Here is a 288,358-nt window from a genome sequence, read left to right on the forward strand (position 1 = left end):
GCAACTGCCATCTTAGATCTCCTGAGTTTCTGTTTTTAAGTAAAGTGTTAAATTATTGAACAGACCTTCAAGGCACCTCAGCAAGAACAAAGTAAGGAAAATCAACCAAACAAATAAACAAATGGTATATCTGCAAATAGTAGACACTTGCAGTCATGTACTGACCATGGTCATCTCAACAAAGATGTATCTGACAACTAATGTGACAGGAAGAAAGAACATACATATATACATATATATTCCTTACTTAATTCATTTGGTATACATATACAATATAATACATATCATATAGATAAGTGGATGGGTAGACAGATGATAGATAGGTAGATAGACAAGTGTTAGATCTGAAAAGATAACAAATTAAATGGAAAACTAAATGTATGATTGAATCAAGTTGTGGATATATTATTATGTTTCCTAAAATTGCCTGAGGTATGTTATAAAATGTAACTTGACTGGTGCCTTAGTTTGAGCGGGACCCCTGGGCCCAAATCTGCCTATCATAATGTTCTACTTGTAGGCTTCTAGGACCCTCTGGATCCTTCTACTTTGCTATTCTCCCATGCTTCTCTCATCTAGAGTCCCAATAGGATGTCCTCCCCTCAGTCCCAGTTTCCTGGTAAGTGAAGGTTTTCATGGGACATGCCCCTTGGGCTAGTATGCAGATGTAAGTGAGTATATACCGTTTGAGTCTTTCTGCTTCTAAAAAAAAATGTAACTTGAAAGTTGGCTTAAAATTATCACATTAGACAATATAGTACTTAATCAAATACAACAACGAGATAGTTCTTCTTTATCCAACATAAGCCCTGAGATCTCAGGAACATAGGATATGCTACTTACAGTTTGGATTTTAGATTTTTTAGAATTCAAATATATGAATAACTGAGTATTACTAAAATATGGCCAAACCACTTAAAATTATAGAAAATTATTTGTTTGTATACATATAAGTAAATAAACATATACTTAAATAGTTATACAACCTATATCTATATAAATCAATCAAAAGAAAACTAAAGGGCACAAACATCTTTATTGAGGCCTGCTCCTTTTGGGTAGCATAATTATTGATATTTTTATTTCAGGCCCACCAGCCCTATCATCTCAGCTCATTGCTGATATAAAATAATCTCAATACAAGGTCAGGTTGACCATAAACTATGTTTATGTTCAACATACCCTATAGCCTTATTAATTAGTAAAAATTCCCTGACCACAAGCCCAGCTGCTCACCAATGCCCAGGAATACTTTCAAGGTTAGCTATAACTTCTTTTTAGCAAAATAACAAAGCTGACCACTCTGTTCCACTATCTGACCCCCTGTATGAGCTAATTGCAGTTTTAACATTTAAAAATGCACTACAAATAAGAAGATGATAGTGACAGTTTTCTACGTGAATAGTCACCCAAAACTCTCTGTTATGTTGGACAATCTTCCTCAGCCTTACGGTCCAATATATCTGACAGACATATTTGTGAGGCAGGAACTGTTGTGGACTTGCTTACCCTGTCTTGGCAATTTGCACATCAACTCTCCCTGCATCCAAGCTTACCATTTTATAGGCAGAATTCTGACTCTGGTAGAAATGAGGAGAATTTACCCAGTGGCTTCTTTGCCACCTTTGAAGTCATCTCCATAAGGAGGTTCTTTGATGCTCAGCATCCTCTTTGAGGTGTGCTTGGTGTTGCCAGGAGCTAGCATGTCTCATTGTCTGTGATTCTTTAAAATAATAAAAACATTTTTGAGTGATTGTGTCATGGTTCTTCTTGCTATAGTTAGTTTGTTGTATGTATGTGTAATAATATAAATGTTTTTGTAAAAAATAAAAATATGTTTAAAAATATTAAATAAGGTTTAAAATTTTTCCCAGAATAAGTTTTGATAGGATTGACAATATCAGTTAATTCTTATTAAAATACTGACATCGAACCTTATTATTATTTTTTCAAAATATGAAATTAGGTATTAATCTTTCAAAATGTGTCATTATGATTAAATAAAATAAACTATATATATATATGTATATTCAATACAACTTCCCTTCAAGGACTGGGTTCAGAATACAAACTGGCCACCTACTTGAACTCAGAAAACAAAGTTTTCATTTTTAAGCTTCTATGTCTGGAGTGAGTTTTCTTGGCTTCTATCCCAAACTGAACATTTGGTGCACTGGTCAGAAATCCAAGTAATCACACCTGTTTGGGGACCTTTGTAAGTCTGAATCTGTTCTGTGGTACTAATAAAAGAGGAAATCTGGACACAGGCACTCTCTTAAGGTCAGGGGAGGTCTGGAGAGTCCTTACCCCTCTCTGGTTCCCTTTGGGGAGCACCTGCAATCTGTTCAACCACATATTGTTGAAGTCTCACGACTGTCACTTTGTCTTTCCTGTATGACTTTTGTCTCTTTTATGGTCATCATGTCAAATTTTACTTCTATGTCTTTAATTTTGTTTAATTTTTTAAATGTTGGGTTTTTTTGTTTTATATTCTTAGAAAAATGCCAAATGTCATCTCCTGGATATTAGTTCTAGCTCATTTCAAAGATTTTCAGAAAAAAACGATGTATACCTGAATTGAGGCAGCAAAAACTGATAAACTGGCTCTGCCCTTGGACCCTGGCACTTGCAGCTGGGAGTCTCCTGCCTACATCAAACTGGCAGCAGCCCAGGGCTGCCTGAACTCCACATGATGTGCTCTGAGCTCTGGCAAGCTACAAACCCTAACACAGTGGGTGCAGGGTCATTACCCACAATGGGGAGGAATGGGTGGCTGAGAAGTGGAAGCTGATGTGGTAGGTCCTTCCCTGGGCTGGGTAGTAAGTGGTGACTAGATGAGGCCACAGATAAGGTCCCTTCTAGTCACTCCTTGGACTCCTAGTGAGGGGTTTTGAATAACTTCACTATGGGGCCTGCATCTTGGCAAAGCATTTGCAACAAGGGGTTGTGTGTAGAAACATGTTGTACAGGATGTCAATCTCAGAGAGCCCTAGTTTCTCTAGTATCTTCTACAAGTTCTACCAGTAGCATTTAAAATTTAGGTGTAAGATACATTTAGAATTATGCTATGAGAGATAAAACAAATGAGAACTGTTATATGCTAACGAAGCAGGTAGCAAGATCCTCCCCCCTTGAAACTATAGCTAGAAATAAATAAGAAAAAATTTTGTCTGTTTTAAACATAAAAGTATATGGCTACTACATGTTTGTTTCTGACTGCTTTTAAATGTATGAGTTTACTGTGTTTTATATACATTGGTTATTGGATATGATTAAAACTCTGTAACATCTGTACTAGAAGTTAACTTAAGCTCATAATTTAGGGTTGAAGCCATTCTGAACAACAAATGACATAAGGCAAATAAGGAAATACATCTCCAATGGTCCTTTTACATTGGGATAAGATTTTTTTATTAATTTATTCATATTACATCTCGATTGTTAGCCTTTCCCTTGTTTCCTCCTATTCCTCCCTCCCTCCCACTTCCCCCCTTCTCCTCTCCCCTATGTCTGTGATTGAGGGAGACCTCCTCCCCCTATACATGCTCTTAGAATTTCGAGTCTCTTCTTCATAACTTGCTATCATCTCTCTGGATGCCACCAGGCCTCCCTGTCCAGGGAACATGGTCAGAAAAGGGGCACCAGAGTTCATGTGAGAGTCATACCTCACTCTCCACTCAACAGTGGAGAATATCATGTTCATCGGCTAGGTCTTGGTAGGGGTTCGAAGTTTACTGCCTATATTCTCCTTGGCTGGTGCCTTAGTTTGAGGAGGACCCCAGGACCCAGATCTGCCTGTCATAAAGTTCTTCTTGTAGGTTTCCAGGACCCTGTGGATCCTATTATTTCTCCATTCTTCCATGCTACTCTCACCTAAAGTCTCAATACGATGTCCTCTCCTCTGACCCACTTTCCTGGTAAGTAAAGTTTTTCATGGGACATATCCCTTGGACTAGTGTCTTGAAATAAGTGAGTATATACCGTTTGTCTCTTTTTGCTTCTGGGTGAACTCATTCATTATGATAATTTCTAGATCAATCCATTTGTCCAAAAATTTTGGGAATTCCTTGTTTTTAATAGCTGAGTAGTATTCCATAGTGTAAATGTACCACAGTTTCTTAGTCCATTCTTCTACTGAGGGATACTTTGACTGTTTCCATGTTCTGGCTATTATGTATAAAGCAGCTATGAACATGGTTGAGCATATGTTCCTGTTGTATGGTAGGGCATTTTCTGGGTATATTCCAAGGAGTGGGATAGCTAGGTCTTGAGGAAGCCCTATTCCCATTTTTCTGAAAAAGCTCTAGATAGCTTTCCAAAGTGGTTGTACTAGTTTGCATTCCCACCAGCAATGAAGGAGAGACATTAATTCAGTTAGAGGAAAAAATAGGGAAGAGCCTGGGACACATAGACACAGGAGACAACTTCCTGAACAATACACCTACAGCCCAGGTCTTAATGTCAACAATTAATAAATGGGACCTCATCAGGCTGAGAAGCTTCTGTAAGGCAGGAGACACTGTCAGTAGAACAAAGTGACAGCCTACAGACTGGGAAAAGATCTTCACCAACCCTTCATCTGACAAAGGTCTAATATCCAAAATATATAAACAACTCAAGAAATTAAACACCACAAAGCCAAACAACCCAATTGCGAAATGGGGCTTGGAACTTAACAGAGAATTCTCAACAGAGGAATATCAAATGGCTGAGAAACACTTAAAGAAATGCTTATCCTCCTTAGTCATCAGAGAAATGCAAATCAAAATGACACTGAGATTCCATCTTACACCCATCAGAATGGCTAAGATCAAAAACTCAAATGCCACCACATGTTGGCGAGGATGTGGAGAGAGAGAAACACTCATTCATTGCTGGTGGGAATGCAAACTAGTACAGCCACTTTGGGATAAGATTTTTATACACTTCTTGGGACATAACAATCTGCCCAGGCTGGCCTGGATGTTCTCTTTCATCTAATGCCCTTGAAACCACAAAAACTACCAGCCTGATAAGAGGCTGTCATGCTTTGACAAAATATGCCCTTAGTACTACAAGGCTGATAAAATTTGGGTTATGGGGACTGATGAAAACATGATTATAAAAAATAACTCTGTTCTGTCATAGTTTTTCAATGATGACTAAACTTACAACAAAGAAAAGGTCTGGGGACAAAAATGATCTGATCTATGTTTTAGAACAACATTCATTAATCCCTGCCAACTGAATTCTGTACAAATAAAAATAAAACACTATGACAACCAGTCAGTCAGGATGTAAAATTCTTCACAACAGGGGGAAAATTAGATTTACTGGCTCATAAGGTCTATTCAGGCTAACAAAGACAGATTTAAAGTTATATATTTAACCTCCTTTTTTTTTTACTAGCAATAAATAACTTTTGTTGCTAGTAAACAACAAATAAGAAATAACTTTTTATTAATTTATTCTTATTACATCTCAATGGTTATCCCATCCCTTGTATCCTCCCATTCTTCCCTCCTTCCCATTTTCCCCTTATTCCCCTACCCTATGACTGTTCCTGAGGGGGATTACCTCCCCCTGTATATGCTCATAGGGTATCAAGTCTCTTCTTGGTAACCTGCTGTCCTTCCTCTGAATGCCACCAGGTCTTCCCCTCCAGGGGACATGGTCAAATGTGAGGCACCAGAGTACGTGAGAAAGTCATATCCCACTCTCCACTCAACTGTGGAGAATGTTCTGACAATTGGCTAGATCTGGGTAGGGGTTTAAAGTTTACTGCCTGTATTGTCCTTGGCTGGTGCCTTAGTTTGAGTGGGACCCCTGGGCCCAAATCTGAAACCTACAAGTAGAAATAACTATTTTTTAATAAACTAGATAATACAGGGAACTGTTGTGTTCTATAATGATATGTCATGTGGGTGTCAGAAAAGTTCCCAGTCTCTGTACACAGAGATCTTGATGTTGAAGGAACTTCAGTTCAACAGTCATTTTATTATGGTCTGTTAAACATAATTGAGATATGCAGATTGTCAATTACTTCATGAATGATTATATTCTTTAAAATATCCATGACTATGCTTATGGTCATGATTGATTGCCAGGGTGGGGTTTATTTAGCTTCCTATATTTGTTTTCAAAATTAAGCAAAAGTAAATAACTAAATTATTACATATAACTAGGAGATGCAAATTGACGGTCAGCCATATTAGACAATCAGCTGCCTGATAATAAAGAGACAGTAAAGATTATTTTCAAATAACTGACATATAAAAATGTTAATGCTAAATGCTAGACTGCCAATCATCCCTTTCAATAAAAAATAGATATTAAGGATTACATCTGCTTACATATTGATATTGTGTCTTCATATGCTCAAGCTGCACTTGAAGAGAAGAAAATGGGAAAAGAGAATGATGCCCCATTCCCAAGGTGGGATGGATAAATTTTGGTCGTTTAGTGGATGGTGGGCATTTATAGTCATTTTAGGGGGGTTGTTTGCAAGTTGTTAATGGTTTTGGTCATGGAGAAAATAAAATGTAGTTTAGAGCAGATAACTAAAGACAGACAGAGGTTGTTTAACTTAGGTGTGCCAACCCTCAAGCTTGTCAGAGATTTGCTGAATATAGCATTAAATATATTTAAGAATATTATGACAGAGACACCTCTAATCCTACAGTAACTCACCAGGGTCTTTGAGAAGATTTGGTCACAATGACAGATGACTTCAACTCTGGTTTGCGGTGCTCTAACCACTGGAAAAGACTGCCCCTGAATGACTTGCCCTCTGCTAGGTGCCAGCCTAAACTGTGGATGAAACAGATATCCAGAGAGTTATTGTCTTGTGCTGCTAAAAATGAGATGAGGTCACTCTTTCTTATGTTCTTCTTCCACAGAAAGAGCCTCTCAACTTCTGTGCCTGATGGACACACTGCTTCTGCTTGTGGTGCCATGGAAACTACAGGAACATGGGACAACTGTCTAGGTTGTGGAGTGATAACTCATCCCTATCATTTTAATTAATACATAAATTCATCTTAAGTTATCCTTCTCAGGTTTCTGATCACATTGATGGTTAAGCTAATGGTAGCTTGAGAGCTAAAGGACAATTAGATCCAGTATTAGGTCATTAGTCAATTCCTTAACCAACTAAAACTACTAGGTACTAGGTCTCTTATTTATAAGGCAAACAAGTTTGCCTTACTCAAAGGCTTCATGTTAAAAGGTAAACAGATTTCAATTATTCCTCCATTTAAAAGACTGTTCCAACTAATCAACTGCCTGCGTCTCCTGCTGAATAAATGGATAGAAAAAAGTTAAAATTTACATAATGTCTGAGAATGCAAAAGTTTAAATTATGAGGATCTATGAAAATGCCTGAGGACCTAAGAAGGTGTTTTAGCCTTAGTAAATACAAGTTATGAAGAAAAGCTTCTAAGAAAATATTTAAAAATCTAGAAAAGTGTTTAAGGTTCTAAAAAGACATTTAAAGGTTGGCAAATACAAGTTAAGAAGAATAGACAGTCCAAAAAGATGTTTTAAGATATGAAAGTTATAGAGCTATAAAAATGATTTAAAAATAAAAATTATTAAAAATTTCTTTCCCCCTTTATACTATTTTTATAATATTTCACAAGTTCAAAATTTTACCATTGATCAATAGAATTTTGATAAGATGGTGGTGCACTGACTGCTTATTATTCAGTCACAAGCTCAAGATTTTAATTTCCCTTTGACTGTCTTCTAGATACAGACTTGTGCTTCTCCTTACTAGGTCTCAATGACATGAGTCTATTCCTGCTGTCTTACAGACACCTGTTAACTGCTTTTTGCTAAAGTATAGGTCTCAATACACTGATAATATTAATATGCTTCCTTTTATAAACTAAAATTCGTATAAGTTTCAGAGAATCAAAAAGTCATAAGAATTATATCCACGTGCCACAGATCAAATGGACGCCAAATACGTATAACCAGTCCTGCCACTGTGATTGCTCATTGTCTTTTAGCTGGATCAGCTAATCAGATGCTTCTGCTAAATGTCCCATTGTCCATCCTTTGATTAGCATTTCAGCCTTCCTGGGCCCTTGGTAACAATGTCAGCTGGAAGCAGTTACAGAAGTGACTAATGCTGTCCATTGTCACAACTAACAGACTGAAATGCTACATCAAAAAAGGCTCCCTTGCACAAAGGACAAATAGGCCCTTCATCCTGTTCCTACTGGTTATGCCTTATGACCCATGCATGAGCATAATATAATACCTTACATAAAACATATCATCAAAGATTTGATTTAGGTACATAAAGACATTGGAGAACATTGAGACCTGTTCCTTTGGGGTGGCTTACCTTAATATTTTTATTTCAAGCCCACCAGCCCCATAATCTCAGATCATTGCTGATATAAAATAATCTTGATACAAAGTCAATTTGACCATAAAATATGTTTATGTTCAACATACCCTATGGCCTTATTAATCAGAAAAAATTTTCCAACCACAAGCCCAGCTGCCTCCAACAGCCAGGCACACTTTCAAGGTTAGCTAGGACTTCTTGTTAGCAAAATAACTTGAGTCAGAGTTGACCATCCTGTTCCACCATCTGACCCACTGTATGAGCTAATTGCAGTTTTCACCTTTGAAATATGCAATACAACTTCCCTTCAAGGATGTGGTTCGGATCCCAAACTGACCATCTACCTGAGCTCAGAAAATAAAGTTTTCATTTTTAAACTTCTGTGTCTGAGATGAGTTTTCTTGATTTCCACCACAAACCCAACAATCTAGATGTCTTTTTACTTAGAAATTATCAACTAAAAATTATTTAGCTCTATACCTATACTTCCTCTTGGCTGTTAACTATTGGTAAGGAGTAATTTGTTTGTTTATTCAGTGGAAGAAGAACAAAATTAGCAAACTGATTTCACAATGCAGAGCAATGTCATACATTGGTTATACTGGCCTGGGCACTAGCTGCACATCAATGACTAATAAATCTGATGTCTATTCTCTTAGGTGTTTTCTGCCTGGCTTGGATGTAGCCACAAAAAGATTGACACCTTCCTTTAATTGGTCATCTTGGTTACTATCTCCCTCAACTAGTTCTTTTTTGGGTATAATCAGAATGATACTTTCTTCTCTGTAATTTATAATGCTAATATTCATTATGAGTCATCCACAAGCATATGTGGCTAGTCTATCAGTTCTCTGAAATTAGTTATTATCCTTCACTTTCCAAGTGACTTGAATCACATAGTAGTTATTGTCATTTGGACTTAACCAATTCATTTGTCCATTCAGTTAGTCACTCATTACCAGCATTTATAACACATCTACATGCCAGGCTTTATAACGAATCTGAAAGCCAAAAAAGTGGATGTCAACGTTACTTAATGGCCATGAAATATGCAGCCATGATAATATATTAAATCACACAATAAAATGAGCTCTACTCTTCTTATAGACCAAAGAAATGAAAAACCCTGTGTAGTAGATGTAAGCATGTTTTTGTTTTGATCCCACATGTGGGATGTGTATAAGATTTCTGTGAGTGTGTGCAGAATTTGTTCATTGGAATCAGACTTTTGAGAGTGTTAGGAATATGTTTCAGTCTGCCTACCTGTGATACCATTGCCTACCTGGCATGGGGATGTGTCCCTGCCAAGTATATAAAATGACAGACTTACTTTGCCCCTCCCTCTCTTACCTCTTACTCCCTTTCTCTCCCTCTCTTCTTACCCTCTCTTTTTCTTTCTCTCTCTCTCTCTCTCTCTCTCTCTCTCTCTCTCTCTCTCTCTCTCTCTCCCTCTCCCTCTCCCTCTCCCTCTCCCTCTCCCTCTCTCTCTCATTCTCTCATACCCTTCCACCTCCTTTCTTGCACTCCCAATGCTTACTGGTCCCACAGCTGACACAGCCAGAAAGAGATACCAGTCCCATAGCCTTGCTTATTGGCAAATTGGCCTATGGATGCCAAAATCCTCACACGCAGGCTTGTCCTCTGTGCCCAGCCACTGGAAGTTCAACCAGCACAAGAGCTTTAGAGAGATCCTTGACCTAGTGGATAACAGATCACTCTTAGATTCAGCAGCCTCACCAAACCCAAGGCAATGCTGCAGGTCTGTTTTAACCCCATACTCAGGCTACACAGTTACATTGCCAACATCTATCATTTGAGGCTTCTGATACCTTCTCAGCCCTCTTCATATGCAGGAGACCAAACTTTTAAATGTCAAGTCTAGATACAGTCTATTCTGTTACCAGACTTCTTTTTAATACTCTTTTAGCTAAAGGACGATGACTGCTTACAGCAATTTCACCTATACAGAAGTTTAAATTAAAAAAGAGAGCTTCTAAGAAAGTACTTAAGGGTCTAAGAAAAGAGTGTTTTATGAATGTTGGAGGGTCTAAGAAGATGTTTTAAGGGTATATATGCAAATTAAGATTGGTATAAGGTCTAACAAAGTGTTTCAAGTTGGTAAATGGAAGCTATGAGTGTTAGAAGGTCTAAAAAGATGTTTTATTCATCCTGTTGCTATGATATTGTTGTATTAACTGTTCAGAGTATTGATTCTGATTTATTAATCCAACTATAGTGAAAACATTACACTATAGTTCCAAGCTCAATTTTTTAAGGTTTCTTTGGTTGTTTTTTTTTTTCTTAAAGTGTCTCTCATTGTGCTAAAATCATATATTTGCAGTCTTTTCAATAGAGGGAAGAAGCCCCTCTTTCATGATGTGTACTCATCCTAAAAGTCAAGATCAAGTAAGCCTTTCCATTCTGTTCTACAGGAGTCTTCTGTCTTCTCCACTATACTGCTCCACATATATCAGATTGTCTTCTGTCTTTCCTAAGCTTACCTCAAAGAGTATTCATGCATTAACACAAAGTTATTTTCTCAATCCTCTACTATGCTACATGTCTACTGCCTTTTCCTACTATGTGTATATGTCTAACAATATGTATTTTACTGTAGATTACAAACCATGATGGTGCTAACATGTCTAAAATTTATCTCCCTTTATGAACTTAAAAGTATTCTTATAAGGTACAGAAAATCTGTCTCTCAGGTCAAATGAAATCCAGATAAGTACTGCCAACCAACAGCCTAAGTTTCTCACCTATTGCCTATCTCTGAGAGTGAGATTCCTCCCTCTTTTCACTGGTTTTGGAGCTGTGCCTTCCCATAACTACGTGATTGCCACATTTCTGCACCCAACATCAGCTGAATTCTCCTTTCTTAGTTGCATAAATGCTTCCCTTTGTTCAAGAGACTGTTGACACTTCTTTGTTTCACTGGGAGCAGAGGTACCCAACCCTAGTCTGCATGTCTGTGGCTGGTCCTTCTCCCTGACCCATAACTAGGACAGTTCACACTGGGTGAGAACTAATGTAGTTCCCCCTCCCCTGCCCCATGCCACCATTTGGCCTCCGAAAATTCCTACTGCACTAGGTAGGTGGCTGTGTCCCTGGGCCACCTCAGCCATGGAGCTGTGGTTTTTTGATCGCTGTCTCATACTGACAAGTTGCTGAAACAGTCTGTGCACCTGGTTTTTTAGTAACTATCCATTCTGGGGATGTCCTAATGTATTACCAGCTTCACCACCCCATTAAATATGTCCTAGCATGCCTTTGGGGTGTCTTTTAGAGGATTTGAAATCTTTATGCCCACATTAAGGGCTTCTAAGCTTACATGCCTCTGCAAACAAACTTGGACAGATCCAAAACTAAACCATTTTAATTATTCCTGGCAATAGGGTAAAATGGAAGGAGGTTCTTTTCTCTCTCAAAATTTTCAAGCATTGTCTCTTTCTTTACTTTCAAATCTTTTCTCTTATTTGCTGTCCCAAGTGTTTCAAATGTACACATAAAGGGAATTCTCTCCCTAACCTACTGAATTTGTCTTCTTCCCACATACATGTTCCAGTATCCTACCAGACATCGTACATCTAGTACATCACTAAAGCAATGTATCAATAGTTCTTTTATTCTTTTGAACATTAAATACATTCTAAATATAAAAAGAAGAATAAAAAAACCAACAACAAAAAGAGAGGAAGCTCTGTCCCTACGTAGACAGCAGGCCATACCAGCCACATCCTGCAGAAGGACCTAGCATTCCAACCTTTTGTTGATAATAAATGGATAAATGGTGCAGAAATCTGGTCTTTTGAGTGCTTCAGGCTGATAGTAGGGCTGAGATGGGGGGTGGGGGGGGGGAGTCAAATGGCTGAAATATTGGCCAAGCCCAGAAAGAGGTGGCTATTGTATTTGCTGTTCAGGATCTGTGATACAATCTGTGGCTAATAAACTACAAGTCTAGCTGATGCAGTCTGTGAGGTTAAGGCCAGAGTCCCTTTATTCTGGATGCAACACCTGGTAGCATGCTGGAACATATATATATGTTAGGAGTTCTGGGAGAGGGGACGGTTTGCCCCTAGGGAGAGGGCAGGCCATGCCAGCCACGGCCTAGGTACCTAGGCAGCGAGACCTAACAGTGAAATCTTAAGGTGAGCAAATGGAGCTAGGAAAACAAAACATTATATTGGCTATAATAACTCAGACCCAGAAAGAAAAATTCCAAATGTTTTCTCTCATTTTGGGTTCCTAGCTCCAAATCTTCAGACGTAAGTGTATACCCTGAAGAAATTTCAAAAATCAGAAAAATAGAAAGAGAGCATATGGATGAGAAAGGAGCTCTAGAAGGGAGAGTAGGGAGAATACAGGTGATATGAAAAAGAAGAAAATGGGGGAAACCTGAGGCTTTAACTAGAGGGAGAGAGTAGGAAGACAATATAGGAGAGGGAGGTGGTATAGATAACATTAAAGTTGTCTGAAAAAATCCATAAGAAAACGATAACAACTTGCAAAGGAAACTTAATTTTTCTCCAATGGAGTCTCATTGGACACAAAACCACACTTAAGGGCAGGAGCTATGTTGAACAGTAGATAGACAACACAGAATGAACTCAGTGGTATTTGGAGGATTTATGTCTCACAGGGCTTTGTCTGGAATTTATTATTCTTATTTATTTGTTTGTTTATTTATTTTTATTACCTCACAGACTTTGTGATTATGTATTATGGTTCTTATTTGTTTTCTCTGTGTGTGAAAGTATATGCCTCAGTGTTTATATGTGCTTTTTATTATTTCTCTTTGGCTCTTTTCATCTTGTTTTGTGTGTGTGTGTGTATGTGTGTGTGTGTGTGTGTGTGTGTGTGTGTGTGTGTGTGTGTGTTCTGTCCTATTCGTATTTGTTTTTTTTTATTTTATGATATTTTATTATTATTTTTAGTTGCCCATTTATATTCTTATAAAAGAGAGAAAATGGGGTATGTATTTGGGTGCGTAGATAAATGATGAGGTTGTGGGAGGCTCTGGGAAGAGAAACCGTACTCAGAATATTTTGTATGAAAACATCTATTTTTAATTAAAAACAGAAATTTAATAAATATCTTATTTAATATAACCACTTGACTAGACAGTGGTCCATTGCTGTCGTTAGTTAAAAATAATGTGACCAAAAATGTGTACCCAAGATCCTCAGTTTATACTTGCATTTACTTAATACTATATTTTCAAATTACAGCGTGAAATATTTTGATAGCCTACAAGATGGTAGATGAACCATAACACAGTGGCTAACAACCAACAACAATGGTCAACTGAGGCTATCCCAAGAAGAAAAGGCAATCATGAGGCCAATGGCACTAAGAATCCTATTGTATTTATTTACTCACTTTACATCCTAATTATAACTCCCCTCCTCTCCTCCAAGTCCCCAACACACACCCCCATTCTCTCCTCTCCTTCTCCTCAGAGAAAATGGAGGCAGGCTGGGTACCAACATGCCCTAGCACATTAAGTCCCTGAAGAACTAGGTGCATCCTCTCCCACTGAGGCCAAACAAGGCAGCCTAGTTAGGGGAATAGGATCCAAAGAGAGGTATCAAAATCAGAGAGGCCCCAGTCCATTTGTTGGGGGAGCCACATAAAGATCAAGCTGTGTATCTGCTATATATGCATTGGGCCTAGGATTAGTCCATGTGTGTTCTTTGGTTGGTGGTTCAGTCTCTGTAAGCACCCATGGACCAAGGTGAGTTGACTCTGTAGGTCTTCATGTAGACTCCTTGTCCCCGTTCACTCCATCAGTCATTTCCCCAACTCTTCCATAGGACTTCTTATGCTCTATTTAAGGTTTAGTTGTGGGTCTCTGCATCTGTTTCCATCACATGTTGGGTGAAGCCTCTCAGCAGGGCTGTGCTAGGCTCCTGTCTACAGACATGCATAGCAGAGTAACATTAATAGTTTCTGGGACTGGTTCTTTCTTTGGCTCTGTCTTTGTCCCTGCACCATCTTGTAGGCAGGAAATTTTTCAGATCAAAAGTTTTGTGGGTGGTTGGGTCTCTGTCCCTCCACTGGAAGTCCTGCCTGGCTACAGGAGATCGTCACTTCAGGTTCCATATCTCACCCTGCTAGAAGTCTCAGCTGGGGTGACACTCATTGATTTCCTGAGGCTTCCCTTATCCCAGGTCTCTGGAAAATCCCAGACATGTCCCCCATCCCTGATTTCTGTTCTCTCACTTGCTTGCCCTACTTCTAATTCCCATGCCTGGTCCCTTCCCCACCCACTCTCCTACCCAGTTCCTTCCTTCTATTCACCTATTTTATTTCCCCTTCTGAGTGAGATTCAAGCGTCCTCTCTTGGGCCCATCTTGTAACTTAGCTTCTTTGGATCTGTGGATTGTAGCATGGTCATCCCATAATATCCACTTAAAAATCATCACTCTTTGGTGCTAATTCAGAAGTAGCATCCTACATGTTCATGGAGTATCTCATATATGAGCATTTAAAAAAGAGGCATTAGCTGGGTATGGTGGCATACCCCTGTAATCCCAGCACTTGAGAGGCAGATCCCTATGAGTTTGAGGTCAACCTGGTCTACAAAGAGAGTCCAGGACAACCAAGGCTACACAGAGAAATCCTGTCTCAAACAGAAACCAATAAAACAACAATTTTCTTTTTTTAAAAAAATCCACTAGTGATACTTATAGTGTCAAGATTCTTGTTTTTACTCTTTTCTACAAACGTGATATATACTAAGAGCTCTGTTGACCTTTCTTGGGGAATGATGGTTTTCCAGAGTTGACAACCTATCACTTACAAAAGCATCCATCCTCACATTGCTTATGACTATCCTGTCAGCCTGTCATTCTTGGCCTCCTCGTGGCATACTATCATAGCCTTGGTGTTTTTGAGTTAGGTCCTCTGAACAAAACATGCCACAAACACACCTCAGTCACTGTTGGGCCTGTGCACTGTTGACATTCCCTCATAGAAGGAGGGGGAAGGGAGGGTCATCAGACTCTCCTAAATGTCCAGCCGTGCTTCCTAGCCATATGTCTGCAACTCAAGCCTAACTGCAGGTGGTCTCGGCATGTCAGGAAACTGTTAGAGAACATAGGCTTGAGAATCCTAACTAACAGGGCATCTATCCATGTGAGGTGAAGACTTCTCCATCCTGCCAGGAACTTTTCACCCATTCTCCTTTAAGTAATGCCAATGCATTCATTGGTTCTTCGGGATGGCTTTTGGTGGAAACAAACTTTGGTTTGTTAATGAGACTTTATGAAGATGGAATAGACATGATTTAGGTCTCTGTGGTTGTGGTGAAATTCTCACACTTGCAAAAACAAGCCCCAAGTGCGTGGACATGGCAGCTTGCTTATATCTGAAGCTTGCTACAGAAAGGAGGCATGGAAATTAATAGAACTTTTCTTCATCACCTGAGGTTGCACCTTGAGATTCCTGAGCCTATGAAATCCATGTGGGAAATCAGAACAAAAGGCTAGGGTTCAAGCTAGAGCAAGAAATTCATCAGTCAGAATAAAATAATGATGGGACAGATGTGTTTTAAAAGCAGCCTTCCGTATATCCGTCAGTAAACTGGCCTCAGTAAACTACCCCAGATAAAACACTGTCATGGCTTCCCCATTTATTGTGATCTAATTTTCAATTATTTCACCCACCACTAAAGACATTGCTTCTCTTGTGGATAAGGTTTGGCTGCCTCCGAGTCAGCCATATGGTGCTCTGGGCACTTCAGTATCATGAAGTATATTTCCCTGTTTTCTTTCTTGTACAACTCTTCCTTATCTTAAAGTGATGTAATCACTTTGCTCCAAAACATCCCATTATCCACCCATCCCCCTGCATCCAGTGGGTGGCTTCCTTCCTGTGTTAGCCTAGCGCAGCTCTGCAGTATTATCGCCTATTTGTCTCTAAGCAGGGGTCCCATAATGTCCAAACAAGTGTATTCTGGAGATTAAAATGAAGAACAGAGAATAACTATAATTTTAGACATTCTGAAAACAAGTTATTTGCTGACATTATTTAGGGCCTATAGAAAGCTTATAAATATTTTTAAAATAATACCTTTTCTTACAAAGCAACATAGATGTGGTCATTATTACTGAAAAGTTTACTGTTACATAAACCTTCAAGAAAAACAAAAAGAATGATTATCCTTGCAATATATTGATATAATTTATACAGATTCCTAGTAGTACATATACTTTTGTGTCATTTCCATTTATTTGTAGAGAACATGTTTTAGAAATGCAATTTTTAAATTATTTTTAAAACAAAATTTCTTATTCAAATCTGTGGATTTTGTTATGTTGAAAATATTGAAATATCAATTGTTTGGTCCTTACAAAATACATCATTTTGTTATTGTTATCTTTACTTTTTAGTCAATAGTCAATATAAAACAATAACTCTTTGTTTGCAGAAGATTCTTAAGGCTAACCCATATTGAAGCAGTTAATAGTATGTTCACACATTAATTAATACTTTATTATACACATAAACCATTGTAAGCATTTTTATCAGAGAACATAGTTGCAATGCACCAAAGAAAGGTAGATGAAAAGGAAGTAGTTTATTGCTGTAGTTTGGGATTTAGTCATGTGATAATTTGAAAACTGTTCACTGTATGTCTCATGCAATAATACCTGAAGTTTTCCTAAAGGCTTCCTAATTTATTTTAAGGAAACTGTTAAGAAAATATTCCACTTAAAATATGAAATATCAAGAAGAAATATTAATCCAGATGGGATGCTTAGACAACAGTTATAAACAGATACATAATAAGAATATAGTTAGCCAGATTCCCAGAGTAAACACCTCTTTACAATGATAGAACACTAGCATAATGATTTTGGTGCAAACTTATAAATGGTTTCTTGGAGCCATTTTTCAGTCAGGATTTGTGGAAATTATGGAAGGAAAGATTGTAGGAGTTGGAGAGGATGGTGGACACTAGAAGAACAAGGCCAACTGAATCCATTAACCATGGCTCATATAAGCTCACACAGAATGAAGTGGCAAGCACAAAGCCTGCATGGGTCTGCATCAGGTTCTCTGTGTGTGTTATGGCCATAGCTTGGTATTTTTGTGGAACTACTGACAGTGGGAGTAGTACATCTATTACTCTTTGACTGATTTTAGGGCTCTTTTTCTCCTATTGTATTGCCTTGTCCAGCCTGATATCAGAGCTTTTAACTTGCTTATTGTTTCTTGTTTCTCCTGTTTGGTTGTTATCTTGTAGAGGTCTGTTTTCTTCCGTAGGGACAAGGAGGAGGAGTGGATACGGAGGAGAGAGAAGGTAAGGGGAGCTGAAAGGAGTGGAAAGAGTAGAAACTGGTTTGGATGATTTTATGATCTATTACAATAAATATAAGTAATAAATAAATATACTAAGACCCAATATAAAAATCATAGATAACAACAGTGATGGATACTCAGCCACAAGCAAGCACCAATAGATATATATTAGACAACCATGGGTTACAGCTGGAACTCAACAACAGAAAAAACAAAACTCATGGAAATTGAAGAACTCCCTACTCTATGACCACTGGCTCAAGGATCAATTAAAGAAAGAAATTAAAGATTTCTAAAAATTCAATAAAAGTGAAATCACAGCATCCCCAAACTTAAGGGACACAATGAAAGCAGTGTTAAGAGGAAAGTCCAAAGCACTAAACACCTTCATAAAGAAATGGGATAGAGCCCATAACAGCAACTTAACATCACACCTGAAAGCTCTAGAACAAAAAGAAGTAAACACACCAAAGAGAAGTAGATGACATGAAATATCAAACTCAATGTTGAAATCAATAAATTAGAGACAAGGAGAACAATACAAAGAGTCAGTGAAACCAAGAGCCGGTTCTGCGATAAAATCAATAAGATAGACAAAACTTTAACCAAGTGTACTAAAAAGCAGAGGGAAAGTATTTAAATTAACAAAATCAGAAATGAAAAGGGGAAAAGCAAAAGACACCAAGGAAATAAAAAAATCATTAAGACTTACTTCAAAAGCCTGTATTCCATAACCTTAGAAAATCAAAATGAACTCCATTTTCTTGGTAGAATTCACTTATCTAAGTTAAATCAAGATCGGGTAAACAATGTAATGGTCCTATACCTCTAAGGAGATAGAAGTCATCAAAAATTTCCCAACCAAAAAAATCTGAGAACCAGATGGATTTAGAGCAAAATTCTATCAAACATTCAAAGAAGAACTAAAACCAATACTTGTCAAACTATTCCACAAAATAGAAACAGAAGGACCATTACCAAATTCATTTGATGAAGCCACAGTCACCCTGATAACTAAACTACACAAAGACTAAACAAATAAAGAGAATTTCAAACCAATTTTACTCATGAACACTGATGCAAAAACATTCAATAAAATGCTCACAAACAAATGCACAAACACATTAATTACATCATCCACCACTATCAAGTAAGCATTATCCCAGGGATGCATGGATGGTTCAATATACAAAAAACTATCAATGTAATCCCCTATTGAAATAAAATGAAAGGAAAAAACACATTATCACCTCCTTAAATGAAGAAAAAGCCTTTGACAAAATGTAACACCTCTTCATGATGAAATTCTTAGAGAGATCAGGCATACAAGGTACATACCTAAGCATAATGAAGGCTATATACACCAAGCTGATAGCCATCATCAAATTAAATGGAGAGTAACTCAAAGAAATTCCACTAAAATCATGAACAAGACAAGACTTTTCACTCTCTCCATATCTTTTCCATATAGAACTAGAAGTTCTAGCTAATGGAGATCAAGGGAACACAAATTGGAAAGGAAGAAGTATTGCCATTTGCAGATGATATGATGCTATACATAAGTAACACCCAGAATTCCACCAGAGAACTCCAACAGCTGATAAACACCTTCAGCAAAGTGTCTGGATACAAAATTAATTTAAAAACCCGTAGCCCTCCTGTATACAAAAGACAGACAGGCTGAGAAAGAAATTAGGGAAACTAAACACTTCACAATAGCCACAAATAATATAAAGTACCTTGGTGTAACTCTAACCAAACAAGTCAAAGACCTGTATGATAAGTTCTTCAAGTCTCTGAAGAAAGAAATTGAAGAAGATATCAGAAAATGGAAAGATCTCCCACACTCATGGATCAGTAGGATTAACATAGTAAAGAGCATCATCTTACCAAAAGCAATCTACAGATACAATGCAGTACTCATTCATACAAACACAATTCTTTACAGACTTTGAAAGAACAATTCTAAACTTCATATGAAAAAACAAAAAACCCAGAATGACAAAAACAATCCTATACAGTAATAGAATTTCTGTAGATAGCTTCACCCCCAACTTCAAACTATGCTATAGAACAATAGTAGTAAAAACTCCATAGTACTAGCATGGAAATAGACTGGTTGGTCAATGGAAGCACTTGAGGATTCAGAAATAAAATCATATACCTATGAACACTTGACAAAGGAGCCAAAACCATACAATGGAAAAAAGAAAGCATCTTCAACAAATAGTGCTGTTTTAACTGGGTGTCTACACTTAGAAAAATGCAAATAGATCCAAGTTTATCACCCTGGACAAAACACTAGTACAAAGTGAATTAAACGCCACAACATAGCACCAGATACACTCAATTTATTAAAAGAAAAGGGAAGGGAAAGCTTTTAACTCCCTGGCACAGGAGACAACTTCTTGAACAGAAAACTAACAGCTCAGGCTCTAAGACTAACAATTAATAAATGAGACTTCTTGAAATGAAAAGCTTCTATAAGCACTAGCACACTGTCAATAGAACAAAATGATGGTCTACAGATTGGAAAAAGATGTTCACCTATTCTACATCAGACATAGGACAAATATCCAAAATATGTAATATGCTCAAAAAATTAAATATCAACAAACAAAATAACCCAGTTTTAAAAATAGGGCACAGAGCTAAACAGAGAATTCTCAACAGAGGAATCTCGAATAGCCAAGAAGCACAGAAATAAATACTCAATGTCCTTAATCATCAGGGAAATACAACTCAAAATGATTCTGAGATTCTGTCTTACACCCCTCAGAATGGCTAAGACCAAAAACTCAAGTGATAGCACATGTTGGGGAGGATGTGGAGAAAGGGGAACATTCCTCCATTGCTGGTAGGAGTGCAAACTTGTAGAACCACTGTGGAAATCAATCTGGTGCTTTCTCAGAAAATCGGTAACAGCTTTACATCAAGATCAATCTATACATCTCCTGGTTGTATGCCCAAAAGATGTTCCACCATACAACAAATACATTCACTCATCTATGTTCATAGCAGCTTTATTCATAATAGGCAGAATATGGAAACAACCTAGATATCACCCAACCAAAGAATAGATAAAGAAACTGTGGTACATTTACACAATGGGATACTGCTGCCCTATTAAAAACAAGGTAATCATGAAATTTGGAGGCAAATGGGTAGCACTAGAAAAGATCATCCTGAGTGAGGTAACCCAGAAACACACACAGAGTATGGACTCACTTATAAGTGGATTTTATCCATATAGTATAGGAAAAACTTATGATGCACAGACCCAAAGAAGATAAGTAACAAGGAGGATCCAAGAGAGAATGCTTAAATCTCACTCAGAGGGAGAAATAGAATAGATATAGGAAGTGGACAAAGAGAGAATATAGTAGAAGAGGGAGCAAGAGAGAAACAAGGGTGGAGATCAGACCTGCAGAGGGGCGTGGAAAGAAGGAATGCAGAGAAAAGAGAAACTGTGGGTAGAGACATCTCTGTGACAAACTGGAGACCTAAGTCAGAATAGGCCTCTGGGAGGCTGTAGGGGGACTGTAGCTGAGACTACTAGTATCAGGATTTATGGACACCGAAATGGACACCTTCTAACTAGACAAGACTACAGAAGTTATTTTTATAAAACATTGTTTCTCTTAGCTTATTTCTTAACCTGTTATCATACAGATAGTTGAGACTCTTTTATAATATAAGGCTTATAACATAATCTTGAGCAGTTTAAGACTGTTCTTAACATTCTATGTTATTCTGTCTACTCCGAGCAAACATCCCAGTGAAACTTGCACTTTGAAGCTTTCCTTGGTTCCAGATCCTTCCTTCTGATCTTCCTTGGACCTCTACCCTTGGCTGAATCACTTGGCTGAATCCCATGCTTCTTCTTCTAACTCATCCTCCCCTAGCTGGGAGGAAATGCAGCCCTATTCTTTCCCCTACTCATTGATTGGCTGTAATCTGCTTTATTGACATACCAGGGGACAATTGGGGAGCAGAGTTTACACAACATTTAGACAGAAAATCAGAATTTAAATTACACAATAACCTTATGCCTACACAAGATTCCCAGTGAGTGGGGAGAGCACCAATCCACCCACAAAAACTTCAATCCAAAACTTACCCTGACTACAAGACTTGGAGGGATCAAGTTAGAACAGATAGAGCAGAGATTAAGGGAATGTTCAACCAAGGCCCAGCCCAACCCAAGACCCACAGTATAGAAGAGAGCCAGCCCCTGACACTATTAATGATGTTCTGCTATGTTTGCAGTCAGGAACCCACCAGTGGTTCAAAACAGATACTGACACTCGCAGCCAAACATTGGGTGATGCATTGGGAATCATGTGGAAAAGTGGTGGGCGGGGGGTGCGGGGAAGGACCTGGAGGGGACAGGAGCTCCACAAGAAGGCCACCAGAGCCAACTAACCAGGCCCAGTGGGGCTTGCTGAGACTGAAGCACCAACCAAGGACCATGCATGGGCTGTATCCTTTACACAGATGTAGCCAATGGGCAGCTCAGGCTTCATGTATGTCCTCTAGTAAGGGGAGGAAAGACTGTCTCTGACATGGACTCTGTTGCCTGCTTTTGATCACTTCCCCCTGGCAGGACTGCCTTGACAGGCCATAGTGGAAGAGGACGCACTCAGTCCTGATGTGACTTGATTAGTTGGGGTGGATGAGAAGGGGGCTCCTGTTTTCTGAGGAATAGGAGAGGAGGAAGGGGTGAGGGAGGGACAGTAGGGCGAGGAGGTGAGGATGGGCCTAAGACCAGTATTTAAAGTGAAAAAAATATTTTAAAAAAGACTGTGAAGGAGTTTTATCTTGAGACAAATAACCCATTAAAGACCTGTTCTCAATTATCATAATCTGTGCGTGAAGCAAACAATAGCTCAAAATTTATTTTCTTGATTTATAATTCTAACAGTTAGTAATATGACACACAAATTAATATAACCATGTTCATTTTTAGTGCTTCTTTTCTGGAAAATGAAGTGGTTTACAGTGCATTATTTTATTTAATTCTCACATTACTAATGTTAGAGACATGATTCTATCCATCTGAGACAGATCAGTCCCTCTGGAAAGCTGAGTGTGAGACAGAGAGAGCAGACAGTGTCACCATATCCAGGAGTTCTGATGATATTGTAAAGCTCTCTCATCTCTCTCTCTCTCTCTCTCTCTCTCTCTCTCTCTCTCTCTCTCTCTCTCTCTCTCTCGCTCTCTCTTGCTCTCTTGCTCTCTCTCTCGCTCTCTCGCTCTCTCACTCTCGCTCTCTCTCCTTGCAGGTGTATATACTTACATGTGTACTGTCTACTAAGACTCCATGTCAATAGGCCTCAACCTATACAGCTTTTTATTTATGAGATGGGACCACTCAGCAGACCTGGTGCTCACTGACTAGGCTAGATTGGGTGAACAGTGGAGCTCCGGGTCTCATGTCTCTATGTTCCCAGTGTTGGCATGTTCAGTGCCACCTGGCTTTTTGTATAGGTGTTAGGGATCAAACTCAAGTCCCCATGCTTACATGCACTTTACTGAGAACAATCTCGAGCCCTGGGGATGGCAGAGTTTTTACATTAATCCTTCCAATGTCCATGCTGAAGGCTCAGAATTTCAGTGCATGAGATAAACTTCCTGTAGACAGATGAGAGCAGAAAAACTGAACTTGGTTAGGAGCCTAAGGATAGGAACCACCGATGGTACAACAGATGAGTCAACCTGCGGTAAGAAGTGAACCTCCTGTTCTAAACACAGGGCTGGGGCTGGGGTGTCTTCAGGGAGGTAGGCCCGCACCACTGTGCAGGCCACGGAACAATGAGGAGAGGAAGCACTCTAGATGTCAATGTTGTTTTGCTATGTGGTCTTCCAGGTAACAGACCATTGAGGTCACTGCCATCCACCCCCAGCCAAGCCGCTGATATTTATCCCGAAGATAAAGTGTCATGGCTGTCACACAAGCTTCGTCCACATCTCCTGTCCCCTGACTTAGGTAGGTCACTGAAAGCACAGCTTTGCAGCCACTCCCGTGTCTGTGAAAGCCTCCGTTTTCAGTGAATAATCAACTTGCAATATGCCAGGAAGTGTATCCGGGGTGGCAGGACTGGTTCTCGCTCAGCAGTACCACATGGGAAAGGAGGAAGTAAAACTGGGCAAAGGTACAGCTGAGATTTGTGCGATGCCTGGAAAATCCATCAGGGCCAAGGGGAATTCCGAGACTGACATGCCTTCAGAGTCGCTTCGTGCTGTGGGAAGAAGCCTTCAGAATTCTCCCTGCTTGTCAGTCTCTGGGTGCAAAGCATGCACACTGGCCAGGAGAGTGCTCTGCAGCCCAAACACTGGTGGTAGCAGGGATGACAGCTGAAGGCTGTCTAATGACAGCTCTTCCAGCAGCCAGAGAAACAAAGCCCTTATCCCTACAGGGCCTCAAGGCTATAGATCACAGTGCTAATGACAGTCATTGCCTACAGTTTCATTAACTCTGATAAATGTTTTTTAAAAACTTTTAAAAAGACATTATTTTTAATTAATACAGAAGCACATTCTGTAGAATTCAGTTGCTTATAGTTGTGGAGTGGAAGCTTCTGGGTTCATTTTAGATTCTTATTAGGTCAGCCTTGCAGGGAATCAGTCAACCTGTGTTTCCGTAACAAAATGCTTGAGATGATAAGCTTAACAGAGGAACTAGGTTTTGTTTGTTTGTTTGTTTATTGGTTTTGGGGGGTTGTTTTGGTTTAGTTTGGTTTGGTTTATCAGCTCTGGCCATGGGTCTGTGGTGAGGTGGGACAGCAGCAGCGTAGGAGTGCAAGGTAGGCTCTGGTCAACAGGAAGCGTCTGGGACACGTAAGTAAGGAAGGAGAAACTATCATAGCCCCATGTTCTCCTCACATAACTTAACTGCTCTTTTGTCCCACCTGGCCCAACCTCCAGCCTCCTGTGAAGGCCACATGCTAGGCATAAATACTTAACATCACGGGTCCTGAAAGAGCAGTTATCAAAGCCCATGCCAAAGACAGATGGAGAGTGGGATCATTGACGGGCTTAGCTCGAAGCTACCTTCCTGAGCCCAGAAGCAGATAGGGAAACAAGATAGCCATGTGAAGCAAGACAGCCAAGAAGTCATCACTCACACAGCTCATTTCTGAAAGCACAGAGATGTGTGAAGTCAGAAATATTTCAGGCTAATATATCTTCTAATGAGGAAGAATTTATCTGTCACTTTAACAAGGATGTTCCAGGAAATAAGTGTTTCACTTTAATATATGCAGCAGCTAAAGTCTAGTGGACAGTCCTAAGCAAGTACATGCCAAGATGTGATAATTTCAAATATATTTAAAATCATGCATAATAATGCATATCTCTTAATGAGTTATGAAAATATATTTCAGAACTGTAACATTAAATTATCATACAAATAATGTTGAATTTAACATCAAAATGACAAAGAATACTTCATTTCTTAAATGACGCTAGACCCAGACATATCCATTATCACAATGACAATTCAATATTTGTATATATCTTGCAGCCCTTTCCTATATGGTCAGTGAATACTGTTACTTTATTTTTTCTTTTTCTTTTTTGTATGTGTAAGTATGTGGTCTGTATATGTTTGCATTCATATTCACATGTGTAGACTTGTAAGTATGCGTGTGTGCATACAGAGACACTTGGGTATGTGTGAGTATGCATGTGGAGGTGTGTGTGTGTATTTGTGTTTGTGTGTGTGTGTCTGTGTGTGCATGCAGAGGCACTTGGATGTGTGTGGGCATGCACGTGGAGGCCAGGGATTTATATCAGGCATTTTTTGCAATCATTGACAAGGCTCCATGGCTATAGACGCAAAGTGAGCATCCTGAGAGCTGCTGGGAGCTCTGGCAGAACCAGCCTCTGCCAGAGATGTCATCAGTCCTTGCATTATGCTCTAGTCATCCACACAGATGCCTGATTTCCTGGAAGTTTAAAATGGTCCTTCTTACCAGGGACCCTGATCCAGACCACTCCAGCTCAGCACCGATATGTGATGTGAGGAAGGATCAGACTTGTGATCCCTTCCTCCCACACGTTTCTCTAGACTGTATTTAATATTTCACAGAGAGAGAGAGAGACACACACAGAGAGAGAGAGACAGAGACAGAGACAGAGACACAGAGAAAGAGACACAGAGACAGAGAGAGAGAAGAGACAGAGAGAAGGAGCTCCCATAGCAAATGGTATTGTCATCTTTTCAGGCAAAAAGAGTTCTTATTTCAACCGTCTCTGGAGCAGCTTATGCCAGAATGGTTTACAATTTCGTGAATAAATATAGTCACTCGCGTGATGTATAGAAAATGAGGCTGGCAGTACTTTACACTTCACAAAGAAAAGATATTTATATATGTTTTCATCTTGGCCTTCTCAACTAACTACTTCATAAAAATATAATTCATTATATGTAAAATATTTTCAAGCTCAATAAACATTAGATTGTAAGCATTTTATTTTATACTTTTTACTTTTAAAATGCATTTATTTTTATTACACATGTATAAAATAAACTACATTCAGCAGGGAGAACCATGTGACAATCATGAGAATAATGAGTTCTATACATGTTACATTCATAGTGAACTGGCCATCTGCATTCGTCACATTTGAAGTAAGTGTCTTTCTTGTCTTGTTGGGTCTAAATTTCCGAATGTGATTTAATATCTATCCTATCTCAACTCTAATAGCTGAACTTCTTTATCTTGATCTAAAACAATCTTTTCCCCTAACCAACTAAGCTTGGTTGTAAAACTATACTATCTTGTCTTTAATGCCCCTCAGAGACTTGAAAAGGAATAAAACTTAAATTCCTGAGTGAACCAGCAGTGCGGGTTAGCAGCATCCAAAATGTACAAAGTGACAAGACGGTTTCCTGCCTGGACAGTCACCCAATACACGTTATAACGTTGGAGCCTCATCTTCAGGTTTCTGGCCTAATATTTCTGCCAAACTTGTTCACAGGGCAGGAACTATTGAGGACCTGCTTACTCTGACTTGGCAGAATGTGGCCGTCGACTCTGCCTGCATCGAAGTTGCCCATTTTTAGGCAGACTCTGTTTGTGGCAGGAACAAGGACTTTTGGCCCAGTGGTTATTTTGCCACCTTTGAAGCCATGTCCATAAGGAAGCTCTTTGATGCTCATCATCTTCTTTGAGGTTGGCTGGGTGTTGTCAGGGGTTAACTTGTCTTGTTGTCAAAGAAATTTAGGATTGTAAGAATAACTTTAAATACCATATTCTATGTGTCTCTGAGGCTTTTGAAGACCTTATTCAACTATTTTACCTCACATATTGATAGAGTCTTATCTATCTGTTAGACTTAGGATATATATTCTTGTGTTAAAATCTGCCAAGTATTTGGCATGCCCATGTTTGTATCAATATATTATATTCTATAGCAATGACTTAGACATAACCTTCTTATAAGTAACAATTAAGGCCTTGAGTTAAAGAGTAGGTTCACTCATCTGCTTTTGTTCTATCCTCCCTCTATGTTCCCAAATCTCCCTTTCTTTCTTTTCAGCTCCTATCTCCTTGCCTATGGAAGCAAGATAAAGGCAAAGAGAGTTGTTTCTGCCTTTCCCCTAATTTTTCTCTGTAAGATTATAAGCATTTTAAATTAATTAATGCAATGGCATAGAGTACACATAAGTGGGTCTGAAAACATGAATGAGGCCATTCAGGTAGAACTCAGAGACTATGGCGATACTGAACTCTTAAACACAACCAAGTTTTCTTGATAATAGAAAAGAAATACAGCTCTTCTCTACCTAATGGGGTTTTCCCTGATTTTCCTGAAGGTAATTGCCTTGTAAGGCATTGCATATTTTCTTTTACAGAATCCAGCTTTAGGACCTCTCTCTTCTGTGTCTATAATTAGATTTTGGTCCCCACTGTGCTTCAAGGTTTAAAAGTAGACTGAAGTCCCAGCAGACATCAGAGTACACAGTATAAGAGAAAACCATCATGATTGTTCTGTTCCAATATATACATTAAAATTTGAAGACTGTGTCTAGAAACAGATTTTAGGAATGTAGCAAATGGTAGAAGGAATATAAAGTTCTAGGCTGAATTTATATATGGCCTTCTTAATATTGATGTCTTTTTAAATGTTCTGATAGTTTATTTTATTTGTTGACTGAAATAGGACTCAAAGGAGGACTGGAGTCAATTAATTTAGGAAACCAGGATTACCTTGATCCTACAAAGGAAAGTGCATAACAAAGGATTCCTGTAAACAGAGTTCTGACTCCAACTGCAGCCATCCACCATTCCAGGTGTGAATTCATTGCTTGAGCAAATTAAGACATCTTCTTGTATTTCTTTTTTTTTATTATTAATTTATTCTTGTTACATCTCAATGGTTATCCCATCCCTTGTATCCTCCCATTCTTCCCTCCCTCCCATTTTTCCCTTATTCCCCTCCCCTATGACTGTTCCTGAGGGGGATTACCTCCTCCTGTATATGCTCATAGGGTATCAAGTCTCTTCTTGGTAACCTGCTGTCCTTCCTCTGAGTGCCACCAGGTCTCCCCCTCCAGGGCACATGGTCAAAGGTGAGGCACCAGAGTATGTGAGAAAGTAATATCCCACTCTCCACTCTACTGTGGAGAGTGTTCTGTCCCTTGGCTAGATCTGGGTAGGGGTTTAAGGTTTACCGCCTGTATTGTCCTTGGCTGGTGCCTTAGTTTGAGCGGGACCCCTGAGTCCAAATCTGCCTATCATAATGTTCTACTTGTGGATTTCTAGGACTCTCTGGATCCTTCTACTTTGCCATTCTCCTATGCTTCTCTCATCTAGAGTCCCAATTAAATATTATTCTATTCCTACGTGTATTATAAAGACATATAAAACAGGCGCTTTCAATTTACAAAGCGAGCAGTCAACTTTCAGTGCCCTGTGTTTTAAGGCATCATTCTTTAATCTCATTGGACAGGCACAGTGATAGTGGATACCGTGTAGCTCTGTTGCCTTGATGATAATAGGTTGATGGAGAAGATAAGCAGGAAACAGTGTTCTCACTCTCATCCTTCCGCCATGCATTGTGTCTCAAAGTTTAGGAAATACACCCCACAAGAACTGAGAGAACTTCTGTCTCATCTAGGGTTTTGATAATGAGTAGCAGGCTTACGGTGGGGATTGAGGTTTTGGGTTCTGGCTCTCCCAGCAGTAAAATGAGTACAATGTCCAGCAAGCCCACCGTTTGGAATAAGCATATTGCTTTTTTGAGTGCAGCACTCTGATCCATATTCTGAGTGATATAAAATAATTCCCTCTCTCTCTTTGTCTCTGTGTGTGTGTCTGTGTGTGTGTGTCTCTCTGTGTGTGTGTGTGTGTTTGTGTGTGTATGTTTATGTTTGAGAAGGGTTTTTTGTATCCCAGGGTGGCTTAAATATACAAATGTGAAAAACTGCAGGAAAATGGCTTGCTGTAGTTATAAATAGAAGCTATAGCTATATGACCACTTACTTGAAAAATAAGGACTATAATAATTATAAGTATTGCTTCTTGGTTTTATTTAAATACACTTATGTATAGAAAATGAAAATATTAGTTTCTTTTCCCATCATTGTGACAAAACATCCGACAGAAGTTATTTAAGGGAGGAAGAATTTGCTTTGTCTTACAGTTCGAGAATGTACATACATCATGGTGACAGACTCCAATGTCGTGTATCTCACGGCTGACCCTCCTCATATCTCTACACACCATAAATCAGAAGCCAGGCAGGAAGTAGCGTGAGGCTATAACCATAAAACCCTGAACCCAGTGACCCACTTTCTCCAGCAGGGCTGCACTCTACAACCTCCATAAACAGGGTCACCAGGCAGGTGGCATGCATTTAAACACCTGAGCTTGTAGGGAGCCTCCACAAGCCCATGGCAACTCACAATAAAAAGCAAAGTCAGTCCAAATTCAAAAGTCTCCATAATCTTAGAAGTTCCAATATTTAGAAACTCTAATACCTATATAGTTTCTTCTAAGACTCAATGCAAATGTTTAACTGTGAAAACCTATGGGAAAAAAAAAACTAGCTACATGTTCACAATATGTAGGAGATCAGAGTTAACATTCCAGATTCAAAGGAGGTAATATATGAGCATTGCAAGAAAACAACGACCAAAGCAAGATTGCAACTAAACAGGCAAACATCAAATCTTTTTTAAATTTAATTATTTTAAATTTTAATTTATTCACTTGACATTCTGAGTGTAGTCCTGTCTCAGTCCCCCTCCCTCCTCCCCTAGTACTCAGAAACAGGGAGCAGTCCTCCTCTTCCTCCTCTTCTTCTTCTGACTCTAGCCTCTCACGTCTCGTCAGGACTGCCTGTATCCTCTTCCTCTCTTCCTCTTCCTGCCAGGGGAAGTCATCAAGGAATCAGAGTCCATAAGACTCCTTGTACTCTGCTGGAAGTTGGGCTGTGAGTCTCAGCATCTGTTTTGATCCCCTGCTGGATGGAGTCTCCCAGAGGACCTTTATGGTAGGTTGTAGCCAACCACTTCCCGTGTTCATTCTATTTGCTCTTCTGAATGAGAATTAGCACCTTTCCTCGGGTCCACCTAGTTACTTAACTTCTTTAGGTTTGTGTATTGTAGTGTGGTTATCCTGTATTAGGTGACTAATATTCACTTATAAGTGAGTATATACCATATGTGTCTTTCTGGGTTACCTCATTCAAGATGATCTTTTCTAGTTCCATCCATTTGCCTGCAAATTTCAAGATTTCCTTCAAACATCAAATCTTACAACTCTAAGTCCAGGACTCAGAGTGGTGTCATTTAGGCTCCGACAAGCTTAAGTAGTCCTACTCACACACCCGACTGCCTGCAGCAAGCATTTACTTCTCTGAGGCTGGCTCAGTATGTTTGTAACTGTGTTCCTGGCATATTCAACAACCTGGGGTCTCTGTTGAAATGTGGGCTTCTGTTTTACTGCTTTACCTGTTAGGCACTTAGGGATTATTTTTGTGGAGTCTGATCATGCTCTACATTACTGATCTTCATCAGCAAATTTTCTGGAACTCTGATGAAACCACTCATGACTCCATAGCTCCTACATTCTTCCAGTACTACGTGGATGCTGCTTCCTCATTCTGCTATAGGCTCATGATGTGTCCTGACCATGCTTCAAAAGAGCTACAGTGGCCTCTGTGTACCCAGGTTTCTTTTTTTCTTTTTTAAAGTTATTTTATTTTGTACATATACATTTATATTATTACACATATAAACAATAGATTACCTATGGCAAGAAGAACAATGACACAGTCAGGAATTATATAAATGTTGCATTCTTAATGTTTTGGCTATTTGTATTTGACAGCCTTGAAGAAGACATCTTTCCTCTCTGGGTGCATCTAAGTTTCTGAATGTAAATCAATCTCCATCACATATTGTCATTATCAACTTAGAACACCTATCTAGACCTAGAAACATCTTAACCTTAATTAAGCTTCCTTGTAAAACTAAGCTACCTGATCTTCAATTGCCTCAGAGACTTGAGAAGGAGTAAACTTGATTATCTGAGTATTCTGGGAGTGTAGGTTAGTAGCTTTCCAAACAAAAAGATGACAGAGACAATTTTCTACCTGAATAGTCACCCAAAACTCTCTATAACATTGGAGCATCTTCTTCAGCCTTCTGGCCCAATATATCTGACAGGCATATTTGTGAGGCAGGAACTACTGAGGACTTGTTTACCCTGTCTTGGATGAGTTTGGCCATCGACTCTGCCTGCATCCAACCTTGCCCTTTTTTTTAGGCAGAATTCTGACTGTGGTAGAAATGAGGCCATTTTGCCCAGTGGCTTGTTTGCCACATTTGAATCCATCTCCATAAAAAGGTTCTTTAGTACCTCCCTAGAAAGTCATTTTACTCAGGCACTATAATTTTACAAATATTCATTATCTAATGAGTTTTCAGTTTCACATCTGGGAGCCTTTAAGGCACTCGTCACGTGCCAGTTTAAAGTCAGTCTAGTTACTAATTACAACTGCTTCCCACCCTTGGGAAGCAGACTGTGGACCCTTGTTTATTACTTCAGCCAGGCCCACACATTTCTTGCCATACTACATATTTTTCATACTATTCTGCTCCACTTTTTGTTCTCGCTGCAAATCTGGTTAAACTCAGTGAGCAATAACCATGCTACAGCCCGACAGCTGTACAACCTAGAACTTTCTTCTGCTAATAGTCCATTATTTTAAAAAAAGTCAACCTTATTCTAATTTTCCAGAAATAGGTAGAATATAGGCACTGCTGTGTCAAAATATAACATGCTTGACATCTTGCCTACTTCCAAATTAAGTCCTTGTTTCTCTCTAAGCCTCCTGAACACATTCTTGTTGTCTGCATATTTACTGGCATTCTGGTTTCCCCATAACCAGAATTGCGCATGAAGGTCTGTATATAACATTCTAGAGCTTATGTTTCCCATGACTTAAAGTGATTACACCTTTCCAAAAGCAAACCAGTTTGAGTTTCTATGCATGGTGTGATCATGTTTATCGTAGAAAACAGCCCCACTTCCAAGTAACAACTTCATGTTACCTCCATGACAAAAGAAAACAGAGAACTCAGGCCATAAGTAGGACTGAGCTGTGACCTTTAAGCAGGCTCCCTGATGACCAACTAAAATCTGCTTCCTGAAAGTTCCACCCCAAATAGAAGCAAGTTTTTAAACATATGACCCTCAATGGGGAGGGCATTTCAGATTCAAGCTATAACATGAATACTTTGGTTGTGCTTTCTTACTCTTATTGTCTTATCATCCATGTTAAGGGGATTAACTGCACATAAATTATCAGAAAATCGGATACCACCTGAGCACTTTGAATCCTTTTCTGGTGAAGTGGTAAGTGCCCTTTAACATGTTAATAGAATAGTAGTATCATGTTAAGTGCAATTTTGATTTTGTTATGTAGAGTTTACATATAAGTTGAGGATATATGTATTGGTGTGAAGTTGATGGGTGAACTCTGATGGTGACTTTGATGTGTTAGCTTACCTAGACTTCAGCCTCCAAATGTTAATTTATATGTGGTCAATTTTATCCTGACTCTAGGAATTGATCCATTTCTCCTACATAGCTTGTGTTTTACCTTATAATTGTTCTTAGTAGTCTGTTATGCTTCCTTATCTTTCCCTACATTCAGTTATAATGTCTCTTATTTATAATTTTACTTCTTTGACATTTATTAATCTAGCAAATTGTCTATTGTATTAATTTTCTTTTAAAAGCATACATTTAGCTGTTTTATCTAGAAATTCAAATCAAAACCTCATATCTGTTAGGATGGCAAAGATTAAAATATAAGCATGCACATCAATATAACATATAAGCTGCTGAACAGGATGTGAAAAGGGAGGAAATTAGTGTTTGGTGAACATGTAAGCTGAGATAGTCATCATAAAAAAATAATATGAACTATCCTCAAAGGAATTAAAATATAATAATTGTTATATCCACTAATTCAATATCTTAATATATACAGATGAGTCAAAATCAAGATATTGACAAGATATCAGCACTCATGTGTTCATACTAACATTTCCCCCCAATAGAAAGGGTTAGGAAAAAATGACAGGACATATGTGTCAGAACATGGTCCAAGAATGGAGTCCTGCGAGAAGAATTCTCAATGTTTGTGAGGACAAGAAAACAAGACAGAGTCTTGTGACTCAGTGTCTTGAAAACACAGAATTGTTCTTAGAATGTGTCTTCCTGATCCTCCCAGGTGGAGGAAGTTGGAGTGAGTTTACAGATTGCTCATTATTGCTTACAGCTATTATTTAGTTAAAAATTTAAACTATCCTTTATATGCCTCTCTGGAAAAACATGGTTTTCCACATGTGGTTTGTCCTTGTGATTCTATACAGCTTAAACTCATGACTGCTGTACACAGGTGACCTCTCTTAGCCTTCAGAGTGGAAATTGTGTGAGCCTCTGAATAAAGTTGGTTATTGCCTGAAACGAGTCTGACTTGTCTATAAGCTTCGTTCTCCCAGGTCCCAGTGCCTCTAGAGTGGTAAAAACCATGTTATAATAGATAAATAAAATGTAACGTGGTATATGGGTGATGAATACTGTTCAGCTTTTAATAAGAAGGAAATGCCACCATTAAAAAAAAAACCATGCAAGTACTTTGAGAGTGCTATGTTAAACAAAAGTACCCAGACACAGAAAGGCAAATGTGATACTCTCACATACCTGTGCAGTCTAAAATAATCACACTCTCAACGCTGAGGGTAGAACATGTCCAGGGGCAGTGTGCATGAGGACTTGTGAGAGAAAAGAAGATGGAATGCTTGACATTTCAGTTTCCATTGAGCAATATAATCCATCTCCAGAGATCCATTATGTAATAAAGTGAGCATCTAATAAAACTATATTATAAACTTTAAATTTGCCAAGAGGCTAGATATAATATATTCCCATCAGAAAATCAAACAAAAGGAAGAAACCTGGTGATAATAAACAGGTGGAAGGATGTCTGAAACGTAAGGATAAGCTTGTGGCGTTGATGCTTGCGACAGCTTCACGATAGCTTGCCCTTACATCATTGGCACCTGTGCATTGAATGACTCCAAGTTCTGAATGATAGTCTTATCTCAATAAAACCTTTGAATGTAAATGCAATTATTTTTTGTGCAGTATGACTTAGTGTTTTCCAATATTAAACATTTCTCTCAAAACTTCACCAATAGGAAATTTAACAAATTCTTTCCATAGATAAGTCCTTATAAGTTATTGAATGTATCCATTATTAAACAGGTATTCTAAGAAACTGTTTTTCAGATTATTTAGACTATCACTGATAAAATAGAGTTTAGAGTCAGATTTCTGGCAAAGTTTAGAATTCATTTTATTTGGTAAATTATGCAATCAAAGTCTACTTCTTGGTTTTATTAGGATTTCATTAAACTCTCTAAGGTTTTCACATTGAGAAATGATCTTGTAATGTCTTGTAAGAAAAAAAGAGAAAAAAATAAACTCTTCTAAAAAACTTCCATTATTCTTGAGCCTTTTAAAAGAGATACTTTGTGTTGGTAGTTTAGCTGTGGTTGCCATTTTTAAAAGTGACTGCAGGCACTTTTCTGTGTTTCTTTAAAGATAATAATAATGAGCAGAATATAGTATTGTCAGCTGTGGGCATTGTGATGTAAATAAAAATCTCTAACATGTATTCATCTTTATTAACTGAAACTTTTATCCACTGCACTCTCTGCTTTCATTACTATGAATTCATGAAGACTTCATGAAAGTAGATTGAATATTGTCTTTCTGCTCTAGCAATTTCACATAGTAGAAATTCACATGTCTCCAGATTCACTTATATTGCTTTGACTGTCAGAGTTTTCTTGTTTTCTAAGGTCACATAATATCATACTACTATATTTGTATTTGTTATTTTTTTCTATTTATTTTTCAGTAATTGGTAGGACCATTTCTCCATCTTGTGAATAACCCAGCAGTAAATATGGTCATGTAGGGATCTTTCCAGGATCCTGATGTCAACTGCTTTGGCACTGGAATGATGAAGGATGGATGTAGGAGTTATAGATCATGCAAAAGAGGGTGCATCATGTATTAATTATTTTCAGTACACTAATGAGTCAACAAAATTTTTAAAAAGGCAACATTAAGACCTTTTGAGAGGCAACATGTATGACTGTTACTATGTTTACAGTAACAGCTTCATGGATAGTTACATGTGTCTAAGCACATTACATTGTACATGTTTAAACAGTTGTTCTTTTTTCAATTAAACAACATGTAAGCAAGATAAAGTGATGGAGCAAGCACATATTGAAGATTTGCAATGTGCAATACATTCTGCTAGGCCAATAAGAGATTATCATGTTTAACTACATAGCTTTTAAAGTAAGTATTATACTATTGTTATTCAAAACTATAAATAAAGTACTGTAGGGGGATAACCAAGATGGCGGACCTGATCTCACATCATATCTGATCACCAGGACATCAGTGACTACACAGCAACCTAACCAACAAATTGAGAACTACAAAACACCAGTGTTGGTGTTTCTCAATTGAGACGGGTACACACTGTGTGGAATAGAGGTCGATCAGTCCTCTGACTACCTGGCTAATCCACAGAAAAATCCCTTGGTCGGTGCATGTGCTCATTCAGTCTCTTAACTCAGCTGAAAGTGCACCCTGTACCAGCATTCTCCAAGTATCAGACTGAATTGGAGACTACAAAACATCAGTGTCCACTGTCCTCTACCTGAGGAACCTGGCAGGGCCACTGGATCAGCTCTCTGCTTGAATATCTTTCTGCCTGCTCACCAGCAGCCAGGCTTTCCTAGGTCAGAAACAGCTAGCAAGCAGAGAGTGAACCTGGAAGAGGAGACTTGGGCAGTAGACCAAAATCCCATTGTCCTCCACCCAGAAGAGGCCAGTAAGGCTACTGGAGTAGATCTTTGCTCAGATATCTTTCTGACAGCTCCTCAGCTGCCTGACATACCTGTGCCAGGAACAGCAATCAAGCAGAGAAAGTTAACTCAGAGTAGGTGAGTGCTTGGTGCTTGGGTGCTAGACTTGGGTGCTAGACTAAAGTCCTATTGTTCTCTGCCCCAGGGAGGCCAGCTAGGGACAGAGCTCTGCTCAGATATCTTTCTACCTGCTTCTACACAGCCATACTCACCTAAGTCAGAAACATTAAGCAAGCAGAGACTGAACCCAGAGATTACTTGTGCTTGGGTCCAATGTCCCACTCTCCCAAGTCCTGGAAGAGGCTGGCCAGGACACTGGAGTAGTTCGCTGCTTGGATATCTTTCCACCTGATCCTCAGATACCTGGCCCATCTTTGTTAGACACAGGGAATAAGCAGAGAATGAACTCAGAGGAGGTGATTTGGTTGCAGACCAAAGCCCCATTGTCTATACCTAACCCCAAACTATCTGACCATCAGAGACCACCAAACCTGGTAACACCAGAGACATCACAATGAGAAGAGGTTTGCATAAGAACACAAGCAACAATTTGACACCACCAGAAACTAGCAGCCTTACTACAGCAAGCCCAGGAGATACTATCACATCTGACAAACAAGAGAAAGATATCCAATCTGAGCTTATGAAAATGATATGGGCCTTAAAGGAGGAAAATAAATCCCTCAAACTATAGCAGGAATATACAAAGAAAGAGGTTAAAGAATTGAACAGATTGCTTAAAGAAATTAGTAAAAGATACGAAGCTACAATAAACCAGGAGAAGTATATGAATAGAAGAATGAATAGATTGGATCAGAAAAGAAAAATCTTCTAGCCACATAATAACCAAAATACTAACCATACAAAGCAAAGAGAAATATTAAAAGCTGCAAGAGCAAAAAGGCTAAAAAATAAAAGCTAAAATATCAGAATTAAGACTGACTTCTCAACAGAGACTATGAAAGCTAAAAGTGCATGGATGAATGTCATGCAGACATCAAGAGACCACAGATGCCTACCCAAACTAATAAACCCAGCAAAACTTGCAATCACCATAAATGGAGAAACAAGGAATTCCATGACAAAACCGAGATTAAACAATACCTAGCCACAAATCCAGTCTACAGAAGATATTAGAAGAAAAACGCCAACCCAAGGAAGCTAATTTTGCCCAGAAAACAAAGGAAATGAATAACCACATATCCACAAAACCAAAAGAAAGGACACACACACACACACACACACACACACACACACACACACACACACACTACCCCCAATAACATCACACACAAAAAAAATAAAGCAGGAATTAACTACCAGCCACTTGTCATTAATACCTCTCCAAATCAATGGCCTTAACTCCCCAATTAAAAAACAACAACAACACAGGCTTACAGACTGGATGCAAAAACAAGACCCTTCATTCTCCTGCTTACAGGGAACACATCTCAGCAATAAAGATAAATATTACCTGAGATTAAAGGGTTGGGAAAAAAAGCATTCCAAGCAAACGAACCCAAGAAGCAAGCTGGAGTAGCCATTCTACTATCTACTAAAATAGACTTTTGACCAAAATAAATCAAGAGAAGGGGAAGGACACATCTTACTCATCAAAGGAAAAATCATCTCAATCCTGAACATCTGTGCCCCAAATTCAGGAGCACCCACCTTCTTAAAAGAAACATTACTAAAGATTTAATCACACATTGAACACCACACATTATTTGAGGGAGACTTCAATACCTCATTATCACCAAATGGCAGATCGTCAAGACAAAAACTAAATGGAGAAATAATAAAACTAATAGACATTATGAATAAAATGGACCTAACTGATATCTACAGAACATTTCATCCAAACACAAAAGAATACACTTTCTTCTCAGAACAGCAAGGAACCTTCTCCCAAATTTACCATATACTTGGTCACAAAGCAAACCTCAACAGATACAAGGAGATCAAAATATCCCTTGCATCATATCAGACCACCATGGATTAAAGCTGGAATTCAACAACAAGAGTAACAATAGGAAACCTATAACCTCATGGAAACTGAACAACTTTCTGCTGAATGACCTCTGTTAGGAACAAACTAAAAAGAGAAACTAAAGACTTCTTAGAATTCAATGAAAATAAACGTATGCAACATACCCAAACTTATGGAACACAATGGAAGCAGTGCTAAGAGGAAAGTTCATGGCACTAAGTGTCTTCATAAAGAAATTGGAACAATCTCATACAAGCAACTTAACAGCATACCTGAAAGCTTTAGAACAAAAAAAAAAGCAAATAATTCCAAGAGGAGTAAATGGCTGGAAATAATCAAACTAAGGGCTGAAATCCTTAAAATAGAAACACAGATAACAATTCAAAGAACCAATGAAATCAAGAGCTGGTTCTTTTTTTATTATTATTATTTTCTTAATTTATTCATATTACATCTCAATTGTTAGCACTTCCCTTGTATCCTCCTATTCCTCCCTCCCACCCACTTCCCCCCTTCTCCCCTCCTCTATGTCTGTGATTGAGGGAGACCTCCTCCCCCTATATATGCTCTTAGAGTATCGAGTCTCTTCTTAGTAACTTGCTATCCTTCCTCTGAGTGCCTCCAGGCCTCCCCATCCAGGGAATGTGGTCAGAAAAGGGGCACCAGAGTTTGTGTGAGAGTCAGATCTCACTCTTCACTCAACGGCAGAGAATTTCCTATTCATCGGCTAGGTCTGGGTAGGGGTTCGAAGTTTACTGCCTGTATTCTCCTTGGCTGGTTAGTTTGAGGAGGCCCCCATGACCCAGATCCATCTGTCATAAAGTTCTTCTTGTAGGTTTCCAGGACCCTATGGATCCTTCTATATTTGAGAAAACCAACAAGATAGAGAAGCCTTTAGCAAAACTAACTAAAAGGCAGAGGGAAAAGTATTCACATAAACAAAATCAGAAATGAAACGAGAGATATAACAACAAACACCAAGGAAATCCAAACCATTGTTAAGTCTTACTTCAAAAGCCTATATGCCACAAAATTTGAAAATCTAAATAAATGGGTAGTTTTCTGCAAAGATTCCACTAACCAAAGTTGTGTGCTTATTACTGCTCCCAGGTGGCCATCTTTGATTCTGTATGATGTGGTTTCGTTGCTGCTAGGTTTATTGAAAATCTTAACTCTGTATGAGTTTACTTTCCATTCTGCTCCAGAAGGAAAATGAGTGGCCTATTTTTGCTGCTTAAGTATAGAGAAGAGTTCAGGCTGTCTATGTCTTCTCTAGTGGTATAGTAGAAACAGACAGCTCATTCTATGCTAAAGGATAGGAGTGGGTGAAGCATTTCAAGCACAATCAAGCAAAAGCAGTGATTTACCTTGAAGAGACTATGGGAGTCTGTCACCTTCACTGCACTTGTGCTGAGTTGGATCCAGCAGTAACAGATTGTTCTGCAGTGTTCAATTGGGACAGTATTTGTGTGACCTAAACTACAGACCCAAAGATGTTAAGTAACAAAGTGGGTTGGTGGGGGTCTTGAATGTCACTGAGAAGGGAAAATAGATTCTAGACATAGGGGGGATGGAGAGAGGGCACTAGGTTGGGGAGGGGTGGGGATGAGAACCGTAGAAATGTGGTAGGTGTAGGACAGAGGGAGAAAGTACTGGGAGAGACAGTTGGATTGCTGGGTACATCTCTAGGAAGAGCTAGAAACCTAGGACAATAAAAACTCTCAGGAATCTAGGAGGATGACCCTAGCCAAGACTCCTAGCAGTGGAAGATATGGAGCCTAAACAACCCATCTCCTGTAACCAGACAAGATTTCCAATGGAAGGACTGTGATACCAATTCAGCTACAAAACCATAGACTCACAACTTGTCCTGCCTACAAGATGTGTAGGAATAAAGATGAAGGAGAATTCGAGGGACGAGCCAACTAAAGACTGGCCCACCTTGAGACCCATGCCATGAGAGGGAACCCACCCCTGACACTATTAAGGATATTCTGTTATACTTGCAGACAGGAACCTAGCATTATTGTCATCAGAAAGGCTTTACCCAAGTAACTGATGCAATGAACCACAGCCAAACATTAAATGGAGCTTGGTAATCTTATGAAAGAATGGAGGAAGAATTGAAGGAGCCAGCGAACACACCAGAAAACCTTCAGAATCAACTAACCTGGGCCCATAAGTACTCACAGAGACTGAACTGCCAACCAAAGAGCATGTATGGGACAGATCTTAGCCCTCTGCCCTTATGTAACACTTGTGCAACTGGGTCTTCATTTGGAACTCCTAACAACAGGACAGACCGAGGGGGACTTCCTCCCTCACTATATGATCATAGGCTATCAAGTCTCATCTTGGTAGCCTGCTCATCCTTTCTCTGAGTGCCTCCAGGGCCACAGACATAGAGAAGGGGAATAGGGTGAAAGCAGGAGGGAGGGAGGAAGGAACAAGATTATACAAGGGATGGGGTAACAGTTGATTTGTAATCTGAATAAATTAATTAAATAAAAAAGTAAAGAAAGTATCTAGAAAAAAAAACAGACAGAGATTGTCTCTGACTACACTGCCTGCTTCTTGATCCCTTTCCCCTAACCAGGCTGCCTCATCTGGCCTCCATAGGAGAAGATGCATCTAGTCTTACTGCACCTTGATATTCTAAGGCTGGTTGATACCCATGGGAGGCCTGCCCTTTTCTGAAAAGGAGAGGAGGGGTAGATGGGGGAAGAGATGGGGGAGCGAGGGATGGGGAGGACAGGAGGAGGAACAGCCTTAATCGGGATGTAAAATAAATAAATAACTTAATTTTTAAAAGAAAGAACAAGATTTTCTTCCTCTTTTATTTGTAGCTGTTTCTATTGGCACTCAATCTTGTACTCACACCAAAGGATATGTAACAAAAGACACAGAGGACATTCTCGACCGTTGAGTGGAGAGTGGGATCTGACTTTAATGCGAACTCTGGGGCCCTATTTTGACCACGTCCCCTTGATGGGGAGGCCTGGTGGCGCTCAGAGGAAGGATAGCAGGCTACCAAGAAGAGACTTGATATCCATGAGCATATACAGGAGTAGGAAGTCCCCCTCAGTCACAGTCATAGGGGAGGGGAGTAAGGGGGAAATGGGAGGGAGGGAGGAATTGGAGGATACAAGGGATGGGCTAACAATTGAGATGTAATATGAGAAAGTAATATCCTACTCTCCACTCTACTGTGGAGAATGTTCTGTCCATTGTCTAGATCTGGGTAGGGGTTTAAGGTTTACCACCTGTATTGTCCTTGGCTGGTGCCTTAGTTTGAGCGGGACCCCTGTGCCCAAATCTGCCTATCATAATGTTCTACTTGTAGGCTTCTAGGACCCTCTGGATCCTTCTACTTTGCCATTCTCCCATGATTCTCTCATCTAGAGTCCCACTAGAATGTCCTCCCCTCTGTCTCTGGTGCCTCACCTTTGACCATGTCCCCTGGAGGGGGAGACCTGGTGGCACTCAGAGGAAGGACAGCAGGTTACCAAGAAGAGACTTGATACCCTATGAACATATACAGGGGGAGGTAATCCCCCTCAGGAACAGTCATAGGGGAGGGGAATAAGGGGAAAATGGGAGGGAGGGAAGAATGGGAGGATACAAGGGATGGGATAACCATTGAGATGTAGCAAGAATAAATTAATAAAGGAGAAAAAATGGAAAAAAAGACAAAAAAATAAAAATAAAAATAAAAATAATAAAATAAAATAAAAATCTAAAAAAAAGAGATGTAATATGAATAAATTAATTAAATGTTTTAAAAAATAAAATAATAATATTAACAACAACAAAAAGGCACACCAAGGAAAAGCAGCACATCCCCTTCCTCCTACATGTGTTACTTTTCTCTCACCATCTTCTCACCATTCTTTTCAACGTAGACACAGAAGAAATCTGATTGCTCTATATGTATATTGCAGATTTTAAACTGATGCTCTATTTTATGGAAAAGTGTGTCTGTTCCATCTTTTGTACTTTTTTTTTAACCATTTTGCTCATCTTTCTTTATCATTCTAACATCCTTTTTGTTCATATGAAAGATCAACAAAAAGTCAGGCTTGGAAGTGGAAGACTGACGAAAATAAACAGCTTTGGCCTTGACATCTGCAGCAACAAAGAAATGAACCAGCTTGGAAATCTGGAAAAATTCCTATTTTTCTCATCATTTTTTTTTCTTTTCCCGTTCACAAACATTGCCCATTATCCAATGGATAAACAGAAGATGGGTAGACTAGGGCAAGGAGAATTAAGGTAATGCATTGGAAAAATCCACTGCTGAACATATAGACGATCCAGCTGTGCCATGAACTATGAACTGGAAACGAACTTCATATGGGAAACTTAAAACACAGTGAGCAAATGAAGGCTTCAGCCCCCGTCCTTCCTCTCCCATCTCTCAAAGAATCATTTGGACCCAGATGCTGCTAGACATATGTGGAGTCCTTGATTGAATGATTCACATCCTCTGATATTTCTCTCAACTTTTGGTTATAGATCTTTCTGGATAATCAGAGAACTAAACTCATGTTAGCCTGAGATTAGATTCCATAATAGTTGGCTTGTAAAACTATGTTTATCTATGGAAGACATTGGAGCCCATATAATGAACAGTCTTCTGTTGAGGTACAGACAGGAATGGCTGTCCCACACCCCAACATTCCCAGGCTAGCATTCCCTGCAGGCATCACAGAGAAGTGGAAACTTCACCTCCAGATGCACTGGTCCACCCAGTCTCACTCACTGTAATGTTGATTTCGTAACTACTTCCTGGACTCTGCTCCAGAGGAGCTGTGGGGACATTTGTGGTGCCACACATCTTCAGCCATTGCTTCTGTAAGGAAGACAGTGACATTTTCTTGTAATTTTCATCAAAATGCCATTAGTTTTTTCCCTCAACCATTGTTAGCAAGACAAACAGATGTGTATACTTCTTTGTAAGTGTTTTATCTTCATGCTGAGAGTTGCTTCGTGTTAGTTGCCACTGCTCCAAATTTAAATGCATAAGAAAACAGACACTATTTGACTATGACAAAGCAAGTGACAAGCTAGTATTTTAGGCCATGGAAACAAAGTAATTAAAAAACAAAACAAATGTTCATTTTTCAGCTGTTTGTCATGAGACTGTGATTGCTAAGAAAAATATAGTTTACACAGAAAGACGCTGTCAGCAGTGACTTTCCTAAAAATCACTATAGAGTGTGATCAAACTGCAGGACTATGTTTATTCATACACACACACACACACACACACACACACACACACACATGTCTTGTGCTATCAGAAATGTTTTGAAAATAGCTGAGCAAATAGTTGCTAATTAATTGGTGATAGACATAGATTAAGGTAAGAAGTTGAGTAACATGTTCAAGAAAATCACAAAGGACTTTGCTACTAGATACCATTGTCTCCTTGCTTCCTGCATAAATGGACCAGCAGCTTAGAAACGCTGTCAGTGAGCATGCAATATTAAGATGCATAAATGCAATCCCATTGAACACTATCTTGATTTAATTGCTTGATTTCCCTTCAGAATAATATTGAGTTGTCAGACAATAGACAAAGATCTAACTTCTCAGGAAAAAGAATACATATACATATATATATATATATATATATATGTATATATATATATATATATATACATATATATATATATATATATATATATAGGAAGATGTGTGTAGAACACAGGAAATATCAAACATATTTCTACCCTAAAGGATTTTAGGCAGGAGCTTAACTTTTGGTGAAGAATACAATAATGCAAATGTGTTAATACAATTGATTTTTTTTAATAAACATTCTCTGTGACCAAACCAGTCCCCTTTCTTTCAAAAGGTTGTTAAGTAAAGACGAGAAATAACCAACTCATGGTCACTGCAGAGGTCAAGAGCCAGGTTTCGTTTTCTCTGTGAGTGTCACAATATTTATCAGAAAGAACCAAGAGAGAGGCGGGGGTATTGCTTGATACTGCTGCTGATAAGAAAATATATAAATAATATGGCAACAACTGCAAACAGCAGAGCTCTTTGTGAGAATTTATTCACCACAGACTAGATTATTTTTAAAGAATCACTGTAATTAGCCATAAAGCTCACTAACAATAAATGGATATTTTGAATAAATTTAAACTTTCACCCCATTTGTTCCTACACACAAACACACACACACACACACACAAACACACACACACACACACACACACACACACACACACACACGAGCTTGCACTTGCTCTCACTTCTGCTTTTTAGGCAGCTGATTGCCACCAGCTTTAATCTCTGCCAGCATATGCCAGACCCATAGTCTTAACTGGAGACACAAACTACAATTGTAATGGGCTAGCACCCCACAGGCTTGCTCAGGAGTGGCAACTCCAGTCCCTCTTAAGTTCCTCTTGAATTAACACTTCCGTCTTGCTCAGATATGGCATACAAGACCTTGGCACCTCTAGTACCTCTGCTCGCATTCCAGGCCATGGCTACGTATCCACAGAAGGGCCACTCAGGCTTCGTAGCTCAGCTGCATGGCTGACTTCTTTATATCTTAAGTTGTCCCATTTTCTCAACTGCTGATTCTTTTCTAAGATTAAATAATTTCCAAAAAGAAATATTTACATCAAACTGACATTGAGAAGTTTTTTAAAGTATGTTTTTAGTTAATGATCATAAATTATTTGTCAACTACTACATGACAAGTGAAAAGTAATTAAAGAATAGTGATCATTCAGTTTTGTATCCCAGTTTATTCATTTTTAAGTTATTTATTTACTTTACATCCCAATCACACCTTCCCCTCCCTTCTTTCCTCCCACTCCCCCCCTCTGACCTCACCTCCCCACTGTCCAGTCTTCCTCACCTTATCCTCAGGTATCAACCATGATAAACCTTGGCATATCAAGTTGCAGTAAGATTAGGTACACAAGAAGTTTTAAATAAGTGAGTAGGGACAACAACACTAAAATGATTTTTAAAGTGCTAACAGAATCCTCTCTTTTACTCTCTTCTTCTCTCTCTATCTCTCTGTCTCTCTGTTTCTCTCTGGGTAACTCCTCTCACTTCCCTGCTATCCCATGCTCAGTTAAAAAGTTCTCATAATAATAATAATAATAATAATAATAATAATAATAATAATAATAATAATAAAGTGCAAATAGAAGCCAGGAGTGGTGGTAACTCTTTAACTTAAGCAGAGGCAGGTGCATCTTCATGAGTTCGAAGCTAGCTTGGTCTACAGAATGAGTCCAGGACACATCCATTGCTATTAAGCAGAGAAACCTTGTCTCTGAAAGCAACAACAACAACAATAATAATAATAGTAGTAGTAGTAATAATAATAATAATAATAATAATAATAATAATAATAATAATAATAAAGTGCTACTACAGACCAGCGGCAGCTTCAAGCACTGACAGTTCTGTGCTGTCCACCAGTAATAAGAACATTCTTTGAAGACCAACATGTAAATATATTTTAATTCTTATCCATATCTTTTGTATTTTAATTGTTATCTATATTTTTCTAGTTCATTTTTACTTAGACAAACACAGACAATTACAATTTTGTCAGTGTAGTCAGGCTTTGTAGCAGGTTGCACAGCATAAGTTCAAAAATAAACAGGAAGAGAAGATATATGTCTGCTGCTATAAATAAATACATCTAAAATTAAGTAAAACTAAAGGCTGACTTTAGATAGATGTCCCTCATTAAACTCCATATGTCACAATACACAAGAAAACAAACAGTCATGAACATGGGGAAAAGGCCCGAAGGGGACACACTGATTGACAAAGTTGGGAAAAAGATAAGGGAGCTGAGTAACACTAATCAGAATGCACTGTGTGCATGTATGAAGTCATCATAAAACAAACATAATCAAATTTTCAAAAATCTTCTATCAAATGCTATCCCTAGATGTGTGTGTGTGGTGGGTGTGACCTACATGCTCTCAAGTGTATGCTTCCTAGAGCCCATGCCTGTTCACATGCACTCATGTGCAGGCCAGAGTCTGGTATCACATTTCCTTCTCAAACACTGTCTATTTATTTCCTGAAGAAGGGTTTTCCATTGAACTCCACTAGTCTATAGCCAGCTCCCCCAGGTACCCCCTCTCTTGCCTCATAAATGCTGGGATTCCAAGTGTCCCATACACACCTTTTATGTGGATACAGGAGATCTGAACTCTGGTCTTCATGTTTGCTTGGTAAGGATTTTATCTGCTGAGAACAGTAGCAAAATGAATTGTTAAATGGAAGATTCTTCCTTTTTATGAACTTATAATAAACATAGCCTTCAGATCAAAAGAACACACACACACACACACACACACACACACACGTATGTATGTAAGTATGTATGCAGGTATGCATCCCATAGGGCAGGGCTTTTGACACCTGTGAGGTTTACATGACTTTGGGTATATAGGCTCATAAAGTAAGTAGACAAGTATATTTGGTTACAAGGAATATTAATTAGTATTAACACAAGCCTTTGTATATACCTAGTTGTAGCCTTTGTTAACAATGAATACAAAATTGCATAGCAATGAGATAAATATTCCTATACATTTTACACAAAAAAAATTTTTGCATACATGTGTGATACTGAAGAATTGAGTAGATTTTCTATTGATATTTTTAGTTTGTATTGATCAATGTTGAGGACAGTTTATCAAACATATTTTTGAAAAAGATCACAAAAAATGCGTTTAGTCCATTTTAATTGTCCTAATACCAAGCCAAATACCACTGGGCTTTTTTTTTTTTTAAATCTGAAACTAAAATCAGGTCTGGCAAAATGGCTTAGATTAAGACAGTTTCCACCAGGACGTGAGCTAGGTCCTTCAAACCCACATGGTTAATTTTTTAAATCCAATACTCTAATAAATACAATACAGAGGCTTACTATACTGTTACTTACATACTGAAGAATGGTGGAATAAAAAATCTTTTAATTGTTTTCATAATTAAATCATTATGTTTCTGTAAGAATAAAACACTTGGTAGGCAAGGTAAATACACTGTGATTTATGCTATAGTGGACTTGAAAGTGACAAGATGTTTCAGGCAATATTGGTTGACTTTACATGGCATGAAAGCATGCACAGATCAATATGTGCTTGTTCTGTGGTCAGAGGCTGCAATGATGTTGTGGAGTGCAACACAGGCCAGCACTCCTCCCCAAAACACCTCAGATTTATAACATACTTGATTTAAATTAGTTTTGATCATTGGGAATAGCAACCTTGTAATTGCCATTTTTTTTTCATTATTCCTACATTCAGTTAAGCAACCCTATATGGGCTTGAAACACACAACTGGAGGCTGGAGAGGTGGCTCAGTGGCTGAGGTCACTGGTTGCTCTTCCAGAGGACCTGAGTTTAATTCTGAGCTTAAAATCTACAGATTCAATGCAATCCCTATAAAAATACCTACACAATTTTTTAAAGACATTGAAAGTTCAATTCTGAACTTCATATGGAAAAACAAAAAACCCAGAATAGCTAAAACAATCTTGTACAATAAAAGGTGCTCTGGAGGAGTCTCCATACCTGATCTCAAACTGTACTATAAAGCAATAGTAATTAAAACAGCATGGTACTGGCACAGCAACAGGCTGGTTGATCAGTGGAATCGAATCGAAGACCCAGATATGAATCCACACACATATGGTCATTTGATTTTTGACAAAGAAGCTAAATCCATTCGATGGAAAAGGGATAGTATCTTCAACAAATGGTGCTGGTCTAACTGGATGTCTATGTGTAAAAAAATGCAACTGGACCCATATTTGTCACCTTGTACAAAACTCAAATCCAAGTGGATTAAAGACCTCAACATAAAACCAGAGACACTAAGTCACTTAGAAGAAAAAATGGGAAAGAGCTTGGAACATATTGGCACAGGAGACAACTTCCTGAACAGAACACCAACAGCCCAGGCATTAATGTCAACAATTAATAAATGGGACCTCATGAGGCTGAGAAGCTTCTGTAAGGCAGGAGACACTGTCAAGAGAACAAAGTGACAGCCTACAGACTGGGAAAAGATCTTCACCAACCCTACATCTGACAAAGGTCTAATATCCAAAATATATAAAGAACTCAAGAAATTAAACACCACCAAACCAAACAACCCAATCGAGAAATGGGGCATGGAACTAAACAGAGAATTCTCAACAGAGGAATATCAAATGGCTGAGAAACACTTAAAGAAATGCTCAACCTCCTTAGTCATCAGCGAAATGCAAATCAAAACAACTCTGAGATTCCATCTTACACCCATCAGAATGGCTAAGATCAAAAATTCAAGCGACACCACATGCTGGCGAGGATGTGGGGAGAGAGGAACACTCCTTCATTGCTGGTGGGAATGCAAACTAGTACAACCACTTTGGAAATCTATCTGGTGCTATCTCAGAAAAATGGGAATAGGGCTTCCTCAAGACCCAGCTATTCCACTCCTTGGAATATATCCAGAAGATGCTCCAGCACACAACAAGAAAATTTGCTCAACCATGTTCATAGCAGCCTTATTCATAATAGCCAGAACATGGAAACAGCCGAAGTGTCCCTCAATAGAAGAATGGATAAAGAAACTGTGGTACATATACACTATGGAATACTATTCAGCTATTAAAAACAAGGACTTCCCGAAATTTGTGGATAAATGGATTGAGCTAGAAATGATCATAATGAGTGAGTTAACCCAGAAGCAGAAAGACTCAAATGGTATATACTCACTTATATCTGCATATTAGCCCAAGGGGCATGTCCCACGAAAGCCTTCACTTACCAGGAAACTGAGACAGAGGAGAGGACATTCTAGTGGGATTCTAGATGAGAGAATCATGGGAGAAAGGCAAAGTAGAAGGACCCAGAGGGTCCTAGAAGCCTACAAGTAGATCATTATGATAGGCAGATTTGGGCATAGGGGTCCCGCTCAAACTAAGGCACCAGCCAAGGACAATACAGGCGGTAAACCTTAAACCCCTACCCAGATCTAGCCAATGGATGGAACACTCTCCACAGTAGAGTGGAGAGTGGGATATTACTTTCTCACATACTCTGGTGCCTCACCTTTGACCATGTCCCCTGGAGGGGGAGACCTGATGGCACTCAGAGGAAGGACAGCAGGTTACCAAGAGGAGACTTGATGCCCTATGAACATATAGAAGGGAACATATAGAGGGGGAGGTAATCCCCCTCAGGAACAGTCATAGGGGAGGGAAGTAAGGGGAAAATGGGAGGGAGGGAAGAACGGGAGGATACAAGGGAGGGGATAACCATTGAGATGTAACAAGAATAAATTAATAAAAAAAAAAAGAAAAAAAAACAAGGAGCTACAGGATTAAAAAGACAAAGGTGAGATGTAATGTAGGATAAAATTTTCTTTCTTCAACATCAAAAAAAAAAAAAGAGATTTGGCTTTCTTTCTATTTCTGTGCCTGAGGAAGCCATATACATAATAATAATCATAATAAGAACTTCAGATGTTAAGGAAGAATAGGTAGTACTTGCATAAGTAATAAGATGTGCTTATATAAAGTAATACCCAGGACCACAGCTACATCAATACCTAGATTGTGATTGCTTTATAAATTTTCATTTTCACTTCAGTCTTCAAACATTCAAGATGAAAAGATTGTTCCCAGTTTGTTTGTGGGTAAAATCTTGACCTTAAACCCTTCAGCCACAAATCAGCCCTGATATCCCAGCTACTCAAAACGTAACAGGAGAATGAGTGTGAGGGCTGGAGAGATGCCTCAGAGGTTAAGAGCACTGACTGCTCTTCCAGAGGACCTGAATTCACCACATGGTGAACAACCCCATGGTGACTCACAATCATTTATAATGTGATCTGATGTCCTCTTCTGACCTTCAGGTGTATATGCAGGCAGAGTATTGCATATGTAACAATAAATAAACAAATCTTAAAAACAAACAAACTTGAATGTCAAGGTCTAAATTCTAGGATATTATCTAGAAACCTAGACCTTTCACGCCTAATCACAGATGTATAGATGTTCAGACATCACCTGGAACGTATTGATCCATATGTTCTTGGACACCAGGTTGGTCCCCTAACTTAGTTATCACTGTGAACAGTACTGCAATAAATGTTTTTTAAGTTAAAAAAAAAATTCTGAGCTTAAGGTGTCCAACACACTCCACCCCCTATCTCTAAGGACGTTGAACACACAGGTGCACAGACATGCATGCAGTGGAAACACACATACACATAATAAATTAATTAATTAAAAAAGAAAACACAACTTTAGCTGGGCACAGGTGTTATTAATGAACATAGACACATGTACATGCGTCCTGAGACATAACACATCCCCAAAACGCAAGGAGAGAGTCAACAATCATGCAACACTCAGGGAGAACATTACAAAGAGTAGATAATAAACCTTGTACATCATCATAATATGACCTCTGAACTGATGAGCTCAAGAAGACTCAGATTTTTGTAAAATACATGAAGGTAATGGTTGAAATAACTAAAATATTGCTTAAGAGGCAATCTCATCCTACAACAAAATTAAACATTTTATATTAGTTTGCCTCTGGTTGTAGGGGAATAAAATAGAAAGTGAGTATTTTCTAACAAAATCAGTTCTGTGTGAAGGGTACAATAGAATAGAACAGAGTGCAGTTATTAGCATTGCTAACATGTTTCTAAAGCACATATATTCAGTTGTGTCTTCTAAAAGCTGGAAAGGCATTTTTTTAAAGAACTAAACTCTACAATTAATAAAGACAAACAAGAAAATTAGAAATGTGTTCCTCATCCTCATATTCTCAGCAACAACAAACTCAACTGAGACAAAAACTGTTTCAGTCAGAAAAGTTAATAAAACAAGAGACATACAACCTAAAATCAATGGTGTACAGGGGCCTGCTTTAATACTCCTTTGTAGTGCTTATTTTAGGATGAGTCAGTAGTCTGCCATACCGTTGCTATTTGTTTATTGATTTTAGTTTGCCTGGGGGCTGCTTATAGTTCAAATAGCTGAGGTAGCAGTGCAGAATGTGGAGGGACACAAAATAGAGCTAAAGATCCAAACTCTAAAAGGGCTCAAGGGTGGTAATCCACTGTGCTCTTCTCTGTCTTGACAGTTTCTATAAGAGCAGTTTGCATGAGTCCAATTCATATGCAAAACCACTGGGGTTACGAGATGGGCCTATGGTCGCGAAATGAAATGCTACGTCCAGGACAGCTTGTCATTAAATTCTGGACTTTTGCTGGTTCTCAACCTTCCTAATGCTGTGACCCTTTAATACAGTTCCTCATGTTGCAGAGAGCCCAACCAGAAAATTATTTTTGTTGCTATTTCATAGCTGTCATTTTGCTATTGTTATAAATTTTAATATAAATATTTTTCAAAATAGAGACTTGCCAAAGGGACTCACACAGGTTGAGAACCACTGCCTAGGCTTAGAGGCTGGCTGTTGGTTCTGGTGACTTAGAAATCCTCAAGTGGCTCTCCTTCTGGCTTTTGCATCTTCTCTCATGTCTGCCGCCTGTGTTGTGGGTGGGTGTCGGGGGCAAAGTTAGAGTCAGTAAGGCCATGTGTGGATGCCTGAAAACCGGTTTCTCCAACTGTCACACACTCCCCGTGCATAAAAATGTCATGAAAACAATCTGATTATAATACTGGAGATGATGGTTTTATCAGTAATTCATGAAGAGGATTTGACACGGGAGTCATTGCTTTGGTGGGACGGCAGGTGGCGGCAGAGTGGGTCTCTGGCAGGGCAAGCTGTTTCTTGCTTGCCATTTTGAATCCTGCCTTAAAGTTCAGTATCTCCAAGGGAATCTCCATGCGGTTTTGCATAGTAATTACATTATGAATCAATTATTGTTTTCACATAATAGTGTTCATGACAAAGTGGGGAACGGGCACCTTTTGAGAGCCTCTTGGAACTTTCGTACAACTGATAAGAAAAATAACACAGCTGAGTAGATGTGTGTTTTTGCAAGCATTTGCTAATTAAGCCCCTCCTACTGCTCTGGCCTCTATTTCTCTTCCTATTAAGTAAAATTTCCTTCAATGTAACATTTCAGTTTTTTAAATCATCAGATTTAGTGAGTCATATAGTTTGAAGTGTAGCTTTTTAATTTAGGACTGAAACCATTGACAGGAAATGTTTTTGAATAAAAAGAATTAATGCACTATAGAAATTCATGTGGAGAATTAAAGAATGGTGGCTATTATTCTAATAAACTCCAATATTAAAGTACAGCATAACATGAATCTAGACAAACAAACAACCAAATTTTTCTTGTTTATTAATCATGTACTATTTCTTTTATAATGTTTGTTTCTTTGGTTGTTGATTTTTTGAGACTCACACTGGAGTTTAAGTTTGCCTGGACTTGTTATACCACCCACGCTGGCTATGAACTAATGGCAGTCCTCCTGTTCCAGAGCCCAAGGGGTGAGATTACAGATAGGAGCCATCACACCTTGTCCAACTCCTTCTTCTCACACGTGGTCTTTTCTGCAGAGGAAAATTAAGCTCAGAAGGATGGAACCAGCCTATATCTTCTCTGTACCTAGCAGGGAGCATCATCTAGTCACTGAAGATACCCTACATGTCACCAACATGAAGACATGGCAGGCCATAGGTTGACACCCAGACCCATGTTTACTTATTGGTACAATATCAATATATTTAAAGTTGCCATGCAAGAAAATCATGACTTCCCAGGGTCTCATCCGAGCCCCTGCGAGGCCGAAGCAAGAGAACTGCTCACAGTTTCAAGCCATTTTGGTCTACATATTGCGTTCCAAGGCAGTCAGGCTATGTAGCAAGATCTTACCTTTAAAAAAGAAAACGAAATTGAGAAAAGTAAATAATTCTTTCTATTTATAAATGAGTACATTAATTTTTCTCTTTGAAAGAAATAACCTACATTTGAGCACATGGGTCTTGTTGCACTGCCCTCCAGGCACAGGTTTCTGTCTTTTGTTAACTGCAGCTATCAAGAGGCAAAGAAGTGTGGCCTCAGGAGAGAAGCTTTCAGGAGAATAGCTGAGTGCTGTGTGAGGAAATAAGGTGTAAACACTCTCAGATTTCTTTTTCTCACTCAGCCCTTATTTCTAGTGATGTCATCTCTATATGCCTTGGGTCCTCATGCCTTCTTACTCCATAAACTCACTTATTATTTTTTGAAACTTTCCAAGTATAAATAGTTTACAAAGGGCCAAAGCTACTGGCTATATATTTCTTTTGGGCGTCCAGTTATCAAGAGGGTGGGCATAAAGGCACAGAGAAGAAGCTGAGCACAGAGGAAACTGGGTCGCCATTAATGCAAGTATCTGCCCTTTCCCCTGTTTCCATATCCAGTAGCCAAGACTGCTTTAGCTACATGCTACTGACGCCATTTCAGAAATGGTCATACTATTTCCTCTTTCCAACTCACTGTCATTGTCATATGAAACCTTAGACAGTCCATCCTGGGTTTCACAATTTCCAGTGGCGTGAAGGACACAGGCTCACAAGAGGCAAAGGCTGTTTTCTCTAACTTGCTCGTACCTTTGAAAATAATCTCTCAAAACAAAACACAAGGACTGGTTTCAGAAGGAGTGCTCCCTTCTTTCCAAACGGAAGCAGTCTGGACATCAAACAAGTAACTAGAGGAAGGTAGCAAAAATCAATGAAAATAGTGAAAAGGCAATGGACACAAATGAAGAAAAAAAATCACAACGGAATTTTGTTTGTAGGGCAGGAAGAATGACATGGACCAGGACAGCCAATCTCAGTTTTAAAAATTGTGGAAAATATGTGTGTGCCCTCTCCAGGTCAGTCCTGGAAAGGGAACCGCAGCTGAAGGAGACCTGAGCACTGAGGCATATAAACAGGAAAAGGGAAGCATCTGACTTGGGGTGTTCCAAAGAAGGACCACTGTGCAGATGTCCTGGCTGTTTGATTCTCATCTCTAAATGACAATGAATCCAGTGTCACTTGGACCAACCCTAGAAATGGATGAGAAAAGAATATACTCCTGTTCCACTGCTCTGTGATTCTTTGGGGCAAAGAAACATTGTAAGTAAACAATTGCATTATTTAAAGTAAGCAGAGAGCCTAGCGATGTCCATAATGCCTCACAGGGTGGTAGGAGTGCACCCAAGTATGTTATGTGTGCTTGTATAGTAGCACCGCTTAAGGCATAGTACCAGGACATCCTTTAGTTCATCCCAGTGAAAATAATCAGTCACACCCCATCAGTAGCCTGGGAGGTTAAATGCTTTAATTACATGTCAATATCTCTCAGGACTACATGCCACATACTAGGGGACATGAGTCATCACCGGAAAAAAAAAACACCACACTTAAGTTGTAGTACTAGAATTCATTCATTTTCCCAAATAGCTGTAATCTCCTACAGTGTCAGAATATCTAGAGGAAAGTTTGTTCGATTTATAGAAGGCTAGGCATAGGATATCTATTATAAACCATGTCCTGGTTTATCTGACACATAAGTTTTGTTTCATGAAACTCTCACAAAACTCCAGAAAGAAAATTGGGTTCCAGAATTCCAAATATTTAAAAATTTAGAAAGGTAATATTAATATACATGTTACATGGAGATACAGGTGTGTGTGTGTGTGTGTGTGTGTGTGTGTGTGTGTGTCCTACTAGATGAATTTGGATTAAAACGTGACTATCGTATGATATTTTCTAAATTAAAATATATAAATGGCCACATTAAATTAGGATAAAATTCTAGTGTTTCAGTAGCTGAAAAAGGGGAGTTATGTGTTCAAGGTAGAACTTTTTAAAAAAAAATAAGGGCCTGGGGAATGGCTGAGGGGGAAAAGCACTTGCCAAAAAAGTATAAGAACCTAAATTTGGATCTCTAAAATCCAGATCTGTCTCAAACAAAGTGAAAGACAAAGTCTAACATCCAAGGTTGCCCTCTGAGCTCCAAATGTGTGCCACGGCAGGCACGCACATGCCTGCAACCACACACAGCAGTGTGAGAGCATAACACACACACACACACACACACACACACACACACACACACACACACATACACACACACAAATAAGATAAATTAAGATGGTAAGTTATGCTGCCATTACATACAATCACTTCAACTGTTTTATAAGAAATGATGTTGTTTTTATCCATTATGTCTCCCTCGTGTCTTCTTGGATGCAGTATACTTCCTCACACTGTGCTCTTTTGACATATTTTTAAGGATTCAGTCGGATCACGGTCCATGTTATCTGCTGAGGACGTATGATAGACATGGGGCATATTCTTTACTCTATACATGTCTGTTTCCTTTGCCTTGGCCACATGTCTAAAACCACACTCATTGTGTTCCTGCAGTGTGCAGCTGTGCTTGCCATACCCCATTCCAGACAGACAATCAGGAAAACCAACTCCCAACTGCATAGTAGGAAACGGTACTCCATCGCAAGGGAGGTCAAATCTCTACATAAATTATTTGGAGGAGTTCTGCACAGAGGTTTGTTTTTTGTCCCCTTTAATAATTTCCTAGATTCTATATAGGGTAATTAAAATTATTTTTTAATGTGGATAGTAATCTAGTGTTACTTATTTTATATTCAAATGGTTTCAACTGTGGTTATTTGGGACTCTGCCAGTTGACTCAGTTCTCACAGGTTCCACCCTTTCTGAAAATAGGTCACATCTCCAATGTGCCATGACTCTTTGTTGGAGGATAATATAAAACCAGAATCAGGCTCCAGGGATGGTCACTGGTTCAGAGTTGTTTTCCCAGAGCCTCACAGGTCACAGAATAGTAATTATATGTGTACATATATGAATTCATCTCTTACATGTATTCTACATATTTCTATGTATGATTCTAGAATGTGAATATGTGCATCTCTTCATGTGTTGTAAGTTAGAACCAGTATGCTAATACTAGGAGGTAGAAACTTGGGATGTGTTTATATCACATGGTAAACGGCCACTTAGGTAGGATTAGTGCCCTTGTTTAAAAGGCACCAGGAGACTCCATCAATCCTGTTACCTGAGAGTTCAGAAACAACACACTGTCTACAAACAAGAAAACAGGCATCACCAAAAAGCAAAACTGCCATTGCTTTGTGTTTGTACTTAATATTTGCAGAATTCTAAGCAGCACATTTCTCTACTGCACAGTTTATGGATAAGTTAAGACACTAACAATTTTCATGTAAATGAGTCTCTACTATTGTCTGTGGTTATAATTCATGCCTCATGGGCTATCCTAACTTTCTCTCCCGCTGTCTGTAATTTTTTTCCTACAGAGATATATACCCTACTACCTACCACCCACTTAAACATGTTACCTTTCAGTATAAAGGAAGCACTTTCAGAACCACTCCTTTGTGCTGCCTTAAAAAGTGGGCCTTTCCAGTGTAGTTTCTTTTTCCTTTTCCATTATTCAGTTTATATTCAGGGGGAACATTTTCTTCAATTCAGTGACAGTGTGTCACGAGTTCATAGTATAGGCGAAGTCTCTGGTGATGCTTTTCTTTATGTCTTAGGAGCCTCTATCTCTTGAAAGATTTTTAATCTTCCCCCACTAATGTTTCCTTTTGCTGTAATGCTCTGAGGGTTTCCTAAAATGTAGAGGGCGATGTAAATTACATTACAGAATTATAAAGTGCGGTCTCATTTGCCAAACAGCTGATCTCCTTTTTGTTCCATCGTTATGGCTAATCTATAATTCCGTACAAATAAAAGTATGCATTATGTAGTCTTATCAGACTGGCTTTTTTGAAATAGTCCTCATTTAATACTGATCTGGGTTTTTAGATGCTTTTCAGTTTATTCCTTTTCATAAATGGGTAATACTGAGTTCTTTGTGTGTACTATATAGTTTAACCGTTTTCATAGTATAGGACATATCACTAATCCAATTTGGAGTCATTTTGAATAAAGCGCCTATAAACAATTTTTGCATAGTTCTGTATAAGTACAAATTTTCAAGTCGCTAGATAAATACCTGAGAATGTGGTCATGAAAACTAGTCATCCCTGAAGAACAAGTTTACCAATACGTCTTTTAGATCATTTAAACCCTTTTGCTGTTACAAGGCCAGTTCCCAGCTCTTCACACCCTTCCAGGCCTTTGTGGTGTCAACTACTTTGGTGTTTAGTCTTCCTTGTAGAAGGACACTGGCCTTTCACTACAACCTCCCACTGCGGTTCCCTAACTGCATCTGGCATCGGCTTCTGTTGAGATGTCTGCTAAGCTCTTTGAACCCAGTTTTAAATTAGGCTGTTTCTTTTCTTGATGGATTCTGAGTGGTATTCTATGCTGAAAACATTTCTAAACCATGTGTCCTGCAAATATTTCCTCCATCTCCAGCATGTCTTTTTCATACTTAATAGTGAGCCCCTATTCTAATTTAGTGAGTCTAACTTATCTTACTATCTTTTGTCTCTTGTGATTTTGGTGTGTCTAAAAACTCATTACCAAGCACCACTTATATATTTTCTTCTAAACCAGTGTCTCTCAACTTTTGTAACATTCCTCCTTGTTGTGGTGACAGCCCCCCAACCATAAAATTATTTTCACTGCTATTTAATAACTTTAACTTTGCTACTGTTATGAATCATACTATAAATATCTGATATTTAGGATACCTGCTATGCAACCCCCCCAAAGCCCCAAAGGGATCTACAGCTTGAGAGCCAGTGGTCTAAATGCCTCACAATTTCATATTTTCATTTAAATTGGTAGCCCATTTTGAATTTTTTTTTGTAATGTGTAAATATGAATCGAAGTTGCTTTCTCTTTGCTTAGGGTTTTTTTGTTTTTCATTTTTATTAGGTCCTTGAAATTTTCATATGATGCATTTGATCACATTCGCCTCCATCATCCATAGCTCCTTTCCCTCTTCCCTACCCACCTATCTTTTGGTCCTCCTTTTTGTTTCAAATGCATCAAGTACAGGTTTTTGCTGTCCACGTGCCCTGCTATGTCCTGAAAACAACATTTCTTTCTACTCATCTTCCACTAACGTCCATACAATCGTTCTGACCCCTTCTGTGTCATCCCTCTGCCTTGGGTGAGGGGCTGTGGTGTGGATGTCCTGTTTAGGGCCGAGCGTTGAGCAGGCTCTTTTTCTCTGCACCTTGAACAGTTATGTATCTCTGTGTTAGTTTCTATCTACTAAAAATAAAAGTATCTCAAAATTGGCCTCAATTTTGGTACCATTGTAAATTTTTATTTTAATTTGAAATTCTAGCTGGTTTTTGTTGCCATTTACAACAATAATTGACCTTTGGATATTTTCCTTGGATCCTGGAAAAATTGCTATATTTTACTTTTGAATTTATCCAGGAACAAAAACAGCTTTATCACTACCCTCCTAAGATGGTTGTGCTCTTCTTACTAATATCTTGCTGTATGCTTTGGCAATCATTTTAGGAGGACCACTGAAGAGAACTGCTGATAGACAGCATCCATACATTGTTTCTAAGCTTCAGAGAAAATATCTAGTCATTCTCTCTAAGTATGACATGACATAGGTGTAGTCCCTCTGCTGCGTGATTGTGTGTGTGTGTGTGTGTGTGTGTGGTTGTGTGTGCATGTGTGTGTGAGTGTGTATGTGTGAGTAGGTGAGCACATGTAAGTTTGTATGTAGTGTGTGAGTGTGTATGTATGTATTATTGTGCATGTGTGAGTATGAGTGTATATGTGTGTGTGTGTGTGTGTGGTATGTATGTGAGTGTGAGTGTTTGTAAGAGTGCTAGTGTGTGAATGTATAAAAGTGTGTGAGTGTGTACAAGTGTGTGAATGTATACAAGTGTGTGTATGTGTGTGTGTGTGGTATGTATGTGAGTATGAGTGTTTGTAAGAGTGCCAGTGTGTGAATATATACAAGTGTGTGAATGTGTACAAGTGTGTGTGTGTGTGTGTGTGTGTGTCTGTGTGTCTGTGTGTCTGTGTGTCTGTGTGTGTGTACATGCATTACTTAAAATCACAAAAGGATGGCACTGGAACTCAGTCAGTTACTGGAGAGGTCCTGACATGACTTTGGTGTTCTACTGCTTGCCGGAGTCCCAGGGCAGCAAGAAAACCCAACACCAAGTCACAGTCCACTTCACACCACTGCATAGTGGGCTGCCTGTCCTTGTTTGTTGTCAACAATGAGAAAAGCGTATACATTAAATGTAATCATATAGAACTGTTTATAGATCCCAAATGTTATCACAAGATATAAATTTAAAATTAATCCCTCAACTTCATATGAAAAAAAAATTTAAACCAAGGTGGCTAAAACAATCCTACTCAATAATAGAACTTCCTGAGGCATTGCTGTACTTGATTTCAAATCATATCTCAGAGCAATAGTTATGAAAACTGCATGGCATTGGCATAAGAACAGACATGTCAATCAATGGAATCAAAGTAAAGATCCAGACATAAACCCACACACCTATGAACACATGATTTTTGATAAATAAGCCAGAAGTACATGAGGAAAAGAAAGCATCTTCAACAAAGGGCGCTGGTCAAACTTGATTTCCAGAAGAATGCAAATAAACCCATATTTATTAGCATGCACAAACCTCAAGTCCAAGTGGGTCAAAGACCTCAACATACAACCAGACACACTGAACCTGACAGAAGAGAAAGTGGGGAACAGACTTGAATACATTGGCTCAGCAGACTGTTGTCTGAACGGAACAACAATAGCTCTAAGATCAACAATTAACAAATGGGACCTCATGAAGCTGAAAAGCTTCTGTAAGGCAAAGACACTATCAAACAGGTAAAGCAGCAGCCTACAAAATGGCAAAGTATTTTTACCAACTCCATACCCGATAGAGGTCTTATATCCAAACTGTAGAAAGAACTCAAGAAACTAGATGTCAAAAAACCAAATAATACAATTAAAAATGATGTACATATCTAAACAGAGATTATCAATAAAGGAATCTTGAATGGCTGAGAAACTAAGGAAATCAATATGCTAGTTCCTCAGAACATGTGGGAATTGATCTACATCATGACCCAGCTTGGACATGTTTATAAGGACTCTCCATTCTACCACAATGATGTTTGCTCAACTATGTTCATTGCAATTTTATTCAAAATAGCCAGAAACTGGACACAACCTCTAAATGTCCCTCAATGAAGAATGGATAAAGAAAATGTGGTACATTTATACAATGGGCATCATTCATCTATTTTTTTTTTAAAAATGGCATCAGGAAAATTTCAAGCAAAAAGATATGAGCAGGGAAAAAACTCATCCTGGTGAGGTAAGCCAGGCCAAGAAAGACAAAGGTGGTATGTATTCAGTTGCAAGTGAGTGTTAACTGTCAAGCAAATGATAATAAAGTTACAATGCATAGATTTGGAGAGGTTGGGTAAAGAGAAGGGCTCTAGGGTAGGCATGGGGGAAGCATGGGTCTCTCTGGGAAGGAGAAATAGGATAGATTTTTGCAGGTGCACTGGGGACAAGTGGGGACAGGAGAGGGAGGGATAAGGTGAGATGGAAGGACTGAGTGAGAGCACGTGGGGAGACAGAGCTGGAATTAGGGGGCATTTGGAGGGTGGTATGGAAAACATAGTGAGAAAGTTAAACCATCTTGGAATCTATGAGGGTGACCCTGGTGAGGATTCCTAATAATGGAGGATACAGAGTCTGAACTGACCACCTTTTTTTTAGCCAGACAAAGTTTCCAGTGGTGAAACTGGGTTGCAATGAGTTAACCTGGGGGATGCCATGGTGATCCCTAAACAACTCAGTCTAATGCTAGGACAGAAGGTCACTCTCTAAGGACTTACAGTGGGGCTCCATTGCCAAGGACAACATCCACACAACTCATTTCCTTAGAGAGGTCGAAATGGTGACTGCATGGAGCTCTCAACTCTTCATTATAGCCCCTTTGGCAGAAAAATGTACTCTGCAGGCTACTAAAAGAGAAACTTGTATACCAGCCCTGCCACAAAACCCTTGACCTGACCCACAATCTGTCTACCCTGCAAGATGTGCTGGGGCAATGGTGGGGCAGAACTTGTGGGAGTGGCTAACCAACTCTGCTATCCTCACAGACTGGTGTCCTGCCTAGTACTTTGTAGAAGATCAAGTCGATTCAGAGACACACACCCAGACGTTATGAAGATAAAATCTAAATTTGAGGTCTCCACTGGGTTCCTACCATTAGAGACTGGGCAGCCCTTTAAGAGAGGGAGGGAAGATTGAGTCAAAGGGGATGAAGAACACCAGGAGAACAAGGCCCACTGAATCAACTAAGCAGGGCTCATAGGGGCTCACAGAGACTAAAGGCCTGTGTGGGTCTGCACCACGTCCTCTGTGTATTTTATGGTTTTCACTTGTGATGTTACTGGGTGTGGCGGTATCTCTGCTGTATTGTCTGCTGTTGGGACGTTTTTCCTCCTGTTGAGTTGCCTCTTCCAGCCTTGATATGAGGGCCTTTGTCCTTTTGTATTGTTTCTTGTTTTGTCCTGTTTGGCTTTAGTCTCTTGGAGGCCTGCTTTTTTCTGAACTGAAATGGAGGGTGAGTGAATTTGAAAGAGAGGTAAGGTGGGGGGTAGCTTGCAACAGTGGCGAGAGGAGAAACTGGTAGGCAGGTATTCTATGAGAGAAGAATCTATTTTCTATTTTAAAATTAAGTAGATATTAATCTAATAATAAAATAAAGTTTATTTTTGTATCTATTTTATATTTTTATTTATATAGTTGTTGTATTTACATATTTTAAGTATTCTAATTTTGCTCTTTATTTTACAAAAATGGTTAAACTATAGCATAATGAGGCTTAGATTTTTAAGAAGAACTACCTTAACTTGCGGAGATCTGCTAGAACATGCTATGATATTGCCTTATCAGAAGATGGATGCTTGTCAGGCATTCACTGACTGTCAGAATTCATGATTTGGATGAAGTTCCAACTTATTAAGTAAAGCACACTTAAAGATACTAAACACTATGCCAATCTGGATACTCCTAACATGGCCAGAGCTACCTCTGTCAGCATGAACTAGGCACTACAGCTTGAAGAAGCGGTCGGCACTTCAGCCATTGAGTCAAGATGCTGTGTTCACTCCCACTCTTCAAATAATGATGTCTTCCCTGCTCTGGTTCTTTTCTTTGTTCACTTGAGGTGCACACTGCTGGCTTAAAATACCCAGTTTGCCAATCCCAGATCTTTCCTCAACTTCTTCTATCATTATGCGCTATGATCAACGGGGACCCATTTTTATCACTTGCATTTCTGGAAGATCCAGTATTGAGTGGAGTAGCAAAACCTCCTGGGAAGTCATTCATAGACTATACTGGAGGCATTTTAGCCATAGTAGAGATGCAGTGCCAAGATATAATCCTAAACACAAAGTACTAATAAAATCACACATACAGGACACCTTATCTCTGGGATGGATGTGTTGTCTCATTGACCATACTCAATGACAAATAATTTACCAGGTTCAACTACACAGATCCAAGATGCTTCTTATTTAGTTCTAACCTCCAAGGATAAAGAAGAAGTGCCTACTCTTCAGAAGAGCTCCACCATCAAGAAATCTGAAGAGACTTGAAACCCTATGAGCATATACAGGAGGAGGAAGTCCCCCTCAGTCACAGTCATAGTGGAAGGGAGTAAGAGGAAAATGGGAGGAAGGGAGGAATGGGAGGATACAAGGGATGAGATAAGATTTGAGATGTAATATGGATAAATTAATAAAATATATTAAAATATAAAAAATAAATAAATAAAAATTAAAAAAAAAAGAAATCTGAGACCTTCGCAGAAGTGTATCAACATGCATCTGAGCATCTCCACGTCATCCACATGTGACGCCTGGCACAGTGTCTCAATATCTTAGTTTCTTTGCAGAACAAATCTTAATACAGAAATTTCATATGATCTCAGCTGAGATGCATAGAATTATGTTTCTAATAACAAGCTGTACAAGGCAGCAGCAGAAGCCTCTCGTGCCAGGAATAAAGCGATGCAACATAATGCTTCATAGGAAACCTAAAGCATGCCAGGACCCCTATTTGTGGTGATGGGGTGTGCTGCTTGTGGGAGGTAAGGAAGCAAATTAACGAGGCTTGGGGACAGCTTGCTGGTTTCCTATGGCAGAAATGAGTTGTAAATAGTTCTGGTGGCTTAGCATGTGACAAGCACTTAGATGTTATCCAAATTAAAGTGAGTTTCTGGAGCATGTCATGTCTGCAAGCCTGACATTTGTAGAAATGACTGTCTGAGAAAAGGCTTTTAGCATTTTCTCAGTGGGGGCTAAATGTGAAATATGAGACTTCTTCCCCTCTGCTGGATGAAGGCTCATGGGGATCTGATGATGGTTATATTAATGTTGAATCTAAAGAAGAAGTTAAGATATTCTTAGTATATTTAACTTCCATATTTTTCTATTTCCCTATTAAGAAAAAAACAAGATACCCATTTAAGGAAATGTACAGATCTGATGCTGTACTCTCATCTCACTAAGTTCTGGGACAGTTGTCATGCTGGTGAGTGAATAAGTAGAAAATAACATCTAGAAAAATACAGTTGTAAAATCCAATATCTTAAATTATGTGGAAAATGTGGACAGCATAATTTTTTTTAAAACTCAACATTAGGCTTTGATCAAATTCAATTCCTGTTCACACAGAAATCTCCCGAGCTACCCTGTCACAGGACACACCACATGGCCTGCTCATAAAGCTGCAAATTCTTCTTCTGTCTCATCAAGTAAGATCCTGCTCGTCCTAGGACAGACAGAACCACCTCAGAAACCCAGTCTCATTCTGTAGTGTGGGAAGCATAGAAGTGGCATGTTTGCCAAGCCAGAATCCTGTCCTACTGAAGCAGCAGACTGCAGCAGTTCCAAGTGGCAATGCGTGGCACAGTCAAGCCTTATCGGATTAAATATCAAAACAATGAGCAATGGGTAGAGCGCACATTTTGTTCACCAACCTGTGCTGCTGGGAGGTTGGTGAAATGAGAATAGTTCTGAAATCAGTTTAATACATGTAAGCACTTCCGGTGGTTGTTATTCAGGGATGTTGTGGAAGTGGCCTCCTTGCTAGCATTGGGAACTAGATAAGGGGTGATGCGTGTAGCAGGAGTACACGGGTGCTCTTGCCCTCAAGCTTCCTGCTGTGCATGGGAGAGGGCATTTCAAATCTATCAGAACCAATGTACTTCGATTTTCATGTCAGCAGATATAATTCCATGGGGCTTTTATAAATAACTGAAAGCCCAGTTGCTTTGAGGGCTCCTGTATCACAGGCGTGGCTTGTCTGCTTGTCTACACGGCTTGTCTCCTAAAGAGCAGGGCCATTCTTTATTCATTTCACATGCCACTTGCTGCCCATGTCATTTTGCTTGTATGATTATCTCACTTATTAATATTTAAACAAGTCTCCATTGGTGAAGCCAGACATTGAAATGTGGTTAGTCTTAAGAATTCTGTTGGCTTTTTGTCCTAGCTTGACTCACACATTTACAAGCAATAACCGTTGAACCTATTCTTCCTCGCAACATAATGGGGATCTAGTGATGGTGCTGCACAATTCTGTAAACTGAGGCACGTGGTGTTCAGTGAGTCACCCAAGAAACTTGAACCAAAAGAATGTTGACCTGGAGCGGCTCTGTTATTTTTATTTTTTGACAGTTTGATTTGTGTGTCTGATGTACTGGGATCATGTTTACCCCACAATTTCCTGTCTTAATCGCCTTCTTTCTTCTTTACCCTTTCTTCACAAATAATCTCCCTCCGATTGTCACTGTTGTCCACGTATGTTTTGTTGATGTTGTTGTGCATGTGTCCACAGATCTTGCACATATAACTCAGCTTCTGTGTGATCCTGAGTGCAGTAGTCATGTCTTGAGCAGAAGACAGCACTTCACAAGCTCCTCCTTATTTTGGCTCTCATATCCTTTCTCGTTTTCATTTGACATTATTATCCAGACTTCGGACAGGGTCATACAAATGCTATTTTTAGGGCTGAGTACCCAACTGTCAGTATCCTCAGCACCAAGGCTTTTCTCATATTCACTACTACCCTCTGCAAAAAGAAGCTTCTCTGACCCAGGCTGGGAGGAGCGCTAATCTGTGAGAATAAACATTAGATTTCAAAATTCTGTTTGAGTACATGTCCACTTAGCAAAGCATTAGTATTATGTTCCTCCTAGGGCCTGTGACCTCCCCAGCCGTAAGCTTTTAAGCATGTTTACAGTACCATGTATATATTTCCTTGCATGGAGAAGGCCTGAAATTTAATCAGAATGCAGTTGGTTATCCTTTAGACAGCCTTGGCATTATTGTACCAGTAGTAGGTGGACCCTGACTGACTGGTCTGAATTATAGCACACAGCATCTACAGCTGGGTAAGATCAGTGATGACTTTGCATTTTCTAGCAGCTTCATGGTACTATGTACACAGTACTAGTACATAGTACCTTCCAGTACTATGAATGGTAGCCAGCAAAGGGCTACCATGTGGATGCTAGGAATTGAACCCAGGTCCTCTGGAAAAGCAGCCAGTGCCCTTATCTGCAGAGCTATCTCTTTGGTGCCTAAATTTCAGTTTCTAGGGGCATTAATTAAATGCATTTGTAGCACTTACATTTGATTTCAAACTACAGAGTTCTTGGTGGTGGTGTTATGTACCATTCCCATGGATGTTTGTCTGTCATACTGTTCTCATGGACATCTGTCTGTTTGTTGTGGTTTTTGTAGGGGCTGGCTTCTCTGCTGCCAGACTTCGAATGGTTGTTTCTAAAATGACAGTCATCTTGCAACCTGACTGGATAGAGCAATATCTTGTTAATATTTAAAAGGAACTGAGTAAATCATTTCACCACTTCCGTGCCTTCTCCTTCTTCTATGACAAGTATGATAGCCTATTTTTCATAGAGATATTTGTCATTCATTAATTTATTCCATCCTGCAACACAGAGCTCCTGCACTTTGCCAGGACCCAGGCATGGTCATAGGCTCCAGGAAACTATGAGGAGCAAATTAAATCTTTTCCTTCAGAAACAAAAGTCTCAGTGTAATGTTGTTGAGATTAAAGTGGGTGAATGCATGTAAAAGTCTAGTATATGTAAACTTTGAATTAGCTGTAGTCCTAAAAGTACTCTATGTACTATAGTAGCTAACTCAAAGAAGTCATTTTATCCACAAGAGTATAGCAGGATGAGGAATGCCAGCCACTGGCACAGTTTAGAGACTGTAAACCAAGGAAAAATAGAATAAAGTAAGTAGATGGCTCCTAGTAGGCCCTCCTTAGTCACCAATAAACCAACCAGGCTAGCAGCTATGCTAGGGTTAGGGGTATTCCTGCCTGCTTCACATCATGTGGATACATTTAGACTCCACAAGCCATGCTCTGGAGGGTTCCATATACCTTGAGACACCATCCTTCCTATCTGCCAAAGGGCTCGGGAATGTAGTTGACAGGACCCAAGTTAATCCCCATTAGAAAATACGACAGGGTATTTCCTCTTCTTCACCATGTTTCTCAGGAACACTTCATATTTTGTGGCCAGATAGATCCATGTAGTTTGGTATACATTTTCTGAAAATTTGTATTGACTATCCTAAAGTAACCAGTTACCAAGTGAGGACTCTGTCTGTATGGAGTGGAGCAAAAAGTCCCACTGGAAAAGAAAAGTGCATGATGTTTGGTGTCTTGAATTTTACTCTGTAGCCAGATTAACATTTCATATGATATAGGTCATAATAGGAAAAATCAAAAGAAGTAGTGTTTATCCAAATGGGAAGCCAACTATAACAAAGAGGGTCTTACTCTGCACATCTTCCACTATTTCCTGTTTTCTGCCTTTCTCTTCCTTATTCCCTACCCATTTCCTGATTTCCATTCATTCTGTTTACCATTCTTGAAATTTTCCCAGTTGCTTTTCAAATAAACGCTCTGAAAAATGATTTACTGTAGAATGCATGTAGAGCTGTTTCATTACAAGCCTATGTCATTTTTCCATTACAGGGCAGTAAATTTGTTCCAAAGGTAGTTACATCACAGGAGCCAAGCCTCAATGAAAACTTTGCTACTTGTTAAACTATCTAGATGAACAATCTAGAATAAAAAGCAATACTCAGTCAATACATAGTCTAACACAATCCAGGGGCCTTGAACTAAACCAATAACTCATTGCAATGAACATTTGCCAGTCAAGTTGTTTGGGCAACAGGGTAACTGTGCGACACACTGCAGTTTCTGTGGCAAGATGATTTTTTTTTGGTTTGGGGTTTCTTGTTTGTTTGTTTGATTTAGTTTGGTTTGATTTGGTTTGGTTTGGGTTGGGTTTTGTTATTTTTTGTTTTGTTTTGTTTTGTTTTTTGTTTTGGAGGTAGGTTGCAAAGGCTGGGAGCAGACACAAAGGGGTGGGCAGATGAGTGGGATTGGGATGCACGGTATGAAATTCACAAGGACTCAATAAAACATTAAAAATAAAAACTGTTAACAAAACAAAAATAATTTTAAAAATAACTATTAAAGTGTTATTCAGAGTATTAGCTTGCTAGCAATGTGAGTTTTCAAGGCTGCAGAGATGACTCAGAGGTTCGGAGCACTTGCTGTTCTTTCTGAGGACCAGAATTCAGTTCTCAAGATCCACTTCAGGTACCACAGATGCCCGGAACTCCACACTTCAGGGATCCAATGTCCTTTGCCTTTTCCCATATACACATCATGCCTTGCACACATATGACAGGCCATTCCAGGTTTAATTAGAATTCGATTGCCTTGATGGAAGATCCAAGGAAAATTTTCCCACTCTATTCTAGGAGCCACATTGTCAGGATGCCTTAGCTAATTTATCTTAATCTGTGTGGGCCACTCCCAACCCAACCCACAGCTGTTTGTTGTACCTTCTGTTACACTGCTTGCTCATGTGCAAAAGCCCCTCCTGAAGCTGCTGGGTAAAATGAGATGCCAGGTTGTGGCATCTGCCTTCAGAAACTCCGTGTTCTGGGAATTCGAGGTCACACCTAGGGCTGTGAAACCTGGGTGTGAGCCCATCTGGCTGGAATAAAGGCTTTCCATTGGCTATAAGCTGTGTTTCAGTGGTCATCTTGTGGAATACCAAGAACACATGAACATGGTCAGTATGCACCACATTCATAATAATGTTTCAAATATTCAGTGAAAAAATGGATGACAAAGTGAGTGAATACATCAGAATTAGCCATGCTAATCTTGCTAAATTGCTGTGTGATGCAGGTGCAAGGTCAGTAAGAGGCTCTTGTACTGACACCACTGGCTCATGGGAATCTCCTGGTTGATTTGTAAGAATAGTAGCTGTTGTGATCTGATCTGGACCCACTCTCCTCTGTAAGATTTTTTCCAAATTTTTCTTGATAATATGACATCAACACTCATCAACTATGTTTGATGTATATAGATTCTTATTCAAATGTAAATTTTGAATCAATATTTGCATGGCCTTTCATTTTTTTTTTTTTCATATAATGAAACTTTATTTCTGAAGATAATAGCATACTTAAGTGAGAAAATGTTAAACAAAAACACTATGGATTGTATGGAAAAGACAAACTATAGCCTGGCTCCAGGAAGCCACAATACATTGAGAGTGAAGAACAACAGAATCTACTGCATTGCTCACTGCTAATGTCTCCAGCATAAGTTTTGGGCATCTAACGGTTTTTACAAATTAGCTAAAAGCTGAATGAACATATTAGATTTCCTATTTTTGTGGCCTTTCATTCTGAATCTGATGTATGTAACTAGCCTCAACACCAGCAGTCAATATTTCACTTCTTATAAAACTAAGCAATAGCCTTCCAATGCTAAATATAATCATTTATTTCAGTCCCATATAAATTGTAGGTAGTATATGACCTGGTTCATCACATTCTTCTCTTTCTAGGAATTCTTTCCTCACATCATCATCTGCATTCTATGCTCTATTGTCTGCTTACCTTCTAGCCATGCCCACTCTCTCTTATCCTTTGCACATCCCTTATATGGCAGGGTTCTGAGTTAGAACTGTCTAGTAATTTTGGATCAAGTAATCTTGTTCTTATATGCATATCCACTGCTTTAATTTCATACAAATTTCAACCATGGTTTTATCTTTCCTCTATGTCTCAGGCACTAAGTCAAAAAAGATTTTAATTGTCCATTAGAAAAATATACTCCACAAATGGCTCAGGCTCTAAGATCAACAATTAATAATGGGACCTCATGAAACTGAAAAATATTCTGTAATGCAAAGGACACTGACAACTGAACAAAATGACTGCCTACAGACTGGGAAAATATCTTCACCAACCCTACATCCAACAAAGGGCTAATATCCAAAGTATATAAAGAACTCAAGAAATCAAACACCGCCAAACCAAATATCCCAATTTTAAAAATGGAATACAGACCTAAACAGGAAATTCTTTACAGAGGAATATCAAATGACTAAAAAACCACTTAAAGAAATACTCAATATCCCTAGTCATCAGGGAAATTCAAATCAAAATGACTCTGAGATTCCATCTTATACCTATCTGAATGGCTAAGATCAAAAAGTCAAGTGACAGCACATCCTGGCGAGGATGTAGAGAAAAGGGAACACTCCTCCCTCACTGGTGAGAGTGCAAACTTGTACACCACTTTGGAAACCAATCTGACACTCTATCAGGAAACTGGGGATAATTCTACCTCAAGACCCAGCCATACAATTCCTGGCCATATACCTGAAAGATGCTCTGTCATACAACAAGGACATTTGCTCAACTATGTTCATAAGAGCTTTTTTTTTTTTTTTAATATCCAGAATCTGGAAACAACCTAGATGTCCCTCAACCAAAGAATTGATTAAAAAAAAAACAAAACTGTGGTACATTCACACAATGGCATACTACCCAGCTATTAAAAACAAGGAAATCATGAAATCTGCAAGCAAATAGAACTAGAAAAGATCATCCTGAGTGTTGTAACCCAGACCCAGAAAGACACCCATGGTATACACTTACTCATAAACAGATATTAGCCACATAGTATAGGATAATCTCACTATAATACTAGAGAGATTGATGCACCAACCAAGGACCATGATGATGTCGACCTAGACCCTCTGCTTAGACTTTGTAGATAGGCAGCACAGTCTTCTTGTGGGTCCCACAATATGCAGTGCAGGAACTACTTCTGACATTTCCCTTAACAGAGGTTGGGTAGGTTTCTGGTTGCTTTCTTAGGCTATAGATGTTTAATTGCATTGGGAGTTGGTTATAAGTTAGTATTGCTCTTATTCAGAGAGAAAACAAGGTTGGACTCAGGGATATTTCTCTTTTCCTCTATCTTTTTTTCTTAGGTTTGGAGACAGGGGTTGAAAAGAAAGAAGGGAGAATGTAGAAATATAAAGGGTAGATAGAACAAAAAGTAGATTAGTGAATCTACTCCTCAATTAATGCCGTAATTGTTACTCAAAAGGTTATTTTTAATTCATTGGTATAGAATTTTGTATATTGATGAAAATAGGTTTAATTTTGATACATTGGTATAGAATTCAAATTTGATTATTTCTCTCTCTCTCTCTCTCTCTCTCTCTCTCTCTCTCTCTCTCTCTCATATATATATATATATATATATATATATATACTCTAATATGTGGTGTTATACCTATACAACTCAATTGTAATAAATTATTTAGTTCCAATATTTTAAAAGTGCTATTACAGGTTGTTTAGGATAATTAAAAAGCACAAGTTAATTGTTAGTTGATCAAATCGTGGTCATGTCAATTACTAGTCTATTTTTATCACAAGATAGGATTAACAAATAGACATGATTTTATAGATAGATAAGGTAAAACAGTTAAATAAGGTTGTCTAAAACCTCAGAGACCTTCAGAATATGGCATTTAAAGATGTTTTTATTATTTTAAAAATTCTTTGACAATAAGACAGATTAACTCCTGGCAATACCCAGCCTTCCTCACAGAAGATGAGGAGCATCAAAGAACCTCTTTATGGAGATGGCTTCAAATGTGGCAAACAAGCCACTCAGCAAAAGGTCCTTGTTTCTACCATAGACAGAATCCTTCCTAAAAGTGGGCAAGCTTGGATGCAGGCAGAGTCAACAAACAAACCCTGCCAAGACAGGGTCAGCAAGTCCTCAAAAGTTCCTGCCTCATGAATATGTCTGCCAGATATAATGGGCCAGAAGGCTGAAGACCTCCAATAGTATAGAGAGTTTTGGGTGACTGCCCAGGCAGCAAATTGTCTCTGTCATCGTCTCATTTGGGAAACTACTATACTTCACTCTCTGCATACTCAGGTAATTAATATTATTCCTTCTCAAGTGTGTGATGGTATTGAAGACCACATAGTTTAGTTTTGCAAGTAAGCTTAGTTGTTTGGGGATTAAGATGTTTTTAAGTCTAGATAGGTTTTTTTAAGTTGATAGAGAAGAGATATGATAGGTATTGGTTTTCATTCAGAATTTTAGACTCACCAAGATGGGGAAGATATTCTCTTCAAGGCTACCAAATACAAATAGCCAAAACATTATGAATGTAACATTTATATAGTTCCTGATTGTTTTGAGGTTCTTCTTACTGTATATAGTTTATTGCATATATATATTACATATATATAATATAATTGTATATATAAAAAGAAAATATATATTAAATATATAAAAAATCAACAGAGGAAGAAAACAGTCTAAAAAAAAAGGAAAGAAAACTATACTCTACTACTACGTAGCTCCAATTTAAATGCAGTTGTATTTATCCTTTGTTGTATCCACATTCCTACACAGTGCTTTTAATTCTTATTTATTTATTTATATTTTATGTTTATGTATGTATTTTCACATATGTATGCATACCACTTATATGCCTGGTGACCCCAAAGTCAGAAGGCAGTATTGGACCCTCTGGAACAGGAGTTTCACATAGTTGTGAGCCATCACGTTAGTGCTGGGACACAAATCTCAGTCCTCTGCAATGACAAGAGTTGCTCTTACCGTCTGAGCATGCTTCAACTCCCTCACGTCGTCCCTCACAGCTCTCGATATAGCATTACCATTTAAGAAAAGGAGTGTTGGAGAAACGAAACTCTTACTTGTATCCTGTGTTCTCATTTTAATGATGTAACATTGTATGAACCTAAATTCTATGCCAATCCCTCACCCCATCAGTCATTAAAATTGAGTTTAATTTTAAGAATCTCTGCTCCTTGTTCCCACCGCCATTGAGAAACCTCCTTATTTCTGCAGTGGACTGGAAACTATGGTCCCAAAATACCTGTGAAATCATACTTTCAAGGTAAAATTGTGGATCCTGAGTGATAAGTAGTTCATAAGGGGGAAGCCTCATGAGCAAATGGTTTAGGCTTTCTATGAGTCAAGATCAGAGAGTTATCTTTCTTCTGTCCATCCCATGAGCAGAAGGTATATAACATGGGAGAGGTCTCCATCAGAGTCTACCTTTCTGGCTCCCCTGTGCAAGTTTTCAACCTCTAGATATGTGAGAAACACTTTTCTATTTTTCATAAGCCACTTAGTAGTCTATGGTATGCCACCTAGCATGCCCAACATGATACCTACTTTGGGATAATATGCGCATTTTTCTGATAAAATTGTAGTTTCTTTCCTTTAGAAAACAAGCTAAAACAAGCATGGTGTTTCTCTGGTTGAAACTTTCTGTTGGTTTCCTGACATCCACAGAATAGCACATACACACACACACACACAGACACACACACACACACACACACACACACACACACACACACACACACACACACATCCATCCCCATATACCCTCAAAAGATCACATACAAGAGTTTTCTGTGTCAAGGTCCAGCATATACCCTTTCTTTTTTGTTTTTTGTTTTTGTTTTGTTTTTTTTTTACAAACAAAACAAGTGTACAGCCTACCTACCAAGTTCCCCTAACCTCCGTCTTTACATGAACATGAAAACTGTCTTTATGAACCTCGATAGTTTGACTTATCCTTTAAGCGCCAACCCTCGGTTGGTGTAAGCCTTTCCTTTCCCATTTCCTAGGGAATTGCTATTTTCCCAGGAATGATTCCACAGTGGACTTGCCTGTCTCTTACTGATATTGTTTACATGCAGTGCTGTGAACACTAACTGTGGTCCTAACACATATGTCCTTTCCACTACACTACAGTGAATTATTTTGTCACAGGGGCATCTCCAACTCCCTCAGGGGCTGACTGCCTATAGCTCCTCAAGAGATGATTTTTTTCAGCCCATCTTTAATCCAGATAACCAATGCACTCAACTCCTACTGTCCATTAAGTATTGTATGAGACTTTCACAGAAATAAATGCTTTTCTGTTTAAATTAAATATAAGATGCTACACTAAAAAAGCATATTTTCCTCTCCTTTCAGTTATGAAACTAGTTTGGTTAAAATGAACAAGATTCCTGAAAAGTCAGCTAGGAGTATGGAGAAGAGGCGATAATGAGCACTTTCTTTTCACTGAAGAAGTGGAAAAAAGCAAACAGCAGGTGCTGTGAGCCCGAGAAGCTATTTCTAGGCTGAGATATTCCATTTCCATATGTACTTGTCTGAATTCCCTGCTTCCTGTTTTTCTGTCTTCTTTTAAATCTCTGTGATGGACAGTCAGCAAGAAAGCAAGGCTAAGGATGGGAAAAGAGCTTTGTATTTTTGCGTAGGGGGACATTATCCAGACTCCAGTGAAGGAACGATTTGTTTTGGTACATTTTGCATCGGTCAGTGAAAATCCCAGACATATGCACACCTTACTTAGTGCAAATGATCAGTAGCAACACACCCACATAAGTGCTCATCACTTGCCAATCTGATGACTCCTGGACAGCTTCTGCTCCATTGGTCTGTCCTCATGGACACTTCTGTCACCTCGTGCTCCTAGTCCCTGAGCTTCTTCCTTCTCCTTCTCTCCTCCTGCCTTCTGCCTACTGGTCCCTCTGAGACCCCAAGCCCAGGAACCTAAGCCCCGCCTACCTCTCTTCTGCCCAGTCAAGGGTTTCAGCAACTTTATCAGCCAATTAACTTTGAATTAGGTAGAGCAGAGTTTACACAACAGAGACAGGTGTACTTGAGAATGTGCTTATCTGGGTGGCAACCAGATCTTGGGGACCAGTAATTACCATTAGAATACTGCCTAATACCACTAAAACCCTCATAGGAACACCAGACCAAGCACCAACAACTAGCCCAAGACCAAGTTCCAAGTACAACAAGCTATTGATACAGTTTAAGATGCTGAGGGTGGCTGTGCACACCCCTAATCCCAACACACACGGGGGTTGGGGGTGGGCAGAGGCAGGCAGATCGCTGTGAGTTCAAGGCCAGACTAGTTTACAAATCAAGTCCAGGACAGCCAAGGCTACACAGAAAAACCCTGTCTCAAAAAGCAAAAAACAAACAAACAAAACAAAACAAAACAAAAGAAGACGTGAATTCTCGCTGGGCATCAAGGGTTTCACTAATAATGTCACACGGCTGTTCCTCTGTCCTTCAATCACAGGCCCAGACTGAACAAAGTGCACAACTCTCCCGATTGCAAACAATTTAGGACATACTGGGGAAAAAACACAACAAAACTGAAGCTCAGACAAATAATAACTAAGCACGTAATTGACACATAAAATTCCAGGTATTCTCATTTCTTTGACTTTTTCGTTGCTCAAGGGTGATTGTTGGAGCATAAATACAGCTTTCCAAAATGATGGTCCTGGAACCATTCATGCCACGGATTTTGTTTGCATATGGATTTGTGCATGACCTTATATAGTTTTTTCTGCATTTTACACATGGAGGGGGGGGGGAAACCTGTCCTCTCAGAACAATAAATTTTATTGAGTTCACTGTTACCTCCACAAGCAAATGGGGGAATCTGTTCTTACCAAGGAGAGACCAGAAAAGACAAGTTTATCCAGTTTCCTTTCTGTGCTCACGGAGCAGTAGAAAAAGCACACACTTGGTACAATTCACGCTGTTCCCTCAAGATCTTAGCTGCAAATTTCCTTGTCGATATCCCCACGTGCAAAGTTGCTGAATCCAAAATCCAGTAAATCTACTTGTTTGTATTTTTAGACTTTATTTCCCTAAATGAAATAAATGGGAGTAATATTAGTTACACCCATAGCACTGCTAAAGCATCCATTGAGTTTCAATAATAAGAGCAACTATAACAATAAAACTTTATAGCTTTTTTTCCTCAGAGGAAATTAGAACACTTTACCAACATTATTGTCTCATTAATCCACATGTCTTTGAAAAACAGAGCAGTGTGTGTGTGGAGGGAAGAGTGTGAGCTGGTGAGGCACCACTGACCTACCTGAAAATTGTTCGGGCTATAAGTTAATGAGTGGGTGTGGAGCTCAGTGCATTGCTCTCTGTTCACTGCTTTCTACCTCCATCAGACTTTCTCTCTGACTTCCACTCCCTTTTCTGTTCTACAGTAGTAAAGCCAGAGACAAGGTCATTTCAGTTGGATGGGGGCTATTTCTGGTTTTACCTCAGAGTATTCTGATTTTCTTTCTTAAATAACCATAAGAGTTATCTCCCATGAACATGAATATCTCTCATCTTCAGCAAAGTCTTCCAAAGTAAGGACAAGGAGCCTACTCTCCCACTATCTTCTTAGAATTGGAGAAGTTTCCATTTGAGGACACTATAATGCCTATGTGTTGAGCTATTAGGTGAAGAAAACAATCCACAGAGTAGAGACAGAGGAAAGTATAACAGAGTGGACTTGTAGAGGTAGATTAGCTGTAAACTGATATGCTTGCAAACTTGAGGAACTAAATTCAACCCCAGCACAAACATAAGACACCTACTGTGGTGGCTTACATTTGGAATCACAAAGCTGAGCAACAGAGGCAGATAGATCCCTGGGTCCTATTGGCCAGTCAGTTTAATGTAATTCCTATATTCTCAACCAACTGGAGTCTGTCTCAATAAAGGTAGGTGGCTTTTTAGAGCAACACCCAAGGTTGTCCTCTGGCCTCAACATTAATACCTATATAGTCACACATGCACCAGCACACAGGAGAACAATCACATAGACAGTCAGACATAGGCAGAAAGACAGACAGACAGACAGACAGACAGACAGACACACACACACACACACACACACACACACACACACACACACACACACACACAAATTCAATGAGATTTAGAATTCCAAGAATTTAAACTAGATTGTGCTAGAATGTTTTCTATTTGTAATCAGCCATGATGTATTATGGGAAAGACTCCATATCAATGCTTAGTGGGGACATTAAGTGGAGAGTGTATCAGCAGAGGCCACATGATGGTGCTGATTACAAAACATTTCCAATCCAACACAGTAGAGCATAATGAAATCTGGTCTTTAAAAATCCGACTTTTGCCCAGCAAGACCCCCAAATGGAGATTCTGTCTTCATTTCTAATCCAGAGAAAATGTGTACCTAACTCCAAATTATAGAATTTATCTTCTAAGGATGCTGTAATGTGTGGCATTTGAAATGTCTATAGATAGAATAATTTCTCCATAAAGGACAGCCACATTGCCAGACTTTGCTCAGGCCTTGAAATATTCATAGTGTTTCCTCAAACAGCCAGGCATGCCAGTGAGCATTTAGATTCATGGAAGAGTGAACCTAAGGATGTCTCAGTAAATTATAGCATTAAAAAAAAATAATAAATCATAGCTGCAGGAAAGAACTACATCTTAATAAAATTGTAGTGCCCTGTCGCTGCCTCCCTACTACGTTCATTTTCTATAGAACTGAGTGCACATACACAAAGAAATAAAGAGTCCACACCTTCCACTCAGAATAAATGGGAATATAATGAATAACTCTTTGATGTGGCTTCAGGTTGAACAATAGGTTCTAATTTGTAAGGGCAGTATTATGAGGCACAAATTGGCATGGATAGGCTCTAATAATTAGATAAAGAGACAAGAATAATGCTGTAGTGTTGCAAGATTGTTGGTTTTAAAGATGGAGGAACCAGAAAAAGTATGGCTGCATTTTCAAAAGCCCGAAAAGACAGCAGAACAATGTGAAATTAAACAAAAGAAAAGCTTGCCAGTTCCCTGGGACATTTTCTCAACAGGGAGATGTATTACCTAAGAGCAAGTCTCCCCAGGGCTGTTCTAAATGCTCCAGTACTCATGTCATTTCACATGAAATGCATAAAGCTGCTACAGGAGGTGGGCAAGGTGACCTGGCCGGTCTCCTGTCTATAATCCTGTGATTTAAACGTTCTATGCTATTACCCAGCAGGACACACTGCTTTTTAGCAATTCCATTTGTAAAATGACCCCACAGGTGTTTTTCTCATTGTTTCCACCTTTGCTGAACTCTCATTTTTTTTTCCAACTTATGCAGTAAGACTCCGATGATAATATTTGGGGCATCAGAGGGCTGGGAAGGTGGCAGATGGAGACTTAAGTAGAAGTAAATGTTTGCTTGCTAGGAAAAAAATAAGACCAAGAAAGTAGAGGAAAGGTGAAAAGACCATCACTGCACACTGGTGAGTTTTTCTGCATCTAAATGGAATTTTTATGTAGACACCACATTCCTCCCAGAAAAGCTGTATCAGGAGCAGAAAGCCTGCACATTAATCTTCCTCTTGACAAGCCGAAGGAAAAGCAAACAAAGGTGCTAATTTAACACCAGCTCATTGCAGCTCTTTGGTTGTAAGTGAATTCTCTAAGGAGGCAGAGGTTACTGACACCCTTTGGATGACACTGAGCATCAACAAATCTTTAAAAAGCCTTTTAGTAACGATTCTGGGCTGGAGCCCATACACATCCTTTATGTGACTCAAGGAAAGCTTTATCTTCTGGTCCAGATGGTCCTGGATTCACGAAGTGAAAACCTGTCAAGAAGCAACCCTGCTGGGTTTCAATTAGAAATACAAGATGACATTTGACTCTTCCCTCAGTTATGTAGGTGAGGCACAGTGTGGAGAAAGAGTGAATTTTAAGAAATGGTGGAACACTGCAGGCTACACTACACCTCAGTAGGATTCATAATTCAGTGAGGCTTGCCAGGCTAAAGGATTTTTTCCCTCATCTTAATGCTTTAACTAGGGTAGAGCTGTGTTAATGATGTGCTGAGACACAATCTACCTCAGAAACATTGCTTCCCAAGGCTAATAAAGAGAAATAAATGATGAATTCCCTGGATTATAAAACATCAAGTAAAAAGAGGAAATAATTCAACATTTCTTTTTATCTATCTCCCAGGCCTCTCTCTTATTTTCTGTTCTTTACATGACCATTGAAATGTATTGCCTTCAATCATTACCCAAAAATCAGTATCTGAAGTAGTTGAGCCTACAGCTTTATAGATAGCTGGATGATGTATTGAGGTGAAAGTGTTCCACACATGAAAATTTCACTGGCGTAGAGTGTCAATCAAATGAGACAGAGACTGCTCACCACTCTCCTCTTTTTTCTACACTTACAGGCACCAACTCAGAGGCATCCACTAGCTTGAAAATTTTGACTCAGCAAAGCAGCTACAGTTAACCAAACAATGGCAGGGATCAGCCCTTTCTCTCCTGGGGCTCTTCAGCCTTCTGCACAAGAATGAGTGTCGTTTTCCACATTAGACTAACTAGGCAACCTCTTTCACTATTGCTACTGTGCCAGCTCTATAAGAGACCATCCATCAGTAACATCCTCAGTTTCCTTAACTTTATCTCGGTACTTTCTCTCCCTTTCCTTGACACATTATATATACCTCCAGGTTGGCATTTACTGTGTAATCTTTTTTTTAATGTTTATCAACTATATATTTTATTTATTTTTATTTTTTTATTAATTTATTCTTGTTACATCTCAATGGTTATCCCATCCCTTGTATCCTCCCATTCTTCCCTCCCTCCCATTTTCCCCTTATTCCCCTCCCCTATGACTGTTCCTGAGGGGGATTACCTCCCCCTGTATATGTTCATAGGGTATCAAGTCTCTTCTTGGTAACCTGCTATGAACCAAGTGGATCCACACAAGGAATACAATTGTTCCCAAATTTTAGTGTTAGTAATAAAAAAGAGGAGTTGTGGGGATAAATAGGTGGGCACATTTGTTCCTGCTTAATAGCAATAGAAATCAAAATAATATCAAATTTTGTGAATACAATCCAAACTAGAGCTTGCTTCATTGAAATACTCTTGAAGTTTCATACAAATGCCCTTAGCAAGCAGGTCTCTCGTCATTCCTTGGCAACTTTTTACAATAGGTATCTCTAGGCCTTACATAAAGGTCCGTTTTTTATGTACACAACTGCTACAAAAATAAAACCACAGTTATGGGGTTATAAGTAGCAGGTGAGTTTGGGGGGTCTAGTCAAGGGAAGATCTATTGAAGCAAAATCTGAGGACAGATTCCCACTCAGAGAAGCTCTGAAGGGAGGGCATTCCTTATCTCGGGCTACGGCTACACCTTTAAATGGAGAGAGAGACAAGAAGCAAACACAAGCTCAAATAAAATATCCAACACACAGCAAATTAAAACAAAAAATAAAATGAACACACAATCAACAGATCCCAAGTCTAGGTGCTGTGTTGCTGTATAATTCTCTTATCCCAAGTCTAGGTGCTACGTTGCTATATAATTCTTTTCTCCCACACTTCTGCTTTGCTTTTAAATTTCATTTTGGTTCTTCACTAGTTCATTCTCAAAATGGATATGATATTCAAAAGAGCCACTGAGAAGTCTTTGTCCCTCTCGTGTTGAAATGCCAAATGAACACACCAGTGATTTATGTGTCTGTAAATTAAACATGGTATGCTTAGTAAAATGTGTCTGTGGCACTAAGTAACAGCAAGGATAGTAAAACAGAATTGCTTACACCACCACCCCTCAGTGCTGGGCTGCCACCTGGAGTCCCTCAGCCTGGGTTCTGCACCGGAAGCTCACATGTAGCGCAGACATTCCAAAACTAGGACAAGACCAAAACGATAAGAGCTTTTACTCATTTCACACAGAGAATCTGAGTCCTAGTAGGGTTGCCTGAGGCATCATTGACCTTGGAGTCCCTCTTAGCAACTTTTAAAGTCTAAGAATCAGGAGCTAAGGAGCGGTCACAGCTCCTTATGAGGGAAATAAGAATGCAGTCAGGTCAGTACCACCAGCAAGCAGTGGGGTTCCTCTGAAATATAAACGCATGCCTGCAGAAGTACAACCTGGGTCAAGTCCACACCCAGGTCCCACTTCCATACCTGTCTTCATATGTACCCTCATCTAGGAAGAAGAGAAATTTCCTTGCAGAGGAAATTCAGAATATGGCTGCTCTGGCAAGAGATCAAGTCCAAAGACCTTATATGTCTGTGTGATCCTGCTGGAGTACAGGCATGCCTTTAAACCCAGGAGACAGAGGCAAGCAGATCTGTGAGTTCAAGGCCAGCCTGGTATAGAGCAAGTTTCAGGTCAAAGAAAAGCTTAAGTTCAGGCATGGTGGTACATGCCTTTAATGCCAGCACTCAGGAGATGGAGGCAAGCAGATCTCTGAGTTCTAGTCAGTGCTGTGCAGGCAGTTTGGTGGAGAGTGAATTGACAGGCAATGCAAGGAGTTGAGTTCATGGTAGTTCAGTTTGTGGAATTGAGCGATGGTTTTACTGGGAAAGTTTTACAGAGACAAGTTAATGAGAGGATAAGCTAGACACAGTGAAGACAGAATGAGCCAGAGAATGAGTAGCCAAAAGATTATAACAGATTGCTAGAGTTAGTTTGAGGCCAAGCAGAGAATTTCAGTGAGAAGCAGAGAGAAGCTAGCATGAATCAGTCAGCTCGGAAAGGAGTTTGATCCAGAACAGATGAGTTTCACCAGCCAGCCAGAGTTCAGAAAGACCTAGAAAGAGTGAGTTTATATAGCAATAAGCCTCAGAGGCTGAAAGTATTCTAGGCTTACACGGAGGAGGCTGGAAGCTTCCAAGACTAGGCCTAGGTTATCAGACAGAGGCAGGAAGCTTCTGAGAAGACAATTATATCAGGTAAATAACATTTACTTTAATGCACCTGTATTTAATCCCAATGCTTGACATTTGAAGATTAAAGCTAGTGCCCACGAGGGGATCGTTTCAGGCTTTCCCTCATCCCCTGAGTATCCCAGGTCTCAGAGGAGCTCCCTGGCCCTTCTACACTGCACGCTGAGGTTATATACATTAGTAGTTACTAGTGTATCTTGTTCTATCAGTAGCAGTCCCATTAACATAGTTCAAAATGGTTCTAATTGTAATCATGTATCCACCGTGAGCTCACTGTCTTTTATCAAAGTGCACATTAACGAAGATGGTGAATCATTCCTGAAAATGTGCACAGGAAGCAGTCAGAAGTATGAACGGCCTCAAGCTCAGAACCAGTCCAGATGGCTGCCCTTTTGAGTGACTAATGTGCCTTGTTTTAGGGCAAGTTCTTAGCCATCCAGGAATTATTATCTCTCCTTAGTTCAAGTAAAAGAAGCACTTGCCTTCTTCTTTCCTTCCATTCTTCCTTCTTTCTTTCCTCTGAATACCTTTTTTTGTCCCTCTCCTCTTTTTCTTTCTTCCTTTTTTTTTTACATGCACATGTCTATGCATGTGCTTATGCATATTCACATATGTGGGCCAACACATGTGTATAAATATTCCTGAAAACATGTGCACATGTGTATGGAGGACCAACATCTATCTCATCATCTGAATCCTAGAGTTCTCCCTTGCTTCCTGGTCTAGCTGACCAGTTTGTTCGTGTCAGGCTTGCAAGGCAAGTACTTCCTACCCTGAGCCATCTCACAGGCCCCAGGTCATCCTTTATGGGTGTGAGTAGGCTGAAGGCTGAACACAGAGGTTCACACACATTTAGCCCACTCTAAACGAGAGAGTGGCATCCCCAGCCTTGACAGCCATGTGTAGAATAATGAATGCTCATATTTTTCAATCATTTTATCAAACACAGGTATTTTCAACTGAAAGTAAAACAGTTTTGGCTACGGAGAGAGGAGGACTATAGACATACCCCACCATCCAAGGCTAGGTGAGGTGCAGGTGTGTTTTTCTAGTCAGAGTCTATAAATGCTCTAGTTCTAGAGAGAAGCTGCCTCAGTTGTATGACACTCATGATAGTGGAAACCAGACCAGAGAAGGGAGAACAGAATCAAGGATGAAGTGAGGCTGGCCTTTCCCCTAAGTGGATGTTACTAGGTTGTATTGTTTGGCTTTTTGAAGAAGAGATTTCTGGGGGATGGTTGTTTTAATTTGGGTTTGTTTTAGTTCTTTTCAGTATATTGGTATACATGTAGTTTTTTTTTAATAGGGAAATGTTTTTTAGTTGTTGCTCATAAATCAAGCTGCCTTCTTAACAAAATGTATTTTTTAAGGACAAAAGATGAACTCTAAACTTATCCTGTTTACACAGAGATAAGAAACAAAAAGGAAAAAAGAGATGGAGGGAGAGGTGGAAACAGGGAAAGCAAGGAAGGCAAAGAGAAAGAGAGGGTGGGGACAGGAGAGGGAGGCACAGTGAGCTCATTGTGAGTAGAAGCCCAAGTAACAGAGTCCTAAGTAACAGTCAGTAGCTGTGGGACAGTACAACAGGACAGCAAGAAGGCAGGACAGCAGGATGCTACACCCTCAGAGCTCCCATGTGTCTAGATGGTCAAGCTATCCACTTTCTACTGAGAAATCCACTCTCAGCTCCCACAGTCTGGCTGAGAGGTTTGCCTTTTCTTTGGCCTTTGGCTTTTTACAGGCTGGGTGTTTAAGGCTGGCCTTGAATTCACGGCACAGTCAGGGCTAACCTAGAACTCAGGATCACCCTGTTTCAGGCTAGCTAGTGCTGGCATTACAAGCATGCATTACCATGCCAAGCTGCAATAGTGAGATTTTTGAGAATGAATTCTGCCCTTGGATCTGAGAGATCTCTAAAGAATGTGTGGAAATCTCCAGAGCGTTTCTAAGTCCTGCTATAAAAGAAAGCTAATAAAATCCAACATCTTTTATATTTGCACTTAATTAGATTATATTAATTTCATCGGGGGAAAATTTATAATAGACGCATTTAAATCAAATACTCATAAAAGTGGTGGCGAAAAATAGGATATTCTTTTTCACTGTGTCACGACAACCTAAATTTAGAGTACCACTGCTTTAAAGCTTATTTTCATCAGCACTGCTATTATTTTTCTACTAGCTCTTAAAACCTTTTCTATCTAGTCAATCCAGTAACTCAGTGATTATAAGAATCTTTGACATGCAAAAAAAAATCTTGAACATATATTGTTATATCACATTATACCAAATCATTGCACTATAACATTATACTAGAACACATTAGAAACAGAAATAGAAATAGCCCCATTAACTCCAGCTGGGGCCTATTTATAAGAACTAGCTGAGCATATAGATTGGATTTCAGCGTCATAAAGCTATGTGTGAACATAAACATACAGACACACTGGCGTGCGTGACTGGTCTGGTGTGACTGCTCTTACTGGCCTGTGACTTGTTTTGCTGCTGTAAATGATAGAAGAGAAGCAGTCTCATCTCTGTGCTGGGTAAAACTTCAATTATCGAGCCTGCTATACTTGACATTGTGCGACCTGCCTGACAGATCTGGGTGGAAGACTGCTCTGTGGAAACTCCCTTGCAATCCACAGCAAAGCCTGATCTCGGAAAAGAGCTTTCTACTGTGACTTTACAGAAACTTAGGCAAATAAAATGTGCTTTCATGGGTCACTAGGTTGAATTTATTCAAGTTCAGAATAATAAACAAATACTATCGTACCAAAGGAGGTTTTCTATTATAATTATACCAACTGTTCTTACTTATTAGGTTATAGAGATAAATTTATTTCTAATTGGTATTTTAAAAAATAATAATTCTGCATGTATCCTTAGAATAGCCAAACTATTTCCATTTTTTTTTACAAATAACAAGTCTATTTAGTACTTAGTACTAAGTAGCTCAGTGTCATTTATCAAATGTATATATTTAACATTATAAAATGTCCCTTATATTTTGTCCATATTCAATGATTGGACTACTGACTGTGTAATGGAGATACCAACAGAACGTCTTGACCAATCACTATTTCTATTGAGTGTCCTCTGCTGAGTTACTAAACCTTTTCCAGACACTGGGATGAAGGTATAATCTCTACCTACGTATCCAGGTAGGTATTTGTCTTACTCCACACATAAATCTTAAATATGCTAATGTTTTATGTGCAATTTCCAAATGCAGAGTATCTATACTTAAGTTTTTAAAGAGAGTACAGACATTTCTGACATGGTCTGTTCACAGCACAGCTCCGTGTTCAATTTCCAACCTTTGGAAAAGTAATGAGAAACTTTCCCTTGATCTCTTAGACTAGAGCCGATTTGTTGACTTTCATTCCCATCACCATTTCCCTATTCCTATCCGTTTGTAATTTGTGGCTTTCAAAGTACAGGTCCCTTCTTACCTTTCTCTCTGTAATCACTTTCCTGCTTTCTAGCCGTAGCCACTACCCTGGTACACACACCACCAGAGCTGTCCACTCACACCTTCCCAGGCAGTTTCTAGCTTATCTCTATGGACTCATAAGTGTGGCTTTTAAACTGAGATCAACGGCTGGCATCCTTTACCCAAAAAATGTTGTATGGGTTGTCAACTTGATAGAACTCTTGTACCCTAAGCTGTCTCAGTTCTGGCCTGGGAGTGTATTTCAAACCTTAACCCAATCCTGTTACTTAAGATGGGTCATTGTTGTCCAGAAGTGAACTTTGATGCCTCCAAACCTATGCTCATGCCATTTTTATATCACAGATTGATGTAGATACTGATACACACACACATACACAGCACACACACACACACACACACACACACACACACACACACAAACACGTGGTGGTTTGAATAAAAAAGCACCCCCATAGGCCCATAGGAACTGGCACTATTAAGAGGTATGGGCTTAGCCGGGCATGGTGGCACACGCCTTTAATCCCAGCACTTGGGAGGCAGAGGCAGGTGGATTGCTGTCAGTTCAAGGCCAGCCTGGTCTACAAAGCGAGTTCAGGACACACCAAGGCTAACACAGAGAAACCCTGTCTAAAAAAAAAAAGAGAGAGAGAGAGAGAGAGAGGTGTGGGCTTGTTGCAGTGAGTGTGGCTTTGGGGGAGAAATGTTTCACTTCAGCGTAGGCTTTAAGGCCTCATATGCTCAAGCCATGTCCACTGTGGCATTCACTTCCTGCTGCCTTGCAATCCAGATTTTAAAGTCTCAGCTGCTTCTCCACTGCCATGTCGGCCTGAGTACTGCCATGCTTCCTGCCATGATGAGAATGGACTAAGTCTCCGAACCTGTGAGCCAGCACCAATTTATTGTTTTTCTTTATAAGAGTCTTCTTGGTTATGATGTCTCTTCACAGCAGTAGAAACCCTAAGAGTATTATCATCTATCTATCTATCTATCTATCTATCTATCTATCTATCTATCATATATATATATGTATACACGCACACACATATATATATCCATTAATATATCCATTAATGGTTTTCTAATACTTTGTAAAATTTAACATCTACAGCATTTACTATATAAGCTGACATTTATTTCCCTGCTAGGTTATAACTCTGCTATTACAAGTCAATGTCCCCACATAGATTCATATAGCTCTGAATTTAAATATGGAATTTCTTAGTTATTTATCTTCTGTTTTGTGTCTATAAAAATGTGTTCAATTAAAGCATATACAACCTCTAAACTGAGAACTTCTTATGAGACCCATTGGTGTATTTATCATACAGTTGAATAACTAGCACTTAACACATATCATTTACATGCCAGTAGGGTTGCCCAGCTGAGTATAGGAAAGGTGTATCTTGCTCAGTCTGTGTCACCAGCATACAATGCACATTCTGCAACGTTATAAATACTGAACATGTTTGATACACATACAGTGACTGAAAGGACAAAGAAATTCATAACTTCCGAATAAACAGAAAATTTCTATTGTGGATATTTCATGCAATCATATGAAAAAAATAATTCTATAGAGTTCCCTTCCTGTTTGGCACAGCTTACTGATTGTAAATATGATAAAATATATACCTCATAGTCACAGGATGTAAGTGGAGTTATGTCTCAGCACCTGTGTCCAAGGAAACACATCTCAATCAATGTTTCAAGAATAAAAGCTTTTATGACACTCATCTTTCTACTTTCAAATTTTCTCTATTTTCCAATGGCTTCTCTGTTTAGAAGACCCTGATAATAACCTCTTTGTGTGATAAGAGAGATCAGCTATTTTTAAGCATCCAGTACCCAAGAATTATCTCTGGTTTTTTTTTTTTTTTAGTACAAAAATTGCTGAAAGAAGATTCTTTTCTTGATACAAGGTAATTGTCGGTTAACGCGTTTTCTTTGGGGATAAATGTTTGCATTGTCTAGGCTAGACATCTCTGGAATCCTACTTGCTCGAAAAGACAAACATTGGCTAGTATTTTTAAAGTCCCAGCACAACGACTGTTCAGCAGTTTCAGGCCTCCTTGGGGATTATGGCATTGGCCTCAATACGCCCTGTACAATTTAGGGTAATATATTAACAGGAACCAGCAAAATGAAATTTTTAAAAAGTTTAACCTCTAAAGCCCAGGTAAATATTTAACCTCTGATTCTTCAATCCAAGGTAGTTGTCGTTTACATTTTCCGTATGCAAGGCTTGCCATTCTAAAACAGCACTGAACAGCCTTAGCCCCTCAGCTCGGGATGGTGGAGTGAAGGTTCCAAAGCCTCCCTCATCTGAGTCAGACCTTCTTCCTCGTCTCCTTTGCTCATGTTGTCTACCTGCCGGCCCAGATTTTCCTTCTTTCCTGTCTGTTCTTCATTTCATTCCTTTACATGGGATAAAAAAAAAACTCAACATATTTTTTAGAGTCACTTGCCCCCTTCACGCATTTATAACCTATAGGCTCTATAGGCACAAGCTGGTCCAAAGTGAGGCAACAGAAGAGCAGAGGCTCAGATTTCACATTCAAGCAAATCTAGGTTATTTTTTTCTTGTTTATGTTTTTTTGTTTTGTTTTGTTTTGTTTTGCAAGACAACGTCATGTGTGGCTTCCCTCGCTGTATCATTGAGCTTCTGATACTCCTGGCTCCATCTGCTAGTCCTGGGATTGTAGGTGTGTACTAACACAGTTGGCTTAAATATAGATTTAGTACTTGTTTTAAATCCCATGAGCCTGGGAGTGTTTATTAAATTTTAAGTTTCTCATTTGTAAAATGTAAATAGTAATCTAATTAGTCTGATAAATTTGTGGCAGATTTTCAATATACATTAATGTAAATTTCCTTGGATGAGTATTTACTTCATGATAATTTCTTGAACTCCACAAACCACAGCATAGAAAAGTCCCCCAAACTTTCTTCCTTCTCTGAATTACATGAATTCAAGTAACCTCAAACACAAAGGCACACCCCAAAGCAGTTAACCAATTCCCTCTCTGCTGTGGAGATTGCAAGGGTAGGACAGAAGCAGCTTGTATTTTTAAAAGCCCTCTAGGTAATCTCAGCATGGAAAATTTGGGGGGGGATTATAGAAACAATAACTCCCTTGACTACTATATTATAAAATCACATGGAATATTTAGTATATAATTAAAAATGGAGTCCACCGTCGAATCTGTGAATCTTTATCCAAGACTGAAGCACATGAATTTATACTCTCAGTATATTGTAGGTAAATCTTATAGTCAGGCAGATTTAAAGGTATGCTCTCAGGAGATTGAATGCACATCTATATCAGATATTTTTAATGACTTAAAAGCTTTACTATAGTTGGGTCAGCTGTCTCCCCAGAATCCTGTGTATTAAAAGCTTAGTGACCAGGCAGCCTTTGCCACTATTGTAAGGTGGTGGACCTAGTGGGAAGAAGTTACGTCGTTGGAGTATTCCTTGTAATGAGACATGAGGGCTCTTAGGTTTCTCTCTCTTTGCTTCCTAACTGTCATCTGACAAGCAGTCCCCCCCCACAACATGTTCTTTCCTAAAGATCACCGCAAGCCCAAAGTCAACAGAACCAATAGACCATAAGCCAAAATAAACCTTTCTTTGTTACAAGTACTTTTTCTCCAGTATTTAGTCTCAGTGACAGAAATGTGCCCAATACAAGCCTCTTTGCAGGCTAGCATTTCTTTTAACTTCATATTTTCTATAATATTATTATACAATATAGATATTCAGAAAGTGTTTGGAATTGAAGTACATTAAAAATGTAACAATAGAACAAAAATTATAAAAATATCTTAAGGAAAATTTTTTCTAACTTGTATGAAATCTGTGGATAAAATATTACTATCTAAAAAAATATTACTATCTAAATTATAAACAAGATTGCTGGGGTTTTTGTTTTGTTTTTGTGCTTTTGTTTTTTGTTTTTGTTTATTTGATTGTTCTTTTGTTTTGGTTTGGTTTGGTTTGGTTTTTTTTTTGATTTGGTTTTTGGGTTTTCAAGTCAGGGTTTCTCTTTCTCTGTATAGACTTGGCTTTCCTGGACTCACTCTGTAGACCAGGTTGGCCTCAAAATCACAGAGATCCACCCTCATCTGCCTCCCCAAGTGCTGGGATTGCAGGTGTGCACTACTGCGCCTGGCTAAGATCGGCTGATTTGACATTTAAAGATTATTTACATTGCCTCTACAAAGCCATTTTGTTTCTCAGTTTCCTTTTATGTCTAATGTTGTGCATACACACTCTAATGAGATGAGTTCCCTAAAGTTTATTTACATTGGATGTCAAACTATGTGTAAATGTAACTACTTTACAGCACTTCTTTAAACTGTTTTTCCTGGAAAGACTGTCCCCACTTCTTATACTGCATATTCTGTCAGATTCAGGCTGCTGCTCTTCAGTGTTTGTTCCTGGCTACTCTTGAAGCCCATTGCCTGTCATAGGGCCACTAGCAACTTACAATGCCCTCTGTCCACACACGTGTGTCTTTGCTTATCTTTATTTAGGAGTTTCAGTTTTTCTGCCTGCTTGATGAATATTGAGTCTGCATCTGACCTTCCTGCCAGAATATTTACTCTTCACCAATAGGTCTCTCTTTTTTTTTATCAGAAGATATATAAAAGCATCATTCTAATTGATAATATTCACATTATATGAAATAAAAACCATTTTTAGTTTTATTAGTGTGTTAAAGGTATTCTTGCTTCTGAGAGAATGTAGATTTAAGCCCAAATGCTTAGATAGTGATAACCCAAACAAATAACAAAACCACCATGTTAAAGCATAGATAATTAGCTATTAATTTTCTTTTTTGTTTATTTCTTTATTTACTCACTTTACATCCTGGTTATAGCCCCATTTCTCCTCACTTCTCAGTCCCACCCTCCCTCCCTCTCTCCTATCCGCGTCCCCTATTCCTCGAAAAAGGGAATGAAATTGCAGGCAAATTTCATGGTTCCCACGTTTTTAATAGCTGAATAGTATTCCATTATGTAAATTTCTCCATTCTTCAGTTAAGGGGACATCTAGGTTGTTTCCAGGTTCTGGCTATTCGAAAAGAAGCTGCTATGAACATAATTGAGCAAGTATCCTTGTTGTGTGGTAGAGCATCTTTTGGAGTGGCATAGCTGGGTCTTGAGGTAAAGCTATTCTCAGTTTCCTGAGAAAGTTCCAGATTGATTTCCACCATGGTTGTACAAGCTTGCCCTCCCACCAGCAATGGAGGAGTGTCCCCCTTTCTCCAAATCTTTACCAACATGTGCTGTCATGTGAGTTTTTGATCTTAGCCATTCTTACGGACGTATGATGAAATCTCAGCGTTCTTTTCATTCACATTTCCCTGATGACTAAGGACATTGAGCATGAATTTAAGTGGTTTTCAGCCATTCTATGAGCCCTCTATCAGAGGTAAGGTTGGGGAAGATCTTTTCCCAATCTGTAGGCTGTCATTTTGTTCTGTTGACAGTGTCTTTGCTTTGCAGAAGCTTTTCAGTTTTAAGAAGCCCCATTTATAAATTGTTGATCTTAGAGCCTGAGCTGCTGTTGTTGTACGCAAGATGTCCCCTATGCCAATGAGTTCAAGGCACTTCCCCACTCTCTCTTCTACTAGATGTAGTGTATCTGGTTTTATGTTGAGGGCTTTGATTCACTTTGACTTGAGTTTTGTGTAGGGTGATAAATATGGATCTACTTGTACTTTTTACATGTAGACATCCAATTAGACCAGCACTATTTGCCAAAGATTCTATCTTTTTTCCATTGTATGGTTTTAACTCCTTTGTCAAAAATCAAGTGTGTGGGTTATTTTCTGGGTCTTTGATTTGATTCCATTGATCAACCAGTCTGGTTCTATGCCAGTACCATGGAGTTTTTATTACTATTGCTCTATAGTATAGCTTGAAGTCAAGGGTGGAGAAACCTCCACACATTTTTATTGTATAGGATTGTTTCAGCTATTTCGGGTTTTTTTTTTTGTTTTTCCCAATGAAGTTTAAAATTCTGCTTTCAAGGTCTGTCAAGAATTGTATTGGTACCAAGTGATACCCTATGAGCATATACAGGGGGAGGAAGTCCCCCTCAGTCACAGTCATAAGGGAAGGGAGTAAGGGGAAAATGGGAGGGAGGGAGGAATGGGAGGATACAAGAGAGGGGATAACCATTGAGATGTAATATGAATAAATTAATAAAATAATTGTATTGGTATTTTGATGGGAGTTGCATTGAATCTGTAGATCACTTTTGGTAAGATGATCATTTTAATATGTTAATCTTACTTATTCATGACCCTGGGAGATCTTTCCATCTTATGATATCTTCTTCAACTTCTTTATTTAGGGGCTTGAAGTTCTTGTCATACAGGTCTTTGACTTGCTTGGTTAGAGTAACACTAAGATACTTTATATTATTTGTAGCTATTGGGAAGGGTGTAGTTTCCTAAATTTCTTTCTCAGCCCGTTTGTCATTTGTATACAGGAGGGCTACTGATATATTTGGAAGTAATCTTGTATCCAGCCATTTTGCTGAGAATATTTATCATATGTAAAAGTTCTCTGGTTGAATTTTGGGGTCACTTATCTATACAATCATATCATCTGTGAATAATGATACTTTGACTTCCTCCTCTGTAATTTGTATCCCCTTGATCTCCTTTAGTTGTCTTATTGCTCAACCCAAACATTCAAGTACTATATTGAAGAGATATGGAGAGAGCCTTGTCTTGTCCCTGATTTTAGTGGAATTGCTTTGAGTTTTACTCCATCTAATTTAATGTTGGCTATCAGCTTGCTGCATATAGCCTTTATTATGTTTAGGTATGGGCCTTGTATCACTGATCTCTCCAAGACTTTCATCATAAAGGTGTGTTGAACTTTGTCAAAAGCTGCTTCTGCATCTAATGAGATGATTACATAATTTTTTCTTTCACTTTGTTTATATGGTGGATTGATTACATTGAGATAATTTTGTATGTTGAACAATCCCTGAGTCCCTGTGATGAAGACTACTTGATCATGCTGGATTATATATTTGATGTGTTCTTGAATTCGGTTTGTGAGTATTTTATTGAGTATTTTTGCCTCAATGTTCATGAGTGATAGTGGTTTGTAATTCTCTTTCTTTGTTGAGTCTTTGTGCAGTTTGGGAATTGAGGTGACAGTGGCCTCATAGAATGAACTTGGTAATGTTCCTTCTACATTACTTCTTCTTTGAATATGTGGTAGAATTGTGCTCTAAAACCATTTGGCTCTGGTCTTTTTGTTGTTGTTGTTGTTAGGAGACTTTTGATGACTGCTTCTGTTTATCTAGTGGTTATAAGACAATATAAACAGTTTTTGGTAAGTGAAATCTATCAATCCTTTTTAAAAAACAGATTTTTCAATTTTGTGAAATACAGACTTTTGAAGTAAGTCCTAATGATTTTTTTCATTTCCTTGGCGTGTTTTGTTATATCCCCCTCTTAATTCCTGATTTTGTTAATTTGGATACTTTCCCTCTATCTTTTAGTTAGTTTGACTAAGTGTTTATCTATCTTGTTGATAGTCTCAAATAACCAGCTCTTGGTTTCATTAATTCTTTGTATTGTTCTCCTTGCTTCTGCTTTATTGATTTCAGCCCTGAGTTGAATGATTTCCTGTTTTGTACTATTCTTTGGTGTGTTTTCTTCTTTTTGTTTTAGAGTTTCCAGGTGAGCTGTTAAGTTGCTAGTCTGGGATCGCTCCAATTATTTTATGAAGACACTTAGTGCTATGAACTTAGTGCTTTTTTCATTGTGTCCCATAAGTTTGGGTATGTTGTGCCTTCATTTTCATTAAATTCTATAAAGTCTTTAATGTCTTTTTAAGGGGAGGAAAAGTTAATTTTAGCGTATAATTCTAATTTATAGTCCATTATTTCAGAAAAGTCAAGGAACAAACTTAAAACAGCTTAGTAACATAATATCCAAAGTCATGATCAGGGAGAAATGCATAAATATATGTACATTTGCTCATTTGCTTGTTCTTGGCTCAATTTTAGTACTTTTTATGAAGTTTAGGATCAGAATTTCAATAAAGGCTTTAATTTCTTTATTTCATCCCTGACCCAGTAGTCATTGAGTAGGGAGTTATTTAGTTTCCATGAGTTTGTAGGCTTTTTGTTGTTTTTGTTGTTGAGTTCCAGGTTTAGTCCATGGTGATCTGAAAAGACGCAAGGGATTATTTCAATATTCTTGTATTTGTTGAGACTTTCTTTTGCACAAATTATATGATCAATTTGGAGAAGATTCCATAAGGTCCTGAGAAGAAGGTATATTCTTTAGTATTCAGGTGAAATGTTCTGTAGATGTGTTAGGTCCTTTTGATTATGATGTCTGTTAGTTTCATTATTTTTCCATTTAGCTTTTGTCTTGATGATCTGTCCACTGGTGAGAGAGGGTTTTGAAGTCTCCTACTGTTAATATGTGGGGATGGGGGGGGTGATTTAAGCTTTAACAATGTTTCTTTTCTGAATGTGGTTGCCCTTGTGTTTTGGCAAAAATGTTCAGAATTGAGATGTCATCTCAGTGTATTTTTTGATGAATATGAAGTATCCTTCCCCATTTATTCTGATTATTTTTGCTTGAATGTCTATTTTATTCGATATTATAATGGCTACTCCAGCTTGCTTTTGGGTCCAATCGGTGTGTTTCTTATATGCATCAGAGAGATGGGTCCTATTTTCTCATCCATTCTGTAGCCTGTGTACTTTTGGGGGGCAGTTGAGGTCATTGGTGTTGATATATATATCAATCACTTTGTTAATTCATATTATTTTTTTGGTGGTGGTGGTAGCACATGTGTATGTGTGCTTCCTTTCCTTTGGTTTTGGACGTGTGGCTATTTTTTTCCTCTTTTTTTCTTGGATGTAGCTAGACTCCTTGGGTTGGAGTTTCCTTCTAGTGTCTTCTATAGAGTAGAATTTGTGGATAGGTGCTGTTTAAATTTTGTTTGCTATGGGATATTTTGTTTTCTTCATCAATGGTGATTGAAAGTTTTGCTGGGTATAGTAGTCTGGGCTGACATCTGTGGTTCCTTAGGGTCTGTATGACATCTGTATAGACCTTTCTGGCTTTCATAGTCTCTGTTGAGAAGTCATGTGTAATTCTGATAGGTTTGCCTTTATATGTGACTGAGACTTTATCCCTTGGAGCCATCAATATTTTTATTTGTTCTGTACATTTAATGTTTTGATCACTATGTGGTGGGAGGATTTTATTTCTGTTCCAATCTATTTGGACTTCTGTAATCTTCTTATATATATTTCTTTAGGGTGGGAAAGTTTTCTTCTATGATTGTACTGAAAATATTTTTTAGGCCTTGGAACTGGGAGTCTTTTCCCTCTTCTATTCCTATTATTCTTATATTTTGTCTTTTCATAGTGGCCAAGATTTCTTGGATGTTTTGTGTCAGGGATTTTTTAGTTTAAACATTTTCTTTTCTGCTATATCTGTTTCTTCACCCACATCTTCTACACTTGATTGTGTTTTCCTTATTGCTTCTATAATTCCATTTTTATTTCTTGAATAGTTTTATTTCTTTTTCCCATTTGATTGTATTTTCTTGTAGTTCTTTAAAGGATTCATTCATGGGCTTCATCTGTTTGATTGTATTTTCCTGTATTTCTTTGAGGGATTTACTTTTCTCCTTTAAGGCCTCTATTATTTTCATAACCTCAAATTTAAGATTATTTTCTTGTGCTTCAGGTATGTTAGTATCTCCAGGGTTTGCAGTGGTAGCATAGCTGCTTTCAAGTGATGGCATATGGCCCTGGGTTTTGTTGCTTGTGTGCTTACACTGACCTTTAGCCATCTAGTTGTCTCTGATGATGGCAGACCTGGTGATCTCTGGTGTTCATGCAGTTCAGGAGTGGGTGGAGATGGCTCTAAGATGAATGTTCCTTGGTCTCCTAGGGTTGGCAGGTGTGGGGCAGACCTTAAGTACCACTCATCTCTGCTGGCCTTGTCGCAGATGAGGCCGGCAAGTTTGGAGTCAAGAGGGAGAGGGCTCTAAGGTGAATGTTACTCATCCCCAGCCCAAACTGGCCTCTTCAGGTGTGCAGACTATGGGGTTTGGGTCTTGCCTACAGTACAGCTCTCTGCTGGCTGCCTCCCAGGTGGGACGGTTGCATCAGGAAGATAATAAGTGATCTTTAGCATTACAAAATCAACTGGGCATGGGCAGCAAACAGGCCCTGGCTTTATGGAATCAGATTTAGCCATGTTGTGGTTTGGAGATTTAGCATGGCTTTGTGCCTGGCCCTCAGATTCTGCTGGGCTCCACCATTTTGTACCGAAGCCCTATATGCTCTTATTGTCCAGCTGGTCTTGGCAGGGGGACCATTAGAACCCTGGACTGGTGTTGGGATGCTGGCCCTAGGTATCTAGGAACTGCCCTCAGGACATGGGAGGAATCTGAGTTCTGGTTGCTGGAGTGGAGCATCCCTGGAACTGGAAACCTACATTCATTAAGGCATAATACCCAGGGCACCGAAAATCCAGTACTTTGTGTGAGACCGAGATTCTGTGTGACTCCTGGACATCGTATTCAGGTGCTGCCCTCAGGGAGGCAGGAAGAATCTGAGGTTTAGCTGATGCAGCAGTGTCCCTGAGACTGGAGACCGATGCTCCATATAGGCAGATAGCACAGAGGACCTCAAGATCTTGTGTGACTCCTGGACCCAAGAGAGAGGTCGGTGGGGCCTGGAAATGAGCATTCTCAGCTCCCAGGGTGTCCCTTCCTGTCCGGGAAACAATGACGTCAGTGTTTTGGGGTCAGCTGTTAGGTTACTCACTGTAACCGCAGTCACTGGTTTTCTGCCACTCAGATACAATACACTTTGGCCACCATCATTTTAAAATTCGTCCTATTAATTTTCAATTTATTTTTCATAAATTATATTGAAGAGAAAGCACTGACCACAAATACTTGATCTCAATGAACTTGTATGATGACAACACTACACTGGGGGCATTTTGTGTTCCAGAAAGAACAATACTATGCTCATTAAATAAAACTGTTACTTTTTCCCACTCTTCTCAGCAAGAATGCATATATTTAAAAATAGTCAAATTTTAACAATTAACATAAGATGTGATAAAGAAAAATAATCCTTACTTATTTTTAAAATCTCTCATAGTGTGTATTTCAATGAAAAAACATAGTTTGGAAAGTGAAAAAGAAGGGTTATTTTAAACAAAGTAAAATTTACTATTTGAATCTAACTGATATTTACAATAGCATTAATTTCAATGCAGCAATTATAATGTAAATGTCAGATGTGCCTTGAAAGTCCATGATACACTGCAGATCATGTTCTGCTCACAACGATCTTAAGGAAGAGAGCAACCTTCAAGGTGTTCCTTTTCCTGTTCCTGGACGAAAGACAGACTTTCCCATAGAACATTCAATAATTGATCTAAGGTTAAATAAATAAACACATTCTGTTCCATGTTGTTGGGTACTCTATAAGATAAAATAGAAGATGAAGAGGAGAAAATAACTCATTCCTGGTTTTTTTTTTTCAAACTCCTATGGATTGCGTGAAGAACTTGTTAGCTTAATAACTTTCTTTTGGTACCTCAGTGTTGAATGTGCATCACTCCCACCCATTTCTCTCCCCTCCCTCCAAATTCATGGATGGCTAGTTGTAATTATTACCTTAACTACACCTGAAATCAACTAAAACTTAAGCTACTGGGACACCTGTGAGACATTTTCTTTCTCTTCCTTCCTTCCTTTCTTTCTTTTTACCCTTTTACTAAAAATAGATTTTTTTCTCTTTTACAGTATAGCCTGGTTACACTTTCCTCTCCCTCTACTCTTCCCAGTTTTCCCCCACCTCACCTCCCATCTGGGTTCCCTCCATTTATCACTCTTATTGGAACAGAACAGGTTTCTGAGAACCAAAACCAAGCATAACAAAATAAAATATGACAAAACAAAAACTGCAGCAAAATTAGACAAGGCAAGCCTGCAGAAGGAAAAGAGACCCAAGAGAAGTCAGAAGAATCAGAGACACTAATCGTCCACACTGAACATAAAGCTAGAGTGTATACCCAGAGGACCTGATGCAAACTCCTATCAGCCCAGGTCTTGCTGCTGCAGCCTCTATAGGTTGGAATGGGCTCATTTCATTTAGGGGCCTTTTCTCCTGGTTTCCTCTATCCTCTATATCTGCTCTCTGGTTCTTGGTCACACAAGCAGTCTCAGGTATCTGTTCATCTTGTGGAGTGAGATTTAAGTCAAATCAGGCATTGGTTGGTTATTCCTCCAAGCTTTGAGCCACCATTGCCCAAGCATATTTTGCAGACAGTATTGCATTATAGAGCAAAGATATTGTGTCTGGGTTGGTGTTCACGTTTCTCTTTTTTTTTTTTTTTTTTTTTTTTTTTTTTTTTGTAGCCTACAAAGTACCTTCATGTACCAAAGACACCAAAACATAAGAGTAAAGGTATCTCTGTAGGCATCAGCTCAACCTCTCTATGTTCAATGAGAGTTGTGTGGTCTTGTCTTTAGCAATATGGCATTACTACCATTTGCAGAGAGTACCTATGGTTTTTGGCAACAGCTTAGGTTGTTTGAAAACTTCTATGGGAACTCTTTGGCTAACAACCCATTGTATGTAATCCAGTCCTGGCACTGGAAGCTTCATGTGATGAAAAGAAGGCCAGCTGGGACTTGGCCTTCCTCATGATTTGGAAACTTCATTAGGATTCCTTCCTCTGAACTAAATCTCTATACCACCCTTCAAATTCCTATAAATGCTAGATGTCTCTTACTGCATTCCTTCCCTCAACCCCTTCTCCTGTACCCCTCTCAACCTGATCCTCCAATTTTCAGGCCCTCCACGGCTCCCAGTCCACCCATAAAATCCTATTCTATTTTTCCTTTCTAGGTGATTCATGAACCCCTCTGATTCTACAGATGTAGCTTGGTTATCATTTAATGGCTAATATAAGCCAAAGCATTTCATATTTATCTTTCTGGATCTGTCTTACCTCATTCAGGATTATTTTTTCTAGTTCCACCCATTTGCCTGCAAATTTATGTCATTTTTTATCAGCTGGCTAATACCCCATTGTGAAAATGTTCCACATTTTTTTTTGTCCACTCTTCAGTTGAGGGACATCTGGGTTGATTCTAGTTTCTGGCTATTATGATTGGAGCAGCAATGAGTAATTGCCCATGTGTAGGATGAAGCATCCTTTGGGTATATGCTCAAGACTGGTATGTCTGGATCTTGAGATAGATTGATTCCCAACTTTCTAAGGAACCATCCTATGAATTTCCATGGTGGCTGTACCAGCAATGGGTGAGTGTTTTTATTATCCCACACTCTTGTCAGCATGAGTTGTCACTTGTGTTTTTGAACTTAGCCATACTGGCAGGTGTAAGATGAAGTTTTAAAGTAGTTTTGATCTGCTTTCCCCTAATGGCTAAGGACATTGTACATTTATTTATTTTTCTACCATTTGAGATTTTTCTATCAAGAATTCTCTGCTGAGGTTATACCCCATATTTAAATTAGATTTTTAAGGTGTATAGTTTCTTGAATTCTTTATATATTTTGGATATTAGTTCTCTATTGGCTGTGAAATTGGTAAAAAAACAAAAACAAAAAACTTTTTCTCATTCTGTACGCTGTCGCTTTGTCCTAATGTAAGTGTCTTTTGCCTTAGAGAAACTTTGTAGTTTCATGAGGTCCCAACTATGCCTACACTATCAGTGAACTGTTCAGAAAACTGTCCTCTCTGCTGATGCATTCACAGCTATTCCTTAGTTTCTCTTCTATTGGTGTCAGTGTATTTGGTTTTATGTTGAGGTATTTGATCTACTTGGACTTGTGTTTTGTACAGGGTAAAAATATATGGATTTATTTGCATTCTACTACATGCAGGCATCCAGTTTCACCATTTGTTAAAGATGCCTTCTTTTTTTTCAGTGTGTATTCCTGGCTTCTTTATTAAAAATCAGGTATCCATAGGTGTGTGGGTTTGGGTCTGGGTCTTCAATTTGATTCCATTGATCAACATGTATGTTTTTACACCAATACTATGAAGTTTTTATTACTATACCTTTATAGTACAACTTGAAGTTGAGAATGGTAAGATCTCCAACACTTCTTTTATTGTTCAGCATTGTTTTATCAATCCTGTGGTTTTTTTGTTGTTGCTTTTCCATATGAAGCTAAGAACTTTCTTTTCAAGATCTATGAACAGGCAATGACGACTAGTCATCTTAGTGAAACTGTCATGACAAAATTATATTGACACTATTACATTAATTTTCTTGTAATGAATTAAATATATTTTTTTAAATCACAAGTTTATATTTTTTATTCAAAAGAAGTTAACAAACAAGGTGTCCATAAATCATAGTATAATGTCGACATGGTACAATTACCACTATATCAATGACAATTATGATTAAAATAGGCAGCCGTATAGGCATGCAAAATAAGTTCCCTTGTTCTTTGTAGCGAATTAAATATTTTAAAAATATTTCTCCTTATTTTTATTTAATATATGCAGATATTTTGACTGCATGTATGTCTGTGGCCCACGTGCAGGTACTATTCAGAGGCCCAAAGAGCCTTTCAGCATCCTCCATGGATGCTGGAATTTAACCCAGGTCATCTGAAAGAGCAGACAGTGCTATTACATACTTATGATTAGAACAATTTATTACACCTTGAAGTTAAAATGAGAGCTAATGGATTTTCAACAGCTGATACTTTTATGAAGGTTTGAAGATCTCCAGTGAGTTAATGTAATGCACTGGGAGTTCATAAAAGATGGATAATTTAATAGGAGGGGATCTAGTTGAAAAAGAAGGTCACTGAAAGGGATGTCTTATCCTGAGGATCACTATAAAGAGATATCTCATATTTGCTTTCCCCAGCTTCTTTCTCTGATCTCTGGCTCTGCAAGATGAGCAACTGTGCTCTGTTAGGTCTTCCCAACCTACTGTGATGTCACACCCAAATCAGTGGAGCCATTCCACCAGAGATGATATTCCATTAATAGCTATAATAGCAGCAAAAATTCATTTAATATGTCATATGTGAATGTTCATGTACATGCAGAACTCCACCACATGCAGCAGATAATTATGTCCAAAATTTTAAGGGAAAACATATACAGATGGGCAACAAAAAATTAATATACTTGAATCTTCTAAGTGGAAATTGATAGAGTTGGGATTTAAATCAAGATATTTTAGCTCAGATTTTATCTTCTTAGAGGATTATTTGCTCTTTGTAGATATATGCCAACAATAGCTTTGAAAAAATTGAAATGTTGGGACTCACCACAACTAACTAACATTGTCATATGGTAGATGCAGATTTTTATCAGAGAGATTTTTCAGTTGTTAAGCAATGATCATCATGGTAAGTATTCAGCATGTAAGATGATTGCCCTGAAAAATAGCGCTCATGTGATGTAGGACCTAGTTGGGTGTAATTAAATCTTCCTTCTTGAGATCATTTACCATCCTGTTACCCTGTGTCTTCAACTGTTAGTCCTGTATGGTTGATACTTACCACATATATCTGCATTGTGGCTCCTACACCTAAGTCTCTGGGAAGTGGTGGAAGAGGGGACAGAAAGATTATGAGAGGTAGAATCTCTTGTGAGATGTTGTCTTTGTATATGTCGTTGGTATTTTGAGTCTAGTAATTTCTGATCATTACTTTAAAATTACATATTACTTTTTCTTTACAGCTTATTACTCTCCCAGCTTGTCTTCCATGTGTTTTGGCAAAGATAAAATATTTTTTTAAATGGTAGGTGGTGATGTCACTGTATTAATGAGTCCCTAAGTTTCTCTTCCGTTAAGATGCTCTTGGTCAGCAGGCAGGGCTAGATCTATAATTAGGGGAAATATTACTCTTTTATTAAGACTTATTGTATGCTTGTGGTAGGTACAGAAGTGAGTATGTTTATGTGAGTATGGGTGCCCACAGGGAGCATAAAAGCTATATTTAGAGGTGATTATGAGCACTCTGATATAGGCACTGTGAACAAACTGGTCCTCTGGAAGAACAAGCAAGTATTTTAACCACTGAGTCATCTAGCCAATTCCAGTGATCGTTAATTATGATGATTCAAACCGTGATTCTGACTGGCAGCTTGAAAACCTTCATGTTATATAGACCGAGAAATGCTTTTCTAAGATGAAAGTTGACTTTAATTTTTATGGACTTGAGATTAATTATCCCCAAAAAGAATTCAAATAAATCAAGGATTCCACTGTAAAAGCATAGTACAGAATATACCCAGTTAGTTTCTGGCAAATATATGTTGCATTATCTTCCTGGAAAGACCATTTCAGTGGTGGCCTGTTCCATTGACAGCTGGTATATGAAATCTACATATTTCAAAGATATGAATACCTCTCTGTATTGACTGCTTTTCTATTAATGTTATAAAATAAGGAAGACTTTACTTAGGCATATAGTCTCAGAGGAAGTGCCCAAAATAGCAGCAAAGTTTTGGAAGCAAGTAACAAGCATGTCTGCAGGATCAAGAAATGGAGAGATCACAGCTTCCTCTGCGGACATGAAGGCAGAGATAAGGAAGGGAAACCAGTTCCAAGCTCAGAGCTCTCAAGGCTCATCACTTTCACCCTGTAGTGGGATGCTGGAGAAATGGCTCAGCAGTTAAATGCACTAGCTATTTTTCCTTAGAATGCAGATTCAATTCCTTGAATCCGCATGGTGGTCCACAGCCATTTTAAATTCCAGCTCGCTCCAGGGAATTAACACCATCTTCAAACATTTGCAGGCACCAGATACACACATGATACATGATACACAGGCAGATCAAACAACTATAAACATAAATTAAAATAACTAAAATATTTCAAAGCTTGCAGTTGGCAGCATACTTCCTCCATCAGGGCCTACCTCTTAAAGGTTCCATAACTTCACAAGCAAAGCCGCCAACGAGGGAACAAGTGTTCATGTGTGTGTCGGGATCATTTCCTTCTACTTACGTAGCTCATCAGACTCAACCTTTCTGATAGGTTCACCTGAATCAATGTATTCTGCCTTAATGACTCATACACATACAAAAGTTTAATTTGGAATAAAATGTGTTTCCTTTCTAGTCATTTTGCATACATCATTCCAGAACATGCTGAACTCGGAAAATGATTATTACATTTGATGCAGATCTTATGCCCAGTCATCTTATAAGGGAATTCTACCAGGAAATGTTACTAAAGAGCCTTCCATAAGCTGGCATTCTCAGACATGGAAAGAAGGACAAACTCTACTGCCAACTAGATGCAGAGTGCTTCAGAAGTTCATCGATAACTGTTCACACCTTCTCAAATATCACTACTCCGAGTGCAGGGTCCCGTTCCTTCCTAATGCATTTTCCCCATTCACATGGGATAGGGATGCTATCAATCTACCTTCCACGATCAATATAAGTACATTTTATTTCTGCCTTTTCAGAGACATTACCATAGGCCTTCAAAAATACATTTTCTAAAGAAAGTTTCTGGTTTTCCAAATGCTTCTTGAAAGTTTAAGTATTTAAGATATAATTTTCTATCTGACCCCCTTCATTGTATCAAGTAACGAGCAACTAAGTCAGTGGCTTTGTATTTTTGCAGCCATGAGACTCAAACATGGCAGTCACTGAGTCTTGGAGACGAGACACTTCAGAGTGTGTTTTTCTCTTACTGAACACTTCAAAACATTCAACTGTAGATGGGGTGAGCTAATTATATGCTCAGGATACTATAACATGATGCAGACTTCATTTCTATTTAGAAAAAAGACCTATACCAATCCCTAAAGTTAGCACAAAAATTCAAAAGCATAAACCAAAAGTTCAGGGTAAAATATTGATAATGTTTTAATGTATATGATTAGTATTAAAAATAAAGTGTATCTTCCATTAGACTCTGGTGCCCCATATTTGACCACATCCCCTAGATGGGGAGGCCTGGTGGCACTCAGAGGAAGGATAGCAGGCTACCAAGTAGAGACTTGATACCCTATGAGCATATACAGGGGGAAGAGATCCCTTTCAGTCAGAGTCATAGGGGAGGGGAGTAAAGGGAAAATGGGAGGGAGGGAGGAATGGGAGGATAAAAGGGATGGGATAATTGAGATGTACTATGAATAAACTAATAAAATATATTGAAAAAAATAAAGAAAGAAAGCGTAACTTCTTCAATCAATAAGAGGACCAAACACACAAGAAAAAATAAACAAGGGCACATAAACTGTCAATTGCGCATGAGAATATAGTCAAAAAATACATGGTAATTTGATTAACTGAGTATTCAGTCTTTAAGGAGTAGCCCCTTTTATTATTATTTATTTGCCTTAAGATTTTATTTGGTCATATTAATTATTTTATATGGTTAATATCTATTCTGTAAATGTTCCTTTGTCATACTTTTTATCCCTAATTTGGTGATCTTAAATTACATACATCTGAGATTTTCTCAAATGTTACTTAACTTTACTTGTGATAAATGACAGGCTAAAAAAAAAGATTGAAAAAATTAAAAATAAATAAATAAAAGAAAGAAAAAAATGACAGACTAATATTTACTATAATTATAATATACACTCTACTCACTCAGATTATTGATATAGTTTGGATTCTTCTGCCATCTATTTTATGCTTGCTGTCTTCTTTTATTTGTGATTTCTTTTTTCTTTAACAAAGTTACAAATCCTCCCTGCGTGCACCCTGTGAGGATCTGGGGGTGACTCTAGCTGAAAACTCGTAGAATCTAGGGATATGGGGGAGACTGAAGTAGCTACTTCCTATAGCCAGGCAGGACTTCCAGTGGAGGGAAGGGGACATCACTTGTGAAACCTTCAACCCAAAGTTTATTCTGCCTACAAGGTGTGCAGGGATAAAGATGGAACAGAGATTGAGGGAAGGGGTAGACAATGATTGGCCCAACTTGTGGCTACCCCGTGTGAGAGAGCCCATCCCTGTCACTATTAAAGATACTCTGTTATGCTTTCAGGCAGGAGACTAGCATAACTGTCCTCTGAGAGGCTCCACCGGGCAGTGGGTCAAAACAGATGCAGAGGCCCACATCCAGCATTAGGCAGAACTTGAGAAGACACATGGAAGAGTTGGGAGAAGCATAGAGGGACCTGGAGGGGACAAGAACAAGCATCAACTAACCAAAGACCCTAAGGGTTCACAGAGACTGAGGCACCAACCAAAGAGCTTGCATGATCTGGACCTAGGTCCCCTACACATATGTAGCTGATGGGCAGCTTGGTCTTCATGAGGATCCCCTAGCAATTAGAGTGGAGGATGTCTCTGACATGGACTCTGTTGCTTGCTTTTGGATCACTTTCTTCTAACTGGGATGCCTTATCTGTCTGCAGTGAAAGAGGATGCATGTAGTCCTGTTGCCTTTTGACGTGCCAGAGTGGGTTGGAGAGGGGCCTTCCCTTTTCTGAGAAGGGGAGAGGAAGGGGGGGGAAGAGCGGGGGGGGGGGGAAGAGCGGGAGGGTAGGACTGGGAGAAGAGGGGGGAGGGGCGGCAATTGTGATGTAAAGTGAATAAATAAAGTTTTTAAAATTCTAAAGGCTGTGTAAGTTTTTCTCATTTTTTTCTTTTTCCTTTTCTTTTAGAAAGTATTGATGTAATTCCTATGTCTCCATACATTGTTATCCTAAAAACTCTAGTATTAAAATTCCAACATAGAAATTTCTTTCTTTATTTTCTTTTCCAATAAGAGACCTTACAACTCTTTTCTCTAGGAGTCCCATTCTACATTTCCTATCTCTGCTGTATGGAATTTCATGTGTCAACAGTTTGTTTATTTCAAAATATAAGCAAACATTTCATATGTTAATTACTAATATGCTTTTACATTCCTGCTACTAGTACCTAAGTATTTACACACAAAGTCCTCTTTTCTTCACTTAATCATATTTCATACTCTGTCTAGGAAAAATAGGTCCCATTGTGTCTGTCTTTTCGATGTTCGTTAAGTCACTTTGGGGTATTTGGGCTCATATCCTTTACCTCCCTTTCAAAAATTAGTAAAAACTTCAGATCACTCTTCACTCCTTACAATAAAAATGTTCTATTGATTTTATTGGTGCATAGATTCATTTCTATATGGCTTTTAAATATCTCTTTCCTTATGATATTCTGTTGCAAAGCCAGGATGCAGTAAAGTATCAATTTCATTTTCATTTTTGTCAGTTCAAAGTTTATTTATGAATTTTAGAGACAATGACCCATACCTTTAATCAGTTATAGAAAAACTTAGGCTTCATCTCTTTAAGTAATTTTTTCTTTCATTATCTTAATTCTTGTCTTTGAGAAGCATTATCACATATATTTGATACATTTTCATTACATGTTCGTTTGGTTTCCTTAGAAAATATTTGATATCTGTATAGAATACACTATTTCTGATAAAAATCTATGCCACAATATCTCTCATTCATCATAGTTAATCTCTTAGTGTATTTTTGTTTTGATTGTGAATTTATATCCGTAAGCCTTTTCTGAAAATTTTTCATCTAGCCTTTTTCAGAGCATTTTTGTTCTTTTGTCTACATAGGTTGCCATGTTATTTTACAGTGCTGTTCTTAATGTGTCCTTTCTGTTTAATTTTGCTGAGGAATCTTATTCATATCATATTTTGTTTGCTAAATCAACACAAGTACTGTAAATCAGAACTCCAAACCAATGTGGTTATACTTTCTTGGAGGAAATGTTTTTGTTGTCTGTTTGCTTTCTGTTTGCACCAGCCAACACACACACACACATACACACACACACACACACACTTCTTTGTCATTTACCCTCATCCACAAGACATTGTCTGATGTTGTCTGTGAGTTCTACCTTAATTTATTAGTATATTTTAATTTTCCATTGTACTAAGGAAATTCATTCACACTTTCCCTCTCTTTGCCTGACTACAAGACTAGTCTCCTGGGAAAGCTTTCTGTTCTGGCTTATTCCGTAGAGAAAATTACATATTTCAATTCTATTTCCCAATCAGTTTTCTATCTCTTTGTTTTTTAACCACAAAGAAAGGACTTATATTACAGTTATCAAATTTTAAGTGGTTCATTACATTTTATCCATAGAAATGGACTTTGTATAATGGGTACTTAGGGGAATGTTCTGCGGTATTTCCTGAAAGAGGAACTCAAAAAATTAACCCCAACTTCATTTTTTGTAAGAGTCCCTTAGAGGATAATTTTTTGTTTGCAAAGAGTTGTAAATGCTTCTATAACATTGTTTTATTGAAATATTAATATAAAGTATGACCTTCACATTTCTCCAATTAGAAAATTTATTAGGATTTCTTATGTGAACTTCCTGCTCTGTATTCCATCTGAAAAAGGTGTTGGGATATTATATTCTCAACAAGTAAATTTAACATGGTCTGTGTCTTAATTATTTTATATAAATAATCACTCCTCAAAATTTGGAAGTAGTGACAACATATCTAAATCGTCAGTTGGCCTTGTTTCTTCTCAATCTTTCTCTATCCGTTTTTACTTTGTACGTATCAGCTTCCTTGCATTTCCCTGCTAGAACTTGGTTCCCTATGTCATGGCTGTGGGCGAATGCTTCATCTTTCTTTCATTTACAAAATCAACTTCTCATCTACCAGTAGGTTGTTTTTTTTTTTTTTTTTTTTTTTAGTTTATTTTTTGTATTTTACCTTTTCATTCATTTGTTTGTGTCCTAAATGTTTAGAATTTTAGAGCAGGGCAATTCTAATATCTGTGTGCTACAGTGGGCTTAAGTTTCCTTTTGCTTCTGAATGTAAGAGAAATATTCAATCATCTAAACAGCAAAGTGTTTCATGCTCTATTTATGCTGTACTGTTTCTATCCGTAATAGGGGCACTTTCTTTGCTTGGTTTCTATAGTAATTTATAAGTCACATGATGTTTTATGCCTACACGGATTACATAAACACTAGCATTATTTCATTAATAAATGTTGTTCACTGACAGTTTTGGATATGTGTACAATAAATTCGGGTTACTCTCACTGCCCCCAATCTTTCTTATTTCCCTTCCACCCATACCAGCTCTGTTTCTTCCCTGCAAATAACTTTTTCATACTCATCATTCTTTGTTTTGATCTGTATTTTACAGAGTTTAGCCAGGTCTTAATGTCTGACCCTGGGCCTGGAACTATCCATGGGAGTCTTGTGGGCTCAGGAAGTCTTGTGGGCTCACCGTAGCTGAGTAACTGCATCTCTAACTCTCTTAGAATCTGTTAGTTTCCAGCAGATCTGCAGTCAGTGAGAGGACCCGGTAAGCTGCTTCTCATCCATGCCTGTCAGTTAGGTGTGTCTAACTCATGTGGACCCACTGTCAGGAGGCACCAAGGCTATGGGTTTTAGACAAAATTAATGTAATGTAAACTTCATCTGAAGTATTTAACATCAGTGTAGAAATGACATCCATTGGCTTCCCTTATAAAAAAATAAACCTGAGGAACAAAAAGTTTTGCTTTCCTTCTTCTGACCATGAACCCCACCTCACTTCTTAATTCTTGCGGACTAGGAGGGCTAGAGATAAGCAGTGTCTTCTAGACTTGAAGAGATTGGTGAACTCATGAATATACAGTGCCTACTGTTGCCTGCACAAGACTGAGCCAGTAAATAGTCCAGAATAGATGGCGGACTATCACATGAGCTACTTTTACCTAAGGGATTACTGAGAGTTGATGGTTGTGAAGGGAGGGAGAGTCAATTTTCCTTTTAGAGTAGCATCCCTGGTAGGTTTCGTATATGGTCAACATTAATTGGACTCTGTGAATTACGTATAAAACAAAAGAGAGCTAGCACAATGGTACGCACCTGTAATCCTAGCACTCAGGGTGGCAGAAGCAAGCAGATCTCTATGAGTTCAAAGACAGCCTGATCTACAAGGTGAAACCAGGACAGCCAAGGCTACACAGAGAAATGCTGTCTTACAAAACAAAATAAAAAACAAAATAAAACAAAAGAGAACATGAGTTGGGAGGAGGATGTGTCAGTTAATATAAAACAAAAGACAGCATGAAAGAGGAGAATCCAGGAGGAAATGGAGGGAGGGAGGCAGTGGGCTGTGCATATGATTGAAAGGTGTTATATATATGTATGGAATTCTCAAAGAATAACTAAAAATAATATATTTAAAAAGATAGTGCATTTAAAAGGCTGTGAACACTCTGGGATCCATAGTGTATTTCAAGCCAGCCCTGTCTCATAAAAACAAACAAACAAAAACAAAAACAAAACTTAGATACGTGACTGACTGCAACAATGTAGATTTTTGGGTCTAGTCTAGCATTAATACGCACTGTATGTTCCCTTTAATGAGTTGCATTTTATAGTTACAAGAAACATTTTCAGCTATTTGTTAACTAAAACAAATATTTTGAATAATAGTTTCTTTCTTACTGTCTCACTTTATTCTCCCCATAGCTTCCTCATTTTTGTGATGTGTGATCTAATTAATCACTTATTCAACTGGCAAATTGCATCCTTTGGGAGTGAATGTAAGTAATTTGTTTTCTGTGGTTTTGCATATAAGAAATGGCCTTCTCATGGAAAAAGCACATTACTGTCATTTGGGACATACAAGACTTTTCACTGGCTAACATATTTTCCCAAAGATAAAAACAAAGTGCTATTTCTCCTCAGATACCTAGTCATGGAGGAACACTTATGCTTTCAACATTTAAATAATAATGGTTATTAGGAAAAAAACATTAGATAAGACACTCAGTTGTCTCTAGGTAAATAATGGGAGGAGTAAATAGAACCTTATACACTTCAACCAGGATCCATGCATTTCTTCCACACTATTCTCCATGAAAGAATCCAGCCCATTGCAGAGAGAAGGCAGGGCTCCACAGGTCCCTCCCATGTCAGGAGCCAGCTCCGTCTTGCCCCTTCTTTGACTTGACTAACCAAGCCAGAACTAATCTTGCAACTCTCTAATTTTCTAATAGAGCCCAAAACAGTATGTTAAAAAAAAAAAATGAAACCTGGTGGCACTCAGAGGAAGGATAGCAGGCTACCAAGAAGAGATCTGATACCCTATGAACATATAAAGGGGAAGGAAGTCCCCCTTAGACACAGTCATAGGGGAGGAGTAAGGGGGAAATGGGAGGGAGGGAGGAATGGGAGGATACAAGGGATGGGATCTTCAAGGCCCATTGTCACTTTTCAGAAGACAAAAAAAAAATCTGAGATTTAGCTTATTAATACATGGGATCATTGGACTTCTTGTGTAAGCATTCTAGATTAGTGAGGGGAAATCAAATTACTATGGAAATGTTGAATTATAGTTGGAAAATATACAAACAGGCTACAAAAAGTGGCTTGTTTAAATAAATAGTACTGTACATGCTGTGTTAAATAATATGCAGGGACAGAAAAATTATATTTCCATTTTTAATAAACTGAGATACAAAAACTAAGTACCATGTCTAATAGGATTTGGTGAGTAGAGGAATGAAGTTTTAGCTTTCAGTAGGTGAGTTTCAGGGTTCATGTTGCTGTTATCATTGTATGAATGACAGTAGGAGAGCACATGCAAGCCCATGCCCAGCGGTCGCCACAAGTGACATGTCCTCATATGCCTTCATAGCCTGGAGAGTTATGAATTGTGCATGTGGCTCATCTCATTAAGCATAACTGTGCTGTATGCACTTTTTCTCGGGCTTTTAAAAAATTTATCCCCCAAAATGAAAACCACCAAATACAAGGCAAGTCAAAAATGAAAGCTTGCAGCACTTTCTCCTCTGGGAAAGATGTTTTCTAAGGAATGCATGGTTTATTTGTGAGACTGTGACAATGCCGGAACACTTGAGTGAAACATATTCACAGAATTATTAGATGTGTAATGAAAAGTATAAAAACATAAACATCAAGAAATTTCTTCCCGCAAAATGCTGTGAAACGCCAGCTTTATTGCTGTCTGCTTTCATATATCCTCAGAATTAATGAATAGTTGTTTGTTTTTAAATAAGCGGAATACACCGTATTGATGCAATGCACGGGTAGAGAAGGCATTAGACATCTGTTTTAATGTGTTTCTTTTCTTTTCTTTTCTTTTCTTTTTTTCTTTTCTCTTCTTTTCATTGCATTCCCTTGCTCTTCCTTAGGACTGTTCCTTTATTAGTTACGGGCTGCCCCCTGTGGTAAGCTGAGGAGGCAGCATGCATGTATCTGCATTAGAGCAGAGCAGGAAATGTCTTGTCCTAAAACACAGAAAACCAGGCCTGCAGCTGGTTCTGAAGGTATGGCCAGGTAAAGGAGAGCCAAGGGGTGCTGGAGAAACTTTGAAGAAACTCCATTTTTCGGCGCCTGACTCGCATGCACACAGGTGTCTATGACTGCAGATGGCGAAACAACTGACCCAGGAAACAAATCTCAATGAAGTAGTCAGCTTTCTGACTTGGGGCTTACAGAACATGTCATTCCTTAGGCTCCTCAGCTGGAATATAAACGAGCTCACTTTGCTTCTAGAAGATCAACACCAACTGAATTAGTAAATATACATATTTGTTGGAGAATACTTGTGCTTTGTGCAGAAAAATTCAAAACAACACATTTATGTATTTCGTATTTCCCTTTATTTGAAAATAGCCTTTTTTTTGTACCCACATCATGATCTACTTATAATTATTGTGCAGTTTTGTCAATATCGAAGGAACACTTGGTCTGACATGTTGGCAGTCAAGGGAAGTCTTCATGTAAACATTTTTTTGGAAGAACTGCACATCTGTAAGCAGCTTCAGGAGAGCAGAAGATTAAAGAAAGAGAGGGATAGCTCCATCAATATTGAATTGGGATGAATCTGTTTCACCTCTATTCATTATTCATAATCCTTTCATTCATAATACATTCTCCTGAGATAACATTCTAGGAAATGCGGTGAAATTCCACTGACTTCAGCTCAGGAGCGAGGGTTACAACAGCTGGCTTTTACCAAGCACAATGAGAAGAAGTAGGCTGCAGCTGTGTGAAGCCGTGGTAGGCAATGTGTCATCCCAGCAGGTCAGTTTCTGGATCCGCTCCCAGGTTTGACTCATCTGCTTTGTGACCTTGGGTAATTTTGCTTAACCTCCGGTGCACAACAATTTTCACAGCCACAAAGCAGGATTGATGACATTACTGTGTGAAACAAATCCTCTGGCTGCTTAATAGTGGGGTGGAGAAACATTAGGCAAGCGGAATTCGTTCACAAGCTGCCCCTCCCTAGAGTTGGGCATACTAAGGTAAGCGTTCTTATCACAATAGATAGGAGAGAGCAGGAAAGTCTTGGAGATAGTGGATACATTTACTACCTTAACTACTGTGGTGACAGTATCTTGATGCAGGCGTAAGTCAATATGAGGAAGAAGGAAAAGAGAGAGAAGGAGAGTAAGAGTGAATGTGTGTGTGTGTGTGTGTGTGTGTGTGTGTGTGTGTGTGTGTGTGTGTGTGTATAAGAGAGAGAGACAGACAGACAGACCGACCCAGGAAGCTACAAGTACATGACAACTGAAATTTACTTAGTTGTTTAGCAATGGAAGGAGGGTGGTTCTGAGAGGTCTGGGGCTCTCAGTTATGACACTCTCACCCAGCTCTGACTGCAGGAAACAGTTGGATAATTTCCTTCCTTATTCCATGTACAAATAATATTTGTGGAAAAAAATTTGAAACACCTGATTCTCCATGGGAGACAGTGAAACTGCAGAGGAAACTACTCAAAGATCATGTTCACCCAGTTTGCCATACATGTATTAGGTTCACGTTGCCATATATGAATAAGATGCCTAACTCCAGAACCCAGGACTCCTCTTAGATAGTTAGTAATAAAACCTGACCAAGCAAGCTATGTATCAAAATAAATAAGTATGGAATGGAAGAAATGTTGTAGCCCCCAGTTTGGGGTTTCAGAGAAAAATACATGATTAAGGATCATCAATTTGCAGACTAAAAATAAACCTTTAAAAAGCTAGGACTTAAAAGACGTGAAGGGGAAATATTTTGAAATGAGAGATTGATGAGTATCAAAAATAAATGTCTAACTAAGATATTATAAATACTCAAACTACAAAAAAATTCAAAATTATGCAAAAAGTCCATTATATAAAAACTGTTAACCAAAATGATGTGGGATGTGTAACAAGAGAAGACATTTTACATTTTCTTACGAAAACCTTGATGGAACCCAATAACATGAACGGGAATGGATTGGGTTTTTAATTGTCACGCACAGCATTTATAAAGTGCCACTTCAAAGAGTCATATTTCTTTCTTTAGAATCAATAGATTTGGAGACTCCCTCTGGTGGTTGAATGAAATATAATCTTATATTAGACATATGCAGTTTTAAATAAAATAAAATACAATTGAAGTAAATTTCCCTAGTACATGGAAGTCTTTTCTTTTTCAGGAAGTGGTACCCACTGTGGTAGAAGGACAACCATGGCAGTGGTGGTGACACTGAGATGACGGAGCCTATTCAACACTGACTTATATTGATTGCCACACACGTAGATGGGGTGACTGAATACAACCTGGCAAAAATAAACAAGGAAGATAACATTAGTTAAAAATAGACATTTTTAAAGTGGACAAAACTCTATAAAAAAAATAAAATAAAATAAAATTGAGAAAAACATTCTGAGGCTCACAAACAAAACAAAACCCGGGGTCCCAAGAACAATAAAGAGACTGGGAACATTTTAATCACTATGATCAATATGTTGTATGGTAAGCTTATCATATGAATGATTTCTTCTGTTACCACAGAGCAAAGATAGAATTTCTTTAAAGAGAAATAATCTGTGAGGGTTTCTTTAATGGGAATACGTGTATATATACAGCATTCTTTCTAAATTAAAATAATTATTTCCCATAAAAGAGTGACTCTTGTTCATTCTCAGACCCTCTCACTTTTCCACTAAATGGTGATGGACTTGTGTGTGACCAGTTTCCACAGGCAAGTCTATGAAGAGCTCTTGTTCCCCTAAAACTGAGAGGATCTGAACCTTCTCTTATGATGGAATGAAGGAACATCAGAAAACTGTGCCACTATCAGGGCTCCTTATCAATTGTTTCCTTTGTTGATGTTTACACAGTATTAGGTGTGGACAATGTGCTAGATAGCTAGTTTTTATCCGTTTGACACAAACCTAGAGATACGTGGGAGGAAGGAATACAATTGAAGGATGAGCCTGTGGCTGTTTGTGCGACATTCCCTGGTTGCTAAGTGACTTAGAGTGGCCCAGCCCACTGAACACAGTGCCATCCCTGGGCCAGTGGGGGTGAGTTATACAACAAATGTAGCTGAGCAATCCAGGAGAACAAGCCAGTAAGCAGCATTCCTCCATGCTCCCTACTTCAGAGCCTGCCTCAGGCTCTGGCTTTGCGTTCATGCCCCAGTTTCCCTTAATGATAGACTGCAACCCTGTAAGCAAAAAGAAATCCTTTATTCCTCAAGTTTGTTTCAGTCAGGGTTTTATCACAGTGTCCTCAAGGAGGAATTGATAGGACAGCGGATCTTACTTTCAGAAACCCTTCACAAGTGTGGAGTCTAATGATACTTCTATCCAGTACTCACCAAATGTTTCATGGTTCTTTCTCACTCTCCAGATTATTCCAGGGACATCAGGAAGAAGATGATTTCCACTTATCTCCTCCACTGTTTTTCACTGAAATTAATTTTGATTGCTATACACTAATAACTACAATTTTTCAAAGGGGAACATTTTCTTCCAGGAAAACTAAATTATTACCTCTGACAGATGTCAAAGATAAACTTTTAGAATTTGAGCATATTCAGAAATTATCAAGCAGTTGTGCAAAGAAAACATAATTGGCCCTGACTTCTACCATCATGTATATTTACTCAAAGGTATCGGCTTACGTATTCATTCTTCCATAGCCAGGGCTATTTTAATGACAAACACAGAAAAAGAGAGAGATTCTCCCAAAAGTCTAGTCATGTTAACTGGCCTCCTCCTTCTTTGGAATGTTCCCTTAGCTATTAACAGAGTGGGGTGGTCCTCATAGAGCTGTTTATTACATAATCAGCAGGTGGTGATATTGAGAAATAGCCCAGATGCTGGAAGTTGCCAAGCTTTAAGGAGCCAGCCAGCAGATAACATGAATCTGCCCTCCACGAAGTTGTCTTCATATTTCTATCACCCTGTACCTAGAGTAATGCTTTGCAAATACATCTCCACAGGACACCTTTAGAGCCATATTCCCAAGGGAAGAAAATATAATCCCTCATGAGCTAGCTCTAGGATGTGGCTCAGATTAGACACAGTTCACCCAAAGGAGAATGAAGAAAGAGGAGGTAAAGAAAGTTTGGAGAAATGGAAGAAAAGGTAGCAACAAGGGTAGAAGATGAGAAGAGGGGGAATGAAAAGGAAGCAACCAGAGTAATTCTGTTTTGTATAGTCCCGAACACAGTAAGATTCATCTTCCTTATTCTCTCTGCCTATAAGTACGCAGGAACTGACATTTAACAGAGTGTATTTTGGGTAAAACTTCATAATAAAATTTACATAAGTGGAGTGATTAAGGTAATAATTACAGGAGTACCTCTGTGTGCTTCTTAATGTATGAATTATAAATGTATATGTATTTGTATATGTTATGACATGTATATATCATGTGCACATATACATTATTGTTTTTACACAATTGACCATTCCTTAATGGCCTGTTGATAGATATCACAATAGACACTATTGTGTCTGCATATATTAGTCATCTAAGAAGTACAAGAAAATACTCATCTGGAGAGGTGGGGTAAGAGAACTTGTTCTTAGTATAGAGGATCTGGGTTCGAGTCCTAGACTTTACTCAAAAGGCTTACAACTGCCTCGTGCTCCAGTTCTCTCTCTCTCTCTCTGTCTCTCTCTCTCTCTCTCTCTCTCTCTCTCTCTCTCACACACACACACACACACACACACACACACACGTGCTCTCACAGACACATAAAACCAAAATAAGAAATACATCTTAAAAGTCGAAATGCCCAAGCATCACACAGAGATTCTGATGGCAATATTTTAGAGTAAAGCCAATTCCTGATATACAGAAGGACCTAAGAAGTCAACTGAAAACTATAGGTCAGCAGCCAGAGGTGCTTCCCTTCACCTCGTCTCCTGGTTTTCCTCTTGTGCCCCTCCCTTTGTTGCCTAGCATTGCAGTAGAGGAGACTTACCAGTATCCTCACTCACTAACACCTGGATTAATGGAGCACATGTAATAGTGGCAAAAAAAAAAAAAAAAAAAAAAAGCAGAAAGAGACAAGGGTACCCCAGGACTCTAATGATTTTTTTCATTAGTAGTTCCAATCTGCAACCTCTGGTTTTTACTCTGTGGTGAGAGTATAAGCTGAAGGATGTATTCCCACAATGCACTTCTCTACTCTCATGTCTGATGTGGAAAGATTTGTGTAACCAAGTGAAACATCTGCATTTAGCTGCATCAGGTTTTGTCCTCTTCAGGATCCTGCCTAGGCTACTGTACACTAGCATTGTGTATTCACATAATGATGTCGGGAAGAATGTACTGGGAGCCCAAGCTCTAGACTTAGTCTCTCTCTATAGGATGTGATTGTTTGTTCTAAAGCTGATATCTACTGTCCATCCTGCCTATTCTACTGAATTGCTAGTTGTCCACTGGGACTTGAAGGCTTTCTGGACTCCAGTTTCTTGTGTCTGACTCCAAAGAACATATGCAGCTCCATTATATATCTCACCCTTAATTTTTTTTTAAAGTCCTCCTCAAAGGCATGTGTCTCTAGGAATCACTGATGATCTAGGCTTCAACTTTCTGACCACAGCCTGAACCAAACCATCAAGGACCCATATGGACGGATGTAAGCAGTGTTTCTGGGTATACATACTTCCAAAACAACGAATGAGTCACCATATGGCAGTTATTCCTATTGCTGTACGGTGGCTTTCGACTGAGCCAATATTGACAGCAAGGTCACTGTCCCTAGATCTGATTCTGACTCATACTCGTTTTATCACAGTCTCACCAGGCCCAACTCCAAAGCCCTACTTGAAATGTGTATGCCCAAGGATGTAACTCCAAGTTCTTGCCACAAAAACAAAACAAAGCCATTGAAATCAAATGTGAGAAAAATATCCCATAAACCCTGAGCCCCATACCTTTCCCTGCAACAAGTCTGTGCCTGGGCCTCCAGACTGTTGACGAATTCCTTTGAGACAGAGGTGCCAGAAGTCATGCCCGACAGTGCTAGTGTCCTACACGCTTGCTAAATCAGCACCCCTGGATCCCTTCCAGGTTTTACCATTTGTGTCCTCTAGACATGTTACCCAAGCTGACCCTGGGGCTTTTTGAGGCAAAGCTAAGGTAGCCAAGAACTGCGTGGGACTGTTGGTAACAGGGTCCTGAGGCCACGACACTTGACAACAAGACCACAGAATGCACTGAGGTCCACACTGCAGAGCCACTGTGCCCTTCTAGATCACTGGGCCTCTGACTGTTTAAGGCAGCCTTGAAGATCTCTGAACTAAACGCAGGATATTTTCCCATTATCTGGGTGAAGAGCATTTAGCTTCCTTTCACTTGTGTTTGTTTATTTATCAAAGGGCAGCTTGGCCACATCATCCTCTCCTTTTTGTGTCATTTTTATTATAGATTTCATATATAAATTATCTTCTTCTGTCTCACTTTAGTGTATTCACCTACAAGAAGACCGTGAGTCCTTGAATAGTCAGCTTAGAATTTTCTTCCACTAAATTTGCCAGCTCACTGACCTTAAGAGCCTCCTTCCACAAAACCTTCAAGCATGGGCATGATTCAGGCAAATTCTTTGCTACACTATAAAAAAGGATGCCTTTTATGGAAGTTTCCAATACCCATTCCCCGTTTCTGGTAAACAACATCAGAATCGGTGTCATTGTTCTTATTTCTCCCAACCTTACATAATATCTAACGATGTTTATCCTTTCCCTGTGGATGTTCTACTTGTCTAAGACACTGATAGAATTTCCCTTAATGAGCTATTCTGTAAATATGGACCTTTTCTTTAAAAAGATAATTTGTTAATCATTCTATACATGAGCATTTACGTCATTTACCCTCCACCTCTAATTCCTCCCATGTCCTTTAACTTTTCAAATTTACTACATCTTCTTCTACAATAATTTCTATTACACACACACACACACACACACACACACACACACAGAGAGAGAGAGAGAGAGAGAGAGAGAGAGAGAGAGAGAGAGAGAGAGAGAGAAACAGAGAGAGAGAGAGAGAGAGAGAGAGAGAGAGAGAGAGAGAGAGAGAGAGAGGAGAGACTACTGAGGTCCTTTAGATGCACTGTTTGTGGCTGACCACTTGAAGTTGGATAAGTTATCAAGAAGCTCATCCATGGAAAAGACCGACTCTCCCTCTTTTAACAGCTGTGCACTGTTTGTATCTTTTCATCTGGTATGAAGCCTTGTGAAATTTCCTCTAACCATGTTGACAATGTGGACTGGTACTGCCGTTATGCAAGCCTTGCTCAGGCAGCCATGTTGTTGAGATTCCATTGGGTGAGGCTCCCCTTCCTGTCAACAAGACACCACTGAGCAGCAGGTGAGTCCTCTGGTCCACCCTGGTTCTCAGCCATTGCACTCATTCTATCCTCTCTTCCGGGAGGTTCTGTGGTAGACTTAAGCAAGCGAAAGAGATGAGCACATACTGTTGTAGAGAACTTGACTTCACAATGACAAACCTACTCTTGTGATGATGCAATGAATCTGTTTGAGAGTGTAGAGCCTCGAGGCCTAATCATCTCCTGAAGAGCTTACCTCTTGACATTATTGAATTAGTAGCTAATGTTTAAACTCTGAAAACTGTGAGAGGACATTCAACCCTTCTGCTTTTGCAGAGGCCCTGATTCACTCCCCATCATACATGCCTGGTGGTTTATAAGTTCCTGCTACTTCATGTCCATGGAATCTGGTACCCACTTCTGGCTCCTACAGGCATATGCATGCTTGTGGTTCACATAAGTTCACACATAGACACGTGTAAATAATAACAATAGACACACATAAACAATAGTAGTACATCTTTTGTAAATGATTTCACATTTGGAAATATTAGGAAGCATAACACCATGATTCTAAATGCATTCATGTGTTACAAGAGAGTCCTTTAAAACTGCTCATCTATCAAGTTCATTGTAGGAAGGTGGAATTTTTTTTAAAACAGTGCTTTTAATGTATTCTCTTTTGTTCTATTTTGTTTTGAGACAGGGTCTCACTGTGTAGACCAGGCTGGAATTGAACTCACAGGGATCTGTCTGTTTCTGCTTCCCAAGTGTTGGAGTTAATATCTCATGCCCACACTCCCTGCCCTTTAGTGCACTCATGCAACTATCCCACTATTTTTTATAAACTACTAAGTAAACATTTTATTTAAATTCATTGTTCTTCACAATAAATCAAGCAAGTTTTTCCATATTGGATGCAAGGTAGAAGTGTTTGCTAAGGAGGAAAGAGACAAAAGGAGCCGGAAAAGGCGAAGGGGTTCTTTTCATGATTATCTGTGCTATGCTGGCTTATGTGCAGAAGACATCTTCACAGATGCTGCTACCTCAGCATCTCCCAGGCTCTGTTTTAATAACTTATTTTTACCTGTAATGCTTTATAGAAAATATCAAAGGTGCTAGATCAAAATGACCTGTGAAATGATGCCCATTCTGGATGTCTTGTAAAGCTGTTCTTTTGTAAGCTGATGATGTTGAAAGTTTTCAGTAAATAATCCTGAAGTGACTCTTTTCTGGGGCACTTACTGTGATAAGTTCCTCGTGAGAGGGGAGCCAGCTTGTCATGCAGCCATCAAGTACTCGCAGATGTTTTGCTTACTGGAGTTCATATGAAAGAAAAAAAAATCAGTGACTTCTTGTGAAAACTGTCAATCACCTCTTCTCAGAAATCAAGACATGTATCATAGATAAAATACAGAAGAAAGGCAACTAAACATTGCCACAATATATTACAAATTTTAGCTAGGTTATTTTAAAATATAGTAAATAGAGATCATTGTGAAAAAATTTAAAGGTATACAACCTTAATTATTAAAAAATATTCAGTTCCCAATGAAATGAAGCAAGGTCTATCAATTCTAAAAACAGGAAGGTCACTGGGGGGGTTGGGGGCAGGGTAGAAAGGTGGCCTTGAGACAGATGGATCTTTGCCATGGACTGTCTCTGACCTAGGCAGAGTACACATGAAAATGTGGACAGACTCTTTTTAGCACTCCTTAGTCTGTTGTTGGTGTTTGTTCAATAGATGTACTCTTTTTAATATAATTATTAATGCATATTAATTTTATAAATTGAATTGTTGGTTTCACTGCAGCTCTCATCCTTTCTTTCCTCCTCTCTTTCTTTCCTTCTTCTCATCCTCTCTTCTTCTCTCTGTCTCTTTCTCCCTCTCTTTTTCTGCCTCTCTCCCTTTTTTTCTCTCTCCCTCTCTTTTCTGAGATGAGGTCTCACTTTGTAGATAAAACTGGGAGTCTCTATGTTATCCAGTTTGGCCTAGAACTGTGTATCATACTGTCTCACATGTTAGGATTACTAGTTTATGTCAACACAAATAGATGCACAGTTTCTTTAAAGCTACAGATTTTATCCCACATGATATTGGCAAAGTTTTATTATAGTCTATGGAGAGAACATTTCACAAACATAAACATTTTAGTTGTGCAACTGTAGTAGTAGAAAACCTAGGGAACCAGACCAAGAGCATCTAGTCCTGGGGCATTTGTTCATCCTGGCTTTTTACCCCTTTAGCTAATGCAGGTGAATAATCCAGGATCAACCCAGAACAATATCCCCACAGTCTGCCAACTTATTCATTCTAGAACTAACACAATACACAAGAACTGCAATATTCTAATTTTCTTTCTAATATACACATGTGGAGGAAAAAGAGGCAAAAATAAACGTTGTCCTAGTTGCCCTCAGGTACAGAATAACTGAATTTATATTTAATTTTGAGGGATTCAAATAGTAGACCAGGAAAGCCAAATAAAGACCCATTAACAACCTATTGTGCTAGTAGGGGAATAAGTATGTAATTTCAGAATCTTTACTCTAAGAGGAGCAGAAGTTCATTTAAATTATGGCAGACATCATAACATACAAAACAGATTTAGCATAAATTCATAGAAGGGATGAAAACTTTAAAGAAAAACCAGTGTTAAGTGAATTATATATCTACAAGGACCTCTTACCACCTTCAAGTTCTCAGTGAGGTATTGTCTTCACATAAGGTATCTTCCCTTTCCATGTTTATACATTTAAAAATCTATTTAAATATGAGTTTCAAGAATCAAATCATCGCAAAACAAATCAGCAATAAAAATTGAGCAAAGCTATTATTTAACAATGTTGTGTTATAGGAAAATACTTTCAGAATTCAAAGAGTTGGTTCATTGAGCATAGAGGAAGGGGAAAACACATCTTATAAAGCTAGTGTAGACCAAATGCAAAACTTAAGCCAAATTGTGTGTGTGTGTGTGTGTGTGTGTGTGTGTGTGTGTGTGTGTGTAAAACTGAAGCTACAACCCTACTTCAACATACCTTTAACAAAACTGAGGACTAAGATGTAAACATTTGCCATTTATGACTACTAAAATTTTGTGGTATGACTAACTTTCAAGATGGAAAAATAGATTCATACTAGAAGGTTGGTTAATATGCATTCCAAAAAGGATCCAGGGGAAAGAACTCAGCAGTCAACCTAAGTACAAAAAGTCCATCAAAATCTATTTTATATTTTTCTTAATGTCTAAATTAAGTTTTTGCATGGGTTTTTAAATTCATGAGTAAGAATCCATAAAAATTTACCTCAACAGGGCTGAAGAGATGGCTCAGCTGTTAAAGGCTAGGTTCACAACCAAAATTTACCTCAATAACAGAAATAAATTGCTCTGGAAGTATTGAAGAAATCACTGAAATTTTTAAAATATATTTTATTAATTTATTCGTATTTTGAGCGGGACCCCTATGCCCAAATCTGCCTATCATAATGTTCTACTTGTAGGCTTCTAGGACCCTCTGGATCCTTCTACTTTGCCATTCTCCCATGATTCTCTCATCCAGAGTCTCAATGGGATGTCCTCCCCTCTGTCTCAGTTTTCTGGTAAGTGAACTTTCGTGGGACATGCCCCTTGGGCTAATATGCAGATATAAGTGAGTATATACCATTTGAGTCTTTCTGCTTCTGGGTTAACTCACTCATTATGATCATTTCTAGCTCCGCTCAAACTAAGGCACCAGCCAAGGACAATACAGGTGGTAAACTTTAAACCCCTACCCAGATCTAGACAATGGACAGAACACTCTCCACAGTAGAGTGGAGAGTGGGATATTACTTTCTCACATACTCTGGTGCCTCACCTTTGACCATGTCCCCTGGAGGGGGAGACCTGGTGGCACTCAGAGGAAGGACAGCAGGTTACCAAGAAGAGACTTGATACCCTATGAACATATACAGGGGGAGGAAGTCCCCCTCAGGAACAGTCATAGGGGAGGGGAATAAGGGGAAAATGGGAGGGAGGGAAGAATGGGAGGCTACAAGGGATGGGATAACCATTGAGATGTAACAAGAATAAATTAATAAAGGAGAAAAAAAAGAAAAAAATTATTCGTATTACCTCTCGATTGTTATCCCACCCCTTGTATCCTCCCATTCCTCCCTCCCTCCCATTTCCCTCTTACTCCCTTCCCCCATGACTGTGACTGAGGGGGACCTCCTCCCCCTATACATGCTCATAGGGTATCAAGTCTCTTCTTGGTAGCCTGCTATCCTTCCTCTGAATGCCACCAGGCCTCCCCATCCAGGGGACGGGGTCAAATATGGAGCACCAGAGTTCGTGTGAAAGTCAGACCCCACTCTCCCCTCAATTGTGGAGAATGTCCTGTCCATTGGCTAGATCTGGGTAGGAGTTCGAAGTTTGCTGCACATATTGAAATTTTTTTCATAAGAAGAAAAAGGAGAGTTTGTAGGGAGGAGGTGTTACATTAACAAATATTGAGAATTTGTCAAATATTTATTTATTGTAGATAACATTCAATACACTGGTAAAACAAAACATTGACCCAAAATACTTTAAAAACAGAATATTCATCAAATGCATCAAGTACAAGCAGAACTTTCCTACATCAATAATAAAGCTAATTAAAATAAAACAACTATAGTCCACTCACAAAAGCAGGTTTATCCAACAAATAGACAGCAAATGTTATTAGTAAGAAATGAGATTAAATATGCTATTTTCTACATTTTTGCTTACTTATAGTACTTTTAAAAACTGTGAACCTATAGGCTTATTTGAGGCCTATTTTCCTTAGCTGTTGAGAAATAAAATGAGCATCAACAAATTTTGCCATTAAATTTCAATAGATGATATGGTTTAAATACTTTGTAGAACCACACTTTAATACTTTAGAAGACTGTCATTTTCGTCAGCATTTCCAGTGAGAAATTTGATCTTATAATTTAATGATTTATTTAACATTACTAATTGGCCCTGTGGAAACACAGAGGAAGGGGATGCAGGCCACCCAGGTGAGTCCTGATAGGCTGTTGTTAGGTGGTAGGGGAGAAGGACCCCACCAGTGAGAGGTCTAGGGGAGGGAAATAGGGTAGAAAAGGGGATGCCGGTGGGAACAGGAAGACAAGAGCAAGGGAATTACAATCAAGATGTAATGTAAATAAGCTATAATAAAAAAATTTTAAAGCACAAGCTGGAGAAAAGATTACAGGTCAATGACATAGTTAGGATCAAAGCCCAAGACAGCTTGCTTCTTTTTTATTTTCTGTTTTGTTTTGGATTTATAGTTTAGAGCCTATATTCCCTTCACTTCTCTCTAACTTTTCTTGCCTATTTCATTTTTAATTTTGCTAATAATAATCTTAGCTTTTTCTGGTCTTCAGTTGGTATGATTTAGAGCATTAATAAGAGCAGTCTTCTAACCTGCTCTAATTCTTTATACTTGGAGGCAGATCTGTTAATGCTGAGATATCCAGATTCCATCTACCTTGGCTCAAAAATCTTTGTATGTATCGTTGTCATGTGATACAGAAAGTTCTGACACAAATGTAATGTATTTTTGTTAAGTTCATAAACCTAAAAGTCAAAGAATTTCCCCTCTCCAGCCTTGGATTTTCCTTTCTGTCAATATAAAAACAAAAACTACAAAAAAGACATTCCCTCTATATCTGCAAACACATACATTCTTAATTCATTCATATAGGTTTTCTGAATAAAATATTTCATAGCCCAGATGTTATTTCATTAATTCAAAAGTTACACTAATTTTTAACCATGTTTCTCCAACCCCAATCTACAAACTTGATTCAGAAACAAATAGATCTCTTTTAATAAACAAAGCTTAGTTTGCTTGTAAACTCGAGCTTAGCTGAACATGGCTTCCACCATCAACATTAGCTGTTAATGCAATGAGGAAACCAATTTATGAAGTGCAAACAAGTAAAGAAGATAATTCAGAAAAAAAAGTACAAATGGTGCAGTTTGGCTGGTGAAGAGGGCAGTAATGCTAAGTGGACTCTTCAGAAGCAACAGCAGAGAGTAGGAGGCAAGAGCTCAGAGACCTAGGGAGTTTGTCTCTAGCTCTAGAGTGCTGAGTTGCTTGGAGTCCTCACTACTAGAAAGATACCTGCCTTCCCACCCATTCAACATTCCTTATGCATGACAAGTAAGCCATCCTTCCAGATGGCATGTCTCAGAAATGCCTCTCTCCCTCCTCCTGCCTCCAACCCCTCCCCACCCTCCTGCTGTCATTCTCTGCTGTGATTTCCTACTTTGTTAAGAAATCTGAAGTGATCTGAAGGCACTCATCCAGGGACCCACCGTGATATATGCCCACAGCAGCTTTCCTGCATGCCTCTCTGAAGCCAAGCCAACCACTGACTCATGTGCTAAGTTGCCTTCAGCCTACCTGCCTACTCAGTTTCATACTGCATAGTTTCCTATGGTGTTATCTTGCTTACATTGTTCATTCTTCTCTCTCTCTCTCTCTCTCTCTCTCTCTCTCTCTCTCTCTCTCTCTCTCTCTCTCTCTCTTTCTCTCTCTCCCATCTGTCTTTCTCTCTGTCTCTGTCTCTGTATCTCTGTCTCTGTCTCTGTCTCTCTGTGTCTTCTCTCTGTGTCTTTCTCTCTCTCTCTGACACACACAGACACACACACTGACAGACATACACACACACACACACACACACACACACACACACACACACACACACACACACATCCAACCCTTTTGACCCATTTTTCTCCCAATATGTGCTATTGCCTATTCTGGTTCCTCTCTGTCTCCTGACTTGACTTCTTCTATTGACCCATACTTAGATCTTAGATAGATGTCTCCAGTGACCTCCATGTTGCTAAACCACTTCAGACCACCTTTTAACCCTCATTTTACCAGTGAGAAGCTTAACTGACTATTGACTTGGCCTTCAAGATGTGCTCATGATGTGTTCCCACCCCCACAGATTATTTCCTCAGTTATTTTCAATTCTAGCTTCTTTTGACAATCTTTCCTATTTACCAGCCTTTTGTTTTAGTTTGGTTTTATTTGTTTTCTTGACACAGGGTCTTGCTATGTAGCTAATGCTACTCTTACATTTGCTATCGTCCTACCTCTGCCTTCCAAGTCCTAGGATTGAATGTACACCACACCCAGTTCTCCAAGGTCTTTTAATACTCAAGTGCTTCATAGCTCAATCCTGTAAAGCCCCTTCCTCCTTTAATGAAAAGGTTACTTCCATAGGGAATCACTACACTCAGTACCACACAGTCTGGGAAATCTTTCAAATCTCTATCTTCTGCTCACCATTTTCCTCCATACTCATTAACATGTCCAGGCTGCAGCTTGCCATCTCTCCGAATGCTGCTCCCCCTTACGTCCCACTGAGGGATTTAAGCTTCCACTCAGGTGTTCAAATAAGGTTCCTTCCAGTTTCCCCTGACACTGTTCTCCATGTCGCCTACATCTAGTCTGCTAACACAGTGTGCTGATTTGTGCTGACTCTGTCTCCACACCTTATGCAGGCTTTCCCCTCTCTGTAACACCTGCATTGTTACCTCTCTAGACTCAGACTGACTTTTTTCGCTTGGATAATTACAACATTCTCCAAACTTGTTTCCCTTCTTTGAACCCAACTCACTCCAGTCTACTCTCAACAAGGCAGAGAGCAGCCTTTTAAGATACATACGCTTGAAAGAAAAAGATCTTCTCTTAATTTTTTAAGATAAAATTCCTTTTTATTATTTAATTTATTTATTCAGATTACAACTCAATTGTTATCCCATCACTTGTATCCTCCCATTCCTCCCTCCCTCCTGCTTTCACTCTATTCCCTTCCCGTAGGCTTAAGACCGAGGGGGACCTCCTCCCCCACTGTATGGTCATAGACTATCAAGTCTCATGTTGGTAGCCTGCTTATTCTTTCTTTGAGTGTCATCAAGATTAAGATCAAATTCTTAAGGTTATCTACAAATCCCTGTGCACCTGGCCTCACAGTTTTAGGAAGTCAGCAAACTCTACCTCAGCTCTGCATAGATATGCTACATCCTCCATCAATTCTGCAAACAAATGGTGGTGACTCTGACCTCAGTTTATTCCAGACTCAGACCTCATTTTTTGGTCTAAATATCTCTAAGGCTCACATTTAGTTCACATGTCACTGTATCAAGGAATGCACCATCGCTGACACCTCCAACCATGGCATTGTCCCCATTTGATGTATTTTTTTAGTTGTATATATGGCATTTGTTGTCATTATGAAACATAATTACAAACATTTCTCATTATCTATCTCACCATACCAGAATAAAAACTTCATAAATCTGCAGGTATTTGCTTTTGCTCACCAATGTCATGTTCCCACTTTCTAAAATTATATATATATTTCCATCCCCCTTAAGTGGGATGTAAAGGGGCATAGCATTTAGAATGATGGCAAGCTGTAGCTAGACATGTTAATGGGTATGGAGTTCAAAGAAAAAAATATATAATATATATCATACAATAGTTAGGCAATAAATAATCTTTGAAGATATTAGATTAGAAATATAGAACTGACTCTGATGATATTCAGAACATTTAATTTTTGAGCACAAAATACTATTTGCACATATGAGATCCTTCTTACTGTCTACCAGAGAATTCACAACACAATATTTGATAATATGAATACCAAGTATTCTTAATTAGCTCCCATGTTTAACAAAAAAATTATGTCGAGCTTTCCAATAGATACTTCCTTGAAGATCCAATCACTAATAGGATTTTGAGCTAGTACTCTAGAACCTGATATACTCTATAAATGCAGGAAACAGATCACGTGGTTGCTAATACCAGCTCATTATGTTGGTTTAAAACAACAACAAAAATATTCACATGCTTATTTTCTAAAATTATACATGCCAGGGTCACCAAAAAGACTTACAAGCAAGGCAGGCTAAGGCTGGGGTGGTGGTGGTGGAGGTGATGGTGGTGGTGATGGTGGTGGTGGAGGTGGTGGTGGAGGTGGTGGTGGTGGAGGTGATGGTGGTGGTGATGGTGGTGGTGGAGGTGGTGGTGGAGGTGGTGGTGGTGGTGGTGATGGTGGAGGTGGAGGTAGAGGTGGTGGTGGGGATGGTGGTGGTGGAGGTGGTGGAGGTGGTGGAGGTGGTGGTGGGGATGGTGGTGGAGGTGGTGGAGGTGGTGTTGGTGGAGGTGGTGGAGGTGGAGGTAGAGGTGGTGGTGGTGGAGGTGGTGGTGGTGGTGGAGGTGGTGGAGGTGGTGGAGGTGGTGGAGGTGGAGGTAGAGGTGATGGTGGTGGAGGTGGTGGAGGTGGTGGTGGGGATGATGGAGGTGGTGGAGGTGGTGGAGGTGGTGGTGGTGATGTCTTACAAAACAGGACTACTGACTCAGCCTTTGTCCATTTATGCTAGCGAAGATGTTCTCGTCCTTTAGTATGCAATTACTTTTTCTTCCACTTGCACATGTGTGTGTGCGTGCACACACATACACACACACACACACACACACACACAGAGGGGGGAGGGTGAGAGAGAGAGAGAGAGAGGGAGGGAGAAAGGGATGGAGGGAGGGAGGGAGGGAGGGAGGGAGGGAAAGAGAGAATATTGCTCTATAGACTATTTACTGTGCCAGGCATGGTGGCTCACGTCTTTAATCCCAACAGTCTGGAGTCAGAGGCAGGCAGATCGCTGTGAGTTTGAGGCCAGCCTGGTCTACAAAGTGAGTCCAGGACAGCCAAGGCTAACACAGAGAGACCATGTCTCAAAAAATACCAAAGAAAATTTACTTAATGCTTTGAGTCTATAATATGATTACATTATTTTCCTTTTCCCTTCCCCTCCCTCTGAGCCCTCCAGATATGCCACAACACATCTTCTTTGCACCAAAGGTTCAGGGATCATTGCAGAAGAGGGAGTTGAAAGACTGTAGCAGCCAGAGGAGTGGGGGTTTTGCTGAGAGTGTCTCCTAAGGCTGTCAGTAGCTACACTCATAAGGTCTCACCAACATGGCTGCCAAGACATGGCTGAACAAGCATGACAGAAATAGACACTTTAGTGTGGAGAGTGGGAAGGCGAAGAGGCTTCACCCTTAAACACGAAGAACTACAGGCAACTAGTGAATGCTGAGAACTGGAGAAGCATTATTCCCTATGGAAGAATATGCCAATGGTTATCTGATACAAAATGGTCAGCCCTGAAAGTGTGTGTGTGTGTGTGTGTGTGTGTGTGTGTGTGTGTGTGTGTGTGTTTGTAAAATATTATACAAACTGAGCAGGTTATATTCACATACCTAAGAACACACACACACACACACACACACACACACACACACACACACACACACATACACACATACGTAACAAAAATGAATGAAAAAAGAAGCCATGAACAGTATATGGGAAGGTTTGGAAGCAGGGAACAGTTTTTAAGTGAATCAGATGTCACTGAACCAATATTATCTCCTAATTTTAGAGAAAAAAAAAGATAAGTACATTTCAGAAAAGTGTATTCATTATGAAACTACATCCCAGCCCAGGTAAATCACAATAATTATAGTATTTCATGCTTAAAATAGAGGAAATAATAAAATCAAAGTAAAAGCCATCAGATTTTAGAAGTATTTATTTTCAGAAGAAAACATTTAATTTTTATACTTTACTAATTTATGTACATGGATGATTTCTTTGTATGTATTTCAAGACACCACATGTGTGCAGAGTCTACAGAGGCCAGAAGAAGGTGTTAGCTTCCCTAGAACATGAGTTACAAGCATGAGCTGCTATGTGTACTGCCCTATAGATGCCAGGAAGCAAACCTGAGTCATCAGTGCTCTTAGCCCCTGAGCAATTTCTCAAGCACAGAAAAAAAAATCAAAATAGTTATATGTTATTATTTTAAAACCTTTGCTTATTAAAATATGTCATTTAAGGTAAAGAAATGGTAGAAATATCATGACAGGATCAGTATAGTAATAAAAAAAGTTTTATAATTCAAAGGTAATTTGCCTTATACAAAACTAGATGAAGTACTAAAAATGATATTTGATAAAGAACAGCCAATGATCATAACTAATATATAACTGTCCAACAAATACATAAGAGTTTAAATATATTAATGTCAAAATTAAACATCAAAAGTAATATTGAATTAGTATTTTTATGGTACCTTTGGTTTGTTGTGTCATTACACTATTTCTCAAACTATAATGACTTAGCAGAAGAAAAATGACTTGTTGTTTGCACTGTAAGCTGATGAGAACATCCTGAGAGTGGGGTTCCCTTCACAGAGTGAGTGCTTTGGGCCTCCTGGCTGAATGGGGCTCCATCACCTTAGAGCTGCTGCAAGTGGACCTTGTGCCTCCTTGAACCAGGAGAGATGCAGTGTGCCAGGGAATGCCATAACCCTTTACCTGCCAGGGCACAGACATAGCACTTATCAGTTCTGCCCACATTCCTTTGACTGACAGAATGAACATGTGTGCCAACATTGCTCTCTGAGGGAGTGAGGAGGAAGGGAGGGAGGAGTGGAAGAAACTGTTAAGGAAGAGCAGATGAGCAAAAAAAAACAAAAACAAAAAAAAACAAAAACAAAACAGGAAAGGGGGCATATAAGTGTCTGACACATTTAGAATCTGTAAGGTTAGGGGATCCTAGTGAAGATGAAAGACAAAGATCCTTAAGGAGTTTTGTTCTGAAGGCAGTGGGAGTCATGCACAACAGTTCCTATGACCAAATACACATTTTGTTAAATTTGGAAAAACTAGAAACTAGGGGACTAAGCAAGACACTCTTTCAAGGAATAACAGCAGTACAGATAAATATTTAAGTATACCAAATACATATATCATTTGAGGGGCATCTATTCCATTATTTTGAGGAGGGAGGAGGTCATTTTCCCATGCACATATTTTAAGAAAATTATCATAGCTTGTCAACTACAAAATTTAAGAGTCAATATCATAGTTTTTACAATTTTCAAAAGAACTTTCTCTAACCTCATACCATACTACCAAGATTTTATCCACTTGAGCAGTAACTGAGTTTTCATTTTTCTTCATACTGTGGATCTCTTCCAGTTACTGTGCTGAGTCTTAGCTTTATTTGCTGCAGCCTCCTATAAGCCAGTCACATCCAATGGAATACCTCTCTTTCAAATATTTACAAGCTATAGAAAGAGAGTACCAGCATTATCTTTCACATAATAATTTTTATTTTTCATTCTCTCCCTCTTCCTCCCTCCCTCCCCTTCTCTCTCCCTCTCTCTTGCTCCTCCCTTCATTCTTTATATAATCCCTTTAAACCCCATTTGCTATCTTTTGCTTTTATTCTTTCTTTCATTCTTTCAGCTGATAGGACATCCTCATTGGGAAAGTGTAGGTAGGAGTTCAGAGCACATCCTGAAAGTGGATGACCTGAATTCACACACTGAGAGCCCTGTCTTTAGTCAATGACTTTTACTTGGCATCTTCATATTTTGGCTTCTTCTGAAATAAGAATAACAGTAATATATATATCAGTGTGAGAAGTCATGGAAACAGTACGGCTTCTTTACTTCTATTCTGAGTTTAATCTCCACCCACCTGAACTTTGACTTGTGTTTTGCATTGCTTTGCCCAGTTAGATATATATGGTGTAGTCCGGGCCTGGGTTTCACAAGGCCCTGTGTCCTCCTGCTCCTCTTCCTTCAAATCCTTCTCTAGAATAGACTTCTCTATAATATTGAATGTATGCTAGAAAACCACAGATAACACCTTAGCAAAAGCTAAAGCAAAGTATTATAAACATAGAAGTCTATAACAACTATACATTGTAAATGAGAGGGAAGGATAAGAAGATTTTTATGAATAATTCTTAAAATAAGTAATCATTATGCCTTCATGGAACATGAGGAATTCAGAAGAAACTTCCATGTATGTGAAAATAAATGAAATAATAGAATATTCTCGAAAGTACCATTGAGCTAATAAAAGCAAAATTATAGGAGAACATAAGAACTCAGGCATTTAAGCCCAAAGCTAACACAGGTTCTGAGGTGGAGCTGAGTATATTCTGATGTCATGGTGCTATAAAGCCAGAGTCATAGCCTGGGTCCTATGAAAAAAAGAACACTCCAAACATCCATTGTTTAAGACTTGTCTCTTCACTGTAAGTTGTAAGCGAGCCAGTCCTTTGTAGAATTTTGGCTTAGTTTTCATAATTGGATGATCTGTAAATTAAAAAACTAAAAACTCAGGTTAAGATGTCCCCAAACTGGAAGTACCACTAGTTGCATAGGAAAAGAAAATGAATTACGCCTTTAAAGTAAGTACTTGTCACACTAGAATTCCAATTATTTTTACAAACTAGGTTTAAAAATCTATATCTAGCATACACTGTGGCTATTTTTGCTATCGGGCTATAAAATAACAAAACCCCATGAGAAATTAGGCAAGGAGCAACACATCCACAAATACTTCATGTCTTAGTACAAATAGAGTTTACAATTATAAAAGGAGTTCAGTCAATAAAACCCATACACTCTAAAAAACAAACAAATAAATAAAATGATGGAGACATTAGAAGACACTAGTGTAAAGCATGAAAAGACAAACAAATGGAAAATATGTTAAATAGTATCAGGGACTCTGAGGGTAATGAGAAAGTATAGCATCTCAAGAATGGGTGTCAGGGCTGGGCATGGTGGTGCACACATTTAATCCCAGATCTCGGGAGGCAGACACAGGCAGATCTCTGCAAGTTCAAGACCAGCCTGGCCTACAAAGCAAGACCAGGACAGCCAGGGTTACACAGAGAAACTCTTTCTTGAAAAACCAAGAGAAAAATAGATGTCAGATTGTAATAGAATAGAGAATGAAAGCCCAGAAATAATTTCTAGATTTGCTAAAACATACTGAACTGTAGGATTAAGAAGATTCATAAATACAAAACAAAATAAATTAAAAAACAAAATGTATGTGAAAGCACACTAGGATAAAACTTAGGAAAATGATATTGATATGAGACTCTCTCGAAAAAACACAGACAGGAAGAAAACATGCTTTTCGAAGAAGCACTGTGTTTTGGGACGGAGTAATACTTCTATCTGTAAGCCTCTACAATACATTATCTCACAAAAAAAAGAAAAGAAAAGAAAAATCTAATGTGGACTAAGTGCTTTCCATATGATAGAGTGTTCCAAATACTACAGACTTCTTCCTTTGGACAATTTCTCACATCCAGGGGAGTGCTCACAAGTAACAGGATATTTCTATCATTTGCTGATTTGGGGAAGTGAAATAAATCACACCATGGTTGGCTTAAAAATGTGACATCTCTGAGAACATCATGAAGAAGAGATTCACATAATCACTTTGTGTAGGCAAGAGGATTTCTTTACTATTGTGCCTTTTCTCCTCAAGGTTAAATATGAGTAATTCTTCAGCCATTCTCTGTAGTTGGTTATCTGCAGAGCATCCATTTCTGTGACTAAATGTCAGGATCTTATTCCCTTAATATTCTAGAAAGAGAGGAATAAATCAGCGGAAAATAAAAGCCTCGTGCTGTTTATGTTATCGTGGTAAGAAAAAGAAAATAAACAAATATATGTGTTATCTGCCAAATGTAGACAAATAATAGGGAGGAATAAGAATTTGGGAATGACACAGGGGAAATTGTATGTGGAGGAAGACCATACGACATTTTCCATTGCATTCATTCTTTGCAGTGCACCATACATAAATTAGTAAGGAAAGTCTTTGGGATAAAGAACTTTTAACTGATGAAAGGTTGGAGTAGAGCTTACGTGGATTGAAAGCATTAGGGAAGGGTATTGTTATAAAGCAGAGATTATAAAACCAAGTACTCAGAAAAACTGAGACAGCATTTAAACACTGAGAAGTTCCAGTAAAATATGCAAACTATCAACATAACCTGCAAGACTAGAAAGCCCAGTGATGCCAGTTTGCATTGACGCCTGCCTCAGCCCAGACCTGGACGCTGTGACCACAATTGTCTCCAGCTGGGGCCTCACTTCATCTCACCTGCCTGGCTGCTGTGCTCCTGTGCACTTATGACTCTGCCAAACAGAACTCATCAGTTTTGGAGTATTCTTGAATGGGTTTTATTTTTCACTATTTTCAATGATCAAGCTCGTTATTAAATCATAAGAATCACAGAAATAATATTCTGAGATGCTGAAACCTACTTTATGAGCAGTTTTCAAAATACTTAGTCTCAATTTTATTGCATTCATATGTTGTATGTATGTATGTATGTATGTATGTATGTATTTTTATTTATGTGTGTGCCTGCCATAATTGGCAAACATGTGTAGGTCAGAGGACAACTTGTGAGAATTTGTTCTCTCCTCGTATTATAAGGCTGACAGGGATTGAATTCAGGTTGTCAAATTTGACAGCAAGCACCTTCATTCAAAAAGCCATCCTCCTCAACCTCAAGAAACATTTGGAGAAATGGCTTCATGAGTATTAAATAGGTGCCCACACTTATGAGAGAATTTTGAAGAAACTGTCACTAAGAAATGACATTTTTAGTGTTGAGATTAGTGGCTGAGATGCACACAGACTCATGTTGCTGTTCACTCAGTGTCTGTCACAATATAAATTGCTAGTTTTAGAGAAGCTTTTCCTGTGGTCATTCAGCTCTGACAGCATAACTGAAATATGGGCACATGAGGTATGGTAAAAGTATCTAGACATATATTGGGCAATATGGAGGTAATTTAAACAGAGTATTTAGTGCTAATATCCATTAATCAATGAATGTAGCTTGAAAATGATCAGCTTACCATCCATGATTTAAGTTGAGAGAATATTTTCATTTATAATTCCCAACACAAACCTCAAAACCACCATCAAAACAACTGTTAAAATAGTTTATAAAACATGATTTAGAGACACATTTTTTTTTTGCAACACAACTGTCCATCTGCCAAGACACTTACAAAATTGTATTTAAGGGACCACCTAGAAACCGCTGGCAGCCATCATAAATATTGCTGAAACCAAATAGCTTCCATAAGTCAGTGTTCCAAATAAAACCAGGCCACTGTGGAATGCTTTCTAGATGTGCTTGCCTCAACAGGACATGGCGCTTTTATTCTTCAGAAAGAGTCAGAGCATAAAACAAGGAAAGCTAACTTTACAATGCAAATGAAACATTCAAGTTAATAATAATGTTCCATGTAAGGGATTCTCTTAAGTTTAACTAATTGTCTCCCTATTATCAGGTCCATTTTGGCTCATCTATTTTTATTACAGAATGCCCAACTTCACACACACACACACACACACACACACACACACACACACACACACACACACATGTTAATTTTAAATCCACCTGCACACAATTTTTAAAAAGTCTTGTAGTATCATTACACATCCCAGTTTATAAAATATATAGATATTAATATTAAACACATATAAGCAACTATCCCTTAAACTTAGAACTATGTTTTGAACAGTTTTATATGTTAGTTAATACTTTGATTCCTTATAAGTATGTAATAGTGAATTGGTCTTTCAAATATATGACAAATTCAATGTTACTTAAAGATAGAGTCAACTCATATTTCAAATTATTGAGTGGTGAGCTGTTCTACATAATCTATACTCTAGCTGTCACCTGATGATACCAGAATGAAAGACTGTATCCTCCTTTAATGTGATATGTAACACTCTTCCTGAGCTCCTGAGCGTCTAGGTACTGTGATAAATGGAGTGTTAATCCTCAAATAAGATTGGTGTCTTATTTTGAGAACTGTGAAAGTTTATTAATGTGGCTTGTGAGGCAGCCAAAAACATCTATCTAATCAACAGATGTGCATCAAATACCTAACACAAGACAAACACTCACCATATACGACAAGCAAAAGAGATGTCTAGTCTTCAGTACATTACAATATGGAAAATTGTCAATATAATCAGAGTATAGCTGACAAGTATTGGATAGAAAAAATGCCTTGTTACATATGGGTGAAAATAAACATAATATACTCAAGAGACTAAAACATAACCATAACTTTAAGAATAAACAGAATAGACCTGCTGGCTAAAAGGACTGCAAATGATGATTTGGCACCTAAGTGCCAGGAGAGACATAAGTCCTGAAGCATCTTGTGTGCCATGCAGTGACCATGAACAGCACAAATGGGACACTGTAAGCCCCTGAAAACCTGACAATGGCGTTTTCTAAAGCATCTTATCTAGAAGTTGTATATGATGGGTAAAGACAGCTATCATCCAACAGTTTTTAGTAACAGGCTAGAGTGGTTACCTTTATTATGTCTAGGATTAGAACCTGGGTGATGGCTCAAGTTAGAGGATGCACTCAGTGAGGACACAGAGTAAGGAGAATGATTTCTCTGAGAAGGCTAGGAAGAGCACACCATGGCCGGTTGGAGCCAGTCATGGATGACTAACTTAGAAATGCAGACAGTAGGATGCATATTAGGCTATGATTAAAGGCACCAGTGTGGATCATGTGACACAGAAATGCAGCATCCAAAAATGGTGCCACATACATCTCTGGAGAATGGAAATATCGATATTAGGTGAGGGGGGAGGCTAAAAAGAAAAGGAACAGTTAAAATTCTAAAATCAGAATAGAACAGGAATGGGACGTTAATGGAAACAGGGAGGTAGAGACTCAAATGAGAGGGAGTGTCAAGGCTTCGTTCATTTTGAGTAAAATAATGTAGAAAAGCATACCCAAGGAGTATTTGCCAGATTCTATTTTTTTAAAAGTCCTGTAATAAAATTTTAGTTAAAAAATTATTGGTCCTTCACTATTAACGACACTACGCTATGTTTGCAGACAGGAGCCTAGCAGAGTTGTTCTCTCTGGGGCTCCACCCAGCAGTGCTATGAAAAAGATGCTGAGACTCACAGCCAACACTGGGTGATGTGTAGGGAGTCTTGTGAAAAAGTGGAGAGGAGGAAAAACGGACCTGGAGGATACAGGAGCTCTACAAGAAGACCAACAGAGCCAACAAACCAGGGCCCAGAGGGGCTTCCTGAGGTTGAAGCATCAACCAAAGACCATACGTGGAATGGAAAGATGTAGCCAATGGGCAGCTCAGGCTTCAGGTGGGTTCTCTAGTAAGGGGAAGCCTGGTATTCTCTGATATGGACTCAGTTGCCAGCCTTTTGGTCACTTCCTCCTGGTGGGACTGCATTGCTGGGCCACAGGGGAAGAGGATGGGCTCGGTCTTGATTCCAGTTGATGAGCTAAGGGTGGACTTGAAGTGGGGCTCCCCTTTTCTGAGTAATAGGGGAACGGAGAGGGGGAGAGTGAGGGTGAGTAGGGCTAGGAGGTGAAGGGGGAAGGGCTATGACCAGGATGTAAATATATAAATTAATTAATTAAAAAATAAAATAAATGTGTAAGGAAAAACATTGGTCATTTACAAATTCTATAGCTATATACAAAAAGATATTTATTAGAATTTTTCAATTAAAGAATATATTCTCAGGGTTTTGCTATGGCCCAGATGGTGGTAACTTTTTTTTTCTGTTGTGGATTCTGATTATTTCTCCCTCCCAGATTTGATTTTGATGTACCCAAAGCTCAAGTTTCTCAATAAAGAAAATAAAATATCTATAAAAAATATATTTATATTCAAATATGGAAAAAATATTTAGTAATTAGGCTAGAAAATGTAAAATAGCAACTTTCCATGCAAAATTTCTATCCCCTGAATTCCCTGTAACTAAATTTTTAAACAAGAATCATTGAAACAAATTAGTCTAAGCGTGTATTTGATTAAATAACAATTAAATGAAAGATTATTATTTAAATAAAACACAGCATTTTCATATCGTATTTGTCCTATAGAGAATACTTTAAAAATAAATATAAACACAGTTTAAATTTTCCTTAGACATTATTGTTTGGAATAATATTTGTATTTACTTGGAATAATATTTGTCAGAGCTGCATATGCATCAAGTGTTAAAAGGAGTCATGTGTGTTTTAGAATAAGTAGTTTAGATACTGAAAGTCATTAGTTTTCAGAGAAGAAAAGTAAAAAATATAAATTCATGTGAATTAAGTTAAAAGACCAATATATGTTATTAGCTTCTAATAATAAACCCTACAAGAACCCAAAGTCCAGAGTAATGAACATCTTGGGATTCACTTTCATTATCTAATCTAGATTCTTTCAAATAAGAAGGGAAATAACACCAAATAGAAATGTGGAGATTGGTAGCTGAACACAGGAGACTATGGAAAAATTATGAATAATGTGATCTTGCTTAGGTTAAAATATACATAAAGTTTCACATCTTAAATAGTGAAATTTTAACAATAAAACCTGAAAATCTAAGTCATAGGGCATTCACAGAATATTTGCTGAGTATTTTGACATTTTTTGCCTTAATCTGTAAATTAAGATAGATCATGTCTACCTTGACTCTGTGGTCAAATTTTGTTGCAATATGTAATCCACAAAATAATATAATTAAGTATAATATATTTGTGTTTATTGTATGCTGATGTAGATGGCACATAATGTTATTGGTGTTGAATTCAAAGAAGGGCCAGAAAGAAAAAACAAATGATAGAGTAATTTTGATGATTCCCACGAAGAGAAATAAACCTAATAAATAAAACACAAAATGACAAAAGTCCTTCATATCATCATAGTACATTTAGAGTTGTAAAAGCATTATACTTGTCAAGGAATTTCACAGGCCATAGATAAAACATCACTATCATGTGTCTTTGCCATTTGGCCTTTCTTGCTATGCACTACCAACACAGGCAAGGGCAGAGAGATTTCTGGTACACCTCAATGAATGTGGGAAAGTCACAGAGCCTTGACCAGAGTGTCCTTCAGAAATATGTACTATCTGAACCTCTTGTTTAATTCCATAGACAAGCAAAGTCCCAGCTAATTCCATTTGCAGATATGCTATAGTGAATTAGGTACATTTTAAGAAGGAAAATGGCCGGAAGAAAGCCACCAAAGATATTTGCTTTCAAGAACAGGTTTGCCATAAAGTTTATCTCTTCTGGTGGTTTAAAATTCAACAAAGATGTTATTTTTTTTTTAAGAGAATATTTGTGCCAAGTCTAACCCAGGCCAACAAGACCAAGTTTTTTTAGACTAGGAATATGAAAGTTGTAAATGAAAATTATAGCTCCTTCTCAGATTGAAATAACAGCAAAACAAAAATAACCTTGCCAAAACAAACAAACTAAAAGAAAAAAAAAAAACTAAGAATTTAACGACACTGATTCTAAGTTCTTGACAACCCTCTTTATTTGTCATTCCTCTTTATTTGGTTTGGTTGCACTTAGTTTTTATTTTCAGAATTATCAGTTTAAGAAACAGCTGCCATTGGCAAACACTGGTACATACCTGTAATCTCAGTTGTCGGATTATTCTTGAATGAGCAACAAACTGGTGTGCACAATAATAGTTGCTATGTTTGATTTTTATTGTTTTGGCCTCGTTTTAGGCCACATAGCAATGTAATTAAAGTAGTATAGAAAAGCTCACAGAAACTAAGTAAGTTAATATGAAGTAAACAAAATATTTGGTTTTGATAAATGGCTTCAATATCATAAAATTTGCTTTATAAATTTAGTAATCTTGTATAGTTTAGAATTACCATCAAAGAGACCTCACTTTTGAAATACAAATTAAAATTTATTTAACTTTTATCCTTGTGTGTGTGCATGTGGGGGGCATGGCATGTGACAATGCAAGTGGAGATCAGAGGTCCTTAGTGGTCAGTGCCTATCTCCCACTTTTTCTGACACAGGATCTCTTGTTGTGTCCTGGTGTACATAGCCTACACCACCTAGCCCATGGGCTTCTAGGAATTCTTCTGTCTACCTTCTCATCACAGGAGCACTGGACACAGGCTACTGCTACCAACTTTCTCAGTAGTTCTGTGAATAGTAGCTGAGGGCCTCTGACTTTCATGTCAAGCATTTGAGCTGCCAGGCCATCTCTGTGGCCCTAATTGGCCCTAATTGAAGTTTAACTGTTTCAGGGAAAGCTTTACAACACTTTAAAAGGTGTAAAGTTATCTCTGTTTCTCTCTGTCTCTGTCTCTCCTCTTTCTCTCTCTCTCTCTCCCTCTCTCTCTCTCTCTCTCTCTCTCTCTCTCTCTCACACACACACACACACACACACACACACACACACACACAGATCACAAAAGAGAGAGACATGACCAGAAAACTTCTACATTAATATCAAGATAACAGTTAATACGATTAGTTTATTTATAAAAATCTCAATCACTTAGTATTTCTGTCTCTTGAAAATTCCATTTTGTGTGTGTGTGTGTGTGTGTGTGTGTGTGTGTGTGTGTTGTTACTTTCATGGTAGTTAGGATGCCAGGTAATTGGTACATATTTTGCTGCCATGGTCATATCTAGGAACTCAAGGAGGTGCATTATCTCTCTAGACTACTTTATTACTGTAGTACATTGTTGTAATACACATAATCACTACACATCATATATGAGTTTAAAATTATCCCAAGATTCTAAAACAAGTATGCTGGTAGACCAACGTGGTTTACTGGGAGGAGACGAAAATAAAACTAACCTCTAATATGACAATAAAAGTATTTAAATAAGACAGCCTTCCATATTAGGTGATATTTAAATTTCTGCTAAGTGTAAGAACAGACAATGTTACCAGATTCTCAGACATTTAATTGCCAGTCAATGGCTGGGATTGTAACATTCCTGGATATTAGCATAGCTTCACTCCAAGTTCTGATTCTCTATGATGAGAGCAATTAAAGACTTGTTTAGGCTGATGTCTATGTTTCCCCAAAGGACATAACTAGGCACAGTCTGTGACTCAGAATCTATTAACTGCAGAGAATTCCAGACAACAGTTACTGTTGTCCAAGAGTGCACAGCAACAAGGCAGTGTCTTCGAATAGTAATTGGATAACCCAGAGGAAAGCTACCAAGGGATTTAAGCAAAATGTTCCCCATTTTCTTCAAAGCCTTTTCATGAAAAAAAAAAACTGTTTTATGTACAAGATCTCTGATGAATCTTTTATAAAAGCAGAGATTTAAAGCATAGTCTCAGCCCAGTTCTGGTATATATTTAAAGAGTCCTGACTACCATATCTATTAGTACACAAAAGAACCAAGTAAAACAAACTTCCTGCTCTACAGCTGTTCTTTCTATAAGGTAACATGAGCAATACTAGACCAAACAATACTTATGGCAGCATTGTACAAGTGAGTGTGCAGGGAACATTTCAAACAATCGTAAACTTATCAATATATGACAGATTGTGATTGTTGAGAATTATAAAAGGCTGAAATGGGCAAAGAAAAGAGGTGAAAACGTAGCAGGTAATTTTAGCTTCTTGATCTATTTTTCCCACTATTTCAGAATCTGATTTCGTCACTTAACATGTAATTGAGCCTGGGGCCACATTTTTCATCACTATCAAGCATCTCTGAAAAGTCATCCCTGCTTTATCCCTCATTTCCATGTCCCTGAGACACATCTACACCAGTCCATTTGTATGGCTGTCTTCAGGACTAAGCAAACCAAGGGGGCATGGGCTTCAGTCACTTCTTTCTCACTCTCTTTGTGGATTTTGAAAATACTGGCTATTGGCTATTTTTACAATGCATCTTCCTTCACTTTATGGGACGGGATACATGGCTGTCATTATGCGGAAGTTGTTGGTCGACACTTGATCTGTTTCGCCATCTACTCTGCAGGGTTAGTGTCTCAAGGTCTCCCCTCCCCCACTTGCACTATGTCTTCATTCTTTTAGCATTTAAGATCATTAACTTCATTGTTTTTCATGGCTTTGACCATCCCTGATCCATTTACTTCTCAGTGGCAGGGTTCCTCATTTCTAATTGAACCTTCAGAACAGACCGTTTATTTTTTCAGTTTCATAGTGGCCAAAGCACGTCGCACCCTATCATTGGGCTTTATTCCATTCGACTAAATACGGTTTATTCTTGAACTTCAGTATGTCTTCAAAAAAAAAATCAAGTTTCATGGAACATATTTTACAGAGTTTTAGAGAACACAGTTCTCAGTTCCTTTTGTATTGTTGGCAAAACCTGACGAAATTAGCTGAATCTCACTTACATGTGATATGAAGAACAAGTATGTCTTTGTTATAGGTATAATTATAAATTCTAAGATGAAAAGTAGCAATTTAAATATAGTTTCATCATGAATTTATGGTTTATTCAGGAGCGCAACAAGAAAATACATGGCATATAAGTAAATACTCAGTTGCCACTTTATAATGTCCAGCATTCATTCTGTGAAAATACTTAAAGCTCATATCTAATTAGAATTATCTGTCAAGAAGTTATTGTTGTATTCTTACCAGACGGGTGGATTAATCTACTTGTACACTTATGTCACAATAAGATGGGCTTGGACTCCCTTTACCCCCTGGTTAAAATAGTGCCTTGTTCTTTCCTTCTTGTAACACACTGACATTTTAAATTACACCTTTAACATCCTTTTTCTCCTCCAATATAAGATCGCACTAAAAGCAAGCGTAGGGATTGATAATGAGCATGTGCAGGGAAGTCAGCTACTGAACTTAAGAAGCTCAAGGCAAACGGAAGAGTCCATCTGTCTGAACATGATTTAAAATGTTCGTGGCCATAACAGTAGACCAGGCATGGATCTCTCAAACCATAGGACCCAGATGGTGATGCAGCACACACATCTATAGTGTGTGTGTGTGTGTGTGTGTGTGTGTGTGTGTGTGTGTGTGAAATATTTACTATTTTTATACAGTTGTCTAGAAAATTAAATCAAAGGAACTTGAGCAGATATCCATGCACTGTACAATAGAATTTAGATCTCAGAGTGAATAGACAGACAGACAGACAGACAGACAGTAGTCATTATGTAGTCAGGTAAAACGAGTATAGATAAATAGTCAAGGATGTACATTTTCATCATGGATGTTGGTATATGCACAGAACCTCGGGATTCAAGAGGCTTAAATAGGGAGTGCCGGTTCAAGGCAGGCCTGGACCAACAAGGAGATTAATAATTAACTATTTTGATTAATAATTGTAATGTGTAGAAAGTTAAAAAGACATTGGCTAACCTAAATAATTTTCTTTTTTAAGTGGGCGTCCTATAAATTTTTCCAGGGTCTCCTATTACACAGTGTTAATAATTTTTGTAACTTTGTCTTATTTCTTTCTCTTCTTCCTTCTTTTTATGTGATTCTGGGGATGGGGCTGAGGGTTCTTGCAAACTAAGCAAGCTCCCAACCTTTGAGCTATATCCTCAGTCCTCTTCTTTACTGTGTTATTTTTTAAAGACACGGTCTCACTCCTTTGACAAAACAGGAATTAAACTTTTAATTCTCCTGCAACTGATTCTTGAGTGCCAAGGCCTACAGGCCTATATTACTGGGCCTGATTTACTACTTCATTTACGTAATCATCACCATTCTAAAAGTTCAGGAAGCATCCACTCTTATAAGTATCTATCTTCAACCTATATTAGAAAGGAAACAGCCGATTTAAACTGCTGTGTTGATTTTTTTAAATGAGACTAATTGTCTTAGAATTCTCTCATAATATGATGTAATTCAAAGGTGTTCATTTTCATGTAACCATTAAAATTCCAAATGTTTTCTAAATGTTCTTTTAGAAGACATTGTTAACACTTAGGGATACAGTCCTATTTTAAAAAAAAATCACTTCTTTTCTAGAATGTTAGATACTTTCCCCTCATTTCCCTCAAGTTTTGCCTAATGCACACGCTTCAAGCATTCTGTCAGAGTTTATGGTGTTCGCAGCAGAAAGGAAGACGGATTTCCCCTTCTGCACACTGTTGATGGATATACTTTGACTTTCCTCTAAATAGCTCAACAACAGATGTGGGCGGGGGAGGGGGGGAAGCGCAGAACATGAGCAGTTAGTTATCCTTGGACCCCCACGGCCAGGGAGATGAACGTGTTCCCACAAACGTAGGCATGTTCATAGAATACTCCTTAGCCGTCACTGCAGCCTCATCGCTTCCTACTTCTCGTCTCCACTGAGTCTCGGTGACATTTCTGGAAGCTCATGGTCTTTCTCACTCGGGTGGGCTCTTCCCCGTGCCCTGTCTCTTTCCTTGATTTTTCCCTCCTGCTCTCGTGGACAGTCTTTCACACTCCATCCTTGGAGAACTTTGCCACCATCCTAGTTCTCTTCCATCCCGACACACTGCAATATTGGATTCTAATCGTAATCTAGAGGGCGGGCGAGCCCTGCTCTGTGGAGGCGAGCTGTCTAGGGAACAGGAGGAAAGGCCAGGAGCTACACTGAGGGTGAGTCAGGTTCCAAGAGAACAGGACCCGGGTGGTGCGGAAACTCAAAACCAGAAAAAAGAGGCCAAGTGCAATCAAATACCCTGATGCTGCTGTAGGCAAGGGAGGCCGAAAGAGCCTCTGTGGTCGCCTGGTGCCTGGTAGCACTTACTTTGGAAGTGCGCTGAAAGCAGGGCTCACAGACTAGATATGTAAAGTAAGTGTGGAGCCAGAGTCCACAGGCGAGTGGCCAGTTTGATCTCTTTCCTTTCACACTTTAACCTGGTCCCTTCCTCACTCCTTCCTCTCTGCCCCTTTTAATTGCTATACCACAACAGAACCTGAAGCTCTGAACCAGCTCCTATCCAAATGCCAATTTAGAAACCACAAACTCCAGAAACCTTGCTGAGATTCCCCCAGGGGGGCTACAGGCATACCCACAACCTCCAGCCAGCTTCCCTTCGCATCTCCTGCTGCACTGCATTCTTTGCAGACTTTTCTTACACAAGGGATTCCAAGCAGGGACTTTTGAATCCAGATGGCAGGAGATTTTTATCCTAACTCAGCTAGCCCTGTGAACTTAGCTCTGTTATTTAAGGAAGCCTGTGTTCCCACATCTATCTCTCAACTGCAGATAAGAAAGTATATGCCTCAGAGAAAGCTTCGGTTGCCACCATACATGTAAAATGCTGACCACGGTACTGGCCTAGAGCAATAAATGCTAGACATGACCCGGATTTATGATCTCTCTTGTTACTACCTACTTTCACCTAAACAGAGTTGCTGCTGATTGTGAGAAGCAACACTAAATCAGTAATCACCTTGGTAATCCAGGCCTATTACAAATAAATAAATAAATAAAATCAATCTTCAATGAAACGATCGAGATGGATATTTTATTAGTCATTCCAGGAGACACACCTGTGGGAGTTAGGCACTATGAGTAACTTCTATGTCCCTCAACTAATATGAGGCTTGGTTTTCCCAAAGCTACCTCTTACCTACTAGGCTAGGTGGACGCACAAGAAGTATTTTTTTTCTTAAAGTCCCACCGAGCAGGTGCATTGCACAGAAGACAGAGAGGAAAGAAACTAGTTAGAGAGCTTGAGGGGCAGAGGGCGTGACCCTCTTAATCATTCTTCACTTCCTTTTTTTTTTTTTTTTTTTAAGATGACTTGGCAACGTCAGCCACATCAGCGGCAGAAGCTGCGACGCCTCCTCAGTGGAAGTGACTGGTAACAGCGAGCTTTCTCTGCTGCACATTTGTGGCTTCTGTGGACATATTAGTAACCGGTGATTTTAGCTCCCAGTCTCCTAGAATTGCCAAAGCGGTTAGAAGTCATTTGGGAGACCTTTTAGCCGAATCTTTCTGATCCAGAAAGCCAGCTGGCTTCTCCTGAGGAACTTTAGAAACTTGCAGCGACCACTGATCTTGGTCCAGGTGCATGGGGAAGACGCTAAGGGTATAAACCCAAACAGTGAACCTGAAGACCCGGCGCAAAGTAGAAACTGAAAGTACCCTGCTTACTCTGCGGGCAGATCCTACGGAAGTTATGGCAAAACCAGAGCGCCTGGCTGACCCGAGATGCACGCGGCCCCTCCTGGGATGGATGCACCAGGCGCGGAGTGGGTGAGAGGAGCCAGCTACCCAGACTGCTCTGCCCGGCACCGGCGCGCGGCCACTCGGTGGATGACCGGGGTCCTGGGCGTGATTATGGGTGGTGAGAGCTCGCTCCTGCTGCTGTCCGAGTCATCATGACTACACCCACCTCCCGCAGACCATGTTCCATGGTAAGCGCGGCTCTCTGGTGCGCACTACTAGGTGCGCCTAGCGCGCCGGGGACTCTGGGACACCCCGGGACACCACCCGCCCCCACGCCTCTGCACGTCCGGGAATACCCCGGCCTTGCACTTTGGACTGGCTAGGGCATGGCCTCTCCCTTGGTCAGCCACTACCCTAGCTGAGCTGGTATCTCAGAGCTGTTCGCACCTGGGCGTACAATTCGGACGGGCAGGGAGGAGCAGTTCCCTACGCGGGCTTTTGATCCCCAGAGCCAAACCAGAGCTGCAATGCCGGAGCCGTGGCACAGTGGCCCACTGCAGCCAGGTCTCAGTAGCCAGTGGCTATCAGCCACACACTGTCCCTAGCCAGCACCTCGCCAAAGCAGCCCTTCCCCGCTTCCTGGCTGTACTCACAATCTGCCTGGGATCAGGGAGTCTCTGGGCTCTCGCGCAGAACTTCATAGAGAATGAAAGAGCCGCTCCCGGAATGCGCTTTTTAAACTCTAAAGGACAGGCCACTGGAAAACCCCCTCTTCTCCCCTCAGTAAGTCTGGGAGTTTCCGAACCAGGCTGTATGTTGCCTTGTTTGCTGGGAACCCAAGTCCTGGGGCTGAGATTGCAAAAACCCTGGGGTTTTTTTTTTTTCCTATTATATACTTGCTACATAAGGAAGGCAGGACTATAAGTAACCATGAGTACAACTTCTTAGCCCCTTAATTAAATCTAGTGGGTTTGCATTTGTGTGAAATAAATGACTTTAAATGGACAAGAACAGAATTGACAGTGGCTGGAATCCACTTGTAGATAGCACTAAAATAAATACATAAATAAACAAACAAACAAATGCTGTAAGAGCAGAGATGAGAACAGAATGGAATGTGAGAGAGGATCTACTTGAGGAAATGGAGATGTTTTACAGTGAATACGTCCCCCAAGCAACAGGACCTGTGGGGTGCAGGAGCAGGGAGCCAGTCTAACGCTATGTTGATGTTTTCCTGCCCACTCCTTTAGGTCCAACTATTTCCTCTCTCTTAGGTACTAGAGAGCCAAGAACTGACATAATGAAGCAGCACTTGTCAGAAACCAAATAAAGGGTGTGCAGACGTGAGAGATTACCCAAGAAAATAATAGAAGGCCATTTGTAAGGGTGCCCTCCAGGAGTTTAATGTACAACTGGAAACAGTGTGTCCCTGTCTCTGAAATTGCTTTTTTTGGCTTCACTCTTGAGTTTAATCCTTGAATCTGAGGAGCTAAAAGGACATAAGAAAGCAAAGGTGTCTGATTAAATAAGGAGGCTTTATTTCCCAAAGTACATCCATATTAGTCATGCACCATAAGATATTAGTAAAGAAAATATGTAAATGTTAAACTCTTGAAAGTTAAAGTGAGCAGCCTTCTTCATTTTTGTTCCAAAATCAGCTAGAAGCCTCAGCTCATCAGGACTGTGTACTGAGCTGTTCTTTAGTTTCCACCCCGTTGATCTGGAGCATTAAGTAAGCAAGGATTCACTGTCTGACCCTCGGTTATCCTGCCTCACTTAAGAATTTTATTGTATGCATATGCTAATAAAGTGAAATGATAAAAAAAAAGACTTAATAATACCTAGGAAGCCTGAAGAGCTTGAAAATAGAATTAGACATTAATTTCACATCAGTGTGTATAGATCTTAAACAAAAGTAGAAATTTCTTTGATAAAACCAATCCCAAGACCCGTGTGTATGAAGTGTTCTTCTCCTGACTCTTGACAGATAACTTTATAATATGTCCAAATATGTACTCTTTTCCCTTGAAATGGGAGCATATACTGTAGTTTCATAGCGTGGCCAGGAAGCTTCTCTGTGACATTCATGCAGAAGACAATGGAATGTTTGTCCTTCCTCTGACTATCTGGATATGCAGTTACATTGCAGGAAGCGTAGTTCAGTAACTAACAGCTGGATCCCTAGACAACCTGAGCATCAGATGCGAGTCCTGCCTTCTCCTAGAAACATTGTTTTTGGAGAATTGTTCTTTGGGCTCCAGATTCTCCAAGGTAAACTGTGAATGACTTGTGCTCATGAACATCACGAAGTGGCTGTAGAATTGAATTATCTGTTGAAATAGCCTTGTGAAATGACATTTAAGAACACCACTCCAAGTAGATGGGGAAAGGCTAGTCGCCAAGGCCTCAACCCCAGGCAAAGGATTACAGGTAACTAAGAAATGCTGAAATGGGAGAAACTCTTCACCAGAGAAGAGTATACCAACTGGTTTTCCAAATGGTCAGCCCTGAAAGCATATATTCAAGTAAGATTATACAGACTCAGCAAGTAGTATTTATGTATTGAAAACACACACATACATACACACACACACACACACACACACACACACACACACGAGGACAATTAAAGAGAAAATGGGTCATGAATTTGAAATAGAACAAGGAAGGATATATATGAGGGTCTGGGAAAAGAAATGGACAGGAAGAATGAAATGATTATTTTGTAATCACACAAAAAAAATAATAAATAAATAAAAGAGAAACCGGTAAATGGCTGGATACTGTGAGCTGAAGAAGTCAATTTATTTATGTCCACTTTGACCTCATAACTCAAGCATCTGAAAATTGAATGTATTATTTGGCTTACATTAAAAACCAACAAGAAAGTTTAGACAGCTATCATTCTGGTTTCACCAAATTCCCAACTGAAAACAAATTCTCTAGTTGCAATCCCTTCGGGAGATTTAAAGCAATACTACAAGCAAGCCAATACTTGTCTGCTATTGTTTCTAGAGTTTGTCTTATCTGTGACCTAATGAAAAGTTCAGAGGGAGGCTGAGGAGTGTGCTATAAAACAAAAAGAAGGAAAATATAGTAAATACTGTATTCCTTTCCCACAGGGCAACAGTGGTTAAAGAAACATCCTCAAGCCAGAAAAATCTTAATTTTTTTTTTACTGTGCATGTATGTGAAATAAATAACTGTAATCAAAGAACAAAGTGCACAGGATTGACGGTAGAGCCAGAACCTATGAGATATGCATCTTGGGCCCCTGTATGTTTACAGAATTATACCTTAGGCAATTTAAATGTAAAGAGTTTCATCTATTTGCATGATGAAATAGAATCTTTAGAGTTAAAGTGTTTGAGAAATGAAAGAGAAAAGAGAGGACGTTAAGAGGACATTGAAAGTTTTCATTGTGGAGATCAGGTACAGGGAGTCTAAATGAAGTTCAGCTATTTAGTCAGTCACACAGCCCATTGTGAGAGCAAGACAAAACCTTCAATTCTCTCTATTCTAAAGTCTCCATGTGTTGTGTTGCCTTGGTCTGTTGATAAACACCTTATTTAGTTAAAGTAATCAACAGATGAAGAACTATATTTCAAGAATAGTTTTAGAATGAAAATTTCAGGTAACACACAGATGCAAGGAATACTCCATCAAACCAAAACCATGAAGCACAGTTGTAAGTTCATATGAATCTGGGGAGCACACATTATTGAAAAGTGGCATGAAGAAAAAAAACTGGTAGTCTTAGAAAGTAAAACAAGTTAACTGAGTAACCCATAAAAACCTTTGAAATGACATATATGGGTATAAATTAAGCTGTTTTCATCAATGAATTCATTACATTCATCTTGAGTTCAAATTACAGTCCATATCTCTTTCCTTTGTCTGCTCCTCCCACATCCTAAATTTTGGAGGCCTGTAGGGCAAAAGATGAAATGAAAAGCATGTATCTATAACAGTTTAGATCGGTATAATATGACTGGTTAGTAATTAATAACTGTGTATTCCAGGTAAAGAATAGTAGCAGGCGAGGACTAGGTTAATGGTATCAGGACAAAGTGGCTTTCACACAAAATACCAGTGTGATGATATGTTATCAAGTGGTTATGGACATTTAAAATCAAACTCTAATGAAATAGAGGATTCAGGTTAGCATCTAATCTTAGCAAGTGTTTATGTATTACAAAAAGTAGACTAACTTGAAGGTCTCTCTTTCTTTTCATATATAATAAAATATGTAGTATATATTTATATCTATCTATATTTAGACTATAATCAATGATATGTACATACAAAGGTAGATGATAGATAGATAGATAGATAGATAGATAGATAGATAGATAGATAGACAGACAGAGATAGCTTTACCTAATAATATCCCTGGGTCATGGCTGTAGTCCAGTTAAAGTTGGCTAGGAATACAATCCTTGATCTAAAATGAATTAATCAGTGGAGAGTTGTGAATAGATTTCATGCACACTCCCGGATTAATTTCTGAGTGTGTCAAATATTAGTTATATATTGAAGATGTGAAGGTAGGAGTTACGGATTTTTGAAATTAAAATATTGTTGCATCATTTTCCTTCTTCCTTTTCCACCATCCAAGTTCTCCTTGTTATCCTCTTTACTCTCCTTCAAATCCACGGCCCTTTTTATGTTGCTGTTTCATACATACACACGCACATGCACATGAACATGCATGCGCACACCTCACACACATGCAAAGAGAGAGACACACAGAGACAGAGAGAGACAACTTGGTATTGATTCACCGTTGGGACTTCTTCACTGTGCTTAGCATGATTTAGTTGCTTATAATTCTTTGTCTGTGCTTGAGGCTCTATCAGATTCCATAACTTCTACCAAGCCCACCTTCTTTATTTGTAAAAACATAAGTACTTAGGTTACAATTAATGGTGTATACTCCTGCCTTTTTAATATCATGGAAATTAGCATAATATATGACATTTTTATAATATCCTTTACAGTTTTTAGGCTGTTGCCAGTATCATTTCCTTGTGTTTAGAGAAACATTGTTTAGATTCATAAAGAACGTGGCTATAAAATGCCGAGCATAAATATGCTGAGCATAAAGTGATAAGTATATTGTTAATATAGCTGAGTTCATGGAAAGATGAAAGCAAGGCAAGTGTAGAAATAAAGAAATTGGTTGAGTGTAATGTTTCTAGGTGCCAATGGATTCCATCTTAGTTATTTATCCCAGCTGATTCCATTTAAAATTTCATTCCTTTTGACTGGACGGTTGACTCTGATTGGCACAGCTAATCAAAAGTAATCATAAACCCTCAGCTGAGAGGGCGAGAGTCTATTGTTTGAGCCTTTCCTAACATGGAAAGCACTTTGAAGACAGCTATGCTAGAACAGAATATAGGTCTTTGGGAAATAAATACACAAAATGATGACACAAGGGGAAGAGTGTGCAAACACAATTTAACATTATCAGATTTGGGAAGGTACAACTCTCTAAGGTCCATCATTACTAACAATGAACCACCATAGAGCAAGCACCAAAGAGGTGACCCCTCCCACATCACTGCATCCAGAAAAGGACTGGATGTGCCTTCATGAGAACTATGGTTTTTCTGTAATTAAACATTCACATGGCATCATTCATATGTTGCAAGTAATATGTGACTTTGGGAAAACATAGCATACCCCCTTCTTGTAAATATGGCTTCTTTCAAGGCTATTTGACATAAAGCCAACTGCAAAGTTGTTGCCCCCACTCACCACCCCCCCCCCCGTATATCTCTCAGAAATCTACAATTTCCTTCTAGCTGTTCTGCATAAGTGTGGATACAAGCTACATAGCAAATAAAAACCCTAATCCTAGCCTAGTTGCTGCCCTGCATTAACTATTATCAATTCCGTCCTAGAGCTGGTTTTATGCTATGCCAGAATTCAGATGTGCTCTTAAATTCTTAGACCCAAGTGCTCAATCCCACTGTAAGACAAGGCCTCGTGTATCATGCTGTACCATTCACTGGTACTCACTAATTGTTTAATTCAGTTTCTTTTAGATGTATCTTTGGAATTCCTCCCCTGATCCTTGTTCTGTTGCCTGTCACGTCGTCTGACTGCCACATTAAAGACAAAGACGGTAAAGCATATAAGAGTGTGCTGATGATCAGGATCGATGAATTGGTACGTGCTTGTTTTGTTTTCCTTACATTTCACTTAGTGAGACATTTGAAATATACTTTTGGTATTCACTTCTATAATCACATATCCGCTGTACTTCCTGACCAAAAAAAGGAGGTAAGTATGGAATAAAATATAATTAACTAGGAACAATGTACCTTCATGGTTGGCATCCCTCTGTCCCTTTAGGAATTAATCTTTCCTGGACACTGAGTCCCCCACTGTTTCCATTTTCTACCAAATAAGCAGAATTCATCGTCACTACCTATATTTGTTTACATCCTGTTTACCCTGTTTACCCTGGAATGTGCTTTACATTAGGAGACAAACAATTAATAAAATCTAATATCTGGAAATTGTGGTGAACAGTAATGTGTAGCTATTTTATCTCAATGTGTACATTTGTGTATATATATTATGAATATAGTTTTTACTATGAATAGCACATATTTTCTCTAAGTTAATGTTCACTTGCTGTGAATAAATTATTTTCTTAAATAATAGGTTTTTTATATATTGACAATTTTGATTATGGAACATTAGATCAAAAGTAAAAAAAAAAAAAGTCTATCTCCTCACCCATGTGTTACAAAAGATGAGTCAATACTAATATACCCAATTTAGGTTTTTTGTGTTATGCAGTTCTTTGGGTGTTGGTAGACATATAATGCCATATCAAGACAGTATCACACAGCATAGTTTCACTGTGCTCACCTCCTCTGTCCCTTGCTCAACCACTCCATCCTTCTCCCCTTTTCCTGAATCCTTGGCAACTGCTGGCCTATTTACCGTCTTTCTAGTTTTTCCTGAAATGTTAACTAGTTGTGATCATGTTCATATATCCACCTTTTAAGCTTGAGTACTTCACTTACATAGGTGCGTCTTAGTCTTCCTTTTAATATATACTATATCTTACAATAACATCATTGCTTAGGCCTATGAATCCACATCTTTAAGACAGAGACTCTTAGCCATTAACCTGGGATGTCTCTCCACCTGGTCGTGCCTTTGTTTGATTTCTTCCATTAAAATGTTTTACTCATCCACATAGACCCCACCCACAACTGGTAGACATATACTGAAAATTCCACATTTTCACAGGATTCTAAACAATGTTGGCTTCCATTTCAAATTGCATTTATTCATTGCTGATATATGCAAATATTTAGTGGCTTTTAGTGTTTTGTTTTGTATGTCAACCTTGTATTATGCAATCCTCTTTTTAAAAAAAATCACTGTTTTGTTTCAGGAGTTTGATGCTGACAGCACATATTTGAGCTTTCCACATAAACAATAAAGTATCACATAAAAGTTATTGTCTAAGGCTATTTTAATAGTTAATCATACCTCCTTAGTCAGACTGAAGCCTTCTGTGTCAAATAAACTCCCACCCAAATGCTCATAAGACATAAGACATTGTTTAAGATTCCTTTCTTCTACTTTACTGTCTCTTCTACATACCTACATTGAAGTGGACTGATATCTTAGAAAAATATTTTGCCTCTTCAAGAGGTATAGAAAATGCAAAGTGGTTACTGAACCTGGAACTGAAAGTTCTATGCTGTTTTCCAACTGACAGAAAGAGAAAAGGGTCCCTACTAAACAGTAATTTCCACATTTTGTTGTTAATAAATTGGTCTTTTTCATAAGAAAATATGACTGATTTAATTGTATTACCTGTGCACAGATATAAATAGCATTATTTTAATAACAGTTAATGCGTAAAGATACATATACAAAAAATAAAAAGAGACAAGTGGGGAGGAGAGAGGCAAGAGGAAAGAAATTGTTCAAAATTTAACAAAAGAAGTTTACTTAACCAATTCATGGCACATCTTTTCCTTAAAACATAAAGTAGATTATCTTAACATACTCAACAGGAAACCAGAGAAACAGCAGCAGCACTATCCTGGTGACAAAGCACAGCTACTCATACAAAGATGGACTTAGAAAATATGGGAGAAAGTTCAGTCAGTCAAACTGAGTAACACCATGGTAATGTGATCATAAGGACCTGTTAACCCGAGGAAAAGAGAAAGTCACAGAGAACTGCTACTACCAGCAGGAATGCAGATTTAGTCACTCAGAGCATACAGAAAGCTTGACAGACCTTAGTGGATTTGCTTCTGAGGGAGACCACAATAGTGCTAGTGTATATACATCTGTGTCTTTCCTATTTAACTTATTTGGTGCTTAGAATTCTCAAAAAGAAAAGGTGCTCTAATCACATTTCTTTTATTCATGTTTATTATATGTCTCTGTGTAAGTTGTCAAAGTGCCTCTGACTACCTTCAGAGATCAAATAGGGTATTGTGTTCCACGGAGCTGGAGTTACAGGTGGCTAGAAGACACATAAACTGATGGTGGGAGCCAAACCCCAGTCCTCTGCAAGATCAGAGTATCCTTAACTGTTGAGTTATCTTTCTAGCCTCCACTATTTATTGTAATTCATGTTTCTTCAATTTCTAGTTACAACTCACTTTTGTTTGTTTAATGTATTATTTGTAGAGGAATATAACTATAGAAACAGTTAAATGGTCAACTGCATTGGCTGTTATTCCAGAACACCTCTGGTTTCACTCCTAGCATCCAACTGGCTAACAACCATCTGTAATTCCAGTTCCCCAGGATCCCTGCACTTAGGCATCAGAGGCAGGAGAATCTCTCTGAGTTCAAGGCCAGACTGCTGATCTACAGAATGAGTTCATAGAGAAATACTGACTCAAAAGAAAAAAAAAAAAAGATAGACAGACAGCAATGTTCCAGCAGAGCCAGCAGAGGGAGCTGTTTGTTGGACCCAACCCCTATTAGCAACAGTCAGCTTAAGAGTTCTCTCTCCTGCTGACTCTCTCTGCCTGACCCACCTGGGACACAGACCTCAGAGAGCCAGCAGAGGTGAGCTGTTTGCAGGACCCTTCATACCGAGGAGGAGGCCTATGTTGGGCAGAAGCAACATTGAGCTTAGAGACCTCAACACTCCTGACTTCTGATCTGCCAGACACCAGAGCCACCTGGGACAAGGCAAGCAAAGGCACCACCAGGCCTGCTAACACCATAGACAACCAGACTGCTAGAGCTCAGCAACAAAGGCAACAAAACCCACGGCAATTCGACACCACCAGAAACTGGCTATCCTACCACAGCAAGCCCAGAGGGTGTTATTACACCTGCAGCACAAGAAAACAAGAATAAATCTGAGGTTATGAAAATGATAGAGGTCTTAAATGATGAAAATAAATACCTCAAGGAAATATAGGAAAATACACTCAAACCCATGAAGGAATTGAATAAATCCCTTAAAGAAATGCAACCAAATGTGAGAAGGAAATGAATAAAACTGCTCAAGACCTAAAAAATAGAAATAGAACCAACAAAGAAAACGCAATCTGAGGCAATCCTGTTGATGGAAAACCTAGGGAAGAGAACAGGAACTACAGACACAAACATCATCAACAGAAGACAAGAGATGCAAGAGAAAATCTTGGGTGTAGAAGATACAATTAAAAAATCAACAAAAGACAAGAGCTGGAAGATAAAAATCTCAGGTGTAGAAGATACGATTTAAACATTCATACATCGGTCAAAGAAAATGGAAAAATCTAAAAATTTCCTGACACAACACATCCAAGAAATCTGGGGCACTGAAAAGACTAAACCTAAGAATAATAAGACTAGAAGAACGCTCAAAAATATTTTCAGCAAAATCATAGAAGAAAACTTCCCCAAACCAAAAGAACGAGTGCCTATAAGCATACAAGAAGCTGACAGAACACCAAATAGATTGGACCAGAAAAGAAAATCCTCCCACTATATAATAATCAAAACACTAAATCACAAAACAAAACAAAAAAAAAGAACATTAAGAGATGCAAGGGGAAAAGGCCAAGTCAAATATAAAGGCAAACCGATCAGAATTACACCTGACTTTTCAACAGAGACTCTGAAAGCCAGAAGGGAATGGGCAGATGTCATATAGACCCTAAAAGACCACAGAGGTCAGCCCAGACTACTATACCGAGAAAACTATCAATCACCATAGATGGAAAAAAGAAGATACTCCATGACAAAACCAAGTTTAAACAGTACCCAGCCACAAAATGCAGCCTGACAAAAGATAATAGAAGGAATACTCTAACCCAAAGTGGCTTGCTACACCAGTAAAACAGAGGAAATGAATAACCACACATCCACAAAAACAAAAGAAAGTAATCTCTCTCTCTCTCTCTCTCTCTCTCTCTCTCTCTCTCTCTCTCTCTCTCTCTCTCTCTTTCTCACACACACACACACACACACACACCATCAAAATAACAGGAATTCACAACCACTGGTCATTAATATCTCTTAACTCCAGTGGCCTCAACTCCCCAATAAAAAGACACAGGCTAACAGAATGGATTAGAAAAGAGCACTCATCATTCTGCTGCATGCAAGAAACACAAGAAAAATAGACATTACCTCAGAGTAAAGGGCTGGAGAAAGGTATTCCAAGCAAACGGGCCCAAGAAGCAAGCTAGTGCAGCCATTCTAGTATCTAATAAAATAGACTTTCAACCAAAATTAACCAAAAGAGGTTCAAAAATACACTGCATACTTATGAAAGGAAAAAATGGACCAAGATGACGTCTGAATTCTGAGCATCTATGCTCCAAATGCAAAACCACCCACATTCATAAAAACAGTATTACTGAAGCTTGCATTACAGATAAAACCCCACACATTAATAGTAGGAGACTTCAACACCCCACTCTCACCAATGGACAGATCATGGAGACAGAAACTAAATGGAGAAATAAGGTAGCTAACAGATGTCATGAACCAAGTGAACTAAGGGATATCTATAGAACATTTCACTTGAACAGTAAAGAATAAACAATCTTCTCAGCTCTTCATTGAACCCTTGCCAAAATAGAGCACATACTCAGTTACAAAGTAAGCCTCAACAGATACAAGAAAATTGAAATAACTCCTTGTATGTTAGCAGACCACCATGGATTAACACTGGAACTCAACAACAACCAGCAGAAAGCCTACAAACTCATGGAATTGAACAATTCCCTATTCAATGACCACTGAGTCAGGAATGAAATAAAGGAAGAAATTAAAGGGCTCATAGAATTCAATGAAAATGAAGGCACAACACACCCAAACCTATGAGACATAAGGAAAGAAGGGCTAAAAGGAAAGTTCATAACATTAAATACAATCATTAAGAAATTAGAGATATCCAATAGTAGGAACTTAACAGCCTATCTGAAAGCTATAGATCAAAAAGAAGCAAACATACCAAAGAGGAGTAGACAACAGAAAATCATCAAACTCAGGACTGAAATCAATCAATTAGAAACAAATAGAACAATACAAAGAATCAACAAAACCAAGAGTGGGCTCTTTGAGAAAATCAACAAGATAGAAAAACCAAACCCTTAGCCAAACTAATTAAAGGGCAGGGAGACGCTATCCAAATTAAGAAAATCAGAAATAAAAAGAGGACATAACAACAAACACTGAGGAAGTAAAAAAAAAATCATTAGGTCTCACTTCAAAAGCCTGTATTCCACAAAATTGGAAAATCTAAAGGAAATGAATGATTTTCTTGATTGATTTCACTTACAAAAGTTAAATCAAGATCAAGTAAAGAGTTTAAACAGTCCTATAACCCCTAAGGAAAAAGAAGCAGCTATTAAAATAGTCCCTCAACCAAAAAAAGTCCAGGGCCAGACAGTTTTAGAGAAGAATTCTATCAGATGTTAAAAGAAGAGCTAATACCAATGCTCCTCAAACTATTCCTCAAAGAAAACAGAAACAGAAGGAACATTGCCAACCTCATTCTATGAAGCCACAGTCACCCAGATCCTAAACCACAGAAACATACAAGAAAGAGAGAGAATTTTAGACCAATTTCATTCATGAACATTGATGCAAAAATACTCAACAAAATACTTGCAAATCGAATCCAAGAACACATTAAGTACATCATCCACTATGATCAAGTAGGCTTCATCCCAAGGACGCAGGGTTGGTTCGACATATGAAAATCCATCAATATAATCCACCATATAAACAAACTGAAAGAAAAATACGTGATCATCTCATTAGATGCAGAAAAATCCTTTGAAAAATTCTAACACCCTTCATAATGAAAGTCTTGGAAAGGCTTTACATCAGGGTTACAAGGCACATACCTAAACATAATAAAGGCTATGTACAGCAATCTGACAGCTAACATCAAATTAAATGGAGAGAAACTGAAAGCAATTCCACTAAATTCAGGAAGAAGATAAGGCTGCCAATTCTTTCCATGTCTCTTCATTTTAGTACTTGAAGTTCTACCTAGAGCAATAAGACAACTAAAGGAGGTCAATGGGGATACAAATTGGAAAGAAAGAAGACAAAGTATCACTATTCACAGATGATATGATAGCATACATAAGTGACCCTAGAGAACTCCTACAGCTGACAAACACCATCAGCAAAGTCGCTTGATACAAGAATAATTTTGAAAATCAGTAACCCTCCTGTATACAAATGACAAACAGGGTGAGAAAGAAATAAGGGAAACTACACTCTTCACAATAGCCAAGCAAGTCGAAGACATATATGGAAGAACATCAAATCTCTGAAGAAAGAAATTGAAAAAGATATCAGAAGATGGAAAGATGTCTCATGCTCATGTATTGGTAGGATCAACATAGTAAAAATAGCAGTGACTCTACCGATTCAGTTAAATCCCCACCAAAATTCAACACAATTCTTTACAGACCTAGAAAGAATAATTCTAAACTTGATATGGAAAAAGAAAAAACCAGAACAGCTGAAACAATCCTATACAATAAAAGAACTTCTAGAGTTATCTCCATACCTGACTTAAAGCTATACTACAGAGCAATAGTAATAAAAACTGCATGGTACTGGCATATAAATAGACTGATTGGTCAATGGAATTGAATTAAAGACCCAGAAACAAACCTATACACCTACAGATGCTTGATTTTTTACAAAGGAGCAAAAACCATACAATGGAAAAAAGAAAGCACCTTCAATAAATGGTGCTGGTTTAAGTAGATGTCTATATGTATAAAATTGCAGATAGATCCATATTTATCACTCTACACAAAACTCAAGTCCTAGTGGATCAAAGTTTTCAATATAACACCAGATCTGCTAAATCTATTAGAAAAGAAAGTGTGGAAAAGCCTTGAATTCATTTACACAGGAGACAACTTCCTAAAAATAATACCAACGGCTCAGGCTCTATGATTAACAATTAATAAATATGACCTCTTGAAACTCAGACGCTTCTGTAAGGACTCTGTCAATAAAATGAAATGACAGTCTATAGACTGGGAAAAGATCTTCACCAATCCTACATCCAACAAAGGGCTAATATCAAAATATATAAAGAACTCAACCATTAAACACCAACAAACACAATAACCTAATTTAAAAATGGGACACAAATCTAAAGAGAGTATTCTCAACACAGGAATCTTGCATGGCCAAGAAGCACTTAAAGAAATGCTCACCATTGTCCTTAGTCATGAGGGAAATGCAAATCAAAATAGCTTTGAGATTCCATCTTACACATATCAGAATGGCTAAGATAAAAAACTCAAGTGACAGCACATGCTGACGAGGATGTGGAGAAAGAGAAACACTCCATTGCTGGTGGGAGGGCAAACTTGCACAACCACTGTGGAAAACAGTCTGGTGTTTTTTCAGGAAATTGAGAATAGTTCTACCTCAAGACTTAGTTCTATCTCAAGACCTAATTCTGCCTCAAGATCCAGCTATATCACTCTTTGGTATATACCCAAAAGCTGCTCCACCATACCACAAGGACACTTGCTCAACTATGTTCATAATAGCTTTATTCATAATAGCCAGAATCTAAAAACAATCTAGATGTCACTCAACTGAACAATGGATAAAGAAACTGGTACATTTACATAGTCAAATACTACTCAGCTGTTAAAAACAAACAAAAAAAATGACAAAATGTGCATGCAAATGGATAGATCTAGAAAAGATCCTCCTGAGTGAGGTAACCCATACCAGAAAGACAAACATGGTATATACTCACTTAGCCAAATAGTAAGGATAACCCTACCACAATGCACAGACCCAAAGAAGATAAGTAACAAGGAGGATCCAAGGAAGGATGCTGACATATATCGCTCAGAGGGGGAAATAGAAAAGACAGAGGCAGCGGTTTAAGAGATAGAACAAGGTAGGAAAGAGACGAGGGTGGAGATCTGACTTGAGGAGAGCAAAGGCAGGAGAACAGAAGACCTGCAAAGAAAAGAGAAACTATGAGTGAGTGTGGGCATCTCTCTGACAACCTACAGACCTAAGTCAGGGTAGGCTCCTGAGACTCTGGCAGATTCCTAGTAGCAGGAGGCATAATGTCTGAAGAGGACACCCTCTAACTAGACAAGACTCCTGGTAGAAGGAGGGGGAATACCAGGCCACCCACAAATAATTTCACCCACAATTTATCCTGTCTATAAGATGTGCAGGGATAATGGTAGAGCAAAAAGAGCACAGATTGAGGGAACGTCCCAACCCAAGACCCACTTCATGGAAGAGAGCCAACCCCTGATACTATTAACAATACTCTGCTATGCTTGCACAGAGGAGTCAAGCAGGGTTGTCCTCTGAGAGGCTCCACTCAGCAGTTTGAAACAGATGCTGAGACTCACAGCCAAATATAGGGAGTTTTATAGAAAAGGGGGCGATCGGAAAAAAAAGGACCTGGAAGTGACAGGAGCTGCACAAGAAGACCATCAGAATCAACTAGTCAGAGCCATGGAGGCCTAGGGAGACTGAAGCACCAACCAAGGACCATGCATGGACTAGACTTAGGATGCCTACAAAGATATAGCCAATGAGCATCTCAGGCTTCATGTGGGTCTTCTAGTGAGGGGAGCTGGAGCTGTCTCTGATATGGACTCTAATGCCATCGCTTTTATCACTTTCCCCTTGCCAGGCTGTAGGGGAGGAGGACATGATCAGTCCTGATGTGACTACATGAGCTGGGTTGGATGGGATGGGGGCTCCAATTTTCTGAAGAATGGGGGGGGGGGTTCATGGGGAGAGGGTTGGAGGGTGGGACTGGGATGGGAGGGAGTATGTGGCTATGACCAGGTTGTAAAGTGAATTAAAAAAAATTTTAAATGCTAAAAAGGAAACAATGTATCCAAAAAGGATAATAGGTAGATAGATAGATAGATAGATAGATAGATAGATAGATAGATAGATAGATAATTATTGGCAATGTGGTAGAGAGATGGCTCAATGGTCAAGTGCACTGGCTACTGTATGAGAAGGCTCCTGATTTTATTTTTAGCATTCACATGGCTTACGTCCATCTGTAATTCCAGTTCCTTAGGATTCAACCCCTTCTTCTCAGCCCCCTGGACACCAGGCATGGACATGGTACCCAGTTGTAGACTCAGGCTAAACATGAATATACAGAAAATAATAATATATAAATCTAAAGAGTCATTTGAGATAAGGTAATTTTACAAAGCACAAGTCCTTTGCATTTGATATAGCCAAAAATGTATAATCAGCTGCCACTGCTATCCAAGTCATACCCCATTACTCTAAAAGAAACCTCTTTGTCCACTAGTAGTAGCTTCTGCTAGCCGTTGATCATGTTTCTGACTGAATAGAATTAGCTGCCATGGGCATTTTATGTAAGGGGAATCTGACAGTACACAGCCTTTTCACTGTCCTCCTTTTCATTAGTATGACGACGCTAAACGCCACCTTCCTTCAGAACACTTCCTTTAGTTGGGCCAGTTATTTCTATCTAGTGGTTCACAGCAGTGTCTGATTCGGCATTATTCTGTGGTATCAGCTGTAATGTCTCTTTTTTTATTTCTGAATTTACTGATTTAGCTCTTCTGCCTTTTCCTCTAACTAAACATTTTTCAATTTTGCTTGTATTTTCAAAATATTAACTCATTCATTTGATTTTTTTGTTTGTTTGTTTCAGGTTTCATTTATTTTTCCTCTGATTTGCTTTCTACTAACTTTTCGTTCCTTATTTTGTTGTTTGTAGTCTTTGAGGTGTATTTTTAGGTGTAACTGAAAATTCTCCTATTTACCGTATTTTCCATCCATAATATAAGATAACTTTCTAACCCCCAAAAATCCGTGCCAAAGCCCAGGATCATCTTATACATTGGGTATTTAACTGCCGCTTGCTTCCCCTTGCTTCATGTGTCCAGCACATACCGTAGGGGATCCCGCAGCTGAGTATGAACCAGGGAGGAGGAGTTTATATGCATTTATAATGTATACAGATTCTGCTGACTGACTCCTCTAGTAGAATATTACAACCCTCATCACTTGTTGTTTCTTTGCATGGTATGTCTTTCTCCAACACTTTCATCCTGTGCTCATCTTTGCCAATGAAGTTGTTTTCCTTGGGTTTTTTTGGGGGGGGGGTATTTTGTTTATTTATTCAGTGAATCTATGTCTTTGGACTTAGGGGCTCATGTGTACTTTTATACTCAAGGTTACTATCAATACATCTAAGTTTCCTTCAGTCATTTTGTTGTTTTCCTTTTCCATTTTGTGAGGCGATATTAGCTATACAACCAAGGTTGGCAGCATCTTCATAATCCTCTGGAGTCTGTGTTTCACGTATTTCTTATTGCTTATTGACAGATTCAACAGAGAGAAAAAAATCAAAATGAAAAAGCTATCAGTGGGCTAAAAGGCACTATGAATAAGTCTAAACTAATTCACTTATAATGTGCTTTATCCCATAAGAGCAGAAAGCGTTTTTGTTTTTGTTTTTGTCTTTGGTTTTTCACATGCTCACATATTGGGACATTCATCAGGACAACATATTTGGGGAGATAAAATACATTTTAATTTTTTAGTGAAAATAATGTAAAATATATTCTGAAATTGAAACATAACGTAGAAATTAACAAAATTAGAAAGAGAGATGGAAAACAAAGGGAAATTACATAACACATCCTCAGAGAACGTGTCAATCATAAGGTCTAAAACGTAAACATTTTTGGGCCAAATGAACTGAATATTTACATTGAAGTGATGGTGAGAGTGTTTTGAGAACCGGATGTACGCATTAGGAAAGATGAAAAGATAGACAATCACTAATACAAGCTTCCAGCTTGATGACTAGAAAGAAATAAAAAGTATTTGGAAAAAAGAAATACTAACAACCACAATGAAGGCTGGAAAGGGGAAATAACACTGATCATCATTGCTAGCTTCCATATCGCTGACAGATTTGCCCCTTCTGACTTCTGTAGACTCAGTGCAGCTCCAAGTTAGATCAGTCAGCTTATTTTTTGACACCTAAACTGATTTTTTTTTTACAAAATATATTTTAATTTGTATGTGTATGTGAGAGAGAGAGTGTGTGTGTGTGTAAGCCAGACAGTATGTGCCACACGTTTGCTGGGGCCTGGGAGGTCAGAAAAGGGTGTTGGAGCCCCTGGCTGGAGGTGGTTGTGAGCCAACTGACATGGGTGCTGGCAACCGAACATTCTACAAAAGCAGTAAGCACTCCATTGCTGAGCCTCACCTCCATCCTCTGTAACTGAATTGAACATTTATAAAATGGCAAAAGTTTTGAGATAACCAGCACAGTACTGAAGCAAAACCAGTGAAATGACATTATATAAATATACATTCATTATAAGGCTAGAGGATACAAAACAGCATATCCTGAACAAATGATCAGCCCCATTTGAAACAATGAGACAACAAATCTTAACAGATAGTACATTTCCTCCTAAAGTTAGCATAGGAAGGAGCACATACCAAATGCCACAAACACCATAAACACTTGAAAAAATAATCAAGGCTGAAATATATGTTTAATTGTATTTGATAAGTTTTTTAATACAACTTCAAATAGTAACTGATGTTCAATAAAAATATGATTAGGTTTCATTAAATTTCACTTTTATACATGAGTAAAAATGCCCAGAACTTTACAAAATAATGGGTGAAGGATTTCATCCCTGAAGTTAAGTAGTTATCAATGATTCAGCAATGGCTTGTGAATTATAGTGAAAATGTCTCACTAACGTAAGACATTAAAATTGGGGAAATTAGGCTGAGAGAAGGAGAGACATATATATGAATCTCTAGTTTGTCTAGAAAGCAAAAGTGTTTTCTAAATGTCTATAAATGCATAAAATAAATATAATTTCAGACAATTAAATAAAGATAACCTGGCAGTGTTTATGAATTCTCTACATTTCACCTGTTTTGGAACACAGCCATTTTCAGGAAGGAAGTAATTTCAAGGAGGATTGTGATGGGAAGAATGACTTTAAGAACATTTTCATTCAGGAGAGGTCTTACAGCCCAGTAGCCGTATACCTCACTGTGGGAGTCAGCTCACCGCACCTCATGATAGGTTATAACAGGAAAAAAAAACCAGTATATTGGGAGCACAGGCTCAATTATGGGGAAAGCTATTCTGGTACACCTTCCCTCCACTTTGCTGTAAGATGAAAAGTATGAGATGGGGGAGAGTGAGAAAAAAGTGAGAGAGTGAGATACAGCATGTGAGAATGCTCCAAGTCCAAGGAAGCAAAGTGAAATGCAATGCTGAAGTACTGTGCTAGGTCAGTGGGTTGCCATAAGATACACTGAATTTCGCTCTCCACTATATCAATTAATTAATTTTCCTCATGAATTTTACTACTGTCCAGAATTACTTATTTGTGAGTACAGATTCCGCCCTCTTAGTCACAATATCCTCAGCACTAAGGATGTCTTCTTGCCTAATATTTATTGACTGACTTAATAAGTTAATCACTGAATATATTTTATTGTATTAGATTCAAGTCTATAGAAACTTTTCAAAATTGTACAGTAATGATATTGCAGTGTATGAGTGGTGAGTGGCTGTCTTCTCTAGTGGCCACAGCAAAGAAGAAGGGTGGGTGATTTATAAACAATAGGAAAGCGACAACGATGGCAGCATGGTAAGAGTCATTCCTGGTTACCCACTGTGGGCTTAGCACAGCCTCATGTTGTAGAAAGAGCTCTCTTTTATAACAGCACTAACTCCATTCATGACAGCTCTATCCTCATGACATAATTGCCTTCCAGATCCACCCCCCCTTCGTCACACTGACAACTAAGATATCACCAATTGAGTCTGGATTCACACAAACCTTTAGAGCATAACAGCCACAGTGTAAAGTCATTTTATGACATATATTCTTTACATATTCTTTATATGAATTGAGTATAATAACGACCTGTCCTAACTGTTGGCTTGTGTGCTTGCGGTATGACTATAGTAGCTTGCTTACTGTTGCTAACCCAAGCTGTGGAATATAGCTGTCCCTTCTCATTCTGCATGATAGCTTGGTCTGCCAAACTTGATGTATTGCTTCAATTGGCCTCTCTTTTTAGAAATTTGCTCTATGGGTGACCATTTCATTTCTGCTCTCCAGAATCTTTGAATATATTCTATGTAAATCTTGACTCTGGACTTTGTGACCTTAATAAAAACTTAAAAGATCACAGGTATATAACTCACCAGAACAGCATTGTGCTAAGACATGAAAGGTGTGTGGTTTATCACTTTGTAACACACACACACACACTTACACACACACACACACACACACACACACACACACACACACACACACTGGGCAAGAGTTGAAATCAATATATTAAATTCAGGTAGGTTGTAAACACTTGTAAAGTAAAGCATATAAGCAGTAATGATTACAAGTTTACATCTGGCACATTTTTAATTGTTGATTAGGTTGTCATGTTTACACAGGGTGCACCTATTGCAGCTTAGTAACCTAAAGACATCTGATGAATGATTATCATCTCCTAAAATGCAAAAAGTAGGGTCTCAATCAGCTTTTCCAGACCTCTTGGAAATCTCATGATCCTGAATGGTTCATTTAGTTAAGCATTTATTAAAATGACATTTGCTAATTGTAATCTACAAGTGGAAAGATAAATTATGTGTTCTACTTATTATGAACTGCAGTGACTAAAGGGGGAAGAATTTCAATTTTAATAGGATACTGACGAATGAGTAGATATCGAGGAGGCAAAATTAAAAGGCAATTGTCTCACCTCAGAAACAAATTCATCAGTCACGTCTGGCATCCTGGACCTTCAACAAATGTTTCTTTATGTTTTTTATGAAATACTTCCTATGAACTGCACATAAGCTCATAAGTAATGTATGCAACTATGCAAAACACTGGTCTGTCATCCTGAGTCTGAGGCCTATGAAATTAGCAGCTTTGAAGGAGAGATAAATCTGTTAAAGAAATAATTACAACACAATGGAATGATTATAGCTTAAAATGTTGATGGTAACAACTAATTTGACCTGGGTGCTCAGTACTTAAACCTAAAAGTAAACCGCCCCTGTGGCAAGAACTGATGGAAATCTCAACAAGTACAGAAAATGTAGAGGCTACAACGTGCCAGTCTGAGAAAGGGAACAGGATTTTGTAAGACTAAGTAATACAGAGCAGATAATATTTAGCTGCTGAGTAGTAGATGTAGATGTGCACTTGAGAGAACACTCCTAGGCAGAGCATACAGAAGAGACATGTCAGCATTCACATTTGAATCTAGACCAATTGTAGCATGTTAGTATGAAGTTGTACAAATCTAATGAAGGGTAGTGGTCCTTTTAAAGTTTGGAGGTATGTGATTGGCAATATTGTCATTTTTATAAAAAAAATAGTTATTAAAACACAAAGGTATTAGCTATACCAGAGTTCTCAAAGGTGAAGGCCCTGGCAGTAGGGCACGTACAGGCCAAGTATAAAGCAAACAAGTCTTGACAATAGAGGAGGTTTATCCAAAAGAATTAGGAAAAGGCGACCCTCACTAAGGCTTTAATAGCTATTTTATCAAAGCTGTATTGATTTTATTAGTTTTAAGCCCATGTCTATATAAACATTAAATACTGCTTGCTGCTTTCAATCTGTTTTCTATGTGCTTAAAAAGTTAAATCTCAGCCAGATAACTAATTATTATTGTTATGTAACATTTTTGATCACATGATAATATCTGTACTTTAGTTGGTTTTCTATTTATGAGGGTTGTTCTCACAAGTTACTAATTCAGTGGCCATCATGGGCATTAAGGGCAATGATGGAGAATTGTAATTTACAGAGAAGAAAGTTGTCTGTACACTGTGATGACTACAGTAAGAAATGGCTGGCTAATGGATTCCCTCTTCCTGAGATCTTCTTTTCTTTTGCATTTAAAAATTACCAGGTGCTTTTATGCTCAATCTCATGAAATAAATGGCAGAGAGATATTTTCATAAGCAAACATAACCACCTCAAAGTTTATTATATAACTATTTTACATCATAAATCATTTCGTGGGGTAACTTGATGATATTCTGAAACACTATATTTGAAAATACAGTATTGTAAGGGTTCTTTTTCAGGGGTGGTCTTTTCATTTTACCCCTGGAATTCTTTATAGTAAATTTCCATCAATGCTAATTGTTGAAAACATTTACTTCTCTATTTATGCTACTATTTTATATGCAATTGACACATACACTATAACATATGTTGCTTTAAGAATATACATTAAATGAGCAGAACGGTGGCTACAGGTTTCTTATGCTTCTCTTGGCCATAAGGAATGGAAGATAAACAAAATAACACTTTTGTTTATTTTAAATATATTTAAATTATTTACTTCAATGAGGCGCACATTAAAATTTCTATATAAACTTTAGTAATAAACTTTCGTAAGATACAGTTTGGGGCTGTTTAATCAGTATATATCAGTGTATTTAATTAAATATATTTTGTTACTTGCGTGTTGGAACAATATTATTCATTTTCATAATATGAAATAATGCCAAAGCAGGAAGACTGTAGTTCCACTCACAGGTAGCTGCCTGCATTAACTTGGACACATAGGGTAGCTAAAGGAGAAACTGGTGTACGGGATTTCATAGAGATTGCTTTAGCTTTTACCAATGTCTGCTATTTGTTACCTTTGCAAAGTTGGTTCCTGGATATATTAAACATAACACAGCGCACAAATGTCTGGGTTTTCCCCTCCGCATATTCTTTGGGCAGAAAACATAAAACATGGCTTACAATTGAGGAGTTGATTACCATATAATTTACTTTCCAATGGCTATTGCAAACTGAAGTATGCCTATTTAATTAGCTTTTGCTAGATTGTAGTCACCCTTCAAACAACTGCTTCACTTGGAAACTTCCAGTAAAACAGATTATTGCAAGAAATCTTCCTCCTGTTCCAGCACTTGTTCTTCCTCTTCCCCTATTCCTCCCATGATTCCTGTTTACTCGTCATTGAATTTGCTCTTCAGGCTAAGTGAGTAAGCATAATTTTCAGAAATGCATTTACAAATATTTCTGAGTATTTCTTAACCAAAAAAGACCTAAGACCATGCTACTTCCTGGTACAGCTTCCCAGAAGGCAGGACAAATTCCTTATCTGCACAAAACAGTCTGTTGTTTGCAGTTGGCTTGTCCTGATTTTCGCTTTGTATTGACTACTACTTTTTTTTTAATGTTGTTAAATTTATTTATTTATTTATTCATTCATTATGCATCCCAAACACAGACCCTTCCCTCCTCTACTCCCAGCTCCACCTTCCCACCTTGTTCTTTCTTTCTTCCCTCTCCATCTCAGAAAAGGGGAGCCCCCACCCCTTGCAGACCTACACAAGCACATTGAGTAGCATCAGATTTAAGCACATCCTCTTCAACTGAGGCTAGAGAAGGCAGCCCACCTAGGGGAAAGTGATCCGAAAGCAGGCAACACAGGCTATGTCAGAGACAGCCCCTGCCTTTTTGCTAAGGGACCCACATGAAGATGAAGTTGCCCATCAGTTACATATGTGTCATGGGCCCAGCCCATGGATGCTCTTCAGTTGGTGCTTCAGCCTCTGTTAGCCTCTATGGCAATGTGGTGCTTTCTCAGAAAATTGGGATAGTTCAATCTCAAGACCCATCTATACCACTCCTACGAATATACCCAAACAGTTTCTCCACCATACCCTAAGGACACTTTCACAACTATTTTCATAGCAGCTTTATTCATAATAGCCAGAAACTGGATACAACCAAGATGTTCCTCTACCAAAGAATGGATGGAAAGAGAATCTGTGGTTCCCTTACACAATGAAATACTAGTTGTCTATTAAAAACAAGAAAATCATGCAATCTACAGGCAAATGGATGGATTTAGAAAAGATCATCCTGAGTGAGGTAACCCAGACCCAGAAAGCCACACATTTGCATGTACTCACTTAAAAGCGAAAGTCAGCCATATAGTACAGAATATCCCTGCTACCATCCACAGACCCAAAGCAGCTAAGTAACAAGGAGAGCTGAGGGGAGGATGGTTGAATCCCACTCAGAAGGGAAAATAGACTAGACAATGGAAGGATGAAGAGAAAGAACTGGGTGGAAGGAAGTGTGGGGAGGAGAATGAGGGTGGGGGATCAGATGTGCTGAGAACAGGGATGGGATCAGAAGAGCTGGGAGAGAGAGGAGAAACCAAGGGGGTGTATCTCTGTGATTACCTCCTGCCTAACAGTACAATTAAACAGGATTGATTACTATTGCTCGAACAAACTATGCATTATTTTTGGACCACAGTGTTTTTGCTCTGGTATTTTGTTTTGTTATGCCTTTTAATTTGGAATTCCTGCTTCCACTGTTCTCTTTTTCTATTAGTCACATATGAAAATTTAGGAACCACCTAGGATTAAGCTCTTTTAAAATACTAGTGAAAATTTAATCTGTTTATAAGCATTTTTATCTTGATTATTATGAACACAGTCATTGCTGTAAAATAGTAATTTACTATGTACATAAAAAACTTAAGTCAATGTATTCATTGGTAAATAAATAAAAACATCAAAAATATGTGAGTGAGGATTAAGATTTAGATGTATTTTTTATAGAATTTATCTTTACAAGTCCTCTATTAACTTAATAAAACATTTGAATCTAGTTCAGTAATATACATATGCATAGAGAAAAATGTATAAGCTTTGGACTCTACCTTATTGAGGATGTTAGCTTTTAAGACATAGTTATACATGCTGCATCCCAATAACCACTGAAGTCAGGTATTTAGTAAGGGACTAGGGGCTAGGATAGGATTGCCTAAGGAAGTGGAAATAGAATATATTGTCATAAAGAAAACAGAGTGCCACTAGAATAGGATGAAATAGGGGGAGTGATGAAAGAAAAAGGTAAAGGATAAATAATGAGGAGGGACAGCTAACACTAAAAGCCATTTGAAAAGCCACATGGGAACCTGCTACTGTAGAAGTTTTCTAAAATATATGCCTATGTGAGAGAAATCTAAATAGAGTGACCAAATAAGAGGAGAGACAGTGTCCTGACTGGTGTCTTACACTACCAAGTAAAACTTCAGTGTTAGGAATTGGTTATGTCCTGTTGAGTCATTGAACAAGGGGGCCATGGAAACCTGAAAACATCACAGACTATTTCCAAGGCTATTTACTGATGCTCTTCACAAACTTTATGGCTTTATTACTGAGGACAATGGGTACATTTCTCATCAACACTAAGAAACTGAGCTGGAGTCTAGTGAGAAACTTCACCTGCACTGACTAGCATTCATGGTACTGGAAGGCACCCTGCACACTACCAGAGGAGAAAGGCAGCCACCAATCCAGCTGTAAATCTGCAACACTGAACTGGTGCCAGTATGATACGGTACAATAGTGGCACAAATGTTACGGGATTAACCAGCTCCGTTCTTGTTAGATTTAAGGCTTACTCCATGAGATGGAACCCACACTTGACACTGCTAGAGTATCAAAGAGCTTAAGACTGAATATGCCATAGGCCTAGGGGGAAAGCAAATACTATTATTCTTCCAAAAGAATGTAGCAATAAAATACCATTTGGTGTTTTCCAAGCAAAGAATTGGTGTATTTTTTTTCTTCAAATAAGAGTTTACTGATTTGAGTTGCTTCTAAGTTTTCTTATACTTATACTTACACAAATCAGTATTCAGAATGTATCTTTTATAATGTCTAGGATCCATCTTGGCAGGCCTTTAGGCACTATTACTTTGTGTGTGTGTGTGTGTGTGTGTGTGTGTGTGTGTGTGTGTGTGTGTGTTTCCTTCCTACACATTCTAGTTATTACACCCTTGGATATTTCTCAACATTTTGAGACAGAGTTTCATATAGCCTAACCAGCTGGGCTTCTGGACTCTAAGGCACTATGTAGTTAAAAATGACCGTAATTGATTCTTCTAGCTCCACTAACCAAGTGCTGGGGTTACAGACATTTGACATCGTGCCCAGCTATTTGTAAATACTTTGGAGTGGCCCAGCCCATTTCATTTTCATAGAGAAATTTTCAAATAATAATGTTTCTTTTTAATGCCAATGTTAATTTCACAAAAACAAATTTGTCTCAAAAGGATAGAGTTCCTAAACCTCACTGGCCTTCAGAAAAACTGCTTTAAGAGCAAGATGTTCTATTATGGTGATGCATGTACTACAATATAGGACTCTCCACATCATTGTCACTTGTGTCTGGATCTTACATCACAATTCTTTCTTAGTGAAAAATCAAACTGTAGTTGATTTTTCAAATATGTAATATTCAAAATATAGAACCATATAGAAAAGTTTCACTGTCCATTTGTTCCTCGCAACCTCTTCATCTCTGAAAGCCATGGGTGCTTTACTGTATACATAGTTTTCTTAAATGCTTCATTCACTAGTAAAATGCATGAAAATTTCCCTCAGGTTGTCTTGTGTTTGACAATTCTTTTTCAGTAAAACATATTTCATTGTGTGGAAGTGCCAGAGGTTATTCATTTACCTGCAGAGAGACATTGTAATTGCTTCACAACTGAGAAAATAACAAAGCCACTTTAAATGTCTATTTGCTGCATTTGTATGAGCATGCTTTCAAATCCTTTGAGAATCAAGATTGCTTAGTTAAAGAAAAGTTTGCTTAATTTTATAAAATAAACAAACAAATTTCCTTCCAAAATGGAAGTGCCATTTTGCATTCCCACAAGCAATCACTGAGAATTCTTCTTGCTCCATACCCTGTCCGTGGTGTGGTGTGGTCTGTTTTAGATTTTAGATATTGCAAAAGTCATGAGAGGGATGTGGTATTTCATTATTTTCTTTTCCTTTCCGCAGTGGCATGTGATGTTGAACATCTTTTCTTATACTTTGTCACCCATGTATCTTCTTTATTGACGTGTACATTCAGGACTCGGGACTTTTTTCCCTTTTTGAATGGTTTGATTTTTATCTTATTGCTGTTTTAAGACTTCTATTTTTCTTTTAATTTTTAAAATGTTCTTCATTTGATGTTTCTTGTGAAGCTTTTCCTTAGTCTGCAATGTCTTCTCATTCTCTTGACATTTTTTTGCAAAACAAAGTTATAAAGTTGTTTTCACTTATCAATCATTTCTTTCATACTTTAAAAGGGTCATACTCTTAAAATTATTGTATTTAAAAATACCAGCATGCAAATGGTCATCTAGGGTTTCCCCTAAATCATAATCTAGGGGGATTTTAGTTTGGTATTTTCTGTTACATCATAATTCACTTGAGTCAAATTTATGAAAAATGCAATATTTGTGTCTACATTCTTTTGGGGGTAAGAAGGGTATATATCTATTTGTCCCCAAAGGCACTTGTTGAAATGTGACATTGTATTTACTACCTTTGCTTTTTCTGCCATAAGTCAGCTTTCTATTTTAAAATAGGTACACATAAAATGTTTCGAGTGTCCCATTAATCTACTTTAACTTTTCTTCATGGTTTTTCTTGATGTATGCCTTAATATCTCACCTTATAGTGATTAAAATAAAATGATATAAATAAATATTTTTATTTCAAATTTCACTTGCTTTTGCTAATATAGTTATCCCTTACATGGGATGTTGGCTTTAGGCTAGCTACAGATACCAAAAATTATTGACATTTATATCTCTGACATAAAATGAAAAAGTCCTCTTAACCCTAGGTTTTTAGTTACTAATGGACTCATATAAATAAAAGTTATTTTGCATGTTAATAAAAGTCAAGAGAATTTTCATTAGCCTGCTAATATGATCAATTACATTAATTGGTGTTTGAACATTAAATCAGCCTTGCTTGGTTAGGATAAATAGTACTTAATTAGATTTTTTAGAAGATGGGATTCAGTTTGCTAATAGTTTTTGAGAATTGTGCATCTAGGATCATGGGGCATTGCAGTCTGTAGTTTTTTTGTAATGTCTTTGTCTAACTTTAGTATTATGATACTACTGATCTTTTAACGAGCAAGGAAAGATTCCACTGCTTCTTTAGTCTAAAAGACATAGCAAACCACTAGTGGAATTTCTTCCTTAACATTTGGAAGAATAGTCATTAAATCTTGAGCATATTATATTATATAAAACTAATAATTATACAATATTTTAATTAACTAAAGTCTATTCAAATAATTTGTCTTTTCTCTATATGTTAAAAAATTATTTTATCCAAATTATTTTTATTCAATGTAGACTGTTAATATTGTAGACATAGAATTGGTTGTGCTATTTTTAATGTCCATTGAAGCCTAGTAATGTACCCTTTTCAATTTTGGTATTAGTAATTTGCATCTTCTTTTTATATTTTTAACATGACTAGAGGTTTTCTGATTGGTAAAAGGGTATCTGTTTCTCACCAAACCATTTGTTCAAATACTATATTGCATTGTATTGCTTTTTCTTCTTTGGTTAGTTTTATTTTTTTCTTCCTTCTCTTCAAAATTTATTTCCTTATGCTCTTTGGATTTAATTGACTTTCTGTATAGTTTCCAAATTGAAAATCTGAGGTTTATTATAATACATGTTATTGTTTTTAATCACAAATATTTTTAGCACTCCCGTCTCCATATTAGCTTAGTTTTTCGTGTGTGGATAAGTGTGTACAAGCCTCAGTCTGCCCTTTATGTTGGCACTGACAGTAACGACTACATCATCAGAACAATCTACCCCCTTAGCTTTCCTTATACCTCACTATGTGCCTGTTTGACATCTGTTCTTGGGTCTTTGCAAGTCAGTTTGAACATCATTTTTCATCTCAGACACATAAATATATCCATTCTCCCTTTTCTATTGTACCATATTGCAATAAATTTCTAGACAGGATTTTTGTTACACAGGCCAGAAGGCTGAAGACGATGCTCCAACATTACACAGAACTTGGGGTGACTGTTAAGGCAGCAAACTGTCTCTGTCATTTTCTCATTTTAGAAGCTGCCAGTCTGCACTTTCTGTCTGCTCCACCTACGGCACCAACCAAGGACAATACATGCAGTAAACATTGAACCCCTATTCAGATCTAGCCAATGGACAGGACATTCTCCACAGTGGCAAGAGAGCAGAGCCTGACTCTGACATGAGCTCTGGTGCCCCATATTTGACCACTTCCCCTTGGTGGGGAGGCCTGCTGGCACTCAGAAAAAAGGATAAGCAGGCTACCAGGATGAGACTTGATAGGCTGTGACCTTATGGTAGGGAAAAAGGTTCCCTTTTGTCACAGACCTAGGGGAGGGGAAAAAGGTGAAAGAGGGAGGTTGGGAGGATCGGGAGGATAAAAGTGAGGGGATAGCAATTGAGATGTAATCTGACTAAATTAATAAAATAAACTTAAAAATATTTTCCAGTTTCCACCCATGTATGTATTCTTTCCTACCAGGAAATCCAGTTGTGCTGACTGACTTTATATCACATTAACACAATAAAGTCATTTTTTAAAAAGGTATTTCAACTGATGAATTTTCTCCATGAAATTGGCATGTGGGAAAGCCTCTGGTTTGTTTTGTATTGATGTTTGATGTGGGAGGATCCAGGCCACTGTGGCGTCTATGCAGGTGACCCTGGGTGCTGTGAGAGAGCAGGCTGGGAAAGCTAATGGAAGCAAGTGTAAGCAGCAGTTCTATGTGTCCTCTGAATCACCTCCTTTTTCCAAGTTGTTGCTTGATTTGAGCTCCTGCCCTGAGTTTAATCAGTTATAGAGTATGATATGGAACTGTACACTGAAATAAACCTTTTCCTTTCAAGTTGTGTTTAGTTATGGTGTTTAACTACAGTGATTAAAACCCTAACACAGCATTAAGTAATTACTCAAGAACAGATGATTTAAAAACTTCTCAGTGTTTATCTAGATACATGATTCCCTTCCAAGCCATCCCAGTATGCTGCTATTAACACGATTTTCAAAAATACACCATTGTTGTATTTGTCACTATAAATATAGTCAACTGCTCAGTTTTCCTTTTAGGATTTAGAAACGTATATTACCATGCTCTTAAAACTAAATAACTTTTCTTCCAGGCTCTTTCTTTTTATTGGGATGCTATATTTGTTTATTTATCAGACACGTTCCCTTCCTTTGATTTCTTTTATTCAGCTACCTACTAATATGCCCATTTCACTCCAGAGGAAGCTAATATTAAATCCTGTTTTCTATGTTTTGAGTACCCCTTTCCCTGTAACCCTAAGAAACTTGGGTTTCAGAACTTGGTCACGGTACTTGATCCTAAACAAAGCTGTAATGAGAGTTCCTAGAACACTCTGCCTGTAGCACCTCATGGCACTTGACCATGGCTATGGTAAACTTCATGACCAAAAGCACATTGGGGCAGAAAGGTTTATTTCAGTTCACAGTGGTAGTCTATAGAGAAGGGAAATCTGGGCAGAAACTCAAGAAGGCTGAAGGCAGAAACTGAAGCAGAGACCATAGAAAAATACCTCTTTCTGGTTTTCTCCCTGTGGCTTGCTCAGTTTGCATCTGTATAAACCCCAGGACCCAGGATTGGAACCATTCACATTATGCTGGGTCCCCAAATATCAATCATTAATCAATGAAATGCCCTGCAGACACGCCTACAGGCAATATAATGAAGGCATTTTCTCAACCGAGTTTCCTCTTTCCAGATAACTCTATTTTGTGTCATATTAACAACAACAAAATCAAACAGAGTAATATCATTTATCTATCATAGCTTCACAATTACCAAGCTGCTAATTATTTGTGGCTATTGAATTAATGTCTCTTTTAACCACCAAACAATAACACCATGTTATTATGAGAAAGAACCATATATAATTTTTATAGTGGCATCTTTTCTATTAAATGCTTAACAAGTATTTGATACAGTTTAAGTGTATCTTTTAAATTTTCTTTTAAATTATCAACTAAATATCAGTTCCATATGGTCTGTTAAGTTCTAAATTTTGTAGCTAATTGAGACAGGATTCTGTAAATAATACACAACTTTACAACTTTCATAGAGAACATAAGATTAACATTTTATAAGCTCCCTCCCATGAAACATTTTGATGGACTAAGATGTGTCCATGGATGGGTTGTGATGATGGTAATCAGATAATCAGAATATTTTTGTAGAAAGTAATTTTTTAACTAGAACCAAAATATTGAATATTGAAGAAATATTGTGGATCCAAAAAATCAATATCAGAAAATGAATGCAATGAAGCAGCAAGTTGGCACTTGATACTGATTAAAAGGCATTTATGCAATAAATGCATATAAGTCTACTCAGAGTGCATGTGACCACAGAGAGTCACTGGGAGCACTACTGAAATTTTCTTCCATAAAGAAAAATCAAGAGAACTATTCTTGGGCAGAAAATACAGCAACTGGATGATAGAACAGCTTCCCTGTGGACTGCCTTTATCTTTAACTTCCCCTATTTTGGTCAGTTAACTGGTGTCTATCAGTAGATTTTACTATGCAGCAAAGACACATAACATGCATTTCTCAGATTCATAGATATATACTGGGATTCATCGTTTCCAACTGATTCTTTCAGAGTCCTGAGATGGAAGAATGCAGTCATTTTTACCTGTAGCTACAATAGTCTTGGAGTTCAATTCTTTCCCCTTGAAGGTAGACTGGAATTAATGATTCCATTTGAGGCATTGAAATCAGTGGAAAAGACAGTGTGTGACTTTTAAAATTGAATCAGAAAAGGTAGAAAACCTCTTTCTTTTGTGTGTTGAATACTTGAAGTAATGCCAGACAATGATGTTTAAGGACTCAAGAGAGCTCTGGTGGTGCTTTGCCATAGGTCTCAGATTTTTTTCTTTCTTTTTTCTTTTTTTACTAATTTATTCATATTACATCTCAATTGTTATCCCATCCCTTGTATCCTCCCATTCTTCCCTTCCTCCTGCTTTCCCCTTACTCCCCTCCCCTATGACTGTGCCTGAGGGGGACTTCCTCCCCCTATACATGCTCATAGGGTATCAAGTCTCTTCTTGGTAGCCTGCTATCCTTCCTCTGAATGCCACCAGGCCTCCCCCCTCCAGGGGACGTGGTCAAATATGGAGCACCAGAGTTCGTGTGAAAGTCAGACCCCACTCTCCACTCAACTGTGGAGAGTGTCCTGTCCATTGGCTACATCTCAGAATTTTACCGTCTTACAACAGAAAGACTTTGGATAGTTTTGAAGTTGGACGCATTCTATATTCTGATGCAGCTACAAATCTATGGGACCCAGGGAACTGAATGTGGTGGTCTAAATGAGAATGCCCCCATGGCCTCACATACGCCAATGTTTAGTTTCCCGATAGCGGAACTATTTGGGAAGGATTAGGTGGTGTGATTTTGTTGGAAAGGTGTGCCACGGAGGAAAGCCCATGCCAGGCCAAGTCTCTGTCTCTGCCTGCTGTCTGTGGATCAAGACGTAAAACAATTCAAACCATAACTCATAGTGAATTTGGCTTGTCTGTTGTGGTTTTCGCATATTTATAATAAACTGCAAATATTTACATGAACCGAAGTGCTTGTAGAAATCTATTACTTTGCCATTTTTAAATCAAGAGATAGGAAGTGTTTTCTTTCGCTATGGATTTGGACCCTGAGCTGCTCTTGAGAAGTTTGAATGCTAACTTCAGAAGGCAACTCTGACACCTGACACACTCATGTTAAAGGTTTACTACCATCATACTGAAATTTAATTCTTGATCAAACAATTGGCAAACATACAGAGAAGTTGACCTTTTGCTTATGTTGTTATGATATTGGATGGTATTAGTTTTCCAGAGCAGTGGCCTAAGCAAAAAGGATTTTCATACAATGTTATGCAATGTGCTAGAATTCTCCAAGAATTTATCTTGGTGACATATTTCTTATGAGACTTTGTATGTTTAGTCAAAAAATGTGTACACAATTTGATGTCATTTCTGGGATTAAGTAAAAGTTGATAGAAGCAGGGCATGGTGGCACATGCCTTTAGACCCAGCACTTGAGAGGCAGAGGTAGGCTGATCTCTGAGTTTGAGGCCTGCTTAATCTACAGAGCATGTGCAGAACAGCCAGGGCTCTTGTTACACAGAGAAGCTGTGTCTGGAATAAATAAAGTTGATAGAAAAATGACTTACTAGGTAAATAATTTTCATTACCTTTAGCTATAATATTTTAGAAAATGTGTCTTGGACTTGTGACGTTTACAGTATGCCTTGTGTAACTGGCACACTTTTCCAAAGGAATGCTTCTCCAAAGGGGATCATGTTTTTTTTTATATATTTTATTAATTTATTCATATTACATTTCAGTTGTTATCCCCTCCCTTGTATCCTCCATTTCTCCCTCCCTCCCATTTCCCCCTTACTCCCCTCCCCTATGTCTGTGACTGAGGGGGACCTCCTCCCCCTGTATATGCTCATAGAGTATCAAGTCTCTTCTTGATAACCTGCTGTCCTTCCTCTGAGTGCCACCAGGCCTCCCCATCCAGGAGACATGGTCAAATATGTTTAAAGGACACAGTGACTCATCTGCCAGATGTCACAGGAACCCGGGTCACTGTTTCCTTAAATTAGCTTCAATACAGGGTTTTGAAAAAAATCTTTCTACAGTGGTCATCTAAGTGATGAATCTTTAAACAATTATGTGTTCAGGCACTACTTCCTATAGGTAAAACTGTAAATATATAGATTTTAGAGTCTGGATTTTATTACTCATGAATAATATTTTTATACTTTATTACTTATCCTTTGTATGAGTAATTAGAACAGTGCATACTCTCCTGAGTGGCAGATGAAGATTAGAAGCTCTTTACTAATCATGCCCTTGTTTTACCTATTGTTTTGACAATACCATTCAGACTAAGACTGTCTGAGGCTTTAGAAGCTTGGGCAGCGTGGAACCACTCGTCTGCTGGACAGATATTTCAACCTGATCTTAAGAGATTATGAATCTTATTTGGGGTGATATTGTACATATTTATTTATTTTTCACACAAAGAAAATTATTCTTGACATCTAGTTAGTGGAATCAGGCAAGTCTACTTTCCTTAAAGTGTTCCTATGAATATCAAATATCAGAATGTTATTTTATAACTATATGTTAGATATAACGGCATCATTTAACTATACGTTTTATATTATTACAGGACAAAATGACAGGAACTGGTAGCAATTGCCCGAATAATGAACCAAACTTTTTTAAAAAACACCTATGTGATGATACAAAGGTAATGATAATTTAAAATGTATTATGAGCTTGGTATTATAGACATTTCTGTTAAATAATTAATTCCATAATCTTCTTATCCTAATGACAGGGTCATCACTTGTCTATTATATTATACTGTGGTCTATTACAGGTTAACTTTACAGATATCCTGCCCACAATAGAAAAAAAGTACATGATAATTTTTTGTCATTTATTGTTTTTCACCTTGAAAATACTAAAAACACTGACTATTAAGGCACAAATGTCTTTTTCCCAGGAGCTTATTATGAAGGAGTTCTTATTAAAATTCTCTCTCTCTCTCTCTCTCTCTCTCTCTCTCTCTCTCTCTCTCTCTTTCTCTCTCTCTCTCCCTCCCTCTCTCTCTCTCTCTCTCTCTCTCTCTCTCTCTCTCTCTCTCTCTCTCTCTCTCTCTCTCTCACACACACACCACTCATCATTTAGTTTCAGACAACTCCAGTTTTTTTTAGTATTTACTGAAGTTTATGCCAAAGTCAACTCTAGTTGCTCAATTACAATAGAAAAATATATACAAGTTTGTAAGTTACCCCTCACAACAGAGAAGCTTTGATATTTGACAGTCTTTCTAAAACTCACATAGCTGTCAACCTCACCTTATCACACACTCATAAGTTATTTTTATTTATTAACTGATTTATCTAAAAAGCCTTATATCTGGGATTAGATAGCCCCTCATTTTTTCTTTTATTTTAATATCAGCTATTCCTCCAGAGCTCGAGTGTGCAAAAATGGTAGCAAGAAAAACCACACATACCTTTCCTCATTGGTGTTTCCAGCAGCCTTCCTCTTTGGTTAGCCTGTTAAAAAGTATATGGTCTTGTAATGTGCTCACCCATAAACTATAAAGCCACATGTACATAATGAAGAAACGGCTTTTTGAAAGTCAGATAATCATTAAACCAAATTCTAGGCACTTTGTGTTCTCTGTCTCCTTGGAGCCACAGTTTCATTCCTGTTACTTGTCAGTCATGTGATTAACCAGAATAGAAGGCTGGGGTGGAGGTGGAGCATTACTGACAGGGCTCTAGCCTTAGGTTAATAGCCCTTTTGTTTTGTTTCGTTTTTTTCCCTTCAAACAGGAAGCTGCTTTTCTAAACCGTGCTGCTCTCAAGTTGACGCAATTTCTCAAGATGAATATTAGTGAAGAATTCAATGTCCACTTACTAGCAGTTTCACAAGGCACACAAACACTCGTGAACTGCACAAGCAAGGTAAGTGTGTTTGGTTTTCCGTCTACCAAATATACATCATTCCTGCTTAGGATGCTATCATTCTCTGGTGGACACCTTTATTGTCACAGATCTCTATGTGCTGCTGACCACTTAAAGTCGAGATCTATTTTCCTCACGCTAAAAGGAAGCCTCTGCCTTTAGAAAGCTACTCATGCCCTCACTGAAAAGTGAACCTGGAACCTGCTTTAACCAGTCTGGGACATTGAACAATGGCCATGCTGCTTTGTGGATGATGAATTCTTTTATACATTTCCAATATTTTTAAGTTGTTTGAGCAACACAGAAATGGGTGAGACTGCATACACTGTATGCATTCCAACTTGAAGTATAAAAGTCAAAGTAATGTGGCAAACAATCCACTGGGTAAAATGTCGTTTCTGCTAGACAGAATTCTGAATAAAAAAGGGCAAGCTTGGATGTAGACAGAGTAGACAGCCAAACTCTGTCCAGACAGGGTAAGAAAGCCCTCAATAGTTCCTGCCTCACAAATATGTCTGTCAGATATATTGGGCCAGAAGGCTGAAGAAGATGCTCCAAAGTTTTAGAGTTTTGGGTGACTATTCAGGCAGCAAACTATCTCTGTCATCTCATTTGGGAAGCTGCTAACCTGCACTCCCTGTTTACTTAGGTAATTAATTTTATTCCTTCTCAAGTTTCTGATGGAGTTGAAGACCAGATAGTTTAGTTTTACAATTAGCTTAGTTGTGCATGAGTTAAGATGTTTAGGTCTAGATAGATGTCTTAAGTTGATAAAGATGAGATATGACAGATATTGATTTATATTCAGAATTTTAGATGCACCAAGATAGGACAGATGTTTTCTTTAAGGTTGCCAAATACAAATTGCCAAAACACTATGAATGTAACATTTATATAATTCCCGATTGTTTCATGGTTCTTCTTGCAGGTTATTGCATATATGTGTAATAATATAAATGTATATGTAAAAAAACAAAAACAAAAAAGAAAATAAATGAAACAAAAATATTTATGTTTTTATTTATTTAAAAAATCAAAGTATACAAATATGCAAACTAGGGGCAACATAAATAAGTCAATGGCCTGTATTCAAGAAGTTAGAAAGTTTGAATATTTGCATCTCCAGAATTTCAGAGCTGAAAACAAGGTTTATTTCCACCTACATTTTCCACATCATGTATCACTGTACATCACTATTAATGGTGAATGGTCAGGATATCTTACACACAATTCTGTCAATGCTCACATTACTTACAGAAAACAATGGAGTTTCCATATATAACCTACACATATCTTCCTGTATACTCTAAATTGCATATAAGCTTCTGAAAATCCCCACAGCAACGTAAATGATGAATGTTTGGTCATTATGTGTAGTTTGAAAATAAAGACAAGAAAATTACTTCACATATGTTCAGTACAGGAGCATTTTTCTTCAAGTATGTCTAGATTACAACTGATTAAAATCCAAAGATGTAGAACCTATGGACATTGTACTCACCGAACACTAATATGATAGAAGTACCAATTGTTTTCCCCCTACTCAAGTACAGCAACTTAGTCAAGTGAAATTCCATGAGTACTTTAAAACTGTTCTGATGTCCCCACTGAAAACGTTAATGAAAATTTCCCCATATTATCTTCAAAATCTGTTATAATCTCTTTGAAGTTATTTAAAAGTTACATGACTGCATGACTCAATTATATAACTACTAGAGATAGTAATTTGTGACTAACTTAAAAGAGATGAGTTCACAATATATCTGCTACGACTGTGTCACACTGGCTCTCACCTCTTTTTGGCTTCTTATCCTCATTTATAGACTGATGTAAAACCATCAAGGCCATAGGTTTATCAAGCAGACAGAATAAAGAAAACAATATGAAGTACTGACAATACCTGATCTAGAAAATACTCATTAAGTGATTCTCTACTGAATGAAGAACCATGTCACATGGCTCAGAGGAATACAATTGCTCTCCAGCACCTGCTGTGTACAGGCATCTCTCTCCACACTGTACTGGTAGCATTTAAAAATTCTTACTTAGATGAGAAATAAACAACTTATGAGGCAGAAAGTCGCCATAGTTTTTAAGCATTAAGGCTTTTTTAGAAGATCATAAGGTACTAATTGAATCAGGTATAGTATTATTAATCTAAAATTTTGTGTTAAATCCTTTCAAAAATTTAATTTTGCACATAAAACTTCAATTAAATTATGTAAAAAATATATCTTTTATCAAAGTTTTGACTATTGTGTACACTGTTGCAGGGTAAATTTTTATATATACTTAAGTACAGTAGCCTTGATTTTCCTGTTGTGGTTGTCATAGTAGGTCACAGTTTTAAGGTGTCATGCAAGGGTCTTCATTCTGGTATACTATGGCTAGTAGCTATAAGCTAATGTGATGGAAATAATAAAAAGCAAGTATTTTGAAACTCGTTTTATTAAAGTATTAAACTACACCTTACAAATTTATTTCCTAGGAAGAAAAAAATGTAAAGGAACTGAAAAAGAATGATCCATGTTTCCTAAAGAGACTGCTGAGAGAGATGAAAACTTGTTGGAATAAGATTTTGAATGGCAGTATATAAACATGACATGCAGTAGTAACCTCCAAAAATCTACTGGTTTATACATCTGAGGGGTTAAAATCCTCCCAAAAGTTGCTGGATGCCTCCTGGTCAAATGAACAGAGCAGCTGGGAAATCCACAGTGAGGCACTAGAAGATGGACATGAGCAATGCAACTGATTGCTGCAGTCAGCATCGACATATGGACATGCGTCAACTGCACTGATTTTGTAAAGTAACCATGTCATCAGCAACACTTCTTGAACCTTTCCAAATATTTCAAAAGACATCAAGGCTACAAAAATCAAGGCTACAATGATTGAAAGCCACTATTGTTCTATTAGTAAAATGACAGTATGGCTCACTATGCATTGATGAGCCACCTGAGGAGTGGAACAATCATCCTGTGACTGGAGATGCTGGGGGGCTCACAGTGATGGAAATGCTCATGAAAACATGGGTCATATACCTTAAAGCAGCAGCATCAGTAGCAGCAGCAACAGCAGCAGCAGAAAAAAAAAAAAGCTAAAGGCACTTAAGACACACATCCAGAAATGTAGTTAAACATGAATGTATAACACATACCTTCAGTAAAGAGCATAGCAGATATTTTTAAAGATAGAAATGCACTTAGTCCAAAGATACTGAACCTTAGTATTCAGTCACTTTTGCCATTTAGGTTTAATAAATAGCTTGTATAACTGAAATTTCAATTTGGGAAGTATATTTTTAAAAGAATAATATATGTTAGACTTTAATTAATGTATATATTTAATTTTGACATTATCTATATATAAAATATTTTCATTCATTACCAATTGCCTACCTTGGATAGTGCCTCTTTTTAAAATAAATAATCTATGTATTAGCACTGTCAGGTTCACTTAATCTCAAGTGTGTTCACTGATGCACTGCCCTTTGATGCCACGTTCATTCAACACATATCCTTTGATACGCTTATACCAAGAATCAGCATGAGACTAGGACCCTACAACTTTGTTAAAAGAAGAAAACACTAATTTTTCTTTTATATTAGGGTCTTATATGTACCTCAGCCTGGGTGTGATGCTCCTGCACAGACCCCCACGTAATGCAGACATGAGCTAAGATGCTCAGTTAGGATCACTATTTTTTTTTATTAAATTCATGTCTTTTAAAAGACATCTGTGTATATCCTTTGTACATACCTGTTTCAATCCTTCTTTGGAAGGCCTACAGTCTTCATCCAGTTGTAAGGGAAAGGAACACTACCCTGCAGAGACCAAAGTTCTGAAACAGATGAAGTGCTGCACTCACATTCTTCTTGCTCCTTCCAACCACTTCAGCATCTAGCCGAATGCTGGATGTTTGCATTTGATCTGTAGATCCCATGTGCAGTGCTCCACTGACACCTTCCATGTGTGGTAGCCATGCCTTGCTGCTTGCTCTTTTCCCTAACCCATAGGAAGTTCATCCTCAATGGTACAAATAGCTGCCATTAATAGTTTTGAGAGAAGAAATGAATGTTTAGTTTGTTTCATACTCACGACCATTTGCCCAGGCAGTTCTCTCAAATTGTTTAGAGACTTTGCTAAGTAGATTATATTTTCATTATAAAATAGATCTACTAAGTGGTAGTTCTTTATTTTCAAAAAGTAGTAAAATGAGTAAGCTATTAGGGAACTGAGGGCATTTTCATGTCTACAGGTAAACTCTATACCTGCAAGGCTGTCTGCTACGCTCCCTGGTAGTAGTGAAAAAATTCTGATGGTGGCAAAACCACGGATAACATTTTTAAATGCTTATTAAAAGTTATTAAAAATTTCTTCCTTGGTTTTTTATTATTTATTCATGAAAGACTTTAATTGTAGGTAAAAATTTTTGTTCCAACCGTTCATTCCACATGGGTGCTAAATGTTTTAGAAGTTATCCGCACTTCTTTGCTGTGTCTCCTCACTGTTTAAGAGCCCCTAGAAAAGTGGATAGAGGCAGGAGTCTGGTCAATGAGCATCTTTGAGTCTATCTTTATTTTAATTCCACAATTATACAGTTGTCTCTTTAAACTGAATATTTTTAACCAAATAAGTATGTAAATGCTATTAATGAGCATTTTCTAAAGCTTTTTCCCAGGAAACCTTCATCCGTATAAGTGCTACAGAAAAAAATTAAAATAACATCAATAACATGGCTGTCAGAGGATGGTTAGGGAGTGAATTCTCTCCTTCCACCTTGTATCTGAGGGAGGTTCTCTCTTGTTTTATGATTGGTCCAGGGTGGTTGGTCTGAATTTCTCGACTATCCTGTCTCTGCCTCCTATCTCTACAGTAGAGACCAGTAAATTACAGATGTGTGCACCTGCCTTTTTATGTGAATTACAGGGATCTGCTTGTGTACCAATTTCTTTTACTGGCCAAATGACCTATCTTCCTGGCACAAGATAATTATTTGTGAAAGGATAAAAAAGACTGTAATATATTCCTACCATATGCTGTTTTTAATGCATATATATTGTGTAGTACTCAAATCCAGGAAGGCATATCTATTTCCTCAAATATTACTTTTTTTGGTGAAAAACATTCAAAATTGTTAAATATTTGAAATGTACAGTGCTGTCAACATGCTGGGTAACAAAGCACCCATACTGGTTTGTTTTTCCTAACTATATCAATACATTAATATTTCTCAATGGCCTACCTTTCTTCATCCTGGAAATTCCCTTATAGGTTAATCATGGTAAACCTGAGCCTGAAGTCTTCATCCTAGGCTATGCTTTCACTTACACATGGTTCCAAGATATTTCATGAGTCTTACTATTAGAATTTCACCAAAACACGTCTGTCTTTAAGTTCAGTGGCCTTTACCATTCTTTATGTGCTTGTTAAGTTCTTAATCAGGAATACCCTTCCAATTCTATGTAGACTCTGTTTAAATGTTAAGCACCACTGAACTCCTTAATTGCTACTATTGGTTCTATGATAGTCCTAGGTACTGTTAGCTTTGTTCCTTGAGTTGTTCACAGGACATTGTGAATGAACAAAATCTATCTTAGTACTTTATTTTAAATATCACTACATGAATAATTAGTTTGCTTAAAATGTTTTATGACCTCTGAAAAATGTATCATTTTTGCTATTAAGCAGCTCATAGGAAAAGTTATGGTTAATGAATAATCAGATGAAATGCATTGTGCCAACATCTTATTAAAATCCATTTAAGTAATTCAGATCAAGTATTCTATAATGAAGTGTTATTTGCTAAACATAAGTATCATGTTACTCTAGAACAAACTAAGATAAAGTGACTGGACCCATAGTTTTCTGCTCTTAAAAATCCTTAAGGTATTTTTGAGTTGTAAATATTACTTTCTGTGAACAATTTTCAGTCTACCTTTGAGCCAATAATATAATCTATAGAACTATTATAACACAAGACAACAAAAAGATAGGCATATTGATGCAGTGAAAATTGCCATCCAATATCTGGATATAAAAGTAGTGAGGAAAACAGATGTAAATTTTAAGAGGTTGAGGCAAGAGGATTCTTTGAGACCAGGATTGTTGTTTGTTTTGTTGTTGTTGTTTTGTTTGTTTGTTTTCGAGACAGGGTTTCTCTGTGTAGCCTTGGCTGTCCTGGACTCGCTCTGTAGACCAGGCTGGCATCAAACTCACAGCGATCCCCCTTCCTCTGCCTCCCAAGTGCTGGGATTAAAGGCGTGCGCCACCATCACCCGGTTGAGTCCTGGATTTTGAAGGTATCCTGATCAACATAGTAACATTCAGCTATTTGTAGTTTATGTTATTATTTTTAATGAGCAACCTGCACTAAATAAATATGAAATAAAGTTGTGAGGTTACCTTGGGCATCGGTAAGCTGAAGGCGTGGGGAAGGATAAACAGTACCAGAGTGAAGAACAGACATCCATCTGAACTAAGAGAATTAACATATTTCTAATCCACATGCAATTTGTTGCAATTTTTTCCTCAAGTTAACATAGATTGGAGGGATCTCTGTCCCCAACCTATGAGAGTCCCTTTAAAACTATCCTAAAATTAGTAAAATAAGAAAGGTGTCTTCATTTATGAACATTTGGTACAACATTAAAAAAGCATAATAAATTAATAAACTTTGCCTCCACAATAAGACAAAATATCCAGGTCAGGAACAAATAGTGTTTTAATGGTAGTACTTTAAGAATGAGAGATTAGTGGACTGAGGGAAGTACTATATGGTGGGGAAATAAAACTTCATTCTACATCTCCTTTAAGTTTTATAGCATAACACTTGTTTAGAAAACAAACACTGTGAGTACAGTCATACACTTAGCTACTTTAATAAAACTATTTTTGCTTCTCACCAGCTAGATACCAAAGAATACACACTTAGAACACATGCCTAGTTCAAATCATGTCATTTTCTTATCGCCATCTTATTCTGAACAAGTCAACCTCATAGTCCAGCCTTTGCTTTTATTTGGTCTTTAGAAAGGCTTATACCCTAGGCTGGACTCAAACCCCTTATGCAGTCAAGGAAGACTTCCTTTTCAGATTCTACTGGGTTACAAGTATATGCCATTTATGCGTATTTCATGCTGCACTGGAAGGACTGGCTCCAGGGCTTTGTGTGTGCAGGGCAAGCATTCTACTGCCTAAGCCACGCTCCTACATCCTGTTGTCCACCTTTTCCCTCAATGTTCACCCCATTCTGGAAGTACCTGCTTCCCACACGCTTCAAGCATAGTGAATACTCTTTGATGGAAGCAAGTAGAGGCTAAGGTAAATAAACAGGAGCATAAAAAGCTAGCACACCCTGGTTTAAGGCTTTGTACTCAGATATTACTTTCTCAATGAAACGGTTCCTACATGTCTTACCCAAACTGTAACTCATTTTAACTCTGTTTCCCATCTTCTTTCAAATCAGTCCCATACCTAGGTTTTCTCCATAGCAGTATCACAACCTCCTATAAATTCTACTTATTCATCTTATTTTCAATCTTCCTCCATTAGAATTTCAAAGGTTCAAAGTTGCCATGATTTTTTACTTTCTCATTCACTGTACCTAACGATTTACATATTATGTCAGCTAAATACATAATATACTAAGAGCTTGCTTAGCATCATACATCTTGGCAAAGATTGTGCATATAGAACCAATAATCGTCTAATAAATTAGTCCTGCAGTATCAATAGAAACACAGTCAGGATAGTTTTTGAAAAATCAGTTTGTGATTATCTAACACCATCCTTAAGATGGGGAAGGCATCTTGGTTCACCATACTGTACAGAGTTCCTACTAAACAATATAAATTTAAGTACTATCTGCAGAACCACACACTACAGGAGGGAACCATGAGGTAAGACCATACTGGTTGATGTTTTTACATATGAAAGAGCAGATCCCAAGCTAGTGACACATGATCAGTAAGTGTGCTGGGTGGAACCAAGCCACCTTTGTGGCATGCAGCACTACTCAATAGTCCATGGTTCTATTTGAAGCCCTGGGTGAAAGAAAAAAAAAAAAAAAAGGATAGCGTGCAGACATGCACATGCTAGATTCTTTAGTAGTGGTGTATTTTTTTAAAAATTCATTTAGTTTTACTAGTGTCATGGATCCTTTGATATCAGACTCCAGATTCTCCAGTTATACATGTGAACTTTCAAGAGCAACATCCATGGACTGTTGGGCCTTTAACACTGGGCTGGAGTTGCATCACTGACTCACTTCCATAGTTTTCCAGCCTATGGAGGGCCCTGTACGACTCCAGTCCAACATGAACTCTGATGGGAATATAGACTCAGCCTCTGATGTGAAAAATAAATTTAATAAGTCCCTTGACTATTTACACAAGTACACATACATATCTATAGACCATAGTACACCTGTATGTGTACACACACACACACACACACACACACACACACACACACACACACACACACGATGAATATCATCTTCTATAGTTCTCCTCTTTTGGAAAATCCTCGTACAGATCTGCTCAGATGTCCTGTAATGACAAAGTCACACTCTAATAACAAAGGATGGAAAACTAAGCTGACTGATTTAGAGGTGTCAAGAATTAATCGAGAAAACTCACCAAACTCAGGAGAATTTTCAAAAGAGACTAGCCATATGAACGTAAAATGTTCATTAGAAATGGTAATAAGGTTTAAGTTTAAAACTACCACACATCTCAACTGTTTCACCTTTAAGTTTACTTGGGCAATGTTTAATTTCTTACATTGCTCAATGTCTTCTACTTCTGTCATTCGGGTGGGGGTGAGTCTTCAAGTCTCTTATCCATATTAAAGAGCTTCTGGTAACAGCATCAAAGAGCATCAGTTACTTCAGAGACACAGAAAATTATGACAATATTTACTAAGTGGACCAAGATAAACAAAGTGTGAGAAGGTCACAGAACATATTGCTCACCTAAACAATGTTTTGATTTTTACCTCAGAGTAAACTATACTCCTAAAATTGTTTTATTATCTTGAAATACTAGCTAAGTGGCATCTCTACAAAGAGTTGAGAAGTTAAATGTTTAAAATAAAATTTAAAACTCGTTTCTTGTGAGGTTTACATGTAATTTCCCTATAAGAAGTGTAAGTATGAGGAGGATGAGAAACAAAATGACATTCTGCTTTTTTAAAGCATGTTTCTTGATCAAAATAATTGCGACAAAAACATTGGAGAAAATTTTGAAATTGTTTCAAAGCTGCATAATACCTAAGTCAACAGTAGCAAGACAAATACCTACTGGCTAGGCAAACTAAGTTTCATTTTTATTTCAAGTAGAGTAAAACTCACTTAGAAGAAAAAGAGTACAGATGTTTTTCAAAAGTCTCAAGTAAAATTCAGAAAAATTATTTAATTTCACTAGAATTTTACTTAGGTTTAAACAACATTTTTCACAGTACACTACTGCAAAAATAAAGTAGATTAACTAGTTCACAAAGGTATCACTTACACCTAACAAGGTTTGGATTCAATGGAAGGAGCAGCAGTTTTAGATAAGATTCACATTTGAATGGCTAATCCTGAAAATTATAATCCTCTTTACTTGCTTCATAAAGAATAAAACATTCTATATATTCATTGAGAGTCTACATGTGTGAAGTTTAAATGAAACCAAATATTCTAGTACAAGCAAGCTAAATATAATAAATATATTTCATGCATTTTATTTGTACAGTTTAAAGATAACTGGAGGATTTCATGCACAATTTAAAAGTAAATTTTCCTAGCAATTAAATAAAATTTGTTATCTTTACCTGCTACGTTCATATATGACTGAGGTGAAATGCTAAAGCAATATCTAGCAGGCAATAGATATTAAGTATTTCTTTCAGTTACTCCCATGGAGGTGCTCCAAACAGCTCAAGCTAGCTTTCTAAGATCAATGTAGGGATCTCTAAAATCCCACTAACACAAGCCACAAAAAATTACTTATAAATCTCTGCAATTTCATGGTTCATAAATCAAAATTCTGAGAAACCTAAACTGGAACCTAGTAATAATCAATTGTACAAAAGCACCCTCTAGTGGCAACAAGAGAAATTCACATATAAGAAAAAGTAAATAATGGGCATTTCAATATGTAATGAAAATGTTTCTAAGTAAAAATAAAACAAGCGTTCTACCTCTAACTTTAACATGTTCCAAGATTTACTCAATACTGTAATCCATTTCCAAAGTCAACTGACCTCAGCACTAAAAATAAATGTACTTTACTGTATAAATACATGTAGTTCAACTTAAGTAAATACTCAAGGTCTTTGATGAAGTCATTCTGTTGGTTTTTTCCTATTAGATTTTTAGTCTTTTAGTTTATAATACTAGTAAGAAAGCATTTCTTTTCAGCCTAGAAAAAAACTGAATACAGATGAAACGTGTATAATAGCCATTAGACATAGCACTTGTCTTAAAGTTTAAGTATAGTTTATCCTTTATCATAACAAATATTTTTTCTATCAATTTGTGTAGTATTTATCTAGAATATTACTGCTTTTAATTTTAAATTTTTGGGAGTATAAAAACAGTATTTCTATACCTATAAACTTATAATAAATATTTTCTTAAAGGCAGAAACAGCAATTTAAAAATCTTATGGTAGAAAAAAAAGATATTCTAATACTTTGTTTAATCTGTTCTTATCATTCTAAAAGATATCAATAAATATACAAGCAATAATTTGTGTTTTGTGTCTTTATTGGTTTAAAATGAATATATCATTTATAATAAAAAAGTGAATAAGAGACAACAGCAATCACATGGTCTTATTATTTCAACTGAATAACTTCCAGAATAATCATAAACAACTTTATATTTTAACTTAATCTTACAATCATTTTTCATTCTATCACACTTGCAAATAATTGTGCAAATAAATACAAATGAATGGTGCATAGAAAGACTGCTGAAAAACTATTGCACAACACATCAGTGTGAAAGTGAAGTACAGACCACAGAAACGTGTTAAAAATTGTTGTAACAAAAAAAACTTGTAACATGTTCCATATGTATTCCACAGAGTTACTGTTTACAGTGATCTCTGGGCTCAGGAACAGAATTCCTCTGAACAGTTTACCTCTTGGTACTATGCTTTTAACACTTACTTGCTACTGTAGAAGCCAACGACAACAAACGTGCCTATTTGTTTAAAACCAATTTATCTGCCCACTTTTTAAGTAAAATACACGGAGTAAAAACACAATTGAAAGAAATTGTGCTCATTCCTAGATAAAGACAAATTGACAAATTAAGTTCCTCAGATATTTCTAACCAATTAAAGAAAGTTACTAAAATGAAAATCTAAATCTAAAACTAAATTCTTAGTCTTCTAAATCCATTACCGCTTACTTAAGCTGACTAGTTTTGAATTTGTTTATCAATACGACCAAACAGAATAAAAAAGGGGGGAAATCTAACAAGAAAGAAATATATATATAAGGTAAACAAACAACAACTCATTACCTCAAGTTTAAAATCCCTTCCCAAAGTAAAATAAAACACGAAGTAAATAAATTTCAGAAATGAAATTCTAAACAATGAATAATTTCTACATTCATCCTTAATCATAAACAAAACCAAGAAGGAAATATACCAACACAAATACTCCTGATATCTTTGTAAGGTAAAGTTCAGAATCAACTGAACAGTGATTATATAGGACTGAGGGACATATCTGCCAAGGCAACCTACCAGTAAGTGCTGTTATACCAAAAGTGACATATTTCAGTCAAGTGAAAGAGAAAATATACTTTTTAGCTGTGCTTATGTATGCCAGTTATGTAAAACATTTCAGTACATTTTCACTACATTATGTATGGTGTTTTAACATTTAGCACTAAAGAAAATGTAACAGGAAAAACTAAGTATTTTTTAAATGTACTTTAAACTATATGAACCATGAGGAACTAAAAAAAGCTTCATTTGCATGCTCAGAATTAATAAGTACCACAATTATTATTTACTGCATGGGTGATTTGTTTTAAAATGCATTAATTTCTTATAAACACATACACAGAAATAAAACTTTTTAACATGTCAGATATTACAAAAAAATCTGTGTGCCTTAAATAATTATATATTTAATACTGCAGACTGTAGTAGTAAACTAAAACTATTCTTCAAAGAAGTTATGTTTAAAGAAGGAAAAGTAAAATCTCAGAACACAACTGAAAGTGGAAAGAAAATGTGTCCAACTAAGATGGAGATAATTATTCATTCAGCTATAACCAGAGTAAGATGCATTTATATGCTCAGTCGTCTGTAACAAGGAGATTGCATAGTTACACGTTCACAGGATGAGAATTATGTGTATATTAAACTAGATTGTGTAATTAATAATCCATGAAATTGCAGGCAACATGGACCTCAGGCCTTCCTTTTTGTCATTTTTTAGGCATTTAAACAGTAGTTGCTGAAGAGTTCAGCTGTGAAAATGACCTCACATCAATTGATAATGACTAAACAACATTCTCTTCAACACAGAATCTCCAGTATCTCTTTCTCCTGCGATGCTACAGGTGACCTAACAGCATCTCTTCTGGTTTCTTGTTCAGAGATGTAAATATCCTAAAGCTTGCAAGGCTCGCCATTAGAGGGGGAGAGCTTATGCAAGTATACTAATGTATTTAAACAACCGAAGAGCAGTACCTAAGACAACAACCGATCTCATAACAACTTACTTTTTAACACATACTTAAGTATTTCCTTGAATGGCACAGGCTGGAGGAATGAGATTTATTATATACAGAATATATATATACATACATATATATAAACACACTATACAGCCAAAGGACTATGTTCCGAAGACTAAGGAAAAGGGTATTGTAAATAGCTTTCGCACAACATAACTAGAAGAAGTGCCCTGGGTGTCAAAGCAGCAGTAATCCTTAAATTCTAAAACTGGTTCCTAAGCTTTTGAGATTCTGTTCACAGAATCATTCTTCGAATGCCACATTCACAGCAGAACTTTGCCCACTCAACAGGGTATTTTGTCCCACACTCATGGCAGAATTTTGGTAAGTGTCCAGATGAATTTCCCTCAACGCCTTTAATGTTTCCACCGTTAGTTGAAGATGAATAGTCTCCATCTGGCCTACAGAAGGAGAGAAAGAAGTGCAAGAATCAATTTCACTCATATCAGCAGCTATTACCATGACCCAGTAAAGAACAGGAAGTAATTAATTTACAGGAACTAAAACCTTAGTGTGAATTTTAACATCCCTCTAGTTCAAATGATAAAACAACCTTTGGGCCAGGTACAGTGGCACACCCCTGTAATTCTAGCATGGGATGGTAAAAGCAAATAGCCAGCTTTGCCACAAAGTGAATTCTTGTCCAATTGAGCTATATCGATCTTGTCTCAAAACAAAACAATAACAACAACAAGAAACTGAAAAATACGTAATCTCAAGTGGTTCTCCCTGAGAGAACCTCTGATAATAAGCACAAGCAACCATGCCTCTGTTGCATGTGTCAGCTTTTACTAAATGACAGGAAAAGGAATTCACAATATCCTTTCTTTAAAAAAAATTTTTTAAACATAAAACTGGAACACAACCCTGGGCAGATGGAGCCCTTTAGGTTCCAGATCTTCCCTAGCCACAGGTTATGGCCAAAGGTGGTATTTCCCAATTTGTATTATTTACTTTTATCTTAACTATATTTCTTATGATGCAATAAAGACATTAGAAGTCACTATTCATGTGCTATCATGGTGAACATTAGCAAACTCCACAATGCACGGTAAAAGCCAGAAGGTGGTTACATCATGGCTATTTTTTAAAAGGTTTACTATTATTTTATGAGTGCTTGTCTGGGCACCATGTGCACACCTGGCACCTGTGTAGGTCAAATGAGGGCATGAGGGATCAGAGCTTCTGGAGATGGAGTTAGAGACAGTAGCGAGCTGCCATGTAGGTGCTAGGACTTTAACCCAGGTTCTGTTAGAGCTGCCAGTGCTACTAACTGCTGAGCCACCTCTCCAGCCACACATCATGAAATTCAGACTCTGTTGGTGATGAATTATTAGCTGGAATATTTAAGTAAAACATCTCTCCCTGTCCTCCAGCAGGTATTCTGACAACTCATTCTGGTGCCCCATATTTGACCACTTCCCCTTGGTGGGGAGGCCTGATGGCACTCAAAGAAAGAATAGGCAGGCTACCAACATGAGACTTGATAGCCTATGACCATATAGTGGGGGAACAGGTCCCCCTTGATCTTAGACCTAGGGGAGGGGAATAGGGTAAAAGCGGGAGGGAGGGAGGAATGGGAGAATACAAGTGATAGCATAATAATTGAGTTGTAATCTGAATAAATTAAATAAAAAATGCAAAGGCTGAAAAAAAAATCAGCAGAAAGGCAACTCCTGAGTCACTGTTGCGAAGAACACTACTGTAATTTGACCTTTTTTCCCCCCTTGCTAGAGCAGTTACTCACTGTGAAATTCTAGAGACTCGCAATTGAGTAGCTTCTTAAAAAAAACAAAACAAAAGAAAACAAAACAACAACAACAACTTGGAGCTGATAATAAACTACAGGACTTTCCACAAAAAGCTGCTATGGAATTAAAACTCTGAGATGAAAGTGAAGCAAATACAAGCATGCTATGTGTTTTAATATGCCATATGCTCTCTTGATTTTTGTCCCAGGAGGAAGAGTTTGTACAATCACCAAAGATATCTGGATAGAGATACACACACACACACACACACACACACACACACACACACACACACACACACACACACTGTTAGATGATAAGAGGAAATTACAGCTTGGTATACCCCTTGCAAACCACAAACACAATGTTAAATGAATTAGGAGGAATATATAACACTAATTAAGGGAGAGTGACAAAAATAAGCCAGCATTTGGCCAGTGAAATACCAAGAATTCAAAATGTAAAAGATCAGTTACATACAGAACACAGGCACCCAGTAATAAGTGCCTCTTATAAAGACTAAAACTTCAGCTTTACTAGGCATTACTAAATTCCGTGCATTAGTGCTAATCAATGTATACTCTAACTAGGAGCAGACAAAGTTTTCATTATTATACTTTCTCACAATGTGTTTTGTGTGAAGACATTTTCTTTTGTTCACCTAGTAAATATAAAATGGTTAGATTTTATATGTATATGTTCCTGTTTGTGAGGCTAATGCTCTTTTCACATTCCTCTGGCATTGGTATGTCTTCTACTGGCAATATGTCTGCTGTTCCTGCCCCCTACTCCCACCAAACCCCAGAGCTATCAACTATATGGATCGCCCTAACTCTTGTATGTATAGAAAATCCCCACATGTCCTCATCAGCCAGGGAAGTTCAACCACTGACCGGAGGCCTCATGAGGCCAAAGAAGCTATAAATGGGACCCAACACAAATCACAAGCTTACTAAAATATTCTAAGAGTTCACTTTTCCCCGGTTTTGATAAGTTAACTGTACTGTTCACAAATGACCTTTGTAGATGGACAACATAGTGTTACAGTATCAAAGGCCTGGACACACTCGGCTGTATATAGTAACCTCCTCTCCCAATACGTGATCTCAATCGACCTCAGGCTTTTGCAGCACTAGTTTTTTTACTCTTTTTTTTTTATTATTAAATTTTTTTCTCCTTTATTAATTTATTCTTGTTACATCTCAATGGTTATCCCATCCCATGTATCCTCCCATTCTTCCCTCCCTCCCATTTTCCCCTTATTCCCCTCCCCTATGACTGTTCCTGAGGGGGATTACCTCCCCCTGTGTATGTTCATAGGGTATCAAGTCTCTTCTTGGTAACCTGCTGTCCTTCCTCTGAGTGCCACCAGGTCTCCCCCTCCAGGGGACAAGGTCAAAGGTGAGGCACCAGAGTATGTGAGAAAGTCATATCCCACTCTCCACTCTATTGTGGAGATTGTTCTGTCCATTGTCTAGATCTGGGTAGGGGTTTAAGGTTTACCGCCTGTATTGTCCTTGGCTGGTGCCTTAGTTTGAGCGGGACCCCTGGGCCCAAATCTGCCTATCATAATGTTCTACTTGTAGGCTTCTAGGACCCTCTGGATCCTTCTACTTTGCCATTCTCCCATGCTTCTCTCATCTAGAGTCCCACTAGAATGTCCTCCCCTCTGTCTCAGTTTCCTGGTAAGTGAAGGCTTTCGTAGGCTCACAACCATAGTTTTTTTACTCTTAGTATGATCAAATATATCCTTTGCTGTAATTCAGTATTTACTGAATTATTCAAGAAATCCCTTCCTATTTCAGATAATGATTTCATATTTTCAAAAACCTTAATAGCTTTTCTTTTCCTATTTAGGCATTTGTTTACTAGTAAATAATTTACTGGTGTGTGTGTGTGTGTGTGTGTGTGTGTGTGTGTACACTCACGCACATTATGCATAGCAAGGGCTCTAACCACAGTCATTGTTTCCTCATTCCTCCAATTTCAGAATCCATTTTATAACTCAATAACTCCTCTGTGGATGGGGTCTGGTGACACATCTTGCTACTGATTTTCAACTTTTCTTTTAATTCTCATTTTTCCATTTTTCTGTTTATCCTTTCATTCAAAAATGTTAATCTCTCTCTCTCTGTCTCTCTCTCTCTCTCTCTCTCTCTCTCTCTCTCTCTCTCTCTCTCTCTGTGTGTGTGTGTGTGTGTGTGTATGTGTGTACATATAAAATGTTTTCTTCAGGCTTACATGTCAAAATGTGGAAAAATACAATAATGTTACGCATAAGGTCAATTTGCACAGTTAATACTATACTTGATATTTAACCATGCAAAAGTAAGAAAAGAAAAAGATAAATCCACTAAATATGAACAAAAATTATTTGAGTATTTTACAACTAAAAAGTGTAAGAAAACGTTATATTAGCCTCAAGAATTTCTTGTCAATTAAAACACATTTTAATTATGAGTTCTATAATAAAGAAAAAATCCATTTATCAACATGTATATAAAATTAGACTGCAGATATTAATTTTAACTCTAATTATTAGGTTAGCAGAGCTAAACATACCTGGCTATGTAGCTATCAGTAAAAGTTTTTCTTTTGTTGGTAGGCACACCTGCTGCAGAATTTCTTGCCAAACTAGGAGGTGTAGTATTTCGAGATTTGATATTAGCTCTGGAAGAGAGAAGGTGATAGCATGATGAAAAGTATTAAAATTAATGTTTCTTGATTTACCTTTTTATATCCATAGAAAAATAGAGAAATTCAAAAGAGTAACTTCCAAGTGATTATGCTTAATCTGAAAACAAGTAGAATTAGTGAATTTCAATGTAACTGTATAACACCTTCATAAAGTACCGAACAGATCGTCGTTTATTTCATGCCTTATAGAAAGTTCTTTCCAAAAACCTACTTAAAAGCCTCATTTGTAACTGCTCACAACAGGGACACAGTTAACTGTTGATGAACAACTCCTGAGAAAATATAAAAGAAGTACTATTTGCTAGCCTAAGAATACAGGATATGGTTACAATAAGAAAATTTGCTCACTAGTTGAAACGATAATATTCATTTTATGAAAGTTCTTAGAATGACTAAAAATAAATAAAGATTTAATCTCAACAACTGCACAGACTGAAATAACTGATATAAGGGAGACTTGTTATTCTAAATTCCCATACTGAAACTTTAGGAATAAAAAAAAAATCTATGAAGTTTACATAAATTTGGATTAAAATTCCATGTTTACTGGTAAGCTTTGTAATAACAATAGTAATAGTAATGATAACTTAAGCCTCCTCATCGGTAAACTGACCATTTACATTACAGAAAGGATTTCAGATATAAATTCATATAAAATGCAGTATATTGATTGTACCACTACGGTTACTGCCACTACAGGTTACCTTTAGTTACCACTACACACTACATACACTTCTGTATTGAATAAGTACGTTATTTAATTCTAGTAAATAACTTCATGTTAGATGAAATAAAGGAGGAAAAAAAAACCCTTGAGTAACTTAACCCATGACTCCACTAGTGTGCTGCACAGTCAAAATTCAGAGGGCCAATAAGGCATCAGTCCCCTCCTCTTCTTTAAGGACAAAGTTTATGTTACAAACAAGCAATTTCAGAATATAAATGGAAAAAAAAAACCTTTGACAATTCTTTAGAAGTTGTCAACCTTTGGCTGTAATTCTTCCTACTCTACTATTTTATATGGTAAAGTTGGACACACCCTAACAGGTTAAGTAACTACTTTCAAAATGTATACTAGTAACTATTCCTCAAATACACACTATACTAAATATGACAATATCATTCCCTGCCATGTTGACATTTTATTTGTTTTTGAGATATCATATAAACATACTGAACTACATGCCCGGCTTGGAGAGCCTGTGTTTACAGCCTATATGTACGCTGTAATGCTACTGTGTGGCCAGATTAGTAGTTGAATGTAAGTGAGTGACTCTACAGATTGCACATTCAACACAAAATGCTACAGACAGGTCACAGTGGCTGCTCTGAGTAGTTATCTCTTCAGCTAGCAAAGCAGCACCTTGGTGCACTGGTGAGATACCCAAGACTCTTCAAATGGTCCCCTCAGCCTATCTACGAGGTTTACTCTATTCTACTTTTGTGAAGTAGAACTGGAATTAAGCCTTTCTAAGTTGATCTCCATATTCAAAAAATTACCAGAGTAGCATTCAAATAGGGATTATAGTTTTTCACCTTTTCTTTTTAAAAAGCTCTACAAGTATTGTCAGACACATTATCACCTTTATATACAAGGTCTAAGATACACAGATAAAATATACCTTGAATATCATTTATAAGTGTATCATATATTAAATCATTAAACTTAAAGGAAAGTATAAGATTATCAACCTAAATATCTATGGTATTTTATGCCTATTGTTTCTCTAATATCTCCTAAGAGATTAAATCTGACTATAAGTCATTCTGAAAAGATTGTAAAGAACTAACTAGGCTGATCAATTCTTAACATGTTGCTAACATACGCAAAACAATTTTGTTCCTGGTTGCAATCTAGTAAGTATTTACTCTAAGCGTATATGTGAGTTTTATATATGAGAGTGCAAACATATAAAGAAGATTAATTATGAAATTACACTTCATCTTTTTCCTAGAAAATGTCCCCTGATACCTGCATCAACTCCAGGCTCAGAACACAATGGCTTCCTTCCAGAAATGACCACTAACTAATGAGAAGCAACCATGCTATGTTAAAATCTTCCCTGTAACTATTTCATTGTATGCCTAGTTAAAATTAACCATTATAGTTCATGACAAAGTATAAGCAGGATAAACTGTTAACTCTGTTAATAACTTTCTATATTTCAAGTTATTCATTTGCTACATCCTAATTGCATCATTTATAAAGGATAGATATTAGCATCCCCAAATCTGTGACTCCTGAATCTCATGCTACTAAGAATTTCAAGAGCAATGCAACCACCATCTTCTTGGTCAACAGGCCAAAAGAGATAGCTCTTTATCTGGACCTCTTCTGTGTGTCATGGGGAACTTACAGACATCTAAAGACTAAGTCTCTTGACTGAATTTCTGGGATCATTTTCCTGTAGCTTGACTGTTTGACTGTGTAATTTGGCCTACACACTTCTGTATAAAGCAGCTACTACTAAAATTCTTTAGCATTCACAAAAATACCTGTTGAAGGTGACTGCCACAATACCTTCTAAAATTAATAGTAAACAGAACAAAATTAATTTAAATGATCAATGTTAATTTGAATAGAAATGCCTAATAATAAAAATAGTTTATGGTTCTGAAGGTCATTTAGCACTAAAATGGCTGGAAATGATTAAAGTAAGATTACTTTTACATAGAAAATAAGAAAAATACAATATTCTATAATAGAAGGCCCATACAAAATATTTGATAAAGACCAACCAGACTGCATTATAAATACTTACTTGTAAATGGGTAATAACTCATGTCTTTTGAAGGCACTGTTTGACTTTGTATCACTGTCATACAACCTTTGCACATGTCTTCCAGTTCGAAGTGGAGGGCCTAACTTGTCCATCTTACTATCAAAATATATAAAGGTGTACTCATAAGGAGATTGCTACTTGTTTTTTGCTTCTAAAGAATTATGTAGACATAAGGATTATTTTTCTTCAGAAAAAAAGCACTGTGGTTCACTAGAAAGCCACCCTCTTCCCTTAGTACTCTGACTGGCAGCATAAAGCACATGACACAGACCTATGAGTTCACAATGTGCCCATCATTAGACCAGAACGCTCTGACCATTCAGGCCACCTTGCCAGTTTCCATGAAGTTTTAATGCCACATTTATCCCAACTAGGGAATAAGTCAGAAAACAGCAGTTTGTATAAAGCTAGATGTGACCTTCAAGCCGTTATTCACAAACAACATAATTTTCATTTTCCCTGAACTAGAAGAACTATGTATTTTTATTTTACTTTATGATTCCCCTTGCATTTAAAAAATATAATAATTGAATAAGGAATGCTTATGTTTATCTTATTTCACTTTCCAGGAAGGAATAAGTTTATTCTGAAATATATGTAGGGAAAAGGCAAAACATGATCTATACTTTGAAAGACATGGCCATTCTAGATATAGGTAAAACATTAACCAAGCACACAATTGTGAAACCTTTTTAAACCTAAAGTGTACTATATCTCCATCTAGCGGATACTAGTGCTAACTGCAGGTTTGTAGGACACTTCCTTGTTAATAGCTAGCTATGTAATCTAATTATATAGCACTACCAACAAATACCAATTCACAAGAGAGAACAAGAAAATTAACAAACTATCTCAAATTAATGGTAAAAAACATGCCATCTTTAACATTAAAAATATATTATCGAGCTAGGTATGGAAGTGCATGCCTTTAAGCTTGGCATTTCTGAGGCAGAAGGCTCGAGCCCAACCTAGTCTACATAGTGAATTCACATCCAGCCAAAACGACAAAATGAGATCCTGTCTCAAATGTATGTGTGTATGTGTATGTATGTATATGCATATACATATGCATATATATATATAAACACATTCACACACATATACACATAGTACAGAATAACTTTATTTTAAAGGGATGTCTACTCACTTTGTTTTTTTCTTCCCCCTCAGTAGGTAACTCAGTAAGCTCTAAAAAACATATCATGATGTGTCAGACACTGCTAATTTGAGAGAACAGAGTAGTAAAGAAAAGAGCTGACTTCTTAAGGTTAGCACCCAAAAAGGGTCTGTTCACATTTCTAGAATGTAAGTGTCTCTGAGGAGCACTGTCAGGGCTGTTTGATGCTCTCCGTCTATGCAGTCAGTGGGCACTCACAGTATGCATGTGGTGGTAGGTACAACACACAGACTTCAGTAAATGTCTTCAACATAATTTCATGTCTTGGAAATTAAAATTATCTCTAATTTATAACAAATTAGAGAATCCAATGATTTTAGATTCTAATTAATCAAGTTTTTCTTTGAATTGCTAAATATTAAATAATCATCAAAGCAATACTGTCACAAACACTATCTTTAAAAAGGGGATTGTGGCTTATGAATAAGAAAGAAAGTCTGCCTCAGAGAAAGTTACTGAAATTAGATTTTAAGAAAACTTCCGCTTAGCACACTTAAGGCCCTGGATTTAATTCTCAGCAACACACACAATTTTAAGTTTTACATATAAAAGTCGATTCTTTAACTATGGCAGCAGGTATTTAAATCCTGCATGTGACCCAATAAAGAACAAGGAGATACAGAGACCCAGATAAACCCTACGGTGACCGTTGCCTGGGCTACACAGACAGAGGAGCTGCGAGTATGTTCACACTGTGAGAACTGACTGAAAGGCAGGCCCCAGTGGTGACTTCTGCCAGACATCTGAGTTTTATCCAACCCCTATAGTATGTAAAATATAAACTCACTATATCAAAGCTTATATAGAGACCATAAAAATGATTGTATTTTAGACAAATACATACTTGAAATGTTTCTTAGACCAAATTTTAGTAAATGTTATTTCGCTAAAGTCAAACATATGTTCTGCTATAATCTCCTTTGTTAGGTTGTATACACAAACTAAAACATAAATGTCAATTAATTATCAAGGTTTTATACAGCATTTTTTTTTGAGTTTTCAAAGGATTCATAGCTGAATGGCCACTTGAAATATTTGGTAATGATCTCAACTTATTTCTGACTTGAAGTAAATTTCAACTGAAGAAAAATTCCTTGTTTATACCTGATATAAAGAATAAGTCCACTGAGAAAAAAACCTCCCTACATATGAAGAGACTTTAACAGCAGAAAACAGCAGAGATTGTTCCATAATCAAAATTTGATTTCTGGAATCATACTGGAAAAGATTACCAGGTGGCATCTATTTTTTTGTGGATCTCCATAGTGGCATAGTGGATATTCTGTGATGTATCAAAGCTCTAGAATTGCTCAGATATATATTTTGATCTAAATTCTAATCCATTACAGATAATTTAGTATATCAACTCCACAATAAAAAAAAAATCACCCTAATAGAGTGGCTTCAATCACTTTTATTTACACAGTATCAGTATACTAGGCTCATAAAGCAGAACATTATATAAGAAAGATGGTTCTAGGTTCAGAAGATGGCTCAGCAGGCAAAAGTGCTTTCAGTAAGTCTAATGATGATGAAGACCTGAGTTCAATCTGCAGGATGCACATGGTGAAAAAAAAGAACACCTATTTCCCACAAGTTATTCTATGACTCTCACACGTATCCCTTGGCATGCATATGTACACGCAAAATAAATAAATATTAAAGAAGGGATTTTTGAGGAAACATGCTTCTTTCATATAAAAACTAGACCTATTTATTCCTTACCAATTTAATGTAATAAAATATTAAAATTACATTCAAATTTTTATTAAAAGATGTTCTACAGGGCTAGGGAGACAGAAGCCCAGTCTGCACAAGCAGGAGGTTATGAGTTTGAATGACAGAAGCCTGCTGCACAAGCAGGTTATAAGTTTGAATCCACAGAAACCATGTAAAAAGCTGAGCATCATTCTGTTCACCTGTGCTGGGAGATGCCAGAGAAGCCAGCTCTGATCAGCCATGCTATGAATTACAGTGTCAATGACAGAGCCTGTTCCAAAGAATAAGGAGATAAAGACAATCGATACTGACCCCAGGATTACACACACACACACACACACACACACACACACACACATACACGTACGCATGCACACGCACGCAAACACACTCATGCATATACACATGCACACACACACTCGCACATGCACACACACGCATACATACGTGCATGCGCACGTACACACAACTTCACAGAGGTTCCTTCCACATATTCTGTAGCTCTACTTTTTACCCCACCAATATGATCAATCTCTAAACAAGTTTTTGGTTTTCACAGTAACTGAAGTAAACTACTAAAAGATAGTAACTCAGCTATTAAAAACAATGTGCTTGGTATATATTTAAAATGGCAAACACAAAGAAAACACAGTTTACAAGGACACACAACTACATCAGATTTATCTTACCCAAATGCATATTTTTGAAATTGCCTGGGGCTAAATAGAATTATCTTTTAGAATGAGGGAGAAAAAAATTAAGTGGTTTTTTTTTAAGACTGTAGAAATAACCACAAGTTATCTAGAACTTAATGGTCAAACATAAGAATATTTCCAAGTACAAATCTTAAAATGTCATGATCCCAATATATGATTCATAAGACTAGCATACATGAGTAAAGTGAACTATACTGAAGACTATAAACAGAGTGCTTGGAAACAGCTGGAGGATCCTGAAGTGCTAGCATTTATCAATCTCAGAGCACATTCAATTCCTTCAATGTTACACTTCACCAATGCCTTAATCCAGTCTTCAATCCTGAGCCAATGTGCAACTGAAAAATACTGTTGCTATGCAAAATTTAAGTAATTCTTCTACAGGATCACTCTTCTATGATGAGCCAATAAGCTTATAAGAATGCCATACACTTATTTTTTGTTCTTCATACTGTTGACTCTATCATCACGGTGTTTACAATTTAGCAGAAGAAACAATAAAATGAATCATTTCTCCAAAAATTCTAAAAAAGGAATGGTAGCTGGACCTAAATAGATGGTTGTTGAAACAGGAACATAGAAATACTCCAATTAATACAGTAAATATATTGACCGGAAGCAAACCATAACTCTGGTTCAAGAAGAAGGATCTTCTATATACACAATATGACTGCCAGTTTAATATGATATGGGGCAACCAAAGTGCTCAATTTTCATGGCATTATGAGCAGTGCAATACTTAGAAAAACATGTGTTCAAACTCTTTGCCTCTCAGCAAAAACAAATTTTCTTTTAGGAATCATATAAATCAGGTTTTTGGGTCAAGTTTTTAAACCAGTTATCAAAGTCTAAACACAATCAAAGTGTGTCATCAGAGAGATATACTCTGTACACACCTACTTAGTGGCACAGCAGGGGCCTGGTTTCCTAACTCCATGATCAGTGTGCTCACTCATTCACTTCTCTCTCTCTCTCTCTCTCTCTCTCTCTCTCTCTCTCTCTCTCTCTCTCTCTCTCTCGTGTGTGTGTGTGTGTGTGTGTGTGTGTGTGTGCGCGTGCGGTGCATCCATGTACGTCTATGCATTTTGGGCTGTTTGTTTGCTTTTGTTTGGGATTGTTTGCTTGTTGGGATGTATGTGGGTACACATGTGTACCAGCCCATACAGGACTGAGGCTGGTATCAGGAAACATCCTTGACTGTTCTTCTACCTTATTCATTGAAGCAAGGTCTCTCAATCAAACCCAAAGCAGCTGGTAAAGCCTGTCTTGTTAGCCAGCTTAATCTGGAGACTCAGACACCACCTTCCAAGGCTGGAAGCAGGCAGACTGCTGCGCCTACTAGATACCGCATGGCTTCTGGGCATCAACTCACTCTAGATCTCAAGCTGGTATAGCAAAATTTAACAACTGAACCACCTCTCCAGCTCCAAAATTCTTTTTGAAAAATTGTACCAGCTGGCTTCATGTGTACAGCCTACTTAAAAAGTTTGTCATACAACTTACTATGACCAAAGAAGGAATCATCAGTATACTACAAGTATTGCCTTCTAACTTACAATCAGCTGTAACCAAAATACTAGAAAGACTACAGCCCAACTAAAGCAACTCTCCTTACTATGGTAAAAAGGTTTTGTAACTCACTGCTGTATGTACATATTAGTATACAATGCAATGACTTGACCAGTTGAGAAGACAAAAATAAATTAGTACTGTTTTGTTTTTTTAACCACCAGAAGATGAAATAAGAAAAAGACACATAACCTTCATACTTCATATTTTGTTAGTTGTTTTTTGTTCTTTCTACTCTATTCTCTTGTTTATCTGTTTTCTTTTTGTTGATGCTGGGAGCTGAACCCAAAGCCTTGCACATGCTAAGCAACTATCTCACCACTGACTTATATGGTCATCCTAATAAACTCTGTGTGTGTGTGTGTGTGTGTGTGTGTGTGTGTGTGTGTGTGTGTGTGTGTGTCTTCACACATTGGTGTGTCTCTATGTAGACACATATATGCCATGGTGTACATATGAAGGCAAGAGGACAGTGTCAGGATTCAGTCTTCAGCTCTCCCTTTTTGGCACAGGGCCCTTGTTTTCTGCTATGTACACCAGGCTAGCTGGCCTGTGAGCATCCATGTCTCCTGTTCTGCCTACACCTCCAGCAGAATGTTAGCATTACAGTTACTGTCTTATAATGCTTATACTGCAAATGCTCTAACCACTGAGTCATCTCCCCAGATTCTCAGTCTTTATAGAGCCTGGATTTCCTATGTTGTCTGAATTGACTGGGGGAAAGATGGCTAGTCACAACTGACAATGACTCCACTGTAAATTTTTTTCATGAAAACAAGTGACAATGAGTCAGAGATAAAGTATACTTGAAAATAACGTGAGTTGTTTCCTTAACCAACTGTACATCTATAAAAAGACAAAAACTTCTGTACTACTTGTTTGGGGGCAATCCGTAAATTTTGTTATTTATTAACAGAAAAGAAAGTAAATCTATGAAAATAAGTATTTAGATAATAAAATATTTAATTTTATCGAGTTTTCCAAAATTACAATGGAACATTCGAAGTGGAAGCTTTTTCACTAAAAGCCATCTATATAGAATGATAGAAATCTAGAAAGAATAAAATTATTATTAAATAAGAATTTACTAATAATTCCATATATTCTATAATTTTGTCTGCACATATTTTTAGTTTCTATCATACTACACTTTAGACAATATTGGCATACTACAGAAAATTTCATGAAGAATTTTTACTCTATATTTTTCTCATATCAAAATCATAAAATGTATTTATTTTTAAGATTGCCAAGTATCTTTATATACATTTCTATTCATATTATCCCACCAAAACTACATATTTAGTGATTTTTGTATATTATAATAAAAATACTTGACTGTGTTCTAATAAAAAAAGATCTCAATTACCAACTGGCTTTTCCTAAAAGTTATGTAGCTTTAAAGAATCTGATTCTCTGAGTTACTCCATTACTATGGGGAAGACTTAATTTAATCATACACAGTCTCATACACAGTGCCCAATATATTTGTTATTACTAAACCTTCAATAGTTCACATCATGTCCTTAGACGGCCCAAAATAAAACTGTACACACACACACACACACACACACACACACACACACACACACACACACACCCAAGGATCTTGACGAATATCAACTCCTATTTTTCTGCAGCAGTTACACTGAGATTTTTTTCAACAGTCTGTTCACCAGTAATGTGCTAAAACAAACAAAAGAATCAGGAGAAAGACTAAGGACAAACACAAAGCGTTGCTATGACGTAAACACATACCACTAACAGCACATTCAGCATAGACTTACCCTGCCTGAGGGGCTGCTATTGCTCTATGAGAAGGAGATAAGGTCTGAGGTTTGCTCCCCAAAGGATTGTTAACTGAAGATGCTTTACCCGAAGGCACACCTTATAATAAAAAGGCAACAGTTTTAACAGTAGTCTGAAAGAAAATTCACATAAAGCAAGAGGCTCTAACAAGGAAAACAGTTTCTTAGTAATATTCTTTGTGCCAATAGTTACAAACTAGTAATTTTAAACTATCAATGACGACTGTGTCCATTTCTCCTTTTTATCTCATGTCCAACACACAAAGAACATCCCACTTTACTAGTATCTTCTTGAAGCCATTAGTACTTGTCTTATAGGACAGCTTCAAGCTCACATACAAGAAATGAGTGAAAACACTGTGGCTTTTCAAGAAATCAAGAAAGGAGCTTCGTTGTAAGAGCTACTCGAAATTATTTCTATTTTATCCAGAAATAACCACTAGCCTAAACTTATTTACAACTTTTTAAATAATCTAGAATAGAGCACTTGTGTCATTTTCTTATCAACTGACATGTTGGCATACGGGTATCATTACCTACAACGGCTTTGCTAGCAGTACTTGGCTGTGGCAGTCGGGAAGATCCTGATGATGCAGTTCCAGGAGAATTTGATTTTTTAAGTGGAGATGGTTTATACTAAAATAATGAAAAAATGTTTTAAAAATCAACATAATTTTGTTATCAGGCAATTACAAACCAGTTCAACAGCTCAAAATCCCTAAGAACAGGTTTTGTTTGTTTTATGAGAAAAGGCTGTAGAGACATATGTTGATGAGTTATGCAGCATTAGAAATGAATTTAATAATACTGATAAAAACTTAAACCAGGTAAGCTAAATGTTCACATTTATAAAATGAAATATTCTAGTATAAAAGTCAAAACAAGTTTATTTTTGACAAAAAAAAGTTTAGACAGACCAACTCTTCTACAAAAACTATAAACATCTCAGGAAACTACACTGAATGTTTGCAATTGCATGGAAACCATTTTAAAAGCACTGAATGTTAGAGTAGGTAAGAAGAAACTGCCATGTTCACCCATTGGAGACTGTAGCAACTGCCAAGAGCACACAGAAATGTTTTCAGACAGACAGTGTCAAAGAATTAGAAAGACAATGAAAACAATGCCCATCTTTCTACTCAGCAGTAAGACAAAGAAGAATGTGCATGTGTTTGTGTGTGTGAAATCCCTGAAGACCCTAAAACAGTTTCCTACCTACGAGTTATATTTATATGTATGGCCAAACATACAACTAAGCCAGGGTGCTTACCAGAGAGCATTTTTCTAAAAAAGAAACTAATTATAGTCTAGTCCCTAGACCAAGAAAAACACATTTGAGTTGAAAAAAAGAAAGACAACATATGAGCAAAACTAAGATTCAAAAGTTGAAATGACTTTTCTTAGTAAATGAAGTATGATTAAAATAAAGATACTTCAATGACCAACAAAGGTCATTTTATATTGTGGATTACAAACACAGACATTACTACAATCTAAGAAAATTTCCAAGTATGTGATATGTTAGAGTCAAAATTATCATGAGAAACAGAAAATACTATAATCAAAGATAAAGATTTTTTTAAAATTTCCTTCTATATTGGTGGGAAAGTCAAAAGAAATACCAGTAGCAATCAGTTTAATTTGGCATTTATAAATCTCAACGCACAACTGCAAAACAAACATTTAGTTCCAGATGTGATATAGTATACACCAAAGACCACATGCAATACAACAGAACACATTTCAATTATTAAAACTTTGGCAAACACATTCCTGAACCACAACAGAATTAAAAGTAAGCAATACTGTATCTAGAATACTCTAATTATTGTAAAGTAAATGATTCATTTGAAATGAACTATAAGTAAATAGATTAAAATTTAGAATATATTTTGAACTAAATAAAAAAGATTTCTAAGATGCAATTAAAACAATACTAGGGAAAGAAATTAACTCCCTACTAAATGAAATACCTTTCAAATAAATTAACTTATACTATTTTTTCTCAACTTGTCACTCAAATCTTGTACCAAAGTCCTTAGTAATAACACACCATTTTAGCCAATGAGAAAACTATAGTTTACTGTTATGAATCATAAACATAAACACTAAGTCTCAAAGAGGCACATTATTACTTATCTGTAGAAATAATATAAACTGTACACTTCACCTGAGGCCGAGAAGCTGGTTTTCCTTTGGAATCAGTAGAAAATTTGCCCTTATTACTAATACGTGCTGCCTGTTCTTTACAAAAATTTATATGTCTGTCCGCTGCATTTTCGTTGAATCTCCTCTGGCAATAGGGACACTGAATGTAATCTAAAGCATATGAAAGCAGAAACAAGTCAGTAACAAAACACCTGAATGGACAGGAAGAATTGTTATGATCAGGAGTTCAAGGTGAGTGACATAAATTATAATGGCATCTGATAACTATGGTTCCCATTACCAGACAGAAACCAACTTGGCTGACCTAGGTTTAGTAAGGCTATTTAAGAAAATGTACAAGAAATCAGTATCGCCTACATTTCAATCAGGCTGAGAAAAATTGAAGAAAAAAAAAAGAAAAAGAATAAAGTATCAGTAAGAAAGAAAAAGTAAAAAATATATGTATTATTTGTTTTCATCATGGACATAAACTTTATATGGTACCTAAACAGTAAAAACATTAAAAATATAAACTGATTATATTATACAGACTAAATTATCTTTTTAAAAATAAAATCAAGAAATAGGTAAACAGTCTGCCAAGAAATTTATACTCTAAAGTGAGGTCCCAAGAAAATGGAAGATGTAGTTTAAAAATCAAACCTTCACTGACATAATACAAATTTCGGAAGAAAAAAATCTCTACTTATTAGTGGAACAGTTTAAAATATCCAACAAGAAATTATATGGCATGTACAAAAGCTTAAAGAATTCCTATAGACCAGATGCCCTGACAAACAGGCATGCCTTCATTTCTTACATGGATATGAAGAGTGCAGACTAAGAAGTGTTCTAGCTAGTCCAGTTGGATTATTCCAGAAACATACAGAATCATTAGTACTTTGGGGTTAGCAAACTACAGCCTGTAAGCTGTAATCCAGCCTGTATATTGAAAATAAAGGGGTTTTTGTTGTTGTTGTTGTTGTTGTTTATATAGATATGACTCTATCCATTCACTGACACATTGTCCAAGGCTTATGACAAAACAAAGCTAAGTACTCCCATCAGTAGCCTTACTGATATTTAATACCTCAAATCCTTCTAACTTGGCCTTTTACTGAAATAACTGGCAAGTGGTTTCTCTAGAATAAAATGTTTTTAAAAATCAGATCTAAGTTGGCTAAAGAACATTCTGTTTGCTAGGAAGTAAACTCTAATCAAGAGCACCGATTCAATTTTAATGTGACTGTTTAGATTAAAATAACACCTGTTACAAATGTTCTAACAGCCAATAGCACAATGTCAATCCTACTACTCTAGTCTATCTCAATATCTCCCATGGATTTTCTATGATCTTTTTACTTTGATAATAAGTAACAGCACAACTTCTAGTTTTCCAGTAGAAACTATAATACATTGCTTTGAAAACATAATTTAGGTAACTGGTCTACATCAGAGGTTCTGGATTCATTATATATTTTAGAAATATAACTTTCTTTTCAGGCAAGGTACTAAACAAGAACCAGGCAGCCTAACTATTCAAATCCTAATGAATGTGTAACAAGCATAATTGACTTTCTATATATCAATATTTTATAATTACAGGACATATAATAGCATTGTTACAAGAAGTGGTGTGTTTTTATGCTCTGTAAGGATGTATCTTTATACCTATGTTCTTGGATTATCACAGTTATTTTACACCAAAGTATTTAAGGATTATGTGCCACTAAGTTTTGACATGTTTTTTTGTTTGTTTTTTTGTTTTTGTTGTTGTTGTTGTTTTTGAGACAGGGTTTCTTTGTGTAGCCTTGGCTGTCCTGAACTTACTTTGTAGACCAGGCTGGCCTCAAGCTCACAGCAATCCACATGCTCTGCATCGTGAGTGCTGGAATTAAAGACATGCGCCATCATGCCTGGCTATCTTATATCAAGATAAAGACAAATTCTATCATGCCTACATGAACATTTCTGCCAACAATGCTCGACATACCAGGGTCATAAGAAGGTGGAGGAGGAGGGGGAAGTTTGCCACCCTCTTTAAGTGCCTGATCAAGCCCTTTTGCTGCTCGTATGGTGGCAATGAATTCCTCGTGCTTCCTTCTCCAATTAGATGGCTTCTTTGGTGGTTCTGGCTAAAGATAAAAACAAAGCAACATCAAAATATATTTTTTAATAGACTGAAATAAAATTTCAGGTAAAGCTATATTATCTTAAATGGTCTCTTAGCAAGAATCCATCAGTGATAGTTCCCAAATTAAAACTGCAGTCACATTGCATGCAATTTTTAAATATAATTCTACTTAACACAGACACTGTTAAAAGTGTCCTTTATAGGTGTTCAACCATATTTACGCTTATACTATAAAATTGTCTTTTCTGATCCTTTATATAGTAAAATGTACCAAATCTGAGGGGTTTGAACTGGTTTTAGAGGTTGAAAACAGTTCTATCTGGATTTCACTGGAGTTTCTTTTATGAGTGAGATTGAAAATGTTTTCATCATCTCCTTGAATCTTTTGGGTTTTTTTTTTGTTTTTTTGTTTTGTTTTGTTTTGTTTTTTTGTTTTTCGAGACAGGGTTTCTCTGTTAGCCTTGGCTGTCCTAGACTCGCTTTGTAGTCCAGGCTGGCCTCAAACTCACAGCGATCCGCCTGCCTCTGCCTCCTGAGTGCTGGGATTAAAGGCGTGCACCACCATGCCCGGCATCTTTTGTTTTTTAAAATACATTTATTTTATTACATATGTATAAAACAAACTACATACAACAGGGAGAACCATGTGACAATCATGAGAATCATGAGCTCTATAAATGTTACATTCATAGTGGTTTAGCTATTTGTACTTGTCCAGCTTGAAGTAAGCATCTTTCCTGTTTTGTTGGGTCTAAATTTCTGAATGAAATTCAGTATCCATCCTATCTCAACTCAAATAACTTAACTTCTTTATCTTGATTTAAAAAAGACCTTATCCCCTAACCAACTAAACTTGATTGTAAAACTATACTAACTGGCCTTCAATGCCCCTCAGAGACTTAAGGAATAAAGCTTAAATTCCTGAGTGAACCAGCAGTGCAGGTTAGCAGCTCCCAAAATGTACAAATTAACTTAGCCAGTTTACTGCCTGAACAGTCACCCAACACTCTCTAAAACGTTGTTTTTATTCACAGGGCAGAAACTATTGAAGACTTGCTTACACTGTCTTGGCAGAGTACAGCCGTTGATCTGCCTGCATCTAAGCTGCCCATCTCTGAGTCCTAGTCAACTTCTTTCCATGTTTTTTAGGCTTTTAGGAATAATTCTTGCTAGATACAGAGGAAATTATCATTTTTCTCCAATTCTTGTGGATCTATAAGTACTTTGATATGAAAACTTATTTTAAAACTGTTAACTTACTATTTTCTGTTGGCTTTTGCCTTTTTTTTAAAAATTATCATTGTGTATCTCTTTCATTCTGCTATATAGTGTGACATAAGAGTTCATAGTACAGAATAAACATACTACAATACACAGACCCAAAGAAGGTAAGTAACAAGGAAGACCCAAGGAAAAGGTTGCTTAAATCTCACTCAGAAAGGGAAATAGAATAGACAGAGGTAGTGGTTGAAGAGAAGGAACAAGGTAGGGCAGGGAGAGCAGAGAGAATTAAGGGTGGAGATCAGACCTGGGGAGAGTGGGGTGGAGGGTGGAAGGATGGAAGGCCTGCAGAGAAAAGAGAAACTGTGGGTAGCGTCTTCTCTGTGACAAGTTGAAGACCTAAGTCAAAATAGGCCTCTGGGAGGGTATGAGGGGAACTACTGCTGAGACTCCTAGTAGAAAGGGTCATAGAGACTAAAGGACACCTTTTAGATAGATAAGACTCCTAGTGGAGGGAGGAAAATAACAACCCACCCACAAAAACTATAATCCAAAACTTACCCTGCTAGCAAGGCATGTAGGGATAAAGAACAGACAGAGCAGTAATTGAGGCAGTGAACAAACCAATGCCTGGCGCAACCCAATGGAAGAGACCCAATCCCTAACGTTCACAACATTCTGCTTTGCTTGCAGACAGGAGCCTATCACAGTTGTCCTCTGAGGGCCTCCCCATCCAGCAGCAGTTCAAAACAGATGCCGAGACTCACAGCCAAAACTTGGCCTAGGCATAAGCAGTCTTGTGAAAAGTGGAAGGAAGAAAAGTGACAAGAACTCCACAAGAAGACCAATAGAGCCAACTAACCAGGCCCAGAGGGATCTGTGGCATCTGAAACACCAACCAAGGATCATGTATGGACTGATCCTAGGTCCTCTATATAGATGTAGCAGATGGGCAGCTCAACCTTCATGTGAGTCCACTATGAAGGAGATGGAGGCTGATCACTTCTCCCTGATGGGACTGCTTTGCCAGGTCACCGGGGAAGAGGATGAATTCAGTCCTGTTAAGACTTGATGTGTTGGGGGGGGGTGTTGGGGGCAGAAAAGGGACTCCCCTTTTCTGAGGAACAGGGGAGGGGTATGGGGGAGTGAGGGTGGTACTGGGAGGAGAAAAGGGAGTGGGCTATGACCAGGATGTAAAGCGAATAAATAAATTAATTAAAATGGTCAATCAATTGTTTCTGTATCCTCTACCTATTCAGCCCTAACCCAATATTGAAATAAAACATTCAGTATAAACTAAACACATGAGTATAAATCTATTCCTGAGTTTTCCCTTTCATTCCATTGCTTTGATGATCCTTATGTTATAGCTAAGATTTTAGATACTAAAAATTTATGCCATATTTGACATTTGACAAATAATCTTAACTCATGGTCAATTTTTGGTCTTTTCCTTATTATCCGTATACATTTTTGTCCATTTTGACAACTGGCTTGTCATTTAAAAATCATTAGTTCAACTAGTAAAATAAAACATTTTATTCATAAACTATTTAGGGAACTTAATCTTTATTATGCTGAATTAACCTATATAAAACACTTTATATCTCTCTCAATTGGGAAAGTATTTATTTGCATCTTTCATAAAGGCATGATCTTTTATTGTAAAATGTATTACTAAGTAATTTTATGCCTCGTGTTGTTATTGTATATGAAGTTTTCATGATTTAAGAGGTTATTTATAAGTATATCAAACCTAGTACTTTTTGTACATTTCCCCTTTTTACTTTATTTTTTAATGTCCATAGTAAATTTTCTAGGTATGTAATAATTCCCAATGTGCACACAGCTTCAGTTTATTTCTTTAACAGTATCACCTGGCAGCTTATGTACTGGTTGTAATTTAATCCAGCTCCTGACTGGTGAGTCTACCACCTCCTCTGTCTTCCCACTAAACATGATACTGGCTTACATTAATTAGTCCAACTATTCTTATTGTGTCTTTATTTTTAAAGTCTAGAATATGCAAGGAAACTCAAAAGCTAAAAATACAAATGCAAAACTAAACAGGAGTTAAAGCCCTAATTCCCAGGCCTAGCTCTGGTCATGCAGCATGTGTGCTGCCCGAGACTGGTTAGGTGTAGCTCTTACACCTCATCCAAGAAACTTCTATGAAGCAGGAAACTCCTACGGAGGTTCTCCACTGCAGAGAAATATGTGAGTACAGTGCCCAACTCCAACGTATACAACCATAAGGCAAGCCAATACACCTAAGACGCAGGAAAGATCACAGTAAAAGAAACAGAAAGATTATAAAAGCCAAGGGAACAGGACACCTTTAGGAAGTTAAGTGCCCCCTAGACATGACAGGAAAACTGCATCCCTGAAGTCTAAATAATATGCTTGCCTGACGAAAACTAGCATAACAAAGTACATAGGGAAACTCCATAGCTAGAGGTAGTCCATGGCTACTAGGAGATAAAGAAAAAATGTCCCCTAGGGCTGAGCTCCTACATAGGTTGTCTAACCCCAAGAAGTCAGCCCTGTACATATGTACATATGAACAATGCTAAATGAACTCAGTAGGTTGTACATTACATACACATGTATACGTATGTAATAATTAAAGGAGACACCATGATGGGGGGGGGCAGTACAAGGGAGGAGTTGCAGGGGAGGAAGGGTGAGCCAGGAGTGCTGCATATTCAGTGCTAATGTATGACATTCTTAAAATCCCCTACGAATTAAAGAGTTATGATACACAGTTCTTACATGAAAAGGTATTTAAAGAAACTTTTGCAAAGAAATTTGATAAGTAAATAGAAGGGAAAATACATTTAATAAACAAAACATCAACCAAATTCACAAGACTATTTGTTTTTAAAAAGTAAATTTATTGTTAAAAAATTTCTCAGGCCTACTGTACTACTGAACTCTACCCTACTTTTATAGTATAAAAACAAAGCAATATTCCCACACACACACCAAATTTATGACAGCAACAAAAGAATTTGTGAAGAAAAATTATAAACCCACTTCACTCATGGATATAGTAGAAAAATCTTTTATTAAGAAGTTTACATCTAAATGGTGGCATCTGTCTGCAGTATCGCTCATCTAATTGCAAGGTATGCTGGTCTTTTCTACTTGTTTTCCCTACAGACAGATCTTTCTATCAAGGAGAGCTAACAGCCATTTTGTTATTCATCACTGAATGTGTTTGCTTTGGTCCATGAGTGAGATTTCTGAAAACTTGTAAGAAAACTCCAAGTAAACAAGACAGTGAGTGTTGTAATCTCTGTTCCTCTATAACTTTGGCTATTCTTGGAATGTGCTTTCCTGCCCCTCCCAGACGGAACAGCAGTAACGGGTTTTACCTTAGATTACCCACCATCTTGTCCAGTACTGTCCAGATGATGTTTCCAAGCATGCGTTGCCTTCTTGACTCTATACAGCCTACACTAACATGATCTTTCCCTTGTGTACTCAAATTGAACTCAAAATGAACTTTGCTTGCATGACCTTATTTAACCCTCAGAATGCCCTCATAATATAAATTGTCTGATGCCCTGAATTAAGTTGGCTATTGCATGAAACTTTAACCCACCTCATTTTTAGCTCTGTTCTCCCAAGTTCATGCCACCAGAGTGGCAACACCCAAGCAGCTACTTGGAAGAGACTGGGAAGAAAAGTACAAGGAAACTGCTAGGCTTCAGGAAACAGCAACTTTCTTCTTTGGGGAGGAACACACTACTTAAATAAAGCTCTGTGTGACTGTAAGTACCTGCCTCTTACAGTTCTATGGAAAAGAGAAAATTAATGTTTTCTGTGATCCTCCCTCCTTATTCAAATTTAAAAAACAAACAAACCCACCCACCTTCTAATTGGATCCCCCCCACTTTCTCTAACACAGGGGGCTTGCTCAACTCTAGTCGCCCTCTCCCCACTTTCTCCTTTTGGCTTTTGTTCCGCTTTAGCCCTGCTCATTCCAGATCCTGGCAATACAAGTTTGTGTACTTTATCTTGTGTCTAACATGGCTGTAGTTGTTAAGAAGATATACATTCTTAAAGAACTCACCGTAGAGAAGTGGCCTTTAAGATGTAAAGACCCTCGTGGATTATGCAGGGTCAGATTCTTAGCTACAGTCCCATAAACATCCTACATATTCTCTTTGGGGTGGCTTAGCCTGGATTTCAATTGTTTTAGGCAGTTCTTATGTACATCTGGTAGTCTGTGCATGGTATCTTGAAATTTTACCCAAACTAGAGTTTGTTCTATCATTTAGGAGCTTTTGATCTTGTAGGATATCCTTGATACAAATAAACACATTAATAAATACACTATAATGTTAAACTCTTCTCATTGCTTTCAAAACTTTAATAAGTATGTGACTCACTCAAGAACTTGTAACAGCAGATTTTAATTCAGTGTGCTTATGTATGTATGTGAGACCCCATATTCTGCATTTCTTACAAGTTCTCAAATAATGCTGCTATTAGCACACTATGGATCACACTTTAGGGAAGAGCAAGACAATAAACTACTCAGTATAGTTTTTACTTTGCTTTTATTCTTAAAACAATTAAATAAGACTTTAAAAACAAAGAGTAACACTTGACTATTACAGTCTTCTGTGATCTCCACAATAACCCCACCAGCACTATGCAGGTAAACATGCACAGGTTAACTGGCCTAACCTGCATAGCATGTTCCATAACCAGATCAAATCCAGGATTCTCACTCATTTAGCCAAATTCTGTACCTATGAGACTATATTGTTTCAAAAAGTTGGCTAATTTACCCACTTTAATTAATGTAATCACAGAAACGGCACCTAGAATGAAAAACTTCAAGTACTGGTTGATGTTACCTAGTCAAGGCTCCCCATCTTTCTTGTAAATATTCACAGATAATAGACAGCATCAAATAACTTTATTTAAGAAAGTAAGCTACCAGACACAGAGGCTGGGACTGAACTTCGTTCCTCCAAAAGAGCAGCAAGTTACTCTTAACTGCCAAGCTATCTCTCCAGGACCAATTTAATGTTTTAAAAATTAATTTATTACATTTATTTTATCACTTTATTCAAGTTAACTCACAATAAAAGCATCATATAATTAGCTTAAAGAAGCCACTCAAATGCTTGCTCACAGAGCAGCTCCACAGTGCTAGAATGGCCAACTGAGACCGTGGAGGTTTCTGTACACTTTTACACAACGTTATCAACGACATTTCTATTCCTGCTTTTAATTAAAATAAATTATGATTATATTTACTTTGAACACATAACATGGAATTTTGCTTATTGTACCTAGAATAGCACTCACTTTAATGTTATCACTAAGTGTAATAAAAGCTTATACTGTTGAAAAGCTTATAGTTACCCTGGGTTTAAGAGGTTTGACTGTGGGAATATCAGTTCCTTCAGCTCTTTGCCTACTTGAATCAAAAGTCTTCCGTTTTTTAGTGGCAGTTTTCTGGCAAATGGGTCCATGTTTTTTCTGTTAAAATGAAGAAATGCAGCATAATATTTTCTTTGCTACAGAAGAGAAAACTAAAGACCATACTTTTAAAAACACAGAGAGAAAAAAAGTTACATTTTTTCCTTATTTAGATTAAGCTTTAAAACATGCACACACGTGCGCGCGCGCACACACCCTTACCCTTAACTACCATTCAGGATATTATAAGGGAATGTTCTCTTAAAATTTTATCAGGAGTCACTTAATATTCTAGTTTTCACTGTTGTTAAGAATATACAATAATGAAACAAGTCAAACCCACTTCAGTGAAATGTCCTTAGTAAATACAAACTATAGATATAAGAAAAGTCATAAAAGACAAGAATGATGAGGCTTGGGGTTACAAAAGTTACCCAGCTGATAGCAAGATTACATAAGATAACATAAGCATAGATTAATACAACACTAACCCAAAATAACAAGCAGAGAGAGGTCAAACTTGTCTCCTTCCTATACTCCTAGAACTCAAAACACAAGCTTGCTTTCTTCATCTACGACTTTACTGAACTGTGGAATGGTCCATATATAAAGATTGTTTTGCTGATAAATGGTAACTCATTTGTTTATTTTAGACAAAACAGTTAAAATTATCTTAGCTAATATCCAAATAACCATGTCTATAGAAAAAATATTTCTCCCTCCACTGTAGAAGCTTTATTTACTGAGATGGTGTACAAATGTACCTTTGTTTCTTGTGCATTTCAGCAAATGCTCAAGAAAATGCCACTGTTGACTTTATCAGAAAAAAGAAAAGAAATGGCTTATTTGGTAGTGATGCCAATCAGGAACCCACTGTCTACCTGAATTTTTTTTAACTTTATTTTTATTGACATTGGACTATTAATAGCCCTTAACTGTTTGAAGGTGTACTTTTATGTGTATGAGCATGAAGTATGTATGTGTATCAAGGGCATGCCGGGTATCCAGAGGCCAGGAGAGGGTAGGATCCCAGGAAACGGAATGATGGCGGGCTTGGGCTCTCCCCAACAGTAACAAGTGCTCCTAACTGCTGAGTCATCTCTCCAGTCCCGAGAGTAAATGGTTTAAATGTCTTTTTTGAGAAGAGGTCTCACTCTACATCTCAGGCTGGCCTAAAAACTCATAGCAATCTTCCTGGCTTAGACTTCCAAGTGTAAGGATTACAGGTGTTAGCCCAGCTTTAGGCTCTATTTCTCTTAAATAAAAAACGATGCTAGCAAGCAATTTTCTGCTATTCTCACATGTTTCTTGGATGTGTCAAGTAGGCATGTGGTGCCTACTTACAAATTTTACTATATAAGCTGCAGTTTTAATAAGTGACATAATTTATTTAAATGAAAAGGAATGTGGGGGGTTTTTGTTTGTTTTCTTCTATAGAACTAAAATGCATAATTTGAAGATAAGTTGAAAACAATCACTGAAGATGTAAGGTTATTTCTAAATGATTACAACACAGCCATCATTACTTAGAAGGCTTCTGTAATCAGGACATTTAAACGTTAATTCCTCCCTTTCGTTAACAGAAGTAGCCTACAAGGCACACAGTACTGTGACAGCACTCCAGTTAACAGGCAAGCATCAATATCAAAATACTAATAACTGCACAATTAATTTTGAGACTGAAAAAGATATAAAGCATAATTATTATTCTCTATAGACCTGGGTAACCCTACCAACATTAAATAAACATGCTTTTTTCAATTTCTGCAAGTTAGTGCATTTTCAGCAGCACTTCTATACTGGCCAAACAACAAAACCATTCTTTCCTTTGGCTGATTTCAAACACAGAGAGAAACCAGAACGAGCGGCCCTATTTAGTCATCATACCACTCAACAAAGCCTCGCATGTTAGGGAAGAAGCCCTGCTCCTGCAGGACTTTAAGGCCAACTGGAGAGATTCTAACATTTTGTTAATACATTTGTACTTACATTTATGGGGTGCTTTGCCCCTTAAATTTATGTTTAGTATCTATCTCCTAATACTCTAGTATTCCTACAGGCCTGGAAGATTTAGCATGCAACTACAGAGCTTAAGTCCAGTCATAGAGATAAGACTAATCTTCAACGATTATCCTATATAAATTCTCTATAACTTTCAACCATAGCAACTGTCCTCAAGCGTGAAGCATGCACAGATACACTAGGCCCCAGGGCAAACAGGTCACAATCAGCTGACTCACCAGTGCTAATGGAAAGAATGTTCTTCCACAAATCTTGCAGGGCAACAGTTCTCCAACTTGGACAACACTTCCATTTTCTAAAACATAAAATAATCTAATTAAAAATGTTCAGAACTCATCACGCAACTTTAGTTTTCTTTTTTAAATTTTTAAAAACTTATTCACTTTACATCCCGATTGTAGTTCAGTCTCTTCCCTGTCCCACTCTTCCTCCCTCTTCACCCCCCCCTCCACTTCGCCTTGTCCTCAAAAATGGGGAGACTCTGACCCCAGCCTATCAAGTCTCATGAGGACTGCCTGCATCTTCTTCCTTTGTGGCCTAACAAGGCCACTCCACAAGGAGGAAGTGATCAAAGAGCAGACAACAGAGTCTATGTCAAAGACAGTCCCTGCTCCCCACATTAGGGGACCGATATGGGGACTGAGCTGCATATCAACTACATCTAAGCAGGGATGCTAGGTCCTCTCCATGGATGGTTCTTGGTTGGTGCATCAGTTTCTGCAGCTTCGATGGACCCAAATTTGATGGCTCTGTTGGTCTTCTTGTAGAGTTCCTGTCCCCTCTGGGTCTTTCTCTTCCCCCACTCTTCCATAAGACTCCCTGAGCTCTGCCCAAAGTTTGGCTGTGAGTTTCAGCTTCTGCACTGAGCCCTTGCTGGGTTAGAGTCTTTCAGAGGACACTTATGATAGACTACTGTTATGTCTCTTCAACTGCTTCTGGTGTCTATTCTATTTGCCCTTCTGAATGAGTATTAAGCATCCTTCCCAAGGTCCTCTTTGTTATTTAGCTTCTAAAGATCTGTAGAATGTAGTATGGTTATCCTGTATTATATGGCTAATATCCATTTGTAAGTGAGGCTACAGACTGGAAAAAGATCAACAACACTATATCTGACCAAGGGATAATAGCTGAACTATATAATGAACTCAAAAAATTAAACACCAGCAAACCAAATTAAAAAATTAAAAAATGGAGTACAGAGCTAAACAGAGAATTCTCAACAGAGGAATTATTGAATGGCTGAGAAACACTTAATGAAATGTTCAATGTCCCTAGTCATAAGGGACTCAGAATTAAGGCTAAGATAAAAATCTCAAGTGGCAATACATGCTGGCAAGGATGTGGACAAAGGAGAACACTCCTCAATTGCTGGTGGGAGTGCAAATACGTACAACCACTTTGGAAATCAATCTGGCGCTTTCTCAGAAAGTTGAGAATAGTGCTACCTCCAGACCCAGCTATACCACTCATGGGCATATACCTGAAAGATGCTCCACCATACAACAAGGACTTTTGCTCAACTATGTTCATAACAGATTTATTTGTGATAGCCAGACTCTGGAAACAACCTAGATGTCCCTCAACTGGAGAACTAATAAAGAAACTGGACATTTACATAATGGAATACTACTCAGATATCAAAAACAGAAAATCATGAGATTTGCAGGTAAATGGATGAAACTAGAAAAGATCATCCTGAGTAAAGCAAGCCAGACCCAGAAAGATACACATGGAATATACTCACATGTAAGCAGATATTAGCCATAAAACTTTAGTTTTCAAGGTTTTCTCTTAGGTCTCACAGGTGAGTTGAGAGTTTTTACTTAAAAGTTTCCTTTCAAAATGAGCAAAATTATCATTTAAAATGGCCTGGGGCTCAGAGTTATCAGGACACATAAAACAGTGATAATCCAAGGATAACCAAATTGATAAGGCTAGAAATACATAGTTTTCTTTTAATTATTTATATATACTGCAAATATAAGAATTCAGAATTGCATCTATCTTGGTTACAGGCAGGAAAAACTCTCTCTTTTCAATAGTTAATCATCCTGAGCTTATGAGGGGACTCTAGAATAAAACAAAGCTTGTTATATTTATCAACAGATAACACAAAATATACATATCCAAAGACAGGACCACCTGGTTATGTAAAGTGCATTTCTGTATCCTGCAAATTATTCATTTTTATACCGACCTGTAATACTTATATTAAGATTATCATTAGACTTTTACTCTGAGGTATTCTGAACTCATTCGGAGCAATTAATTAAATAATAAAGTTAGCTACAATTTGTATACAATAGGCAGATCTACTATGTACTATAATACAAGAAATCTGATTGCTGAAATGATACAAAAGTAAAATATAAAACTTTGCTCTTTGGGACACTATGCAACTGATTTGATTAAACATTTTATTTCCTACTTAATTTTTCTATTAAACTTACTTTCATACCTGTAATTTTCTAAAAGTGAATTGGAAACCTGTAAATTGCCCATATATCTTCTGTTGCAATTTCACTCATCCTGCCAGTCTTCATTTATATAAAGGTGAGTACACAGAAAAACAATATAGTGATCCAAAATAGACCAGTAAGAAGATACTCAAGGCAGCCACAGAAGAACTTTTGTTCTTGCTCTCCTAGTACCCCACTGCCCTATTTCACTGTTGAACAGTGACTGCTTGTAATTCAAATGGAGGTGCGACATCTGTAGAGTAGTAGTTAAAAGCAAACTTAAGAACCCTCTAGTGTTTTCCTCCTCTACTACTGGCATTAAAAAGGTTACTTAAGAAAAGGAGCCTCACTGAGTTCCCATATAGAACCTCATTAGGTTCGTTAACGTAAGAATGTCTTAAAATGAATGAGTCCAAATAGCAATAGTAGGACATGTTTAATAATCTACTAATCTTCCTAGGTTTTCATATATTTTCATGATTTAAAAAATCCATAGCATACATTAATACACACATATACACAGTCCACTTGCTTAGAAGTATACTTCCTTAGTTATTACTTACTGAGTCCATTATAAAGCAAAACCTCATGAAAATTAATTCTTGAGGCTGCAGGAATAGTTCAGTGATAGATGCTTACTTAGCATGCCTAAAGCCACGGGTTTAATCTCTCTCTCTCTCTCTCTCTCTCTCTCTCTCTCTCTCTCTCTCTCTCTCTCTCTCTCTCTCACACACACACACACACACACACACACACACACACACACACACGCCTTTCTTAATTAACCATTTAAAAGAAAAAGAATTCAATTCAGTGACATGATCTGGAGGCGATTAGGGCACTTACTAGTTACCAGGCACATACTGGAGCTCAAGGATTGAACAACACAACCGTTATTCTTTGAAGTCAACACAACCCACTTATTTATTTATCTATTCAACCTAGCAAGAATGAAATTGTCTCTCATGTTTATCTAAAAAGTTTAAATCTTAATAGCTGCCATAGTTTTATCATATAATAAAATCCAATTCTTGTATTTAATTCTCACAAACATGTTCAAAATGTCTTCAAAGGAAAAGAAAACAATGTCACAAAAATAAACAAAAAAAGGAATGTATATTGCAGCAGTAATCTCAGGCTATGTGTGGTCCACTCCAATCCTGGCACTCTAGAGGCTGAGGTATGGACTGGGGGCTTTAAGGCTAGTTTGGGCTCCTTAGCAGGGCCCTGTATCAAAGGGGCAGGGGAGAGGTGGTGTCTTAATTTTCTATTGCTGTAAATACACTATGACCAAGGCAATTTATTGAGGCTTATAGTTTAGTGGGTTAGGTCCATGACTTTCATGATAGGGAGCATGGGAGCAGGCAGGGAGCTAACATGGTGCTGGGGCAGTAACTAAGAGTGTTCATCTTGAGAAGGAGAGAGAGAGAAAGAGAGAGAGAGAGAGAGAGAGAGAGAGAGAGAGAGAGAGAGAGAGAGAGAGAGAGAGCGCTAACTGGAAATGGCATGGGTTTTTGAACCTCAAAGCCAGGCCCCAGTGACATGCCTCCTCCAACAAACTGCTTACATATCATTCCCAAAAAGTTCCACCAACTGAAGAGCAAGTCTCAGTCTCAAGCTGTAAATGTTTGTATTTCCTCAGATGAGGGGATGAGATGAACTTTCACTGTCTGGTTCACCTCAGCTGTTCTCCAAGCTGACTGACTCAAACTGCCTTCTCTTAGCTTCCAACTGAATTCATCTGCCTTACCTCAAACTAATTCTGGTAATGTTTTTTTTTTGAATTTTTAAAAATAAGTTTATTTATGATTCATTATCATATACACATACACATGCACATATATGTATATTTATGTATACATGTGTGTGTGTGTGTGTGTGTGTGTGTGTGTGTGTGTGTGTGTGTGTACATGAGTGTGTGCATGTGTGTGTTCCCTATAGGTTTGTTTTAATTTTCAGGCTCCTTCTCATTCTATGGTTTGATCTGCCTTCATCTGTGTCTAGCTTGTTCTCTCTGCAAACTGTCTCTATAAAACTGTTCCAACAAGCAGGTAACTTATATTGCTAATCCCACTACATGGGAATAGCTCTGAGGCTAGCTGAGAAATGAATGTCTAGGCATTCTCTAGCCCAACAGAAACCCTGTGAATTATTATTAGATGGCATCCTTCACATGGTATGATTTACAAATGTCTTTTTTCCAGTGCATACAAAGAGCAGAGAACCAGGCTTAATTGTTCTGTGCATATCTCACACACACACACACACACACACACACACACACACACACACACACACACACCTTCTACATTTATAATTTTGGGACTGTATAATGCTTGTGAGAAATTATATGTTTTCAGAACAAAAGAACTGCACACTGACAATGGATCAGCCCCTCAAATAGGTATCACTTTCAAGCATGGCTACTTCCTTCTATAAATTAACCTTATCTTCACTGTTTGGGATTAAAGCTGTGTACTCAGGGCATATCTGTATTCCAGCCAGATCATATTGCAATCCAGAGTGTGTCTATGTTCTAGTTGAACCATATAGACCTAGAAGGTCTTTGGATCTGATCCTTAGCCAGAACAGCCATATTGCCAGATTAAAATTCCTCTACATCAGTGAAACAACACATTTCCATTCTCTGGCCTCCATAGGCGTATTTAATCCAACTTCAAAAATCCCCAGTCCTTCAGTCTCAACAAAGTTCAAAAGTGAATCTCTTCTGAGACTCAATATAATCATTTAATGGTTAACTCTTATAAAAGCAAAAGTAAAACTACAAACTTCCAAGATATAATGGCACAAATTATATATTATCATTTCAACGGAGAGGAAGGGGACACTGAAAGAAAATATTGGACAAAGCAAGACTAAAACTCATCAATGCAAGCAAAAGTAAAACTACAAACTTCCAAGATACAATGGCACAAATTATATATTATCATTTCAACAGAGAGGAAGGGGACACTGAAAGAAAATATTGGACAAAGCAAGACTAAAACTCATCAATGCAAACTCTAAATCCTATGGCTCCATGTGTGACTCAAAGGGCTTCTTAGGTGGCTCCACCCGAGCAGATCTGTTGACTACAACCCACTTGGTGACTACAGCCATCTGGGCTTGTTCTACTCCCTCCTGTACCTCTCCCTAGCACGTGTAACATGGTTTTGGCATCTCCAACATCTTGGGGTCTTCTAGCTTTCATAGTTTCATGTGAAGGCCTCTCTAGGCCTCGATGCTGGGACTCCCCTTCCATATACCTGGCTTCAGGGGTGTTCCTTAACTGAAGAACATATTTTTTTATTCCTGTATCATTCTTGACCGTAGTGCTAGAAACACTTGGCAAATGCCATAAAGTTCAGCTTCCTGCTTGGGATGGAAACTGGCATCATACTTGGTTTTGGATTAGCTGCCTTTGCTGCATAAATTTTATTTCTTACAAGTAGGAAGCTTAACTCTGGTGAGCTCCTACCCTGAGGGTACCACTCCCTTTATTCTATTACACATCGAGCCTTCCCTTATCTCTTTCAGCACAAAGCTTGACTCCAACATTAAATTTCCCAATGCTTTACCTCCTCAAGTTGTTCATTTTGTGTATCTCTGTTGCCTCACTCTTTTTCACTGTACATCTGCCTAAGTGTGATAACTAATATCCAAGTGACACAGTCAATACTAGGCTGTATTGGAATCTCCTCTACAGAGAAATTAGTCCAAACGTCTTCAGTTTGGACTCAGGCAGATTCTTAGGACAAAGGGAAAAAAAAAACCACATTCTTTGTCAAAATATGACAAGAATGTTATCTAGCTTCCTTGATAATACTGTTTCCTGAAACTTCTTGAGCCCCACCATAGTCCACATCGCTCCCAGCACTATGTCCTCAAAACTCCTATCAGGACAGCTTAGCAGATTCCACTTGCAGCATTCCATCATTTTCCTGGTCCAAAGTCTCGAAGTTTTCCACATTTCTCTAAACATCATGATGCCCTTCCTGGCATCAACTTCTGTCTTAGTTACTTTTTTACTGCACTGAAGACATCATGACCATGGCACCTTATTGAAAAGTTTATTGGGGGCTCAGTTTCAGAGGGTTATTCTAGGACAATCATGACATAGTTCTAAGTGAGAATGTCATGGATTTTAAAACCATAAAGCCTATTGCCAGTAACACTACCTCTTCCTACAATGAAGTCACACCTTCTAATCCTTCTCAAATACTTCCATGAAGTAGGGACCAAACGTTAAAACATATGAGCATATGGGGGCCATTAGCATTTTTAAAAAGTCTTTCAAAATAAGAAAAACACAAATTTCTACTTTCCTTTTGATTTACCAACATATGCATACTTGTTGATATCAAGACCTAATTTAAAAAAGTACACAAAGTGGTTATGATAAATAAATTAAGTCTCAAAACCAGAAGCTATATTTTGTTCTATGTCATTATTTAAAAGTTGTGACAGTAACAATAGTACAGTATTGCCAAAAAAATAACTGGAATCTGTCATAGATTATCTAATTTTAAATTGCAGCTCTACCACTGGGAACTAAGTCCCTGAATAGGAATTTAATTGCTAAGGTATAAAACAAAGATGTTAGGTTATAGGACACCATTGCTTCCTTTTGTTTTGTTTTGTTTTCTAGTCTACAACATAGCAAAAGCAAATTTCAACAAAACATGACAACTATGTTAGAAAGAAATACATATGGATAACAAAACACTTCTGTTATACTTTTTAAATTTGTCAGATAAATGAATAAGCCAATGCATATGGAAAACAAACACCCCAGGTATCTAGACAGAGAACTGAGAATGTAAAGGGCTCTATACCAAAGAATATGTGCTGTCTCCTTGTTAAAGGTTCTTACCAGTTGAACTAGAAATAAATATGTAGCTAATTATATGGATAAGTTCAGCTTAGCACCTGTCACATATGGATAACATGCATTAAATCTGCTGGAAACTTGAGATTAAGATGTTACATAATAAAATTATTTACATGAATACTTATGCTTCTTGAATTATGCAAACTACACTAAGCTCTCTCAAGTGACAAAACTTAGCAAGTCTTAAAGCACACAAAAATGCAGTAAAGAAATGACATTCACAGGGGTGAAAATTGCAGCAGAGACCAAATATTGTTGTAGGAAAAGCACTCAAACAGATTGGAGGGAAACAAGTTAATAATGGACTTTATTAGACCAATCAATGGTACCCTGCATTAAGTGGACAGTGATTCCAAAAGACGTGGGATAGTACATGAAAATCTCAGTATCACATACAGGACACTTCCTTATTAGTTACTGATTATAGAGGTCAACAGACTCCAAACTAGCAACGCTATTCCCATTGCTCTTGGTTGCCCACTATAACTCGATGGTTAAGACACTACAGCTAAAGACACCACACATGTTGGTTGCAAGACACAGGGAAATCAAGCTAGAACTGACTTGAAATCTTCCTCTCTGGTTACTAGCTTTCAATAGCTCCAAAAGGAGCTACGGAGGAAGTGTCTTCATTAGGGTTCCTATTGCTGTCAAGAGACACCATGACCATGGCAACTCTTATAAAGAAAAACATTTTAATTGGGGCTGGCTTACAGATTCAGAGGTCCGTTATCATCATGCTGGGTGGCATAGCAGCACACAGGCAGAAATAGTACTGAGGAAAAAAACCAGGATTTCTACATCTGGGTCACCAGGCAGCAGAGAGAGTGACACTGGGCTTGGCTAGAGCATTTGCCCACCAAGTAACACACTTCCTCCAACAAGGCCACACCTCCTATAGTCCTTATGAGCCAAAGGGAGCCATTTTTATTCAAACCAACATAGGAGGCAGCCAGATGAGAAAAATGTATGCATAGTCTTATCCAGTGTTAGACTTAGGTGTTACAATACCAACCTGCCTGGCAATAGTGGCATGATGATTATGAGGGAAAAAATTACTTTTTTAATTTAATTTGAAGGCTGTTCGACAGGATGGAACACATGACTGGTACTATAAATCTAGTCAAAGGTCCCTGGCTCAAGGGGCCATAGGCTCCAGAAGGAAGAAGCCTATTACTAAACAGACATAGTGCCAATTAGTGTTTCAATACTTACGTTTATACCCATACATTAGTGCTGCAATTAGCTTCAGCTAGATAAGCTTCTTCTGAAGAGGGCAGCAGTTAGTGTAAAGACTCATAAGCAATCAAAGTGTTCAGTGAATTCTGAGTGCTCATATCCTTAGGACTCAAAGTTTTGAGATCTGCAAAATGTGATGTAATAGGAACTGACTTTTTTCAAGGAAGGTGGGAATGGGGTGGGGTTGAAGCCAAAACAAAAACAAAGCAAACACCAGCATGGTTTTCCACTCGGTAGACCACTCTGAGCTTTAACTACGTTGAACCACTTGAAAGTGCCGATACTCAGCTGTTCAGACAGACAGAAAGAACTATTTTATTATTAATTAATTACAATTAAATACATGTAATGATGGCATCTTGTTTTGTTAGGGAAAAAATATCAAGAGTTTAAGGGCCAGTACTGCTTAACATAAACCAGACTAATGAATCACGCTCATTCTGTATCACATCAGGATCCATATGCTCTACACAACACACATACACATGCACACAAGCACGCACGTGCACACACAGAGCAACTGAATATCATCATAGATTTCAATTATATCTCCAAATTTTCTGACTTAGATGGGCTAAAATGTAAAGATTATTAGAATGGGTAGAGTTTTGACAATTTTTATTATTTGCATGCATAGATAAGTAAGTAAAACATTGGATGAATATTTCACTGTAACTGTTGGTCAATAAAAAAAAACTCTTAGTATTCTGAAACATTCTTCATTAACTATGATATCATTATAAAATCTTTGCCATGCTTCAACACTGTTTTCCATAGAGTCTAGAGATAATTTTTTAAAACAGTATAGTCTCCAAAGAAAGAGAGTTTTGAAAGAAGGTGTGCTGTCATTACAATTTCTCATTTTATGGTAACTTGAATGGTACACCCTGCAAGACCTTCACAGATTATCAGTAAACTGCAGCTGCGTGTAAATGGCCAACTGTAATTGTTTTTCACCCTCAAGGTGTTCGGTGAACGCTTTACTGCAAAATACAATTATGAAATAAAATCCATAATCATATTATTGTATTTTCCTTCTGGTGCATTTAAATCACTGAAAAAAAAGTTATCAGTCACCGCTGCTCACTTCATCACACACCATGGAATATTTATCTATAGTACAAGAAAATAAAGGGTTCACAGTCCCTGTTCATTCTAAATACATTAAGTGGTGAAAATATTTTTTAAGAAGAAAAAATAAATTGTATTAAGACAACAGGATCCAAAATTTCTCAAAGCTTGTTTATCAGAATGATTTACAGTTGTTTTTTTGTTTTTGTTTTTTTAAATCTTGAAACTGTTGTCACCACTGCTAGGTTGTTGTGGTTTTTTTTTTTCTCCCTTCCTTTGTTTTTAAGCTAATGTTGTCTTTGCATGGGATTAAGATGGATGAAAAGGAAGAAAAAGTGAAAGAAATGGAAACAAAGCAATCTGAAGCCATGGTTACAGCACCAAGATAAAGCCAAGTTAAGGAAGCAACGCTAGCTCTTTCCTAGCCATTCCTCCTGAATAAACCATTAAGGCTGAAGCTATTGTCCCTGCTGTAGAGCTGGCCAGGGACACTTCCCTGGGAGATGCTCAGGCATCTTTCCGACCAACGTGCGGAAGAAATGGGAAGAAAACTACCCAAGACTTGCCAAGGTGCGTGTCCAGAGCTAGCTGGAGGTGGGGCGAGTCCTGAGGGGTCAGCAAGGACTGGCGACCCGGACGTCGAGGACCTTAACCGAGAATACAGTTTGCAAAGATAATAAAACCTGACCAGAGACACTGACTGCCCAAAGGAGACTCGGCGGTCAGTGAAGAACCAGAAATGGTAGAAAGGTCTTGCAGGCGTGAACTCGCGGGGGTCCGACCCCGCGGAGAAGCCGAGGACCGTGCCCCGCGGGCAGCCCCGTGGTCGCCGCGCCCGTGGAGGGCGGTCCGGCTCCCGCCCGGGCGTCGGCGGGCGCGGGGTCCTCGCCGCAGAGCCGGCCGGCCGCACTTGCCCGGGGATGCCAGGCCTCGGAGCTCGAGCCCCGCGGCCGCATCCCCCCGCGTCTCACCTTCCAGCCCATCCATGGCTCGCCGCCTCAGGCACCGCAGGCAGCACCCGCCGCCGCTGCCGCTGCCGCCGCCGCCGCCCAGCTCCGGCTGTAGCAACCCAGCCGCGCCTCCCACACTCTAACATCCCGGTCTCCCATTGGTCCGAGCCGAAGGGGGCGGGGCTACTGAGGGCGGGGCCGCGCCTCCCGCGGTCTCCAAGGGGACCGATCCCTCCGCCAGGGTTTTTCCAGCCGCCCTCCCTGGAAGCTGCTGCGGCTTTGGTTGGCGTCCAGAGTGAGGTCCTGCCACGCCTTTGTTCCACTCCAGCGTCCTTTAGCCTGCCCCTGCCCCTCTTGTTTTTCTGCTTAGAGTACCTCCGCATCTCAGGAGCGCCCCATCTCCAGCCAACACACAGGCTGTCTTTTTGTGGATGCCTCTGAGCTCTAACAACAATCTAAAGGAGCCTAGGTCCCTCACCTTCCCGTGTTAGCTGCCTTTTTAGTCAAAACAACATCCCCTAGACTTGTTCTTCAGACACAGCTCCGTGGATTAAGACATTGTTTCCTAGATAGGTTATATTTCCTGTATAGGATTATGGAATTGAGATTGCGATGAACTTTTAAAAGCAGTTTTCTCCGTATTAAAAAAAAAAAATTGGGCCCAAATTTGGAAATGAAACTTTTTCCTCACACAATCTTTCCCTGTCCAGCACTAGGCTTGCACTCAGTCTGCTTTCCTTAGATCTAATGATGGTCTACATCTGATCAAAACTATGCTATACTGAGGACTTTAAACTGGGAAGCTAGCCTACCAATGACACAAAAAGGCCTCTTTATGTCCGAATCAAAATGAACTCCAGCCATTTTAATGGCGTTGCTTCACAATCTTACTTAACACATTTTACCTAGACTGAAGCACTTCGAAGATTTTACTTAGAAATAGTAAGCCATATTGTTTGCTGATTCGGAAGTATTATTTAGTAAGTTATCGGTGTGATTTTGTCTGTAACAAATCTTACATTATTTTCCTGTTGATCTGTTTAATTCAAAAGTTATCAGTTATCCTATCTTAATTCTGTATACATTTAACAAACCAATAACTCTCAGTTTAAACAAATAAGCCCCAAGAGGCCTTGTCAAAGCGTGAATGTGATAGAGTCCACCTCTTGTCCAAAATCATATAAGAAATGGGCAGTTCCGGAATTGCCTCAGGACTCTTTCTCTGGTTATGCTCTGGTTGTCCCTCACTTCCGAGGTTCTAAGCCAGCAACAGCCCTGGTGACCTCCATACAGGCAACTGAGTTACTCAATACTGTCTACAGAAAGACTTTTTCCCCCCTCCATGTTTCTAAAACAAAATCAGATGAGGTTGGAGATAACTTTTATAGGAATACCAAGGAGGAAAAAAAATACGCATAAAGAAAATATAAAAATAAAGAAGCCATTTACTTTGCAGATTGTTAGTATTACACATGAAGTTAAGACAGATATTAAGATGATGGACACAAGCCTTACTGTCCATAAAATCTACAGTATCATCAATAACAACAATAATAAAAAGTTCCACCACCAACACCAAAAACACACTAAGAAACAGGCCAGTCAACTTAATGTACAAACCTGGCCATGTGTGTCTGCTCTCCAGAACCCAGAATGGAAAGAGAGAACCAACTCCTAGGGTGTCCTCAGACCTCCACACGTGAAATGCATTGCACAGACACAGGGTCTATTCACACACACCATCATACAGCACTTTAATAATAAAAAGAAAAAACATGCATCATGTTAAGTATGCTTGGCTCCTATAGCCATGTATCCAATCAACAAAACAGGTCTACAATCTTGTTTTGAAAATTAAAACTTTCATCTTCTACATGACTCAGCAACTAATGTTTTGTCAATATCCTTGCCAAAAGTGAACGGAAGAGCTTGGATTTTAGACTCGGCTGGGTCTGACACTACAGCCTACCATGATAGCCGTGTGCTCCTCTCAGCCCTGCCTTGTCTCCTTCCTGCAGCAAAGAAGAAGTCAAGCATTCAGACGTTACTTAGTATACATTTGGATATATATTTCTACAGTGGATCTTAATTCTAAAATCATGTTGGATGGTCTTCTCTAAAGTGCTGACTCCATTTTTGTTGTTGTTGTTGTTTTGTTTTTGTTTGTTTGTTTGTTGTTTTGTGACAGGGTTTCTCTGCCTAGCCCTGGCTATCCTTGGATTCACTTTGTAGACCAGGCTGGCCTTGAACTCACAGAGATCTGCCTGCCTCTGCCTCTGGATTGCTGGGACTAAAGACATGCACCAGCACATCTGGTGATCCCAGGCGCTTTTACATTAGGGCCTTCTTGCCTCCGGCAGCTGTCTCCCCCAGTATTGGCCCCCATATAAACAAGATGCATTACTCTCTGGTTGCCTGTGTCTCCCCCCACCCCCCTCACCCTCACCCCCACCCCCCACCCCCCACCCTGCAGCCTGTCATGTGAATGTCCTTCTTGGCACACATCTCTGGCTTCTGTAGTCCATTCCATTTTCCTCATGAATTTATTTAGCAGACATTTCTTGCTAACACTTTAGGCTTCAGGAGAACTTTACTTACTACTAGGCCAATAGGAAAGTGAATGCCTCGGTTTTTTTTTCTTTTATGTTCCTAAACTGTTATCTGTATCCCATTTTAGCTGCCAAATGATGTTGGTAATTACTTGATAATGAGAATTCCTCATTTTTCTTACCATACAAGAGGGATAAGTAAGTTAGAAAATGTTTGTCTGACCTGATCCAGACTCCTTAAGCAGGAAGTAGCTGTCTTACTACTCAAGCACGGAATTTGTTCATTTCATGCTACATTCCCTTCTGCCCCCAGTCCCTCGCGAGCTGTTGCACCTGCTTCTTCAGCTTCAACAGGGGCTAAGTCAGCTCCTGTCTCCGTATTCAGAAGCTCCAGCTTTGTGTTGGATCTCAGGCAAAGCTCAAGTTCCTCTTCAAAAGCCAGCCATTGGTTCTCACTCAGACCATTTGCACAGCGCAGCTGAATGAGAGCTAAATCTCTGTGATAAACACTGCTGGGTTTAACAAGCTTCACTGTGTGGGGCATTTCTCTCATCTCTGGCTACCCAAGGAATGACCTGCCACAATTCCGTATTCAAAAACTAATACAATTAGTTGCAATCTTTAGGAAAAGATATATTTTTGGTAGTAAGTAAAAAAAAAAAGTTTTCCTTGTAAGTGAGAAAGGGTTGCTGTAGTCTGAAATGGCACGTTTTTTAACTGGGCCAGTTTCCTTCTTCCTTCCTCTCTTTTTTAAGGGTGAAGTAAAAGGCAAAGTTCATTAAATGATCAGAGAAATAAATAGGGGTGGTTTATTATTGCTTTGCACAATCATAAAGAGTACGCTGCAGGACGTGGAGATGTGTGAAGGAAAAAAGGTGTCCCGGGCAAGGGACCAAACAAGAAAGGAAGCTTTGAAGAGAACAACCTAAAGCAGACTCCATCTTTCTGCTGAGGGGCAGCTGTGCTGTTCTCAGTGGGTGGGAAGCCCGAGCTTCCCTGCTCTCCTTTATGGTCCTCCATTCTCTTCTACTCTCCTAGTTTATTTCTACACAGAAAACACTCCATTTCCAACCTTCTAGGATCCCACCCATCCATCCCTTGCAACCAGCACTTCAAACAGATTTTCAATTGCTGCTGAGAATCTATTAGGTGTTCATTGGATCTCCCTGGGTACACATCAGCACTGTAAGCCTGGCAGGAAGCTTGAAATATCTCTCTCTCTCTCTCTCTCTCTCTCTCTCTCTCTCTCTCTCTCTTTCTTTTTCTCTGTCTCTCCGCGCCCCCCCCCCAACTCTAGGAAGTTCACACCAAGTAGAGGAAGTCCTGCATAACACATGATGCAGAGCTAATATGTCATGGAACAACTTCTAAAAGCTAACATCTTAATATGAGAAGCCTTGTTAAGAAAACCATGTCCACCTGGCACGTTCTGAGAAAGAATGAAGAAAACGAAGATTGAACTTGTATACATCTTTTTTATTACTTATAAAAATTTTCCAGTTTAACTTACAGAGTTCGGACAAAAGAATTTATATATTTAATACCAGGGAATGAAATAATTCTACAGTCTAATATGTCCTTCTAAAAAAACTTGCAATCTTGTCATTCATTCTCTTTTTAACCCTGTTCAGCAGCTCCCTCATTACAGACACCATGCTACTGCCTTAATGCTCTGCTGTCATAGAAACCAGCGGATGTAACGGTCCCTTCAAACACAAATCTGCTGTCTTAGATGTGTTTCTGATTTTAATGTGCATAAACGACATTTTACTATGGAGTTCTGCTTACTTAAAATTTCATATTTAAGTTATCATTTGAAACAATGTCTTGTGGAGTCCTGTCCGGCTCCGTGTAGCTGAGGCTGTCCCTGAACATCCAGTCCTCCTGGCTCGGTGTCCCAAGTGATAGGATTATAAGTACACATCAGTAATTCACAGGTTTGATTTTAAATTTTGGAGTATGGTTTTTTACATAGGTCCAGAGATTTGCAATTATGTAACGCTGGGTTAGTGCTCTTACTGACACAGGCTTCACACTTTGCCCTCCCATCCCAGCAGCAGAGAACAAGCAGTTGCCTCTAACTTGTTGCTACAATGAACATCTTTGTGCATGTCCCCTTACGAACCTGGGCTCAAGTTCCTCTCGGATGCATCCCTGGATTTGATTACTAGGCTTTATTTATTTCCACTAAGAATGCCCAGATTATTCTCTATAGTGCTATACCAGTCTGTGTACACTATACTCAGCAGCACATGGGGGGAATTTACCTTCCTACATCTCATAACTGCCTTATCTATCAATTTTGTCCATTTTTAAGAAGCAGAATAAATTGAATGAATGGAATGTAAGCAGTTAAAGAAATTGAAATGGCAAATAATTTTTTTTTCAGCTTCATAGTCAGATGAGAAAGGGTTCATGAGAGTTTTAGCAAAGTTTCTTTGGTTTTATTGCTTTTCTTTCTTTCTTTCTTTCTTTCTTTCTTTCTTTCTTTCTCTTTCTCTCTCTCTCTTCTCTTTCTTTTTCTCCTTTCTTTTTAAAATACAGATTCTTACAGTATCAATAAGTTGACTCAATAAGCCAACCTGTTCTCTAATTCACAGAAATCCACCTGGTTCTTCCGCCCAATAACTGCAAATAAAGGATTGTACCACCACATTCTGCCAGATTTTCAGAAAATCTTAAGAAGAAGAACATAATCTCTATTGTTTATACATTGTTCCGTAAAATACACAACTTCCTTAGTGGAGGAATGAAGTCCAGTCACAAGAGAAATGAAAACACCCAGGACGCCTGGATATCTGATGAGCTGGATGTCAGTCTCTAACAGAAATGCTTTTGATATAAGCAATGTTTTAGAGAAGGGAAAGTGTAAAAGTAACTTTTATTCTCCCAAGGTAATTGTCTTGAAGGTTTACTGTCTCTATTTGCTAACCTAGGCCTAGTTCTGGCAGCTTCTACTCCTCTATACAATTTAATCTAGGCCTAGAATGCTTTCAGCCTCTGAGATTTACTACTGAATAATCTCACCCTTTCTAGTTCTTTCCAATCTCTGGCTGGCTGGTTCGACTCAGCTGTCCTGGCTCAAACCCCTCTCCAAGCTGACTGACTCAAACTTGCTTTTCTCTCGGCCTCTAACTGAATTGCTCTGCTTGGCCTCATACTAACTTCAGCAATACGTTCTAATCTTCTGGTGCCTTCTCATTCTCTGACTTGTTCTATCTTCACCTGTGTCTAGCTTGTTCTCTCTTCAACCTGTCTCTGTAAAACTCTCCCTGTAAAAACTGCCTCTGAATTCCACACACTGAACTGCCACAAACCCAACTCCACTGCACTGCCTCTCAAGTCCCTGACTCAGCCGAACTGCCTGCACAGCTCTGAGCAGAACTCAAGGATCTGTATGCCTCTGTCTCCTGAGTGCTGGCAGTAAAGGTGTGTCCCACAGTGCATGGATTTAAGCTTTTCTTTACCTGAAACTTGCTCTATAAGAGGCTGGCATTTTACTCAGAGATCTGCTTGCCTCCATCTCCTGAGTTTCAAGGCCTGTCTCTATTCCAGCAAGATCACACAGACCTAGAAGGTCTTTGGATGTGATCTCCTGCCCAAGCAGCCATGTTCTTGATTAAAATTACAATATAGGAAAGAATGAAAGGCTTTGTCCTATGTCCATAGCAAATGTAGTTCCCCAAAAAGACATGATTTAGAAAAAGAAGGGAGAAGAAAATAATGGAACATTCCTTAGTGGGTTTTTTGTTTTGTTTTGTTTTGTTTTTTAATGTCAGTGGTTAAGTTAACAGTTTGAATAGGTACCAATACTGATACAAAACTGTGAACTTTAGCTTAATCTCATTTGGCTCAGTGTCTTTTGAAAAGCCAAATGCTTTCAAATGCTCTTTTGCTAACAGAAAGGGGAAACGGGAAAAAGAGAGAAGTCTAGATAGTTTTCACCCTTTGAGTTATTATCAATCATAATATCTTTCTATAGCCAGTGCAGCTTGCTTGTCACAAGCACTGGCTGATGGTGTTGATAACGCTGGTGCTGATGGATGATGTCAGGGCTTTTTGCTGATGCCAAGGAAGGAAAACTCTATTGACTTAAACCATTTAAATAAACAGACATTTCTTTGTGTTTTAAAAAAATCTTTGGGCTCATTTGTAAAAAGCACAACTCTTAAAATAGTCTCAGGATCTGCATTTTAATAGAAATAAATATGGGCAAACTTCACCCTAACACATATGCTAACTACTAGTATAATTGGTTAGTTGGATTTGCTTTAGATTAGAATAATTAAAAGTGAAAATTCTATATGCAAATAAAATTATACTCCATTAAATAGTTATATAAATGTTCCATCTGAAACAATTTGCTGTAGAAAACCTTTTTGCTGCATTTTACCTTGACAATACACTGTTCTATTTACTTACTTCTGATTTAGAAGAATTCTGAAAGTAAGCATTTGGCCTATTGCCTTTCTTTGGTCACTTGAATAAGTTGTTCACTGTCTCTAAGAGACCTGAGATTTCTTGAGTCTATGTACACTTGTGTTTCTTAGCAGCTAAGAGATAAACAGAGCAGAAAAGAGAATCTTATCTACTTATGTGCTTTTAAGACAAAACATGAGTAAGGACACAAGAAAGAAGTTTAGATAATAAATAGTGTAATAGAAACTTATTTACCCATAACTTATTGAACAGCAATTTAAAAAAAAAAAATTAGAATACTTTGAAAATAAGAGTAGTCATTTTTCAATTTTTGAAAATTAGTTGAAATTTCTTTGATAGAAAGTTCTTAACCCTATTGCCTCTTTTATTATGAACATCAATTACTTTTTTTGGGGGGGGTTTTTTTTTTTTTTTTTTTTTTGGTTTTTTTTTTGGTTTTTCAATACAAGGTTTCTCTATGTAGCCCTGGCTGTCTTGGACTCACTTTGTGAACCAGGCTAGATCTACCTGCCTCTGCCTCCATGAGTTCTGAGATTAAAGGCCCACTTGCATCAATTACTTTTAATAGCCAAGGTTATTATTGCCTCTAATACCCTTTACTCAAAGGTGTGACCTCAGTGTTGACTGGTGATCAATATCTGCTTTCTTCTCTAAAGAACTGTCCTTCTCATAAAGGGAATAGCCAAGCCATTGAAGAGGAATTTATTGAGCAGTAGCTAACAGACTAGATTGCTAGACTCAGGTGGATTGAACACAGTCCTCAAGGAAGTCTATACTTTACACATATTTTTATTCTTCCCTACAGACTGATTTTTACCATTATCATTTTATTAATAATAACTTTCACAAGAAGGGGTCTAACAACTCTGACCAAACACATGCACATGGTGCAGTGAGCTCCATTGGTTTTTGTTTGTTTATTGGACAACATCTTGCTATTCTAAAAATCACTGAGGCTATTCTTAACTCACTACTCTTCTGCCTCAGCTTTCAAAGTGCCTGGAGAAGATGTGTTGTCCAGTGATAGAATCACATGCAATTCTGACACATGAGCATCTGTAATCTTGGTATTAGATGACAAAATTTGCTCTAATGTGTAATGATATCTTGCATTAGAACATTTGTTCCTTGGCTTTTCATTGGCTGATGGCGAGTATACCAGCCATCCAGTCAATGACCACTGATAGAACTTCTCCATAAATATTCACCTAGGTCCATTATAAACTTGAAATGACTAGTTTTGATTTCAGTTGATGACAGTCAGTAAATATTTGCTGAAATGATGAGTAAATATGAGTAAAGTGCATGATTGAAACAGTTTTTAAGTAAGATCTTATTTAACACATAATGGCTAAGATGTATATAACATCATTATGCCATACCCTACATAATTTCACATAATTTCTATAACCTATTATCAGTTACTATGGCCCATTCTAAGTTAAAGAGGCCTGGTGCAGACCAGTGCAGGCCCGTGCATGCTGCTTCAGTCTCTGTGAATTCATATGAGCTTTGATCATGTTGATTTAGAAAGCCATTTTTCTTGGTGTCCTCCATCCCTTATGGCTCTTATACTCTTTCTGCCTCTTCTGTGGTGCTCCTGAGCCCTAAAAGGAGGGATTTGATAAAGACATTTCATTTAGGGCTGAGTGTTCCAAGGTCTCTCATTCCCTGAATAATGCTTGGCTGTAGGTCTTTACATTTTTTATTATCTGCTGGAGGAAGAAACTTCTCTGATGCTGGATGAGCAAGGGCACTGATCTGTGATTATAGAAGAGTGTCATTAGGAGTCATTTTGTTGCTACTTTTTTTTAGACCAGTTTTATCCAAGGTTCTTGGTCACCTGAGCAGTATTCAGTATGGGTTCTATCTCATAGAATGGGTCTTGAGTCAAAACAGATATTGGTTGGTTACTCCCCAAGCTTTGTACCACCATTGCCCTAGCTTAACTTCCAGAGAAGACACCACAGAAATTCAAAGGGTTTTTGGTTGGGCTTGTATTTACATTTCTCTTTCAGTAGCATGCAGAGTGTCTTCTCATACCAAAGATGCTAGCATGTAGAGATGAAGGCTCAATGTAGGCACCAGTTTGACTTCTCCTTGTTCAATGAGTTGTGTAGGTGTTGTCCTTATCAATGGGGACTTGTTGACAGTTTGTGGAGAGTAACCTCCACAGTTTGTATTGCCAAGCAATCTTGGCAACAACTTGGGTTGCTTGGGGATTTCCATGGCCAGTAACTCAATTAGATGCAACCCAATCCCAGCAGTGTAAGCTTTATTTGGTGACAATAAATGGCAAGTTGGGACTTGGTCTCACCATTGTTTGATGATTTATTGGCTTGTCTTCATATGTGTACATATTTTAGGAAGTTTCTTTTGCATTTGTGTGTTTGTTTTTTAAATTTTTATTTATTTATTGTGTATACAGTGTTTGGCCTCCATGCACACCTGCATGCCAGAAGTGGGAACCAGATCACAGTATAGGTGGTTGTGAGCCACCATGTGGTTGTTGGGAGTTGCACTCAAGACCTTTGGAAGAGAAGCCAGTGTTCTTAACTTCTGAGCCATCTCTCCAGCCCCGGCATTTTGTTTTTTACCAATACAATACAATATTGTATTTGTACCATCCCTTAAATGCTCTATAAGTTTAGCTGTCTCTCCTCATATCCTCCTTTGTCTCCAATCATACTTTATCCTCTCGTTCCATTCTCACCCTATCTATAACTATCTATGCTATTTCCCTTTCTTAACAAGATCTATCTATACCTCTTATTTCCTTATTCTAAATGCTGTGGTTCTATAGATTGAAGATTGGTTATCATTGACATAACACCTAATATCTGCATATAAGCAAATTCATACCATATTTGTCTTTGTGTCTGGTATACTATACTTAGGATGACATTGTTCACTTTGCACCCTGATTGTAGCCCACTCCCTTGTCGCCTTCAAGTCTTACCCGCCCTTCTTCATACCCCTGCCCTCCCTCCCCCAGTCTTCAGAAAGGTGAACCCTCCTCTCCTAACATCTAACCTCAGACTATCAAGTCTCATCTGGCTGCCTGCCCACCAGGGAGGAAGTGATCAATGTGTTGGGGCCAGATTCCATATCAGGAGTAATCTCTACTCCCCATATTATGGAACCAATAAGGAGGCTGTACTGCCTATCTACTACACTTGAGCAGAGAAACAAAGAAATCTTGAAATTTGCAGGCTAATGGATGGAACTAGAAACTATCATCCTGAGTGAGGTAACCCTGACCCAGAAGGAAACGAATGGTACATACTCACTTACAAACAGATATTATCCACATAATACAGGATAACCATTCTATAATACACAGACCTAAAGAAACTAAATAACAAGTAGGACCCTAGGGAGAATCCTTAATTCTCATTCAGAAGGACAAATAGAATAGATACCGGAAGCAGTTGAAGAGAATGAGCAGGACAGGAGGCTACTATAGAGGTCCCCTGAAAGACTCTGCCCAACAGGGGATCCAAGTAGATGCTGAGATACACAGCCAAACTTGGGGGAGAGTGCTGGGAGACTGCTGCAGAGGGTGAAATATCTTTTGGGTATACAGCCAAAAGTAGTATACCTGGATCTTGAGGTAGATCAATTCCCATCTTCCTGAGGAACTGCCACTCTGATTTCCATAGTGGCTGTACAAGTTTGCATTCCCACCAGCCACGGAGGAGTATTCCACTTACTCTGTATCCTCACCAGCATAAGCTGCAACTTGTTTTATTGACCTTAGCCATTCTCACTGGTGTAAAATGAAACCACAAAGTAGTTTTGATTTTCATTTCCTGCTTATCTTCTTCAATTTCTTTTCTTAAAGACCCCCAAAAGCTTCGATGGTTTTGTCATACAAGTCTTTTGCTTGCTTGATTCAAGTTATCCCAAGATATTTTGTATTACTCAAAGCTATTGTGAAAGGCGTTGTTTCCCTGATTCTTTTTTTCCCCAGACAAGCTTTCTCTGTGTAGCCCTGGCTGTTCTGGAACTCACTCTGTAGATCAGGCTTGCCTCAAACTCAGAGAATCTGCCTGTATCTCCTTCCCAAGTGCTGGAATTAAAGGCATATGCCACTACCACCCTGTATTTCCTTGATTTATTTTTCAGTGTTTGTTGTTTGTATATAAGAGGGTCACTCATTTTTGTGGCTTAATTTTTATTCCAGCTGCTTTGCTGAAAGTGTTAGTCAGCTGTAGAAGTTTTCTGTAGTGTGTGTCCACTTGATCTTTTTCACTTGTCTTATTGCTCTAGCTAACACTTGAAGGGCTGTATTGAATAGGTATGCAGAGAGCAGACAATCTTGTTTTATTCCTGATTTTAGTAGAAATGATTTCTCTCCATTTAAGTTAGCATTGCCTATAAACTTGCTGTAAACTGCCTTTATTATGTTGAGGTATCTCTAATCTCTATAGGACATCATCGTGAAGGGATAGAACATTTTGCCAAAGGCCTTTTATGTATCTAATGAGATGATCATTTTTTTTCTTTCAGCTTGTTTATAATGCAATTGTATTCATGGATTTATGTATGTTCAATAATCCCCACATGTCTGGGATGAAGCCTTCTTAATTATTATGGATTATCTTTTTTTATATGTTCTTGGAATTAGATTGCAAGTGTTGAGAATTTTTGCGTCTTTGTTCATAAAGAAAATGAGTTTGTACTTCTTTTGCTTTGTTGGGTCTTTATATGGTTTTGGTATCTGATTAATTGTGGTCTCTTAAAAGGTACTTGGCAAAGTCAGGTAGAATTCGTCACTAAAACAATCTGGCTCTAGCACTTTGGGTGGGGGGCTAGGAGACTGGTAATGATTGCTTCTACTCAATTAGGGGTTATAGGTTTGTTTAAATTGCTTATCTGATCTTAATTTAACTTTGGTAAGTGGTATGTATTGAGAAATTTATTCATTTCATTTAGATTTTCCCATGCAGGTTTTTAAAAGTATGTCCTTATGATTGTTTTAATTGCCCTGGTGTCTGTTGTTACACTCCCCTTTTCATTTCCAGTTTCACTAATTTGGGTATGTTCTCTCTTTTAGCTAGTTTAGACGAACGTTTGTCAATCTTATTCATTTCCTTAAAGAACCAACTCTTTGTTTTGTTGATTTTTTAAAATTTTTATTGCGAGAGAGTAACAAGAAGATTCAGATAAAGGATAGGGAAGTGAGAAATGTTGAAATTGTATCATAATCTCAAAAATAAAATAAAGTCATTAAAATAAGTAAAAATTTAAAGTCAAGAGTTTTAAAAGATATTTTTGTAGCAGGATTTGAAGAACTGAATTCTTGTTTCCTGAACTACAAGACCAAACCTTAAGTATCAGAAATTACATAATAAAGATAATGATACTGCATCCCATATCATGAGAGTGGTAGGTAAACTTAATTACATCTGACAATACAGAACTTATAGCAGATGTATTCAAGACAAAAACAATCGTCTAAAATAAATCCTCACTGCTACCAAGTTACCATGGAAACTAGTTAGAACTCTAAGCTGTAGCTTGCTTTGTTGGCTTTTTGATAAAACAAAACAAAACAAACAAACAAAAAAACCCACTTCACTTTCTTATCAAAACAGTCCCTAGATGAGCATTTCAGCTCGGGGTGAAATGCTTAAACAAGGATGGAGCAAGAGGTGGTTACAGGGTCGGTTAAACAAAACTAAGGAAGTATTAAAAAATCTTTATAGATCAAGCCAATAAAACCGCTCAGTATTCCTATGGGCAGCACTGATTGGACTCGCCAAGTTAAGCCTAAAACAAACAAAAAAGAAGAAAGACGAGAAGGTGAGTGGCTAATCTCTCGTGGGAGGTTGCGGTGGGAAGGAAAAAGCAAATGTCAGCATGATAGGTGCCGTCAATGAGTACACATCCTTATCTACCTATAAAGATATGAACTATCAAAAATAAATACATAAGAAGTCATGATCAAAAGATTCAGATTAAAAACTATTATAATCTCAATCTTTTTTGGGGGGGTATTTATTTAATAAGCTTTTCCTTATCAGTTTGGCAAGATACAAGTGTTAGTTCAAGGCTCTATCCGTCTATGCGCCCTGGTTTCCTAACCATCTATGTAAACAGTCTGTCATTCCTTCCGAATTGGTCATTAAATTCCGAGCTAAGGCTTGTTGATTCTGGCAGCAAAAGTATTTTAAGTAGAGTTCAAATAGTATAGTGTTAACCTTTTCTGTTTTCAGATTGCAAAAAAAAAAAAAAAGCAAGGATGCGTGGATGTAGGTTTGGGTATGTAGAAAGCACACCTGAGGCCATAACACCGGCAACTTCAAGCCCTTCACTCATCTCTTATTTCTGAAATAGCCTACTCCTTCTTCTGTAGCAAGAAATTTAATGTGAATTAAATATTTCTTTCAAATTAAAAAGATGTATCACATGCCGTAGACATAAGAAAGGCCAAATTGGAAAGCAGCGTGCTATGCTTCTGTTAGAGCGTGTGTTGGTTTTCTTTACACAGAGTGAAGCCGTTCTGAACCACTTCATGGTTCTTTACAAACAACAGCAGAAGGAAATAACAAAATTACTTTCACTTTCCAGCTGAGTAATGACTTCTTCACCAGGCAGTTCTGTGAAGGCTTATGGGAAATTGCTGCCCTGTCGTAGCTTTTGCACAATACAGATCCCAGCTTTCAGAAGCGGGTCTGTCCTTAGGGGCCTTACTTAAACTGAACACTCAGATCTGGTGAGAACGTCTCCACTTTGCAGCTTTTATATTCCATGGGCTGTGTCTGTATATATGGTACTCTGTTTCCTTCCCACATTATACAAAGTTCTTAAGGTGGTACCCAAAACCTTTCCTATGCGGCACTCACATTAATATTTTTATATAGCATAGATTTGGGGCTTTGCTTCACTTTGTTTTTGTTTGGTTGTTTATTTTTGGAGACAGGGTTTCTCTTATGTAGCCTTGGCTGTTCTGAACTGACTTTGTAGACCAGGTTGGCCTCGAACTCACAGAGACCTGCCTGTCTCTGCCTCCCTAAGCACTGGAGTTACAGGTGCGCACCAGTGTGCCAGCTGTGAACTTATTCTTTTTGTTTGTTTGTTTTTTTGAAGACAGGATTTCTCTATGTAGCCTTGGCTGTCCTGGACTGGCTTTGTAGACCAGGCTGGCCTTGAACTCACAGAGATCCATCTGCCTCTGCCTTCTTGAGTGCTGGAATTACAGGCATGTGCCATGGTGCCTGGCTCTGTGAATTTATTCTTAAGACATTCTGATACAACAGAGAGTACCATACTGTCACACTATTTGTTCATGTGTTTATAATCACAAAGTCTCCTTGTCTTCCTACAGTAATGAAACATAATTCTCTCTTTCTTTCTTTTTTTACTTTCCTTCTCTTAGCTCCCTGAGCCTCTTGTTTGCTCTCTTCTCTCTCGTCTTCCTCTCTTTACCTTTCCTCCCTTATTCAAACTCATCCAGTTGTCACTTTTAAGGACAAAGATCATGTCTTTATGTTTGAACTTAATCTCTCACTGGATCTAGCACAGTAGCAGATCCTCAATGTTGGTTTACAATCATTCCAATATTATTTATGATTGTAAAGTATTTGTTGCAAATTTTTCAAAGGAGGTAATTTGAGTAACCTATGAAGAATAGTTCCAAAGCCAGGAAGTCAGTATGTAGAAGCAACTGAACTTCCTGTGATGAAACATTAGGAGTACTCTGAAGGTGTTCCATACTTTATAACTTATGAGCTGGTGGGATGCTTTTCTTATAACACGCTTCTACAAGAGGCTGAGATTTGGTTTCCAGCACCCACACTTGGTGGCTCACAACTGCTTATATGTTGAGTTCAGAGAATCCAACTGTTATAATAATGGCTAGGCCAAGCAACACATTTGGTATGAGAAAGTTTATTTGGGGGAAGGAAAGGGGAGAGGCGTTAGGGCAAGGACGGAGAGAAAGGAGGGTAAGGTGCCCATGACAGAAAGAAAGAGAGCGCAAGAGAGAAAGGGACCTAGGGAGAGGACAAAGGGAGAGCAGAGAGGCCAAGAGAAGTCAAGACAGAGAGAGAGAGAGAGAGAGAGAGAGAGAGAGGGAGAGGGAGAGGGAGAGGGAGAGGGAGAGGGAGGGAGGGAGGGAGGGAGGGAGGGAGAGAGAGAGAGAGAGAGAGAGAGAGAGAGAGAGAGAGAGAGAGAGAGAGAGAGAGAGAGAGAGCAAGCTGGGGCAGCTGTTGGGGTCATTTTATCAGGCACACACCTGGCCAACAAACAAGGTGGCAAGCAGATAATGATAACATAAGAGGTTGCTGGTGCACCCTAGAGGCAGGCTAGTGGAATTGCTTGTGTTCTGACACCCAACACCTTCCCTCTTCTGGCCTCCATAGGAACGAGCATGCATGTCGTTGACACACACACACACACACACACACACACACACACACACACACACACACACAAATGATGTCATGCTCTTTTGCTAGTGACAACTGGACAGTTGTTGAGTAAGAGCTCTGCGTTAGGTGTGCTGTATGACACATGGCACACACTATCACATCCAAGCTACTGAGTTCTCTTGAGAGGTGGAACTCTCCAGATTCTCCCCTTTCGAGTGTTGACATAATTATGTTCATGGAGGTAAGTTTTCACAAGGTCCCATAATTATCGCTTGACAAAGCCAAGATTCAAACGTGAGTATATTAACTAGAACTATGCGGTGTCTGAAATGCAAAGCACTGGCTTGTTGAGATGCAGAAGCCTGGGCAGTAGGACAAAGGTTGGGAGAATGGACAGGCCACTCAGTGGATTGTTGTTGTTGTTGTTGTTTCTGTTTAAACTACTCTTTCTCCTGTCATTGACAAATACTTCATCCCATTTTTACAGAGTTGTTTTCAGTATTTGGAAGTGACAATTGATACTTTAATTTATATTTTACAAAATTTCATAACAAAATTCAGACCACCAAGAGTTAAAAGCCCATGCTTATTACTATGCTACAAAATTGAGCTACCTTTAATTTGTGCTTCTCTGTATATGTTACTAAGATTTCATAAAGTAAATATGAGGGAAATATTGATTGACAAAACATTTAACTGTATGCCAGCCACTTTTCTAAAAATTTGCCTGTAGCTTAGTGTAGTTCACTGTTTTTGAAGTATTTTACAATTTTGAAAATGCTAAGGAATGCTGAGATTCACTGTTTTCACAGTCATGTTTTACCTTTTAAATTGTGGTTAATTTGTATAATATCTAATCCCAGGGGGAACAAAAAGTCTTTCTTATGATGGATAATTTTGAATCAACGTTACTATGTTGAGAAATGCCAGATCAAACACTGTGACACTGTGGTGGTAATTCTCTGAAAGTTCGATTCCTGCCAACCTGTGTGATTATCATCATCTTTTTCATCACTGAGTTCAAACAGGACAGCATAAATCAGCAATAATGAGAGAGAGAGAGAGAGAGAGAGAGAGAGAGAGAGAGAGAGAGGGAGGGGGAAACAGACAAATCCAACATTCTTCCCTCCTGCCTGGTTGCAGAGCATGAGATGTCTGCACTGTCTGCCTCTCAGTGTGGAGCAGGACATGTCTGCACTGTCCGGCTCTCAGAGATGTCTGCACTGTCCGGCTCTCAGTGTGGAGCAGGTATTTTGTACTTTATCGGAATTACACCAGCAATGCTCCTGGGGAGATCACCAGTTTACAGAGGGCATATTAGGAAGAGTTCAGATTCTATATTGAAAAGTCAATTCTGTATAATAAATTTTATTCAAAAAATCTATGTCTTATTGGTTCTGTTTTCCTGGAGAATATAATACATTACTTACATTTGAACTTTACTCCAATTTCAAAAGTATTAAAAATGCTTCATAGACTATGAGGTAAAATGAGATATTTAGGAATAGCTTGCAATTTATTTGCATTTAAAATAGTTTTATAAAAATAGAAATTTTTAACAAATCAGATGGTTATCATACATTATTCATATGCTACAAGAGAAGTGTAACTGAAGCTAGGCAGCCCCCTAGTGTTTTTGTTAGGAATTAACTAGGAGAAATTTCGGTTCTGTAACAAATATAGGAAAGAAAGCTTACAAGGAAACTTTCTTTTATCAAAGTAGTTAAAGTTATTGGGGTTATATTATTAAATTTCAGTCCTTATCAGATTACAGGATGCAAGGAAATTATTCTACAAATAGGAATTAGAACTTTAAAAGATAATTTTGTTAAAAGTTAATTTACTTTTCCATTATATAAAGGAAATGCAATGTCACAGTAAGGCACATAATAGTCTGACTCTGGTTTTATGACCATTAGAAGATTATCATTAATTTTTTCTGACAATAAATTAAAACATTTAAAAATAGCCTATTTTCATCCTAATACTGACAGTGTGTTTTCTGAATCTGTATTTCATGATTTTTATAAACAAATTACTTTATCATTTTATTTGTATAAACTTACATTTCTCATATACTCAAAATAAATACAACCATACTTAAAATATACTTGATTTTCAACAATTTTAGAATTTGGAAATTAAGTAAGCTATTGTAATTCTGATTGTGAATTCTATTTCAATACTTAGTAACATGATTTGAATTTAAAAAGATGCACTAATGTACCTTCATATGTAAATCTTACCTAAAACACAAATAATCTCTGAGAAGCAAAGAAAATAATTGTGTACCTGGAAATAATCCTACTGAATGTATTAAACCAATCACTGAAAGCCTAATACCATATATTTTCTTTTATTTGTTGTTGTTCTTAGATTCCATATAGATGCATAAAGTCATGCAAAGTTATGACATAAAAATATAAGTAAATTTGATTTGGAGAGAACAGCAGGTGAAGAAGTATAAAGGAGATAGGCTCAACATGCAATATATGTTTGTACAGAAGCTTTGAAAATAAATTTCATAAAAGATACTATTGGGATTGATTTTCCTCAAAAGACTTTGTATCCATGTTAGCATCAATTAAGTGTTGTGGGGTTTTGTGTTTTGTTTTTCAGAAAAATCTATTTTGCTCTTTGGAATTTCTTTTTCTTTTTTTTTTTCTTTTTGTCTTGATTTTCAAAGCAGTCTTGCTTACATTGTGTTCCAAAATAGCCATGCTAGATGCTTGTAAAGAAGACAAATGGCTCTGACTGTCATTATTATGTTTTTGAAGGCAAAGTAACAATATCCTGTTCTGAAACACGAGAATGTTTTATGAAAAAGAGAGTTGATAAGAATGAGAAAAGGAAGAGTGGAGGCATAGAAGCAATACTGAGGAAAGGCTGGAAGCAATTCACACCCTTTGCTAACCCCCGTAATGAAGAAAGACGGGCAAGCTACACAGATGCTGTGCACACAGCACCGTTCTTTTAACTATTGCGTCACTGTTTCTTTAGATGAAGAACACTGGAACCTGGGGCTAACTATGATATAGACTGACATTATTATTAATATAGAAATCTACTCCTGGCACATTACAGCACAGGAGGCATTTATTTTGTCTCTGAAGTTTCTACAGTGCATGTGCAGTTATTACATAAGAGAGTGAGCATAATGCCTATACAGTTGCTAACTTAACAGAGCTCTGGAAATCCCATTTCTGATAGTTGTGCTGATGTTTTCCCTTGGATGCTATATAATCCTAAACAAAATGTGCTCAATATTAAATGAATCCGATTTTGATCACCATCTCCTTTTTAAGCTTACTTAACTGATGTCTGTAATTACTATACTTCTGAGGGCTTCATTTTTCCTCCTTGTGACTAAGTTGCTTTTGATCGGAAAGCAGATAGTATGAGTATGAGTAAGAAAGAATTTAGTAAATTTGTTTTTTGATTAACTGAATTTGAATTAGTAAGGCACACAGACAGGTCAAATGTCACTGCTGTCATGTTATATCATAGCAAACTTAACATACATCAAACTCTATAGGCATCATCAGAATGTTCTATTGTTATGAAGAGACACCATAATCATGGAAACTCATAAAATAAAGGAGTTATTGGGTCAGAGGGTCAGTCACTATCATTATGGTGGGGAGCCACAAGTACAGTTCTGGAACACTAGCTGGGAGCTACATCCTGATCTGCAAGGAGATAGACAGACACACAGACACACAGACACACACACACAGACACACACACACACACACACAGAGAGAGAGAGAGAGAGAGAGAGAGAGAGAGAGAGAGAGAGAGAGAGAGAGAGAGAAGACCTAACGGCCTAACAGGACTTTTAAAACCTCAATGCCCAATCTCAGTGACACACTTCTTTCAACAAGGACACACTCCCTTATCCTTTTAGTCCAATCAAAAGGCTCTATTCCCCAGTGACTAAGCTTTCAAACATATGACCCCATGGAGGCCATTCTTTTTCTTTTAATTTATTCATATTACATCTCAATAGTTATCCCATCCCTTGTATCCTCCCTCCCTGCCACTTACCCCCTACTCTCCTCCCCTATGACTATGACTGGGGGGACCTTCTCCCCCTGTATTTGCTTATAGGGTATCAAGTCTCTTCTTGGTAGCCTGATATCCTTTCTCTGAGGGTGACCAGGTCTCCCCATCAAGAGAACGTGGTCAAATGTGGTACATCCGAGTTCATATGAAAGTCAGTTCCCACTCTCCACTCTCCACTCAGCTGTGGAGACTGTCCTGTCCATTGGTTAGATTCTAGTTCAGGGTTCGAAGTTTGCTGGAGGCTATTCTTATTCACACCACAACAGCTAGAAAATTGTTTGAGAAAGAACAACTTCAGCAAAGGTAAAGGATACAAAACTCAAGGTAAAAGCAATCATCCAATGCACCAACAGTGAGTGATCAGAATTAGAAATCAATCCCATTTCTTACAGCTACAATAATACCTAGACATAAGGGCCTGTATAATGACAACTATAAGATATTGATAAAAACAGAGAAGACGACACCTACAAAAAAGAAAGGCTTCTTGAATTGAAAGGATCAGTTTTATGGAGGTGTCCATAATACTCAAAGCAATCCATGGATTCAGAGGAATACCTATCACAATCCCAATGACATTTTTTCATAAAAATGGGGCAGAGTCTGAAAACTCGCATGGAACAAACTAAGCAAATGAATCATAAACTAGACAAAACAAAGAAACTTTGACCAAAATAACAAAAGAGGAAGGTTTATCCTTCTATGAATCCAAAACATACTAAAAAGTTATAGCAGTCAAAAACATAGCATTGTTCTTACTCAATAGCCCAGAAGCCCATTGAACACAACAGAGAGTCTGGAACTAAATCCACACATACAGTTGACAAAACTGCTAAGCGCATGCACTTCTTTAAAAACAGCCTTTTCAGTAAACAGGGTGAGAAAATTGTATATTCATAAAACCATGGACAACTAAAGCAGAATTTGGCAAGAAGCATTGCACCAAACTAAAATGTTCTGTACACTCAATGAAAAGAGTAAAGAAAAAAACAGCATAAAGCATTTTCAAATTATACAGCTGGTAAAGCAATCAATCTCCTGGAATGTATAAGAAATTCAAGTAACCTAAGAGTTAAAACCCAAATAATCCAATAAAAATGATCATCAGACTTATATAGACATTTCTCCCCACACTCAAAAAAAGGCCAAAGATATATGAAACAAACCGCATCACTCATAATCATGAGGGAAGTGCAAATCTTAACTACAGTGATCCCTTGACTCCAGGCAGAGATGGCTATCATGAAAGACAGAAGATAACAAATCCTAGCAGCAGAGATATGCTTCAGTAGTTAAGAGTGGTCATTTCTTTTCTAGAGGACCCAAGGTGAGGTCCCAACACATATGTTGAGCAGCTCAAACCTCTTGTAATCCTTGCCCTTCCACGTAAATGGTGTATACTGACAAAAGCATGCATACATAAATAAAAATCATTTACAAGTCATATACATAATAGTATAGAATTTTAATTGTAAAACTTGTGAAGAGATATTAATTTAAAAGTCTTTAAGAAAAACCCAAATCTTACACATAATATAAAGGAAAGGAATAATCTATACACTTTAGTTGGGATTATAAATCAGTACAGCAGCTACATAAAATATTATAATAATTTCTCCATAAAATAGAAATAGAATTAATTTGTGATCTAGAAATCCCACAGCCTGGGATACACATAAAGGATATGAAATAACATGGAAGAAACATCTGCATTCCAGTATTTGTTTTACTATAATTTGAAATTGTCAGGATACAAATTCAACCTTGTTGCCTGTCAACTGATACATGAATAAAGATTTCTGTAATATATTCAATGGAATATCTTGACATAAAGGGATGGAATTCTACCATCTGTGATAGCATGAATGGAGCTAGAAATTATTATGTGAAGGAAAATCAGCCAGGCTCATAGAAAAGAAAGGAAAATTTTATAAATTACAATAAGAAAATAAGGCATTTACAAATTACTTTCATTGTATGCCAAGGCATATGTTGCGAGGTTGCTTTTGTGCAGAATGAATTAAAATCAGATGAATCCATGGCTACCCGCAAAGGAGCAGTGGAAAGGTTGATGAAATACACAGATGCACAGAGGGGCAGGCAAACAGCAACAATAGGAAGCCAAGAGGACCCACTGCTTTGGATGGCTAAAGCATGCCGCTTCTATCTCCAATGCCTGGATTTTTCACAACTAAAACACACAGCATAAATTGTATATCATATTAGCTTTTTTTTGTCCAAAATCATTGTTCAATTACTGTGTGTTTGAGATTCTTTCTTGGATTCTAAATCTGTTGTCGGGCACACTGGCGAGATGAAAAAATGAAGAGAGGAAGTGAGGGCCACAGTTGCCTCTGTTCATAGCGCATGTATGAGACAGGCAGAGCAATAGTAATGGAGATGTTGAAATTCTTTCTATGGGTCACGTAATAGAACATTTCTAATGCAGTAAATTGAATATGCAATACACTTTTGGTAGTTTTGGGAAAGAGCGAACTGATTTCTTATTACCTCTAACTCGTGGTCCCTTGGAAGAGTGTAAAAGAATGCAATATTCAAGGCTGTTATCAGAGTCAAGTGTGGAGAACATTAATACACAAGACACTGATGTCTCCATATTTTCTACATTACATATTTGTAATATACTTTCCATGCTAAGATCGCCTCTGGTACTTCCATATTGCCTCATGTTATCTGTATCATTTGGTAAACTAAAAAGTAAAGCATTTGCCATGGTGTATCAAATAAACTTAGTCAGTGATGCTTTTTATAGTCAGAGTTTGTAGTTTATAAGACTCACAAAATATTTAGACTATGGCAATTTCAGGGAAGCCTGGCAGGATACGTTGAATCAAAATTCAAACTGAAATAATGTCTAGAGGTTTAATATTATTTGATCTCAAGATAAAAAAAATCTTTTAAGAGACTATGGACACTACTTCCAGCTCCCAAAGAAGGATGTGTGTGTGTGTGTGTGTGTGTGTGTGTGTGTGTGTGTGTGTGTGTGTGTGTGAGAGAGAGAGAGAGAGAGAGAGAGAGAGAGAGAGAGAGAGAGAGAGATTTATAATAAAAGTTTTGTCACTAATCCCATGTTACTTTCAGTCATAGATTTGTGTTGACCTTATTTTCTTATGAAATCAATGTTGTTCTTTCGATTTAGCTATTATTTATTTGTTTGCTTATCTATTTATTTTTTTTAAAGACCTTCCTTATACTCTGACTGGGACATAAGGCTGCCACTTGGTGTCTTACTTAATTGACAAAGACAACTGCAGGACAGCAAGGAGACATATTTAAGTCTTGTTAAGAACAGCAGGAGGGACTCTGGTCCTCAGCAATGCTGTGCTCCTTGTGGGTTTCCTTAAGTACAAAAGACAAGTCAGCTCAGGCCCATGGATTATTTTTGGTGCATGATAAACAGTTCTGCCTGAACTTGCTCTTGAATGGAGCGCTGACATGCACAATGCCTGAAAATGTAGATTCTTTTATTGAAATCAGAGAGTGCTCCCTGGCACTTGAAAAGAAGCAATTGTGCTACTAGGAGAACACTGTTTTGTTTTGTTTTGTTTTGTTTCAGTTAACAGACAGCATATAATGCTATGGGAAATGAGAGGTGCGCTGTTCTTTGAGAGTGACGTCAGCGTAGTATAACAGGTGAAAAGAAGAACAGAAATGGAAGAGTAACATAAAGAAAAAATACTGGTCTTTATGCTAAAATTCTAGAACGTAGGTAATGTGTGAGCCTTGCAATAAATTATTCATTTGTCAATAGTTTTCTATAAATTTCTGTTGGAAGGATTAGGCCAAGAGTTTACCTGGTTTACTTACATTGGTTGCCACGATCACAAACAATTCCCTATGAAAAACCAAGAGGAATAGGTACAATTGGCAACCATGAAAAAAAGTTCTGAGCACTGTGGAGGTGACAGATAAGCATGCTCGTCTGGGGCTGTCACTGAGAACAAATATCACAGAATCATATTTGATGAGAAAACATTGTTTCATGTTTGATTCAGGGGGTATTGTTGGTCAGGGCTGTCCTCTGAGATCTAATGAGAAAGTCAACATTCAAAAAGCGTAAACTGAAAGTTATCAACTAAAATGACACAGTAGGAAAGTTACAGTGACATATGCTTAGAGCACAGTGTGAAGATCTAGTTTGATTTAGAAATGCTTCAATGCATAGCAGTGGACAAGACTTCCCTTACATTATGGTTTTCACATTCATTGTCATAGGCCAGTTATGAAGGTAGCCAAACATGTAGTAAATTGAGATGGCAAAGAATTCCATCATCATAACTGTCATTTCACATTAGGTTGCAAATATTAGCCAGTAAAATGGAGACTCAAAAACAGATACAGACCGGGTATGGGGTTGCACACCTATAATCCCAGCACTCTCAGGGAGGCTGAGGCAGGTGGATCTCTGTGAGTTTGAGGCCAGCCTGGACTCCAGGACATCCAAGGACACACACACACACACACACACACACACACACACACACACACACAGAGAGAGAGAGAGAGAGAGAGAGAGAGAGAGAGAGAGAGAGAGAGAGAGAAACATCATTTTCTATAAAAGATTACACGATGCTTTTCGTATGTGTATGAGTGTTGTGCTGTATGTATATACCTACATTATGTCTGCACCCGGTGTGGGAAGCCTTTTGGAGGCCCATAGAGAATGTCAAGTGAGGCATCAGTGCCTCCTAAGGTTCCTCCAGAGATCCTGATCCACTGCACACAGTGTTGATCTACTAGGGACTCCTAGAACACTAGTGAAATCTCAATATGGATCGGAGGCTAGGGCGGTGACTGCTTGTCCCTTCTTTAAAGAAGTCTCCTGAGGTGACTTTACCCTCCGCCCCCCCCCCCCATTTCATTATAGCTACAACAACCTGATTGATTACTATTGGTGCTTGAGGCTAGTGTGGGATGGTCTGATTGGCCCTTCAATCCAATAAAGGTTTTTACACTGCACAGGAAAGTTAGACCTGCACCTTGAGTCTGGTCTCCAGAATGTGATTTCCGGGACTCTGCATGGGCTGTGTCAGCCCTCACCCTCCTTCCCCAGTCCCTGATCCCCACAGCCTGGTGTTCACAAAGGGCAGAAGAGGGCAACGGCTCTCCAGGAACTGAACCTGGGTCCTGTGCAAGATATGCATATGTCCTTTTTTATTTTATTTTATTTACTTTTAGTTTTCGAGACAGCGTTTCTCTGTCTTGGAACTCTCTTTGTAGATCAGGCTGCTCTCAAACTCACGGTGATTTCTCTGCCTTAGCCTCCCAAGTGCTGGGATTAAAGACGTACAACACTATGCCCGGCCTTGCTCTTTGGCTGCATCATCTCTTCATCCCCGAGAAAGAATTTTAAAATTCATCAATTTAGATAGTAGAACTAAAATTCATAGACTTACAATCAGTACATTAGTATGGTTCTTCAACTCTAACTATCATGACACACATAAGTCGAGTCTCAGAAGGCTTTATTTACTATCTACTGTAGTGGATATTATGGTATATATAGTATCTGCTATTACTAGCTTTGATGCATTTAAACAAAATCCATTAGAAAATTTTGGCGAGGAAGATTCTACTTACCGAGGTAAGACAAAAGCCAACCAAATAATGATAGATAAATAAATCCCAAAAACTTTACATAAATTTACAAGAGATGCCTTAAATATATTTGACCAATAATATAAGCTGTTTATGTAAGTTACAAAAGCAACAATTAGAAAAATGGAAAGTGCACTGTGCTTTTGAAAAGAAAAAAAAAATCCATGAGAATGTCCTCACTGCCTTCTTAGGATAAGCATTTAACATAAGCTCAGTCAAATACTTTCAGGAACTTTCTGGAGCTCCATCACTTTCTTATAATGATCATGTGAAAGGACAAATAAACCAATCAGGAAAATGATTGAGAAAGGATCTCAGTGGTGCAGGTGGTAGACTACTGGCCTTAGTAAATGTTAAAGAGTATTAAAAGAATTCTGCAGTTGAAAGGTAGGCTGTCCTTGTTTGACTGCATATGCTAAATATGAAACAAAAAGCAAATTTCAGAAATAGCTCACTGCATATGGAGTTTAATAGATAACTCTGACATGTCCAATGTATGAACACAAGTATTTAAACAAATGGTATTGAGACACACTGAACGCATATAGATATAAAATTTCATAAGTTCTATGTGATAAAGTCTAAATATTTCAGAGCAATAAATTTAAAGCACTAAAAGGTAAAAAAAAAAAAAAAAAACCAGAAATGGATTAATGAATTTCTCTATAAATTGGAAATGAACAAAAACTTAATGATATGCAGAAGAAATAACTTTGAGAAGGCTGTACATACTGTATGATTTTACCTGTATGTTATTGTGGGGAAGGCAAACTAGGAAAATGATAGAGAAGATGAGTGGCTGGTTGAGATTGTTTAGGAAGTCGGAGGAGCTGAGGGAAAGAAAGTAGACCATGAAAAGAACACCTAACTGAATTGCAGATGCAATTACAAGCTCATGATGGTGGCGCTGCTGTAAGCAACTATGAAAATCAGTTTGCCCTTAATACTAAATAGAAAGGGACAGTGCACATAGGTGCTGGATTCCAGTGGATACATGTATGTTGTATGTAGGTACAGAACAACAATTCTAATATAGCTCTGTATCAACATCCAAATAGTATGATTGAGTAAAGGAAAGTGATGTGTAGGTCAGTTTCTCATTGTTGGAATGGGAATTTATACAAATCATGAATGAGGCTAGACTGATGTCTGTAATAGTGATAAGAGTTGGACAATAATAGTAACATAAATATGTATATATGTATATATATGTATATATCGTTGAAATAGTATAGAAACATTGATAGATCTTAATTATACTAAAAGAAATTATTGGTAAGTGGCTGGGCAACTCATCACAGTCAGGGTGGAATAGACGCTGTACCTTCTTTCTAAATGGCACTATGTGTGAAGAGGAAAGAGAATAGTTGTCATAGGAAACCTTGACAAAATGACTTCTTCCTGGTAATCAAAGTCAACATCACCAGCGCTACTCATTAGTATGTGTCCTGGATGTGATTCAGAAAAAATGGTACTTTGCTATTGTGTATTTATGCTCCAAGCCCAGAAACCCAGTATAATCATAAGAAAAATCAGGACACACGTTGGGGGCCTCCCCTTCTCTGATAAGAAGGAAAAAGGGGAATGGTGGAGGGGATGTGAGGGTTGGACTGGGAGAAGAGGAGGGAGGGGGCTGGGAACAGGCTGTAAAGTGATTAAATTATTTAATTAAAAGTCAGTACAAAATATATCATTAATATCCATCAAAGCTATGAAGTCTTTACAAGCAAGGGAAGTCTAAAAACTTCCAGAGACAAAGTTAGCCTATGAAGACACAACATCGTATATAAGAAAAAAAGTCATAAGAAAAAAAGCACAAGGAGACAGGCATTGTGGCACACACTAGAATCCAAACACTGGGAGTCAGAGGCAGATGGAACTCTGAGTTTGAGGCCAGCCTTGTCTATAGAGCAAATTTCAGGACAGCCAGTTCTACACAGATAAACCCTGACTCACAACAAACAAACATATACACAAGAAAATCGGAACTACTGTACCCCTTGAATTTCCTGTGGTCTAGGCTTTCAGTTACATGTCCTAATCCTCTTATCCCAATTTTTTTCTTTAGATTTTCAACTTTATGGATGCCTAATGGAACCATGGAAATGGAAAACTCAGATAAAAGTCTACCACAGGCTCTATATATAGCATAATAAATTCAACGAATTCCCTATATCACACTAAGTGTAGAGGGCTACTGAACTACAGTTATGCCACCTCATGAAATTATTCCTAGGAAGACTTTAACTGGTAAAATTATCGTGGGTCAAATTGCTCTCTGGATCAGCTGTAAATTCTTTACGTAAACTGGATCAGCCTTAAATTTCTGTGCAGTGTGACCCTGACCTAAAGCTTAACTGCCTGACCTTTTAACCATTATCTCTCTGCTTGTGTAAACAACAGCCTATTTGTAGATGTGCAGAGCTGTCTTTCTGTGTACTTACAATTGCAGTTTTCTGCCTTTTAAAAACCCAGACAAACTGCAGGTCCTGCTATTCTGCTTGGGACAGCTCTCCTGGCGGTTAAGACTACATTCTACCTATTGAGGCTTCTCAAGAGTTTTTCTCTTCAGGTACTCCATAGCATAAGGAGAATTTACTCTCAATTAAAATGGCTGCAGGTTTTCCAAAGTGGAAAAAAAAAATGAGACAAAGCTGGAAAACCTAGGAGACTAATGAGGATCTGACTAAGTTGTGTAAGAAGTCATCTGGGAGCATGGGGTGGTGGCACATGCCTGTGGTCCCAGCACTTGGGGAGGCAGAGGCCGGAAGTGAGTTCACTGTGAGTTCACCGCCAGCCAAGACTAAACAGAGAAACCTTGCCTCAAGTAATGAACAACAAACAAACAAAAAAAGAAGTCATCTGGGAGGGACCTCATCCTGGGATTCTAGCCATTCCAGCTACGATGAAAATGCCCAGAAAAAGACTCTGGGACCATCACTCTTGAGTCTATCTTTAGAGAACAAAACTAAAGTAGTAAAATAAAGTAGAGCCCCTAGACAGAGCCTACATGATAGGTGCTCTTCCATCTGTTGCTATCACCCGCAACAGAGTCATGAGGACACAGAGATATTTCCATTGTCAGCAGACTCCTCAGACCACCTGCCACCTGCTTGAAATGGATACTGACAGCCTTCAGAGACCCTGCCCACCCTCTATAAAAAGAAGCATAGCTCTAGACAGGGGAACTTCAACAATTCTGAGATGCCACACGACAAACAGAAGGGAATTCAGACAAACCAAGATGGATATTCTCCTGGCACCATGGAAAATGGGCAGCAGACCACAGGGCAGTTGATTAGCCATGTCTTCTGAGAATATTATTCTGTTGTAAGAGAACACGTTGTCAGAATTGAAATAATACCATACCTGGCATGTTGCCTTTGACTGTAACCCCAACCCTAGAGACACTGATAATGTAGGGTGGTAAGTTCGAGGCTAGGTTAGGCTTCACGACAAAATTCTCAAGCCAACAAGATGGTGTCAAAGGTGCCAACTATTCCAGAAGTAACTAAAAATCAACTTATGAAAAAAAAATCATTATCATGCATAGCTACCTGACACTAAGTGTGTTCTTACCTTAGTTTTCACTTGCATTCTGTTTGTTATATGTTTCAAACATAGAAATATTCTGCTTCAAGTTTGAAATGTTAAAAGAAAAAGTAGCCAATTGTAACTGGCCTTTAAGAAATGAAGATATTTTTGGAGACACATGTGTTCCTCAGTCTCAAGCTGTTCGAACGACTGACCCTATGAAATGGCAGTTTTCCTCAGGAATCTCATGATGGGAGAAGGAAAGGAAAAAGGCCTGGAAGTAGGTGAAGAAACGTGTACACTGTTTCACACAGCTCTAACAGCTTGTTAGACAATCCAGGATGAGACTGAAACCTGACCACAGCTGGGGCAGAGGTGGCTGGGACTGCACCTTGTCCTGGATTGCTTAGATTCATATCCCCACCCCCTTCAATTTAAACGTTAATCTCACCTGAGGACCCAAGAAATGGACTAGAAGGAGGGGGTCACTGGATCCCTTCATCCATCTTTGCAGTGTGACCACATTGAATAAGTTCAGTTTTCTACTTTTCACTGTTAATTAAAACCAAACCAAACCAAACAAACAAACAAAGCCCTACCTATGGCCACCAGAAGGCAGATATTAAGCAGACCTTCATTACAATCTGCAAATCTAAACACCACTAACAACAATATAAATAAAAAGTGGTTTCAAGTGTTTATTAAAAGCTACAGTTTGTGGTCTGTGAAATAATTAAAAACTTGGCCAACAAGTTTTTCATAGTCAGAAACTACTTTGTTCCTTTAGCTATGATTAAGCTGTTATCACTGGGCACACGTGATAGTTCCTTACATTTGAGATTCCAATGCCATCACATCTGTCTTTCCTGAAGACCAACCAGAGGCTAGGAGTTGTGTGGCTGTAGATGAGAAAGTTCAGATAAAGGTACTGGAGATGAGTAACACAAGTGATGGGTAATTGCTATGTGGAGGCTCATTTTACTTTTTACTTGGGAAATGTTTAAATTTTCTAATGCCGTTTCTATATTTACATTTATATTAGATTACCTCCATAAGTAAATGAAAGTGTGCCCTTAGTAGTCAAACACATTAATATCTCAGTGAATTGAATTTTCCATTGCTAAGACAGACACTCTCCTACAAAAACACAACTGTGGTGGCTTATCAAATGAGTAGTAAAATAGGCAATGAAACGTTTCCAACAGTGTCTATAGAAATCGTGTGCGATACTGATGTGTTGAATGATATCAATTCAGTTGAGTTGTTTGCTGTTCACCATGTGTACCAAGCACAGCTAGACCGTTCTCCTCCACCTGCAGACTGACACTTATGACAACACTGCCAGATATTAGAATACAATGTAAACAGCGTCTGTGTCTCCCGATGAAATTCTCATATTCTAGTCAAACGGACGTAAAAGCTCAAAATTCAATCTTGAATTAGCAAATCTAAAAGTTGAAAACTTTCAAGTTAATTTTAGCATTTTGTATATTATAATGTGTTTTTACCATATCATATGCTAATACATATTTAGCTAAATTTTTATTAGTTTCATAAAGCACAATGTTATTTTAATATTTTTCCTTATAGAGTTATTCTTTAAGAATGGCTGAGGTGCCCATTTAGCATAACAAAGTAGACCTGGCCTTCGGGTTCTCCCAGCATCCCTCAGTCCTTGCCTGTTACGGTGTATGACTGCATGGCTGGCATATCCTGCCCTGTACCTCTACTCAGGGGCTGGACTTCCCTTCCCCCAGGGGCTCTTCCCTATATAATCCAAACATTTTAGTTCTCTCTCTCTCTCTCTCTCTCTCTCTCTCTCTCTCTCTCTCTCTCTCTCTGCATTTTCTCTCTTTCACACTCTTTTTCTTTCTCTTCCCCCTCCCACCTGTCTCCCTCTGTTAACTTCTCAACCATTGCCCCCCCCCCACCCCTTTCTTGGGACCTGTGAACCTGAGAGCTGCCCCACAACAAACCTGCCTTTATACTTTAAAAAACTGCATCATCTCACACTTTCAAATAACTGCCCTAGTAAATTATTATTTTGGCAAAGCCTTCAGCATTTCTTTTTAAAAATTACTTATTTTTGAGAATTTATTCTCCTCTCATGCAATACATCCTGACTGCAGCCTCCTGTCCCTGCACTCACCCCATTTTCCCTTCCCTCACTTTCCTTCTCCCTCAGAACCACTCCTCCTCCATTTTTCTCTAGAAAAGAACAAGCCTTTCAATGACATCAACGGAACAAACCCTCACATCAAGACTGAAATGAGGCAACCCGGTAGGAGGAAAAGGGTTCCAAGAGCCATAAAAAGAGTCAAAGATACCTTACTCCCACTGTCAGGAGTCCCACAAAAACTGCAAGCTATACAACAGAAGCAAGAATGCAGAGGGCCTAGGGCATACCTGTGCAGGTGCCAATGAAACTTCAGCATTTCTAACTTGAAGTTAGAACTAAGGAACGCTGCTCCCCCTGCTGTGAAACTGTGTTGGGTACCTGTCAGGAGGTTTGTTCTATTGAAAAGCAGACACTTAGGAAAACAAGCCTGCACTTATTTGGCCAGTCCTGACTGACAAAGGTGACTTTATGTAAAGAGAGAGTAGAAGATTCTTGCTCTAGTTAGCTAAAGGAAACCAGGACTAGCTGAATCACTGGCCAAGGTTGGGAGTTTTAAGGGAAGATATTTGTAATAAAAGCCAAACTTTGAATTCCTCCATGGTTTCTCTGAGAACCCTTTGCCATGTATAGGCATATGTTTATGGCTTACACATTAAATAAATCAAAAGGGGTTTGTTAAAATTCATGTTGTACCTCAAACAAAGTCTTGTGGGCTGACACTATTGACTTTTCTCTTTATTGGCACAAAGTCAACCTTGCACTACCCTGCAAAATGAGTTGTTTTGTAGAATAAAATCCCTTCACTGTGTTTTAACAGACAAGTATATTCATTTTTTTAAAATGTCATATGGCCACCAGGAGGCAGACATCCATTACTTATCACCTATCAATTGTTTATACTGATAGAGATTTGAAGATAGAAATGTGAAAGAATAGAAACATAAAATATTGGTATATTACTTATTTTTATTTGAGATGAACACTGGCTTCATTATTATTATGTAACTTGCGGTTCTTTTCTGAACACATAAATTTTTACTACAGGGTACTACAAGGAAATTACAACTGACATTTGATGAACCAGATTATCTGAAATATAAAGTGTGTTGACAGCTAAGGAACATGCTTTTTGTTTTACTATGGCTATAAATAAATGTAAAAGTTAGATTTTTTTAGTTGAGTAAACAGTTTGAAAAACATCGTTTCTTAGTTTTCTATTGCTATCAAGAAACATCCTGATCAACACAACCTAGGTATGTTTTACATACCACAGTCCATTAAAGGAAACCAAGTCAGGAGTTCCCACAGGACAGGAACCTCAAGGCAGGAGCTGATGCAGAGGCCATGGAGGAGTGCTGGTTACCGGTTTGTTCCTAATGGCTTGCTCAGCCTGTTTTCTTATATAACCCAGAACCACCATCCCAGAGATGGCAACATACGCAATGGACTGGGCCCTCCACCATCAATCAATAGTTAAGAAAATTCACTACAGGCTTTCTTAGAGCCCAGTGTTAAGGTAACATTTTCCCAATTGAGGCTCCTTCCTTTCTGATGATTCTAGATTGTATCAAGTTGATATAAAACTAGCCAGCACACAGCATAATTGCTGTATAAGATGGATGAGAAACAGACTTTAGAATTCTCTCTCTCTCCTTTTTAATATCATCCAAGAACACATTTTCTCACAGTACATGATGACTGTATGTTATATTAATTATATCAATAACTATATTTTAAGGTAGATATGAATTTAAGGATAGCTTTTTATATTTGTAATTTAGTAAAGAAGATGCCAATCTAGATTTCAAGGGCAGTGCACAGAATACAAAGGAAATTTTCTCATTTCCCTCTAGAGAATGCTATAGGCAAGGGGGAATTCTGGAGATCTAGGCTGAAGTGAACTAGAACAAAACAGAAAGTTTCATTAGTTGGAGAGTCATTTACATTCTCATTTTTGTCCCAAGTCTTACAAGAGTCGACCTGACCTCAGTTTTACTAAGCATGACCAGGAGTATGGATATCTACCTGCTGCCAAATCAGAAGGCTAAGGAAAAAGTGTCTGAGGGTCAATAGGAAAGGAAACATTATCAAGTGACTACGCTGTCCGTTGATTTTCCTCTTCCTCTTCAGCAACCTACAGCCCTATACTCCACAGTGTCAGGAGAGAATAGGTACCCTCTGCTAACTACTGACATTGTGAGCCTGAAAAGTTAAGGAAGGGCCAGAGTGAGCCCAGTCATGTCTCTACTGTTCAACTCATGCTGTTAAAATCCCAATGTCAGCCCTTAAACTCTACTCTAGGATTTGAGAAGGAACAACACTCGAGGGGGAAATGAGAGGAAATAGATGGTTCTAAAGATATTTTTATGTTGGGATACAGTGTTAGAACTTGGCTATTATGCTCCACAGTTCACTCTCAAAAAGGTTAAAAATCACTGCCTTAGGAATATGTTTAGCCTTGTTTTCTGAATATGGGTGTGCTTTAAAATTGTGTGCCTCAGCCTCTAACAACACATAGCTGGCTGTCATGCTGGTTTGGCGATAAAAAGGGTGGAGACATAGCTTCACTGCCATTTTGACTAAGGGCATTCAGATGACTAGCCAACATCTTCATTGCAGGAAAATTGTAGCTCTGCTGCCATCTTTACTGAGAGATGCCTGCAATTTCTTTCTTTTTTTTTTTTTTAATAATAACACAATTTTATTGAAAATTAAAAATAATTCCTATTACATCTCATTTTCTATCCCATCCCATGCATCCTCCCATTTGTCCCTCCCTCCCACTTTCACCCCAATTCCCCTTCCCTATGACGGTGGCTGTGGGGGACCTCCTCCCCCTGAATATGGTGCTAGGGTATCAAGTCTTTTCTTGGTAGACCGCTATCCTTCCTCCGATGCCTGCAATTTCTGACGTTTAAGCTTTTGCTGTTCAGGTGGTAATAATGCACTGTAATAGTATCAGGAGGATTGCCAGTCTCTCTCTGAACTGTGTCTATGATTGAATATCCTTCTTGGGTCTCTGATCACATTGATGGCTGAGTGAATGGTAGCTTGACAGCTAGAGAATGATTAGATCCACTGTTAGTTCATTAGTCAATTCATTATCTAGTTAAAACTATTAGGTCTCTTATTTAAAAAGGAAAATAGGTGAGTTGTATGGGTACAATACCTCATATAATACCTCACAGAAACATGTGCCGAGGGTGACCATAAAATTTGAACTCTATGACAATGTGTCACAAGTGAACTTACTTTTATCTATTGAAAAAAGCAAAATTAAATGAAAAAATATAAATGGAAATAGGTTTGCCTTGCTCACAGGCTTCATGTTAAAAGGTAAGCAGATTTCAGTGTAACTTTTTCCCATTCCCTCATTTCAATGAATGTTCCCATTAATAAACTGCCCGTGTCTCCTGATGAATGTCTGGATAGAAAAAAAAAATGTAAAGTTTGTGTAAGGTCTGAGGCTATGAAAGTTTAAGTTATGAGGATCTAAGAAAATGTCTGAGGATCTAAGAAGTTGTTTGAAGGTTGGTAAGTGCAAGTTAAGAAGATTGGAGCGTCTAAGATGTATTAAAGTATATAAATGCAAGTTATAAAGCTATAAGAAAATTATCTAAGGCATATGGAGAATAAAAAATGTTTCTTTCTCCATTCTATACTATTGTTATATTTTTATAAGACTTCAAAAGGTCAGAATTTTAACACTGATCAATAGAGTTCTGATAAGCTAATAGAACACTGACTGATTATTATTCAGTAATAAGCTCAATATTTTAATTTCCCATTTGGCAGTTATCTTCTGAGTAGAGACTTAAGGGTACCTCTCATCATGCTAAAAACCTGTATATATAGCCTTCTGAGCTGAGAAAAGAATGTTCATGCTTTTTAACCCAAAGCTACAGTTTTACAATTTTATTTTTTTAATTAATTTTATTAATTTATTCAGATTAAAACTAAATTGTTATCCCATCACCTGTATCCTCCTGTTCCTCCCTCCCTCCCACTTGCACCCTATTCCCTTCCCCTAGGTCGAAGACTGAAGGGGACCTCCTCCCCCACTATATGGTCATAGGCTATCAAATCTCATCTTGGTAGCCTATTTATTATTTCTTTGAGTGACATCAGCAGTCCCCACCAAGGGGAGGTGGTCAAACATGGAACACCACAATTCATGTCAGAGTCATAGTCACAATTTTAATTTCTGTCCCTAGTCTATATTTGTCTCAGGATATTTTCATCTGGCTCACAGTTTCCATCCAGGTATTGTTGCAAGCTGCTGAGATCTGATGTAAACCAACCCAGCCGATGTGGCTGTTCGCTGTCTCTTCAACTGAATCATCTAATCAGATGCTTCTCTTAAGTGCTCCATTGCCTAGCTTCTGACTAGCCTTTCAGCCTTCCTGGGTCCTGATAACAATGCCCTAATGTCAGCTCAAAGAAGTTACAGAAGGTAATATATCATCCATTGTTCTGCTAAAATAGGCCCTTAGTTCTATTTCTCCTGGTCATGCTTTGTGCCTAGTACATGATAGACTTTATTTAATGTTTGTCTAAGACCACATTAATTCTTTCAAATTTATGGTTTTGAGGGCACAATGCAATCCCTTGTATACTGGACAGAAGTCATAGCATCGAAGATTTCATTCAGGTACATAAAGACATGGGGGTATGGAGGGGTAGAATGCGCCCAATCAGATCTCTATTGCTCAACTCGCCGTGCTAAAATCCCAGTATCAGCCCTGAAACCCCACTCAAGGATTGGAGATGGAGCAATACTCAAGGAGTAAATGAGAGAATCAGACACTGCTAAAAGGTCAACGGCTGGAGTCATGTAGCCTCCATGAGGACTGGCCTGCCTACATTGGCCAATCCCAGCTGGAGTCACATAGCCTCCCCAGGCACCATCCAATACTAGCTATAGTCACGTAGCCACAGATAGGTTTCCCCTAGAAGCCTTTAAAAGAGCCTGTGAAATCCTTCTCGGGGTCACCACTATTTTGTATGGATGGTTGAGTACTGCATGTAGGCTGTTTCTGCAGAATAAATGTTCTTTGCTTTAACATACTATTTGAGTCTTGTGTTTTCTTTCAGTGATTTTCAGACCGTTACATCAAGACTTGTTAAGAAAAGATCAGGCTGAACTTTCATTAATTCTTAGACAGTCCTGATGTGTTATGCACCTCTCCAATCTCTTTTTTTTCCCATTAATTTATTTTTATTGACTTTACATCCTGATCTCAAGTCCTCCTCTCCTCCAACTTCTACCCTTACACTCCTTTTACCCGATTTCTTCCTTCCCCTTCTCCTCGAAGAACGAAGATGCGGATGCCCCCCATGGGTACCAACACGGATGCCCCCCATGGGTACCAACACGGATGCCCCCCATGGGTACCAACACGGATGCCCCCCATGGGTACCAACACGGATGCCCCCCATGGGTACCAACACGGATGCCCCCCATGGGTACCAACACGGATGCCCCCCATGGGTACCAACACACCCTAGCACACTAAGTCTCAGCAGGACTAAGCTAAGCCTGTCCCACTGAGGCCAGATAAGACAGACCAGCTAGGGAAAATGGATCCAAAGGCAGGCAACAGAGTCAGAGAGGGCCCTTGCTCTAGTTGTTAGGGGACCCACATGATGACCAAGCTGCACATCTGCTACATATGTGTAGGGGGCCTTGGTCTAGCAAATGGATGCTCTTTGGTTAGTGATTCAGTCTCTGTGAGTACCCCCTTGCCCTGTGGGCCCAGGCTAGTTTACTTTGTACATCTTGTGGTGTCTTTGACCCCTCCTTCTCCTTTAATCCTTCCCTCTACTCTTCCACAAAACTCCCTGGGTTCTGGATATTGTTTGGCTGTGATCTCTGCTTCTGTTTCCATCAGCTGCTGGATGAAGCCTTTCAAAAGACAGTTATGCTAGGCTCCTGTCTGCGAGCATAGGAGTATCATTAATAGTGTCAAGCATTGGCTCTCTCCCATGCGGTGAGTTTCAAGGTGGGCTAATCTTTGGTTGGTCATTCCCTCAAACTCTGCTCCATCTTTATCCCTGTATGTCTGTAGGTAGGACAAATGTTAGGTTGAAGGCTTTGTGAGTGAATCAGTGTCCTCCTTCCTCCACTGGGAGTCCAGCTTGGCTGCAGAAGGTGACCACTTCAGGCTCTACATTTTCCACTGCTAGGAGTCTCAGTCAGGGTCACCCTGTAGATTCCTGGAAGCCTCTCCCATCCCAGGATTCTGGCTAGTCCCAGAGATAACCTTCCTACTGATTTCTGTTCCCTCTCCTTCCCTGATCTCCCCATATCTAGCCTCCACCTCTGTTCTTCTCACCATCTTTCCTCCCACCCAGTGCCCCATCTCCATTCCTCCATCCATTTCTCCTGTCTATTTTCTTTTCCCTTCTGAATGAGATTCAAGCACCTTCCCTTGGACCTTCCTTGTTACTTAGCTTCTTTTCCATCTCTCTCTCTCTCTCTCTCTCTCTCTCTCTCTCTCTCTCTCTCTCTCCCCCCCCCCCCAATCACTTGCTCAGCCCCATCTCCTCTCCCTACTTGATTCTCCCATTCCTGCACTCCTGTCCCTGGCCCACTCATAAAATCTGTTCTATTTGCTCCCCAGGGAGAACAATGTATTCCCCCTAGTCCCTTCCTCTACACCTAATCTCTTTGGGTCTATGGGATATCACTAATTTAATGACAAATATCTACATAAGTACATACCATATTTATTTTTCTGGGTCTGTGCTAACTCACTCAGGATGATTTTTTCTAATTACATCCTTTTTACTGCAAATTTCATGATTTCATTTTTATATTTAGCACCTGAGAAGTATTCCATTGTGAAACACACAACCTTTTCTTTCTTCATTCTTCTGTCAAGGACCATCTAGTATGTTTCCAGCTCCTGGCTAATATGAAAAGAGCACCAAAAAATATGGTCGAACAAGTGCATGACCCTAATCTTTGGGGAACTTAGACTAGTTTGGATCTGTGGTTGCAGTTGGTGGTGATTACCCTGACCATGCTGTCATAGTTAATGGATGACTCAGGGGAATTCTTTAATAACTGAGGTGAGGAACACTCTGAACATCTTTGCTGCCTCTCTAAACTCTGCATTAGACAGCACTTGCTCTCCAGTGGCTTGGTTTATTTCTGAACCTGGAACAAACTTGGTAATGAATCAGATCTTTGCAAATTAAGCTGGGTGCCTCTTTTCTGTATTCTTCTTTCCTCTGACATAAGTTGATTGGTAGTTGAGGAGAATGTAGTCACAGTGAACAACATGATATAAAAAACTGTGGGAAGCAAATGGGCTTGGGAAATGGAGTCCAGCAAGCAGCTGTGTGCTCATGACTGCAAGGACAAAGAAGAGATCAAATGAGGGGAAACACGTGAGTGGGAGGAAAGGAGTGTGGAAACACAGAGTATGTGAGGAAGCCTGAGGGAGAAACTGGTGGCAAGCGGCAGGTGGGTGGGTGGGAGGAAGACAAATCAAGAAGGAAGACAGCTGCCACGGGACAGTGTCAGATTGAACCAAGAAGGGAGGGAACAGATGGCCATGTTTTCCCTTTTTCAACTGTAAGTGCTGTCTTTGCAAAGTCAGATTCATTCAAAACATCCTCTTTATGGGCTGGAAACACACAAAGTACTGTCTGAGAGCAGAGCAATGAAACCCCATTGTAATACAACTCCAACAAATGACAGGGCGCATTATCTCTGTGTAGCCACCAAACTTTATTTGCTCAGCATTTATTATAGCAAGGGGCTTGTGAGTTCAAGACATTTTTTTCTCTTGATGAGTACAGTTAAAATATATCTTAATGGATGATTATGTTCTAAAAACTGCTCCTTGTAGGAAGGATTGTAAGCTTTGTCACAGGTGAAAGCAGTATTGTTGGGCTTTGCCCTTGGACATGCCAAGGATACTCCCTGAGATTAACCTTGAGATAGACTGGGCCTGGAATTCAGGAAGTGGACTGGGGACTCCACCCAGATTATTGTGTTTCTAATCGACCCTTGATGGGAGAAGGAGACCGGCCCTTGCATGTGAGAGACAGACAGGTAGCAAGGACGAGAGGAGGCAGCAGGTTCGGACAGAGCTTGAGCGCATGTGGATTGGGAAAAGGATCAGCTAACAGGCCAGACCAGCACGCAGGCCAGAGACACCTAGGAACCTGTCCCGTGGAACAGATACTGGAAGGTTCACTCTTGTGTCACTTTAACCTTTTTTCCCTCTTGTGTAAGATAGTTGGGTTGTATAATAAAGTTTAATTGTTAAGAAACAGAGCCAACAGCACCTGGGAAAACATCCGTTGAAGACACTAAGATGACAGATAGGCAACAAGATAAACAGATGTTATATCTTCAGGACACAGTTGATGAGACCAAAAAGTCCAATGGTAATAAGCAAAAGTAATAAGCAAAGCAAGTAGACCTAGGAATTCTGTTTAATCTTGTACAGTTAAAAAAAATGAAGAGTGAACAGGGAGCTTCGTTATGATGACATCTACACAGGTTATTGAATGTGTACAGTTCAAGGTGGTGCCTGTATGGAGACTTCACCCCCCATGTTCTGGTCCAGTGGTTCTCAACTTCCTAATGCTCTGACCCTTTAACACACTTCTTCATGTTGTGCTGACTGCAGCCATAAAGATATTTTCATTGCTAATTTCATAGCTGTAATTTTGCTACAGTTGTGAATCATAATGTCGATATATACTGTGCATGATATCTTATGTGACCCTTGTGAAAGGGTTCTTTAAACATCAAAGGGGGCGTGACCCACAGGTTGAGAACAGCTGTTCTAGTCTCTTTGGCGTGGGAAGGTACTCTACAGCCTATGAAAAGAGAAATCTGCCCCCAAACTCATCCACAAAACCTTCAATCTACAATCTGTCCTGGCTGCAAGATGTGCTGGAGCAGTGGTGTTCCAGAACCCACGGGAGTGGCCAAGACATGTCTAATTTAACTTGAGGCCTGTACTATGAGAAGGAGCATGAAGGAGAGATAAAGCTGTTTTTTAGGATTCCACGTGTGGGATTGGAATGGTCTTGTGAGAGAACAGGTGAGGTTAATTCACTAGAAAAGCAACCACCTCATGCGGGAGCTTGATTGTTGCCATCTGAAAAGATCCCGTGAACAGGCTCTGGGAGGAGATATATAAATGAGCCCAGAACTGGAGGCGGGGGCTTTTTGGAGACTTGGGATAGATTTGGCTGTTCATCGCTGCACTTCAAGACACCCCTAGAGAGAACCGCTCGAGGGGAGGCTTTGGGGCTCCAGCTACTGCTGAGGTTCTGGGTTCTGGTTACCCCAGGTTCCAGCAGAAGAAATCCTGCGGCTCATGCCCGGAGAATTGTTCCTCAGACCTGACATCCTTAAGGTTTTGTTATTGTGTCCATTAATCCTCATTTCTTATTGTTTTGGTTAGTTGGGTTATAAGTGACGTAGGCTCAGTCACTAAATTGTTAATAAAATATATTGGTTAAGAAAATTGAGCCTACAAGAGCACATGGCCTACTCAGCCTGGATAGCCAGGAACCAGAAAGTGAATAGCCCAGAGAACTAGGGTAAAGCCAAGCACAACCGGCAAAATATAAAATAAAAAATAAATTAAATGAAATTATTTCTAATGATAGTCAGCTATACTCATAGATCTGTGTCTTGTCCAGTCATTATTAGAAAGACTTCCTCTGGCAGCAGATGGAAGTGTGTGCACAGACCCACATCCAGACATTATGCAGAGAGACTCAAAATTCGAGGTCTCTATCAGGTCCCTCCCCTTGGAGATAGGGGAGATCCCCCTTGCCAGAAAGGGGAACATAAGTTGTAGAAGTCATAAGGGATGGAAGGCATCAGGATAATACAGCTCATCAAATGAACTAAGCAGGGCTCATACAGGCTCACAGAGACTGACACAAAAATCATGGGGGCATGCATGGATCTGCACCAGAGTCTCTGTATATGTTATAGCTGTTAGCTTGGCAGACTTGTAACACTGGGAGAGGGATTCTCTGAATTTTGCCTGCCCCTGGGACTCTTCTCCTCCTGTTGGGTTAGCTTGCCCATTATAAGGGGTTTTGCCTTTTCTTATTGTATCTTGTTTTGTTGTGTTTGGTTACTATCTCTTGGAGGTCTGATCTTTTCTGAAGAGGAAACAGAGACGGAGTGGATCTGGGAGACAGAGGAGTGAGTGGAGCTGGGAGGAGTGTTGGAAGGGGAAATTGTGGTTAGCCTGTACTGTGTACAAGAATTAATTTTAAAATCATCGAAGTCTGTTACTGGTTTCACAGCCTTCTCACCTATGGGATCAATGGATAATTAATAGGAAATAGGCGGTGGGATCCCAGGGATCAGCAAGATTGGGACAGAGGAGGAACCACCTGATAGTCTGGGATAGAAGGAAACTTAAGTCTGGATGGTCTGGGGATGGAATACTTTGAGGGGCCTGTGTTGTCTGGAGCGTATGTGTAGCGGGAGTTGGCGTGTGATCGGGAATGGGGTCATGTTGACCTGAAATCATATTTGTACGAATTTACAGAAAGCCCACCAGAAATGGACACTGCTGTGTCATTTGATGGGATATTATGGATTTAGATTTGGAAGGACAGATGGGTATGAATCATTTTACCAGTCACATGGGATATAGCTTTTCCCAGGGTTGGTGATTAAAATTCAATGTGATGAGAGTTCTACGTGTTGGTATATTTCGATCCTTGATCTGAATGGTGTTTACCTGACTATGTTTATTCTAGAAAAATACATTGGTTGTAAACATATGTTCAGCTTTAAATATTCACTATGCTTTAATACACGTTTAAGAGTACTGAAACCTGGGATTCAAACAATTAAACCAAAATCTGTACTGACCGAAGTTAAATATTTTCCAGATGATTCTGACTTTAGGGTCACTGAGAACTCTATGAACATGTATAGCTCATGTCCCTCAAAGTGAACATTTTCCTCTTTGAATTCATACAAAAGCAGAGCATGTACAGTTATATATTGTAAATTGTGGCACCTAGATCACATTTGGGTTGTCTGGCTTAAGGTATATTGTCTGTAAAATACATACTGGAGATTGAGAAAATACATTTTGATAAATGAGAATTTAAAATATATTGGGTTATTTGAATGCTTTATATTTTTAATTTAAACTATAGATAATGTGAAGTTATGTTTGCCTTGTATTCTCCTTGCTTAATTGGAAACAGTTACTGTCAGCTGAGAGCACCGACTTAAACTTTCTTCCTGGTTTCAGTCCTCCAACAACATTTCTTTGGGCCCTTGTGAGACTTGCACGAGTCTCAGATTTCATTTAAAATGAAATAAGTATTTTTGCACATTTGTTTAATTTTTTTTTTTTTTTTTGTACTCCAGCCATGTGTGCTTGCTGACCAGAAGGCAGCTTTCAGGTGGGTTCTCTCTCCGTCGTGTGAGTTCTTGGTGTCGAATCTTGGCACCAAGTATCCTTACATGTATATGTATATTCTTACTTTAGAGTAACTTTGAGAAATAAAGGTTATAAAATTGAGCCTTTGGTTCACAGTCAGAATAGATAACTATTACCCATATGAAAGGCACAAGACTTCTACGTCATTCCTACGGGGAGAGAAAGTCCTGTGAAATCATGTCTGCAGAGGCGTGGGTCCCTTCAGACATGGGAGTGTGGACCAGAGCATGCGCAGGAGGGAAAGGGCTCTGCTGCTTCCCATGGTCCTTCTGAAATGCCTTTGGCCTTTTCTACTGCTGAATTCTTAACCTTGGAATAAATCCTAAGACAACTTTCTTCTCTGGCATTTAGCATACCTTAAAAAATTTAACACCCCCACACAGAACTCATTCTTTCCTTGCTGTTGCGGGCTTGGCATGGGCTCCTCTGTGGCCCAAAGTTGCCGTGTTTCCATGTGCCCTGAGTTCTGTGCTCTCTACTCTGACTTGTCTCCTGGAGCCACCACATCTGCCGTGTGTAACTGCTTCTTGGCTTTCCTACAAGTGTCTTATATTTCTACTTCTCCATTTGTCCAGTTACCCTTCCTGTTCTTAACAATTGCGTACTGTGATTGACTTAGCATCATAAATTTACAAAATGCCCATTCTTAACAATTACATACTGTGATTGACTTAACGTCATTAATTTACAAAGTGCAGGATTCAACTTTCTTACCTGTGAACACTAATGTAGATCTTTTGTCATCTTGAAATAGAAATAACTAATTTTCTTTCAATGAAATTGATGTCTTAAGAAATAATTCTAGCTCATGGCACTTGTTTTCTTTTCTTTCAAGTGATATTTCTCCTCAGGAATCTACTTGACACATTCTACATTTCTCTAGTATTGCTTACTATAGTCACACATTTATGATTTAAGGTAATGCACTTTTGTTCTCATTTGTTGTAATTTTTATTTTAATAAACCTAAGGGTTCCATGGTGCATTGACTGTGCAACACTAATTAAAGAACTTCATCTGGAACCCAGGGATCCATGAAAATTATTGCTGATATTTACTTATGTACATTTAGTAATACTAAAAAATGTTTAGCTCAGAACATATAAAAAAGACCCTTTCCCCCCTTCTCTAGCCTTAAAAAAATCTATTTACTTAAGCCGTTTGAAACCTCATTTAGAAACCAATTCATTGCTTGTGTAATCCCTTTATTTATTAACTTTCCATTATACATGCTGACTTAAATACCTTAGCAAAGGTATGCTGCTGCCAACATCAAGAGCTACCTTGTTTGTATTGGACTGAGAACAAATATGGCATTGATCTTTCAAACACGACATTTTCTTTTCCTCCAATTAGTCTGTGCTACATATTAATTCTCTCAAGTTATGTATTTAAAATGGGAATCAGAGGCACACAGAATTAAGTACCAAAATGGACAAAAACAGAATGGGAGAAAAAACTTTCTAAAATAGGGATAGAGAAAGAATAAGGGAAAGTTGATAAGAGTAGTAAATAACAATCCTCATGTCTTCCAAGTTGTATAATTTCAGTGTTCTTATTTATGTATTTTTATTGTATAATGTCAAATTCTGTTGTCTACTGATTTTTGAGGGTTTTGTTGTTGTTGCTTGTTTTTTGTTTTACCTAATTTTACCCATTAAGGGGACTTACATTTCAATACCTGTTGAACTCTGATTTTGTACCCAGTTAGAATTACACTTGATGCTATAGTGTTTTGCCATTAGAACTCTATAGAGTATGTTGGATCGGAGGAAAAGAAGCACAACAGGACAGTGACGGTTGTCATGCCATCTTCCTCTTGTGCTGCCAAAGTGCACACACATGTCTAGGAGTTTCTATGTTCACCACAGGACTTATTCCCATCCCTCCTGCCTCCCCCTTTTCCTTTTTTAAAAGTTATTCTTTTATGTGTATTAGCTCTGGCTAGCTTAATATTCAGCATGATGTATTTCAAGCCAAACTCAAGTGTAAGAATCCTCACATACACAATAATTTCTTTTGTTCTATTAGACATCAAGTGCTAATTCAATCACCAGTATTTTATAAAAGATTCAGTCTTTAGGAAAGGGACTCCAAGATTACATAATGTGTATTTCAATTTAAATCATATCATTCCTTGCGCTTATAAACATAATTCCCTTAGTCCCTTTCTTTTCTTTCTCACACCATCAATTTTATTCTCATCAAAAATTTTATTTCTTTAGCCTATCAGGCAATTTTTCAGTAAATTATATTCTTATAAATCTAGGACCTCCTTGTTTAAGTTTTTCAGCATCTTTCCTGGAGATCTCTCTGACTGAAGTGTGTAGGACAAGGAAGTAAGAAACATTTGTCTTTGGATGGATTTAATTCAGCACACTTGGGAAAGTACAGGCTACAGGACCCTCATGAGCAGCGTTAATGGGATCATTGTATATCAAAGTGCCTTTATCTTAACCTTTTCATTTTTTCATAATGTTCTTTGACATCTCTGTAAAACATAACAAATATGTAGATGTACAGGTAGCACAGAGTTTGAGGTGACTTTACAATATTTATTTAATTGTAAAATTTAAAAATAAGTTTGTGTTTTCTGCAGCAAAGTATCTGACAGAAGTCAGCAGTTTCAACTATCAATTTTATGTCTGAATTGCAGTAGTTCCTATTTGATCTGTAAATAAAGTCTGTCTCTTAACTATAACATGAACTCAGATTTTACTTACAAAATCTTAAAGTGTCCAAAGGATAATGAAGATACAAAGGTCAGTAAAGAGGCAATGAAGGTGGTGCCCTCTCTAGCTCATACTTTATTTGAAGAGTGAGATCCAGTTGAAGGAAAAAATACTAGACAACAGTGAACAGAGGGCAGCTAACTCCTTACAGTGGGATATTGGAAAGGGGAAACAAATTAAGACAATTTTGAACCCTAATATTTTTGAGAAAATGTGTAAGGATGTACTATCTGAAAAAAAAATAGTGAGAATGTCTCAATAAGCAAGAAGACAATTTTAAGAATAGGAAAATGCTTTCCCAGATCAAGGAGTTATATAGGATATGATATCTTTAAAATAAATAAATAAATAAATAAATAACTGGTTTTGCTTGGCTTACATGTTTGAGGAAATACATGCCCAATTGTCCAATAGGTCAGATGAATAGAGGGACTTGTGCGTTGGAGCCGAAATATGAGACTTACATGGTGAGTGGGATGATGATGGTTTAGAGTAGAAAAAAAACAAAAAACAAAAAAACAGGCAAGGACTGATAGAATGCTAGCTGCCTGGCTTCAATTCCAAGGATTCATTTAGCTACCCTATCCCCCAAACACACACGTGTACTCACAATAGATCGACTATTATTGAAGAATAATATCTCATAGGGAAGTAGATAATTGAATTAGTCAAAAAGAATGAGTTATTAGGAAGGACACACACACACACGCACGCACGCACGCGCGCACACACACTATGAAGGCAAACAAAGCATTTTAATTAAGCCTAACTCAGAGAGAGAACAATGAGGCCGCCCTTTGAGCAAGCATGAATGCTCTTGAAAAGAACTGATGGTATACTGTTATCAGTCAACCCAGAGATAAACTGCTTGCAACTCTATAGGATGACCTAAGTCATATCTAGATGACTAGGCTTGAGGCTGGTGCTCCCTATATGTGGCAAACACTACATATGAAGAAACGGGAGTTGTAGGGTCTTAGGATGCAGCCACAGATCATATTGGTCGGGGAAGAGGAGAGCATGGTCATGGAGTAGCAACATGTGCACGTCCAGAAAGTGTTGTGCTGGAAAGAAAATGAATTTTGTGGAATATGTAGAGTCTACTTTGAAAGTGACAGGATGTTCTGTTGTACTCAGTAATGTAGGCATCAATTAAAATGATACAAACCTTTTTATATTTTAGTATTCTGAATCAGTATTCTTTAGTTTCCCCTTTCCTTCAGAAATCAGAGACCTATGTGGGTTTCTGTGATCTCAAGGTGGCCACTGCTAACAATGAATGAACACTGCTAGAAATTTTTAGCATCATCTAAAAGATGAAGAAAGACCAGGGGAGAAGTTTTGGTTGATCTTAATTAGGTGGACATGGAAGAGAGATTAAAAAAACAAAAAACAAAAAACAAAAAAACCCCAACAACTCAGGGCGCTGAAGAGAAAATCTAATGATGCAGTCCTGCCTAGAAGGAGGTGGCTAAGGAAAAGTTCATCTTGTTGTGGGAAGAGTCGGGGTGCAGACAGAGTTACTAAGCTACAGTGAGATGGTTGTGCTCATTTGATTTTACATCTGGAAATAGTCAGGATTCCCATGCCTAACATCCTAAATTAGACAGACATAACTCTACAGGGAAGTGTTTCAGAGATGTGTTTTGTTTTTGTGGCTTGAATAAGATAAATCTGGATATTTACAAGGCCCTTTGGCCTAATCACTTCAGACCCTGACTGGTGGATGGCTAGTTTCACTTGAATCCCACATTGGTTTCTTCTTGGTCTTTTCTACCTACATGTAAGGAGAGTAATATAACTAAGAGAGAGTACCACAGAGATAAAGGAAGTCTCTCCAAGTACCTAACAGCCACTGTCATCCACAATACAGTGCAAATAGGTATGTCTGTGACAATGCCTGTCATTGTTGATTCATCCAAAATCCTTGCAGTGGAAAGGGCAATGTGAATGTATCAGGTCTTGCACTTCTGAGACGTTCTTGATGAGAGCATGGGTAGGAGGGAAAAAGTTATGAAAAATCATGTAAGAAGTTAATTTTGGGGAAAAGAGTTTAATGAACCCCCCCCCCCCTCAGAGAATGCCTTAAAAACTGTTCGCATATCTGAGTGTTCTCTCTTTATCTCTCTCAGATAACCAAGTCGGAAGCATTGGTGTGATGTTGGCATTTCAGATCTGAGCACAAGTTGCTTATGGCAGAAGGCAACATAGGGTGGGGGGTGGGGTGGGGGCTGTGCTCCTAGAGTACAATGGACCAGAACTTTCTAGGGTAAAGGACAGGGAAGTGAAACCAAGAGGCTTGGGGACACGTACAACATGCCTCAGGCTTTGAGTTTCTCTTTCGCATCCTCTTTTATAGCCATTTCCTGGGCACCAAGTATATAGTGTACAACAAATAAATACTCTTGATAGACTCCATTTCAGAAAACAAGTGCTGTTTTTAATATCAATTATGTGAGCATGCAACATTGCTAAATACAAAAGTCATAGAAGCTCATAGATGACTTCCAAGGTAGCCACTCTTCAGCTAAAGGACAGTACCAGCTTCTAAGACATCATCAATGTGGATCCTTTCTTCTTTTCATTAATGAATATACATTTCCTCCTTACTACTGCAGGATTCACTCAGAAGCTTGCTGGCCAACAGGTATACTTCCCCCTTTATTCCTCTGAGAAGAGATAGAAATGTCATTCATTTTCTAAAATGGTGCCTTGCTGTCATGTTTGAGGAAGACTCAATGGTAGGGCATCAGTAGTGGGCTATTGTGTTAGTATTTCCTGATAAATGAAGGTCATAATTTCTGACACAGAGTAGAAAGCATTTCTGTGAACATAGGATGAACGTGTCGACATAAAATGCTCTCAGTTGAAAAAGAAGTAAAATCAACAGCCTCTGACTCACTGTTAATCTGTTAAAAACTGAAATTTTTGTGTTTCTCAGTAATTAAATAGAAAAAGCCTAAAATATTGATATACAACATAACATAAACATATGTAAACTTACAGTTTACATGTCAGAAATAAGCTCTTAAAATAAGCTATCACCGCATATTAAAAACAAAACAAAGGTAGGGCTTAGCCACATGTGTCATTGCCCCACTTGCAAACCCCAAGAAAGGCTAGGTCCTTTTGAACTTATTTTCCTTCTCTGTAAAATGCAAGCTGAACGAGTGTGAACTAAAAATTTTCCATACAGAGAAACATACTGTGTAATTAGCTTTAATTTTATGAAGTGTGGAATGAAAATTCTGTTGATAGATAAACATAGGCTCAAATTAGCTTTCTAATCTTGCAAAAATTAGTACTTATTCATGTTCCATTCCTCATGTGTGAAAGGGGGAAAGATTGAACTCTCAATGGTGTGTGTCTGAAGAGATGAGCGAACGGGTTCTGAAAAGACTCAGCTGGGAGAGGTAAATAACATCCTTTGCTTGGGTTGTCTACTCTTTCACCCATCTTTACAGATTAATTCCCATGTATTATTTATTTATTTATTTATTTAGCAAATAACAGGTTTTCAATGAAAATTAGGAGAGTCTATGCACTTTTGTCAATCAAAATTTATACGATGTGGGAGACATAGAATATTGATTATTTTTCCTTCCCAGCTTGAGACTACCTCTGGGTTTGAATACAGTAAACAACATAGTAGTAAGAGGTCAAACTAAATCAAAAGCTCCGTATGACTTCTCCATTTAGCACTACTTATATATTTGAAGACAGGCATGGCACCACATGCATTAGTAATAGTATATCACACAGGGAAATAAACCTCCCACACAGACTCAGCACTGGTTCTAAACATTACAAAAACACACAGGAACTCAGTTTGGAATTCCACAACTTTAAGAATGAACCTCAAATCCACAAGAAAGCTATCAGGATAGTGAAAGGAGGGCATCGGAAACAGTCGGATGTTATCCACAGGTTATCAGAGATTGTCTGAAACAGACCAAGAAGAAGCTTCTGTTCACAGCCTTGAGTTTATCAACAGGTCGTGTGTTTCAATCTGAACTAGCCTCCAATGAGTCAGAACAAAGCAAGGCCTCTCATATTTAACGCATTTACTGGTCTCCCTATATATATATCCAGAATGACATACGTAAACGTGCTTGTTTTTCTGGAAAACACCCAGTTGGGGAACTAAATGAGATTCACGTACTCCCAGTCAGTAAGAAAAGCACTGTATAGGAAGAGGTGGAAGACTTCCCTTCCACCTTTGTCCATTACTACAGAGACAGGCCCAGTTCCCATAGTACCCACAGACTGCCTGTTGAAATGCTGCACTCTTCTTAACTTGAAAGTGTAGCTATGCCCGCCAGTACACTTACGGGCTCTTTTGTTGTGAAGGCCTCCTGTTGTCTGTTATTTGCCCCATAATTCATGAACCCTGGGCATCCTGCTGAATCCTTAGTTGTTACCAAAGACATTTTGTTTTTATAATACTGACCAGAGGGGTTACACAGGCCACAGAAAATTTCCATACAAGAATTATGATGTCAAAACACAGCATAGCCATCAACAGTGTCAGTAAAAGTGTGGTGGGGTGATAATTATTGTATCAGAATGCAGTTCACACTAAATTATTAATAAAATTTTACAAACATTAAAAAGTGCATAATAACATTTGGATATGAAAGGGCTGAAAAAGGACATGGTAGAACACAGCACGAGGGCGTCCCTTTTTGAACTCTTACCCACAGGATTAGGAGGAGAACACTTTTTTTTACAAGCTGTCCTCCAAGCGCTAAACAGTAGCACACATCAGTGTGAAAAAAATCTCATCCACAGAGGACAATAGTTCCAATTCGTATTATCTGGTTTTTTTTTTTTGTCTCTCTTGTCAATTCTTAAAAATTCTTATAATGGCAAATAAAAATATTAGTTGAAAGAACTTAAGAAATAAAAGCAATATTGATAGAATTCTTGTCTGTGAAGAGTGAAATCAGGCAATATTCATGTGAATGGATATTTCCAAATGCCTGTTTAATAAAGCAAAGGGGTCTCAGGGAGTCTGTCGGATGTAATCATCAGTGCACAGTCATCAGGAGGAAAGTATTGTTTACAAAAGTATGTTCTGCCCTGTGCACGCCACAACACTATGGAAAATTAAAAAGGCAGCCCTTTAAAAAATGAGCGGTATAAAATTCACAGTAATGTACATCATTGTTTTTACATAAGCAATCAAAGGGCAGTGCTGAGCAGGTATACTGTACGATACAAAACAGTGTGAATAACACAGCACTAACACACAGGGACATAGCGCTAACTGTGCTCTCTGGATGGTTCTTTTACTGGGTGAATACTCCAGCCAGAGATATTTAAACTCTGGGGTTCAACCAACCCTTTTCAATTAGACACAATTAAATCCTCTGACATCGTGAGGGGCCAGATGCTACAGGTATCATCAGCTACGTCAGTGCTACTCTCTACAAGCATTTTCATTATACGGTCAAGTGAAAGGACCCATACAAAAATGATATCCGAGATCCGGCCAGGTGATTTCAACCATTGCCAATGACAGAGGTAGGGAGAAGGCTGTCTGCAGACACCGGCTCGGCCCCCACTTTTAACATGGCAACGAACGGCTTCTTGCCACGCAGCACAGCCATTTTCTTCCCCTCCCTTTCACCCATGGCAGCAAATACATCCGAGCAGTGCCAGAAGATTTGCCACATTGTCAGGTGTTGTTGACGGTCAGAAGGGAGTGTTAGCTTTCAGATTTGGCTGCTTCTCCTTGGGCTTCCCCACTTTGCTCTGTGGAGCTTCTCTGTCCATCGTCTTCACCTTCTGTAAAAGACAACGAAAGCAGGGCAAAGAAAAGCTCAAGTTTACTGACTTTCACTCAGCTTGTCATGCTGGAGACTTCAAAGCATGAAAATGTTATTGAGACAACTGTGTTTCCTTGGAAGTGCACGGTCAACAACAGTGTGTGGGTGTTCAGAGCCTGCCACTTTCTGTGACCTCTGAACAAAAGTCAATAACAAATAACTTATGAGGTGTCCAGAGTTGTTAAGGACTGGTTATGCTATATTAGCCAAGCGCATCTCTTTTAAACATAGTTTTCACAATCTACAGAAACCAGAAGTGGGATCGAATACTGATTCTCTGATTTGAAGAAATATTTTAAATTTACCTTTCCCATTTTTTATGGAACTTTAAGATGATCCACCCAATTTCTCAAAAGTTCTATTAATTCACAAATTATGATAATTGTGGAAGATAAAAGGTTTTTTTTTAAGTTGGTCAGTCTCTTGTCCAACAGTTTGCTGGTCTCTGATCTGTCCTTATGAACAAATGTGCAATGTCAGTCAAACATCCCTTGTGCACTGTACCCACTGCAATCTTAGGCAGTGCCTTAGCAAGTACTAAAATTGAACAATACTTTTACTCTATCTTAGGTCAATCAACATATGTGCCAGCTTTAGTCGGTCCTTCAGGTATTTGCATTTGTCTCTTGGCTACTGCAACCAATATGACTTGGCAGACAAAATAACTTGTAGTGTTGCAGCAACATGAATTCTGTCAATATTTTTCTGAGAGTTTATCATAATTCAATGGATAACCGTAGATGGACTTGCCACACTGCCATCGCCTTTTTTATATAATATTAAAAGAACTTATCACTCATTCTTTTTTTCTTGAAACAGATCATACTGTGTGTAGTCCGGGCTGGCCTCTAACTTCTTAAACTCCTATATTTATCTCTAAAAAAAATTACAATTAGAAGTGTGTATCTTGGTAGCCTGCTAAGAGACTTGATACCCTATGAGCATATACAGGGGGAGGAGGTCCCCCTCAGTCACAGTCATAGGGGAGGGGAGTAGGGGGGAAGTGGGAGGGAGGGAGGGATGGGAGGATACAAGGAATAGGATAACAACTGAGATGTAATATGAATAAATTAATAAAATAATAAAAAAGAGTATGTTTTACAATGCTCTGTAATAATTTTTGCCTATTTTCTATAAAAAAGTGTGCATCACTATATTTGGCTCTATCCTTTATTATTTTAAAATGAATTGATGAATTGAATTAGTGTGGCTGCATGCAGCTATCTGTCTGTCATCTAGTTTACACTTGCCACACTGTGCATGTCATGGCCAGAGCACAACTTTCAGAAGTGAATTCTTTCTTCTTATTCTTGGGACCTGGGATAAATAGCCAAAGCACTATGAATGTGACATTAATATAATTCCTGATTGTTTCATGGTTCTTCTTGCTGTTTTATATATGTATAATAATATAAACATACATGTAAAAAATTTCTTGTACTCCAAATTTTTTTAAATAAAAAAAACTACAGTCATCAGGTCTATCTATGCATAATAATAATAATAATAATAATAATAATAATAATAATAATAATAATAATGATAATAAAAAACATTTATTATTAACATAGAAAAATTAGATATCTCATCATACTCCAGTGATGTTAAGTATTTTAGGAAATTAATTTTTCTACATAAAATTGTATCAAATCATAAATGGGCAATGTTTATGATTTTTCACATACCAGTTTTTATTATAATAAGCCTTCCATATGTGCAGAAGGCCCAAGTTGGGGGTGTATAGAGAATCACAGAATAAGGAATCAGTATATGGGAGACACTTTTGCTAGCCAAAGGAAAGGAGTCATATCTGGGCAGATGACAGACAGTAGAATACTGAAGGATGGAAGGGCCTGCATACATACAAAATAAGAAGCCCCACTGCCACAAGGGCTGGAGCTTCCTGGTGTTTGAGGACACTTCTCAGGATTTAGCGCTACAGTGCAGAAGGAGATGTGGTTAAGTGATGCTTGCAGACTAATCAAAGAGAGTGATATTGCTGAGTACATTTTATAAGAAAATAGAGATAGATGTGATGAAGAGGTCCCTCCAAATCTTCAGATGTTACATTTGCTTTCTGTGTGTCATGTTTTATAGTTTAGATGCTCATGGTGATAGAGATTATTAATTTTTTGCATGGAGAACGGTAAAGCCAGTGATGTTAACAGTCTGCCTAGTTGTTTTATGGTTTGAAGAGAAACTAAAATATTTGCAAGGGCTTAGATAATTGGAATTAGATCGCAGAGTTATTTAGAAAAGAAGATATGTTATATAACCAGCAATGAAAATTTGAGATTATATAATCAGAATGTTTTTAATGCAGATTTTTTATCTTACTTTTATATTTATGAACATAAATCTCCCTATTACTGAAATTACCTATGGTAATGTAAAATTTTTTCTCATATAAAGAAGTTCTTGTCACTTCTCAATGACAGTCAAAACAGAATAAACTACTCTATGGGTCAAAAGTCCCAATATTAAGACTTCTTGAAAATGAAATCTGCAAAGTTTCTATATCACAAAAATATATTTGTTCATTTCATGACAATAAAATGAAACAGTGCCTTATACTCTTTCTCCAAAATGCCTTGAGAGATATGTACATAAAGCAATGGCGGAGATGCAGTGAGTCCTAGAATATGTGAGTCTGTGCATCCCAAAGCAATGCTGTCAACATCTGTCATTAATCTAAAATTGAAACAGTGCTTATAACTATGGGCCTTTAGTAACTAAATAAAATTCTGCCTTTCAAACATCACATACGTAGCCTTACTCATTCTCCAACAATCTGAAGGCTTTTATACATATATTCTTAGAGTGAAACCATATTAAATATAATAAACAGAATCAGAAATTGTAAGTTCTTATGCATATAACACTGTGGTTCTTGATTATGACTTCTTTTTATAGTGAATGATTATTTTGTGCAAGTCTTCTTAATAAACTTGAAGAAGCTATAAAAGAACTTATCATTACTAAGGCTGTCAAATATCTTAATGCATTAAGATATTTTTTTCTTTTTCATTAGTAAAGTCAGGTGACTTGGATATGAAATTTTGAAAAATTGAAACTTCAATTATGAAATTTTAAAACCATTTTATCTAAGAAGCACTTGCATCCCAAACTTTTTGCTTTCCATTCTCAATAAAAATGGTTCGAGGGCACCTCATTTGAAATGACTCTTTGAATTAAGGACTACCTGACTTGAAGGCGAGTCTTTTTAAGTATGTATGAAATGGGGAAGATAGTCAGTGTTACCCATGGCAGGAGTCCTAACTCTGCTAACATTTGCTAAAAGTAATTTCCAACCTTTTGTAGATACTGGATGTTTTTTTTTAGATCATGTGTTTTACTGTTTGAATGTGTGTAGGAAATGCTTTCAAGAGAAGTCTCTGAGAAAACGGGATGAAGGAACTAATCAGAGGTGTGCCTGAACTGTTTTTGACTGTTTTACCTGATTTCAAACAAAGGGATATTTTTTTGTGCTCCAATCTCAGGTAGGAAAATGCTAGATCATTCTATGTTCCTCGAGAAGTATTCACTGAGTGACTTACCTGTCTTGTTGATATCAAGACCTGCTAACTTCAAGGCTAATTCATTGCTGTTGCCACTTGCAGAGGAAACCAGGATATCATGTATTGCATTTCTTCTACCTGTTCTTCCTGAAGCAATAAAATCTGCATATGTAGTTTCCACATCAGTCATTGCTAACAAATATCCACATAGCAGGGGCTACAAAAGAAAGAGAAGTACGTACGTCAATGGAATGGTAGTCAATGATAAACATTTAACAGAGGAAGTTTAATGAATGGCTTATAAAATGGACACAAAACAATTGTTCAGAAGCAGTGCTTTGATTCTTGTCTGAAAATTTTGTATTAAACCACAGGAATGACCAGCATGGCAGAAACACCCTAGTGGTGCAATAGAGGCACACACACTGTAGCAGTAACCAACACCTCTCTAGCTGCCACTTTACGAAACCAGTATAATGCTTAGCTACATTCTAAATGTTTACCCTTATACTCACAGATAAATGTCCTTCTTCCCTCTTTATTATACAAACTTCCTTTTTCCACAAATGGATACCATTACAGAAAAACAAAACCAATCAAAAGGCAAAGGATCCTCTGGTACCCAGTTCCAACTGGTACATATTGTCAAACTTAAGTCAAACTTAAGGCTCAAGGATCTATTCTGAAAAGACTGAGTTTAAAGAATCAGAGGAAGATCAAGTTTGGTGTGCGATTTGTCGATGGGAAATGTCAGAAAAGCTATTCTTTGATGATGTCTCATTAACACGACTTTCTTTCTTCATCATTGTTTTATTGCTGTGAAGCGACACCCTGACCAAAGCAATTCTTATGAAAGAGAACATTTAATTTAAGGCGTGCTTAGAGTTTCGGAGGTTATTCCATTAATATCACAGTGGGGAGCATGGTGGCATGCTGGTGGACATGGTGCTGGGGGAGGAGCTGAGAATTCTACATCCTCATCCAGAGTCAGAGAGAAGAGACACGGAAACTCAAAGCCGGATCTCAGGCACACACTTCCTCCAACAGAGCCATGCCTCCTAATCTTTCTAAGACATTCAAATGGCTCTACTTCCCAGTGATTAAGCAGTCAAATACATGAGCCTATGGGGGCCATTCTTACTCAAACCACCACACTGCCTAAACAGGACTGGAACAACAATGAGACCAATGGTCAAGGTAAAATGGAAAGGGGAAAGCACATGGGACCTCAGCCCTAGACTAAGAGCTATGTGCAGCTGGGAGTACCAAGAATAGGAGAAATAGTCTTTCCCAGGAAGGTTCTCTCAAGTGGCTAGTCCTAAGATAATATACATACAGGTAGCACTATACAGCCTGAGCAGGTTGTATTTACATATATTTTTGTGTATATATAGCAATTAAAGAAAAAAAATGCTGTTAATTTGAGAAAGAGAGGTAGATAAAGTATGGAGGAAACCAGAGGGAAAATGATGTAATTGCACTATAATTACAAAACAATTTCACAATTATTTTAAAAAATCAGACTTCTGATGGGCCGGGGTTACAGCTCTGTGGTAGAACATATACTTGTTGAGCACAATGTCCTGCCTTCAACCCCAGGACTATGGCAAATAAAAACTTAGAACAATGTTGACAAAGGATGCTAGGGCCTTTCTTGCGCTCAGGATTCAATAACAAATGCTTTGATCTCCAATCCAACTACTCAGTGTTGCATTATAGTTTAAAACAGCCATAAACCATAAACTTAACAAATGCAGTAAGAGCTTTATAAGAAAGGCATACGGTCGGCTTTAATCCATATTCCATAGCTTATTTTTTCCCTTTTTAAAAAATTAATTTATTCATATTACATCTCAATGGTTATCCCATCCCTTGTATCCTCCCATTCTTCCCTCCCTCCCATTTTCCCCTTACTCCCCTCCCCTATGACTGTGACTGAGGGGGATTTCCTCCCCCTGTATATGCTCATAGGGTATCAAGTCTCTTCTTGGTAACCTGCTGTCCTTCCTCTGAGTGCCACCAGGTCTCCCCCTCCAGGGGACATTTCCATAGCTTCTTTACACAAGCTTATATTCTAAAAGTTCTCTTTTCTCATAACATGCTATGGAGCTGAATTGGAAAAAAGTGAAGTGGCCCAGTCCAGAGGTAAGCACTCAGCAAGTACACTCTCTACAGAAAGATGAAGGATATCTGAGAAATGGACCCAAATACGGTCTGTGTTCTATCATCGCCCCACCCCAGAAGCTCCAAACACGTCAATGACCAAATATTGCTTTATTCCAGGAGGATGACTCTTCTGCTATGGATGCAACTAATGGTTTGAGATGAGCAACAAACTCTTTGTGCTCCAATTCTGAATTAGCAAAGTGGATTAAAGTGAACTCCCCAACACAATCTGTGATACATAAACTTGAAGATTGTTTCAGTTAAGGTAATAAATGTTCTGTAATGGTCCAAGTGCTGGGATGTGAGTCATATGGAGTATTATCTGAGATAGCTGTACTTTGGGTATCCAATGAGTGAGCTTATTAAGTATGTAGCAAGCAAAGAGAAGAAACAGCAAATAGAAGATGGACAGGAAAAAGCATATAGATAAGAGAACATCATATAACTGGCACTTTCAACAACCAAAACAAACTGTTGGAGTAGTTTGTTTGAGAGGGTAATCACAACTCATATAAACTAAGGTACATACTGCATCTAGCAGGAACGCCTCAGAAAACTGCTGAAATAGCCATGCTGTAACTGAAGAGCAATTTCTTCTTTGATGAGCTTCTGCCTTCCAGTTCCCACATGGTCATTTTATACTATTAGATAATAGTAATGTCAGTTGAAAATGGTCTATCTTCTATCTTTAATTAAGGACACCCTTAAATCAAACTAATTTTTAATTTTATATAAGTGTATTGTATTTATATCATTTCCCCGCCAGCCCCCAACTTTTCATATGTTCTGCTTATTCATTTTCAACTTCATGCTCTTTTTTCTTTAATTATTATTGTTATGCACACACACAGATAAATAAATGAATAAATATATAAATACAACTACTGAGTCCATTTACAGTTCCTTGGTATGCGTGATTCCAGAATATGGAGGTCACTGCAAAAAGCCCCAACTGGCCAAATGCAGAGAGCTGACTGTGCAGTGTCCAGCTCTAAGTGATGGATCTACAATACAACAACCTCATCGAACACTCTGGAAGCACAGCAGAAGAGGGGACACAAAGCCGGTAAGAGCCCACTCTGCTGTAGGATAATGTCTTCTATAAATCACAGGGAAGCTCCACCCATTAAATTTCAACAATATGGACACCTAAACACGACCTGAATAATGACAAAGCCAGCCACCATGGAAAGGGAAAATATCACTGGCTTGACTCCTAGACAAAGAGCTATAGGCCATTAATGGCTGCCCGGAGATGGCGAATTAGTCTACCCCAGGGAGGAATCCCCTGGTTTTATAATAATAACAAGTGGTCAGCCCTAACAGCATACACATGAAACATATTTGTCCCTAGCTGTCTGCTGTTTTCCTTTCTCCGTGTCAAAGAACTAGGGGAGCAGTCTGCTCTGTGATCAGGAGTTTTAGAGGACACTTGGTGTCTGGGGACAAGGAAACTGCTCTCATTCCCAGAGTGCTGTTTCAGTAAGCTTAAGCAGCATACTACAGCTTACCACACTGAGGCTTAGTCCATGGTACTATTGGAGGTGGTGAGGTCTAACAGAAGATAGATCATTAAAGCCATAACCTTGAAGGGGGCTTTAGGACCCTGGCTCCTCCTCTTCCTCTTTTTTTTTTTTTTTTTTTTTTTTTTTTAGCTTTCTGGCTACCATGAGGAGTGTTCCCTCTTACATCATATGAAGCTATCACGATGTCTTGCTACAGGTGCAACACAGCAGAATCTGGTCCCTGACAACCATAAAACCATGGGTCAAAATGGATCTCTTTATTTAGTTGCCTATGTCACACATATTTTTTTCCCACCAAAGTGAAGAATTTGGGCTCTGGTTGTTGCTCAGCCATTCAGCCATGAAGTGAATTACAGGGAAAGCTTTAACTATTTCGTTCTATTTTAATAATTAGTAAAGAAGTGCGCTGGATAATGTGCTAATGCTCTTTAATGGAAAGGAGAGTACCGATGGTTACTCAGATCTGTGTTATTTCTAAAACCCTGTATTCGGAAATCCCCTCCTCTGGCCACTGCCACGTCCACCTTCCCTTTCTTCTCACACTTTGTGACTCAGCTTCTCATGTGGATCCTGTCTTTAATTGGTTCACCACCATTGGCTTCAGCTGCACAGTTGCCACCGGTCCACGTCCCTTCAGGTCAGCATTAGGAAGTCTCTTTGGTCTCTTGTGATCTTTGCCTTCATACCTGTGCTTTGTGCTGTGAAGACAGCCCAGGACACTTTCTTTGATCTCTCTACCAAGGTGGCTGTTACCAGAAAAAGTTATGAAATGATGCCAGTTGGCTCAGCTAGACATTTCTGGCTATTATTAGTCTGCACACAGAGCTGCACAGATTCTCTTACTCCCCTCTGGGTGACTCTTCTTTGCACTCTGATCCACGGGAACTACTCCCAGGACTTTCCAGCCTAAACATCAGAGATTGTCTGTTTTTTCAG

At 38.2% G+C, this 288,358-nt stretch overlaps 3 protein-coding genes and 1 long non-coding RNA gene across 10 annotated transcripts in view; 1 reads left to right on the top strand and 3 right to left on the bottom strand.

Moving 5' to 3' along the window:
* Window positions 1-110,199: 110,199 nt before the first annotated feature.
* LOC311601684 lies at window positions 110,200-178,871 on the bottom strand. 3 transcript variants are annotated; one of them, XR_014780623.1, is made up of 4 exons: window positions 178,481-178,871; window positions 113,187-118,475; window positions 112,031-112,140; window positions 110,200-110,367 (listed from the first exon to the last, which is right to left on the bottom strand). It is a non-coding gene; the product is annotated as an uncharacterized lncRNA (long non-coding RNA). The 3 variants fall into 3 exon arrangements; XR_014780624.1 differs by lacking the exon at window positions 110,200-110,367 and having other exon boundaries at window positions 111,803-112,140; XR_014780625.1 differs by lacking the exons at window positions 110,200-110,367; window positions 178,481-178,871 and adding an exon at window positions 144,645-145,127 and having other exon boundaries at window positions 111,803-112,140.
* On the top strand, window positions 143,437-183,317 carry IL7 (interleukin 7). Its single transcript, XM_084789318.1, has 5 exons — window positions 143,437-144,239; window positions 150,035-150,168; window positions 177,626-177,706; window positions 178,806-178,937; window positions 181,426-183,317. Exons 1-5 carry the CDS (start codon window positions 144,230-144,232, stop codon window positions 181,531-181,533), a joined length of 465 nt encoding a protein of 154 aa, XP_084645444.1. The 5' UTR covers window positions 143,437-144,229; the 3' UTR covers window positions 181,534-183,317.
* Window positions 183,318-189,678: 6,361 nt separating this feature from the next.
* ZC2HC1A (zinc finger C2HC-type containing 1A) lies at window positions 189,679-229,636 on the bottom strand (the record flags this gene model as incomplete). 4 transcript variants are annotated; one of them, XM_084789278.1, is made up of 10 exons in its annotated part: window positions 189,679-192,094; window positions 196,007-196,114; window positions 198,904-199,020; window positions 205,893-205,992; window positions 206,450-206,549; window positions 208,084-208,232; window positions 210,055-210,196; window positions 216,802-216,918; window positions 219,099-219,192; window positions 229,512-229,636. In XM_084789278.1, the coding sequence occupies 10 exons, from the start codon at window positions 229,634-229,636 to the stop codon at window positions 191,929-191,931; spliced, it is 1,218 nt and encodes a 405-aa protein (XP_084645404.1). In that variant the 3' UTR covers window positions 189,679-191,928. The 4 variants fall into 4 exon arrangements, with proteins under 4 accessions (XP_084645404.1, XP_084645401.1, XP_084645402.1 ...); XM_084789275.1 differs by lacking the exon at window positions 198,904-199,020; XM_084789276.1 differs by lacking the exon at window positions 198,904-199,020 and having other exon boundaries at window positions 219,099-219,175; window positions 229,512-229,628.
* A 47,163-nt stretch (window positions 229,637-276,799) lies between these two features.
* The window catches only part of PKIA (cAMP-dependent protein kinase inhibitor alpha), a 70,386-nt gene continuing 58,827 nt past the window's right edge, over window positions 276,800-288,358 (bottom strand). For both annotated transcript variants that reach the window (XM_084789331.1, XM_084789332.1), the window contains 2 exons: window positions 283,770-283,947; window positions 276,800-280,171 (listed from right to left, as the gene is read on the bottom strand). In XM_084789331.1, coding sequence (XP_084645457.1) covers window positions 280,092-280,171; window positions 283,770-283,920 — 231 coding nt within the window. In that variant the 5' untranslated portion in view covers window positions 283,921-283,947 and the 3' untranslated portion in view covers window positions 276,800-280,091. The remainder of the gene's footprint in view (window positions 280,172-283,769; window positions 283,948-288,358) is intronic.

The sequence above is a fragment of the Acomys minous genome (genome assembly GCF_964271855.1).
Source record: "Acomys minous genome assembly, chromosome: 1".
NCBI classification, from domain to species: Eukaryota; Metazoa; Chordata; class Mammalia; order Rodentia; family Muridae; genus Acomys; species Acomys minous.

Bases quoted from the DNA above. Each gene is read 5' to 3' on its own strand.
- IL7 (XM_084789318.1), top strand. The intron at 150,169-177,625 runs GTACGTGCTTGT...ATATTATTACAG, and splicing joins TGATCAGGATCGATGAATTG to GACAAAATGACAGGAACTGG. The intron at 177,707-178,805 runs GTAATGATAATT...CCCTTCAAACAG, and splicing joins ACCTATGTGATGATACAAAG to GAAGCTGCTTTTCTAAACCG.